A 266,495-nucleotide genomic window follows, 5' to 3' on the forward strand; every position below is an offset into this window, starting at 1 on the left:
GACAGTATTTTAATAAAATTCCTAGTCGAAAAATTAGGTCAAAAGCCAGGATTTAGTATTTTTCAAGTCTTTTTCACTTTTATTGGAGCTGTTTCATTTTAGTGTTTAAAATTTATGTTCTCAAATGGATTGATGCGATAGTCGACGTAGCTGCTCTGGCATAGAAATCTAGTGACGGGTGGGGAACCTACGTGTAATTTTCATCGAGAAATGTAGTTTAAAATACAATTTGCGTGTAAATTTATCTCACTCGGCATTATTTTAAAGAATTCTACATTAAATTTCGTGTCAGAATCTGGTAACTATAAGTATATGTGCAACATAAAAACACATTAATTTGCTCGTTACCGAGGTTAGTTGTAACACATCTCTGGCGAGTGCTAAAAGACTTCCTCAATTTTTTAACAGATGTTTACGAACTGTAAAATGCTACGAAAATGTTCAAAATAAACATCTTTTTTTAAAAAATACCCCGACTTCAAAATATACAAAATAACATAAGTTCCCTCAAAAGCAAACAATAAATGTTTTATAAACCAAATTAATATTTAATTTTTTTATTTCTTGTTATTAGGAAATTATTTTTTATTATGTAATTATTAATTGCTTTATAATTTTGAAGTCGGTGCCAAGTAAAATAACAGATCACGCGCTAGTCTGTACACGCGATAGAAGTGAAACTTCCTTGGCATTTCAAACTTCAACTAATTATGTATACCAATGCTATATTCATATCCCTTTCGACAAATAACTATTCACTATCCTGTTTGCGTTACAAACGTTTTACAAAAATGTTTCTCGAAAATGTTGTGTTAAATATCAGCATTGAAATCTTAATCTCATCTCGCCCAAAGAAGTTTCAATTCAAAAGAACACGATAAATGTTAATGATAGTCACTAAATTTCAACGACTGTTTGAAATCAGTTTTAATGATATTTGAGAAACAACTGTCACTAGGAGTGGGGGCGCAGTGGTGGCTATGGTTTCCAAACAATAGCCTGCAATTAGCTGTGCAGTCATTGCTTTCAGTCTTTATTTATGTTGGTTTGTGTTTGTTTGCGCTAATTAATGTATTATATATAATATTATACAAATAATGTATATAATTTTTATGTTATACCAGGCAACGAATTAAAAATTATAAAACATTTAATAATTACACAATTAAAAATAATTTCCTAATTACAATAAATAAAAAAACAATTAAATATTAATTTGTGTAAAAATTTAATTTTGTTTTCCTTTTAGTGTACATATGTTACTTTTGTGTAATTTGAAGTCAGTATTTTTTAAAGTTGTTTATTTTTTCAATATTTAGTGAAGTGCCGACCTCGTAAAGACGCTTATCGAATGAGGAAATAACGGCTAGTGGAAACTGAAGTTGAAAGACGGAAACGCATAGAAAATAATAGAACCTGAATATTAAAATATATAAGAATAAAAGTACACAGGGGCGGGTAATAGATTGTCGGGTATGAAAGTTTATGCGTTAAATATATTAAGAAATGAAAGTCAAGAAGATCGAGACCATCGCTTTACCGTGAGAGGTCATAACTTAACAAATGCAGATGTTGAACGCCGTGCTCATCGACTTATTTTAATTCGTAGGCGAATGGCCAGCGAAACAGAGGAAGAATCTGCTCATCGGCTTAGTCAAATTCGCGAGCGATTTTATAATTAATCAGAGGAAGAACGTGACCATAGTGTAAATTTGATTCATGAGTGGCTAGCCAATGAATCTGATGAATAGCGATCACAGCGATTAAGCGAATTACGTAATTATTCCTCACAGAGGTTGCTTGATGAAACTTCAGAAAACAAGCAGCACACCATTCAAGAAAGAAATTAGGAGTTTAACTATTTCAAACAGCCATTAACGTTTTTGCAGATTTACCATGTCGCACGCAGAAAATTACTTAATCAGCATCAATGTGTTAATTTGCCTCCAGAATTAATTTCGGTTTATAGGATAGTGACGTGTTCTTGATGCTCAAAAACTATTAAAAACGTAGAGTTCCACCTAAAGCTTATTGAAATAAGATGGGAGTTGCTACTGTACCTTATGAATTAGCCACATGTATTAGTCAAACCAAAATTCTGGAAGTTACATCCTTAACTGGAGTTGCTGCCCAACATAAATTTGGCAAGACTCTGCATTCCGTATATTTACTTCGTGTCGAAAAAGACAACTTGACATTTAAACGTTTGACTAGACAGAAGGCTCAACAAGAAAGACACAAGTGGCACCATATAAATTTCAGTGGTCTCCTACTAGAATTGGATAATTATCCATTTACGTGTACAGGAATTTAAAAACTAGAAATTATTTGGCGGAGTTAACAACTTACTCTTTTGTGACATTATGCAACTGCCTCCTGTCAAAGGTCACTGGTGTTTTTGCAACCATGATGGTTTGCAACAGAAATGAATTTGTGGCATCAGTTTTCATTTTGTGACCTGACAAATATGCGCCAACGAAAATAGTGTTATTTCACGAAACTGTTAATTAATTTTCGAGATGGTGAATTAACTATCAATCAGATGCCATTTCTATGTGAACATCGCAGTATATCTTTAACAGAGGAGTTTTCTGACGGAATTGCAGTTCGAATCTCTCCCACTGCGAAACAAGTGGATTCTTACAATGATACCATGGCAGAAGAAAATGCAAAAGAGTTTACAAAATAAACGTTGTACATGAGTCTCATGAACTAGCCAATTATGGAAAGATGCCACCAATCATTGTAGTTCCAAAATATGTAAATAACTTTGGAGGTTTATTATCAACGCTGAAGTTAGCTGAAGAATTCCGGGTCATGCCAAGGCGATATATATCGTTCTCAGACCGGTTTGTAAATGGAACAATGGGGATTGTCAAGAAATTAAAGTGTCCTGCTCTTCGGAGAGAACAAATCAAAGAAGGCGAATTACCTGAATGTGTATAAATGAAATTTGATGATGTTACGAATGGAAGCAGAATGAAAGATGAAGATGACTCTGGTTGTTGCAACATTTCAGGCGACTAAAGGATACGGAGACGTCATGCACAGAATGTTACCTTTGATTCTAAGCTGGGTAGTCACTGTGCACAAGTTAGGGCACTACACTTAATAAAGCTTTTGTAGACCCATAAAACAAAAGGCCAGGTGTATGTAGCTCTCAGTCGTGTCAAAACCTTGGAAGAAATAGCATCGTCTGATTTAGAATAAAGTTAATTATTGAGTAGGCCACATGATGAAAAAGTACTGTCAGAAATAATAAGACTGCGAAGTCTAACTTCGTCCTATAACTGACATTATATACTAAAAATTATCCTTATTTAATTATAACATATATTAAAAATTGTAAAACTTACACACAATAGATCAGTTCACCGTATTAATACTTATTAGTTCTGTTGTAAGGAATCTATATTATTTACATAATATTCATACTAACTCAGTCTACACATTCGTGCTGTTTGTAGTCCTTCGTAGTCCAGTCCAGTACAGTCCAGCATGTACTAGACCATAGTTAGGTTCCTAACTTGTTTTGAGATTGTCATACACCTAACAATACCCCAATAGCTATACATTTCATATTTGATTTTGAGGAGTTCCTTGGTGTATCTTCGAAGTACAAGGAACAATAACAACGAAAATAAAATGGGACCACCTTGGAGTTATGTTGAACCCAACGCAAAAAGAATCTTTAAAATCGGTTCATAAACAAAGACGTTATTCCGAACATACGTTAAAAACACATATATACAGACGAATTAAGAACTTCTTAAAAATCAGTTAGTAATGATATTTTTCATGATCTTTTACAGCTTAAAAATAACGTCTTTTAAATAACTGGTGAGAAATTTTGAGCCCTTTTACCAGAAATGCAACACAGCTATCGGAAGATATTGACAGGGATAACTTAATCAACAGTAATGACTAGAAAATGAAGTGTAACCAAGTTGGTGTGAGACGCAAGAAGCGCCACGATGCCCCCTGATGCCGGGGGAAACGGAAAGTTGGTGCGGCCTGGGCCGCGGTAGGGGGGACGGTTAGGGGGTCACGAGACCACGGTCGCTGGAGGGTGAAGGGGGGAGGGGGGGAAGGGCGGAAGGAGGGAGGGAGAGGGTCACGGAAGCGGACCCCTCGCAGACGTCAGCGTCGCGCCGCAGACACGCGGCGGCGGCAGGAACATGCAGCGCCGCGGAGAGGCAGGCGCTGACCCGCGGCGCGCGGTTCACGATGGCGCCTGAGCAGCTTCCGGTCACCGGGCTCAGGTGAGTCGCTGCACTCTTGCGTCCTTGCTGCCGCCCGAGTCGCGTCCGAGGGCTTTTTGCTAGCTACGTCGTCGAGGCCCAACTTACCACCTTTAATTTCTACGTCTCCAGCTTCTTCGCTGGGCATTGCTGAGTTGCTATTGGTCGCTGAAGTTCCAAAAAAAAAGCCGCCTAAAGAAATTGTTTAAAAACAGTAAAAAGTTATTTTACAGTTTAATTATGGTGAAACCAGCGTTAAAAACACACGAGTCAAGAATAAATACAAAAACTAATTGAAATACAATTAGCCGAGCTAGACGCAATGTTTTGACGCGAGCACGAACTCTTTTTTTTTTTGGCCATTGCTTGTTCATTCGCCTAATGTAATCGAGACTTGCAGCTTTCACTTTCAAAAAGGAAGACTTTTAATACATGTAAATACTATTATTGTCAGTTGGAGTAGGAGTACGCTAGGCTGTGCAGCTGAGGCAGGGACGTGTATCGCAAAGTGGCCTCAGTACCCGGATAAGCTGTAATGCGTATACTCGAGTGCTTGAGATGAACATGGGCTTGGGACTAAGCCAGTGTCCAGGGCCACTCTGGTACTCGCATCGAATGCGTGCTGCGTACTAGTATTAGAGTTTCAAGCTATTGCATCATATAAAGAGATACGTAAGTCTGCAATACACCTAAATCATAAATCTTTAATGGAACTGACATACGTAAACACTACACAAACAAGCAATAGGAAAACAACAGCGACTGCTCTTTGAATATCACTCTGAATGCTTGTACTTACGATCAAAATACAATCCAGTGACTTCAATTCAAGGACACATGCAAATGCTCTTAATTTTTATTCTGTAAAATTTATTAAATGATAATTGAAAGGCTTTTCACACTTTTGTTAGTCATGACTCTATTTGAAATATCTAATCATTTAATTAATAGAAATTTAGTTCCATTTTCATGAGTTTTGTTTCTTTTCTTTTACATAATACTGCTTCAAAACTGCTTCTTGATACTGAAAATGTATTCTATGCCTTAATACTTGCATATTTTTTGGTTTGCCATTTATTTTATTTTACCAAATGAGGCTTAACTTATTTCTAAAATGTAATTAGCTCGTTTACAAGCCGCACACAGTTGCCGTTAGAGGACTTAAACAAATTTTTAATGGGTTTTAAATAATATACAACAAAAGTTAGAGCACGATTGAAACGAAAATATTTGATGATTCGGTACAATTGTTGAAAACCTTAAAAGACAAAACGGCCGCGGTTTTAATGTTTTAGTGATCTAATTTTACTTTGAAGGAATTGAATTCGATAAAAATTTTAACGTGATCTCAAGCAAACTGTGATCGTGTGAAATGACCGTATCTCGCGCCTGGTCCAAAACCGACTGCAGAGTGAATATGGAGTAGCGGGCGCACGTTAGCAGCGCAGGATCAAAATTTACATCTTGTTCAGAAATATCTGTCAAACCACTTGACATGAGTTATGCCATTTGTGCAGTGCTTATTTTAGGAAATCTTATACCACTTCGCAGTCCGTCAATCATTGTATACTGAGTATAAATGCATTTAAAAAAAATAAAAAAATATTGTTTAAAATTGTAATAAAACATGGTTCGAAAAGTTTTTTTAATTTAATTATTAACGTTTATAATTAACTCTAAATTTATAACAGGTGGTATATATTGCTAAAGCTGACTTCAAATCGTTTGTAAATGTTAAAAAAAAATTAAAATAGAAATAAAGAAAGAAGTATCATTTACAATCTCTAATATTTTGGGACTTGTTTTGTCACAAAATGAAATGTTTTCATATCCTGCGTAGGCCTCTGTGCGCTAATGGATTTTGGAGTTAAGTGTAATTATTTAATAGTTTTCAATGCCTGTATTTATTTTTTGCAGGAAGACAATATTTTTTTTGACGAAAATACTTGCTACTGATTCTTTTTTCTTCCTTCTTCAGCCATCATTGACGATCTGAATGCTGAATGAGGAATGATTAGAATCCATAAATAGTGCCAGAAAGATTTATAACGCATCTCTTGGAACAACGAAAGTCACGCCATGACTTAAGTTTATCTTGGCGAACTTCACGCGTGTAAAATTGTACCGCAGCTCTAAAACACTACTGCCTGTTTAACAACGTCTGGGGCTACGTTTTTACGACTCAAACACAAAAACTCAACGCAGACACGCAACAGCAACTCAAGCCACGTTTATGAAAGTTGTCAACTCGCAGGATGTTGCCAACCATAAAATTTAAAACTTATAAATTGAGCATGGTGACGCTGTGGTAAAACATTAGACTTACATTTCGGAGGACCTGAGCTCTAATGTAGAAACAGCTACTGTAATGTTTTTTTATATGGTTTACCGAAAATATTTTGCAGCAAATGCTTGTTTGGTTCGTTACTGTAGGCACAGCATATCTGCTGGGCTGTGTTCCACGATGAATCCAAACACTCGTGAATGAGGAGCTTGTGTTCAATAACTAGTGTCTCTTCCGGTTTTTATTCCCCCCGCCCCACGTGACAGCATTTCATTCAGTGAAAGATCAGATAAAAGTAGAGAAGGGTCTTCAGCCCCTCAATTCCCACTACCCCTTAGATCCGCTTCTGGTCGTTGTGTGTGTTCGTCTCCAATGACGTCACTGTCGATGAGACGTAAAACCAACTATTAGACATAATATTATAGTGAATTTGCTACTGAAAATTAATTATATTGCCTTTGTATTATACATAAAATATAATAATGAAAATTCTCTGTCGAGTTCGTTAATGACAATATCCAACCAAAGGGGTAGATTGGGAAGGTTTTTTTAAAAACAGAAAAATCTTATAACTCCTATAATATGTCAAATATCACGTCCGTTTGAACGTTTTATAACTCGTAGGAGTACGCCAAAAATTTTGTCTAAATACATTTATTATGCGACCCAACATAACTGCAAGGGGTGGAAAAAACAAGGGTTGGAGGGGAAAAAAATTCATATCTCCCTTCGTATGCACACCATCGAATTCGTTAAAAATTTTTGGAAATCTTATAACTTATATCTAAAACTTTTGCCTGAAACATTTTTTGATAAGAATAAACCATTGCTGCAAGCGATTGAAAAACACAGGGTTAAAATTAAAAATCATTAATTATTTCCGTTCCACTGACACTATGAAATCATTTATAATTTATTGTAGAACTATAAATTATTATCTACAATTTTCGTCTGAAATAATTTTTTATATTATCAACCATTTCTGCAAGGAGTGGAAAAAAACAAGGTTGGAGGATAAATAAATTAATATATCCCTTCGTAGGCACACCATCGAATCCGTTCAAATTGTTTATAAATCTTATAATTTTTATCTAAAATGTGTCTGAAACTAAAATTGATAATATGAGCCATTACTGCAGGGATAAAAAAACAATGGTATTAAAAATGTACATAAAATCCGTACCATGTAGGTACACGATTAAATTTGTTCTAATATATTGCAAAACCATAAATTATCTACAACTTTCATCTGAAATAATTTTAATACGACCTACCATTACTACATGGGGTGAAATAAACAGGGGTCGAATAACAAAAAAATTCATAACTCCTTTAGTAGACACACTATCAAATCAGTTCTAATTGTTTGTAAACCCTACAAATATTATCTAAAACTTTAGTCTGAAGCTATTTCTCATACAACTTACCAATGTAAAGGGCGGATAAATAGGGTTTAAAAGGCAAAAGAAAATCATCATTTTTTTTGATAATACCCACTGTTATTGCAAGGGGTTTAAAAAACCTGGGGTTGGAATAAGAAAATAAATAAAACTTCCCTACCATCCACACTATTGAATCCATTCTTATTTTTGTTTAACTTTCTAAATATTGTCTAAAACTTTTGTTAAAATAAATTTTTATGTAACCAACCATTACTGCAAGGGGTGGAAATAACAAGGGTCGAAAGATAAGATAGTTATTACATTTTTAATAGATATAATAACAAATACGTTTTAAAATACAGTACACTCCCTATTATCCACGGGCGGATGATCCGTGGTGCGGATTATCCGCGCACGCTACGAAAAAATACAGTACATATGTAAATCTGTATTTTATTACAAGTGAGCAAATTTGAACTCTACTGATGAGTGTATTGTGTGCAGTATACAGTAAAACGCCACAGGCGAGCCTAGTGCGAAGGCGCAGATGACTCACGAAGCGGCTTTGCAACACATCGTCGGACTGCTTCACTATTTAGAGGAACAAGGCGATGATGCGCAGTTGGCTGAAAAATTTATGTTGCGAAAATTCAATCAAGAACTAAGAAAATATGTTTCCAAAGTAAGAAACAAAAGCAAGTGATTTTTTCAAAAAGTTGTAAATTTAAAGAGTTGTGCTTTTTTAATGTCTAATGAAGTCTCTGAGTACGTACAGTATGTACTGTATCCTTGTTACGAAGTAAGTACCGAGCACTTTTATGTTTACATCACTGAAATGTATTGTATGTCAATTATTCAGTAAAATACTAAGATTTTAGCGTCATTTAATATTCTTTACTGTTAATTGTAACTTTTACTGTACATAAATTCTTATATTTTTAAGTTGAAATTAATGTTTCCTTTTTTGTTTCCCATTTTCGGCTCTTTTGCGGATTATCCGCGATTTTCACTACCCGCGGTGGTCCTGCCACTTAATTTCGCGGATAATCTGGAGTGTACTGTAATGTAAAAATTCTTAAACATTATCTTAAACCTTTGACTGAAACAATTATTTTTGATGAAACGATTTATTACCCTAAAAACGAGGGTTGAAATTTAAAAAAATTCAAAACTTCTGTAGTATAAAATTTGTTCGAATTTATTTTGAACCAATTTTATATTATCCTAAAACTTCGTGTAAAGAAAATTTTATACCACCATGTTTTTACTGCAAGGGATGAAAAAGAGTTTTAGAAGGTAAACAAAATTGAATATCTACCTCAGTTGGCATAATATGACGTTTGTTCTAAGCTATTCAATAATGGATACATTGAGTTAAAAACATTCATAATATTTTCTCTGCATGAAAAATGAGAAAATGTTTAGGCAATCATTTTGTAATATTGGAAAACATAAAAATGTTATGTACACTAAATTCTTTAAATGTTCCAGAAGTTTATAGACGTTTCCAAAATATTTTCAAAAGAAATGTGTTCGAAATCCACCTACAGCTGTGCCGAAAGGAATGTTTTTCTTCGGAATGTTACATCTTCTGATGAACACGAATTGCAAAGCGAAACGCAATGAGTTGATTTTTGCCCTACACTTGCGCTGCGAACTGTACTTTGGATCATGCAGCCTTACATTTTACTTATTTTTCAGTTTGCGTTATTATTTGTCGATTGCGTAGTATATAAACATGGCCCAACTAAAACCTAACCAACCCTTACCTCTTAATTGTTTAAAAGAGTTTAAAGTTTTTGGCGTAAAGGCTGTGCCTGACAGCTACAGCCATTACTAATACTCCAAACATTCGTAAAACTATATTCATTCTTCTTCTTCTTTTAATTTTATATTTTCGTCATGTAAATTATTAATCAATTCTTTTGGTGTGAATTTTCACATATTTTAAAGAATACTAAACTGTACGTTTTATGGTTTATATAACAATAACTAACAAAAAGTGTTCATATTTGGATATACAGGTTGTTCCATAACTCAACGTCAAGCCTAAAAAAGTTCATAGGCCAGTTAATTACGGTTCTGATTTTAAAAAAATCAATTCAAAAAGTATCGTCATTTTGAGTTATCTGCATTGAGTTATCTGCATTTTTTCAAAAGTATTTAAATCCCCACTCTGCACCGAATTATTAGGTTTTGTGACAAAAAATGTTTGCTACGCAATCATAAATAATCCCACTGTTGATATATAACAATTAAAAATAAAATTAAACATGCCATAGGTCTACTACTCATGAAAAAAAAAATTTTACACGACTTATGCGGCAACAATTTTAAATCAAGTAACTTTGACTATTCACATTGTAAAAAATACATTGTTAATTTCAAATAACATGTTAAGTTCAAGTTCAAGTTGTATGACTATTTAAATTCACCCAAATAATTTTTTTTGCCTATAAACCGTAATTTTTTTCCTCTGAAAGTATTGAATTTTTTATTTTATTTTGAAATCTTATCAACGGTAGGCGGATTTTGTCGCTCACAGTATCTAATAATTTTGGATAAAAACCTTTGAAAATACACATACCTTTAACACAAAAAATAAATACACATTTTGCAATTTTTTTAAAATTCAGAACTATAATTAATTGGCCTACCAACTGTTCTCTGTTTGAGTCATGGGACACTATGTATACGTGAAAATAAACATACGATAGGTGTTAAACTATTTGTCCTATTTTTATCACTACAATGTAGTGCAATGACATAAAATTTATGTCATTGCAAAAGTGCATAATATTCGTCGGAGCCAATTTACGACGACGATTTATCTGCAAAAATACAAAAAAAAATGCATATTGACTAAATATAATTAAATGTGTGCTGTTAATGTGTCAGTAATTGAACAACACATCGTTATGCTAGTGCTATTCCCATTAGTTTTTTATTGTTAGTGTGCATTATAGCCGAGACGTCAAGACGATAGACTGGAAATTCATTGCATGCCTGTTCACTTAAACTTTATGAGTGTTTATTTTATGATTATAAAGTGATAACAATAGCAGGCTTATAATACAAAATTAATAAAAAAAACTTTTTAGGAAAAATATGTATTATACGTGTGTAAAGTTACTAAAAAATGTAGTAAAATTTACGTGCATTATTGGTACATTTTCTTGTGTATTGCATTTGTTAATTTACAAATCATAGATATAGTTTATCCTGAGTACATTTAAAATGATACCCAAAAACTGAAAAAAAATCACTTTGTTCACTAAGACACATAAGTCCCATTCACTTCAAATACAAAATATGCACACCATGCATGTTAAGGGCCATGTGTTAGCGTTGTGCATATGTGTACACAGAGAAAAAGGTTTGTTTGAATCAAACAAATATTTGATTATATATGGCGAAACAAATATTTACTTGGTGGAAAAAAATATTGTGTTACCACAACCAAACTCGGTTTTGTTGGGTCGACAGAATCTTTCCTACTACAAAATATTTGTTTGAATTAACACAATATATTTATTTCGCCGTATAAAAACAAATATTTTGTTGAGACAGTCAAACCTTCCTCTCAGTGTATACATGTAGGCCTATATGTAATACCTAACATCATGCCTGGTAAAACAGCCAAGAGACGCATTTGGCTGCGAATAATATTGTCGCGGGTTGAAATTTTGCAGGGTTGTTGAAATCAAATTTGGGGACTTTACTGACGGGACTCTGGGCTGGCTGCTCTGTACACTCGTCAGCGCAAGTGGCGTGACCATGTAATTGGGGCACGGGGCCGGCGCGGCGCGCTGCGGGCTTGCAGAATTTTGTTTGTTTGTTTGGCCGCACGCTGGCGCAGCTACGGGCCGCAGTTACTGGGGCGCGCTGTCGTAACAAGCCACGCGGTGTGGCCTGCACATCGGGGTAGAGGGGGGGTAGTCTTCCCAGATGTTCTAGTTAGTTGTTTAGTAAATTTGACTTCAATAACGAGCTTTTGTTATGCTAGGCGCGGCAGGGCGCGCGAATTTAAGCGCAAGTGATTGGTGACTCGGGGCTCACTCAGGCGGAGGCTATGCGTCTCACCTGTGGTCACGAGTTGTTAGTTCGTTCGTGATGTAGGAATTCAGGCTCACTCAGGCGGAGGCTATGCGTCTCACCTGTGGTCACGAGTTGTTAGTTCGTTCGTGATGTAGGAATTCAAGCTTTCGGGCGGAAGCTATGGTCGACGCCAGAGGCCACGAGTCGTTTAATTTAAGTTAGGTCATAATGTAGTCGTCAAGCTTTCGGGCGGAGGCTATGGCCCTCGTCAGGGGTCACGCGTCATAGTTTTTAAAATGTAATGTTCGTTCGGGATTTCAAGGGCAGGAGAGGCCCCTACGTTATTTTTTTAAAGTAATCTATCAAGAAAGGCTTTTCGGAAAATGTGAGTATGGACTTATCTTTGTTTTAATTTTAAGTATTAATTATGATTTGAGGTATTCGGAAGGACTAGGGAAGTGTTTAGTGAAGTTCTCTCATTCTCTCTCTTGTAAGGTCGTTCAATCGTTAAGGAAGTAAAGAGATTATTGTTTTAAATTGTAATCCTGCTATTTAAATGTTCTTTAAAATGATGTTGAGTATTTGACTTTAAGAATAAAATAATTTTAATTAAGTATTATGTTATTTTGCAAAATCTCCTTAGTTCAGCTCTCACCAGACATCCTGTACGGGATGACGAACCTATGATCCTAGGTACAGTAAAGTATTTTATGAAGTTAAGACTAGTTGATGCCAAGCGAGTTGTTTCTATGTAAAGAGCTACGATTCTCGCCCCCCCCCCCTCTGAAGGTGGATCGTGACAGAAATGGCGGTGGCACCGGCTAGGTGCACGTGACAGAAATGGTAGAGTTCGCCGGATAGGTTCTATTTCTGGAGAGAGAGAGAGGTAGATTTTTATGTTTATTATTAAGTTAGTTTCAGCTTCTGATAGCAGGTTATTAAGAGTTTACTTGAGGAGAGGATTACGGAATTTTAGTCTATAGTGGAGGAAGTCTTTGAGATTTTTTTTTTTGACGTAACAGATGTTTATTTGAGGATACTTGTAAGGATAAAGTTTATAGTGATAAGTTGTTTTAAGTCGTTGAATTTATTGTAGATTTATATCGGGGATTATTACGTGAGGAGAATACGTTATAAGTTAAATACTTAATAAAGATAATGCAAGTGGTTTAGTTTTATTAAAGTTAATTTAAGATTGTAGGTTAAGAGAATTATAATTTAAAATAAAGTTTTTTGTCGTAAATAGGAATTATTTTCAAGAGAAGTTGGTTTTGTTTTCGTGCGCGTAGGAGACGAGACGTACGAATTAAATCAGTCGAGGGAAGGATAAACGTTAGAAAGGAATTAAAGAGAAAACGAGAGTTTATGTAAAAGAGAGTTATAGAATTTATAGTGATGTTTTGTTTTAATTAGAAAAATGTTGAGAGTTGTTTCAGAACGACACGTCAGTGGACGTGGCAGAGTGAACACGTGACGGGGAGGTGCTGAGACCTAGCGGAGAACGGAGGAACCGCAAGCGAGGGTTGGCGCACCTGATGGAATTCGGTGACGTCACGGGCTCATAAGGAGACGTGGACGGCCGTGACCTTGTTTTGATCAGCTGTACGGTAACTTAGCGATAAGAAAATAGACTATTGGTTAAATAAATTTAAATTTAAGTGTGTTTTAGAAGAAGAGGAACTTTCAGTATGTAAGTAATTTATTTTAAGAAGTGTATGATGTATAGGCTAGAAGTGTTTCGTTGTAAGTTGTTTATGTTTTTGTTAGTTAAATTCTACCTCGGTTTTAAAAATATTTTTTTGGGATTTGTAAACATTATTAAGGAGGTACACTATAAAATCGATAAGCATTGAGAAAAGTGGGAAGGATAGTTTTTGTGTGTAGAGGGAATTTACTCCAAAAGAACAGAGAGACAAAATTAATGTTTTCTTTAAGGCGAGGGACCCTAAGGTGAGGTGTTGTGTCCCTGGGAAGAAAGGGAATTGTAGCGCAGACCATAGGAGATGGGCTGACTACGGAATTAAGGGTCAGGAGAATCCTGAGAGTTGTGAGTAGTTTGGGGCAGGAGTTCCCCATGGTAGTACCGAAGTGGCTATCCTGTATGGGATAGGGTACCATTTCAATGAAGTTTGTTGGTGGGGTTAGAATCCCTTGTTGTGTAGTGGGCCTATAGCAGATAGGCACTACAGTGAAATTTTTGGTTATTTTGTGAGGTAAATTCCCTGGAGGTTAAGTAAGATTGGATTCAGTTAGGAAGGAGGGAAATGAGAAACATTGCTGTAGAGAGTTAGTGTACTTGCCTAATGTGAAATTGAATTTTAATAAATTAATTAATGAGAAAGTTTTTCTGGTCAAATAATAATGGAAGGGAATTAATTAATTTTTTTGAGTAAGGTGTTTTAAGTAATGAAATAAAATAATGTGAAGAAGTTTGAATAATTGGGGAGGAATTTCTTTAAGAGTTTAGATAATTGTTTTTGAATTTATTGAGATATTCAGCCAGTGGAGTTTGAGTATGAGAGATACAGTGAGATCTCAAGGAAATTGGTTGTTTATTAATTAGGACGAATGAGATTTTATGATTTAGAGTCAGTAAGCATAGTTAAATTTACGACATAATATTTGTTGACAGTTTACAGTTATTAAGGAGAAAACAGAGTAATCTATTTATTTTTATTTTAAGGGTTTGAAGATAAGATTATGAATTTTTTTTTTGAAAGTTTCTTGGGCATGTTTGAATAATTTTTATTTGGATTTTAAGAAATTACAGAGAAAATTTAATTGATTTACATTAGTTTGGAAGTATGGAGGTTTAGTGTTCGATTAGCCCTAACTTGATGGTCGGATCCCAAAAGAATGCCGTAAAACCGATAGCCAATTGAGAGGAATGCGGTAGGCGCTTGTGTAGAGAGGGGTTGTGGGAAAGCTCCTTGGGACTGATGGCAGATCAGGGGCCCTAAATAGTGTGTGATGCTGTAAAACCAGTGCAGAGAAAGCCTGGTATGCTTAAATTTTTGGGCACAGGTTAGGTAAACCTGGGGTTCCATGGGATTTAGTCATGTTAGCTGCTGTGAGACATTAAGATTTCCAGGCTCCATAGTAAATTCAATGTAAATTTTTGTTTTCTTAAAATAATAAATTTGTTTTTAATTTTTTTGAGATATTTGATTTGGAACAGTGAATACAGACCCCGAGGAATAAGAGTTGTCATGCTGTGAGAGGAGAAGGTGGTAGGCCTAAAAGGGTACAGGCACCACAGAGGTTATTTGTATTGCATAATTTAAATATAAGGAAACTTGAGAATTTGAAATTTTGTTGTTGGTTTGTACACCCATAAGAAGAGTATAGGCAGAATTTTTATTGTTATGAGATGTCTAATTTAATTGAAAAGAAGAAAGTTTAAAGATGCAAGGTAACATTATTATTGTAATAATTGAAAGAGATTAAGAGGTAGAGAGAAATAGGCAGTTTTTGTTTGTAAGTACTAAAGTTTACATATAGAAATTTAGTAACTAAGAATGAATAATAAGTTAAGTCTAGTGTAAAAGTTTTTTTTAAGTTTGTTAAGTTAAGAGTCACAAGTAAATTTTTTTTTAGAGAGAATGTCTTTGATAGGAAGTATTAGAAACTTATGGGAATTTTAGGGTAACATAAATAATGTAGGTAATGAATAATAAATAGATGGTAGGTCTTAAGTTAGGATTAACATTTGAAGCAGAATTTAATTAAGAAGAAGGAAAATAAATAGGCCTAATGAAAAGAACAAAAAAGGATTTTATGGTAAAGCATTTTTTTTAAGTAATAAACAATGAATAATAATGTTGTTTCAGGGTAATGTGTACTAATAATACAATTTTTTTTTAGGACCAAAGAACAGGAATTATGTAATTTAAATTAACATGTATTTTTGAAACTGTTACAGATTCCTTAAGATGAGCTGAGCAGCAGTCCAGTTTACAAGATGACAAGAGTTCGAGAGACAAGATACAAGATCACTGAAACAAGAGCCAAGACTGAAGATTCAAGAGAAGAGAAAGCTGGCAGCCATGGACTTACAAGTGGAGATTAATAAGGTCATGTAAAGTTTTATTTTTTTTTATGGAAGACAGTAACTGGAGTTTTTTTTTGTTATAAACATTATTTACAGAACTTTTTAGGTTATAGTAATGTAATGGAACTAGTGAGTTGTGGTAGCTGTCAAAAAGAACTAATACCTTAAGTTTAATTTTTAAAGTTAATTTTCTTAATTTACAGAGGGATTAGTAGTTTTTTTTAAACCTTATTTAGGTTGGAATTTAAATACAATAGCTTATTATAAATGTGTACGAACAGTTCAAGTTCACAGTACTGATAGGTAGGTCAGATGATCTTATTGATTTTGATGATTTGTTGTTTTGAGTTGATTTTTAAGTGTTGTGAATTAGACAATGAAATAGTTCTGAAAACTTAAATTATTTCAAGCTAAGAAATAGTAAATTTAATTGTAACTCGAAGGACACCAGAATTTACTTTTTTTTGAATTAGTAATGTTTGAAAATTTTATACTTTACAAGAAAGGTTATAAACAAACAGATCGGATGGAACAAGGATGCAGTAAATCACAATTTCATTTAGAATTATTGATTAGCTTTTGAGGTTATGAAGTAAAAGTAATTATAGTTTAAAAGTTTGAATAAAAAAAAATGTTTTTTTTTATTTGTTTGAAATAGAAAGTTTAAAAGTTAATTAGTCATGATCTAGGTGGGTGATGGGGTGGGAATTGGCCACTCTTTTTCCCTATAACCTCCCTAACATGGCCTTCTATTACAACTAACAGAAATAAAGAAGAAGAAAAATTAAGAATTATTAGTTAGAATGTTTCTTTCATGAAGATACCTGATGAACTTTTACTGTTTGGAAGAATAGAAGCAAGGTTAGTCAGATATTTTTACTCAGAAGAAGAAGAAGATAAAGCAGTTTTATGACTCGACAAGCCAGAGATTGGTGTTTCCCCTCTGCGCTTCTATTGACTACGTTGTTTACTCTCATGGGATAGCTGGTTCGGCACCATGGAGAGAGATTGGTGGGCATTGTGGTTGCCCCCAGAAGAAAAGAAGAGTAGAAGAGGTTATGGGTGGGTCATGTGAACTGACCTTCAACCCAGTTACTTCGTGGGGACTATTTGCTGTATAGAGAAGATCAAGACTCAAGAGTTAGGGAAAATCATTGGAGGTCATGTTTCCCTTCCTTAAGTTTTTCCTATCAAATTATTTGCCTGATTAGATTATGCTAAGGGTGGGATACTTTATGTTAGCAGTTGAATTAATTAATTTTATTTTTTTGTGTGTTTGCATCCTTGCCCATCGATTGCAGTTTAGTAGTTAGTTTTGTATTTGTCAGGCGTGATGGGAATGCCTGTTGATGATGTTTCAGAATTGTAATCTGTTCGTGATGAGGATGGCACAACTCCGAAGCAGATGTGGGGAGAAGTTGTGAGCTGCCCTGGAAGCCAGTCCAGTAGCTGTTGGAGTTGAGTGGTGTTTGCTGATGGCCAGCCCAGGGAGCTACTCTTCTCGACAACACTGACTTCGAGGAGTTGCACCAACCTTCACGAGATAAGAGTTTAATTAATTGAAACACTGTAAGGACACTTAATTTTTTTTGAAGAACGAAAGAAGTATGGTAATAAACGGAAACTGAAAAAAAAATAATAATAATTATCAAGAATTTGCACATTGTTTAACGAATACTGAGAAACTAAGAACAGTAATTTAATTTGTAAAGAGAGCTTCACTAACAGAACAATTTTTTTTGAATTGAGAACTCGAGCCTCTGAAGGTTCCTGTGAGAACAAACCAGATAAAAGTTTTACATTTAATTTTATGAATACTTGTTGTTTTAAAATAAATCTTATGCAGAATCTAGATGTATGTTCAGACAGCAAGGAACTAAGAAAATTATTATTTTTGTGAAATGAGGAATTTATAGTTATGGTTTAATGGAAAAAGACAATTTGTAATTTTGAGGTAGCTCGATGGGGCTCGAGCTCTGTGAGGGGAGGGTTATGTCGCGGGTTGAAATTTTGCAGGGTTGTTGAAATCAAATTTGGGGACTTTACTGACGGGACTCTGGGCTGGCTGCTCTGTACACTCGTCAGCGCAAGTGGCGTGACCATGTAATTGGGGCACGGGGCCGGCGCGGCGCGCTGCGGGCTTGCAGAATTTTGTTTGTTTGTTTGGCCGCACGCTGGCGCAGCTACGGGCCGCAGTTACTGGGGCGCGCTGTCGTAACAAGCCACGCGGTGTGGCCTGCACATCGGGGTAGAGGGGGGGTAGTCTTCCCAGATGTTCTAGTTAGTTGTTTAGTAAATTTGACTTCAATAACGAGCTTTTGTTATGCTAGGCGCGGCAGGGCGCGCGAATTTAAGCGCAAGTGATTGGTGACTCGGGGCTCACTCAGGCGGAGGCTATGCGTCTCACCTGTGGTCACGAGTTGTTAGTTCGTTCGTGATGTAGGAATTCAGGCTCACTCAGGCGGAGGCTATGCGTCTCACCTGTGGTCACGAGTTGTTAGTTCGTTCGTGATGTAGGAATTCAAGCTTTCGGGCGGAAGCTATGGTCGACGCCAGAGGCCACGAGTCGTTTAATTTAAGTTAGGTCATAATGTAGTCGTCAAGCTTTCGGGCGGAGGCTATGGCCCTCGTCAGGGGTCACGCGTCATAGTTTTTAAAATGTAATGTTCGTTCGGGATTTCAAGGGCAGGAGAGGCCCCTACGTTATTTTTTTAAAGTAATCTATCAAGAAAGGCTTTTCGGAAAATGTGAGTATGGACTTATCTTTGTTTTAATTTTAAGTATTAATTATGATTTGAGGTATTCGGAAGGACTAGGGAAGTGTTTAGTGAAGTTCTCTCATTCTCTCTCTTGTAAGGTCGTTCAATCGTTAAGGAAGTAAAGAGATTATTGTTTTAAATTGTAATCCTGCTATTTAAATGTTCTTTAAAATGATGTTGAGTATTTGACTTTAAGAATAAAATAATTTTAATTAAGTATTATGTTATTTTGCAAAATCTCCTTAGTTCAGCTCTCACCAGACATCCTGTACGGGATGACGAACCTATGATCCTAGGTACAGTAAAGTATTTTATGAAGTTAAGACTAGTTGATGCCAAGCGAGTTGTTTCTATGTAAAGAGCTACGATTCTCGCCCCCCCCCCCCTCTGAAGGTGGATCGTGACAGAAATGGCGGTGGCACCGGCTAGGTGCACGTGACAATATACTTTTATAATCAACAACATACGACTCAACAGACGTGAACTAGAGTAATGCTGTTGGTAGTAGATCATACATTCATACATTTCGAAAGTCATTGCCATAAAGTATCTCGACGAACCGTCCACACGCACTTCACAGTGGATTACAGGTTAAGGCAACCGCGTTACTTCAAGTTATTTTGCGTGTTTGTGGCACATTAGCGTCGGATCGCTTAGGGCGATACTGGCTTGCTCGTCAAACGCCCCGTCGCCTTTACGCACAGGCCTCTGGTTTGGCGTGCGAGCGCTTTGTCGTGCTGCATGCAACTGTAGGATTTAAACAACAACCCTTCAATTTTCTGAAGAAAATGCTTTAAACAAAGTTTTGTGAAGTCACCTACAGCATAGTGTTCGTGTTTTATGGACCAATATCCACGTTTTCTGGTACACATATTAGTATAGGAAAAGTCTCTTCTCAAGATCTCCAAAACCGATGGTTGAAATAACAATTATGGTTTGAATGTTTTATTCCGAAGTGGTCTGACTTTATTTTCCTACGAGATTATCTATTGCTACACTATGTTTAGTAGTATTCTTTCAGAATGTACTGGAACGTTGAAACGCAGTTCGTACCCACGTTGATGAGCCCCTTAAAGCGGTGCTGAAGCCAAGAAATATTTAAAACATAATTTACAGCGCAAAATATATGTATATAGAAACCTTAAACCGTTTCCAGAATTTATAAATACTCATATCTAAAAGAATAACATTTTAATTTTTTGAATCAAAAAATATTTTCATAAGAAACACTTTTAAATGTAAAATTATCTATACTAATATTATAAAGCTGAAGAGTTTGTTGCTTGTTTGTTTGAACGCGCTAATCTCAGGAACCACTGGTCCAATTTGAAAAATTCTTTCAGTGTTGGATAGTACATTTTTCAAGGAAGGCTATAGGCTATATTATATTATAAATAACATTAGGGATCCTTACTAAAAGTTCAATTTAGAATCAAATGCGTTGGAGGGGGTTAGATACAACATGCAGTACACGTACAAAGTGTGTGTTGACAATGCCGCAGGCGCTAGAAGTTTATTTCATATTGCCTATTAACATTGTTGCCACGCACTAGATGCCTTATCATTCTTAATTTTCCCATACAAGTAAAAAAAACACCCGTGTGATATTAACAACGAAGCAATCAGTACCCTCATAAGAGTTCAATTAGTATTTAAATACTTTTTATCACTTTAAATCGCAAACCTAAACTATTATTTTTTTTCCTCTCTCTGTGTTTAATTTTTTTTCTTTTACTAGAATTATTTTTATTATTTTTAATTAATTTTCATTTTTCGGACCATCAATAATTTTCCTCTCCCGTTACAATTCTGACAAGGACTTGTACTATATATAATTTCAAAATTCCATCGCTTAGGGAGTTTAAAAGGGGTGAATTCTGTTTTATAATAACACATCATAGAAGGTAAAGGCTCGTACACACTGCGCTGACGTTTCGTGTTAACACGTGTTTACACGTGTCATCACATCACGTCAGATTGCGACATAACACGACATAACACGGCAAAGTGTGCACATTGATCTGATACTGTCAGATGACGTGTTGATACGGAACAGGGTGCACGGTTTTGTGAAAGGTAGTTTAAATGGCTGAAATCACTGTACTTATGGATGAACTTGATGAAGAAGATTGTGCAGTAGCAGTATGCATCATGTTAAATCAAAAAAAGAAAATAGAGTGGGTGCATCCTATAAACGCAGACAGGCCAATTGTTGGCGAATTTCATCATTTGATGCCTCAACTACTGGACGATGAGGAGAGGTTCTTAATGTACTACCGCATGACGAAAAATGAGTTTTATAAGCTACTAAATTTGGTAGCTCCAAAACTGAGGCAGTGTGACACTCAGCTGATAAGGAGTGTATCAGTTGAAGAACGACTCGCTGTGTGTTTAAGGTAAGAAAAACAATGTAATGTTGAAATATTTAATGTGTATGCATACACATAATGAATCACTTTATACACTTACAAGTTATGAATGAAAGTATCAATACCCGTCTGGGACGTACCATATTCGGTACTGTAGTTCGCTGGTCTGAGACATGCATTGGTGTCAACTTCATTTTCGGAAGGGGGCACATCACATGAACCAATGTGTGCAGACGAATGAGATGTAGGAGAGTAATGAGTACTAGTACTATAGCTTCTTTGCGAACGCTGAATTTCACGTAACTCAGCCTGAAAAATAACATTACCAATTTGCATTTTCACTCTAGCTTGTTTCTCGCGAGAAAGCCGCTTGACAGTTCCAGCCAAACTTAAAAAATACATGTCTGTCTCGTCATGGGGATTATTTGTTTGTTGAGTAAGTGCCGCGGCACTGGACAAATACTGAGACCTAACGCGACTGTTTTCTTTCATAACTTTGACAATGTCCTTAAGGGGTGAGTCATTCGGAGGTTTCTTCTTTCTTTGATGCACATTCGTGTGTGGAGGATTGTTGACGGACGTTTGTGGCGTTGAAGGTGGCTGAACAGGGTTTGTAACGGTCTGAAGAGTGCTTTGAGAAATGTATTCTGTGGTGGGTATATCCTGCGAATTGTCCATGATTTCATCACGCGAAATGTGCGGCTCATCAACAGACACACCTTCACGAATACTATCTTCTTCTGTTCTTTGTGTCAAATTAATAGCATCATCTTCATTTCCAATTGAAGCGGAACTGCCAAGTGTACTGCAACAATCGTTACAAAACCATAGCATAAGCAAATTATTATATGAATTATAAGTAACAATGAATACTAACGCTTGTTTTTTACCTGATCTAAATGATTAACTGGACATTCGTAATTCCAAATTGAAATCAGTGGAATGTATACTGTAGGCCTGGTTCCTGTAGTCCTTATTGTTGAAAACGTACAACAACTCGTACGTACGCAGAAGTTCTATTAGCTGCTCTTCCATACTCGCGTCTGACGCATAACACGTCTGACAAAAATTTGTTGTGACGCGTGTAATGACGTGTTATGACGCGCTCCGCGTCAGCTTACGCAATAACACATCATAACACGTCACATCACAACAATGTGCGCACTCCCATATACAAGTCATGACGACTTTTTTCTGCAACACGTGCTAACATGTGTTTACACGTGTTAATGCGTGTTAACACGAAACGTCAGCGCAGTGTGTACGAGCCTTAAGTCATAGGGTTTGTGTCATTCCTCTATGTCCGCCACACGGTCATATACGTCCTATCCTTCTCCTTGGCTAAACCCATCCGAGTGAATCTCGCGGCTGCTAGCGAAATAAAGGTGCTAATAACAGTTTAGTTTAAAATTTCATCATAGATGGCGTTTCCTTGCATTTGTAACGCGTTTTGTGCGTCCGTTACGTCTTGCCCAGGGGTTACCTGCCTTCCCATAAAACGAAGCTGAAAATTGGTGTCCCGGTTTTGCTGATGCGTAGTTTTGATGCACCGAGATTGTGCAATCAATGGAACTTTAAAATCAAAATTTCCAGTTTTTAAAGTGTATGTCATATAAATTTGAAACTCGGTAGTGACGTTCCTTATATTATGATGTGTTTAGCCCGGGCAACGCCGAGTACTTCAGCTAGTCCTAAATAAATTACCGGGTATGACTAAGGCAAACTATTTTTTGATGTTAACCCATTTTATATAATATGAAGGTCGACAAGAAAATATCATTCTTAGAAGACATCTGTATTAAAATAAAAATTTGTATGTAAAATTACAAATGTATAGTACTTTATCTCGTTCAGTAAAATTACTTTTTCGGAACCTTGGACTTAACGTTGTTCTGTTTTGGTTGTGAAAACCTCGTAGAAGGACTTACATAAGAAACTGGCTCTTACTGAGCTTACTGATATGTGATTTCGCTACGAAACACATTATTACACGAAGATATCATATAAATAGCATTTAAGGTCTATAATATATTTTTACTTACATGTCATATACAAAATACAAGTTGGGAATGCGTTCAATTATTATGAATCTAACGGCGAAATGAGCGTTTCATGTTAAGTTTTGGTCACACATCCGTTTTATTTAACACATGGACGTAGTTTTTAAAATCCCAAGCAGGAACGTCCACTTTGTTGAAACGCAAAGGCGAGAGTGAAGCACATAAGTTGTGCGACGTCAATTATCATCTCGATATGCTCACACACACATTTAGCGTTCTCGGTGGATCGTGACCGGCTAATGCGCTACGCTTATGTGGCGAGGGACGTGGGTTCGAATCCAACGACCCGGCATGGCTCAAAACTGTGTCTGGCGGGTGGATCTCCCGTCGCCCAGGCTCGGTATCACACGCGATTTTGGTTTCTTTTCACGATTTCACATATTTTCTTTTATTTAAGGGCTATTTCTAAAACATTTACTCGACATCTCCCTTGTATTTGTTGTTCTGCTACAAATATTTCCAACAAATATTCACTTAGTGTATAATATCGCACAAGTGATGTTTATTCGGAAGACTTGCGCGCCCTTTTACAACCATAATATTACATTACGTGAATTACTGTTGGAATTATTCGTGGCAAGAACAACAAATGCAAGGAAGGTGAGTAGTTAAAATTTTAGAGATAGCCATTTAAAACACGTAATCAACATGGCGTGTGAGACCTAGTCTTCAGACTCCGTGTATAATCGTGTGAAGTGTAAACGTTTCCCAAGTAAAAAGAGAAAAAAATTCAATTCGGCCTACCTTGAGCCAAGCGGGGCCCTATAGCGCGACCTACGGCAGGGAACTGGCGGTGAGGATGGGCATGACTGTTCCCAGATGACGCAGCAGCTGGACCAACAGGGGACGGCCGTCACCGCTGAGCTCCACGCCCTCCAAGGCCGCCACGCGGCGAGAATGGGAGATGACGCGCGGATGGGTAGTCAGACAGATTCCCAGCTCCTACTTTAGAAGTAAGTAACTCTATTGAAAAAAAAAATATCTTATGAAAATTATTTGAAGTAATATTTGAAATTTCTCGAGCCCTAGTTTCAAAATAAATTCATACAATTCGTGGCAAATGTTTAAATACATTGCATACAAGCCGTAGAATTACTATAAAATTTGAAAATCACAACAACAAAAGTTGTCATTTTTCTTTTCTCTCTGTGGGTCCATAAATCCGGTAACTTATTTTTAGAGTCTCAAAAACATATGTAAAAACGTAAATAAATGTTGATTTAATTATATAATATTGTATTTAAAAAAAGTGAATTTATCGTTGTATTCGCTTTATGCCAGCCAAATAATTCCTTAACTTTAAAGGTTAAGCATGTGTTACACGGAACTTGCGTTCTTTTTTTGAAGTGGAGTCGAACCAGAAACCTCGTTGTCTGAATGTTGAAGCTGACACAATTTTGACCACGAAAGTTACCAGCGTCACAGGAGAAGATAATAAATAAACCGGTTTTTCTTGCAAAACTTTTCTGAGAAAATTACTTGCCGTAAAGCCGTGCGTACTTTTTACGTTTCCCAGGCTCGTTGGTTTACTTAGCTCGTTCTAGCTCAGAGTACTGGGGCATTGAGGCCAGAGTCCTTGTAGCAGCAGTCTTCGAGCGTGACTAACAACTTGAAGATGTCTGCTAAAAGGAATGCCAAGACGTCGAGAACGTTATCATTTCCACTGACATGCCTTCAACCAGATGTCAAGAATCAGTTACTACTGCTTGTACTAATAAACAGTATAGCTACCTCTTACGTAGGCTTTACGAATTTCCAGGTTTGGCATCCCGACAGTTGCTTGAATGTGTGTGCTGTTTTAAAGTTTATAAAACATTGTCATTGTTTAAACAATATCCACTATTATGTTGGTCTTCGTAATAGTATATCATTAATATGATTGATGTTTAAACATCTATGTTCTCGGTTTACGGCATTTGGTGGGAGTAAATTTGTGAATTAAACGGAAGTCGATTGGAACGGAAATGTGTGAACACGGTGCTGCTATCTGTGGAAGTCTCATATATCTAGAAAAGATGGCGGACCCACAGTTTAAATCCGAATAAATTGGTTTCGTGAACATCGCAGAATTTACACCGAACATAGGTAAATAAATAAAAAGGTTTTAATATTACAACTATTATTTAATACGTTATGTTATATTTATATTCATAAAAAGAAAACTTAAAAAATACACATTACAATTTTAACAATACTTGGTTAACATTGAAATGTATCAAAAGCGCAGCCTTCGTAATACTGTAAAAACAGAGAAATTGTTAGCCTACATATATATTTGACCCCATGATGAATAAAAGAATTTCGTGATGAAATTTATACTGTTATAATTTAGGCTAGATTTCAGACCCCAAGTTATTGTGTTAACTGTATTGGAATTAGAATTTACTGTATTCCGCTCCACATTGATGGGCCATCTGTAATTTAATTTATTAATTTTTTTGGGATGTTAATGAATGGGTGGTATCTAGTATCAGGTCAACGTGAAGGAATATCATACGGGATTATAAATTTACCACATTTAAATTCATCATAGTTTATTAAGTAATATTATAGAAAATAAGAAAAAATGATAACTTTGATAACTCAAAATTTTATACAAAATTTCCTAGCACGCGAGGACCCATTGATACCGATATCTAATTCCAGTAATGTTCAGGGTTAAATTGAATTGCATGAGCCTCTAGCTAATAAATAAGTTATTAGTAAGAAAATAATCCGGCTTAGTTCAGGGGAGGGCAGTTGAAACTGCGTTACTCTTGGACTTCTGATCTCGTCCTCAGATTTCCAGGATATACGAGTAGTCTTGCTGTGAAAGAAAGTCTAAACTACGATCCAGTAGAAATACTGATGACGACAGCTACAGTTGACGCCATTCCAGGTGTGCTGAAAAATCTTTAGATTGGACAGGTCTCACCAGCGCAGACAGGAACTGCAGCATGAAGATGATCGGAAGTCTTGCAACACACACACACACAATGGCGAATATTCGCCTGACGCGGTAGTAAAATTAATTGCGAAATGCGACTCCCTATAGTCTGTATGACGAAGAATCAGACTTCTTTCACTTAAGACTTGCAAAAATAACTAATTACGCATTAGCCACGTATCTTCTTGTCCTCTGCGCGCAATTCCCGAACCTAGGAACTCTCACACGCACAGAGAACGTCCATTCGCTCCGCAGTCCAAAACTTAAGTCCCTCGTTCATTCCGGAAATGGCCGATCAGCGAGCATCTAAGCTAGGAAGAATAATTAAACAACCTCTTTTCTTACCTGGCGAGAATTCAATACTCGAAGACCATAGCTAACAGTGCCTACATGCGAAGTCAGTAATAAACGGAACAATACATCTCGAATAAATGTTCAACAAAGAAGAATAACATCCCAAATATTAATGTCAACTGAACTATGGAATATCTCTGGGTCGTCGCACCACGTACAACTTAGCATTTACATACATTACATAAAAATGTATAGTTACTCTTACTTAGATCACATAATACTTACACATAAAGCTAAGATACAACAATAATTATTATAAACATGTAAACATGTCCAAATGTTTACACTGTTAAATCTTAAATGTCAAATAAACTTAATAAGGTAAATGTTTGTTTGTAGGAAGTACCTACAGACTTTTTTTATTTTATTTAGACAAAAACAAATATACATACATATACCTAATCTTATAATGTATGTTTGAAAACATTTCAGGTTAATTTTGTTTTAATGTATCTATTGCACTGCAACTTTTAGTTCGAAAAATCCATAAAAGATATCACTGCGTTCGCAATGCTTTAAAGAACCAACCAAAGGTTAAATATCTTTGAGGCTATGTTTGTTCCAACACAATTTTTGGCTTATAAATTAGAGGTATTTTTAAAGTTTTAATTATATCTTGTTATGACTATTCAAGTTCACAAAATATATTCCAGGATAGTTTCACTATCACAAAGTTTACTTTGAAACACCAATAAACTTAGTACAGCCCCCGATGTTGGCGAAAGTTAATATATACGAGTGAAAGTTGCCACATGTGGGTCTGCCATCTTGATGCCTTCGGCTCGTGGCTATATCAGTTTCTGAATACATGCGCATTGGATTTTTAACCAGTTAAATTTCCGTTTTTAATGCGCACTTATTTCATTTCATTTCTGGTGCATACTAAAATTTCATTCTCAACGTACCTAAAGAAATATAACTTCAGATGATGATTCCGGCCTAGAGGAAAATGTCACAGGTTCAGCGTTGAGGCATTTACAAGCGACGCTTTCGGTACTCCTGCTATTCGGCTAGCCCTTAAAAATCAATAGTACCATCTTGTTAAACAGAATTGTAGTTATATTTTTTAAGATGTAAACAATTTTTACCGTTTTTCCCTTAAATTAATTCTTTCGTTTATTTATCACGCTTGGCATTATTTTAAAAAAATTCTACGTTAGATTTGGTTTACAAGTTTTGTATTATAAGTTTATTTGCAACATGAGAACACACGAATTTGCTCGTTACCGAGTTTAGATGTGAGGGTAATGGTATGTAATAACGCCAATCTGTTCAAAATTCTATATTACTTTGAAATTTAAGTTTATTTTAAAGTAATTTTATGCGTGTGTGAACACCAACAATAATACCTTATGTTTAGATTTTGAAATATTTGAGCGAATAATGTTATTTGTATTAACAAATAGTATTAAAAGCATAGTGGCGTTATTGCATACCTATTAGCTTCAATAAAGTGATATTACAAAATACTTCTTAATATAATATTTAAACAAATTATACTCTTACAGATTATTTGTTAATTACTAAAATCGACCTAGATCTGTTTCGATAGAGATGATGGGGCAGTCTATTCACTGTCATATTCAGTGCAGATATCACAAATACCAGTTTTGGATACGAATCCTGCACGACAATTTTCGTGGAACCAACGACTGCATTTTCTGCATTGAACCCAGCTTACTTTTTTCATCATCAAATCACCACAATAATTGCTGGGATCTGTACTAGAAACTATGTTGCTGGTTTCCTGTGGACTTGGAGAGATTAAAGTTGATAAAATCGGTTTATACATAGCAGGAAATGAATATTTTTGTGTTACTATTGCGTGTACCGTCTTAGGAATTCTTGTACTGGGTTGCGTTCTTTTCATTTCTGGTGTCTATTAATTTTCTGAATGAGGACGTTTTGCGGTTTTAGGCACTGAGGGTGATCGGGAAGTTCCATCAGCAGCACTTACAGTGGGGTTGAGGTCACTCGAATGTTGTAATTTCCTGAAAGTGTGCTAGGAGCGAATGCAGTGGGTGGAATACTGTTATGATTAAATGGATGTATTCCTGTGGCGCGGAATGAGTAAACAGTATTATTAAACCAATTGGAGGTTTCCAATAGGTTGACCAGAATTCGCTCTTCGAATTGTGTCTACCACTTCTGCCCAGTAAACTTTTAAAGCTTTACAAAATCCTTTATCCAAGGGTTGAATCTCACGACTGCAATAAGCAAGCAAAATCAAAAGTTGAATTCCAAGTGATTCGGCTGTATCCAAAACACTGAGGTCTTGGTGGCTTGGATGCCCATCCAGGATCAGAAGAACATTTTCCTGTAGACGATGGTTGTTAAAGAGTTGAAGTCAATTTGGTTTGCATGTAGCCTGTTCAGTCATTGCAAAAACTTGTCTCGTGGAAGGCTATCCCCACACTCCAATTTTTATTTTTGCCTTTAAAAATTATGAAAGTTGTATTCCAGTTAGTACTTGTAGCATTTACACAGCCTACAACAGACACTGTATCTCTTTTCTAGGCATTTTTTGCTGCATATACATTTTTGCTTCTCTTCTCGGTAAGGACTTTCTAAGGAGAGTCGTAGCACAACTGCAGGCTAATCTCATCATCATTATAAATAAGTTGTAGGGCTTTTTACAAGTTCATTTCCAAAATGGTATCTTGTAAAAGTGTGAAATATCGTCCTACTGTTTCTTTGTTGAAACACATCAACCTACCGTAGATGAGAGGTTCAGGAGTTCTCATAGACAACTCAGGGTGACGAAGCAAGAACGCTTTAAAAAACTATCTTCTCCTAGATTTCTCACCACGAAACTGATTTTTTAGTGTTATTTTAGCACAGTAATTATAAACTTCCTCACAAACTCGCTTTATTGTTAAACTAAAACCAACTGCTTGCATCTTTTTTATTCAACAAACGAGATTATCTTCTTGTCTAGTGTCAAAGTTCTGTCCCGTCCGAGTTTCTTAAAACAGCTGTTACGTAACAAATGTTCACGTAATGTTCTTCTAAGAACATTAGTTTCCTTAACAGATGTTGCTTCATTAAATCCCTGCCTAACGAGCTGTACCGCCCTGAGTAGCTGATTCTGAGTCCAGTTGCCGCGAATCCCTTGTGATTTGTATAGCCCCATTTTCCGCTAAATTTAAAATAATATAATAATATATAAAATAATTTTATGTGGTAGCGGGTTTTGATTTAGGTTAAGTCTCTGGGTTAAAGTCTAGTACAAGGAAATGGTGTCAATTTATCTTGGCTTGAGTTCGTCTTTACATAATTCTTTTAGAGTCAGTAGTAGTAGTAGTAGTAGTAGTAATAGTGGTGGTGATAGTGATGGTGGTGGTATTGGTGGTGATGGTAGTGTTAGTGGTTGTGGTAATTGTAGTGGTGGTAGTAGTAGTAGTAGGTAGTAGTAGAAGTAGTATTCCTCCTGTAAATATTACAAAACAATATTGTATTTTAAGTTATGTTGCATTTTAAACAAAAAAAGTAAAAAAAAAATAGTTTTGTAATCACGGTACTCTTTGGATTCCAGAGAGAAAACAAGGGTTTAATAGAATCATTAGCTAACTTTCAATTAAAAATTTTCATTTCAATTAAAAGTACTTAATTTATTTATCACCTAGTTAGAACAAAACCATGATATTCGTGAATAAGATAATAAAAAAAGGGTTCAAAAAGTTCATTTGTGTAATATTTCAACGAAAACTATTTTTGAAATTTAATTTTCCTATACGTTAATTAATGTGGTAATTAAGTCATTATGAATAGCTTGACGTTGTATCGTATCATTCATACAAAACTGATGGCATCGACTGATTTTCGTCTTGCGTGAACGGTTCCAACAGTGCCTACGATTTTTAATAATACACTGTCGAAATAAGCTGATCGAAACGACACATTGATGTCTTGACATTTGGTCTAAAAAAAAAAAAAAACCTGTACAGCTGTTAAAATTATGTGTATTAAGTAGTAATTTGGCGCAATGTATGTATGTACAAGAGACTAAATTCAATCATGCAAAATCCTATGCGATTTTATAACCTCAAAATAACGTGCCAACTTCGTGCGCCATGAAATATGTTTTTTTTTTTGTCAGTTCTAGTGGAAAATAAGCTGGTAAATGCACCACCCGCATTCTTGTTACCTAGCATATTGCATGCACACTTTACCCCGATATCATTTCATGGTGACTGTATCGTCCTTGGCGCTTGCTTGCTTGCACGGTTCACGATCAAGTTTAAAGCCCTGACCGAATCCAAATAAACAGTCATGTACTTGTGACCCCGCGAACTTTACTTGCACTTGTGGTGCACCGGAGCAGATGTGTTTATGTTTGGCCTCTACAAATAGTAAAAGTCCAAAAAACCTGTTAACATTTTTTAAATTTTAATATTTTATTCTAGCAAACAATATGAGATTAAAATAGTAAATTTTTACACATAACTAAAAACACTTGAATGTATGGAAAACTACTTAATTTTCTACTTCCGTTTCTTAAATTACGATCATTAAAATTTATTATGTACCTGGTTTTTTTTAGTTCTTCCTTTATAAACATGCTAAAATAATATTTATTTTGACATGTTAATATTGTTGAATAATTAAGTGGAAATGATTTTACGAAACTTTTTATTGCTAAAGTGTTCTGTTAAATATAACCTACAAAATATTTCCCAAAATTATGACGTTTATTTAATTGCAACTATGCAAAAAGTACACAGATTAGTTTACCTGCATTCTTCACTTGGAGTTCGGACACTTCTTACGAGGTCGCTTCTGTGCATGTATGGATGAAATTAAGGAGAATAATTGAGACAAGGTCTAAATGGAAGGGATGGTGCAAGCCCTTATTTAGTCACACAAAACAATTCTATAAACAACAGGATCAATAAACCCTAGTTAAAAATTGCAGACGGACATAAGTATACGTCATTCCTTTTAAATTTTTATTTGGTCTTAAATGCAAAGATGATTTAACATGCATGATTTTAATCTGTATAGACGCGACGCTTTGCTGTTACGATGACGTCTTGTAGACGTGTGTAGCGAGCGGCACGTAAAATATTATCAGCCACGGCCACGAGAAAGCGATTAACATCAATGCTATACCTCACTTATCGGTGTTGATCGCAATAAAGCGAATGATAGTGTCATTGTAAATATTATGCTGCATAACCCGACCCCGAGGCAATTGCAACTATGGATGCCCCACACAATATCCTGTTAGGCACAAATGTATTTAGCTTAAGTCTGAGTTTAAAATGGTTAATAAGTATTCTGTTCGAAATTTACTGCAGTCCTTAGTGGATAAATGCTATTTTTTTATTTATCTATACATTTATTAAGCGCCGGCCAACAAACTTAGTCCAAAATAGGCTGGCGCTATACAAATATAAAACAAATACAAACAACATGAATGTGAAAAAAGGGAAAACAAAAAACAAAAAAGAAAAGTTTAAATGTGTAATGTGGACGTGGATTTCCAAGAAATCATACAGAACGCTTTGAAAATACTACTATTAAAAAAATAACACAAATGAATTCACATTCAAGATACATATAATTAATGATTTATAGTAGTTCAAAATGAATTACAATTTTTTACATGCTACTGTATTATTATACTAATATTATACTAATTTTGTGAGGATTCATAAAAGGTTCAAAGATTTACTACAATTATTAGTATTAGCCATACAACGCATAAGCAATTTATATGACCGTGGTGAGGTAAATATTTCATTGCTTCTGTGACTGTTGACATGGTTTGACAAATTTAAATTCATCGCTAAATTCTATAAAACAAGATATATATGTAATAAGTACGCGCAATATATATTAAAAATAAAAAAGTTAACGAATTACCGCTTTTGACATACCAACCCGGAAGCGTTTTAATATTATCGAATTCTTATGTTACCATGGCATCTTCTTGTGTCAATCGAATTGTCAACAAATATCTCTTACAATGTTCGTATAATATCTTTACTATCATGCAATTTGTACGAGCGAATCCAGGGGTGGGTAGCTAGTGAAATCCAAAGTATTTTTTTTTTTTTTTTTTTTTAATTTTCGTTTGATGTCTGTTTGTCTGGAATTACTTGAAAACTTATATTATCTCGCTAACGTAAACACTAGACTATATATCATTACGAAATCACACACCTAAAGAGAGGGGGGGGGGGAAGGCACAATATGGTTTTACCATAATAGACATTAGCTTCGAAGCTAGTCAAGAAAATGTTCCGGTATTTTGTACGAATATTAAACGTACAAACATTAAAAACTCAATTTTTTTTCTGAAATTCTACTCTTAAGTAGTGTAAGTTAAATTTTATAACAATGAAATTCATTATGAATTTAATGGAACTATAGGAAAAAACTAAGCATGATAAACATGTATTCAAAGTTACGTCGCCTATCTCAGGCACGTGTGTGAATCTTACCTAAGAAACAGCTAGTTTGGTCGCAGTTAAGCCAAAACTAAATTTAATTAATCCATGTAAAAAATTTGTTATTTAAGATATTAATGTTTTATTAATAATTATTACTCATATATGCTACATATATTACCACAAATGTGATATTATTTAAAAAATGTTACACTTACTTTTATAGTAATTATGGTTTATAAATTTGTAAGAAAGTCAGTTTAGTCCAAATAGTAGTCTCGGAATTTTATCAAGATTTATATCTAATTTTTTAAAGTATTCTAAAAAATTTTGTTTGAAAGACCGGAATTTTAAATTGTTAGCACTCCATGGGGATGTTTTTTTTTTTACTCGCAACTATAACACAGCTGCGTTTGATAAGGATAAAATATGCTAGTTTGAAGAAACGGTACAGTAGTTACGCAGGAACTACTTTCATGGAGCGAGGTAGTGCCGTGAGTCGGCCTGCGTAGCGAAGTAGGCCATACACCGGGTTTCGGTGCGGGGGCTCTGGGTTCGAATCCCGGGGTAAGACATGGTTATAACTTATGTTGTCCTAATCGTCTCCTTGGTGCTTACCCATACTCCAACACTTACCACAACTACTACAAGCGCACAACGATTCTTACATAAAAAAATACAGCATTAAAAAGGAGGGATGGTTGCTGGTGACTGTCGAATTTGCCAGAGTGCCTCTCATCATTGAAAAAAAAAGAAGGCACTGGACTTGCATTTGATATTATGCGGGGTTTGAATCCTTGTGTGATCACTCTGATTTCGGTGACCCATGCTGTTCCGAAATCACTCCAAGAAAACGCTTAGAATGGTACCTTACTAGGCCATGGCTGATTCCTTGCTAGTTTCCTTGAACCGTGTTGTTGAGTTAACCGACCCTAATGATCTCGATCTACGAGACATTAGGGGAAAGAAAATAACTACTTCAATGCTAACTAAGCCAACATCACGAAGTCAATTTAAGAGGAAAGAAAACTGGTAGGGTGTGTATTGTCAGTGACTACGCAGTTAGGAAAAAATCATGCAGAATATGCGCGAAGGCAATATGCTATTTTAGGTTATCATAGTTACCTGTTACAACCTGCAATGTTAACTATGTTGGAAGCTGCGTCACATTTGGATACTTTTTTAGACTCCCAGTGCCTTAGTGTCAATGGTAATGTATTTTTTTTAAATTCAAGTGTATAAATTTTAACTTTTTTTTTTTTCAAAGTTCTCTTCTCCTCTCATCGAAAAAAAAATACTGTCTCCTTCACTGCATTTGATACTGCACCTCAATTTGCTTAAGACGTTATTGGAATATCACTTCGCTAGGTCCACCTTCACCAAATTAGAGAATAGAATAATCTACAGTATATTAAAATCCAAGCATGGAAGAAAAAAAAGGGGGGGGGGTGTTCTGACATTAGCTAGTTATATTCAAATTTGCAACAAAAAAAATCCCTAAATACTGATGAAGATATGTCATTGTTATTCATTTTCACTTCGTAATTAATAGTTAAGTGACAGAATAACATTATTTTTAATGTGTATAAATTAATCTTAGTGCATTTTGCCGATTAACCAGTTAGTAGCTGCAAGGCTGTACGTATTTCCATTGAGCTACATTTCTCTAATCGTACGCCATCCCCTACTCAGATTTCGGCGTTTGTTTGATGCAGGAGAACAAGCCACAATGCGATTAGCCTACTGATGCGACGACCTTTACCCTCCCTCACGTGCAGGGCAAGGGATGATGAGAAATGGGGGGGGGGGAGTTTGGTTCGGGAAAATAGGAGGGGGAGCCAGCCGTCATTAATAGGGAAGTCGTCGGCGTGGTTGCCACACACACAACACAGGTCAGCTGTGAACGCGGAGGAAATCGTCCCCTAAACAATGGGGCATAGAGGGCATGTGCGTGAGCGTGAGAGCGGAGTTGGGCGGAGGATTTCCTGATTCTATCTGCCCCCCCCCCCCCCCACCAACCACTCGCCCTTCCTGCTGCTGTAATCTCGCTCGGCGCGCGGCGTCGCCGTATCCGGGGCACGCAGTCGCTCGGGTTCGCGCGGAGTTAGCACCTGGGCGGCGTGGTGGGGGGAGCTGACGCCAGCGACTCGGTGGAGCGGGGCAGTCGCGCGGCCGGGGGACCCGGACCAGACGCTTCGACCCCGGCGACATGCGGCTCGCTCTGGTCGGCACAGGTACGTGGATCGTTCTCTCCCGGCATGGGTCAGGCACGGGTCGCGACAGGGAAGAGCTGTCAAGGGATGTTATTACCATTGTCACCTATCCCCCCCCCCCCCCAACTGTCTGGTTAGCTGAGCGAGGTACGGGGCTGAGGCGGTGACTATGCTGGAATGGTGGCCCTAGCCGCTGGTCATTGTCGAAGCTCTAATGCCTTCCCGATCTAAAAGAGGGAGTGATCCGTAGCAGATCTGTTTAAGTTTATTGCTCTGGAATGTATAAACGAACTGGAAATTTCTCCCACCGAACCCTGATAGGGTGCATATGTGGGAGGGGACCGTGAATATGCCGGTCTTAGGTCGTAACAATCTGTCCCCTATCCCCCTCGCAGTTGTCACTTGGATTGTGTAGTAGTTTGGTCTTTTGATTTCGTCTGATGTGTTGATTTTAGTTCTCAGTTTATTTATTTTATGTAGCTTCCAGAAACTAAGATAGTCTTTTTAGCACCGCCTTTCTTTAAGTCGATAAATTGTGTGCTAAACGTCTAAAAATATCTGATAGCCAGTTATTTCATCACCAAAGACTGACATAAACATTATATTCTTTCTGGAGCAATAATCAGTAGTATAGGAATGACAGAGCTGGCGCAGGCGCCAGGCGCTGGATTGAAGATTGTCGGTCCGCCATATTGGATTGTGACGTCACGGCGGCCATCTTGGAGGAGTGTAACTGGACATAGCGTAACGGGACAAGTTTGACCTTGAATTTGATCCTCAAAATTTTCCAAAATTGGGCAAAAATTGCCCAAAATTCCTCATAAATCGCCAAAATTTACATTTTTTTGAAAAAAATTTCCGCCAAAAAATCTCAAAAAATTCCTCAATTCAAAAATCAGGATTTCGAAAATCCTCAAAAGTCGTTTTGCCCTAGAAAAAACCCAAATTCCTAAAAGCGGCTTAAAACTCCTAAGAGCTAGCCGCTCTAAGCCGCCGAGGTCATGACCTTGAAAACTAGGATGCCATGGCAGCCATATTGGACGATGACGTCACCGTTGCAATTTCCGTTACGGCCGCCATCTTTAACTTTTTTATTTATTATCCGATTTCAATGAAAAAATTTTTAAAATTTATTAAAAAATCCATTTAATAAAATTTTAATAAAAAATATTTAAAAAATATACTTTTACGACACGGAGTTCGGAGTCCTCGGTTCGAACCCGGTGAGGCCAAAAAAAAATTAAAAATGACGACCGATCCTCCTCCCGTGGTGACTTTTGGCAGACTGACTCCCACCACTTTTCTTAAAGCATATATATATCGTCACCTAGTATGACGTCATGTCCGCCATCTTGTCTTCGATGCTGGAAGCCATCATCATCATTGTATCGTCGACGAGAGTGCGCTGACACCATGTTAGTTTAGTTCGTATCCGCTAGAGTGCAGTAATCATTTATTATTACTGTGACACCCGCCATCTTGAAATATGGCCGCCATCTTGAAAATCCGTAATTATTTAGCTAGAAATTCGGGAAAAATTCCAAAATTCATTAAATAAATCACTCATTAACTTACATATTGATTCGATCCGCTCCAGTCCTTGGTTCGATCCCTGAATGATGCAAAACATTTAATTTTATATAAAAAATAATAATTTCAATAAACCATGTTCAAAATTCTTAAAGAGACTTTAAATCCTCTACTACCATCATCCTATCAGACACCAAGACCACCATATTGGAAATTCGTAATTGTAATGCTAGAGATTCGGGAAAAAGTTCAAAATTCATTAAATAAATTTGTAATCTATATACTGATTGATTAGATCGACTAAGGTCCTTGGTTCGACCCCTGGCCGATACAAAACAACTTTAATTTTAAAAAAGTACCAGAAAAGTGTAAGGTTCGAGAAATAAAACACCTCAAAGTCTTTTACAAACATAATATTTATTACACAATTTCTATCCTACTACAGAATCACTTGCGAAAGCCAACAACAATCTTATAAACATTTAGCCCTACATAGACGTGCAACGACTACTTCTTAGCTCCAAATGGCTCCCAAAGCTCCAACAGCCTTCAAATGCTTAACACAGCTCCAAATGGCTCCAAATGCTCCAAACGGCTCCAAATGCTCCAAATGTCTCCAGCAGCTCCAAATGCTTGACAGCTCCAAATGCTTCAAAAGGCTCCAAATGCTCCAACAGCTCCAAAAAAAGGCTCCAAATGCACCAATAGCCTCCAAATGCTTAACACAGCTCCAAATGGCTCCAAATGCTCCAAACGGCCTCCAAATGCTTGACAGCCTCCAAATGCTTAACACAGCTCTAAATGGCTCCAAATGCTCCAAACGGCCTCCAAATTCTTGACAGCTCCAAATGTCTCCAGCAGCTCCAAATGCTCCAACAGCTCCAAAAAAAGGCTCCAAATGCTCCAACAGCCTCCAAATGCTTAACACAGCTCCAAATGGCTCCAAATGCTTGACAGCTCCAAATGCATAACACAGCTCCAAATGGCTCCAAATGCTCCAAACGGCCTCCAAATGCTTGACAGCTCCAAATGTCTCCAGCAGCTCCAAATGCTCCAACAGCTCCAAAAAAAGGCTCCAAAAGCTCCAACAGCCTCCAAATGCTTGACAGCTCCAAATGTTTCCAGCAGCTCCAAATGCTCCAAATGCCTGACAGCTCCAAATGCTTCAAAAGGCTCCAAATGCTCCAAATGCTCCAAACAGCCTCTAAATGCTCCACCAGCTCCAACAGCCTCCAAATGCTTGACAGCTCCAAATGTTTCCAGCAGCTCCAAATGCTCCAAATGGCTCCAACAGCCTCCAAATGCTTAACACAGCTCTAAATGGCTCCAACAGCTCCAAAAGACTCCAAATGCTTCAAAAGGCTCCAATTGCTCCAAGAGCTCCATCTTCAATTGGTTCCAACTGATTCCTATTACTTTTATCGAACTTGGCATGATTACTAACATGTCTTTATCAGTATACATTTTGACTGGCAGTGGTAACGTTTTTTTACACCTTTAAGTTATAAGTTTTATTTAGAAATCAGATTTCGATAAATGATAGCTTCCATCTGGAAAGAAAATATATTAATTTATCTTCAAGTTTATACACATACATTTAATTTAATCCATTATTGTATGTAGCCAGCTTCCCTCAGTTCTTTGAGTATGAAGGATATTTCTTTAATGTTCGAATAGTTTCCTGCACAAAGCGATCCATGTAGTAGTCGTAGCCTGTTAACCAATATGTTAGGATCTTCCCATGAGGTATAATCAATCTCTTCTGCTGCCTTCATCATCCTTGCATGCTTATAATAAATATTATCTCTGGTGTTTATCGTTTTAACACCAACCACAAGGTCACTTTCGTCATCTTGCCAGTGATTATCACAAGCTTGATCAGGATAATTTATTTTATTACGTCGTTTCCATCGTTTTGGTCTCAAACCACCATCACAGTCTTCGCTCTTGCATGCTTTTGGTGCTTCAGTACAGTACTCAATCATGTCAGCCTCAGATGTGTCACCACAATCTTCAATCATGCCAGCTTCTGATGTGTCACCACAGTCTTCAATCATGTCAGCACCACAAACTTGATCAGGATAATTTATTTTATTACGTCGTTTCCATCGTTTTGGTCTCAGACTGCCATCACAGTCTTCGATCTTGCCTGCTTTAGGTGTTTCAGTACAGTACTCAATCATGTCAGCCTCAGATGTGTCACCACAATCTTCAATCATGCCAGCCTCAGATGATTCATCAAAGTCTTCGACCTTGTAAGCTTCAGGTGGTTCTCCATCTTTCACATTTTCATGGAGACGACTAGATATTGGAGTAAATATATTTTCATTTCTAATGTGGTTACAACTTCCTTCGTTTGTTTTAAATTTTAAATTATTATCTTGATCTAGATCAGTAATTTTAGCATTAGCTTTTTCGCCTTCGTTCCTCTTCCGCGATGTTGTAGCCCAGTCTTCGTTATCTTTATTCATCTTAATTGTACAGGTCTTGTAATGGCTATCCAAGTAATATCTTCTACCAAAGGATTTCTGACACTGACTGCAATGAAATGGTTTTTGACAAGGACCCAAATTACACTCGCTTCTCTCATGTCGTTTAGCATTCTTTCTCAAGGTAAACACCTTGCTACAGTATCTACAGTGATGACGTTTTGATACAGCAACAAATCCCGTTTCAGGATTCATATTAGTTATTGAGACTAATGCCAGATGCAAACTAAGAGTTTTAAATTAGATATATTACTTAAATAGAATTTTTTAATTATTTCATCAGCGAGAATTAATTTATCTCATTCAAAGGTACTTGTTGCAAGTAGTTCTGCTTTTCAACAACAGATGTCGCCACATGTTACTTGCAGGTAAATAATATTTAGTTCTTTTATGCGGGATGCGGGATTCTCACTAACGATCGCAAAAGAAGGATGGCTTCGCTAGACTCCAAGGAGAAGGAAGTTCGTCCATCCTGTTAGTGCTTCTTAGATTTCTCAGAGATTATTTGACTGAGTAATGATATTTTTTTTTTTTAAATTTCCACCTGATAAAAATATTACAAGTGCTGATTTATTGGCAGAATTTCAATAATTAAATGCGACCTTGAATAAAAAATGACATGACTCATTAAGTAAAAAATTCTTCATGCAGAGATCGATTCCTCATCAGTAACCAGAAGCACTCGGAGAGAACCATCAGATGTCTAGTCAGGAATAATCAGAAGCACCCAGAGAAAACCATCAAAATATTGTCAAGAATAATCAGGAGCACACGGAGAAAACTACCATAATATTGTCAAGAATAAACGGGAGCACACGGAGAAATCCACCATAATATTGACAAGAATAATCAGGAGCACACGGAGAAAACCACCGCAAGTTTTCTTTGATATCATAAAATTTCAGGAAAAAAATAATACTAAAAATAAAAATAAATTAATAAAAAATTTAAAAAAAAATAAAATAAAAAAAATACATAAAATTCTGGCTTGTACTAGAACTCTATCTTTGTTCAACAATGAGAAGTTCACAAGCTAGCAGAATATATTTATGTATTTTTTTTATTTTATTTTTTTTAAATTTTTTATTAATTTATTTTTATTTTTAGTATTATTTTTTTCCTGAAATTTTATGATATCAAAGAAAACTTGCAGTGGTTTTCTCCGTGTGCTCCTGATTATTCTTGTCAATATTATGGTGGATTTCTCCGTGTGCTCCCGTTTATTCTTGACAATATTATGGTAGTTTTCTCCGTGTGCTCCTGATTATTCTTGACAATATTTTGATGGTTTTCTCTGGGTGCTTCTGATTATTCCTGACTAGACATCTGATGGTTTTCTCCGAGTGCTTCTGGTTACTGATGAGGAATCGATCTCTGCATGAAGAATTTTTTACTTAATGAGTCATGTCATTTTTTATTCAAAGTCGCATTTAATTATTGAAATTCTGCCAATAAATCAGCACTTGTAATATTTTTATCAGGTGGAAATTTAAAAAAAAAAATATCATTACTCAGTCAAATAATCTCTGAGAAATCTAAGAAGCACTAACAGGATGGACGAACTTCCTTCTCCTTGGAGTCTAGCGAAGCCATCCTTCTTTTGCGATCGTTAGTGAGAATCCCGCATCCCGCATAAAAGAACTAAATATTATTTACCTGCAAGTAACATGTGGCGACATCTGTTGTTGAAAAGCAGAACTACTTGCAACAAGTACCTTTGAATGAGATAAATTAATTCTCGCTGATGAAATAATTAAAAAATTCTATTTAAGTAATATATCTAATTTAAAACTCTTAGTTTGCATCTGGCATTAGTCTCAATAACTAATATGAATCCTGAAACGGGATTTGTTGCTGTATCAAAACGTCATCACTGTAGATACTGTAGCAAGGTGTTTACCTTGAGAAAGAATGCTAAACGACATGAGAGAAGCGAGTGTAATTTGGGTCCTTGTCAAAAACCATTTCATTGCAGTCAGTGTCAGAAATCCTTTGGTAGAAGATATTACTTGGATAGCCATTACAAGACCTGTACAATTAAGATGAATAAAGATAACGAAGACTGGGCTACAACATCGCGGAAGAGGAACGAAGGCGAAAAAGCTAATGCTAAAATTACTGATCTAGATCAAGATAATAATTTAAAATTTAAAACAAACGAAGGAAGTTGTAACCACATTAGAAATGAAAATATATTTACTCCAATATCTAGTCGTCTCCATGAAAATGTGAAAGATGGAGAACCACCTGAAGCTTACAAGGTCGAAGACTTTGATGAATCATCTGAGGCTGGCATGATTGAAGATTGTGGTGACACATCTGAGGCTGACATGATTGAGTACTGTACTGAAACACCTAAAGCAGGCAAGATCGAAGACTGTGATGGCAGTCTGAGACCAAAACGATGGAAACGACGTAATAAAATAAATTATCCTGATCAAGTTTGTGGTGCTGACATGATTGAAGACTGTGGTGACACATCAGAAGCTGGCATGATTGAAGATTGTGGTGACACATCTGAGGCTGACATGATTGAGTACTGTACTGAAGCACCAAAAGCATGCAAGAGCGAAGACTGTGATGGTGGTTTGAGACCAAAACGATGGAAACGACGTAATAAAATAAATTATCCTGATCAAGCTTGTGATAATCACTGGCAAGATGACGAAAGTGACCTTGTGGTTGGTGTTAAAACGATAAACACCAGAGATAATATTTATTATAAACATGCAAGGATGATGAAGGCAGCAGAAGAGATTGATTATAGCTCATGGGAAGATCCTAACATATTGGTTAACAGGCTACGACTACTACATGGATCGCTTTGTGCAGGAAACTATTCGAACATTAAAGAAATATCCTTCATACTCAAAGAACTGAGGGAAGCTGGCTACATACAATAATGGATTAAATTAAATGTATGTGTATAAACTTGAAGATAAATTAATATATTTTCTTTCCAGATGGAAGCTATCATTTATCGAAATCTGATTTCTAAATAAAACTTATAACTTAAAGGTGTAAAAAAACGTTACCACTGCCAGTCAAAATGTATACTGATAAAGACATGTTAGTAATCATGCCAAGTTCGATAAAAGTAATAGGAATCAGTTGGAACCAATTGAAGATGGAGCTCTTGGAGCAATTGGAGCCTTTTGAAGCATTTGGAGTCTTTTGGAGCTGTTGGAGCCATTTAGAGCTGTGTTAAGCATTTGGAGGCTGTTGGAGCCATTTGGAGCATTTGGAGCTGCTGGAAACATTTGGAGCTGTCAAGCATTTGGAGGCTGTTTGAGCTGGTGGAGCATTTGGAGGCCGTTTGGAGCATTTGGAGCATTTGGAGCCTTTTGAAGCATTTGGAGCTGTCAGGCATTTGGAGCATTTGGAGCTGCTGGAAACATTTGGAGCTGTCAAGCATTTGGAGGCTGTTGGAGCTTTTGGAGCCTTTTTTTGGAGCTGTTGGAGCATTTGGAGCTGCTGGAGACATTTGGAGCTGTCAAGCATTTGGAGGCCGTTTGGAGCATTTGGAGCCATTTGGAGCTGTGTTATGCATTTGGAGCTGTCAAGCATTTGGAGCCATTTGGAGCTGTGTTAAGCATTTGGAGGCTGTTGGAGCATTTGGAGCCTTTTTTTGGAGCTGTTGGAGCATTTGGAGCTGCTGGAGACATTTGGAGCTGTCAAGAATTTGGAGGCCGTTTGGAGCATTTGGAGCCATTTAGAGCTGTGTTAAGCATTTGGAGGCTGTCAAGCATTTGGAGGCCGTTTGGAGCATTTGGAGCCATTTGGAGCTGTGTTAAGCATTTGGAGGCTATTGGTGCATTTGGAGCCTTTTTTTGGAGCTGTTGGAGCATTTGGAGCCTTTTGAAGCATTTGGAGCTGTCAAGCATTTGGAGCTGCTGGAGACATTTGGAGCATTTGGAGCCGTTTGGAGCATTTGGAGCCATTTGGAGCTGTGTTAAGCATTTGAAGGCTGTTGGAGCTTTGGGAGCCATTTGGAGCTAAGAAGTAGTCGTTGCACGTCTATGTAGGGCTAAATGTTTATAAGATTGTTGTTGGCTTTCGCAAGTGATTCTGTAGTAGGATAGAAATTGTGTAATAAATATTATGTTTGTAAAAGACTTTGAGGTGTTTTATTTCTCGAACCTTACACTTTTCTGGTACTTTTTTAAAATTAAAGTTGTTTTGTATCGGCCAGGGGTCGAACCAAGGACCTTAGTCGATCTAATCAATCAGTATATAGATTACAAATTTATTTAATGAATTTTGAACTTTTTCCCGAATCTCTAGCATTACAATTACGAATTTCCAATATGGTGGTCTTGGTGTCTGATAGGATGATGGTAGTAGAGGATTTAAAGTCTCTTTAAGAATTTTGAACATGGTTTATTGAAATTATTATTTTTTATATAAAATTAAATGTTTTGCATCATTCAGGGATCGAACCAAGGACTGGAGCGGATCGAATCAATATGTAAGTTAATGAGTGATTTATTTAATGAATTTTGGAATTTTTCCCGAATTTCTAGCTAAATAATTACGGATTTTCAAGATGGCGGCCATATTTCAAGATGGCGGGTGTCACAGTAATAATAAATGATTACTGCACTCTAGCGGATACGAACTAAACTAACATGGTGTCAGCGCACTCTCGTCGACGATACAATGATGATGATGGCTTCCAGCATCGAAGACAAGATGGCGGACATGACGTCATACTAGGTGACGATATATATATGCTTTAAGAAAAGTGGTGGGAGTCAGTCTGCCAAAAGTCACCACGGGAGGAGGATCGGTCGTCATTTTTAATTTTTTTTTGGCCTCACCGGGTTCGAACCGAGGACTCCGAACTCCGTGTCGTAAAAGTATATTTTTTAAATATTTTTTATTAAAATTTTATTAAATGGATTTTTTAATAAATTTTAAAAATTTTTTCATTGAAATCGGATAATAAATAAAAAAGTTAAAGATGGCGGCCGTAACGGAAATTGCAACGGTGACGTCATCGTCCAATATGGCTGCCATGGCATCCTAGTTTTCAAGGTCATGACCTCGGCGGCTTAGAGCGGCTAGCTCTTAGGAGTTTTAAGCCGCTTTTAGGAATTTGGGTTTTTTCTAGGGCAAAACGACTTTTGAGGATTTTCGAAATCCTGATTTTTGAATTGAGGAATTTTTTGAGATTTTTTGGCGGAAATTTTTTTCAAAAAAATGTAAATTTTGGCGATTTATGAGGAATTTTGGGCAATTTTTGCCCAATTTTGGAAAATTTTGAGGATCAAATTCAAGGTCAAACTTGTCCCGTTACGCTATGTCCAGTTACACTCCTCCAAGATGGCCGCCGTGACGTCACAATCCAATATGGCGGACCGACAATCTTCAATCCAGCGCCTGGCGCCTGCGCCAGCTCCGTCATTCCTATACTACTATAATCGATAATAATCAGTCCGTAGGCTGGTGGGGAACATCAAAATTTGTATCTTGATGAAAATTCTCTCTGAATCCTTAGGGCGTGAAGTTGACTGTGCCACCAAAACATTTGTCTCGAATATTAAAAATAAATTAAAACGAATGCAATCACATTCTGAAACTGCTCGGCGTCCTGATTTCTGCTATTGGAGCATCAGTAAAACTCCAAGTCTACACGTATTTTATTTGGTGGATGAAGACATTGTATGTTTATAATATCTTAACCATTTTTTATTTTTTTTAAATTTTTAATAGAATTCCACCTGTATATATCTATATATATCTAGCTGTGCAAGGTATTTTTATATCATGGAAATTATTTAGTTTAAAAGTTTACATATTTAATGCAGTTTTATATATATATATATATATATATAAAACTCCTCCCCACCAATTTTATGGGATACTGCATTAAATATGTCAACTTTTAAACTAAATAATTTCCATGATATAAAAAAAATACCTTGCACAGCTTTTTTTTGCATTGATGGCTATTACGTATATGAAACATTTTTAATGTTATGAAACGTAAAAATAAGAAGAGCTGAAACTTGTAGTACAGTGCAACTGGCTATATCAACGTATATTTGAATTGATTCAAGTTGAATGAAACTCACTCTACTTAGTACCTAGGTACTCTTACCCTGTGCTCATGAAGTTCAGTCATGCCGTGGACTGGTCTCAAGCCCGCGACTTGAGCCGCATCCACGCGTGCGCAACGTGGCTTGGACGTGGGGGTCTGCAACCCCGTCGCGGACACGTCCGTGTGACACGGATGACACAGCGTCCCGCCACTCGTCGGCATCCCTCCGTTACTTCAGGGAAAGCATTGTGTGTGTGTGTGTGTTTATATATATATATAATATATATAATATATATAATATATATATATAATATATTCAATGGAGAAAGTGATGAAGTGCGTCCGAGCCGAAACCTCGCTCATCGGGTCTCTGTGTGAGCTGAGAGGTCCAGTTCGACAGGAAACTGCGTCACCTGTTTGTCACGCGTATAATGAGTGCGATGCGCACGCCCAAAACCTGTTACGCAACGGGATTACGTTACGATGGGTATATAAGCACCTTTAGCGATACTGGCTTTCGGGAATCCTGGTTCAAGGACGGAGGCGGTATGTCTAGAACACCACTCCCCTTCCGCGCCAATTCAATGATTGTCTTCTGATAGTTAGACTCTTGAACAATAAAGGTTTTTTTGGGGAAAAAGGTTTTGGAACTCAAGAGGGAAACTTAATATTCACTAACCCCGAATCATCCGCGCAAATAATCTATTTTCATGCATCTTCCATTTAAAGTAAAAAGTACATTAATTAAAATTTCAACATAATTGTTCTTTTCTTTCGGTAGGATAGATTTTCACACGTCTAGGTGATCGTAACTTAAATGAACGTTAGGTTAGTTCACTGACATTTAAAATACCATAAAATCGTGAAAATGTACGAAATACCACAAAATGGTGTTTTTTTTTTATTCCGGCCCCGGATATTCTCGAGACTGAAAGGGTTATTGGTAAAAAAAAAAAAAAAAAGGCATCCCAATAAAATATAGTCTTTCCTTTTCACGAGCTTCCGGAATGGGTGTTCAATTTGTATCGCTTGAAGATATTCTCGAGGCAAGGCCGGTGTCACACTATACGATTGAACCGATGCGTTTGCCAGTGTCTACTCGGCGATTTCTTCTGGATCAATTATTTACACGATTGATTTCGATGAATTTAAGTGCAAAGAATGGCAGTGGAAAGAATATCCAGCAAAAAAAATGCCGTGGAGGTTTTAGCCGCAGCTTCAGAAACGCTTTAGTGTGTCACCGGCTTAACTGTGAAGCCTTGTTGTAGGCAAGAACTGTTGGTACCGTATACACTACGTCTACGGCACCGGCTGACGGCGGAAGACGCGACGGGGGTTCGGGAACACGCGAGCGCGCGGTGTCCAGTCGGCAGGAAACGGCCGACTCGGGTGATCGCGACGACAGCACTTCCTGCCCCGCCCCGCCGTCTCGCTAGAGGTCCAGGAACACCGCGTAGTCTTGCTGGCGTCGGTCACATCCGCATGACGTAGGAGCTACACCACAACTACACGCGTGGCTAAATGGTACTCGCTCACTTCTCCGTACACGTTTAATACATCCAATATATATTATTCATTACTGTAAGTACTATATATTTTAAACCTTTTTTTATGATTTAAGCGGTCATATCGCGTATTGGACTCAAGTAATAATTTTATTAAACAAAGGTCCGCAATTTTGATACTTAGGTACCATGGTGGAGGTACGGTAAAATAAAAATTTTCGCCAACATTTTAACTATTTGCAATACACATTAACTGTGTCTTTTTTTATATTGCCTAAAGAGATTTTTCTAAAAGTAACTTTCCTTCTTTTTTAATTATTTCAAATTTGGCTTTAAAATTTTATCTTATTGTCATATTCTTTCAAATAAAACAAACATCAACTATTTGATGGAATACAAATACAATCTAGCCAGCCCATAACTTTAGTAAATCAAAATATAATTTTTTTTGGAAGTCCGTCATACTAAACGTGTGAGTTAGTCAGTTTACTTTAGTTTTTGGTCTAAAATGTTAAACAAATACGAAAAGTAAACCGCGTTTTAGGCTTTTTATATTCAGTTAATAATATCACTACACTAAATTTATATACACTGAATTTAGCTTGTTTAAATTCGAAGATCCAGTGACTGCGACTTTTCACGGAAGTACCCGAACGGCCCGAACATTTTTGTCACCCCACCTCGAAGCGATGACCTTGTCTCTGCTTGCGTTTCTACCGGACGAGGCTGCAACATGGCGGCCCATGCGCAGAAAAGCCAACGACGGGTTTTTTAAAACTGCTACGCCCAATAACAAGGCACCTACCGCCCTTGTGTGCACGAGCTGAGTGGTGAAGCTCACATATTGTGAAGCTACTGTCAGATCTGCCTTGAATACAGCTTTCAACGTATCTCTCGAATTTCGAAAACGGCATTCGTGGCTTTAAATTAAATGATTAACTAATTATGTTCAACGTCTCGTTGACATCGAGGTTATTATGGACGGATACGGTCTGGAATACCGAGTATTTAGCAGTGAAAGAACGCAGTGAGAAGAAGAAAAGAAAAGTACTCCGATAAAACACATCGGCATTAAATTACGAGTTACGAATTCCCATTGCAAGCGCCTTTCCAAGAGCATAAGAAAAAAAGATTTGAGACTGCTATAAAAAAATTAACGTACAGTTTTACATGATAATGATAATGCTTGGTGGCTTTGTACAACGGGATCTATACAATTGTAAAATGCTCCAAACCATTTAGATCAACTGTGTTTACGAATGTTGAAAGCACCGGGGGTTAGAAACCAACACTTGACCCTTACCACAAAATTCGTGTCACTTAGTTCTCGATGGTCGTGGTCGCAAGGAAACTACAGGACTTCACCCTAGGTCCCAAGGCAGGGGTGGTCAAGCTTTTAGTAATTAAATTAATAGTGATTAACATAATAATAATGCGGGCAAATTTGTATTCTGTAAATTCTTTTTAGTATCAACAAAAACCAACCGTTACTCTTATTCCCCAGAATTTATACTTTTATTTTAGTTTGTGATAAGACATAGCTACTGGGGTGGGTAAAAACTAAGTTTTTTTGAACCGCTATAATGCAAAAAAGCTGCCTTACTAGTACAAATTAAAATGTAGTAAAAAAAATTGGTTGTCTGTAAAGTTGGTTTACGGACGATAGTTTAACGTGACAACGTCATAACGCAACATTGATGAAATGACTGCATACTTTTATGAATAAAATTGAATCATTTTATTTTAATAATAAAAGAATAAATACTTGAAATTATACTAATAACCAGATTTTTAAAATGCAAGAATAATTAACCTTTATTGACGAAATTGTTGTTGTAATAAGCAATGAAAACCACATTAACTTTTCACTTCACTTTATAAACAGTCGACGAAACAGTTCACGTGTAGATGACTTGTAATTAATTTTAAAAACTGGCGTTTAGCTATAAAGTTTATATATAATTATGAACAAGTTTCATATAAATAAACTGTAATCAAATATCTATCATCAATTATATGAATCACCATAATTTTTTAGTCAATTGTAACATAACCTATTATTACTGCACTCACCGACATATGCTAATTTTTTTCAATAATAAAAGAATAAATACTTGAAATTATACTAGTAATCAGATATTTAAAATGCAAGAATAATTAACCTTTATTGCCAAAATTGTTGTTGTAATAAGCAATCAAAACCACATTAACTTTTCGTTTAAATATAATTATGAACAAGTTTTCATATAAATAAACTGTAATCAAATATCTAACATAACATATTAGTACTGCACTCGCCGACAGATGCTACTTTTTTAATAATAAAAGAATAAAACTTGAAATTATACTAGTAATCAGATTTTTAAAATGCAAGAATAATTAACCTTTATTGCCGAAATTGTTGTTGTAATAAGCAATGAAAACCACAGATTAAAATTCGTCGAGAATATTTTATGTTTTTATGTCTTCCAGTGCTCAAAATGATATCAAATTGTGGCCCCCGGCACGAAATTTTATTTATAATTCATTAATAATAACGCCCATCGCGATAAACAGTGCCTGGTTCCCGCGGCAGCTGATAGAGAGCACGATTCGTTCGGTTCGCATCCGTCACCGTAGATAGAAGCACCGTAGGGGAATAATATTATTTCGTTTTTATAATACGATTTTATAAAAAATACGCATCCCAAATACACCAAACTTATTTATAATGTGTTACAATATTTTTTAAAACATTGTGCAAAAGATCCCGGGTGTAATTTGAATTATTATGTGTAACTGTAAAACACTATTGTTCGTTAAAAACGTAGGCCTATTTGAAAATTCAACATTACTTTTAAATAACCGTACCGATTGTGCTGAAAATCGGTGGACGATCGTTAAATTATATTATATTAATAATTCAAACGAAGAAAACATGATTGAAAAGTCAAATCGATTGTTGTTCCAATCGAGTGGAAGAGAGATACGGCGCATGAGTACAATGAGTAACGGGACACATTCGTAGTGGGACAATGTGCGTTACGGGACACTTTTTCGTGCGTGCAGCCGGCGTTCATCGATTTATTAGACGTTGTCACGTCAATAAAAAATAGGTTAGACATCTTTCGACTGATATAATTTGACGAATTGAACATTTTTCAAATTATGTCACAACTCTACGATCCACACGCCATAATGTGTTATGCTTGTTAGATGGATTTTATAAACTTGTAGTACAATGCGCGATCGGAAAATGTCAATATTTTTTACATGCTTTATATTAGCTTCACCTGTATGTTTGTTTGTCTGTCCGTCTGTAACTCTTTCGACTAAGAGTGAGTGGCTCAGCACTGTAAAATGTCCCACCAATTTCATTACGTTCGTTAGCCGAGCGGTCTAAGGCGCGCGCCTTCTGTGACGTCAGCTTTCGGATTCAGCGATTGTGGGTTCTACTCCCGGCCACGCCGAAAAAAAAAAAAAAAAATTCCAGTAAATTCTAAGATTATATCCATACATCTAACTGTAAATGATTCGGAGAGACTTTATCATTTCTTTGTGACGTTGCAACTCCAAATAGTTATCTCAGATGGTAATAGGTAGTGTCGGTAACTCATTTCCCTATGATAATTATACATAAATATAGTTTGAAAAACTAAAAAAACATGCTTTTAAAGAATATCAAACTAAAAAGTTAAAAATAAATATAGTTTAAAAAACTAAAGAAACATGCTTTTAAAGATTATCAAACTAAAAAGTTAAAAATAATTTTAATATTTAATTTAGGACAATAGTATATATGCAATACTAGTATAAATGATAAAAAAGCATGGGGAGCTTAATATACAAAAAATATGGCACAAAGTGCCTCAAGCTTTTTTCTCATTTATACTAGTATTGCTTATATACTATTGTCATAAATTAAATTTTAAAATTATTTTTAACTTTTTAGTTTGATAATCTTTAAAAGCATGTTTCTTTAGTTTTTTTAACTATATTTTTTTTATTACTCTGCGTCTTTATCACTATAGAAAGCAAATTGTCCGTACTTATAGCGGTTGAAAACAATACTAATATTTTCGATATTTGCGCATGTAGACATGGCCAAACGTTTTAAGAGGAGGGACATATAAAATAAAAAAAATTAACTAGGCGGGCCGGAAAATAATTGAACAAACCCCTTAATAGGTGTGAAAAATTATTTCCAAGTCCACTCATCTTTAAAAACACGACATTCTGATTCAACTTTACGTTTTTAACTTGTAACGATAAAAATGGTCAAAAAGTACTATTAACAAAGCAAGACTATAGAAAAACAAGCCAGACACACAGCCGCAGAGGTGACTTGACACTGATTACGTGACTGTCTTAACTACACTGACCTTGAGAAAATACATAATGGTGGCGCCCGATTCGTTCCGAACTCAGCCGAGCAACACCGAGCGCTCTACAGGCCAGGCACTGTGAAGACACCAATGTGAACACTGCCACACTCACTCATTGCACTCTCCATTTCCGTGCCACCGATCTACAGACATCCACTACGACACTACACCTACGCGAGGTTGCGTGCGAACTCAGTTAATATTAGATGCAATAATACCCTACTGAGAAGAAAACCGTTATTCTATTCTAGCTACGCGAAAATACATTTTGTCCTATGTGTAATTGTAGGGGTTTTCAAAACCATGTCGCGGGCCGGATTGGCTAGCCCGAAGGACTGCACTTCGCCCATGAATGATCTAATGCGATAAATTATAGTGTGCTATCTTGTTTGATCTGAATGTATTCAGCAGTCGGGCAGTGCTTCCCTGCGAGTGCGGAGGGCAACTGCGCGAAACACGGCTCGCGGGCCGAAGAGCGAGTCACTCAACCACCGATGAGTGACACTTGTTATTCCGTTGAAACACATTACTCCGAACGAACCCGGTGTTCGCATTGCAGGTGACAAGGTTCTGGTCCAGGTACTCTGTGGTTCCCCGCAGTCATTCCAGGCAAATGCTGGGATTGTTCCTTGCTATAGACCACGTACGATTCTTCTCCCAATACTTCTAGTAAGTCTTCTAATGACTGTATGTTCAGCACAAAGCTTTCAGTCATTACAAAATATCGCGGGGTTCATATGTCCAGTTCATAGAAATCTGATGGTTTCATTTTTAATATCTGTACATCGGAGGCATAAGACACTATGTCACATAAAACTTTTTTTTATGGGAGCAGCAAAAATAATTTTAAATAGTGCCTCACTTATTTACTCAACTATATTCTATCCAAAATATGTCAAATTTTGACATAAAGTACGTCAAACGGTGGTCAAGTTCATGGTTGAAAGTGCATTTAGTCCAAAAGTGGACAGGGTGTCTTAGGCCTCCGAGGTACATATATATTGTCAAGAAAACTGTTTCTGCTTCTGGTAGAAGTCGTACGTCCTTAAGGGTGTTTTTGGACATTAACTAATTTGACGACAAGTAGAGTTTCGCCTTATTGTTGTCAGCAAAATACTTGTTTGTTACCAACTTGTGAAAGTAACTCAATGATGTGTTTTATCGGTGACTGAGACTGAAGGTTTATGACCTAAGCGTTGTGAGTCCAAATCGTAACGTAGGAAAATAAATCTGCTGCGTCGAAGCCCACCTCGTGAAGACCTCGATAATAAGCAAACCACCGAGGGGAGCCGTTACTCAAACGGTGTCACGTTAGTTCTAATAGACGGTCAAACAGATGAGCAGCTAAGTGCGATATTCCTCCTTCCGCTGTGTGCAACTTGGGTAGAGGAAATATGCTGGTCAAATACACAAGGCCATTGTCAAATATTTTTGGCGCAGGCTTTAATTTTTAAGCAAAAAAAAACACACATACTTTATGTGTAGCTGTTCCATTCACGTTCTGTGAATTGTCATTAAAATTATAGGGAATCAATGAAAATTTGTTCATCAGTTGTTAGCAATTTGTTGAAGGAGAAATCTACTGAAAATTTATGCCTCCCAAAGTTTAAATTTTTTATCAGCTGTAAATTTCCGTTAGTAACGCATTGAGAGAGATTATAGTGTGTCGGTTTTCTGTCACAATGCAAATAACAAAACTAATGGTTTAAGGTGAGGCTATACTCTTTGTACAGTACTTTCTTTTTTAACATTTAAATTCTTTATTTTTCATCAACTAATGTTATTTGATAAATCCAATTCATGTCATGAAGCACTCAGTAGCATTTCCTTTAAGGAACCGTCTACCCGTGCCCACACACACACACACACACACAGTGAGAAGAGCTTCAGAAGAAACCACGCGATTTAGAAACTACTCAACATATCAGACTAAGTCTGTTTAAGAAAAGTATTGACAAATACGCTAAGGGTGGATTAGTATATCTGTTTCCGTATTTCGTTTTAAAATAATTTTTTAGAAGAGTGAAAATGGTTTAGAATATTATTTAGACATGTAACACCTGGTACAGATTCTTGAAACCATTCAAGCGACTTGCATTACACCTTTTATCATCAGTTCTCCGCCATATAATGTTATGGTTACCACTGAAATATCTCAGTTGCCCTATGCATGACGAGAAGACTGCGCACCAGGCTACAGCCTTGAGCTTAGAGGTGACAACGCTCTGGAAGCACCAGCGAGCGTCGACCTTATCATTCCCCTGACCAGGAGAGGCCCCTAAACCTAAAATTTTCTGTAATAAATTTAATACTGCTTAACGATAGGTACTGCACAAAAACATTTTAATTGTATCTTTGGTAGCTAATATCACATAAAAGTATGTCGACCATAGTATAATTTTATTTTGTGAAAGTTAGGCCAATCAAAACGTCTACTAGTCTAACAGTGTTCAACTTGAATATAAAATAATTAAGTACCTGGATCGTTGCATACCCTGTTAGGAGAGGTTCAATTGTAGTCATTAATGTAATCGGGACGATGTTTTACAGTCATTGTTTTCACTGTTTATCTTGATTGAAATGGTGTAATGGCACACTTGCGTACCATAACGACTCAGAACATGGCGCTGAATCATAAACTCTGTGGGAGCACCGTGGTAATGGCTCGTCTAGCGAGGTCCCCGTGCCACACGCAAGTGCACACGGGCCGCCCCCTCCACATCCACCGCCGGGCAGGGACGTCAGCGGCGGGGCTGCGGGGAGATAAGGAGGCGCGGCCTTACTGCTACCGTGCAGCGCGCCGCAGTGATCCTGTCGCTGCCTTCTCGGGGGGTTCTCGCCGCGGAGCGACCCGCCTGTGCTCTGCGCGCCTTTGTACGTACCCTTCCTGCAACTTCTCTACTCTAGGACATCTGGGTTGTAGCCGCGTCCTTGGCGAATAATTCACCAGGTGAATTACAACCCACAAGCCAAGCTACTTCAGACAATGGCCGCGAAAGCCTGCCAACATTATTAATTATAGTACATCACCTACAAATATATCAGAATTCTGACTTTTCCACAGTTCCGATAGTCTCATTGTGTCGAAACACCAGCACTGATGAAATTTTCATTTGTTTATTTACAAACTGTATTTTTGTAAATATCCTCGCATCGCGAGCATTTAGACCAGGAGGAGGGGTTGGAACCGAAACACGCCATCTTCGTTTCAACATAATGCCTGTCTTTTAACTTTCAAAATTTGACTCCGTTCGAACATAGTAAATAATTTAATAGAATTCTTAAAGTTTGTGGCTTTAAAGAAGTCGTTGTGAAGCCAATGGCGTTTAAAACTGAATTCGTTTATTTTTTTTAATACCAATCTCTCCCTCAAAATATGGTAGTTTCCTTAATTATTTTGATAATATATAATTTATTATTTTTCGGGTGTTTTAATCATAATAAATAATATAAATATATAGTTTATGGATTTAGTTTTTCAATAAGTTTTATTTAACAAATTTTAGAACCTTAAAAGGCTTAGCATGAATTTTCAACATGAAATCTTGTGTTAGACAGTTTTAAATCAACAATTTGAACGTAGTCTTCGTAAAACCTTTTTAACTTTAGTCCATAATTTATAAATATATATAATTCAGTTTTTCCACTATTCTGATAATCTCAATGTGCCAGAATGTCAGCAAAGTTTTTTTATTTAAAAAAAAACGTTAAATAATAATTCTGTTTTATTTTTTCTGAAGCATTGTGCTAATAAACTATATACATTGACTGTACACAAAACAAACTCTATACCAACTATAGGGCAGTTTGAACTCAATATCCGATACCCTTTAGGGACATTACATTATAAAACGAACTTTTGTCTTGAAGTTTTGTTATAAACATAAACGATGTCAATAGTTGTAATTTTTAAAGCACTGAAGTGTGATCCACTTTTGACGTTACTATTTACGTGTGTGTATCTGCTGCGTCTGGCGATACGATGACAGCGCAGCAGCACACAATTATGATTATTAACAATTTTGAAACTGTCATAAGTTTAAAATCTTCTTCTGGAATAAGCTACCGTGACTGAACGACGCAAATCTATTGGGAACCATGGAAAACCAAAATCGGAATGGCTGAACCGAGATTACAGTCAGTGTCCACTACACCACATCGATCTGTTTTGACGCTGTTATTGAGACTACCTGTTACTGGCCTGATGGAACAGACACAAACGACCAGACTGGGTTTCACAACACACGAAGACTCATTTGTATGGAAATCGTTTCCTCGACGACTTATCAGGACGAGACGTCGAAACAGTTGTCTTCACTGATTTTCTACAAAGACCTCTTGGATAGCTGAGAACATAACAGAACACGCTTGTCTCATATATTGTGTCTGGTTTATGATGGTGATTTTCTTAGAAGGAAATCGGTTAAAATGTCTGTCGCTGTCCTATTTATGTCAGGAACCAGAATGTAAACAGGATGACCACAGGAAGGTTAAAGCAGTTAGATTTTTAAGACGCATTTTGTACGATCAAGTATTATGACGTTTACCCAATACTTTAATGGTGCTCATAATTCGAGCCTCAATGGAAATTTGGCGTGAACCATCGCCAATATGGTTTTATCGCTACATGAGCGTATAGCCGTAACGCGCACGTCCACTGAGGAGCTGTTAAATCAGAGAGTACAAAACCGATGCCAGGTTTCGAGGGATTGACGGGGTCCTAATAACTTTGCGTTCGTAAAAATCAAATAATATTAAATCTTTTCTTGCAATCCTTTTAATTGCTGACTTTTGGAGCGAAAATTTCTTTATATTTAGTGTGGATTCTTTCTGTTTTACCGGTTGAAATTCTATGACTGTTTGTGTCATTCAATCTAGTATGTTTATCAAAACTCCGTTTAAAATACAACATTAGACTATATGCCTTAAAATATATAGGATAAAACCACAACTAATGATTTGTTTCTTATGACTGTTAAATCCCTGAAAGTTATCATAATCACCATAATCTAAATAAAAATAGCTAATGCTGATACCTAAATTAATTTACTCTCGGTTGTTTTCACTTAGTGGTATTCCAATGGTCTGGGAGTTACCAGGATCATTTGTTAAAACAATTTAAAGTTTCCAAGCTTTCTAATAAGCTTGGGTTCTATGACGTTATGTTTTGGACTAGATGTTCACATTCAAAGTTCTCCACTACCACGCCGCAATAGCCGAGTAACAAGGGAATAATTTATTGTTTGTACGAGACATGTTAGTTTTCATCTGGAAAGAGGTAACATTTGCGCCAAAATAATTTTAACGTGTTTGTCTGCAAATCAGAAAGTTCATACTGAATATTTCAGTAGAATTGAAAATACGTTTTGTATCCTTAGGGTGCTGTTGACATCCTAATTCAAGGGTCTTAAGGAATGGGCCTTAGAAGCTCTTCACTCCTAAATATGACCTTAAATGAATCACTAACATGAAGCAATGACGGAATGTATGGGCGGAGAAACTGGAAGAACCTCAAGAAAACCCAACGTTCACTGACGTTTCCCAAATGCTAAAATTCCGATTTTAAACCATCGATAATTGAAACCATATCAGAATTAGGGAGAAATTTACGATCCGAGTTCTAAGCCACTGCAGCCCTTATTTCAGTGACAGAATTTGACTGGCATAACTAACATTAATTACATAAATTTAGCCTTATGTATTTGTCCCTAGCAAATAATTTGTCCCAAGAATTAGTAAGATTTCAAAGGTTTAAATTTAAATTGATAATAAATAAACTTAACAAGCGTTAGATTTGTAGTATGTATCAACATTTCTATGACTAATCATAATAATTACATGAGGTTAATAAACAGCAACGAAACTGCACACCCAAATAATTACCGCCACAACTGAAAAATATTTAGATTTATTTTTAACGTCACTCTTAACTTATGAAAAACGTTTTCAGCTTAATTTCAAGTAAATATAATTGTTATTTGACATGTGTCACTTTAAAATGTTTCTTTAAGGTGTCGCATAATCACATTACAACACAGTACCTACATGGTATTATGGTTTTATCGCACAATGTCTGTGTACATCTACAGATGTGGCACTTAAAATGTGTATCGTACTTAAGGAAAATCCAAATTTTTATTTGTGGCCGTGTGACTTCATGAAGATTTTTTGCGTGGCACACTTCATGCTATAACAGTATTTTTTTTTTCATTTAGATTTTTATAAATTAACTGCACCACCATTGAAAACGTAGCTTTCAACAGCAATCAATAAAAGCAATTGAAGTATTTATACCCGAGACAATAATACACTTATCCTCAAAAGTATAATGTTCTTTTTTTTCATTATTAAACATACAATTGAAAATTATAATCCTCTAAGGCCATTATCTCAACACTAGGTTTTTTAGTTATGGCAGTATTGCTTTAGGTGTGAGATTGATTTCTCGTTAAACCTGTTGGTAGGTGTGTACAAATGTGCACGGTGTTCTCAGGCACTGATGGATACTGATGGATACACCCAAACTGCACGCGCAAACTACACAGTAAACAATGTGTGCCCCAAACATTGAACGACTTTTCTTTTTTGCCCAAATAATTGTCAAAACTGTGTCATATCAGATGCAGCTGGCATATTGCAGAGGTTACAAAATCGCTCATCGCTTAGCATATGTCAGTGCCCATGCAGTAAGTGTTTGATAGCCATACCCCAAAATAAAATCTTTGCTAAAAATTTTAACATTTTAGAGGGGGGGAATGCGTGACTGTCGGAGTGGTTCTAGTTAAAAAAAAAAAAAAAAAAAAACACGCAATCATTTACATGAGTTGAGTTTGACAGTTCTGTCAGCAGATCGAAAGTCTTATGAAGTCCTCGTGTGCAGGACAGAAAGTGGTGTGTCCAGGGCCATCGAGGGAAAAAAACCAAGGGAACAAGGGGCGAAAAATTTTGAAGGCCTCCCCCTCCTCCCATTGTCTTTTATCTGATGTACAACTCTTCCAGCCCCGTATCTGTAAACGTGATGTGTGCATATCGCGTTACTAGAGACCTGTAAAATTCGCGGATTCATTCGGCGATAGGCTAGAATTCAAACACACACACCTCTTAGATAATTTTGCTATTGGCTTACTGTTCATCTGGACGAATCTCAACCAGTTATAAACCCTCAACCAAAGAAGGACCGAATCGCAGACAAACCAGCTGAGTACGACTTACAAGTCGGCAGCCAATGAACTTGCGTTATTTGCCCGAGTGTACAGGGGTTATGTGTGCGGTCTATCCTGAAGACCACCGAAACCGCGAATTTTGTTAGGTCTCCACGCATTACTTGTGAGGTGTCTCTGGACGGCCCTGCAGGGACTATGGTCAAAGAGGACTGGTCGTGCCACGGGTGATGACGGCTCGCTTGTCCGCAGGCAGGAGGTCGCCGGCCGGCTGCGCCAAGATGGCGCGCTCCGCCCCCGTGCTGGCGCTCGCCCTGCTGGCCGTCACCTCCGTGCTCGTCATCAGCTTCACGCTGCCCGGCTACAGGACCACCCTCGTCGCCTTCAGCAAGTACGAGCCGTCACAACCTGCGCATTGCTATCCTGTCCTGGCAGGCGAACGTGACCCGCGTTTGTATTATGAAAAAAAAAAAAAATTGGTTGTCTGTCAAGTCGGTTTGCGGACGATAGTTTAACGTGACAAACGTCATGACAAAACATTGATGACATGATTGCATACTTTATATGAATAAAATTGGATCATTTTTTATTGAATTATCACTATTTTGTATGGATACAAAGAAGGAGTGAAATGAAATCTACAATTTAATTGATAGATTTACTTTTAATTGCACTCATTAATTCAAATATGTTTATTACTTTAACGAGGAGATTATTTTTAACTATAACTTTTTATACATGTTTGCTATTTAACTTCTTCCAATCTGTGTTATTCTGTTAAGGATAGGACGATGATAGGAAAAGTAGGAAACGAATGGGAGTGTTTCAAGTTTAATGTGCCTCGAAGTAGTCAAATCGATGGTTGTTCCAATCGAGTGGAAGAGAGATAGATGCGGCGCAAGCGTACAATGAGCGTAACGGGACAAAGCGTAACGGGACAATGTGCGTTACGGGACACTTCTTCATGCGTGCAGCCGGCATTCATCGATTTATTAGACGTTGTCACGGCAAAAAAGCATATTATGCACTTCGCTATCTTGATCGTCTAACCAATCTCCTGTCATTGCGTCATTATTTGTGCCTCATATTGACTACTCTGACATAGTATACAATGGCACGGCAGACTTAACCTGGGAAAACGACTGCGAAAAATTTAAAAAAAAAATTGCCTTCGCTTTATTTATAATCTTCAATTGCGTGATCAATGGCACTCTCGTTATAAAATAAACTAGGTTGGCTTGGACTTCAGAAAAATTATCTCTAAACTTTCTACTTATGCCGTATAAAATTTTTTAAGCAGATAGTCCTCAATTTTTTTTATCCCGGTGATTTGCGTTTTTTTAAGCTCTCAACACTTTCTTGGGACCCGTTCAATATCAAATCATGAACTTTTAATTACCCATGCATAAAACCAAAACGATGTCAAAATCCTTCCCAGTTACTGCATCTCGCCTCTGGAAAAGTCTGGAACAGGATGCTAGACACCAACTATCTACCAAGAATTAAATAAATAAATAAATATATATATATATATATATATATATATATACCTATATATATATTGGCTCTCTAAATTCTCAGACACAACCAAGGGAAATGAATATGTGCGAGAATGACAGTATCATAATAAAAAATTTAATTAAATTCTTATATTTAAAACAATATTTTATATGTTTTAGGTTAGTATTTAGGTAATTATATTTTTATATTTAGTACAATATTGTATATTTTTTACGTTAGTACTACACTTGGATGTTAAATTGATAGATGATTCATCAGTAATTGTCGTAATTTATAATTTGTTAGAATGTAATTTCATATTTTATTCCTAGATATGACTTATTATACGTTGTCTGTGTCTCATTTTTCAGTGTAAGAGAAGGCTTACATGCCTTACTGCCCCCCAAAAAAGTCAAATAACTAAATAATATATTCTTGGATTCCGTTGAAGACATGGGCAGTAAAATTAAGGTCTAGTTTCAACGCACGATTAAGCGCGTTTCAAATATTAGGGTACGCTGGAAATTTCCAATCCCTCTTATCTGTGAAGTTACACTTATAACGCGCGTGGCTACCCCGCACCCGTGTTTTTTTACTGTATTAATATTGGGGAAATTTCTTATGTAGGATAATTTTTTATTAAGAGTGTCTTAACTGAGTTTTAAAGCTACCGCACCTTCTTCCACGGCGTTCCTGCAACCTTATGTACCAACCTGCTGCTCCGTAAAGTTGGAATCACTTATGAAATTGGACGCTTAAGAAGAGTCACATCAATCCACTAAAAATGGTTCATCAATACTATTGAACTTTTTAATCAGCAAAATTTCAATTTTTTCATTAGGGGAACTCGGGCAAATATGAGCATATTAAGGAACACTCCGAAAAAAAAACTTTATTTTTCAAAGTCGTTAAAGAATAAAATTAATACAACAAATAATACTTAAAATGTTTTCTGCTTATATTAATGGGGTGGCACATTTGAAATGAGAAACAAAACTTTAATTAAGTTATACGTATTAATACAATGGCTCGCATGTAAAGCTCATATTATTTTCCCTTCTTAACTCTGGTTGGCTTAGTGGCAGGTTTAATAAAATACCCAGGGATCGGATGGGAGTGGTTTCAACAGTTCGACAACCATTAGTTAGGTATTCTTTGAAAGCTGCGGACAGTAGACGAAATCACGAAAAGCGATGTACACCTCATGCCTGAAAGATACAGACCTAGTTACCATCTTCAGAATGGAGCCCAGCGGGGTACCGGGACAAAGCTGTGGGTTCATTTTAAGGGGCTCGCCTACCTGGGCACACATACGGTGTGCAGAGCTTCAGGAAAAACAACGCGATTTCAAAACTACTCAAGATATCCGAGTGGGACCTATTTACGAATAGCATTCAAGAGTTCGCTGAGGACCGAAAAGTACTTTTAATTTCGGATTAAGTTTTTAAATTGTATTTTTAGAAGCGTTAAAATGCCTAAAACGCGTGTTTTCAGAGTAATTTTTAGGCATAAAAAAATCAGTACAGATTCTTGAAAGCACTTAAGGGGCTTGCATAACACCTTTATCTTCATTTCTCCGCCATATAATGTTACGGTCACCGCTCAAATTTCACAGTTATCCTGTGACGACGAGACGAATGCGCGCCAGTTCAGAGACTTGCGCCTAGAGGCGATACCGCGCTGGATGCACCAGCGAGCGTCGCACTTACCACCCCGCCTCACTAACACACATACACCCCTGACGAGGCGGGCCCCTTAATGTTTGACCTCTACAAAACAAGGTTGCTCAGTAACCATGACTGCAATCAGTTCATCCTCGGGCCATTCCCTGGTACTGCTCGACTGAGTAGTGAGCACCGAGTCGTGCCAAAGTCGTCGTGAGCGTTCGTGCGTAACCGCGCGACGCCGCAACCCTCCTGTGTTTACCCGCGGGGCGTAAGAAGTCGGCGAGCATGTGGTTCGCTCCGGACCCGAGTCTGCGACGCCACCTGTGACGGCTGGCGCTGCGTCGCCCCTCGCGGCGAGGTCAAGTCCACGCGCTGGGAGAGTGTTGACTCAGGTGAACACGGCGCTCTCTTTGCCGGGGGTGTTGGCACAACTGCGGTGACGCGAACCCCATTCTGTCCCGCCTCGCGAATGCAATCATGTGACTAATCCAATGCACTGTGCCGCGAACGTGTGTTGTCGTGCGTTTGGAGGACAGTTTGTTTAAACACGGCTGACTGCCCTGCAGATGGAATATACTCGTTTCAAGCAAACCAGTTGGAACAGCTTATTTTGGTCATTGCTGCCATCCTAGCTTCGTCCCCTCGTCTTTCCGCTAACGATGTCAGAAAAGAACTATTTCAGAGACACCGCATATCGCGTCGTAAAAGTAATGGAAAGTAAACACGATGTTTTGTCTATGATAAGTTAGATGCTGATTCCGAATAGCCCCTTTAAGTACCTTTTAGCCTAACGGATCCTTAGAAAGATGATCTTAAAGTATGTCAGTCATTTAATAAATATGTATTTAAGTTCCTACAAAGTAAAAAACGCTACAGTTTAAAATTAACATAAACGATTGAGTGAGGACTATAAAACTCCAAAATTGTGAGTATTTTCCCGGATGAAGATGTACCAAATAATATCTTTAAAAGAACACAAGAAAAAATGTGAGGGATAGATATTTTTTTATATATTTTTTTTGCTTAAGAGTTATTCTTAAAATTTAAAATATCGTGAATTTCTTACAAATTATTTGACAAAAATAAATACATACACGATCGTTAGCCAAATAGCAAGCTTTATCGTAGAATTATAAACTAAAATATTTTTAAACCATTATGTTGATAAATTGTAAATACTATTGATTTAATGCGAAATTTAAGTTTATAAAAAATAATGTCGCAGAAATAAAACTTTTCTTTGTGTAATGTTGTTAAACACAGCTTTCAATGCCTTATGTTGTTGCGAAACATGTGTTTAAGGACCTTTTTACCGAACACTGTTTTTGAACGCTATGAAATGGTCGAATGAATAAATGCTAAGAACAAGTGATATATTTATTTAGGAACTTTGTGATATAATTCAAATAATCACATAGTACATTTACATTGACCATTTCTAAATCAACCAAACAAACCACACTCTGTTTGCAAGTAAATACGTTACAGCCATTTGAGAACGGGGATTGATTTATTAGACACTCTGTAAGTTATAACAGAAAGAAAATCCCCCGTCTTCATTATAAGATATTAATTTTTTATCCAGGTGAATACATTCTGCACTAAATATTACATTATCGTTCGTGAAATTTTTACATTTAGATCGGAACTCAAATATTCTGTTGTTAGATTATATTTTAAAAAGCAATGCTGTAATCCTAAACTAAATTTTTACTGAATCGTTATATTTTCTATTTTTGTATTACTTTATTAGTTGTTTTTTTAACTTACAAGTTTTTTATTAGAAAATGTTGTACTCTTTCCACACATACTGTAACAGTAGGCTAAAAATCTTGGACTTTGTTTTCTATTAGTTTGTATGCAAAAGGCAAACCTTTCATGAGTACTAGTTTAGATAAGTTAGTTGCATAAAATGTTTTGGCAAAATTTTGCTATTAGAATACAAGTGTTGATGTCTTAAATGTTGCAGTTTAAGGAAAAATCTTAAACTATTTACTGTTTTATAAGTTAGATACTTTATTATGTTTTTAACAAAACGGTTCTAGCAAATTCATTCGTAGTCAAACGAACTATTTCCTGAGTGCAGCTAAGTATTCTACCACAAAACTGGTATCTTGTTTACATACAACACCCAAAATACTTCTTCAAGCCAGGTGAAGGAACGCGCTATCTTAATCCAGGCTCAAGTTGTCTTTGCTTTAGGGTCTCCACCTTTCTGGTCACGGCATGGAGGTGGAATAACAAACGTGAGAATGTCCAGATACCAGATGCGAAATTTCTTTAAATTCGCCTGTAAGAGCTCACTGCAGATTTTTCGTGATTAATATTTTTAAAATAAACTATATGTAAGATAATCAAAAATCTATTCTGTTTAAAAAATATGTAGCCGGCTGTGTTGAGATGCGTCCGCGAGTTTTTGACGGTGATGATTTATGCGAATGGGAAGAAAAAAGAAAATGAATTGTATATGAATCAGGTATACTTTTTTGTCGGTAACTCTTGCCCTTGAACTAGTCATTTAAATAATTGAAGACTGAAAATTTAAAACAAAATCTAAGTGCCAAAATTAACATTCTGAGAAAAACCAATTAAACACTTGCAGAATACTAATTTATTTCAAAAAAAGATTTTAAACGTTACAATTGGTAGTTAATGTACCTGGAAAACAAAGTATTGTTTAAAATTATAAAAAAATAAGAAATATAACAATGAAAAATATATTACAACATCAGAAAAATTGAAAAGGGGTAATTCTACATGTCGTTTTCTTGAATAAGGCTGTTTGTGCCATTGTTAAAATAATGTCTGAACCTAATTACGTGTTTCATACTCTGATGATGTTGGAATAAAAGGTGCGCTGTTCATCTGAATCCAAGTATGGAAGTATTTGCTCGAGATCTGTCTTCTTTTCTTCAGGAATATGACTAGTTGGTTCCAACTGCGGTGACATAATATTTTGTCGACAGTTAATCCCTTCTTCATGACGTTAAATGTTTGCCACGATTCCAAACTGTTCAATGTGATTTTTGATTTATTAGTCCATGGTTGAAAGTGACAGAAACAAAATTAAAAATTTAACTAATCTATATGCTATTAACGTATCGATACAATGAACATTTAAACATAATATGTTAATTTCAGTGATTACATAGATTCTAACATCAGTAGCGTAGTATCTATTAAACTCTGGTAACTATAAACCGATACAGTTATTGAAACTATCTTACCGATTTCGATGGAAGTTGCTTGGTTGTTATTTTATTCATTTTTGCCGTTACATATTCTTGCCCATTTGTTCTCATTTTCTTTCTCATTTCCATCACACTCACTCCCCCACGTTTCCGCTTAAAAGACATAATAATAAAACAGTTTAAACCCGTCCTGATGTCCATAAGTGTAAATAAACAAAACTGAAGGCACAACCTCTGAAGGAATGGCACTTACGCCCTTTTTGTTTTTAGGAAATAATGCCAGGAGATACAGCAAACACAACCTGGTGGTTGCTACAACTTTCAGCCTTATTTCATGTTATTGGCCTTGGTACGTACATCATTTTGTGCTGAAAATATAATATTTTACAAAACAGGCACTTACATCCTTTTTTTATTTCCAGTTTTCAAATTAAATATTTAAGTTACTACAAAATGCAAAATTTTACAGTTTAAAATTGAAAGAAGAGTATAAAACTCTAATACTGTAACATTTTCCTGGATGTAGTTGTCTGCAGACACTGTTCAGAAGCCATCTATATATCCTTTTTTTAGATTTTAATTTTTTTTTTAAATAATCATGTCTTGTTTCTTAATTACATGCCAACATAATGTATTTATTGGTTATCTTACAGGAAATGCCACATAAAATAGTTGTAAGAAGTGTAATATTTATTAATATGTCTCTGGATCTCGGGTTAGTTTTATAAATGACATTAGGCTTTCGAAACGAGTAACGTTGACCACGACTGGCTCAGATAACCAAAATATTATGTCCTCTTTTATTAGTAGTAATATATTATGCCATGCTTGTAAAACGTTTTGCTATTATAAGTGGTTAAAATAAAGTCACCTTGTATATTGGACTTCCTTCTTAATTAACCGTACGATATTTGTAATAATGCCAGAAATATTTTTACACTTGCGATAACAGAAAATCAAAATAAAAAAGTGGATGTACAATGTTTATGCTTTAATCCATCGACAAAGCGCTGCTTGGAGTTCGACTCTTTCTGTTTCTAAACGGAACACTACTGCCCTGCATGCGGTTTTTATTTAAAAGAGTTTTTATATGTTTATTTTTAATAACATATATATCACTTTTAGGCAGTGGTGAGATTATTTTTTAAACCTTAAATTTTACAAAAACCTCACGTTTACACGGCGTGTCTGAATAGCTTAGACATGTTAGAAGACATGTTAAAACATTTACTACACCGGGAAATGCCAGCTAATTATTATAAGAATTTTTAAAAATTATGTGTATTTGTTATATTTAGGATGTTAGTGATTATTAATCTTAAAAACGTAAAAAGATCTCCAATTGTTTTATAAGTTATACCTATGTCTTGCATGATGTATAACCGATTGATCTGACCGTCACGGCAAAATAGATTATATAATGCTAAGAAAATTTATGAGTGTCAATACACTACTATCACTACTATAAATTTACACATCACGGACGAATACCTCATAAAGGAAATCATTTGCCTTATGAACAACAACCCAACGCCAGAAGATGATGAATTCTAACACTATATAGCGCCTACATTATAGGCCAACCTTTCGCCAATGTAGTGGACAGAGCAGTCGGTACCTAGGCGAACGGACAAATATTGGACCTTATTAATGCGGGCATATATATTTTGCCATAAATTTTCAAATGCTCATCTTTCAGTTTCAGGCCTGCTGTCGACACTCCATTCATAGTAATTCTGTGTGGAAACAAACGCGTTCTGAATGGTCCGGTCAATTACAGCAAAAAAAAAAAAAACCTTTGGCGCGAGTATAACTTTTTGCAGTCTAATTAGTGTTTAGATATTTTCGAAAAAAAATAGATTACCCTACTTACAACTAGCTTGCTTTTTTTGCATGTGAACAATTTATAAACAATTTTTGTTAATCATTAAACTAAGCTTTCTCGGGGAAATATGACGCAAGCATTGGTTGATGTTAAGTTTTAAGAAAATTATTGTGTGATAGATTCATCACTGCAATCTCATTTGTAGCCACAACATGAGCCATCAGAATAACGAACCCTGATTCCTCTCGGTTGTTTACTCTTTAAAAGGCAAATCATACGGAGATTATACACTCCCACCGGTTTAAAACCCAACAACGCACCACGCTCCATCGTGTCTCTGCGTGATAATTCGGTGGGCTTAAGACAAGCTCTTGCCAATGTTTTGTCAGGCTTATCAGCAAGGACACTCACTACAGAGAATGTTATTAGAAAAGTGGCTTTAAGCGAAGTGATAAAGACTGAGATGCATTGCAATGTAATGGCATGTCTGAAGCTTATTGCGATTGGTTGCAACAAATATTTCCCCCCGCCCATACTTGTAAAATTATCGAGTTTCAGTATTCATATTATCTTTGAAAGATTTGTGCAATGGGAGTGCATGACTTGATGTAAGTTTTTGGACATACGCCATTGCTAAGAACTTTTTCTGTTGAAGAAAACTAGAAAATAAAAATAAATAAATAAATAAAAATACCCAAAAAAGACAAAAAACACAAATTAAGCCAAAAATTGCTGTTGTCAACAAGGATATAAACACCACAAAATATTCCGTAACGGGAATATGATCAACAAACAAAGAAAAACAAAGAAAAACAAAGAAAAATGTATTCACTTTTCCACTGTTTCAAAAATGTATAAACGTGTAATTTTTGCCTCAATGAATAGAAATTTTTAATAGTAAACTATAAAAAATTGCTTTCACTTAAAAACTGTTAAAGCTAGATTACATATTTTGGTTTATAAATTCTCTCCCTGAATGTTCACACTGTGTTATTTGTCTTGGTCAGTTATATTTTTGTTCAAATAATCACAATATATAAGATAAATAGAAGCTTAAAAATGCACTGTTTGGGTGTAGTCAGTTTTAGTTGATGTAAGTAATAAAATATTCAGCTCTTTTCTTATAAATACACCATTTTATTGAATAGTATACTCGATTAATTCAAAAATACATTTGAGAGCACAGTACACATACTTTTTTACTGCTATTCGTGCTAGTATATATATATATATATATATATATATATATATATATATAAATGATTTAGGGTATATGTAAGCTTGGTAAATTCAAGACACCGTTTGACTGATCATCATGAAAGTTGCCACAATAAGTGATTTTTCATAGAGAATGTTTTTATGCTATCCATTTTTTTGTAACTCTCCGCTAGATAGTGCTGCAGCGCATCATTCGACCAATCGCCATGGGTAAATTATTCATTTTTATAACACCATAGGTCATAGGTCAAACAGTGAGTGTCATTTCTCTATGTACGCCACATGGTCATATAGTAAAGTTTGGCAACTTCCTGTTCATATCCTTGGTGAGACCCATCCGTTAGTGGAGCTCGCGGCAGCTAGCGAACTAACGGCGCTAATAACAGTTTAGTTTTAAATTTCGTCAATAGATGGGGTTGCCTTGATTTTTAAACACACTATATTTTGGTGCGTTTGTCACGTCCTGAAAGTTCGTTTGTTTGTTTGTCCCGTATGCGTTTCTGTACCATTCATCCGATTGCGATGAAACTTTGGTGAGTTGTTATGCACCATGCCCACGAAGGTTTCTGAGTTAGTATCGTACAACCATTTTACAATATATGAGTGCACACACATTACAGAATGGAAGTGAATAAAAAAGAAACAGTGACAATTAACTGAATTCAATGGAATACAAACGTAAACATTTCAGATAGTGTGTATTATAAACAATAGGTGCGCGCGAGTCGTTTCAGCAAATGTGTCTATTCAAATATTATAATAGGGACAGTATGGGAAACTGGTAAGAAACACGAGAGACAAGCAATGCCAGCGAACCTTACGGTGTGGAGTGTACCTACGCTTTAAGTGCGTTAAAATAGGTTGACATTAATAAATAGGTTGAGTGTAAAATAGCTTGAAAAGCAATGCAGTAAATTGCCTCGCGCTTCGCCAATGCTAATTAACCAGAGTTTCCCATATTGCGATATTTGGTTTATTTCATATTGTTTAGCGGCAGTTAGTGTGTTTTCGTTGTATGAGATCACACACATTGTGAGATCACAGAATTGAATTGAATTAAATATAAAATAGAGATAGAGCGATAGAGAAATAGAGCGTGGTATATATAATTAGATAGAGAGTTGAAGAGATGTATAGAAATATAGAGGTATAGGTATATATAGAGGATAGGGATAGATATAGGGGGAGATTGAGAGATATTTCTATAGAGAGATAGAGAATAAGAGATAGAGAGAGAAATATAGTGCTGCTTTGTATATGTATACCTACTTCAAACAAATTACAAAAATAATTTAAAGAGGCATTGCAACTCATGACTGGCATTTGCTAGATAATGGAATCTTTTTATTATCAGTAAATTACATTTTTTCCACTATTTTTCCAAAATGCTTCATAGCTTATAGATTACACACAAACCATTCATTTTTAGATATATAGAGGTAATAACTATAGGCTGGCAGAACCCGGCAGAAGTTGTTCTATCAGTGATAGAAGTTATTTTGCACACTTGACGTTGAAATTAAGAAGATAATTAATTACTGTCTACATCTGATTTCAAAAAAAGTTCCCTTCACCCTGTGTTCAGCCCGGGCAACGCCGGGTGCTGCAGCTAGTTTATTACATACCCGTAGTCGATATCCTGCGCCTGCAGGATTGGCAGTGAAAGGAGGTCTGGCTGTGAAGGCAGCTGGTTCACTCTGTGAAGTGAATGACGCAGCAGGCATTAGTACGTGGATACTGCGTGAAGCCGCTTTTATTCCAGCTGGTGGTCTCCGCCATGTTTGTGGGACACCCAAAAATTCTTTGAAGTGCAGTGATTGCATCGTGGAAACAGTTTTATAAAAGGACTGTATTCTATGGAAGTGACTGTGTTTAAACTTCTGAAATTATCATTTTTTATACATATCAACCATCATCAGGCGAGATGAAATACAAGTTCAGCAATTTCTTTGGTGTTAACATACGGCAATGGTGAAGTAGAAAGTGACTCCAACTACGTCACTGCATGTCAACCTGACAATGGAAGTAAGAAAAGAGAGTTGGTGTGCACAAACTTTGCCATGTAATAATTGAAGTCCCCACCCACCTCCAACTGCAAAGAAAAACAAATTTTTGTTATAATGAAGTTTAACACTAATTTCTTGTAGATGTGTTGGTGTTATGTCTGTTTAGCAATATTCACAACATTGTGGCATCTTTACGATTCTTCCTAGCGATTTCTTTTAAAGCTATATTGAACGAATTTGTAGCATATTAGCCTTTATACAGCTACGATTTGTTTTGCTGTCCAACTGCTAACCAGCTGACTTCAACTTCAGAACAGACACCCACTCCGTAGACTAATACCTCAATTATCCTGACATTTCCCGACTCCATGGCTGCATCCCTCCTGTCTAACGCAACAACACCGACACAGCTCACCACCCAGGGTCACGCGTGATAATTGACTTGTCTATTAGCGAAAATGTTTGATACACTTGACGCTACTTGCCGTGGGAACCACGGGTTGTTCGATACGCCCTAGCTCCGCAGAGTGACGTGACTCGTGACGACTGAAGGAAGCGAGACAGGGAAACAAACCAGCAGTCGACGGCCACGCCCGGACCGCCTTTGTGGCGGCGTGATTGGCCCGGCCACTGCAACACCCTGACACCAGCCTCTGCCTCATTCTAGCCACAACTGGGTGTAGCATCGCAGAACTTTACACCATCCACCTGTACACTTGCGCTGTCCACTCCATTCATCTTCATTGGCGTTTTTGTGCTACCTAGCTAGTTTTACACATAATTCGAATTATATTTTATATAATTATTATCATCTACGCATCTCCCTAAGATACTTTTTTTTAACAATTTTATACAAAGAAACAAAATGTATGTTAATTGAATTATGTTCTACTATCCACACTGAAATGATTTTCACGTCAGTTTATCTTGAGAATAACCATACTAATAGATTACCAAAGAACTTTATAATATTTTCCACAAAATATTTTTATATTCGCAACTGTTATATAAAATCATAACTACTAAATACATACGAAAATGACTGATTAGAACTGCTAAATATATATATATATTTATTTATTTAAATGTTTAGGTAGTTTGGCATGCTGCAAGATCTTAGATATTTTTTGATGCAATAAAAAGTATAGGTTTTTTTCCTTAAAGTCTCGTAGTGGCACGTATGCAGTCATACTGTAGATCACATTGAAGATACGTGTGCTAAGTGTAAGAGAACTTAAGATCAAAGAATTTGTTTAGCAGTAAGTCTGTGAAGGCCGGCAGTATGTGTGCAACTGTAGACTCAGCACCCAAATCGCTGGCTCCCCCCCTAACCCTGCTTCCGCCGCAGAGATCCGCCGCCTTGAAATGCATTCTCTCTCGCCACGCACGAGCGTCGAGCTGACAAGTAGTTTTGGTGCCGCGGGTTCTTTAGAGTTCACAGAGTGTGGTTAGCAAGCCCCGGGGATGTTTGTTTTTGGGCCGATTTTAGGCCAGTTATTAGTAGTACGCTGAGATAATGTTTAGTCGCTGAGAGACCGGCAGACCACGAGTCTCACCTAGTCATGCGCCGGGCGGCGGGTACTCGCGACTGAGGTCCTATGTTCGAGTCTCTGCTGGAGTGGGAGCACCCAGCGACTCGTCCATGCACAATGCAGAACAGTGTTGAGCGAATAAACGGCATTACGCAAATGGCAAGTGCGAGAGTCATGAACTCACAGCCCAACCCAATTCTGAACCCCTCCCCTACCAAATCCCAACTCCTTCCTTATCCCTTTCCTTCCAATAGAAACAATGGTGGTTTTAGATGATGAAGAATTGGCCCCTTATAAATGGTTTCATTACACAGGAAACATTCGGCAATAGGTTGGGCTGAGTTTGCGCACCCACTTACTCAAACAACGCTGTCGAATTATCAGGTTTATGTCGCTGCTTTACAAGCGCTTTTGGCGCCTTGCGCAGTGTTAGAGAATTCAAAACCAGACGGTTAATTGCGTTAGACTGGTATTTTAACATCACCAGGAGGCGTAGTACCAAACAATTATTCTCCTCTTAGTTAGATATCTCAAGGGATTATTTATAATTCCAGGGAACACGGTGGTGTAGCAATATGATCACTGCCCTCCCGTCAAAGCGACCCTGGTTACAACCCCGCGGTGTCAATGAGTTTTTCGCACTGCAGAAAGAGAGGCATTCGCACTGGTGGGTCTAACCGGGTTACCCCTGTATCTTATGGTTATGCCACTCGCCTTACATTCTCCACCAAACATTCTTCACTAGTGCCGGTCCAGAGTCTAACAATATTTTCCTTTCAATTAAATATTAATTAATTTTCTTGTGAAGAGATACATGAGCACCATTTAAAAATTGAGAAAATAAAATACCGATTTTTCGATAAAATTGTGGATTTTGTTGACTGTGTCAACTTATCAACAAAAAAAATTCCATTGCAACAGTTTTCTTGGACATAATTTTTCTACATTTTCTTCCAACTTTCTAAAAGGCGCACAGGTACATTTTCACTAATGACCCATTAATTTCTTTTTCCACTTCTGCTTCGCCGAAACACGTGTTGGTACCCGGATGACTATGAACAGGCACAGCTGGTGAGGCAGAGGAGAGAGACTGGCTCGCGGCTCGTCTGCTGTTTGCGCGAAGCCACTCGCTGCTGATAACAGCCAAGCCTGGCAAACAGGCTTTGTTTTTATTATGTTGACCGTCTTTATGGTGCAAGTACGTATCGCCGCCGCGGGAACACAGAACATCGTCGACGAAACGCAGCTGTACCTCGGCGGGGAGTTACACATCACACGACTAGGAAAATAAACACAACGCAGACTTGCGCATGAACATTACTTACCTGCCTTGAGCTCACCACAAAGTCAATGTTAACAGTTTCTTGCGGAACACCCGAGCTTATTGGCACTACTGCGAAGCACTCAAACTGACACTGCATACAAACACCACAGCACTATGTGGCGCGCGGAGGGTTTCATAATAATGTATATGGTCACTTGCTTACTAAAGAGAACATTTTTTAGCGTAAAAAAATAGTTTTGTTCAAATCCTCATACATACTTCCGCGTGTAGTGGCAACATAGTATAACTAACATAGTACTTCATAGAGTTCTCACGTGTTTATTGTAAGATACGGCTGACAAAGTTTATTGCAGGATAATATTATTTTAACTAATATAGGGTAAACCTACCCAACTTCGTGATACTAACGTATCGAACTTCAATATTAGCAATATGTTAAACATAGTAATTCTTCTATTATATGTGATACATTGGTTACTTATTGCCTTATTATTTTCTACATGAAAGATTAATATTTCTTAAGTAAATAAAAACTTATATGAAATAAACAAATGGCATACACACATACCTAATTTCGTGATACCCTACTTAATTCCGTGACAACATATACTTTATTTCGTGACACATGTATTATGTTCATTTGTAAAACATTGCCACGACTTTAGTCACTGTTGCTGTCTGCCTAATCACTTCTCGCACACAGATTACACATGAAAACTGTTGGTGGCTTTGCTGAATCAATGGATGGGCAGTTTTCGTAGAACCATTTGAAGGAGAAACAGCACTGAATCCAAAGACTTTTAATCTTGCCAAGCGCAGTCCTCGTTACACGTCGCACATACGTCTTCACTCTTTTTTGCTAGCTTAGGGCTTACTCTTAAGCTCCTTCGGCTGTTTCTTTGTCACTTTCTTCCATATCTGGCTCCCACTTGGCTCAGGTGCAGGCTGAATGCTACACATGGTGGCTGAAGTTTCGTCTTCCTGAAGTTCAGGTGTAGGGTTGAAGTAAACTTTGGCACGTTGGTTCTTTCTTTTTTTTGTTCAGGATTTGTGGTGACGTAAGGCGTAAATCTGGCAGTCTTAAAATATCGTCAAGTGACTTTTGTACAAGTTTACTGTCTGATGATTTTGGACTAAGCATATCCTCTTAATTAGACCTAGGTCCACTGGCATTTGATAATGTGCTTCCTTGAGATTTGTCGAACCCTGTGGGCGCTGTTTTCAGTGCTTCACCCTGCACTGTTTGTCGATTTAAAGGGAAGATGCCAGTCTTAGTAAATCCAGAAATTATGTTGTCCAAAAAAAATTGCTTTCAAGAATGCGGTTTGAACATAGCATGAAAGTCAAAACGTCCTGGTCTGCGAAATGGATTACCTTCTTGAAACTGCTTGAGAGCTGCATTCCAAGAAACTTTCAGAGGTTGATAAACAGAAATGTCAAGGGGCTGGAGGATATGACTGGTGTGGGATGGGAAAGCTACAATAATATTTCATTTTGTGATGCTATTTCCATAACTTTGGGCGTGAAGGGGCTTGCATGTGAGTCCATTATTAAAATCACTGGTTTGTTTGATGTGCATCCTTTAGGAAACATTTTGAACCACCGCATAAACAACTCGGAATTGATCCAACCACTTGGAGACAACCCTACAGAGAAATTAGGAAGGGCACCTCCCTTCAGTCCATCTGTCATCGTGACCATTTTGAAAATAATTAGGCCCAAATTATCCTACAAACATGATGTCGAATGGCATCATTGTAACTGAAACAGAAGGAAAATTGTAAGGAAATAGTTCCTTTTTGTAAGCTTATTACGAAGTAAATAAGAGTAGAGAATATTGTCTAATACCATAAATTAACACATTAATGCTCTCGCTTTACGTTGAAACTATAAAACATGCGATATTAGTAATAAAGTACATTTGTCTACCTTTTTGTAGCGCGTGCTGCACAACTTGAGTGAGATGATACGTGTATTGAACGAATACTAGCAGGAAAAGTGTGCTGGTAAACACAAAGGACGCGCCAAGCCATGCGCCGAAACTAGACATGCCTGCTCTTTGTTGGTAACTTAGTGAACTCAGTGTAGGAAGCCTACCCAACTCTGTGATGCCCGCAACGTTGTTTGTCACGATATAAGGTATATCACGGTATATGGTTGGTTTACCGTAATTTGAAAGTAATCTTGACATTAAATATTAAAATAAATAATTTATAAAATAATTTTATTTTAATCTTCAACGCTTATTTCTTACTTTAGGTCACTATTATTATAGTTCCGTTTAAAAGTGTCTTCATTATTTCAATGATAATTTTGTTCGTAAAATAATGCTAAATTTCAAAACAAATTCTCAGTGCATCAAATTAACATACATATATTTTACGATAATAGATGCGTATTTATGACATTTTATCATGGTCCAGTTTTTTTTAAAATAGGTTTTAGACATCGCTCTTATTATTGTGTGTTATTATTATTTATTTTGAAAAAGTGTTCTAAATTTGTGATTATCAATTTATAAACTATTGTTTTTTTTCTAATCAAAACTTACAAACAAAGTTTCCGTTCGTTCTGACATGAAAGTTCAAATAGTTGGCCCTAATGCAAATCTCATCTCTGATTTGATATTGTTAAGGCGAGGAAGGAACCGTAGTGGGTGTTGTTCGCAGTTCGGCGGCGGAAGGCGAGAGGGAGTGCCAGAAGCAGAGGACCAGCATCTTCTTCCTGAAGACGCACAAGTGCGCGAGCAGCACGGTGCAGAACATCCTGATGCGGTACGGCGAGAAGAACGGCCTGGACTTCGTGCTGCCGCAGGAGGGCAACTACGTGGGCAACCCGCGACCCTTCGTGCCCGAGCTGGTGGGCGAGTCCCTGCGCACGCCGGGCGGCCGGTACCACGTCTTCACGCACCACACGCGCTACAACGCCTCGGGCGTGCGGGCCGTGATGCGCGAGGACGCCGCCTACGTCACCATCATGCGCGACCCGGCGCGGCTGTTCGAGTCGCTGTACTCGTACTACGGCATGGCGGGCTTCATGCGCATGCCGCTGCAGCAGTTCATCCGCCTGCCGCTGGCGGAGTTGGAGCGCCTGCCGCGGCTCGCCAAGAAGATCGGCGTCAACCAGATGGCGTGGGACCTCGGCACCGAGGTCTACGGCTTCCACAACGAGGAGCTCCTGCAGTCCCTCATCCGCCACGTGAGTGTGTTCCTCAGACTGCCGATCACGTATACGACCTCACCTTGAACATGGCAGGACTTGTAAACAAAAAATGGGAAAAGTGTTTGCTCATGCTTTGGAAAGGACTCTCTGAAATTTCAGCCAATTTGGACGTGCATTTGTTTTTCAATAATCGTTTGCGTGAGTCGATGCGCATGTTTTCGTGAAAACGGAAATTGAGTATCGAGCTGTCATTGAATAGTATTTGTTTTTGTAAGACAATGCGCCTACGCAAGTTAAAGAGAGTTGGACGCCGTGTACTGGGACTTTGCACCATCTGTTACCACAGTGATATTTTGGCAGCTGAATTCAAACATGGCCGTACTAGCTTGGGTTATGATGAACGTTTGCGACACCAAAAAAATCCAAAAGAGGCAATATTATTTATTTAGCCGGAAAAGTGGTGGTGACTGTTTTCTAAGATAGTTATAGAATTTTCTTAATCAATTATCTTGAAAAAGGAAAAACTAACAGGTGCATACTGCGCATCTTACTTGACAATCTGAAGACAAAAATGGCAGAAAAAGGTCACATTTTCAGTAACAAAAAGTTTTGTTTCATCAAGACAAGGCATCAGCTCACACCTCAGCGGTTACCATTACGAAGACACTCTAATTGCGGTTTGAACTGCTTGACCACCCTCCTTACTCGCCAGATCTAAACTCAATTCACATTTTTTTTTGTTCCCTAGGCTAAAAGTTGCACTCAGAGGACACAGATTTTTGTCAAATGGGGAGGTCATCATCTTCGTAAACAACTATTTCGCAGAGGATCATGCATACGATTGTTAAAAAACAACTGCGCATCAAAAATGCTGAAATTTCGTAGAGCATATTCCAAAGCACGAGCAAACACATTCCCCAATTTTTGTTGACAAGTGATGCCATCTTCATGTTGGGGTCGGACATTTTTCAGACAAACCTCGTACTTACCACATGGTTCCATTTTTGGCTAAAGATATGTCATCAGCTCTCCCAATGACATATGCGGAATTTTACAAATGGTATTCAACACACACACTTTCTTAGATTTGTACATACTTACTAAGTTGTTTATGCAGTACATGTTTCAGTGACTTTTCACTAAATATCAAAAATTTACTACACCGAAACTGAGACATACAAACAAACATTAGCCAACTTAAAAAATATTTTAAATAGAAATAGCTGTGACTTTGACAGTTCTGAAGGCAAATAAACCGTTCGATGTTGAGGTAAAAAAAATTGGAATTCTTTGACTCCGCAACACCTGATAGCCATGGAAAGGAGCCACTTACATCACGCTAAGGCGACCTGCAAATCCACAGCGGTATAATCTTCCCCCACAAAATTTCACACGTAACGCAGTTGCCATCTCTTTGACACTACATAATGCCATACCAGTTCTTAGCCCCTTCCTTAAAAAACTTTCAGTTCATTATCAGGGTTATTAAGTGAATTATTTTCTATGCTTATTAAGTAAGTCTATACATATCCAATACCGTTTAGAGTGCTATATTGGTCTATACGAATGTCAGAGGCTTCTCATCCTATGAACTGGCTTGCAAACTTAATTCTCCTTGACTATTGCTGGCTCTGAATTGTCCAGGGTAAGAGAAAAGCAGGACAATTATTAAAATAATATTAAATCATAACTGTCAATAACTGTACAATTTACTGATAAATGTTCAGTTACTTGTATGTTATAATGTTTTATCACAAAACCAAGTGGCATAAATTGGACTGGTGGTTAATAATAAATTTGCCAGATGATTTATTTTTTAAAATCGCTCGAGATTGCAGCTCATTGGCCACCTCCGGTCTAAGAGATGGTGAAAGGATCGTGCTTGCAGGTGGAGTCGCACTTCGACCTGGTGATGATCGCCGAGTACATGGAGGCGTCGCTGGTCCTGCTGAAGGAGCTGATGTGCTGGACGCTGGACGACGTGACCTTCTTCACGCTGAACGCGCGCTCGGCGGCGCAGCGCGCCAACCTCACGGCGTGGGAGCGGCGGCGCGTGGCCGAGATCAACTCCGCCGACGCCGCGCTGTACGGCCACTTCCTGCAGCTGTTCCGGCGGCGGGCGCGCGAGTTCGGCGCGCGGCGCATGCGCGAGGAGGTTGACGCCCTGCTGCGGCGCAACGCGGAGCTGTACGAGCGGTGCGTGCAGGCGGTGCTGCCGCCGGCCAACCCCGGCGGGGCCTACAACGACGTGCGCTACCAGCTGCGCGACGACATGGGGGACCTGGGCCCCGCGTGCCGCCTCGTCACCGCCGGCGAGCTGCAGTTCACGGCCCAGCTGCGCGAGCGACAGGCGCGCCGACTGCGCGTGATGGCCCAGCTGGACGAGCTGCTGGAGGGGCAGGAGGAGGACCGCCAGTCCTCGGGGACTGAGCCCGCCAGCTAGTCTCGACCAGGGACCTGAGTCCCGCCTCGTCACCGCCGGCGAGCTGCAGTTCACGGCCCAGCTGCGCGAGCGACAGGCGCGGCGGCTGCGCGTGATGGCCCAGCTGGACGAGCTGCTGGAGGGGCAGGAGGAGGACCGCCAGTCCTCGGGGACTGAGCCCGCCAGCTAGTCTCGACCAGGGACCTGAGTCCCGCCTCGTCACCGCCGGCGAGCTGCAGTTCACGGCCCAGCTGCGCGAGCGACAGGCGCGGCGGCTGCGCGTGATGGCCCAGCTGGACGAGCTGCTGGAGGGGCAGGAGGAGGACCGCCCGTCCTCGAGGACTGAGCCCGCCAGCTAGTCTCGACCAGGGACCTGGGTCCCGCCTCGTCACCGCCGGCGAGCTGCAGTTCACGGCCCAGCTGCGCGAGCGACAGGCGCGGCGGCTGCGCGTGATGGCCCAGCTGGACGAGCTGCTGGAGGGGCAGGAGGAGGACCACCCGTCCTCGAGGACTGAGCCCGCCAGTTAGTCTCGACCAGGGACCTGGGTCCCGCCTCGTCACCGCCGGCGAGCTGCAGTTCACGGCCCAGCTGCGCGAGCGACAGGCGCGGCGGCTGCGCGTGATGGCCCAGCTGGACGAGCTGCTGGAGGGGCAGGAGGAGGACCGCCAGTCCTCGGGGACTGAGCCCGCCAGTTAGTCTCGACCAGGGACCTGGGGTAGTCCCGCCTCGTCACCGCCGGCGAGCTGCAGTTCACGGCCCAGCTGCGCGAGCGACAGGCGCGGCGGCTGCGCGTGATGGCCCAGCTGGACGAGCTGCTGGAGGGGCAGGAGGAGGACCGCCAGTCCTCGGGGACTGAGCCCGCCAGCTAGTCTCGACCAGGGACCTGAGTCCCGCCTCGTCACCGCCGGCGAGCTGCAGTTCACGGCCCAGCTGCGCGAGCGACAGGCGCGGCGGCTGCGCGTGATGGCCCAGCTGGACGAGCTGCTGGAGGGGCAGGAGGAGGACCGCCCGTCCTCGAGGACTGAGCCCGCCAGCTAGTCTCGACCAGGGACCTGGGTCCCGCCTCGTCACCGCCGGCGAGCTGCAGTTCACGGCCCAGCTGCGCGAGCGACAGGCGCGGCGGCTGCGCGTGATGGCCCAGCTGGACGAGCTGCTGGAGGGGCAGGAGGAGGACCGCCCGTCCTCGAGGACTGAGCCCGCCAGTTAGTCTCGACCAGGGACCTGGGTCCCGCCTCGTCACCGCCGGCGAGCTGCAGTTCACGGCCCAGCTGCGCGAGCGACAGGCGCGGCGGCTGCGCGTGATGGCCCAGCTGGACGAGCTGCTGGAGGGGCAGGAGGAGGACCGCCCGTCCTCGAGGACTGAGCCCGCCAGCTAGTCTCGACCAGGGACCTGGGTCCCGCCTCGTCACCGCCGGCGAGCTGCAGTTCACGGCCCAGCTGCGCGAGCGACAGGCGCGGCGGCTGCGCGTGATGGCCCAGCTGGACGAGCTGCTGGAGGGGCAGGAGGAGGACCGCCAGTCCTCGAGGACTGAGCCCGCCAGCTAGTCTCGACCAGGGACCTGAGTCCCGCCTGGTCTGCGGCTGACTTCTGTCTTTGATGTCGATGGTTAAGCTGAGGCATGCTACGTCCTGAACACTAATACCCTGAGAGAGTGTGTACAAGTGCCTACGTGTGACTAGCCGCCTTCGTACCGAGATGTGTTCGGAAACACTGATTCGTTGTATAGACTGCTCGTGTAAAGGAGCACTTTAAAATCCCTGTTTGGTGTTTTCTTTACATCACCTAATGTTAAAAACTCTGAACTTGTCTTTATGCCCGCTCACCTGAGTTGTGTGTGTGTACCAGATTGTGTTTCAGTTTTATTTTGTGAGGCTGTGGACAAAAATGGTTTTTCAGAATTTTTATTTTGTTTTGGGAGAGATTCTAAGTGTAGCTGGAGTGCACTTTAAAACTGATTGCTGATAACTTCAAAGAGCCTCTGTGAGACACTCATACCCATTTATTTTTATTTTTTTTCTCTCTTGTTGACTGCATCTAACTCTGTCAATTATTACTGTCATTTTAGCTTTTGATAGAAAATATTCTATTTACTTTTCGATCCTTTTAGGTTTTCTTATCATCTAGGTACTAGTTTATGTGTCGAAAAAAACCTTTAGGGAAAATTAAATGCTGATTAAGCGAGAACGTAACTGCCTACTTAGGTAGAACAATGTAATGTTTGATATCACTTGTTAGATACTATCAATGTCAATGGTAAAACAGCGCAAACGGAACTCCTAGGTTGACCTTAGTTCAGACTCATTTACACCTAAGATGGAATGTGGAATCTTCAGAACCCGCTAAGTTCTGCGAAATTACGCCGTAGGTTTTAAAGTCTTCGGACGACACATAGCAATAACTTAGATATTTGTAACTCAATCACGGTTTTAATGAAACACCGATTTCTATAAATGTTAAGGTAGCCCGTTAACTGTTTTAACATATTCATCATTAAGAAATTCCACCCTCTGGTGGTGAAAATGGGGTGGATACGGTTTTATAATGAAAAATTATAGATATAATGAGTATGGATTCTAGGTATAAATATGTCCGCCAAGAAAAACATGTGACATCTTAGAGTTATGCTGTTGTGCTCCAAATGCAAGCAACGTGGTAACATTAAGGTCAAAACATCAGTAGTTGGGGTGAGTTTCACATTTATTTAGGTAGTGTGACAAAGTTTGTATGTCTGCATGTTTGTTACTATATCACGTCTTTATTATGGGACCGATGCTGATGATTTTTGGAACAGAGGTAGTCCATTTAGTTAATTAAATTGTAGGGTACTTAAGATCCCTTGTAAAAATGTTCCTTCGCAAATAGCCGTTACTCCATTTAGAAAGAAAACGCAAGGTGACACAGGCCGCGATAGCATTAATTCTAATGCTTAAAGTTTAAATAAGCATTTCAGTTTCATAATTTTTTAGTTTAAATTTTATATTAAATGGGACAAATCCAAAATAAAATTTCCTACCTCTATATGTTGATGATCTATGGATATATGTTAATTTTTAGCGATAAAGATAAATACTGAGCCGAGTTCATCAGAACTCATTGCGCCGAAACTGATTTCAAACTTTTCATATAACATGTACCACAGGTAGTAAATTAATACATCATAAATGAGGCGTGTGAGTAAAACAGAAGAAAACGTGTTATATAAAGAACGGAGTTGGTTTACAAGTTTTTTTTAATGTTCCTGAATAGTTAGTATGCACAGCAAACGTTTCTCTTCGTCCCATTTTTTTTTTTCGTTAAACGGTGTTTTAATGAATTCCTTTAAACATTGTGCTGAAACTCAGGGTCTAAATTTCATTTGAAGAGTGTTTGGCCACGAAATTGTGCTAACACTATGGCCCTTCCTAAGCTTCATGCCCTTAATTATGCCCATGAAAGTGATTTGCTCAACAATGAATAAACTTATAAGATCTGATTGTTTCCGTTTTAGTGTGTTGGAATGAGTGCATTTCTCAAGAATCAATGTGTCTTCTTTCTTAGTGTACGTGTTTTAAACTGTGAGTAAGAACTCACAGTTAATCATGAAGTACAAAATAGTTTCTAATTTTGTGTTGCAGCTATGAACGGGTTTTTGAAATTAATCTTTAGCGGAGGCTATTGTAGAATTTATAGTATATATGTAGCCTATGACTGCCTTTAATAATTATTATATAGTTATAAAAGTAATATTATCGCAAGAGGAATTTACTGAAACGGTTTTGATAAGGCACATTCATTGCAGGGTAATTTTTAAGTAAATTTTTACGCAAATCGTTAGTAGTGAAAATTTACACTTTTTTTGGGGGGGGGGGGGGGGGGATGTGTTAAAATAACGTTGATTTTCAACACTGATTAGATTTTTCTGTAAGTGTAGTGGATGTATTTTTGTAATTGTAATAAAGTTTTTTTTTATTGAGTAAATTTAGCTTTTTTGTTTCTTAAGGTAGTGACAGATATATCATAACTGATTATTTCTTACCTATAAACGTCGATGACTTTTAATACATGACACATTTCTTTATTATGTTTATTGCAGCTGGAAACTGTCCGGTTGTAAAACACATTAAAATCTTTCAATCCAATCTCAATCCTAAGTGTATAATGGTTATAGTTTACAAGGCTTCAAAACCCTAAATTATTATTCAAACACCTAGAAAATGCATACCTGTCAACGAAGGCGATCTACTCATACACTTACGTTGTGCCCCAGTATATCTGGATAAAACATTTAATTTACAGTTCTGATTCACTCAAACCGGATATATCAGTTGCAGCAGTAAGCACGCAAATTTTTTATTTTCATAATTACAGACGTTAATATGTTGATTTTGCTGTCCAAAATTTAAAACTAATTTAATAGATTACATATAGCTTAACTATAATTTAGAGAGTATTTTCGTAATGAAAGGCCAAAGTTAAGTAAGCTATGTTCCTTAACATTTGTTTGGAAAAAAAATTTTCAACTAAATAGTTATGGACTGTTGTTGAGGCTCGCTGAGACAACTTGTTGATTATTTCAATATCTCGTGATTAATATTATTCAAGAGCTAATTTTGAAAAGTTATCACGGTAGATCTTTTTCATTTTGTATTTCGTCACAAATGCTTTCACCAGATATATAATTAGTGTTTACTTACATGCGGTATAAAGTCACGCAAGTGTTGATAATTGTGGTCAGTCTCGTGACATTTTACAGTTCGCAATAAAAGTTGAACAAATACCTGGTGACGTAATTTGCGAACAAAACAACCAATTAAAGACGGCCATCTAATAAATACAGGAACCGGCCTTAAATCATGGTCATGACAAGAAAGAGGAATGGCCAACATGGTGTGTGGACAATATTTTTGAAGGTTACTCAGTACCTGATTCCCTGATTCCTAACCCTGTACCGGGACTCACCTGGGTCTTACCATCACAGCTGCATTTAAAAACTCATCTTGCACTGAAGTATTCTGACTTGTGGGATTTAGCCAAGAAACTTCGGATACAGTGGCCGTGAAAGCCTGCGATCTTTATCATCTTACATTTCTTCGTTTTTCAGACGTACGAAGTTCACGCCATACGTTATTGATAATATGCAAGAAATCTTCTCAAACAAATGAGAATTTTTGATGTTCCCAATAAAAAAAATGGTATATGCTGTCCATATACACGTGTACAAATGGTGTATTGCATCACTAACTTGAATTTAGCAATCGAGTGGCTACTGATTCTTTGTGAATAATGAAATACAACTAATTATTTTGCCAACTAAAGATAGCTGATCAATTCATTGATCAATAAATAATTTGCAATTAACCATATTAAATTTAACTAACAAATACAACTAAGATTGTAAAATTAAAATTAATTAAATAAACAAATTAAAAACCAAAATTGTAATTTTTTTGTACCTTTTAGCTAAGAATAAAATGATAATGAGTGTATAGATAATGAAAATAAATCAGAGTTGTAATGTCTGAGGAGAAATCTGATAACTACTGTCATCCAAAACCGACACGCTTAACCATAATTTACTTAAAAGTAACTTCAAAAATTCGAATATTCAGGTTATACCGAAATAATTTATAGTAACATTTATAATATTTATGCTAATTTGATGATTTCCAAATTTTAATACCAAAATTAAGTTTTACATATCATTGAAAGGTAGCGTAATCAAATAGCCATACTAAAGTACACATTTAATTGTTATTAATTTTATTTCATATATTTACATCTCGTAATCATATTTTCAACAGTTTAAATTATACATCAATTGACGCCCATTTTGGCTTATGATTCTTCTAAGGAATCTAACCATTCATAAAAGATTTTGTGACAGTGCCAGTCACTTTACCCTCGAGGGGTAGTGAAATAGTGTTTATACAATATTCAAAGTGAAAACGTTGAGTACCTTATCGGCTTCAAATTCAAATGGAACTGTTCAGGTGGTTTTCTGTGGCCAGGCTGCGGCGATCAAAAAAGTTGTAAAATTAAGGACTGGTTCCACAATGGTTGGTTTTGCTTCGATTTGAACCCCACTGACAATTAGGTCTTGGTTTGCCACGTTCTCTGTTTCTCGGCGCATAATTAGCTGTGACCAATAATGAACTAGCCCGTGCCCACAGCTGTGCCCCAACGCTAACTTCACTAAGGCACAAGTACAGAAACTGCGATGGCGAGTAGGATACCTTTCTCCGTGAAGCAGGAATGCACTCTGCAGCTTCGGTTAGTTCGTGGTGAAACAGACACTAATGAAACCCTTTCCTAGCTCAGTACCACATCTCGCGTGCTGCCTCCAAGTGATTCAAGAAGTAAATTTCTCGACTATTTTGCTTATTTTTACTTCAATCAATGATAACGCGTACTGATGATCCGGAATAAAAGATGCTACTGTTTTCCAAGCAGTTCCTCAAAGCTAGTACTCTTGGCGACATGCATTGCGTGCGTTCGATTCCGCGCGGCAGCCAGTCATTTTTTATTTATACAACCTGCTCTCCGCTCGTTGCTCAGACTAACAATTCTGGAAGGGTCAGGGGGTTACTGCATGAAATGATTTTTTTTAAAAAGTTCATTTACAAAGATGGTGTACAAAAAAAAAAAGGCAAAATGTTTTATACGTTTTACAAAACAATTATTTGGAAACAAGCTGCCAATATCGTTTTTGTAACACATCAGAGGAAAATGTTGTTTATTTTACAGCGTCATATTTTTGTAACATTCAGAATTAAGGTAATGTATCAAAGTTCATTAAATATTGTGTAAATACAGTAAACATAGGCTTTTTTTGTTTTGTTTTACAAAGCATCAGTTATATTCTTACTTGTCCGACAGCAGTGCGGTGTAAAATTTACACTGCTATTCTAGGAATGTTTGACAAAATCATAATTGGCAACTATTTTCCAAAGAAATAGATTGTAGCAGCATGGTTTACAAAATAATACTTCTGTAACCAGTAGCCAAAATTATTTTTCTAACACCACGATAATAAAAATTATACATTTTCCAATATTACTGTGAACACACAAACACTTATGCTGTGTATCAATGTTTTTAATTAAGTTTGATTCTTCACTATATTTTACTTGTTTGTTTCAATGAGGTACACATTACTTTTAGTACTCCACAGTACCGTGTTGTACTGCGGGAAGCCTGCGATTCATTGAGCCCCAATCAGTCGCGCACACATCCGAAGTTTGCCGTTTCTCGTGCAACTTTGCAGTCACAATAAAAAAACATAGTTTTGCGAGATTCAATAAATTTTTACCATTCTATAGTATTTTTAATGTTGCTGATCTAACCTCAACAATTCATTGTAGTTAAGCTTAGGCTACATTCGCATAGCATGCAAACAGCATGATAGGTAAATAGCACACCATATAAATCGAAGTTACATTCACACACCACACATCAAACAGATTTTTACATCGTTTACTTATGTCGAAAATTTTATTTTCAAATGATTTGTCAACTATAGTTTACAGAAGCACTTGTTTACATCAATGCAACTATTTAATTTCTCGTTTTGTTCCTAACGTTTAGGAATAATGAAGAACAAAGAAGTTCTCGTAAATAAATACATATTAGACTTAATTTCACTCTTTATATTTGAAATGCACATATCAAAATAACCGTCAGTTAGTCGATGCTGCTGACGTAGTGTACACCAATCGGCGCACAGCCCCGAGAAAAGTCAAAAGTTTGACAACTTTGCGAGCACCATGCGCGTACTGTTGTGCTGTGCGTATGTTTATTTACAATGTGACAGCTGCTATCTGTTTGTGTGCATTCGACTTTCGTCCGTCTGTGCTGTGCGCGCGCTATTGCGACTGTAGCCCAGCCTTTACGATTACCTAGACGTGTGGAACCCTACTCTCCCGTGATGGTAAAAATCCAGAACGAATTTTTTTAAATTATTTTAATACTCTTGACTATTATTTGACGTATTATTGAACGATTTTTACATATAATTCAGGTAACAGCACTAAACTAAACAAGAAACCCTAAGTTAAAATCAGTTACCGTTCATTTTAGTTTTGCGAAAATCTAGCCTCCCGAAAAAAAAAATTATATCAAATAAATTTGGGAGAATTTTGTTTATGTAACATTCCTAAGTAACATATGTTTTAAAAAATAATGCGAGCGAGTCTTTCAGTACTCGCCAGTGATGTGTAACATCTGAACTCGGTAACGAGCATATTCACGTGTTCTCGTGTTGCAATTACACTTATAATACCGAACTCTTAACACCTAATTTAACGTAGAATTCTTTAAAATAGTGCTGAGCGTGAAAAAATATACACAAATTGTTTTTTTTTTTTTCAACTGCATTTTTTGACAAAAAAAATCACACGTAGTTTCCGCACGCGCCGATAGAATTCGCTGCCGGAGCAGCTATACTTCAACTACTGAATCATTTGATTAGCAGGCCAAAATTTTAAAATACGTATCAAACGGCTCCAATAAAAACTAAAAATAAAAAAAGTTGGAAAAACACAAAACCTCGGCTTTAGACTTGATGTAAGTTTTTGGACATACACCATTGCTAAGAACTTTTTCTGCTGAATAAAAACTAAAAAATAAAAAAATTAAAAAAATAAAAATACCCCAAAAAGACAAAAAAACACAAAATTAAGCAAAACAAATGGCTGTTGTCAACAAGGATATAAACACCAAAAAATATTCCGTAACAGGAATAAGGTCAACAAACAAAGAAAAACAAAGAAAATGTACTAATAGAACGAAAAAACCCCACAAATGATGACGACACAGACATATTGAACCCAAAAAAATTCAGCACAACGGTTGAAACTTACATCAAGTTATGCACTCCCATTGCACAAATCTTTCAAAGATAATATCTCGGCTTAAGACCTGATTTTCTACCAGGAATGTTATTAAAAATGCTGCCTAACTTGTTAAAACTCATTAAACAGTTAATACTATAAAGATGTTTCCCTGTGCCTGCGTGATGTTGCACATTCGCGAGATGACTCCCGCCAACGAGGGCTGAGGTGTTAGATCGGCGGGACTCGGGGCCGACACGGGGCTAGGGGTCCTCGGGCACGTCGAGGGGCCGCACCTCGTCCTCGCCGCGCGGGCTGTAGCCGCGGGCCCGCACCATCATGCGCGCGGCGCGCAGGGACTCGTCGCCCAGCCAGCGCTCCCAGATGATGCCGCGGAACTGGTCCCTGCGCACCTCCTCCTCCGGCGAGTAGTACACGCCGTTCAGGTTCGCCTCGAAGCACCTGCCGCACACCGCACACACTCTCCTCACACTCTCACACTCCTCGCCATCTGCCGAGCATCTACATCAGCACTGACCCTCCTCGCCATCTGCCGAGCATCTACATCAGCACTGACCCTCCTCGCCATCTGCCGAGCATCTACATCAGCACTGACCCTCCTCGCCATCTGCCGAGCATCTACATCAGCACTGACCCTCCTCGCCATCTGCCGAGCATCTACATCAGCACTGACCCTCCTCGCCATCTGCCGAGCATCTACATCAGCACTGACCCTCCTCGCCATCTGCCGAGCATCTACATCAGCACTGACCCTCCTCGCCATCTGCCGAGCATCTACATCAGCACTGACCCTCCTCGCCATCTGCCGAGCATCTACATCAGCACTGACCCTCCTCGCCATCTGCCGAGCATCTACATCAGCACTGACCCTCCTCGCCATCTGCCGAGCATCTACATCAGCACTGACCCTCCTCGCCATCTGCCGAGCATCTACATCAGCACTGACCCTCCTCGCCATCTGCCGAGCATCTACATCAGCACTGACCCTCCTCGCCATCTGCCGAGCATCTACATCAGCACTGACCCTCCTCGCCATCTGCCGAGCATCTACATCAGCACTGACCCTCCTCGCCATCTGCCGAGCATCTACATCAGCACTGACCCTCCTCGCCATCTGCCGAGCATCTACATCAGCACTGACCCTCCTCGCCATCTGCCGAGCATCTACATCAGTACTGACCCTCCTCGCCCATGAAACTGGATACGCCTTTGCTTGTTACATGGGAAACAATAATTATGGTGTCCACAGGAATCCTGACTTTTACATGACTTTTCTGACACATACCATGGCCGAGATTACAGAATTCTCCAACGAATTTAAAATAAAAATACCTATTTCGCAATTATTCTGAAGGCGGAAACAAAATGTGTGCGTGTAGTCCACGCTCGAGAGAAGTGAAACTTCTTGCTTATTAAGGTATGGATAAAGATAAATTATTAGCATTTTTTAAAAAAAAAATTGTATAAAGGATAATAATTGACAATGGTAAGGATGCGGATATGATCTCAAATAAAAAATATCCCTTTTTCCGCGCCTTGTACTGGCACCTTTCGGCGCCTCTTTTGGCGGTTTATTCCCACGTTGCCTTCCATAATACCTCTCATCTGCTTCTGCCTTTTTACTATTTTTAGGTATGACGTTAAATTACGATCTCCAGTTAAATAGAATGAAAGAACAAAAAAAAACACTCCAAATCGAACATAAATTACACTTATAAAGTCTATCTCACAAGTCAACAATTAATTTGACATTTGAAATCACAGTGTTCACATACCAAAAATAAATACACTTATAAAGCTAACCTCTTAAGTCTATAGGTATTTTTTTACATTTTCAATCACAATATTCACATAAAAATGAATAATACTTATATAGTTAATTGCACAAAACATTAACTCTTTTTTTTCACACGAATAATAAATTGTAGATACTTTAAATAAAATAAAAGTAATGTGGTAGCGCCAATAGTTAGCCGTTACTGAAACAGAGATGTAGCAAGCAGAGTTACTAGAATTCCGTAACATCATTGCTGTGTAATTTTTATTTCTCCCCTGCCGTCTCCTCTTCCAGCCGTTTCAACTAGCATATAGCATACTACGCTATGTACCTATCCCCCCTTGTCATATTCCCAATCAACCGCTAGTGCATGCGTTGGAGTGGCGTTGCCGCTGACGCACTCTCATTCCTCTACCGGTTCTCCCACCACGTGCATAACTATTCCCCTCATGCGATCGGAAATTGTAGCCCCCTAAGCAAAGAAGTTTCACTCAAAAAATAAAGAAAATCTAGTCTCCACTATTCCTATAGATGCACTAGTTCAAACAGAACCTTGTACACACCATTTTACAGTGTGCATGACTATGCACTATAACACCATTTGGAAAAAAATTGTTTTCAAAGTCTAGGTGATGGCATACCGAAGCATGACATTACTATAATTAAGGAATTTCTATACTTATCCAGGTTTAAAGTAAATTCCCTGACATATTCGTGACTTTCCAGGATGTGGACACCAAGAAAATATACGAAAGAAAGTCGTTAAATAGTCACAAAATATTATATGTGATTATCACTTCATAAAATAACTTCTCTCAACACAATCTCAATTTTCATTTTTAAAAATTCAATCTCAACTCAATCGCAATTCAATCTTAATTGTTTTATCAATGTCCCAATCAGCTGGATAAAATTCGTTGAGTTACCCTTTCAGTTACTTCAAGACACCCTGCTATTCTATTGCACATTCATGAACCACCATCTGCATTTTGAAATTGAACGATGCCTAGGATGTGAATCCTACCTAGTCTTTTTAACAGCTTGTACAAAAACAGCCATTATTATATTTGATCGTTCCTTAATTATAATGCTACCTAGTAAACATGAAATGAATACTATGAATCAGGATTAAGCTGCCATGTACTAAAATTATTTGAAAGTATCTTCTTGCTACTACTTTAAGATAGATAATTTTAATTTCTTTCTCACTTAATGACATTTCCTCTTAGTAACATTCCAATTTATTCAGAAATTTCTGTCCAAATGTGCAAACAGCTGTATGCCATGTACCATGACGGTGAACCAATGCCATTACGTCGTTAAGTCTTTTGTGAAGAGTATAAAACATGTTTCATTAAATGTTCAAAGTTTCAAAGTAGGTTTCACAGAAGGTGCGCCGCGCATAGCAGAAAGGTACGCTGTACGACGGCTTCATGCTTCACCCAAATCAGCACAAAAAAAAGGATGATTGATCACAGTGTTCATAACCCTTAGTGACCATAGCCTTTGATTCGTGATAAAAAAAAAAGGCTAAGGTCAAATATTGGTTTCATAGGCGAAGCCAAAGTTCACATGCTAAAATGACTAAAACTTGAGGCCACAAATTATTTCGCTCGTGACACGAAATGCTGCTGTGAGGCCAGTTACATCAGGTGTTCATCGGCTGTGCAGGAAACTGTCACAACATCAGCAGTTACACTGCGCTAATCCACAACTCAGCCAACTGCGCTCAAGTTGCTAGAACCTGTTAGCTCCCTTGAATACCAGGGCAAGTTACACTAGACGGACTGAGGCGGACGAACTTATGTGCGATTACACGCAAGGGAAAATAAAGTAAGCAAACTCAAACGATAATCTTTAGTGCGGGGCAGGGAGCAAAATGTTTGGAAAGTTAATGAAGTTTATTGAACTAAATTTTTTCAAAGTTCAGTTGCCTCAGAAACTCAATTTCGGAATAAAATCGTCACGTTAAAGTTTTGAAAACAAATGAGGCTTCACTATCACAGCTAAACTTGCAGACGAAAATAAACAGAGTGGATCTTATTTGTATGATCGAGGTTCTCGCAAGTGGAATGACGATGGTGTTCCTTCGCTGCCAGAAGAAGAACTTGCGTCAAGGTTCGTAGAACGATCCTAGGCCTTGGAGCGCAGAGTCTCGAGGGCCCCACTCGATAAATTTCCCCGCACGAAATTCCCTTTCGTTCTCATCCGTGTCATTACTAACGTCTATCTATCGAAACTAATATTACAATCAAACTGTAAATACAATTACCAGAGAAATAAGTCCACATAAAACAATTATGTAAAAAAACTAAAACGATTTAGCAAACCTTTAAACAACATATAAATTAAACGTAAATAGAAAAATAACCATTATTTAAGTGCTTCAAACATTTACGAAAATTTTAACAAAAGTTCGATGAATAATGTTTTTGGACACAGGGTCGCAAAACAAATAAGGGTGGGACCCAACGCCTCATTCTGAATCATCTGGTAAAGAGACTAAGAAATGTCACGGATTAATATTAGGACAAATCAACTAAAAGTATGGGCATAAATTCATATAGATGTGGGCTGTTTCAGAATACCTCCTTGAAGGACCCTTTAGCCTAAAGAATTTTTGAAAAGTGAATCTGATAGGTCGTCAGTAATTTTTTTTAAATTCCCGAATATTTCCAAGGATCCTTACATAATCACCGACACAGTATTTTGTGACAAGACGAATCGCTCGCGTGTGGAGCTACCTTTTAGGGAAAATGTAACGAAAATTAGGTGCTTAGTAAGACAACTGCTGTCTGCACCTTTTAATGTTTACCTATTAAAGTCAAATAATTCCGAAAAACAAAAAAATTACTGCCGAAAAAAGAAGCTATTGGTTTTTTGATACATCAGGTTGAGTTAGCAACCATTCACGCCTAGTTTCTCACTGAATTCAGGCTTGAAATTAAAAGATCATTTGGTTAAGGTTGTATCGTTAAAGGGCACATCCTTGCTACACGGAGACAACAGTAGTCTACGTGTTTATACTGCCAGGCCTCTCCCCACCACCCAACACTCTTTTTCTTGTTTGAAAACCGACGGAGTTAAAGTTAAAAGAGCATGCCAATGTTTCGCTCAGAGTAACAACACGGAGCTGTGACTTCCAGAGTTACAAGACGAGCATACCGCTCTGCGACTCGTCGTGACTGTGCACAAACGTGGTCTTCGTGACTCGAAGTCTCTTGGACGCGGCCTCGGGCTCCCACACGTCAAGTAATAACTGTTGTTCCTCCGCACGGCAGTGAGTAATTGACGAACTCCATCTGCATGAATTGCATTATTTCTGCAGAAATAATTAACCCTCTCCATTTTCAGAATCGATTGCCGATGGCATTTGTTACACACGTGCCATGGAACTTACTTCACCTTCATTACGCCCGTTGACAAAAAAAATAAAAAAAAGGGATTGCGATTCCTGGAGTACCATCGTAGTGCGGTTTATTCAGACTGTAGATCATTGAATAAGATGTCGAATGCATATTCTAGCTGCTCAGAAATAAACGTGTGATATCAACTTGCGATCTGTCACAAGGATCTGTAATGGCATGCAGACTTTTAAATGATGTGTTAAAGGGCTTGTACTCAGTACTGTTTACGAATATCAAACATTTACTTTTAGAAGTAAGAGATACAGCTTATAACTCACAAAAACTCAACTATATTTTTTCACGAGATGCTGTCCTCGGCCACCGACTTCACTGTTTCTCCTTGGACGTGCTGTTCCATGACTACAAGTTGTCAAGAAACTTGATAATTTCTTATATTCATCAAGGCCAAGGTACCACTATTACGATAAATTTGCCAGAAAATCACGAACAGCTTTTGCGTCGATCCATCATGTTCTTATTCCAGCATGACCGCTTCCTCAAGCAGGATAGGTGTGTGTGTGTGTGTGTGTGTATATATGTGTGTGTGTGTGTGTGTTCTACATATTATAGTCTACGGTGCAGCTGTTTGGTCATACACACCAAGCTACTGCAAGAGGACCATACTATATGCCTATAACAAAGGAATACAAAAAATATTGAGTTGGCTTATACACACTGCAGAAACACTCTTGTACACCTCGACTGGGGTGGAACCACCGAGTGCCATTATCAAGACCATTGCAGAAACATTCTTTCTAAAAGCCAGCCATTATCACAATCCAATTGTCTCATCACTCGGAAATTATGATTTACACACCCCACATATTCACCGGCGAATTAATTATTGGCCCTGAAAGACACACCATAACCTTAAGACTAATAATTTTATGTCCACTATTTGTCCTCACAAGGGAATACACACCAATCATAAATTATTCTGTTCAATGTTACCTCAATTAATGTACTTTATACACACTCCCTGACCTACAAATGTCCGCTGTACATTGAGGTTTTACAGAAAACGTTTTCCAACAATTTCAATTTCGACATCCTTTATATACTTCATATCCACTTTTAGTTCCATTATGTTCACCACGATAGCGCTTTAAGAGTTGGAGTACGTAAGTAAACATGTAAGTTAATTGACATTCGTATAGCAGACTACAAAATCTAAGAAAAAAAAGACATTCATCGACGATCAACGACACCACAATCAACTGAGATCAGCCCGACGCCATCACAGAAGAGGGTGACAAGGCGCTGGTCGGCATGACTGTTCACGAGAGGTGACATGTCGGACAGCAGCAGTAAGCAATGTCGAGAGACTCGCCCGTGGGTCACGGATTGGAATAGCTCGCTGAGCGAGTTCACGTCCGAAACCGCGCAACGCCCAAAGTCTCCAACGAAGCGATCGTCTACTCCACAACGAGATTAACTGGTTCGAGTCGGCGAGCTACGGTCAGTTATTTGCTGGGCGAGTTGAAGGCTGCAAGGTGAGTGAACAGAAATGCCACCAAGAAGGTGAGTGTCCGGGTTTGAGTCCTCCTCCCACGAGTGACTACTCGCTGGGCGAGTACAGGTACCCCGGCCTGCTGCGCTGACACGACTCCAAAGAGAATCATCACGACAAGGGAGGTTGCTGGTTGAAATCCAGTAACAACGGCCACCTACTAGCGGGGCGAGTACCATCCGTCGCAACCGGGAAGCAGATGAGGCCATTGAGGAATCGTGCCGACGACCGACCAGGTGGCACTGCTCCTGAGCTCCGCTCCGAAGAGGTGGACGAGCACAGATGAGTCACCAAAGCGCGATGTTCGTCCCTGGAGAGACCGCGCGAGACAAGGCGGGCAGCTTCGTCAGTAACAGCGCATCGTCACTAGGCGGTTGTGGAAGAACTCGCTCCGTGGTCTTTGATTTTAACATTAACATGCACATTAACTGGAGACTGTTGCTGAACTTAGCCACGGTATACTTTACGTAATCATTCTACCTTTTATAGTTTTGAGGAATGATTTAATAATATATTTATGTACAATTGCTGCTCAGTCTCTATGGCAAGTGTCGTCTCTTAACGTAATTAATATTGTCAATGTGTATTGTAACAGAGTGCAAATCCGAGTTAGTGTAGGAGTTTCGCTCCTTAGAATTGACCACAAAATCCGGCTTTAAGAGCTCATTTATTTCCATTGTTTTGAGAATGTTGTGTGATATGAATTGTAATAAATAATGAATAAGACCTTTGTGCTTCTGATAGCGGATCACCTATGTTCCCTAAACTTTTTTGGCTGTGAAGATTTAGAATAACAACCTACAGACCACAAAAAGTCTTACAGTTGTCTGATTCCACTACACATTCGCTTTGAGCTTCACACATTTTCTTTTTCGTTGCGCTCTAAGGACGTTATGGACTTGACTCACTCTACCTGCTGTACAGAAGATTCACTTGAAAAGCATGGCGAGTATCATGAGCCTTGTAATGATATGTGGAAGGTTAGGGGACGAATAGAGCTATAATGATATATTTTAAATAGTCCTGCTTTTTAGGTCCGCGGGGTACGTAACACCGCCTCCCCCTCCCCTTCCGTGTTTTCCAAAAAAACTGGAAATTCTTAGATAAAAAATGGCCACTCATGAAAGATAGATCCTTACCATTTCGTATGATTATTTTGCTTATTATGTGGCCATAACTCGACCCGCACTTAATTTGTTTTAAGCTGATTGACAAGGTGCATTATTATTTTCAAATACAGTAGCTCTCGGCGGGTGGCTCTGGGCGGTGGCAGAGGTGGGCGTCGAGCGATGGCTGGAGAGGTAGCCCCGGGCAGCGCGCGCCCTCCCCGGCCCCCGTATAAGGCGGGGACGGCATCTGCGCGGACGAGCTGGTCCGGAGACCCATCTTTGGGCACGCCGCGGCCTCGACCCAACATTCACTGTCCCGCGATCAGTCCCCAAGCCTATCCCAAGCTAACCGCTCGCTCGAGTCACTTCACCCTCTGAATTATACAAAAACAAGTAGTGTTCCTGGTAGCAGTTAGAATTAACGCACTACGATTGTTATTTGAAGGGGCCGGAGGGGGGGAGGTAACACCATTTTGAGAGAATTAATTATTTTTTCACGGTTTTAGGGTATTTCATATGTTGCTGACTTGACCGAACCAACCTCTATTTATAGTCGCCATCACCTGGACGCGCGAAAACCTACCCGCCCGGGAAAAAATTTAAAAACGGATCTTTCGAGAATATTAATAGATACTTCAACACAGATTTAACGTATGTACTATCTATGTAACAGGACTAGCATAGCCTACCTTTCACCTACACAACAGGAGTAGTAGTGGTAGTAATAATAATAATGAAACCCAACGGTGCGTGGTCACCACGAGCGTTTAAAGTGAAACTTCACAGATACACGCGTAAGAATGTATACCAATATGTGTGCAAGTATACTGTAACGCAAACATGCCATCGATTGCCCCACTCCTGAGCCCTCTCCCCTCTCTGCGCCCATGAATTCCCTGCTCCCGATCGTTGCTCCATGAGCGTTACGCTTTAGTTACGCTCTTATTATGTCATCGCCTCGACATATTCTACTAGCTGTAAACAAGTTTCGGCTTAAATAATTATAATGACAATAGCAAAATTAATGTGAGCGAGTCTTTCAGTGCTCGCCAGAGATATGTAACATCTAACTTCGATAACGAGCAAATTCGTGTGTGTTTATGGTTCAAATAAACTTATAATACAACACTTGGATAAGAAATTTAACGTAGAATTATTTATAATAATGCCAAGCGTCATAAATATACGCAAATTGTGTTTTCAACTATATTTCTTAACGCGTATCACACGTAGTTTCCGCACCCGTCGCTATAATTCGCTGTCGGTGCAGCTACGCCGACTATTGTAAAATTTAATTAGCAGACCGAAATTTTAAACTTTTTAATGAAACTATTTCGAGAAAAGCGTAAAAGACTTGAAAAAAAATTACTAAACTCAGGCTTTAAAACTGATTTTCGGCAAGGAATTTTATTTTTAAAAAAAATGCACATATATTTTTTTAATTCATAATACAGTTAATACTATTTAGTTTCCCTTTTTCTCTATGAACTTTGGTTTCGCGCCATCTGCCACAGTTGGAAGCAACGCGGTTACACATTTCCGTTCAATGCGACTTCTGTTACATACACGAAGTGACTCCTACCAAATGCATTATAGCGAGAGCTAACATGCAACACATCAATAATAATAATAATAATAATAATAATAATAATAATAATAATAATAATAATAATAATAATTCAAATATGGCCGAACAAGGAGTAGCCGGGCGGCGGACTCGGGGTGAATGAATCTCCAGTTGCTCGCAGCCGACACCTCCGTGGGAAGCTCCAGGCCACGGACTTGACCCGCGCCTCCCAGACGACTCCCCGCGGCGAACGGCGATGTCTGCTTCTCTGGTTCGCTTCAGCACTCGCGGTCCTGCCGGGCGGGACCCTGCAGCCGCTGCGCCGGACAGTCCCATCGTGTCTGTGGCGGTCTTTTGGCAGGGGCCGATATCTTCCTCATCCCCAAAAGTCTCATAACATATTTTCATTTTTCATTTACTAATAACTGAAATACTTTTTTATTCATCGGATAAATATATTGAGTGTTACATTGGTAAAAAAAATTAATTAATTAAACTGTTTTAAGTATTTCAAATTTGTAAATTTTAAGGCTATTTTACATCTCTGGAATGTGTTAATTTTTTAACTTTATTACTTAAAATTTTAGATAAATCATAAGTATTTTAGATAATGACTCGTCAAAACGTTAGAAATGTGTTAAAATAGCATTTTCAGGGGCTATTTAAGAGGTGCGTAATAGCCGATGCGGGCCTAATGTTCTTCTTATGGGCCTATGGCTTGGTGGTTTACTCAGTTGTGGTTAACCAATCGTCAAGAATCAGCCATGTTCGGGCGTGTCCGCCGCTCGTTGACTATGATCAGGATCTCGGCGGCTTTTTCGAGGACTCCACATCCGCCATCTTGTAATCTGCCATTTTTGCAAATCTGTAATTATTTAGCTAGAAATTCTGAAAAAAAAATCCAAAAATCATCAAAATATTCGTTTATTAAAATAATTATTAAATGATTTATGTCCTTGGTTAGATCCTTACTCGATGCAAAAAAGTTAATTTCAAGTACAAACATATTTATTCAATAAAAAAAAATTGGTTGTCTTTAAAGTCGGTTTACGGACGATAGTTTAACGTGACGTCATAACAAAACATTGATAATGATTGCATACTTTTATGAATAAAATTTAATCATTTTTTATTGAATTATCACTATTTTGTATGGATACAAAGAAGGAGTGAAATGAAATCTACAATTTAATTGATGAATTTTATTTTGATTGCACTTAATTCAAATATGTTTATTACGTTAACGAAGAGATTATTTTAACAATAACTTTTATACATGTTTGCTATTTAACTTCTTCCAATATGTGTTATTCTGTTAAGGATAGGACGATGATAGGAAAAGTAGGAAACGAATGGGAGTGATTCAAGGATGATGTGAAGGAAAATGGCTTACCCAACACCAATTGCAGTCAAAAATAATATATTTGCGCCACGGACTCTACAGCAATGCCACAGAATAAACAATTGTTTATTCTGTGGCAATGCAAGGAGGAACGGGTTAGCAAAGAGCAATGAAAATGTTACATTGAAATGCATGAAAAAAGATTTACGCCACGGACTCCGTAGCAATGCTAGGAGGTTCAGGTTAGCAAAGAGCAATATAAAATGAGCGTAACGGGACACAGCGAAACGGTACAATGTGCGTAACGGGACACTTTTTCGTGCGTGCAGCCGGCGTTCATTGATTTATTAGACGTTGTCAGTAGTATATAATAGGGACTCCGGGCGCACGGGTCCTGGGTGTGGAGCCTGTGGAGCTGCACGCTCGAAAAAATGTCACGTTCCGTTATTTAATGAGTCATGTTAATTTATTTAAGGTTATATTTAATTAGTGAATGTCTGCTACTTAATCAACACTTGTAATATTTTTATCAGGTGGAAATTAAAAAAATATCATTTCTCAGTCAAATAATAATAATCTCTGAGAAATCTAAGAAGCACTAACAGGAAGGACGGACTTCCTTTTCCTTGGAGTCTAGCGAAGCCATCCTTCTTTTGCGATCGTTAGTGAGCATCCCGCATCCCGCATAAAAGAACTAAATATTATTTACCTGCAAGCAACATGTGGCGACATCTGTTGTTGAAAAGCAGAACTACATGCATAAAGTACTTTTGCATGAGATATATTAATTCTCGCTGATGAAATATGAAAAAAAATTCTATTTAAGTAATGGATCTAATTTAAAACACTCAATTGGTATCTGGCATTAGTAGTCTCAGTAACTAATATGAATTCCGATTTGGGATCTGGCGCTGTATCGAAAGAACATAGGTGTAAGTTTTGCAGCAAAGAGTTTATCTTGAGAAAGAATAAAAGACAACACGAGAAGAATGACTGTGTTAAAAATCCACTGCGCAATATGATAAGTTGTGTTCGATGTAGCAAGTCGTTTACGCGGAGAGAGAGCCTAAAAATACATGGCAGAACTTGTAACGCCAAGCCTGCGTACAAGCTAGAGGACAACGATGAATCTACTAGACTAAGGAAGAGTGATCTGCATTACGACAATAATTTTCTTGGCTCTTCCGATCTCGACAAAGAACTTAAATTGAAGGAGGTTGATGATTTACGGAAGAATGAAGACAATGGAAGAATCCTTAACGTGAAAAGTGAGAATATATTCCAGCCGAATTCAAGTAGATCTTTCCTACTTTGTAGAAATGATGGACTCCTAAAAAGGAAGCATGAAGACGATGAAGACACTTCGACATCATCAACATCGAATTATTACGGTAAATTGGGTGAAGACGATTCCTTCTACGGTGATTGTTACAGTGACTCTGAGGCTGTTGACAAAGACATAGACTATGATGAAGCACCTAAAGCTGACAAGATCGAAAAATGTGGCGGTGTCCTGAGACCGAAACGATGGAAACGACGTGATATATTAAATAAATCTGATCAAGCTTGTGATGATCACCGTCTCAAAAATGAAAGTTACCCTGAGGTTGGTGGTAAAACGGTAGACACCAGAGATAATAATATTTATTATAAACGTGCAAGGAAGATGGTGGTAGAAGAGGATGATTACACATCATGGAAAGATCCAAACATATTTGTTGACCGGCTAAGACTTCTACATGGTTCGCTTTGTGCAGGAAACTATTCGTGCATCAAAGAAATATCCTTCATACTCAAGGAACTGAGGAAAGCTGGCTACATACAATAATGGCTTGTTTTACTTGCATTTGTATAATGTAAAGAAATAAAATAAATAATTTAAATTATAAGAATTTAATTGTTTTTATTTCTTGTATTCTGATTTCTAACTAAGACTTAGATCTCGTAACTTGTGCTTCCTTTTTGCCTTTTTTTTTTTGTTGATGGAGCTTCCAAATGTGCTTCCTTATTCGATGGTGCTTCCAAAATGTGCTGGCTTTATGATGGTGCATCCAAAATGTGCTGCCTTATCGTTGGCGGTGCTTCCAAATGTGCTGCCTTTTCGTTGCTTCCAAATGTGCTGCCTTTTCGTTGTCGGTGCTTCCAAATGTGCTGCCTTTTCGTTGTCGGTGCTTCCAAATGTGCTGCCTTTTCGTTGTCGGTGCTTCCAAATGTGCTGCCTTTTCGTTGTCGGTGCTTCCAAATGTGCTGTCTTTTCGTTGTCGGTGCTTCCAAATGTGCTGTCTTTTCGTTGTCGGTGCTTCCAAATGTGCTGCCTTTTCGTTGATGGTCCTTCTATTTTTAATGTTGTTTTGACTCTAGTATTATTGTAGATGGTTCTTGATTTGACTAGCGTATTATTCCATACGGTGCATGTATATAAGCGAGTCCTAGACAGCAGGACGCTCAGTTTGTTACTGACGTCGGCGGTGTAAGGATCACCTAGTTTGTTTAATCTGGCGCATAAATCGCGTAATTACCTGTTCTTGAGAACTCGTTAGCATCTTTACCGACTTTAACGTCGAACTCGGAGGTTTGTACCATCGTCTACGGGAACCTTTACGACAGCTACGACGGAGAAGGTGCAGATCCCGTTGGCAACGACGACGACGTCACATTGAAGGAGATTTCAACAGGTGTGATACCACCATCATCCGAAGTTTCATCATCAGCAATGGATACTTCCACTAATGAAGAGCGTACATTGCGTCAGTGCAAATACTGTGACGCATCATTTACTATCACCTCAAATGCTCGCAGACATGAAAGAAGCAGTTGTTCTAATAATGTTAAAAGAATACAATTTCAGTGCAATAAGTGCAATAAACTAATTTCACGTCTTTATAGCTTACATCTTCATTATAAAAAATGCTCCGAGAAAGTTAAGTGCGAGTATAATGAACATGGTTATTGTTTTGACTCATGTGTTGTACCAGCTGATGAGACTATATAAGTGAGACCCTGGTGATATGAACTTCAGTCCGTCTCTGACTGCGGTGATGAACGGATCGTATAATTAGACTTGTATAACATAATAGACCGGTATCTAGCTATTCTTGAGAACTCGATGGCATCATTACCACTATCTACAGCAACCTGGATCGAACGTCTACCATCATCAGTGCAGAGCACGATGACAACGATGTCTACAGCTACACCTGCTCTCTCAGCACAGCAGGAGATTTCGACTTGTGCAATATCTTCTGCAGAGCAGACCTCAACGGCTTCAGAAGTTAACATGTCAGCAGTGTTACAATGGTTGTCAACAATTCCAGTGCCATTGATGAAGGAAGGAGCATCCAGCGGTGTTCCATCACCCGACTGCACGTACTGTGAGAAGATCAAAAACTTGGAATTACGGGATCATGTAATACACTATTGTAGTAATAACTCTGAACGCATTAAATATCAGTGCAACAGGTGTTTAAGCAAGTTTGTACAATATGGAAGTTAAAACAGCACCTCAGGAATTGTGATAGACTGGCTGTACATTCATCGGAATCAAGCTGTATATTTTGTAACAAAACATTGGCAAATATTCAAAGTGCACAACGACACGAAATATATCACTGTCCTTTTAATGAAGTCAATAATTCGTCTTTGTGTGAAAATTGTGGTGAACCAATATGTCGACCTGATAAACTGAATAGACATTTACGAACATGTAAAAGACTTACTTCATCCATTAAGAAGACTGTTTGAATCAAGGAATCCACAAAACTTTAGTACTTTGACTGTGTATGTTTTTTGTACTTGTAGTAGTGTAGTACTTATGTAATAAAAGTTTTTTTAAAAGAACTTGCGGTGTTTTTATTTTCTCAAACCTGCCACTTTAGTGGTACTTTTTTAAAATATTAAAGTTGTTTTGTATCGGCCAGGGATCGAACCAAGGACCTAAGTCGATCTAATCAATCAGTATATAGATTACAAATTTATTTAATGAATTTTGAACTTTTTCCCGAATCTCTAGCATTAAAATTACGCATTTCCAATATGGTGGTCTTGATGTCTGATAAGATGATGGTCGTAGAGGATTTAGAGTATATTTACGAATGTTGAACATGGTTTATTGAAATTATTATTTTTTACATAAAATTAAACATTATTGCATCGATCGGGTATCGAACCGGGGACGGGAATCGATCTAATCAATATGTAAATTAATGAGTGATTTATTTAATGAATTTTGGAACTTTTCCCGAATTTCTAGCTAAATAATTACGGATTTTCAAGATGGCGGCCAAATTTCAAGATGGCGGGTGTCACAGCAATAATAATAAATGATTACTGCACTCTAGCAGATAAGAATTAAACTAACATGTCATCAGCGCACTCTCGCCGACGATACAATGATGATGGCTTCCAGCGTCGAAGAAAAGGTGGCGGACATGACGTCATTCTAGGTGACGATATATATGCTTTGAAAAAAAGTGGTGAGAGTCAGTATGTCAGCAGCCACAGCGGGGGAAGGATCGGTCGTCATTTTTATTTTTTTGCCCTCATCGGGTTCGAACCGTGGACTCGGAGCTCCGTGTCGTAAATGTTTGTTTTTATAAAAACTTTATTAAATTTTATTAAGTGAATTTTTTTATAAATTTAAAATTTTTTTTCGTTAAAATCGGATAATTAATAAAAAAGTTAAAGATGGCGACCGTAATGGAAACTGCAACAGTGGCGTCATCTTTCAAAATGGCGGTCATAATCCTAGATGACGTCAGAGGCTTATAAGCGGCTATCTCTTAGGAGTTTTAAGCCGCTTTTAGGAATTTGGGTTCTTTCTAAGGCAAAATGGCTTTTGAGGATTTTCGAAATCCTAATTTTGAATTGTGGAATTTTTTGAGAATTTTTGGAGGAATTTTTTTCCTAAGAAATGTAAATTTTGGCGATTTTTGAGGAATTTTGAGCAATTTTTGCCCAATTTTGGCAAATTTTGACAATTTTTGAGGGTCAAAGGTCAATGTCCTACTTGTCCCGTTACGCTCATCAAATATGGCTACCGGAACGTGACATTTTTTCGAGCGTGCAGCTCCACAGGCTCCACACCCAGGACCCGTGAGCCCGGAGCCCCTATTATATACTACTGTTGTCAATTCAATATGACGATTTTTTGACGTGATAACGTCTAATAAATCGATGAACGCTGGCTGCACGCACGAAAAATGGTCCCACTATGGATGTCCCACTACGGATGTCCCACTATGGATTTGTCCTGTTTACGCATGCGTGGTATCTCTCTGGTATGTTGCGGATGGTACAGAGAACTCGGCCGGCACGTGGCGGCGTACTGCTCAGGTTTCACCCCGCCATGCTGCAGGTATAGGTGGGTCGCGCCGGTTGGATCACGCCTGCGCATGTCGCCACACACAGCTTGGGGCAGACGACAACATAGCGGGGTTCGAGGTTATTGTTGTGCACCGCGCCACGGGAGTATATTCGCAAGGAAATGGCGTTCTTACAAGTACGTATTATTTTAATTACTAGTGTAAATCAGTATATTTAAACAGTGTTGTATGAGTATTGTTTTAGCTGTGTAACTAAATATTTATTGCTGGTATGATACTTTTCATGCTTTAGTTTGACATTGGTAATTATTTGTCATGAGTTATTATTTGATCAACTAAATCACACACCGTATTATAGTTATGAGCCCACGAGCGTGTAAATATTTCAAGTCCAACAGAGAATATGCTAGTTAAAAGAAATTCAAACAAATATCGTGCGTGGAATATTATTAATTTATAACATCTGAAACAAATGTTTTCAATATGGCCTCGTGGCCGTGCGATTAGCATCGCTGAATACCAATTCAAATGTTGACGGATCGAATCCCGGCCGCTACAATACTTTTATTTTTGTACTTGTAAAAATTAATTCGGCGCGCGCGACACTACAAAAGTAATAAATATATTTCAATTAATGAATGAAAAAAAAGTTAATTTATCAATTAAATTGTAGATTTCATTTCACTCCTTCTTTGTATCCATACAAAATAGTTATAATTCAATAAAAATGATTCATTTTAATTCATAAAAGTAGGCAGAGGTAGATTTTATCACACAAAAGACAGAAAAATTTAAAAAAAATTTATTCCTCAAAGAATGAAATATTTTTATTGCCTAAATGGTTTGGTTGCAAAAACCTATTACGGCTCAGTCTCAGGCCGAATATGATATTTCATTTTCTTCTGGATCAAAAATTTCATCAATGTTTTGTTATGACGTTGTCACGTTAAACTATCGTCCGTAAACCGACTTTACAGAAAACAAATTTTTTGACGTGACAACGTCTAATAAATCGATGAACGCCGGCTGCTCACACGAAAAAGTGTCCCGTAACGCACATTGTCCCACTACGGATGGGTCCTGTTATGCTCATTGTACGCATGCGTGGCATCTCTCTTCCACTCGATTGGAACAACCATCGATTTTACTTTTCAATCATGTTTTCGTCGTTTGAATTATTAATATTATGTAATTTAACGATCGTCCACCGATTTTCAGCACAATAGGTACGGTTATTTAAAAGTAATGTTGAATAATCGAATACGTTTTTTAACCAACAATGGTGTTTTACAATTACACATAATAATTAAAATTACACCCGGGATCTTTTGCATAATGTTTTAGAAAATATTGTAACATATTATAAATAAGTTTGGTGTATTTGGGATACGTATTTGTTATAAAATCGTATTATAAAAAAAATTGGTTGTATGTAAAGTCGGTTTACTGACCGATTACGTGCCTAGCTACTGAATAGACATTCATTCGTAGCTACCAACTGGGCGTGGCTGGTTAATCGACAGTCATGTGCGTATTTTTTGGTAATTTTAATTAAGTAATCTTTTTTCCTTCATCGAGTAAGGATCGTAACAAGGACAAATATCGATCGACTCGATCATTATTCTAACAATCAATTTTTTTATGATTTTTGGAATTTTCCACCGAATGTCTAGGTTAATAAATTACGAATTTTCCAAGATGGTGGCCAATATGGCATCGGTAGCTTACGGACGTTTAGTGGATGAGGAATCTAAGTAGTTTTAAAAAAAAATTGGTTGTCTGTAAAGTCGGTTTACGGACGATAGTTTAACGTGACGTCATAAATGAAACATTGGTGAAATGATTGCATACTATTATGAATAAAATTGAATCATTTTATTTTAATAATAAAAGAATAAATACTTGAAATTATACTAGTAATCAGATTTTTAAAATGCAAGAATAATTATCCTTTATTGCCGAAATTGTTGTAATAAGCAATGAAAACACATTAACTTTTTACTTCACTTTATAAACAGTCGACGAAACAGTTAACGTGTAGATGACTTATAATGAAATTTAAAAACTGGCGTTTAGCTATAAAGTTTAAATATAATTATGAACAAGTTTTCATATAAATAAACTGTAATCAAATAACTATCATCAATTATATGAATCACCATAATTTTTTAGTCAATTGTAACATAACCTATTATTACTGCACTCGCCGAGAGATTCTACTAGTTGCCACGGAAGTTGATAGATAGCGCGATTTATTCGGTTCGCGTCCGTTACCGTAGATAGCAGCACAGTAGGTGAATAATATTTTTTAGTTTTTATAATACGATTTTATAACAAATACGCATCCCAAATACACCAAACTTATTTATAATGTGTTACAATATTTTTTAAAACATTGTGCAAAAGATCCCGGGTGTAATTTGAATTATTATGTGTAACTGTAAAACACCATTGTTCGTTAAAAAACGTATATGAATATTCAACATTACTTTTTAATAAACGTACCGATTGTGCTGAAAATCGGTGCACGATCGTTAAATTACATAATATTAATAATTCAAACGACGAAAATATGATTGAAAAGTCAAATGGATGGTTGTTCCAATTGAGAAGAAGAGAGATGCCACGCATGCTTACAATGAGCATAACAGGACACATCCTTAGTGGGACATCCGTAGAGGGACAATGTGCGTTACGGGACACTTTTTTGTGCGTGCAGCCGGCGTTAATCGATTTATTAGACGTTGTCATGTCAAAACGAAATAATATTATTCCCTTATGGTCCTGCTATCTATGGTGACGGACGTGAACCGAACGAAACCTGCTCTCTATTAGCTGGCGCGGGAACCAGGTTCTCGTGAACACATATATTCCTTTGTTTATCTCGAGGGGCATTATTTATAATGAATTATAAATAAAATTTCGTGCCCGGGGCCGCAATTCCATATCATTTTGAGCACTGGAAGACATAAAAACATAAAATATTCTTGACGAATTTTAATCTGTGGTTTTCATTGCTTATTACAACAACAATTTCAGCAATAGAGGTTAATTATTCCTGCATTTTAAAAATCAGATTACTAGTTTAATTTCAAATATTTATTCTTTTATTATTAAAAAAAGTAGCATCTGTGGGCGAGTGCAGTAATAATAGGTTATGTTAGATATTTGATTACAGTTTATTTATATGAAAACTTGTTCATAATTATTATATTTAAACTTTATAGCTAAACGTCCGTTTTTAAAATTAATTACAAGTCATCTACACGTGAACTGTTTCTTCGACTGTTTATAAAGTGAAGTGAAAAGTTTATGTGTTTTCATTGCTTATTACAACAACAATTTCGGTAATAAAGGTTAATTATTCTTGCATTTGAAAAATCTATTTACTAGTATAATTTCAAGTATTTATTCTTTTATTATTAAAAATATGCAATCATATCATCAATGTTTTGTTATTACGTTGTCATGTTAAAATATCGTCCGTAAACCGACTTTACAGACAACTAATTTTTTTTTTTAAAGTTATTTGATAGCTTAAATATATCTCCTTAAATCCATCTTAAATTAAGAACACTATTGAAATCAAGCATTAGCGACGAAATACTGAATCTCATAACATCCTCATCTCTCTCATAACGAGTGGGAAAGGCGTAATTTTTTTTTCTCGTGAGGGTTCCCAAAACGTTGTTTAATAAAAATAGATACGTACGAAAGGTAAACCACACAGAAGAAAAATACTTGGGCGCGAAGTAGAGATGGATCGTGAAATCACTACTGGTGATTTAGTCGCAGATATAAACAAATCGCTGTCACAACCTGTGATTCATCTCACGAAGTATATGTGATCAGAGTAGCAATATCGTCGGTCGCAGTCTGTCTTGTATGCGACATAACTAGCGCTCCAGCCGACGATGTGGCAAACGCAGGAGTTCGGAAACTGTGATTGCTCCCATAGCACCAATGGCAGAGCAGCTTTCAGGTGAACTGTGACTGCTCTCAAACCACCGCTAATAATGCAGGCAGATTTAGACCGCTTAAAACTGTGAATGTTCCCAACCAACCAATAGCGACGCCTAGGCCTTAATAGTGATAATATTTATTTACATATATTAGAGGTGGGTCGAAAAGTATCAACCAGATACTTTGTCACTGATACGCGCCTGTATCAGGAACAGCAAACGAGTACACTTGAAAAGTATCAAGTACTTTAGTATCAGTTCAGAATTCGCCTGGAAATACACCACGGCCAATGTGCGCAGAACCCGATCGCAGATGACGGTCACTTGGGCGGAGCTTGTGAAAGGGGAGGGAGCAGGAACGACGAATAAGGGATAAAGAAGGGAAATAATGTAGGGGAGGAAGCGCAGGGGAAGGCGTTGAAGGAGAGGCGCAAAGCGAAATTGTTATGAGTCGTTTGGTTATTGTCCCACATCAAAGTACGCTCAGTGCGCAGTGCGTGCACAGTCTCGTTCAATAATAAAACTAATGAAATTTTAATATTAAAAAGTACATTAATACAAGATATAATATTTATATTTGTGCACCTAACAGCTATGAAAATGCAAATAAGTTCTCAGTTAACACTAATAACAGATGTAATCAACATATGGACTTTTTTTTTTCGAAAACAATTAGTAACTAGTGTTTTCATACATTAAAATATTACGATTTTATCAAAAATTAAAAATATAAAAAAACAGATACGTACATTAGTGAGCATACTATATCAATGTTTACGTTTCAAATGTTTCTTCAGATTAGTCGATGATGATTTAGAACTCAGTTTTTGTTTACACAAATTACAATTAGCAAACTCATTATTTTCCGTAAAAAATTCCACACAAATAAAGTCTTTTTCCTGCACTTATCCATTCCTTATTTCACTATAAAGATACTAACTACAAAGCATGACAGCCTGCAACAATGTACGTGGTAATAGACGGCCAGGACGAACTGCAGTGAATGTTGAACAGATGATACTGGCTGTATCAGGCGGGCATGAGAGTAACAGAGGTAGAGAATTACCGGGCGTGATAAATAATGTATCAGAGACACCGATATAGGGTTGCCAACCGTCCCGTATTGTACGGGATTTCCCGTATTCAGTGACTAAAAGAATTATCCCGTACGTAGGCAGGACGGGACGTGATATTTCCTGTATCTTGTTTAAAGTTCAATTTACACACCTGCATAAAACTGAAAAAGTATTTTCCCGCCTGCGTCGCACCACCTGTTATAAATGTATTGCGACATTGCGAGGCTCAATTTACTCCGCAGTTCACTGGCCACCAAATAGTTCATGTTGAAGCTGACAGGTGTCATCACTCGTCCGCGCTTAGTCTGTTATGTTTATGTTGATATTGTGTTGAGTTGAAAACGGATAAAGTTATCTTTATCATATCTTTATGTATTAAATTCATCACTCAAAAAAAAGATTAGGCCAATACAAAAATTTTAATATTTCAACCAAGTGAATAAATTATTTTCAGATACAAAAACTGCTAAAATAGCACCAATTTGCATCTAGAAATTCAAATTTTTCCGGTGGAGGGCCCCCGGACCCCCCGCTCTTTAGGTGGGGTTCAGTGTCCCTTATGGTCAGGGTGAAATAGTTGGTAACCCTACACCGATACCTTTTTACGCTGGTGATGACGGCACGGAGGATGTGTACCCTGTAACGAGAATGCTGATACCTTGTCGCTTCCTGGGACCGCTACTGCTCTGATACAAAAGTATCAGAGACTTGTAACTAGGTACATTACTGTAGAGGTGGGTCGAAAAGTATCAACTTGATACTTTGGCACTGATACGCGCCTGTATCAAGAACGGCAAACGAGTACACTTGAAAACAGGTACTTTAGTATCAGTTCAGAATTCGCCTGGAACAACACCACGGCCAATGTGCGCAGAACCCGATCGCAGATGACGGTCACTTGGGCGGAGCTTGTGAAAGGGGAGGGAGCAGGAACGACGAATAAGGGATAAAGAAGGGAAATAATGTAGGGGAGGAACGCAGGGGAAGGCGTTGAAGGAGAGGCTCAAAGCGAAATTGTTACGAGTCGTTTGGTTATTGTCCCACATCAAAGCACGCTCAGAGCGCAGTGCGTGCACAGACTCGTTCAATAATAAAACTAGTGAAATTTTAATATTAAAAAGTACATTAATACAAGATATAATATTTATATTTGTGCACCTAACAGCTATGAAAATGCAAATAAATTCTCAGTTGACACTAATAACAGATGTAATCAACATTAGGACTTTTTTTCCCGAAAACAATTAGTAACTAGTGTTTTCATACATTAAAAGATTACGATTTTATAAAAATTAAAAATTAAAAAAAAAGAGATACATACATTAGTGAGCATACTAGGGGAAGGTGGGCGAATTCTGCGCACTTAACTTGGGACGTATCTAAGATACGTAAATAATGTATTCAGGTGAAATGTTTTTTTAATGGTGTTTGTTTGTATCATAATCTTCATTCATTGTAATGATTCGAAGCGCTAACATAATAACCAAAAGTCATATAAATTTTAAAATTAAATGCTGCACTGCGCAGTATTACCACACCCAGTCGGGTAATTCTGCGCTGTATACTGGGTAATTGTGCGCATCACTAATTATAGACCTAACCAATAAAATCTGAAAAAATTCCCCAATTAGTGCATAATTAATTATTTAAACTAAAACACCAAACAGATCAAAGTTAACTAACATATTGATAGTAATGTTTTAAAATTGGATGATTCAAATAAACGAAAATAAATTCAATTACCACCAAATATTAAACAATCAAATAGACACAAGAAACACACGAGTTGATGATAACAATAAAGTCTCCGAAATTAAATATTTATGTTAGTATTTTTAATAAAAGACATAAAAACATCACTAATAAGTTTGAGTTAGCTTATCATTGATGTAAAAAAAAAACTAAGGTGACACACATTTTGTTATTCTTTGACACATAAATAGCATTTGTAGTCTGTTGGTGAATCCCAGCCACTACATTCTTCATGTGTCCACCCACCACACTTCACATACCTGTACCACAATTCATTATCGTGGCCAAATTCGTCACAAATTGAACACACATCTAGATTCAAAGGCTCAATGTCATCATCATTGCTTTCATTACACAAATCCTTCTCGTTGATTAATTCTGTCTCAGACTCACTCTCTGATAACGTTAGCCGTCTCTTGCATCTTTTGCGTGTTAGCTTCGTGTTTTTCTTGTCTTCTTTGTTAGGCCTAGATCTACTACTTGTTTGGATTTTAGCTTCCTTCTTCCTTTTATTATTTTCTCTTTTTTTCTCAATCTCTTCAAGTTTTTCTTTCATAGGTGTTCCAGTTAAGACTTCTGACTTTTGTTTTCTTGATTTAGGCTCTTTTGGTTTATTTGTGCTAAGGGATGCAGCATTATTTGTGGGATCAGGCAAAGGTGAAATTTCTGCCACCTTCACTTGTTGGACATTTCCTTCCGTAGACCTGCGTTCTTTTCCTGTCTGGCTAGGTGTACAGATAAAAGTTACATGAACACCATCACTTTTCTCGGAAGATGACATGTCTGAAATTTCTGCCACTTTTGTAGGTATCTGACTAGGTCCAGCATCCCTTGTTCTTTCGCTTCTGTTTGTGTTATTCTGCTCTTCGTTCTCTTCAGCCTAGCCGACTTCGATTTCAGTTTCTTTACCACAGGCTTCAAACTCCATGTTCAAATGCGTATCAGGGTTAATGGGTGAAATCCAAGCTGCTGAAAATCCAGAAATCCCCTTTTCCATAGTTGCAACTTTTAAATATGCTCGGTTAAACAATTCGGTGAGTTCATACTGGGTTATTTTCTGCCTGCTTCATTTTGAGAAGTAAGCCTACTTTTTGATTTCAAAAAATGAGAACATTCTCTGTAGAAGGCTACTTTTAGCGGACTGAAGAACGTTAAATCAAGAGGTTGAAGTCTGTGAGTTGTATGGGGTGGCAGAGATATAAGGACGATGCCGTTTTCCCTACAGAAGTTTTAGATTATAACTGAAATGTGGCTAGAGTGATTGTCCAGGATCAACAGAATGGGATCAGCATGTTGTATGAAAGACATGCCATTAAATCACTAAAAATTAAATTTACATTAATTGAAAGCAATATTTAAATGAATTGGGAACCTAAAACACGCACTATTTACCTGAAACAAATAAAACTAAGCCTTATCAATTGAAAATACATCTTTGCGTAGAATTACCCCAAGCACAAACATATTTAAGGCTCGCAATAATATAAATTTAAAGTGATCAATTAAAGTTATTATAGTGCTCAACAGAAAGAATATATGGTCAACTATTGTTGTAAATATAATTTACTACTAGAAACACACAACTATTGTACCATACCTTTGTTTATTCTTCGCCGAAAATAACAACAATTTCGATCTGAACCTACACACTGTTGTCGTAACCCAACTAACTCACACAATGGCGTCTCCTTCCTCGCACTAAGTCCTCAGTGTCACCGCCGTGTGGCAGCATTATACAGACCGACGCAGTGTACGTCAATTCCGAGAAACCTCACTGCGCAGTAATACCCGCTGCGCAGAATTCGCCCACTTTCCCCTATATCAATGTTTACGTTTCAAATGTTTCTTCAGATTAGTCGATGATGATTTATAACTCAGTTTTTGTTTACACAAATTACAATTAGCAAATTCATTATTTTCCGTAAAAAAATTCCACACAAATGAAGTCTTTTTCGTGCACTTATCCATTCCTTATTTCACTATCAAGATACTAACTACAAAGCATGACAGCCCGCAACAATGTACATGGTGGTAATTAATACACGGCCAGGACGAACTGCAGTGAATGTTGAACTGATTGATACTGGCTGTATCAGGCGGGCATGAGAGTAACAGAGGTAGAGAATTACCGGGCGTGATAAATAATGTATCAGATTCTCCTTCCGGTCGCACGGTCTGCGTACGCGGAGCTTTGTTGCTTCCTGGGACCGTCTGATACAGAAGTATCAGAGACTTGTAACTAGGTACATTACTGTATCAGTAACAGGTTGGTACTGATACAGAAAATTGCTGTAACAACCCACCTCTACATTACTGTATCAGTATCAGGTTGGAACAGATACCGACAATTGCTGTAACAACCCACCTCTAACATATATAACATTTATAATTAATCATGACTTTATAGTCATACAAAATCTCAGTCATTGATGTAGAGTAATGTATTCAATTCTGCCTAAATCACTTATTTATGTGCATAAGCGACAAATAATGATTTGCGAATTTGCTCAAAGTGCTTGGCAATGTTTTGTCCAAAAATCGGCCAATCTTTAGTCCAGACAAGCAGTTCGAAATGTTTCTAACCCTTAGTATTAAAGATTGTCTACCGCAATGAGTATTTGTCCCAGGATGTGTCACAAAACTGCGTTTAGCAGTCAATTGTAGAATAAAAACGTTAGGCACTATCTGTTGGCAACACACGCACTTTCGTGTTTCCACTTTAGTAGAGAGGGTAAAAAAAAATGTTCCACCCGCGAGAATATTTTACCGCCATATCCGGGCCACGCACGGGGCCAGTAGTGCAACCGTGCCAAGCTGGAATAAAAATAACATGTCGAACGACAAAATGTGAAATCATAATTCCACATTGTTGTACGTATAATGTATCTTGCCATTATTTACCCACAAAATATATGACAACGCATAATGTTTACAGGAGTTTTGAAGGGAGACTTTTTGTTTACAGCCACTAGGGTAAGTCGATGCAATGACGTCATCAAAGGGTATCGAAAAGCGGGCAATGAAAATATGTAGGTAACAGAAAGTGAAGGCAGTGAAAATTGTAGGTAACACAAAGTGTAACTAAGCATCAGGGATGGGGAACTTGAAATTATGTTTGTATTATAGCACTCCACTTGCACACTTGAACGCTATTCAATCGGATTTAGTGTATGCAGTTAAACAAATTTTCCAAATTTTAGCCAGTTTCATATTTCGTATTTTAGCTGGATTTGACTACTTTTTGCCATGCCATCGAGATGGAACTATCCAGTTGATCCAGTTTCAGAGAATTTTGCCCAACTTAATGTTTAAGCTCGTTTTTTTTTTACTACTTATAGTTATTCCATTGAGTTTGTGTGTAACCAGTTAGACCAGCTTACATCACTTTTTGACAAATCTTTTTGCTTCATTTAGATTTAACTTTTTGACGTGACAACGTCTAATAAATCGATGAACGCCGGCTGCACGCACGAAAAAGTGTCTCGTAACGCAATTTGTCCCACTACGGATGTGTCCCGTTACGCTCATTGTACGCATGCGCCGTATCTCTCTCCACTCGATTGGAACAACAATCGATTTGACTTTTCAATCAGGTTTTCGTCGTTTGAATTATTAATATTATATAATTTAACGATCGTCCACCGATTTTCAGCACAATCGGTACGGTTATTTAAAAGTAATGTTGAATTTTCAAATACTTTTGTAACGAACAATGGTGTTTTACAATTACACATAATAATTCAAATTACACCCGGGATTTTTTGCACAATGTTTTAAAAAATATTGTAACACATTATAAATAGGTTTGGTGTATTTGGGATGCGTATTTGTTATAAAATCGTATTATAAAAACGAAATAATATTATTTCCCTATGGTGCTGCTATCTACGGTGACGGACGCAAACCGGACGAATCGTGCTCTCTATCAGCCGCCGTGGGAACCAGGCACTCGTTAATACATATTTTCCTTTGTTTATCGCGATGGGCATTATTATTAATTAATTATAAATAAAATTTCGTGCCCGGGGCCGCAATTACATATCATTTTGAGCACTGGAAGACATAAAAGCGTAAAATATTCTCGACGAATTTTAATCTGTGGTTTTGATTGCTTATTACGACAACAATTTCGGCAATAAAGGTTAATTATTCTTGCATTTTAAAAATCTGATTACTAGTATAATTTCAAGTATTTATTATTTTATTATTTAAAAAGTAGCATCTGTCGGCGAGTGCAGTAATAATAGGTTATGTTAGATATTTGTAAAACAGTTTATTTACATGAAAACTTGTTCATAATTATATTTAAACAAAAAGTTAATGTGGTTTTCATTGCTTATTACAACAACAATTTCGGCAATAAAGGTTAATAATTATTCTTGCATTTTAAAAACCTGATTACTGGTATAATTTCAAGTATTTATTCTTTTATTATTAAAATAAAAATGATTCAATTTTATTCATAATAGTATGCAATCATTTCACCAATGTTTCATTTATGACGTCACGTTAAACTATCGTGCGTAAACCGACTTTACAGACAACCAATTTTTTTAAAAAACTACTTAGATTCCTCATCCACTAGACGTCCGTAAGCTACCGATGCCATCTTGGCCACCATCTTGGAAAATTCGTAATTTATTAACCTAGACATTCGGTGGAAAATACCAAAAATCATAAAAAAATTGATTGTTAGAATAATGATCGAGTCGATCGATATTCGTCCTTGTTACGATCCTTACTCGATGAATTACCAAAAAATACGCTCATGACTGTCGATTAACCAGCCACGCCCAGTTGGTAGCTACGAATGAATGTCTATTCAGTAGCTAGGCACGTAATCGGTCAGTGAAATTCAGTTGATGCCGACATTTGCCGTTATCAACTGGACGTGTGTTCCTGGTCAATGAATACACGTACCTAGCCACCGACTAGACGTACATTGCCACCAACTTGATGTGTCTGGCCAACAACTGGTCGTACCTGGTCGCTGACTGTACATGCCCAGGGCCAGAACTAAGGGGGGGCATGGGGGGCATGTGGCCCGGGCGGCAAATATCAGGGGGCGGCAAAATATGAAATGTGGTTCACTAAAACAAGTTGAAACTAGTCATTAAAAAATGTTTTGAAAGTGTACATATCGCAACCAATAAGTTAGCAAAGAAATTAAGAAATTCTATTTAATTTGATTATACATAATTTGTAGATATATTCGTACTTCAAATGCGTTACTTCACTCTAAGAAACAATTATTACCATAATTCGTGGTCTGGAGTGAGTAAACCCACTGCGATGAGAGCTGGCATCTCAAGGACCCGTTGCGCGGGTGATCACTTGGCTGAGCAAGATGTAGCCCTTTCTCTGATAAATACCCTCATTTTTCCAGTTCCTACTCAGTCGCTCCTGTGTTTTCGTACCATGTGCGTCTCTGCCTGAGGACGGGAGCAGATAGCAGTTCCCGAAACGTCGCTTGTTTCTATTTTGGAAAACTATTGTGTTTGTTTCGGCTTTTCGTTTTGTCGTTTTATAGCCTCGTTTCAAATGTTTTGCTGAATTTTTTTGGGTTCAATATTTCTGTGCTGTCATCATTTGTAGTTTTTTTTATCGTTTTATTCTGTTTTGGAAAACTATTGTGTTTGTTTCGTCTTTTCGTTTTGTCGTGTTTTTGTCTCGTTTTAACCATTGTGCTGAATTTTTTTGGGTTCAATATTTTTGTGTCATCATCATTTGTGGGTTTTTTTTCGTTCTCTTAGTACATTTTTCTTTGTTTGTTGACCATATTCCTGTTACGGAATATTTTGTGGTGTTTATATCCTGTTGACAACAGCAATTTTTTGCTTAATTCGTGATTTTTGTCTTTTGGTTATTTTTACTTACTTATTTATTTTATTTTTTAAATTTTCTTTTACAGAAAAAGTGCTTAGCAATGGCGTATGTCCAAAAAACTTACATCAAGTAATGTTGGAAGTCATTGACAGATTAATTATGGAACTGAGTAACAGGTTTAAGTCTTTGAAGAACATTAACAATAAGTTTGGATTTTTAAATTCATAAAATTGAAGTAGAAGATTTAAAAGTCAAAGCAGCAGAATTAGGAAACACAGTGCCGATCTTAACAAAGAAGAATTCGTATTTGAAATTGAAAGTTTTAAGCACCATGCATTAACAGTAGACCCTTCCAGTTACAATTGCGTCAGGTGAAAGAAGTTTTAGTAAACTTAAACTTATTAAAAGCTATTTGAGAAGCACGATGGGCCAGCAGAGATTAACAAATCTAAGTGTTATATCTATTGAACACAAACGAGCCGCTTTGATCAATTTGGATGATATTATTAACACTTTTGCATCTAATCATGTTCGAAAAATTAAATTTTGAATTGAATTTCTTTGTAAGGTTATCAATACAAAATTATACTTAAATCAGAATCACATTTTCCTTATGTAATTTTATTACTTAATAAACTTATTGGTAAGACATTAATTTTCACTGTTGTGCAAACAAAAAACAATAGTTTGATAACAGTCTATTTCATTATAATAAAAAATGTAATTGTATTAGTTTTCCAATTAGTTTACTTGATAAATAAAAGTTCTCAATTATGTATAAGTGAATGGTATCATTTCAACCACCACTTCTAACGAAAAAGGGTATTTTATAATGTTGGTAAGGAGGGGGCGGCAAATTAAGCTTTGCCCCCCCTAACGAATCTCCTAGTTCCGGCCCTGAACATGCCCAGCTGATAACTGGACATGTCGGCCATAAACTGAATGTACCTGGCTACTGAATAGACATTCCTAACTATCAACTGGACGTGGTTGGTTAATCGACTGTCATGTGGAATTGTAACACTGTAATGTAACAATGTAACAAATTATGTCCTGAAAACACATGTCAAAGCATGCAAAGGACTTGCTTCGCCTTCTAAGATGCCTTTAGAAGTCTAGAAACATTAGTATTTGCTTTTTTTGTACTTGTAGAAATTATGTAATAAATTTTTATTTGTTATAGGCCTATTGTTGTTAAATTTGTCGAATCTGCTATATTTTAAATTTTAATTAAATTATCTTTTTTGCATTAAGTAAGGATCGATACAAGGACGAATATCAATCAAATCAATCATTATTTTAACAAACTATTTTTTTGACGATTTTTGGAATTTTTCCTGAATTTCTATGTTAATAATTGCGAATTTCCAAGATGACTTTGGTAGCTTATTGACGGCTGGTGAATGATGAATTTAAGACATATGATTTTTCGCCTTATTTTATTGAATAAATATATTTTTACATGTAATTAACTTTTTTGCATTAGTCAAGGATTGAACCAAGGACATAATTAAATCAATCGAATCAATCACTTGTTTTAATAAACGTAGTTTTTGATGATTTTTGAAATTTTTCTCGAATTTCTAGGTTGATAATTACGAATTTTTCAACAATGCATCGGAAGCTTACTGGCATCTAGTGGATGAGGAATTTATTTAAGAGGTTTTAAGATTTTTTCATCATATTTGATTGAATAAATACTTTTTACCAGAAATTAACATTTTTCATCAGTCGAGAATCGAACCAAGGACAGAAATCAATCTAATAAATAATTATTTTAATAAGTGTTTTTTAATGTTTTTTTGTAATGTTTACGAATTTCTAGCTAAATAATTACAGATATGCAAAAACGGCAAATTCCAAGATGGCGGATGTGGAGACGTCCAAATTGGCCGCCAAGATCCTTATCATAGTCAATGAGCGGCAGACACGCCCGAACATGGCCGATTCCTGACGATTGGTTAGATACAATTGACTAAGCCACAAAGCCATAGGCCCGTAAGAATAACATTAGGCCCCTATCGGCTATTATACACTACTTATTTATCAATCGTAATTTAAGAGTCCCCATTTATCTACTATACCCATCCCTCCCCCTCCCCTAAAAAATTGTAGGATGGCTCCACTTTGTATTGTGTACTTATATAATAGTTGTTATTTGCTTTATTCACTACCCAAACTTGCTCATAAAACACCAATAACAAAAAAGGAAAACAATTTCATGACGTATATTATTCCGAATTTAAATATCCATAAAGAAATTATATTGTTGAAGCTTAGTTTATTTTGAAGGGGGGAAAAAACACTATTCTTGTCCCCTTGTCTCGTGGCAAAAAGAAATCTTACAGACCTCGCGCACAAAATTGCAACCCGCACCCGATCACCAGTTTTGTTAGTTTGCGTATTTTTGAAAGAACTTCAAGATTTCATTTAGATAAGTTTTTATCCGCATTTTACGTCATAAAAATCACACAAAATATATATATATATTTTTTACAAACGTTTAAGAGATATAAATTTGCAATTGCTCCCGTGCTGAGTCACTAACGGATTTGTGAATACATTTTGAGACAGTACGGTTTCTAATGAGTTGACTCTTGTTTCGTTAGCCAGATCATTATGCAAAAAGGAAAAAAGGATTGGTAATCCTATCTCTTCAGCAGCATCTCAGATGTTCTTTGCTCTATAGTCAGCAACTAACTTCAATCAAATACTTGTTTTCCGACCAGAAAAGCACGGACCATGGAGCTATTAAATTTTATAACAGGGTCTTTGGTTGTTAACATATTTTTTATACTGAACTATGGGCTATAAATTGCGATCTTTTTGTCTCATAATTCCTGATTTTATCATGCACACTTAAATTTTCCCAGATAGTTCAGGTTTGTAAGCTGTAAATCCACCGTCTCTAATGAGATCCAACCTTCACAGTGAGAAGGTTTGATTCATTTTCTTCTTGATCAGCGCTGACCTCTCATAAATCAAACTTTACATATAGCACCGCGTCGTTCAACTCCCTTCCTCCCCCCCCCCCCCCTACTTCCACAACGATCTGAGCCCGATAGCTAATGGATTGGTCATAAATTTTCCATTTCGCATTCCAGTCGCAGATACAACACTGGGCATTTTTTAAATGCCACTTCAAGGGATGGCTTATGTTTGTGTCTAGAATCACAAGTTTATTCAGTGACTGTTGAGGTACTTTTCTTCAAAGTATAAAACATCATTACTAGTGAATATGCTACGCTTAACGTACATTATTTCGGACATCGAGCGCTTAGAATGTGGTTAATTGCGTAACTTACCCTCGACTTATAATTTCTTCCCTCCCTATTGGGCAAGAGTATATTATGACTTCTCCGCTATGGTTCTAATTCCACTATCCCGAGATCACTCCTGGCAAATTCTCGGATGGTTGTTTTCTACAGGTCATGGCCCGTCCTTCCCACGCAGTCTCCTTTCACCAGTCAAGTGCGTAGCGCAGCCTTAGGATGCGTTAACCCCGGTGCGAGGGGTTCTGGGTCCGAATCCCGAGCAGTGCACGGGCGTGTGGCTTCGCAAGACGGCAAGGTTACATCAAGTTTAGTTTGTAAGTTCCCCCTCCCCTTCATTTCCGATTAGCCTACTGGAACAAAAGCGAGGGCATTAATAAACCCCGTAGATATCCTTGAAATACAATGTTGAGTGAATCAATTCTTTAAGTCGGTGTCCGAATTCACCTGAGTGACATCGAAAAGGCTGTCCAAACTGGCGGTACAGAAGTATGGTAAACATATGTGCACTTCTAGCATACTTCAGGTAAAGAAACGTTGCCATTTTGAAAAGTGTTTTGTAGGTTGTATTCGATTTAACACTTTGGTAACTAAAAGACTCGTATCATAATTATCACTTTGTAAGTTAACAGGAATAAAATATTATATCAACTAATTAATAATTTAAGAGGTACATAGAAAATTTCATAAACTATACATGCAAATACACCGATCGTAACCTACGTAAGAAAAGTAGAAACTTAAACAAAGTACCAAACGTTCATTGTGTTTGTAACTGATTGTAAACTTATTTTTTGTGAGTAACCTGTTTAGCTGGCTAATATCATTCAAAGAGGCCGAAAATTACATCCGTTACCTGCTTTAGTACCGCTCAAGGATAAGTAAAGTGTGCGGAGTCGCTAGCTATGTAGGTACTTGAACCAGGACACAGCCTCAGAACCTTGTTTTCGACGAGATACTAGGGCTCAATTTCACATGCCGAGTAGGTTATTTCATTTTCTTATCATTACTATTAATCAAGGGATATTCCTGTTCAATTATTCCGATACCACCCGTGTGTTGGTTTTGGGGGCACAAATTTTCTCGCCAGAGATTTACCAAACTTATTTACCAGCTGCAAAAGATCACGCGAGTGATCATGACTATAAAAACACGTGATCTAGTGATCTAGAGAAGAGCGGAGAAAGGGCCGGACGCACCCGGAGAACCACCAGCCGCCGCCGAAGGCCGGGGCGCAAGGGCAGCAAGGCGGTGCCTCGTCGTTCTTCCTGTCCACCGTGCTGAAGGGCTTGCTGTTATGCTCGGCCAGGGAGTCCGTGGCGTTGCCCGCGTAGCCCCCGACAGTCAGCCGGTAGCCGCGCTCCTCGTTGTCCACCCTGCGACATTGGGGTCGTCGCAGATTGTAACATGACAATTGTTAACTGAAGTATGTAATGCCCTAATAAAACCAGGAGTGGCAAAAAAAACCGTGCTTTTAAAAAAAAAAGGGGGGGGGGGACTTTTTGAAAAGAAAAAAAACGGACCTTTCGGATTGTTCGGGTTTTTCCCCCACAAAAATCCGTGTTTTTTTATATTCCTTTTTTTTAAATCGATATTTTTGTATGTTTTTAAACAATCAACTTGTTTGTATTTAGCCTATTAAGTTGGTTATACTCTTAGATTTTTTTCTAAATTAAATATTTTTTATCTATTACTTGTATGAATTTCTAAGGGATTACTTACAATAAGCTGAAATCAGCCTGTGTTTTGTACGTTTATGTACATCTGTAATGTACGTAGGTACGTACTTTGTACGTATGTGTTATTAATGTTAAATCGTAAGAAAAAATGCTAATTTTTGTAATTGATATTTTAACTATATTAACATTAACAAATTTAAAAGTTTTTTTTAAACTGGGTTTTATTGAAAAACCCAACCCAAAACCCGCGGGTCGGATACATGGCTGCTAACCATGGGTAAAACCCACCGGCCCGTGACAACGTCCACCATTTTCCCAGTTGCACAGATTCCAGTCTTCACCTCGTCGGGAATCGAACCCGAACTGCCTTGGTAGAAGGCGAGTTATATGTGAATTCCACCACCGCGGCCCCCGCCGGAGCCTCGAGTCGTGCTTAGGTCACAACCGCCATCTTGGTTTTATAAGTGTTTACGGCTGAAAGAAAGCATAGGTACACAAGACGTTTAATACTGTGACTATGTTATGACATCGTCAGTTGCTCGCTTGGTAAAATCAGTCAATTTCTCCTTGTGCTCGTAGTCTAGGCTGGGGCCTGTCACTTGATGTCAGACTATAAAAAGGCATAACAGTAGCGAAAGCTATCATTCAGGTTATTCCGTGTCATGAAAAAATTGCGAATATTTAATGGATCATCGAAATAAAACAGAAACATATCTTACATGGTGGAGATTAATGCCTAAATCCCACCAACAAGAACCAATGTCTGTATTTTCATGATGATCTTTTAGATTAAGCACAATTCGTACGGATTATTTTCACTATACAATGATAAAGGCCTGCTATTTTGTTGAACACTTCGTTGTTAGATATAGACTGCATTATTTACTATTAACGTAAAGATCATCCACTGGAATAATTAAATTTTCAATGTTTTGTTCAACTGTGTGTAGGTACTGTATGACAAAGAGCACAAGAACAAATATTGTCAACTTGGCCAGTATTGCAGTACGCGTGGTGCTGCGTGGTACTCATGGTTGCACAGCCTTTCATCCAACTAATTCTCGTGTAGTTTAGAAATCGACAGTTGCAAGCCGCTCTACTGTGTCGCTCTGACTCAAATATCTTACGTGCAATGTAATGCATACGTACGCTCAGCTTGTGTGGTACCGTTTGCTAAGTATTCAGCACACCACTTAACATCCGAAACCAACGAATGGCTAAATCTTTCTCCTCCAAACTCCTTGACAACCGCAGTCTCTGTTCACACCCTCCTCAAAGTCAAATACTGTGTAAACTGTAGACCAGGCCTGACGGTGTGAAAACATTTGACTAAATGTCTGGCGAAAGGCCCGCGGTGCACCATATGCAGAGGATTCGAAGTGCCAAACAGAAGTCGGAGGTGGGGGGGGGGGGGTTATTCTGACCCCATCACTACTCGTGGAAAACAAATGCTACAAAGACACAAAACAACAACGAACTTGAGGTGTGGTGAAGGAGAAACGACGGACAAAAAACTTGCAGAAGTATCAGGGGAAGGAGAAAACTTTGGAAGGATCCGATATTGTGCCTGCTAAGAGAAATTATAGATTTCCAACAAAAATAATTATTTAATAACACAAAAATTTATCTATAAATAATTACATGTACGTTGATTTAAAATAACTAATTACTTTGATGACTGCCAGAGCTTCGATACAATTCCCAGCGGAAGGCGACCCATGAAGTAGACCAGGGAAACAGCTATATCTCGAGAACGGATTAAGATATCTGAGAAATCCAAACTTATATATTTCGTAAGAACGTGTTTTAAAATTTGTATCTTTTGGCTCGCAGGTATTTGTCAGTGTCTCTAACTGTTTTCGAGATTCATAAAAATTGCAGTTACGCCCGTTTGGCAACAACTGTCAGTTAAAGGTAGGCCATAAAAAGGGAGTAACTAAAGGGCAAGTCAGCCGAAGCTCAAACTGTGCCAAAACGGAAGCTTGTGACGTTTTCTGAAGTCAAAAACATACCTATTCGATAATGCCATATACTTCGACGTGTGTTGGTGGACGGAGGAGGGAGGGGTAGGATAAGTTGACTAATGATGGTATATGTGTTTTAAATATATGTATATAACATATTAGCCATTCAGGTTTACCGCCCCTGAAAATTTGGTCTATCGTCTCGAAAACTTCCGTTCTTGATTAATGAATAAATAGGAAGAACGACACATATTTATTCAACGATTTATCTAATTCAGAATATAAAATGAAAAAGAAGTCCTTCGGTGATTTGTTTAAGAAACTTGTATAACAAAAGTATGTTGCTTTTTTTAGTGCGTTTGAAACGCGTGTTGTTCGATCAAGCTTCAGGTTGGTAAACACATAGATTGATCTTCGGAGCCCCTTATTGAGGGCTTTTATTAATTGGCTTTCTTGCTTTTAAACTTCAGGTAGAAAACTCAGAGCTTGAACTTTTTGTACTTGTGAAACCTGCAACTCAATTAACGATTTATCAGTCGGAAGGTACTCGCTGAAAACTTATTTGGTATAAATGTTACTGATAGGGCATTAATCATGATCGCAATGCGTGGCGCAGTGGAGTTAAAAATAAATCAGTGAAAATAACGGTTAAATTCCGGCCGATAAAATAATCAGTAGCATTGGCGAAATTTCGGGGCAGCAACGTTTCCAAAGATTTACAAATTAATTTCACTGATCTCCAAATTTTCATAGTGTTTAGTTCACAGTACTAACCTATGATTTGGATACGACACGGTCAAAAATAACAATTTTTAAGAAATAAAGATATTTTATCTTTTAAACTGGCATTTAAAAAATTATATTGTCAAAAAAACGTAAATTAACTAACATCATTAAGTTTTACTTTTATTTCCAAATTTTTAGCCAGTGACTCAGGCTCTAACAATTTGAACCACGTCATCTCGAACTTAAAACACGTGTGCGCAACTCAACCCGTCCAGTTCCTTAACAGATGTTCGGCGTGCTTACTGGTCAGTGCAACTCTGCAAAAAAAGAAAAAAAAAGTTGCATATGTAACAACGTAGAAAGTAGTACAGCAGCAACCGCAGCAATCGGCCGCGCTATCTCTAAGCGACGGCGAAATCACTGGCCCTGTCTTATTCATCTGTTAAGGTTATTAATGCCACGCCATATAAGAAGATGATTGGCTGTATGCCGACGGGACGAAGTGGCCTTGAAGACGTAATAAAACGGGAGTCGGCAAGCGTTACGACTGTGCGGTGCGTGACAAGACGTATGGTTTTTTCGCTCTCGCTTTCCTGCTGCGGACGGCGCGAATTCTGACGAACACTGTGTACGCTAAGCCACCTTGGAGTTGACGTAAACTGCGCGCCACATATCTGTGAGCCTGAGCGGCTCAAGAATAAGATTCGTCACCGCTGTCAAAGTTTTAATTTTTTTTTTTTCCCTTGAGACGGCGCGGCGTGACAGTATTTAAACGGCTTGTGTCTGTCTCTCTGTGCCCTCACAACCACTCGTGGACCCGAATTCGACAGCGAAATATTCTTTCATAGGCTCACACACTGTTTTTTTTGTAAATGTAACAGAAATATTAATGTAAAATTACATAGATTTGTAAAGTTGTACATTTGCATTGTAAACAATTATATCACTACTAAATTTTGTACTCAGTACAACTAGGTTCAGATTCTTATCCAGGCATTTATGCTTTGTATTGTCCCAGTACTTCCAATAGTTAAAAGTTATTTGTAAATCGTTCGCTGAATAGCTTTTCAGTCATAACTGCGCAAATTAATAATCATAATACAAAAAATTAAGTCTAATTATTGAAAATTCGGTTATCTTCTCCATAGTTTAAAAAAAAATTATGCTTGAACTAAACATCGATTCAAATATAAAATTTTGCGCCAATTTTCTTAAGAAATATTCAGTATTATCTCGAAAAACATATTTCATATACGCAAAAGTAACCCTAGCCATGTGTTGTGCAAAGTTACAATGTCTTTCTTGCTTGCTTTATAACAAACCTTCCCAAAGGAATCTGTTGTAAAAGTGCAGAAAATAATTTTCTGTGCAGATACGTTGCGCGCAGTATGCGCTTTCTACAATTTTCACAGCTAAACATGAAATAGAACGAGGAAATGAAACATTGGCAAAAGGTTTTAAGAACCTTCACATAGTTACGCACAAGCCTGAAATTTTGAGCAGTTTTTGAATAAATGAAGTTATGTTGTAGTTTTGCGCACTGTTTGGTGGCCTCCAGGCAAGAGGCCTTCCATCGGGCAGCGTAGTTCACGGTGCGAGGTAGCGCAGTGGTAAAATACCGCTCTCGCATTCGGGAGTAGCCGGGCTCGAATCCCACTCCGTCCATCCTGATTTCGATCTTCCATTGTTTCCAGATGAAGTTAAATGTCCGATAGCCTATAGTTCACAGGGATGAAAGCCGCCACCACCAAAATTATAACAGTTCCGAATTTTACTGAAGTATACAATGTTAGTTTCGGCAAGTGTAAAAAATAAAAGTTTTTATTTTTTCCCGGGAGGATAAGTTAAGTTATTGTAACTAAAATGAAAGGTTAGGGAGATCAGGTCAGAGTTATTTAAAATGCTCTGAGACTGCAAAATATATAAATCATTGCAATATAGTGTTTTTACACGAGCGAACTTCGGAACTGTTCGGATGTGTGAACTGTAGGACTCCCCGAATGTCCCGATATATCGTCGGCAGCGAGGTCACCAGCGGTGGAGGAGCAAAACGTGGCAAAACTAGGAACAACCCGGGCATTAATTAGCCTGGAGTAGTTTCAGAAGACCACGGAAGACCAAATCAGGATGGCAAGACCGCGAATTCGAATCCAGGTTCAAGGAATGCGAGTGCAGTGTCTTACCACTACACCACTCGCGCCGTTCTGATTTGTGTTTCTACGCGTCAACGTCGATCTAAAATCACCCAATTCAAGTTAAAAAATATTTATTGGCTATAAAACGAGTGAAACTGGTTGTGGCAATGTACCTAATTTAATTATTAAATGTTTTGCTAAGGTATTGAAACTTTTACTAGTACATATTTTTAACACCAGCCTTTCTACTGGAATCCATCCTGATCTTTGAAAAACCGCCATTGTCATTCAAATTCATAAAACAGGAGATAGGTATATCACTTACAATTAAAGACCAATATTACTCTTATAATCCATTTCGTAAAGTTTTTGAGAAAATTATATGTATGCCTGTCTCATTTCATGGGAAAAAAAAATCTTATAACACATCTGCAACATGGCTTTTAAACGATCAGAAACATGAAATTTAATGAAAATCATTCATCATAATGTTACAGACAGAAAACAATATGATTTATATATTTCAATTTCACAAGAGCCTTTGATACATATCAACACTTATTGATTCTAGAAAGTGTGTCTAGGAAAGTATATTTAGTGAATGACACAGAAATTAAATGTATTACCGAATTTTGTGACCCCGGAGTACTGCTAAGACTTAAAACATTATTTTCGTCAACATGCTGACAAATAATTTGTAAATACCTCGTTCACTGGGCCTAATCAAGTAAATATCTAAATTTGCAACAACGTATGACTCGCAATTACATATGTTTTTATTATGCCCATATAAGATCCAAATTAGAATATGGCTCTCTAGTTTAGAACTCAATCACGGAAACCACTATAAGCGTTTAGAAAAATTACAAATTTAAGTATTCAAACATTTTTTAAAGATTTCACACAAATAATACCTACACAATTTAACTATCATGATATGTAACATTTACATAACACTTCCTAAAAGCAAGACGTTCGGCCTAAGAAGCGTACTTTCCTCTTAAGTGTTTTTTTTAGTTCAATACACGATTGTTTTGAAGTATGAGAGCATAAGTACCACAAAGTTCCATTATATTGCCATAAAAATGAGATATTCACATCTCTAAGGTCATTTTACATTTTAACGCGGTGTATTTTTCATATTAATATTGTTTTAAATCTTTCGACCACTCATAAAACCTCATAAACTTTGTCTTAAGGGATTTTTTTAAGTAGTGTACACACCATTATAACATTGGCGTATTATATTACTTTATCTTTACATTTGTTAGCATTATTTTTACTTATATTATTACCATGATTACAGTTAGTTTCATTCTATTATTGTTCTTTTTTATATATATTTTTCTCGTATCGTGTCTTCGTATGTATTACCTCTATTTGTTTGTGTTTCTGTTTTTGTTTTTTTGTTATTGTACCTTTAATGTGCCTGCCTGTTTTGTACATTGCCTGTTGGCTAGCACTATATATATAGTATATATAATGTATTAATATTACCAGCCATATTAATGGGTAGTGGTGGGAACCGAAAAATGCCATATTAATTTCAACAGATTTAGGCCATAACAATTTTGACTCACATCATTTTCCATCGTCAAGGAAAATATTACACAAGAGATTTTCAAAGATCGTGACAGAGAGTCTACTGACAATATTATTAAAGTTATAGTCATTCATAAATATGAATTTATTACTAAACGCCGCAGAGAAAACTATTTATAGCAGTCAAGTCACTAATGGATTTAGCTGAATTCTACAAAGTGTGGACCGCGAATTTTGTGGCTGTAGCAAAATTATTTCATTGATATAATAGGGAGGAACGCCCTTATTTTCCACAAATTTTGTGACTTGTGACTACTACCAAATAATTTTTCTACAGTCACAAAATTCGAGGTAGTTGTAGAACTTCATTCAATTAAACATAATCCAACGTCAGCGTTTCATCTTAAATTATTTCTATATTATTTACAGTAAAAAAAAACTTTCAGCTCGAACTTCAAAAGGCGTATAACAGCGTTGGGAAGAAATTAAGACCGTAACTCGTTATAGAGGTTTTCAAATTATTTTTGTCTCGACGAACGTGCAGACGAAGTTCGTCGGTCGAATTCAGACTCGCACTGCATTGTATGCTTAAAAAAAAAAAAAAAAAAGCCAAATATTGGAAAATAAACTGCAGGAAAGATGTCATGGCCTAGAAACCGTTTGACTGCAATATAGCGTCTTTGGTTCCTATGTCTCTCTCTCTCTTTGCGAGGTTGGTGGCGCAGAGGAGGTGATGGGGGGGGGGGGGGAGGCTCGCTCACCTGAAGTAGGAGTACTCCGCCCAGGCGCTCCTCCCGTCGAAGGCCTCCAGCTCGACCCGCAGCACGGAGCTCTGGGCCGCCGTCAACCTTGGGGCAAGTGACGTCACTGGATATTACAGCCGCCTCGACCGCCCCGACCCCTCGCGGGCGGAACAGGAGCCACCAGCCCACGCCTGGGCTCACAATTAGTGCATATCAGGCACCACCTGTGTGATTTCTTATGCTGAAGTTCCGCGGTAGATTTCACATATATGTCGGCAATGATCGTTTTAAGCGTGACGAAACACTATTTTTTTCAACTCATAATTTACACTATGTTACGCCAACATTTTAGTGATGATTATTTTTTTTTTCCGGAACATAAACACATTTATCGCGTGTCACTTTATATAATTACGAGGAGACTCCATTTCTTTAAGCAGGAATTACCTGAGCAACTCAATCTCTTGACAATTCATTGCCGACAAAAGGATATATAAACATAAGCAGTTCCTAGCTCCCACCAAGATACTATGTACACAGCTCTCATTGGCTGTAGCGCTATTCGTCCACTTCGAAAGAAATTACGCGTCCGAACCTCTTCACCATGCACTTGACCGTACCGTGTGCAGTTGTGAATCAGTTAGAATCGAAATAATGGTGACAAATCATGTGCACGCGACCCGTGTTCTATGTTACTGTATTTTGACGTGAATATCTTTAAAATTGCTTCCATAGTAGGAGGCATTTCAAAAAACGAATGATAATATAATCGGGGGATAAAGTTTGGTGTTGCAGCTACATATCTATCATCGCCATCCAAAATTTAATTATACCACTGGATAGCTAAAGGATCAAAGAATCCGTTACGCTAAGTGAGGACTGTGACGCATTGCGCGCGGTGGAGGGGCAAGCATACCGGCATTTTGAGGTCATTTTACTGCGATTCGAGATTTCCATTTAGTATAACTTTTGACTCGGAGAAGCTACGACGTTCTTTTGAGTTTCAATCGTCAGCTCTCATCAAAATCTATCAATTGCATATTTAAAACATTATTGTAAAATAGTTACAGTGAATATATATGGTGTTAAAATAAAAATAATATAATTAAAAATATATAATGTCGGCCTATACGCGACTTCTAAGTGTTCAAACATGATTACAACATACATAAAATAGCGTATCTTATATTTTTTATAGAAAATATTACCTATTACGTACACGTATTCACGTACAACACTCGGCCATGTCCATGACACAGCCAGGCCCCATTTTTTCTATTCGTGAATCTACTTTAACTGTCGCAACAAAAAAAAACACGATAAATAAATAATATACGAAAAATACAGTATAATTTTATTTTGATTTAATTTCTAACTTTAGACAAATCTACTTATTACTTCTTCCTGCGAATTTTCACTCAAACTAGGTTTCAAAATTCACACTATTCCTTGTTTTATTCGGAAAAAAAAACAGAATTTTTTTCCTGGAAAATTACATTGACCAGAATTTAATTTCTCCAGCTGGTTTTTTTTCTACGTAATTTAAAATATACGGATCTTTGAAGAGCATAAAAAACTGATAACCAAACTTATTTTATTTTACGAATCCACATGAATTCACGTTGCTGTTTTTTTTTCATTCAACGGATGATGGACGCTATTCACCCACGTACGTTTCATACATTCCTACACGCATGCCAGTTTAAAGAAAATATGTACGTTTTCACAAGATGTAACAATTTTTATAAACTTTTTTAAGTACCCTGATTCATTTAGTGACATTTCCCTCGAAAATTATTATCTTGCGATTACTTTCTCCCCTTTTTTTTCTTCAATGAGTGGCCTCTCTGCGTATGTGTGTCCTCTAAAACATATGTAAAAATTAGCTTTACCATGGGCCTAGTGTTTCTTGTGCCGAGTTGCCAGCTTTCCAACCAGTAAAAAATACCGAACTGCTCACAACACAAATATGTCATTAACCCCCCAATTTTACACTTGTGCACCTCAGACAAACAAAAAATCCACTTTAATTTTAATTTTGTAATTGAAGAAGACGCAGCAAGCAACCGTGTAAAAAATTGTACTTTTACAAGCATTAAAAATAGTTATCTTATAATTCGTATTTCCGTCTAGAAAGAGGCGAATTTTCGATTTAAAAACCGAGCATAAAATAACTTAAGTTGTATGAGTGATTTCAATTAATCAACCTTTATTACTGAAAATGTTCCCAGTTTAATGTAGTGAAATGTAGTGCAGCCATTCGCACTTATGCACAGTAAAATTTCAAGGTAGAAACCCAACGACTTCCGCCATCAGTATTCTCAATCACGCCGAAGCGAAACTGCGAGATTTAATCATAACTAGGTTGGCCCTGTTATCATTGTAACAAACGCATTTGAACTCGGGTCCCTTGCAGGCCGAAGCGAAGCAATCTGATTGGATCGCAGTCGCTGGATCGTTATTTCCGATTCGCCGCGCATTATTGGCTCCCTGCTCTCCTTTGCGCCGGCACGGCATCGCGATCAGGCGATAGACACGGGTCTGGTTTCTCCGGCACCAGACGGCAGCCCCCGTCTGGTGTGTCGCTCGTGTTTGCCGATAGACTCTGGAGCCCTGGCCCCGCGTGTCTGCATAGTAGCAAGGCGTTACACGTTGAAGCAGAGGCAGCATTTGTAGTGTTTCGTGGTGCGTACAGCTACCGGACTTCAAGCGGTAGCGTACATTTTAGTTGGTGGGAAGTATGAAGAACTGCAACTTATTTTATGCAATTATCGCCAGAATTCAGCTGGTCCTAGAATAAAACTACCGTATTCTATATAAAAATTATGGTTTCAATGTAAACTTTTTTTTTGACGATTGCTCCTGTCTGACATATGAGCTATTCCCCGATGTAAACAGACATGGACATATATTATAAAGTTTGTTTAAATTGCGCTTCAACTCACAATATCTACACTGTTGAATCTACGGCGAATCAGTGAAATATGACTGAAAAACTGTTCAAAATGTTCAATCATGAAGCTTTTGGGAGTAGTTTGAACAGTTTTCCAGTGGGATTCCATTGCTTTGCAGTAGTTTAAAACAGTTTTCATATTTATAATGCAGTGCGCGCACTTGGAAGGTGGTTCATTCTTCCAAATACAGCGACGGGAGTTGTTTTTTTCTGTTCGTCGTCGTTCGCGGAAGTAATTATTGCTGGAAATGGTTCCAGAATTTTTGTGAGTCTGTCTAGCACTGCGGTCTACCTCACGAGGTTTTACAAAGCCGTCAGTTCAGGCTGAGAGTCCTTCCACGAACAGCAGAAAAAACTGGGATCCCTGCTGAGAAACACAGCAAAAAAAAAAAAAAACCATTTCCGCTCTTTTCCACTCATTGTTAGTATCGAAATTTTTAAATGATTCATTACATGGTTCAAAAAGAAGGTCAACGAAATTAAAACTTCAATTTGAGTTTAAATAGCGGTCCTCTTGTAAATATATGTTAAACAACGTTTATAATTGTAAGATGTTTAGCGGTTTATGTTTTTAAAAATTATATCAAGAACATATTAGTGCTTGGAAAAAATTTTCTTTCGCTAATTATTTTTATTTTCATGTCAGTATTTCGACATGGGCCTACTGCTGACTGGCTCGCCTTTAGCATAACGGAACGACGCGGTGCAGTGTAAGTAACTCGACTCACAGTCTGCAGAAGCCGGTTTCCCTGAGTCATCCCAGGCAAATTATGGGTTGTTCCTTACTGCAGGCCATTACATATTCCTTCCCCAATATTCCTGATTAGTTTCATTGTGTTTTAGTGTTATTATCTCCGATGATCCAGTTGTTGCGGATATTTAACTAATAATTTTTAAAAAATGATTATGGTAGCTGACCGTAGCGCAGCTGGATGTTCACCAGCTTGCTGAGGGATGGTTTCTGGGTTCGAGTCCTGGCTAACGCATTAGATTTGAATTTTTGTAGGCCTAATTTGTTCAAATGTCCTAAAGTCAATTACACTGTCAAATAAAACAAATGTACGCTGATATCAAGTCAACAGAAGTGTTTTTAAGAAATAAAATTTATAAAAAATAATATTGGGAGTATTACCTGTCCCAAAACCGTGGCTATTTGGGTTTTATTACCAACATAAGTTCAAAAAATGAATTAAATGATACAATTATAAGTAAACTAGATATATTAAGTTATGGATAGCATATCTAACCTAATAAATAATATTCAATAAATATGTAACTTTAATTAACATAATATATTATATCAACTTAATTCGAGAAAAACAATAAAATCAATAAATACATTAATATATCATGTTACAAAAGGTAAACATTTAATTATATTTTAAAAATTATTAAAAGAAACCTTTCAGTAAAAACCAAACAAAAAAAATTTTGCAGGTGGAAAACGTGTCGAACTTTGTAGGGAGGCGGTAGGTTTTCTCGAGGAACTTCTATGTCACACACCTATTCATTGCGTCGATGCTCCATTCTCATTTTATCAACCTTCATCGTCTCGAACAACCATGATGTCGACAAGACGTTTAGCCTTAGTTCATTCATTCTTATACTTGAAAGAAAGCTGACAGCCTTGGCAAATTACCAATTTGCTCCTATTTTCTATCAGCTTTATAACAACAAATGCGTTTTTTTTAATTATATATTATCGAAGTTCTTTGGTGGGGTTCTACCAATGTGCGCCACATAAGGAAAACGTGGAGTGTTTCAAGACCGTAGCCAGGATTTTGTGAAGGAGGGGTCCAGTGTCACCTTTATATCATATTTATTAGTAAGTTTACTTTTTAATTGAGTTTTAAAAGAAAATTGTCACACTAAAAATCTCAACGAACAGTAGACTTTTAAAACCTTAACCTTTACACATAGAAATTTGAGTAATGATTTTGCTTGAGAAAATAAACTGAACATTTATTATATTTTGATTTTATTTAATTGTTTTAATACTTTCTCTTAAGTAAACTGTTAAATATTTTTTGTTAAATTAAGTCATAAATACAAACACACACATATATGTATGTGTATATATATATATGTGTGTGTGTGAATCACACATGTCAAGTTTGTTTGAAAGACATGCTTACAAACACGTGTGCAAACTGGCATTAAATATAGACTTCTTGCAAACAATTCCTGTCGCTTCTGTGTATGAGGCAAGTTGGGCTAGATGAGGGAGGACGTGCATTTATCGTAGCCAACTATAATGAATACAATAATCCTTTCAAATAAAGCTCTCTGTAACCTTATGTGGCTCAGTTGCTGTATATTTCTTATTCTGTAATCACTAGTTTTTTTTTTTTTTCAAATTATTATTATTGAAATCCTTGAAGGGAGAAGTCCTGACACCTCGGACCTCCCCCTGGCCACGGCTCTGTGTGATTGGAACGGAACACCGTCTGTAAGGTGACCCTGAACTCCACTCTACACAATACAAGGAGTTTGTCAGGAGACGGCATGACGTGACGCAGTTTAAGTCACGTTCTGTGCCGCCTTCGCCACATTGCAACATCCGATACATCGCGTCAATGGTACTTGACCCGACCTAATGACAGGTAATAGTTATGAATAAGTTTGGATTCCCGTCGTGAAACAAAGCCACTTCCACGGAATACAGTTCTTTACATATAAAAAAAGTTAGTAATGTATTAAACATCTAACCCCAGTAACGAGCTAATTCATGAGTTCTCAAGTTGAACATACACTTATAATACGAAACTCGGACACAAAACTCTATAAAATAATGTCGAGTTGGATAAATACGCGCAAATTTTGTTTCCAACTACACTTCACGACGCGATATCACGCGCAATTTACGCACCCGCCGCTAGAATTCGTTGCCGGAGCAGCTACGACGATTATCGAATCGTTAGATTTGCAGAGATAAATGTTAAACTATAGGTATAATGAAATGGCACCTATAACCACGAAAAAAAAAATATTTGAAAAAAAAATACTAAATCCCGGTTTCGGACCTGATTTTCAACAAGGAATTTTATTAAAATGCTGCCCATCTTGATGAAATTCATTAAACCTTGTTTTGTGAACTTTGGCTCGCACCATCGGCCACAGATGGCAGCATCCACGACCATCAGCAGGCCCGCCAGCGCGACGAGGGGCGGCATGCACGCACGCACCTGTGTATGAAGTCGTTGCCGAACCAGAACTCGCGGTCCAGGTCGCCGAAGCCCGCGCGGTAGTCGTCCCACGGCAGCGTGAAGTTCTGCCGCGGCCCGGCGAACTGGCCTCTCCTCAGGATCACCTGTCGGGAATCAGCGCCGGCGCTACCCCTCAATCCACCCTCTATTGCACGTGCATGCAGGGCCGGTGCAAGGTAAATTGTCGCCCTAGGCGAGAAACCTTAATATCCCCCCCCCCCCGCCCGGGCCGGACACCACAAAAAAATTTTTCCTTGCCTCAAAATACATCACGTAAGCCTAAGATTTTGTCAACAATCAAATGTAAGCAGGCTGGTGTTTTTTTTTTTTTTTTCACTTTTTTACTTATTACAAATCATAAACAGGTCACCGTGGACTTTAAATAATTACTTATATCAATATAAAAATTCCAAACTGTTACAAAAATCCACTTTCATCTAGTTTCAATAATCGTTAAACATATTATATCAGCTGTTATGTGTCGTGCTGCGCCGCCCCCAGCTACTTGGCGCCCTAGGCGGTTGCCTAGTTCGCCTATATGGACGCGCCGGCCCTGCGTGCATGTATCATATTTCTTACAGGGCCATTCCTGCACATTCAGGTGGATGGTCAAAAAATGAACAATTAATATTTGTTTCTTCCTGTGGTTAAAAAACGATGCGAAAAAAAATTAAAACCTGTAGCGTGAATAATTGAACATGTATAGCTTTTTTTTTTATATGACCTTAAGATCTACAATTGGTACGTTATAGGTCGCAATGCTCTCTAATTAAAAAATAATAATATTTCAATGTAAAACAATTTTTTTTCTGGCCATTTTTATTCTAATTACTGGACGAAGCGTTTCCGCACTATAAACGTATGGGGAAAAAAAATCTTAGTTTTTTTCAACCCATCCTTTTAAACATGTTCCACCATACAAGTCTGTATAACATGTTTAGTGGCAAATTTTGTAGACAGTTATATGTTACACGCTACCTTCTAATCGCGAAAAAAAAATATCAGGCAAGTATTTACAGCTAACGCGTTTTGTTTGACTTAAATTCAAATCACTGTCACTAACGAGAAAACGTTTTTACAGATGGGTTCCTAATACATATCATTTAATTTCTATTGTCACATTTTCCACGTATATATTCATAAAAGTATGAAATTTGCAACAACAAAAAAAGCGGGCGAGACCAAACCTAACAACTACGTTATCAGTTACACACAGGTCTTATCCTTTATGCACTCATATAGGTATCATAATGCTAAAGTAAAACCAATGATAATACAGTATAAGTGGATCACGCCTAGGCCTTGATGATTTTACGATTACAAGTAGTCCCCTAAAAAGCTGATTGAAATCTCTAAAAAGAATAAATCTTGTATTTGTTGTACGATAGCTAAAACAAAACCAACACTTTTACTATGTTTTAAATGCTTACAAGCTAGCTTATACAAAAGTGTATGGGATTTTAGTAATCTTTGTACTAATCCCCTGAAGACATTGGTTTCTAAAACTTTTTTTGCGGTCAGCAGTTAACAAAGGTGAAACATATGGGGAGACATTTAATAAGGCTACTTTGTTAATTACGATATTTAGGTGGTATCACCCCTGGTTATTTAATTAAGCTAGATTTTCGTTTACTTCTTTTAATATTTGTTTGTTGATTTTAATTTTTTAAATGAGATACATAAATAATTTATGTAATAGGCAGTACATAAAAATAATCAGATTCGGGGTAATTAATTAACACTGATTTATCGTCTTGCAATTGTTTATTTAGTTTAAATCTATGTAACACATACTGCAGAAAACACGTCCAAAAAGGTCCACACGTAATTACAATAAATTTAAGAAACTTGCCAAAAACTCTTAAGTGGCTTCTTTGCAAACGAACACATTAATAAAAAACAATCTATCATTTGTTTTGGTAGTATTCCACCTAAGAATTGTTTGAGAAATAATAAAAGACCCTAGCGCAACAACGATGAGTAGGTATTAATTTTTACCGTGATTCAAAATTCTTACTTTTCTTTAATGAGTCTTTTAGAGGGTAGGTCACTTTCAGTGCTATCTTTTCGAGTTTTTTGAGATTAAAAACTGAAAAAAATTAGATAAAATACTATATGTTGTTAATGATAGCGGTGAAATGCAGGATAAAATAATAAAAATACCGTTGTTAATCACAATATTACCAGACAAAATCAGACTATCTTTTATGTAATTTCATCCATTAAGGTGACACACATTAACAGGGCCAGATATTTGTATTATATATCAATAATCAAAGCACCGTTGTAGATGGGGAGGCTATTCAGAGAGAGTTCGGGTCCAGTTCTATTTAAAAATGACGCTATAAATCGGGTTCTGAGGCATCACCACGGAAATTAATCGTGCAATTGACGAAACTTGTAACACAAAAACAAGCTCTTAAACAACTTTTGGTAAGATAAGAACGCTAGTGTGGACAAAATGTATGAATTAAAATGATTTCGCGGTGGTAAGACATTCATTTTTGCAGTATGAATGAAAACGACCAACACACAACCCTTTTTCCTAAGCCTTAAAAATAATTTTCCTGACTTGGGTAGTTTTTTCCAAATCCAACCAGGAATACCTGAATTACAATTTTTAATTAATGGTAACATAAATTGCATCAAATATTACTATAAAGTACACAATAAAAATTAACTGGTTTTAATGGCCCCCGATATCACACCTTTAATGAGAAGTTAAGTGTCACTAATGTTGTGGCCCCTCGTCAGGACGTGATATGAGCGTGTGATAGAATATAGTGTTAAGAGGGAACCATACCCCACCATGTCGGATTCATAAATTTCTAGCTATAATTTATACAGTAAATTATATATCCCAATGTTTGTCAAGACAATGCATAAAACACAAATTTATTATCTGGTATACGTTGTTATTGTATGTTACTAATGACCAGGTTCAAGTTTGTTTGCAGCTGACGTAATATTTATATTAGGCCTCTAATGTTGACTTCAGTAGGCGTCTCAAGCTAGTTCCTATAGCACGAAAAGTAAAAAAAAAAAAAGAACGTGTGTAACTCAGTACATGTTACAGAAATGAAACTTCTTTGGCAATAAATATTACTCATTGTTGAAACACTCACGCCATAAAGAAAAAACTGTGCGTGTTACTGTTTCTTAAAAAAATTCTGCCATTTGGAACACGCCAAATCTCTGAATAAAATATGAAATTCATAACAGGTAGCGCTATTTATGCGGGAATGCAGGGACTGTCTCAACAGCGCTATCTACGCTGCTGGTTGAACAAGGACGAACGCGAACGCGCTGGTAGCAAATATAAAATTCAAGTCATTCAGAGAGCTGGCTGTATAGGATACCTATATCTATTTTCTGAACAAGCACATGCGCACACACTGTTCTATTCTTTCGTTCATCTATATCGCTCTGTTCTATTTGGGGGAGGGAAGGGAAGGGACGAAACATCGCACAAAGAGAACGAAAACGAGCCCAGCCACATGTATAGCATGGTGCGCTCTTTATAACTCTTTGGCAAAGTACATATTCTATGTCCTTTTCGCGTCAGAAACGTTTCAAAACAATGTTTCACGAAAACGTGGCATTAAAATTCGGCCTTGAAATTTTACTCTCATCGCGCCCAAAGAAGTTTCACTTAAATTTTTTTTTTTTAATCTTAACTGCAATGTGCGACCACCGTATGGCGGGGTGCGGATGTCTGGTTACCGTCCAGCCGCCGCCGGCGGCGCTCGTCTCGCAGTATCTGGTGTTGAAGTCGCGCGCCCTCTCGTTGAGCTCGCGCGCGCCGCCGAGAGCGAACACCCCCGCCGCGGGGGCGGGCGCCGCCGCCGACAGCTCCTCGCAGCTCGCGGCGCGCGCCGCCTCCCCGCCCGCCACCTCCGCCACGTCTGCAGCTCACGCGCCGCCGTCTGTGAGGCTCAGGACATCCCACTTTCAACGGCATACTATCATTGTTTAGTTTAGACTAGTTACAACAAATCCTACAAACAATCGAAGGCAACTAGACTAGTTTTATTTATAAGTGTTCAATATGTGTTCTTTTGGTTATGCTACACGTCCAACATTCCCACACTTTGGTTAACACCTCCGGTGTAATTCTGTGTCTCAACTTTGACGAATCACTAGGTGGCGGCGGAACGTAGACACGATCTTTTATAAAGCCCTCAAAGGAAAAAAAAATCGCATTGGCGTTATGTCAGGTGAACGTGGAGGCCAGCAAAAAAAGTGCTCTTTCGTCTCGTCCCGGTCAGGGAATTTGACGTTCAACCTCTCTCGTATAAAGAGATGTAGGAAACTAATAAGAAATACGCAGACCTGGCGGTATGTAGTGTGCCTACTTTTTTTAAGTGCGAGACTCCAGTTACAGTAGTGGCATCTAGCGGCGTGGAGTATAAAATAAATAGCTTTAAAGCAATGCCGTAAAGTGTCTCGCGTTTTTCGCCAATGCAAATTGGCCAGTTTCCCATATTGTCCTATTGCGATATTTGGTGGATCTTCACATCTACCAGACCACAGCACGTACAAGGAGAGACTATATACGACAGACGACACGTGACGGCTAGACAGTGGCGGACCCAGCCTTAATTTTGAAGGGAGCGGATGATCGGAGAGTTCTAGGTGATATGGAACATCTCCCAGTTAAATGGTAAGTCCGAAATAAAAAAAAATTAGCCATTTAAAAGGCTATTTTTACGCATATCTGACGCCTTCAAAAGTTTTTTTAAATACACAGTGCAGTAGCACTAAAAAATAGTATAATTATAAATTTTTATTACAAAAATTTAAATTCAAAGGTTAAGTGCAGTATGGAGTAAATTTTATTGCCATCGCTCCAGTTTTTTTTTTATTCCCGCAGGATCGCCACTGCATCTAGATGTGTTCTCCTTCAGGACCTCCAACGCCCCACTCACTATCTTCGCCAACTTCTCTTCCGACACCATCAACCAGCCCTCGCAGCGGAAGCTATCGGCTTCCTACCCAATAGCACGACAGACGGGTGTCATCTACTCGACCACCGCTACATCTACCGGGCAAGATAAAATGTCTCAAACAGTTCTCTTCCCCACAATCGAGTATGTACGGCATCGTTGACCCGGCTAACAGGTAGGTGTGGAATAGGCCAAATGCTCGCTCCAGGGTCTAGAGGCCACTCTGCAAGTGTTGCAGGTTGCAGTGTGTTCCAACTGGTCTGAACCCTTTTAAACCCTCACTTAGTGGTTTCTTTCAATCACAAGTAATGAAGTAAAACACTTTTCGCTCGTTGGTGGGGTTACCAGACGTCCTATTTTACCTCGACATGTCCTCATTTACTTGTACATGTCCTCTCTTGGTAGCCTCATCAAAAGCCAAGTGAATTTTTATTATAAAAAAACACTATCAACTAACCTCTTTTTTCAAAGCCGTAAAAACATACTAAGCAATGTCCGTTTATTTTTTCGCTAGTACAAAAACAAAATTATGCAGAGCATAAAATTATTAAAATAACATTCGTTTTTTTTTGTCAATTACTTATTCGTGTGCTACTCGCCTCGTAACCCTCCCTACTCCTCGGGGAGTGGTTTTGACAAGGCGGGTAGTTTTGACTTTTAATCTTCGGATGAAGTTGTAGATTAATACGTGCGAAATCTAAATCTTCTAGGTGTTCTTTTGATTTGGTCACAAATCAACGAACATGTGGCACAACTAAAAACTTACATTAGCTCCACCTTAGCTTCTACCTGATCAGCGGCAGTCGCCCGTCGGAATAAGTTCTGCACTTAATTGAACAGGTAATTTTAGTTTTTTATTGGCCAAAACTGTGGATCTCTCAACATCCATTTTCCACTGGAGTAATTGGTTTTTTTGATACGACTTGCAGTTCATCCACAAAAAGCCTCAAGAAAAAAAGGCCTTCACTTTTCTTTAAAGCTGCATCCACTATTTTGAATATTTTAGGAGTTTAAAGAAAAAAACTAACTATTCTAACTTTTTCTGTCGCTTGCAGGTTAAAAGCTAAAAGTCTGAAAAATTTCAAGTTCATTTCTCATCAGGTATTAAGTTAGAGTTTCTATGTATGGGTGAGTCAGTGATTCGCACATGGAATAACTGCATTTACAAGTTAGTTAGAAAAGGTGTAAGACTGTCTATGTTCAAATTAATAATGTGCGGTTGCTGACAGAAATGACTATCAGATTACTTGGAATGCACTAATGCAAATTGCCTGAAGAGTAGGCAATGCGCACTACACGCGATATGCTATGGTGGTCGTGTTCCAAGGGATTAGGAATGTCACGCGATAGCAAAATTATTATAAAACATTATTTACTCACGTTAAATGAATTGCTGGGGAAACTGGACTAATAAATGAAGCATTTTTTTCAATAATTTAGTTTTATGATGATCATATTTCGCATGATTTTAAATAAATTTATAATGAAAACATAATTAATTGCTGTAACGCTTTTATCAGTTAAATAAGTGTTTCTTTAATGATGTTTAGAGCCTTAAAAACGAATTTATATTTAAATCCTACCATGAAATGAAACCATGAATATTTGTGTAGAATTTCGTTTTGAAATAGCCGTTTTTATTTAGCCTTTGTCTTAAAACTCTTCATTTTTAGGATACCTACCATTGTATATCAATAAAAATATGGTTTTATCATAACCCAGAAAAAAATAAGTTTTCGATGATTTAAGTAAAAAAATTTCGTTCTACAAATATGTAAAAAATATGAAGAGATTTACAAAAATAATATTGTATACCTACCATACAAAATCAGGCAAGGACTGAAATATAAATTTGCATTTTATGTTTTAAAAAACAATTAAAAAGTTTGTTTAGTTATTATAAACTTTTATTCATAGTTAACATTAGATTTATTATGAATTTATTAAAAATTATTACCAACACTCTAAATTATGCGAGCACAATAATTTATGATACCACCACAAAGTGTTTATTGAGTTTATCATGGTGTCTGATGACCAAGATACAAAAAGTTCTCTATATGACATTGGCAGAATTCAAGTTAATTGATGATTAACGGTAGGAAACGGCTGGTCCGAAATTTCCCGAGAAGCTGATACATCTCAATTTAAGTTGTACGCCTCCCTTCCCCGGGCTAACTGATACATCCTGACTAATTAGTGTCTAACATTTTCGTGGGCTCGGATGCTACCAACGACCATATAACTGAAATTAACCACTAGAAAGTTATATTTAGTTATGTTTAATTAGTCAATAAGCCCCAACACAGTTATATATATATATATATATATATATATATATATATTTATTTATTTATTTATATATATAGTTACGAACGGGAAAAACAGGCCCGAAAAGGACAGTCCCATTAATTAATTGCCGTTTTATTAATTAGCTAATATTTACACTATTGAAAAATCTAAATGTCCAACCACGTATTGATCACTCTTACATTAAGTTCACAGTTCACTCTCCCCGCTGGAGTTCGGCTCGACAGTGGCTCACTACTGCTCGTCTCTTACCTCGCACCTTTGGCTCAGCACACTGTCTCGCACTACTCACTCGTCCGCCACACTACAACACTATACAATAAACTAAATGTTTATCGGATATTGAAAACATTGGCAGTAGTTTATATTTCTATTGTGGCCCGTTTCGCCGTGCGTTATCCTTATTAATGGAATTTCATGACTGTTCCATAAGTAATCGGTCACCGGTTGTAGTTTAAAACAAATGTAATATTAATTTGCACAAAAACGTCACGGGAAGATTAATAAGAATGAATGATACTTCGCATGGACGTAACCCAAAGTTCATTAAACGTAATCACTGTGAGAATGAAATGGGATGACAAAATGGAGTTTTTGGGGTAATGTTTCTTCGCCAAATTGCAGCCTCACATTTATATAAAATTCACATCAAATCTAATTAAGCAAAAAGTTTTTTTAAAAAAGTAAATCATCTGATTTCAATTACAATATTTTTTTCACACTCCTAAAATGCTTCAAAAAACTTTAATTCAATCAATAAATAGACCAGCAAGCTACATTTTTTATCCAACAATAGAAATATATTAAAATAGCAAATTGCCAGCGGGTCGACAACAAGAAGGAAGGGAATCAGAAATGGCCTATAGTACGGCCCTACACCATCGTTTGCATTCAGTGACTCAGGGGAAGCACTCGAAACACTGGAAACCCAGGAGACTGAAACAAGGAACTGACTGGAATTCAACCTCGCAGTCTTCCTAAAAGTGAGGCCAACGAGTTACCATTTAGCTGTCTCTCGCGGAGGGGAAAAGTGTCTTTGGATGCTGAATTATATCTAGGAAGTGGAGGGGGGAGGCGCAGTTAAACTAAAGTACATTTCCTCTGAATAAATGTTCCTTTGTATAGGATGGTGTCCGTAATTTATAAATCTAGTGGTTTGAAGAGAATAAGTACATTGAAAACCGGTCCAGTAGTTAGTACTGTGCCAGTCCAAATATTCGAGATTTCCTCAGCATTAAGCTTGGCCACGGTTGTGGTCCGGGTTCGCACAGGAGCACCCTTTAGGTCTTTTAGGTGGCCCCGCCCATTCTCCTGCGTAGAGTGGATGCGCAGTACCGAATTTTCGTGGCCTACATCCACCGTACCTAAAACCAAACGACCCAGCCGTTGGCCCAGGAATTTCCGCGGGCTATACCCTTGAGAATCCTACAGACTTGCGCCCAAGGCGGTTAGGGGCCGTTCTCATTTTGATTACAAGTTACTGACATGGCAAAGATTACACACACACCAACTCGACTCCCGTACTTCTTACCCCCCAATGGTTTTCCCACGGTTTTCCGAAATCACCCAAGGCGAACGATTTCATGTCGTTGAAATAGGCCGTGGACGGATACTCCCACAGTACGTAAACTTCTGATTGTTTCCAATGTCCTCGCCGTTGACGAAAGCGGGACTGTCCGATGGGCCGGGTTAGAAAGGGCGCAGAAAGGGAGGACAGGAGGACGAGGAGAGGGGAGGAAGGGAGGGGAGGCGCGCGCACTCACCGCCGTCCTCGGCGTCCTCGCGGCCGGGCAGGAACTCGTAGTCGCCGCTGCCCTCGTCCAGGCGCGGCCGGGGCGTCGCGACGCGCGGACACTGCGCGGACCTCAGCAGCTCCTTCTGCTGCTCCAGCAGGCCGGACATCTCCTGCGACACATCGGGCGCCCGGTCACAGCTCAGGAGTGGGGCTCTCGATGACACAACAACAACAAATAACATCTTTCGTTATGACTGTGAACCTCCATTACGTACATTATTTGGGGTGTATAACTGTGGTGTGAACCTTCACTTCCAATGAGCTTAGCAACCACGTGTGTCTCCTTTTTTTTTTTTTTGTTTGTGGAAAAACGTGACGGACTTTGCCGTGCACCGGTGAGTTTATTTTAAGGGCACCGCCCCTTATTCCTTTCATTCCGTTAGCACTCAACTCTCACATCATCCACCCTTATCTTCTGTGTTCGACGACTCGTTAAGACGCACATGCATTCACTAAGCCGCTTACTGCGCTATACCACCTTGCTGTCTGCTATGCAGTGGCCAGCCAGGAGGCTGGTCTCCTCGCTCCCCAGCCATCGCCGTGCGGGCGAGGAGGTAGACTAGGCTTCCAGGGAAGCCATTTGTATACTTTCTTTTTGTATAGCATGATCCCGGTTGAGTGCATCTTTTTTAAACAGACTTGCCCGACCACGTCGAAATTCCGCAGTTAAAATTTGTTCGTAATTTAATGCGTTGTAATGTTAGATATCTATATTTAATATTGAATATTATGTTGCTTTTAACTGCAGCCCCATAAATTGTGAAAGTTAATGAATAATTAAATTTTTTTATCAACGCTGTTACAAGCAATGTTAATAAGCTCAGTTATTTAATAGATTTCGTATAGTTCGAAATTGAATACCATGTAGATATAATTTAAACTTATATTCTGTGTATCTTGGTTGGAAATTCTTTGTGTTTCCTTAGTCCTGATACCGGGAAGGAAATTTTTCACAGTGAAAAAAAAAACCGCCGTAAATGTAATTCAGGGCCTCTGACTCACCAGCCGAAAGCTCTGACCTTCAGGCCGGACTCTAGCTCAGCCAACATGAACGTGAATAATGTTCGCATTATCATTACTGAATAACAGTACCTTATAAAGTAAAATGTTTTGACACTTTCACGTATCTTGTTAAATTGCTGCATACATGTATTGCACACGAAATGTTTCTTGAAAGTTACAAAAAAAATACGCTATTGCCTTTCAGCAAAGAGAGAAAACAAGGTTTACGCCTGGCTGCCGTCATATACCTGCGTATGTGTATTAAGTACAGGAGAAAGCATACTTTTAAAAAATTGTCCTGTCGACAGGAAAAAACAATAACGATACTTTGTTTCGTTTTAGTTAAACCATCAACTTTTGAAAACGTCCCAGAAAACCGCCTGCCACTCACACAGCATGTTGATTTTTTTTTTTTTTTTCACTTCCTCGTCTTTGCTGTTATTTAAGGGTGGTTCTGAAATTTCAATACGATACCTCCATCGCATTCAACAGAGATTCACTAAGTGTAATATAATGGGTGTAAAAAAAAGGTGACGGGAGTGTTCGTAATTAACAACTACGTGTTTTGGCTCCCGTGGAGATGATGAGGTATCGACCTTCCTTGTCGTGGCCACGCACCTGCAGGCGCCGGTCGTCGCGGCGCACCAGGTCCTGCAGCGCCGCCTCGGTCCTCTTGAGCAGCAGCTCGGTGTCGCCCAGGCGGCGGCCCGACGCCAGGCAGCTGCCCGACACCCGCTCCAGCGCGCCCGCCTGCTCGTCCAGCGCCGCCGCCGTCCAGTTGCCGAGCGCGTCCAGCGCCTGCCGCGCCGCCTCCAGCGCGCGCGTCGACTTCTTGCACGGGTTGGTCAGCCGCTTCCACAGCCTGCCGCGCACAGCCCAGGCTCTCAGACACGGCAGCTCCTCCGGGACCGCCGAATGAACACGAGGCCTTACCGGGGCCAGACTTGTCCCCCTTTCTTATTTCCTTGAACAGGTTTCCCTTGATCAGGTTCGGTGGGTAGTTTTGCTAACTGCACTGAGAAAAGGGTTTGTTTGAATCAAACAAATATTTGTTTGTATAGGCCTATGGCGAAACTAATATTTACTTGGTGGAACACAATATTTTGTTATCTTAACCAAACTCGGTAAGTAACAAAAATAATTTGTTACACCTAACCAAATACACATTTGAGTTGACAAAATAATTTTTTTTTGGGTCAATAGAATCTTTCCTACTACAAAATATTTGTTTGAATTAACAAAATGTATTTATTCCGCTATATATAAACAAATATTTTGTTGAGGCAAACAAACCTTTCTCTCAGTGTGAAAGAGTAGCTACAATCACTTGGGCTCAAGTCAGCGCTCAACCCTCAGCTCCCCAGAGAACCAGCAGTATTGGCCGGGGCCTATCCAACCCCCTACATGCTAGCTCTGCAAGGCTAGTGCCCTTGTGTCGCCACTCGCTGCGCCCGTCCTCAGAGGGCTGGGCCATCCTATCGGACTTAACCCCGAGCGTGAGAGCTAACCACTGCCACCAGTATTACCCGCAAGGCACACTGGATCGTCCCATGATACTCCTAGGTTTCGAAAGCTCTCATTCCTCCCGACGTGTAACGGCGCACCAGTGCCCCGTAGCTCCCACGCTGCAGCGCTGTGCTGCAGGTTGAGAGTTCGATGACTAGATCACTTTGGCTAGGTGTGGCGGCCCGCCTCAAATTCTTCGTCAGCTAAAAGCGTACACAGAAAAAAAAAATTTTTTCTGTACTTTTACTAACGATTCCTTTGGAAACCAGTTGCCAAGAAATATTACGTAATATTACCAGGAAATTCTTGTTAACTTGTACAACACATGACTATGGTTATTTTTGCACATATTAAATACGTTTATTGAGATAATACTGAGTATTTCTTACACAAATTGGCACATAATTTTATGTTTTAAACGATTTTTCATTCAAGCGAAATTTTTAAACCATGGAACAGATAATTATAATGGAATATACAGCTACTGTACTTTATTTTGTTTATCATGCTTATTAATGTGCGCAGTTAATACTGAAAGCTATTCAGGAAACGGTTTACGAATAACTTTAACTATTGGAGGTACTGAGACAACACAAAGCATAAATCCCGGGTAAGAATTCGAACCCAGTTTTAATGCGAACACTTGATTCAAATTTAATATTCACTCGGGAAATTCACTGTCCGCGAACATATTTCAGAAATTGAGTATACAAAACCTTCAAAAAGTACTTGAATAATAACTTTAACTGCCTTTCTAAAACCAAATATTATGATGTCCATTCAGTAACGTCGAGGTCACGACGCAATTGAAATAGATAATAAATAATCAGAAAGACTGTCGCACCCGCGAATTTAGCCACACTGTGCGTGTCGGATTTGTCAAACGTGAACTGCTAGGAAATTATTTTATTCTATAGTTGCAACGGTCGTGCTACGGTGTCTCAATCAGTTCGATGCCAGTCTACAGCAAGGAACCATCCCAGCGGTGACGTGTGCTCCCGGGAAACCACTGGAAAACTAAATCAGGATGACAAGTCTGGGATTCGAGGTCCGGAATGTTCTGCATGTAAATGGAAGTAATTGGGAAGAACGGGCTCTCGCGTTTAAACCTGTGGAAACTGCTCCAAATAAACAAAAACATCTCGCCAGAGATGTGTATCATCTAAGCCCATGTGTTCTCATGTTGCAAATACACTTGTAATACGACAATCGGACACGAAATTAAACGTTGAATTTTTTAAAATAATGTCGAGCGTGATAAATATATACGCAAATTGTGTTTTCAACAACATTTCTTTTCGCGAATCACACGTAGTTTTCGCACCCGCCGCTAGAATTCGTTGTGGGAGCAGCTACGTCGACTATCGAATCATTCGATTAGCAGAGCAAAAGCTTAAACTATATAATGAAACGATTCCGATAAACGCGAAGGACTTGAAAAAAAAATACAAAACCACAGCTTTGGACCTGCTTCTCGGCAAGGAAATTTATTAAACTACTGCCCATCTTGTTAAAACTTATTAAATAGTTTCCCTTTGGCTTTGTGAACTTCGGTTTGCGCCATCCGCTACAGATGGCAGCACCGTCCCGTGTGACTTCCGTTCCATTAACGAAATTACTCCTACCAAATGTCGTTTACTGAGAACAAAGATGTTACAAGTCAAAAATTAGGACTGTAAATCAGTTGGAACTACTCCAATGGAATCAAGTCAAATTCAACTTATTTTTCCAGTGTCAAGCGTGCACTGTTTCACCGGCTCTTTGCACTGGTTCGCAGTGAACGTGACTGCACTCTAAAAAAAATTTTGTACTTTTACAAGGGAAATTCTTGGAAACCCTGTTGCCAAGGATATTTCTTGCAAAACTACAAGGCAGAGCCTTGCAAAATAGCACAATATGGTACAAAGCTCTGCCTTGTAGTTTTACAAGTAATATCCGTGATAACGGGGTTCCCAAGGATTTTCCTTGTAAAATTTACAAAAATTTATTTCAGTGTGAAGCCACGCAGGGCCCCCACATGGCCGGTGCTACCGTTGCTATGGCAACGGGGCCCATGTGTCTAGGGGGCCTGCGAAGGAAAGAAAAAATACTTAAAACAAAAAGAGTAGACAATTTTAAATAAATCATAGAAAACAATTAAACAGTTAGGCCTAAATTTAGTTACCGATGAAATATTACACCAGAGTAATATTATTCGGAATATGCTGTGCGTACATAACGTGTCTGAACATACAACTGTAACAAAACCACCACCAATAATTGACGTGTCACCATGTTGACAGTGCAGAACAACTTACACTCATTTATTTGCCATCATTCAAAATAAATTTTTCGTTGACAATCGAAACACTGACTTAAAACTAGTTTTAATGTGTTTTAAAAATAATATTGTGAAAGGGTTAAAAAAAATGTATAACTAAAACTATGTACATAAAGGGAAAAAAAAAAACATTTTTTTTTATCTCTGTTAGAAAAATAAAAGGGGGGTGGGGGGCATCATGACTTCTAGCAACGGGGACCACAGAATGATGTGGGGGGCCTGAAGCCACGCCACCAGGGTCTCCACAGTTAGTACTTTCGTACTAGATCTAGTACTTTTATAACTTTATTAGTGGTTTAGAACAGATCTAGTACATTTTTCTTTAATGTACTAATATGATTGTAACTCCAAAATGTTTTATTATTAAGAGTAATTATTTTTAAAAAACTATGGAATGTATGTGTGTGTGGTGTGGTATTTAAGTTCGAGCATTGCAATGTCATAATAACTTCCTACATTGTTAAAAACCATAACAAATTATAATTTAGTACTTTTTTTTCTAATCTAGTACTTTTTTCTTGCCTAAGTTGGTACGAAATATGTTTTCCTTGTGGAGACCCTGCACAGGTGGGGGAACGTGAACCGAAGGCCGACACTCACTTGTCGAGCAGCGCCGAGCCGGGCGGCAGGCTCAGCTCCTCGGCCAGCTCCGCGCTGCTGGTGCGCTGCAGCTCCGGGTCGCCCTCCTCCTTCACCGTCTGGTCGAAGATCACGTCCACCTTGGCCGACACGTCCTTCAGCAGGTCCTCCACGAGCACGGGCGTGTTGCAGCGGATCACGAGCCGGCCCTGCTGGTCGTGGTCTCCCTCGGCGCCCGCGGCCCTGCCGGTCATCGCCGGTCACACGCTCTTACACCGGCCGCTGGCCACGTCAACTCTGTGGCGTCTGGAGTTTTTGGCCTGTTTTCTGAGGCCAAACATCCAGACAGTGGCGTAGCCAGGATTTGCGTATGGGGGGGTGTTAAGAAGCATGCCCCCCCCCCCCCCCCACCTCGTATTAAAACGGGTCCGGGGGTCCCCCCCCCCCCCAGGAAAATTTGTTTTTTTAACGTGTAAAATAGTGCTATTTTAGCAGTTTTCGGTACTTAAATTTAAATATTGTAATGGTAAATTTTTTTTATTAATTTTAATACTTATGTAATTTGTTTGAGTGATGAATAAGAAATTAATTAAAGATTTGGTGCTAACGGAGGGGGGGGGGGGGTTGAACCCCTAAACCCCTCCTTCCTGGCTACGCCCCTGCATCCAGATGCTATCAAACATCCGGTGACATCTGGATGAAAAGAAGAAAAGGTTAGTCCTCCTGGAATACCCTAACGGGTTCAGTCCTAGGAGGTGGAGGTGGTGAGGCTAGGCCGGGCTTCGGCTCCAAAACAACTTGTCAACGTCAACTTAGCCCCATTTACAAATATTAGTGTTACACTGTCATTATTAGGAAAAAAATTAGTATTTACAGAATAAAATCCACGGTAGTACATGATTTCCACAATAGATGCAGAAATATACGCACATCGTGTGTATGAAATAAAGTTGTCAAATGACGACGTAGTAGAACGTTCAGAGCTTCTGACCGGCCGAAAACATACCACTGGCTTAGCAATAGCACAAGTATTAAGCACGAGTTGAGCCTAGAGCTACCCTACTCAATACCGATTCTGGGCTTGTGTGAATGCTTATCGCAATGTTCAATTGTAGCTAGTCAAATTGAATTACACGGTGTTCAACTGTTAAGTATAATTTATTATGTGTTATGCTTGTGAAAATCTTATGTTGATTATGGCCGAACCTTCACATCTTTACATTACACAAGAAACTCCCAATAACTAATTTCCCCTAAAAATATATAAAAAGTAGTATTCTTAAATTTGTTTGTATATTACTATTCATGTGCCCAATGGGAAAGTATTTGATTCTCATTTTTGATGAATTACCAAAAACGATGACTCAATTGACTTTTATTTATAAGTAGAAGCCTAAACACCAATTTCCATATTTAAAACTTAGAAAATTATAAAAATTCTTTACAAATATTAATCCCTTATTTAACACCCTTAGGGGATGAATTTCCAAATATTTTTTTAGTGCTCAATTAAGTTATATAAGGAACTTCTGTGCAACTTTTCATACTGCTAAACCTACCGGTTCAAGCTGTCAGTTGTTTGTCAGTCAGTGTTAAGAATTTTATTAAATAGATTATTAAATGTAGTAATAATTTTAACAATATTTGGGTTTGGCTTCTGGGCTGAGACCACATCCGTGGAGAAGATGTGCCTGACAGTACAACATGCCTTGTTGCAGCTATCTTTAAGGGCGACTAGCCACCGAACGCCTGGTGTTCTAGCACTGACGACCCGTGATTGGTTCCTGTTGGTGGCCATGATTGGAGAGGAGTCGGGCCAATCAGGATGAGAAAGCTTAGTAGGTGCAGCAGCCTTTACTGTTTGATAATTTTTGGATGGTGACCGTTCATGATTATGGCGAAGCAATTAATCTCATATATTTCTTAATCTGTTCTCATCTCTGTTTATTATAGTAATATATTTTATTTTTTGCCTACATGATTAATCTGTGGCCGTAGACGAGTTATAGGAATCAAAAAGCATTTCAATGACATTAATAGAGGAGATGGGTAAAATACAAGTGTTAGCTACAAGGCAAGGATGTTCCAATTACTAAGCAGAATCATCTAGACCCTCATCTAATCATGGCCAAATACAGAAACAAATTACAGTTAGGCTGAATAGTCCTTTATAAATCATGTGCTGTAACAGCAGGCCTTCCGTTGTTTATCGCCCTTGAAGATTATGTAACCAGACATGCCGAAACGTCAAGTACACAATCATTTATACAAAGTAGCTTAAGTCTACAAGCCAAGAAGTAGTTGGTGTCAAAAGCCTACTTCTATAAATAACTTTCCGCTAAAATGAAAAAATAAAAAATAAAATGTGAGCAAGTCTAACAGTACCAGCCAGATATGTGTAACATTTAACCTCGGTAATGAGCACGTGTGTTCTCATGTTGCAAATACACTTATAAAACGAAACTTGGACACGGCATTTAACGTAGAATTATTTTTAAAAAATATGCCAGGCGTGATCAATATATGCAAATTGTATTTTTAACTATATTTCTAGACGCGAAACAAACGTAGTTCCTCTCCCGCCGCTAAAATCCGCTGCCGGAGCAGCTACGTCGGCTATTGAATCATTTGATTGGCAGATCGAAATTTTAAACTGTTTAAGGAAACGGCTATGATAAAAGCGAAAGAGACTTGAAAAAAATACTAAACCTCGGCTTTGGGCCTGATTTTCGACAAGTAATTTAATTAAAACACTGTCCATCTTAATATAATTCCTTAAACAGTTAATACTATAAGGTTTCCCTTCTTTTTTTTAAACTTTGGTTCGCGCCATCAGCCACAGATGGCAAAACCGTGGTTGTTACAATTTCCGTTCCTTGACTTTGGTCGCATACACGAAATTCTTCCATCCAAATGCCGTATACCGATAGCTAATATGTTACACATCAAAAATTGAAAAGCCTCTTTCAAATCTAAATGCATAATTGCGATCCAAATACAAAAAAAACTCTTAATATGGAAATTGCTACAAGCAACTGAAAATAAGCATAACATAACCGAAAATCTGTTTAATATTGCTCCAAATTGATTGACAATAGACCAGTTTCAAGGGGGATGACACCGAGTGATCTTGAATATTGAAAATTTTAACAGCAGCTCGCATTATAAATATGTTATTTTATTTTATTTAGGCTCGAACAAAAAAAAAAGACTAATCTAACTTCCAACCGAGTTTTGAAGCCAACATTCGTGGCCTAGTGCAAATATCGCGGCATATGCTGCACATCTTGTTAAAATTCACTAAACAGTTGATACTATAAATGTTCCCTTTGTGTTTGTGAACTTTGGTTGGGGGCGCGCGGCACGTGGCGGTACCTGGGCGCCGCCAGCAGGCGGTCCACCTTCCTCTCGAGCAGCCGCAGCGTGCTGAGCGCGCCGCGACCCGCGAACTCGCCCAGCAGGGGCGCCGCGCCGCGGTCCTCCAGGCCTCGCCCCACGGCCGCCAGGCGGTCCGCCGCCTCGCCCAGGCGCTCCGCCGCGCGCTCCACCTTGTACTCGAGGCCGGCCAGCGAGCCCACCTTGCCCTCCAGCGCCGCCATCTTCTCCTGCCCCCTGCAACCACCGACCAACACCCGCGGCCGCTCGCGCTTCTCTGGCGACACCGAGCACCGAGCAATCACCGAGCACTGCGGACACAAACACGTGAGTCTAAAAACCACAACTTACGTATAACTGACACAGGGGTGCTGTCATAACTTAGAAACACGCGACTTAGAAACACATAACTTAGAAACACACAACTTAGAAACCCATAACTTAGAATTTTCTAAGTTATGACGGTTCTAAGTTATGACGTTCTACGTTATGACGTTTCTAAGTTGTGTGGTTCTGCGTTGCGTGTTTCTAAGTTACGCCAGTTCTAAGTTGTATGTTTCTAAGTTGTGATAGTTCTAAGTTGTGACTTTCTACGTTATGACGTTTCTAAGTTGTGTGGTTCTGCATTATGTGTTTCTAAGTTGTGTGTTTCTAAGTTATGATCTTTCTAAGTTGTGTGTTTCTAAGTTACGTGGATTTTTCCAAGTTTTCTAAGTTATGACAGTTCTAAGTTGTGACTTTCTAAGTTATGTGTGGTTCCCACTGGCACACGTATCACTAGCATCAAGTTACTTGCCTAAAAAAAATAGATGGCAGCACCAGCGCTGCCTGCAACGCCGTTCTAGACCTGATGTAGAACTACAACCAGTCTCTGAAGTTTAATTTCTCACGCGCGTGGCGGACACGCGACCGTAAGTAGTTTAATTCCAAACCTTTTAGCTCGACAACAGTACCTAGCTTTGAACACTTGTTAAAGCCGACATTCCACTGCGGTCGCCGACGCGAATGATGCACGTATATTCGCTAAGCGCACAGGCTCTAAAAACGCAGGAGCGCTAAGGGCGACACTGACTCACGCATCACACGTCTCTTCGCCTCAACGCGCAAAGGGTGATTTTACACGGCGCTGCTTTTGTTCGTTTGGGACATGTTTCTTGATTGCAATGTTCTTTTGTTCGCTGGCGTCTAAAACGGCGAAGTTGTTGCGTCCGGCAGTCGTTGCATTGAAGTTAAACATGTTCAACTTGAGCGGCCGCGTCAAGCGATTATTTGGCTGATATCATCTGCAGCTACAAGAGAAGTGCGGTGGCTGATACGGTAGCGATAAAGCAGAAGGTGACTGTTCAGCAGTTGGGTATTGAGTGCATTTGCGAGACGTCCAGTCGGAAACAGTTTGTTTTCGTGTTCCTCGTTTGCGAATTCGGAATACGTCTTAAACTTAACACTTCCATACGCACTATCATTTGTGTCAAAAATTAAGTTATGAAAATTAATATTCAAAAAACCAAGAAACTTCAAAATGGAGGGGATCAATCCATCTTAACAAATAACATTAATAATAATAATGTATCGTCTGCGTCAAATAATACTACAAAGGCTTCCTAAGCGCTTTCTGCCCGTCCATATGGTGTCGAAATATTAAAATGTTCTATTATGTTGTTAGTTTGAATAATTTTAAACTAAGCTATGATTGAATAACATTTTTTGCAATGTACGGCTAGGAATGAACGTCAAAAATTGATTTCAAGTGTTCGGATTAGCTGGAATGCAGTATTTTGTAAACAAGTCCAGAGGTCTATGCTGCCGTGTACTAGTAGTGAGTTTTCTAGGTGTTAAACTTTATTTAGAGTGAATGAAAATGGATATTCTTTTTTTATATATAATCACGGGAAAAGACAACATCCAGTAAGATTGTAAAAGCAGATTGTTCCATTTTCTTTCCAAGCCTCTGTAAAATAATTAATAGTGCTAAGTATATTCTAATTATGATTTTATCTTGCCTGTAGTTGAAAAACTGAGTGGTTGCAGAGAGGAAAAAAATATCAGCCTATCTATACGCGTGCATTTGCGCTCGAAAGTGAAGCTACTGATGAAGATCGTAAATTATTTTCTACCAGAGAAAAAGGTTCCAAGTTTGAAGCCCATTGCAAGCTACGGATTGTGTGCAGTTTTTAGATTCATAGCACAAAGCAAAGACGATTATAAGAAAAAATTAAAACGGAAAAAAAATCACTAAAATAAGCAATACTACTACTGTTCGTTCATCTGCGAAAAAAAAACTTAATTTTCTCCTTCGTACATTAGGTACGTATCTATTATGTCACATATTTCAATGTGCGTTTATTTTATTTTATGTTCTCATAACGGAAAGGTTACTGAGCGGTAAGGCGTTACACCACAAGGAGAAAAGAAACATTTAATAAATATCGTCAATCAGTAATTGGAAGGTAACTCACAAAATAAAAATTCTTGAACCACCATCTTGCATTTGAATCTACGAATTGTAACCCTCAAGGTTAGCTGGATCTTTATTAAACAGCCTATGTCATAAACACGTTAAATTAAGTTGGGTATTAAGTGTTTAGATATCTAAGATAACAAGAAGTGAAATTTCTTACTTTATAAATATTCTTTTTATTTAGTTCCATATAATTTATCCGTATAAAAGCACTCTCAAACGCTTATCGTATTCCAAACAAGAAATTACTTCCCCCCCCCCCCCCTTCAAAATCCTTATATTGTGGGTTTATGCATTTATTTTTTAAGATTTTTCAAAATCAGAAGTTTGTGAATTAAAATTCACAAGTTGGGCTCCCAAAACTCTAGCGTGTTCGAAGCTAAGGAAATTAGTTCAATGTACGAATGCTTTCAAAATTAGGATTGGTGGCCACTGTAATAATAAGTTATTTATTGTAAACAAATTTAAATGAAGATAGCATTACAAGTGACTACATTTCTAACAACTTCTCTTTTTTACGTGATCGGTGCATTGATAAGTCACTTGGCCCACGGTAATGTTGATTTTAATATGGAATGGAATCATACTTAGTGAGATGAGAGTATAACGTTATGAAGGGCTACCAGCAAAAAAGAAAAAGGTTCATTTGAACGTGAACCAACAATAGTTGAATGTCTTCACGTCTTGTTAAAGATAGTATATATCTGTTACGTTGGCGAAAACTGAAAATCGTAGTATAACTATGGGCATTTTGCGTCTATTTTCCAATGCAAATGTAAAAATAACTTGTGTCATGGATGCAGTTGTAGCGTTTTTGAAAACCGAATAGTCGTAAATGTAACCTTTTTTAGGTCCTTAGACGCAGTTATACATTTTCAAATGATTGACAAATAACAACAGGCGCAAAACAAGGCTAACTCCGTCTTGCACCTGTTATCATGTGTCTGTCGATACACGTGGTGGAAGGAAACGCAATGTGCAGAAAGACGAAAACGTAACCAAGCCTTGAAGACCGGCCAATAAACGGGGCCCACCTATACAGTGGTGTATTTGTGTTAGTGAGGCGGAATGATAAGTGTGACGCTCGCTGGTGCTTCTAGCGCGATATCTCCTCCAAGCGCAAGGCTGTGGTCTGGCGCCCAGTTTTCTCATCGGCATAGTACAACTAGGAGAAAACAATATATGGCAGAGAAATGAGGGTAAAATTGTAATGCAAGTCCCTTGCTTTCAAGGATCTGTACATAATTTTTCATGCCTAAAGGTTATTATAAAAACACGCTTTTTAGCCTTTTTTGACTCTCCTAAAAATTAATTTTTAAAATTAAATACGGAAACAGAACCAATAATACACCATCAGTGGATTCTTAATGCTTTTTCCTAAACATATGCCACTCGTATATGTCGAGCAGTTTTTAAATCATGTGTTTTTTTTATTTTTTTATTTCTGACGCTCTGCACACCGTGTAGGCGGGCCCCTTGACCTTACCGCGGTGGGGTCGGTGGTCGATGCCTGGCCGAACTCCCACTGCCGAGGCCCTGCAGGGAGTTCCTCAGCTGCTTGCAGTTCCTCCCGCGGACTGCGCAGTGATCGCTTCACTCCGACGTCCCCCCCCCCCCCCTCCCTTGCAACGTGGCTCGTGCATTTTCCAGACCGACCGCGAGCGACAGTACACACACACGCCTTCGTTTGCAGAGGACCTGCGGTATAAACGCGAAAATCAAACGAGCAGTGGCAGAAGCGCATCTTCCCGAGAATCAAGACTAAGTTTTGAAGCCTACGATGCTGCAAATGGCTTACAGCAATGGCTGATACGTGTTCAAGGAAAATCTTCAATAATATATTACTTTTTTTTTCGTCGCTGGTTAAACGCCTCCACATTAATAGAATAGCCCGGTCCGGCGTGGTTGTCAGTGTATTCTTAAACACAAAACAACATAACGTTATACAAACAAACAGCACACACTGGGCCTTGGCGAAATAACCAACGAAAAAGGGAAGGATAAATACTCAAAAAGAGGAAAGTATCAGTTAAGTTGACAGACAAAGCAGTGAAAAACGTATGTATTCAGAGCATCATTGGTACATATCGATAGATACTACTTTGTTTTGTCGAACAGTTTTTAATAAGGATCTTCAATATTCCATCAGAGCCTACCAAAACTAGGCTAAATTGCTTTTTGCGTCTCGCTCCACGTTCTACTCTCTAACATGGCTTAGCTTGTTAGGGAGACTGGCTTATGTCCCGCTTCTATTTTTGCCGTTTTATTGTGTTCATAAAAAAAGTAATTATTTCGTAACACATGAAACAAATTCCTGGCTAAGTTCCAAATTTAAACTGCCGCATTTGAATGGTAAATTATTACTGTGACTCGTAACACTCACGAAGGTCTGAGCCCAGTAGAGTAAAATACCATATTTCCTTTCTGTTCCACGATAGGATAACGTTTACACCTGTATCAAAGTTCACAAAAATGTACAATTAATAATTTTTACAATACAAAGCTTTCGTCTTACCAATAGTTGTGTTTCTCGTGCTGTTTTGACAAGCATTATTAAATTATTCTCAAAAATACATAGACAAATTTATTTTGTAGATCTGAATCTTCTCCCGAAAAAAACCATTCAACTGAAGTATTACGACAAAACCTATTCCCATGAGTTGAACTAATTTTCATTTTACAATAGTTACATGTTACACTTCAGTAAATAACAACGGTTTTAGTGTCACTTATTTGATGTTTGACGATGAGAGATGTATTGCAGTGTGAAACTTCCTTCGTCCAGACATCAATTTAGAGATGCGACTCCAATACCTGCAGTTGGAGACACATGGAATGTTAGTTTCACTCACAAGTTGGGTTTAATTTATTTTCCGTTTTGTTGCGTCCCTTTCTAACCAAGAGGGATACGTCTGACCAGTTTCCGGAGTCGATTCACGGATTGTTCGGGCATTTTCAGGAAAATGGCTCGAGACTATGGCTTCGTTTGTCATTTTGCCTCCGCGCTGTGAAAGGAAATATCGAACCGCAGAATAAAAACTCCTTTTTTTCACGAATCGCGGGCGTGCCGCAGACGCTCAGGACACGGGCATCACGAACGCGCTCAGCCCTGGGCTGAACACCGTCATCCACATCAGATTGTTTCACGCGAATCACGAGCGCTCATTGTTGCAGTAATGTACGCTCGAGGCATCCTCTAGCGCGATCAGATGTTCAGAGATCCGCCCGACTGGAGGTTTGCTCGTGTGAGTGGCGCAGAATTAATGGAGCGCTAAGAGCGCTGGCGCAACTAAGGCAGTACAGCCTCTACGAGCGAGGCTCTAAGCTCTCGTAGACTCTCCTCCGCGGGTCAGTCAGCGGTGACGAAAGTCCAATTCAGGACTCCTGAACTCATTTTCAAGTTTATATATCGTGGGGTTTTTGGAAAATGTTGTTCGCTAACACAAATAGAGACGGGCTCTTTGCTGTTAACAATGACAAACAATTGATTTTGAAAAAAAAAATGTTTTCTGAAATATTCATAAGAAATATGCTTTGCACTTCCTGTCTTCTTCAGGACAAATAAGCCGTTTCTTCCGCTTTGGTTATCACAAAAAAAACAGGAAGAAAACGTCATCATTCTTAACAACTCCAAGATATCAGTCCGGATATTCTAAGGGCTTCAGGAATAATTAATGAACCGTGCAAGACATTTAGGGTGTAAGCCGACTGTGGTTCCCGTGTGTCCACGCTGGGCTGCAGAAGCACAGCTGCGAGCCTTCGCACTGGGTGCTGGCTGCACCCGGGGGTTCCCCCGCGCCAGCACGCCGCGACGCGCTGGGACAGTGTCTGTGATGCCTCCCAGCTGGCCCCGTGTCCGTAAACACGGCTCGCCAACTCGCGGCCGTCGCCAGTCGCCACCCGCGAGAGCTCAAGGCCGTCCCCTGGCTCGCCGCGGCCATCTGCTGCTTCGCCCATCTGCTGCTGTTTACTGCGGGGCGTTCGCGGCCAAACTTTCTACTTCTGCGAGATGCCGCTAGCACGGAACTATTAAATGCGACAAGAAAACTCCAAAGTTCTGATTCAATCAGAAGTTACGAGGCGAAACGTGTTTTTGGCCCAACAGCGTTTTTTTTTTTTTTAACAAAACTAAGTGGTTCGTGACTTTTCGCAGGACATCAAGCTATGCGCTCCGTTCCTGTGAACAATAAATACCAAGTTGATTTCCAATATGTGTATTAGGAGAGACTCTTGGTCAAAAAAAAAAAACTTTTTTTTTTTTTACTTTGTTGATACCGGCCAAACTGTGCTTGCTAGAGAGTTCTGCTAACAACCAAACTCTTTGGCGCGTCGTTTTCCGTCGGCTTCTGGGGCCAAAAATCGAATATTGCATTTAGTCTGAAAATCATGACCAAGAGTTACCCGCGTCCGCAGCCCGTGGTTCACAGTCAAGCCTCGGGCAAGCCGAATCCAGATTATTTTCCAAGTGGCTTATCTGTTCCCAGGTCCTCCGGTGCAAGGATTGTACATTACCTGAAGCTATTCTGACTCCGTATTGAGCCGTCCCTCCTTTATATCATGTGTTTACGTTGTAAGCTGTCTAATGAATACCTCATTACCTCGATCATGCACGTTCCTGAACCCATTTACCTTATATTTTTCTGTGATGGAGAGATGACCAAGACGTTATTGGAGTGTAATAGGCTAGATCATTCTGAGGTGATTCTCTGATAGGGGTACACTTATAACAATCATGAAATTAATTTAAAACAAGCCGGCCTTCAGAACATGTTTAGTCAGTCATTAACAAAGGTTGCTTGGTTTGTGGGGTCTAGCCGGTCAAGTAACTTCAGACAATGGCCGCGAAAGCTTGCAATCCTTATTTAAGTAATAAATAGTAGTTTTATACACATAAATATTTCTGGATTCGGAGGGGGATTTATTATTACTTTTAAAAAATTCTCATTTTTTAGAATAGGCCATTTATATTGTATTTTTAAATTGTTGTGCCAGCATTAAAAATTTCCCCGCATTTACGCATGCAGGCTAATATGGATGCTGTTCAGAGGCTAAAACCCGTGTTGCATTTAAAACCATCACATGCCTAGGACGAGAACCCAGAAACCACCGCGCCGGCGATCTAAGCGAGTTGATGGCCTGATGATTCTCCAGGGTAGGTATTCCGTTTCAGCTTGCTTTCCACTGGACGAAGAAAGCCTCGCTTATTTGAGGTGAATTATTCGTTGATACGTCCGTGAGTAACACAAACACTTGTAACGGTGCGCGGATCCGACGTGCCAGTTAGCTTCTGCGACGATGCCGCGTGGCCCAGTGGACCGGAGTTAGGACCAGGCGAGCGGGTGTTCGCGAGCCGGGAGCCGGAGCGCGAGCCGGCGGGGGTTATTTCCAGAGGCACTCGAGCTGACCGGGGCAGCGTCCAAGTGAGCGACTCTCTCCCCCGGGGGTCGCTCTTCCGTCCCAGCCACTCTCGTCCGCATCTGCAGCACGTGCGCCGTCTTATGGCCAGTTGCACCGTTCTGCTCTTCGTGATCGTCGACTCGTTCCTCTAAACGTTGCGCCAACACATGATCCTCGCTTGCATGGAAACAATATCATACGTTTTCAATCTGAGGCAACAGGCGGCTCCAGTGTCGAAAAATTGTTAGATGCATTATTCCAACAAGAACCTACGATAAATTCGAACAGTTTCTGGACACGCCGGCTCGCGTAGTGTCGATCCGAGATCATTGTCATGAATCGCCAGGACTGTCGGTCATCTCTATGTTCTTAATTACCTTCGTTCAGCGCTCAAAACACAACGGTGCAACAGAACATTTGGTCTAACCATCATCATAAGAGGAGATCACGCTTGAACTCTTAATGGTGTAACTGGACATTAAAAAATACGCCTAGGGACGACAGTGACTTCAACGCTGCACTAAATTGTATTCGCGATGCTGTAAAAATAAAACCTACGCAAAAAGTGTTTTTTTTCTTTCAGAATTGCATACATATTGCCAAGCAGATTACCAGTAAAGCTTAAAGTGAATTAGACAATAAAATTCCGTACACAAACCTCAACCAGTTATTAAACCCTCTCAACCAAAGAAGTATCGAATCACAGACGAACCAGCTGAGACGACTTACAAGTCGGCAGCCAATGAACCTGCGTTGTTTGCCCGAGTGTACAGGAGAATGTGCAGTCTATCCTGAAGGCCATCGAAACCGCGAATTTTTTCATTCGCGGTTTCGATGGCCTTCAGGATAGACTGCACATTCTCCTGTACACTCGGGCAAACAACACAAACCAACTTTACTTTCGAGATTCAGCCGCATTATTTTAACTAATGTCATTTAATCATGATTCATGTTACTCTGACTATATGAAGAATAACTTTCTTTTTATCTCAAGCAAATTATTTTTCTCTGGGTCCAAATTTACTGTATCAAAAATCGTGGGGTTACTGGAAACAGTTGGTAACCAACAGAAAACAGGTGGAAATGTTTGGGTGCCAAAAATGAGACACGATTGTTGTAAAAAAAAATTGTAATGTTTGAAACACGTATGAGAAATTTACTTTGCACTTTCTGACTTCTTCCGAACACAGAAACACAGTTACTTTCACCTTGGTTATTACAAACACCACATTTTAGAAACTGTATTTCTTAACATTTTCCAATAACCTCAAGAAATAATATATTGGTATGTGTGATGTCATCGGAGCGCTGAGCGTATTATTGGGGCATGTATTTTCGCGAAAAGATTTCGAGACAGTTGTGTGCTAAAACACTCTAGCATCGTCTGTGTTTCATATTGGTTGAGTTTCCTTCAGTTACTTTCTACTGTCGGGACACGAACCCAGCCATCCAGTGCGGAAGCAAATACGTCCTGACCTACCCGGCCAAACATGTCAAGGCTTCCCTTGCAAACAGCCGCCAATTACAAGAAAACAATCACTAGAGCGGGCATACCTTATTGCAGTCTAATGAGCGTTCAATTTCTTATTTTGTTTCCGTGTGTGTGTTTACCTTGTTTACAACGAAACACACAGCTCGAAAGTCGGAACGTGGCGTAGTTTCTACGAATATCCAGTTATCTGAATGTACGAAGAACTGTTTGTTTATTTGAGGTAAAATATTCATTGTAAAGTCCGTGAATTGACTGTAATTTGTACGCATTTAAAATGTTCACCTCTAATTTACGAAGAAACTGGTTACAAATTATCGAGCGATCTTCGTAAATTTCCAGCCGTCTTCGTAAATTTACGGACAACTGAGGTAACTTACTTTGGACATGAATCCAAAATAATATTCTTGGTGTATTAACAAAACATCAAAGTACTAGTTAAGGCTACAGTAAAAACACTCTTATTTTGTCCACGTGTGTGTTTACCTTTGTTAAGAACGAAACATACAACTTGGAAGTAAAAATGCGATGTGGTTTCTACGAAGATAAAGTTATTTGAAATTTTTAAAGAACTGTTCATTTATGTGAGTTGAATTTTTAGTTGGAAAGTACGTAAATTTACTGTAATCTCTGACAGTGTACACTGTGAAAAATTCTCACCTTAAATGTACGAAGAACCCTGGTTAAAAATATCCATGGATCTTCGTCAATTCACGGGTACAAAGTTCACTTACTTTGAATGTGCACCCACAAAATAAATCTTGGTATATAAGAAAACACATTCAAAAACTGTTGAAGACTCATTCCTAGAGACCGGGAAAATTCGCGAATTCATTTCGCGACAGGCTAAAATACAAATAGTTATACCTCAGTGATGCCTCTGCTATTGGCTCACAACTCACCTGGATGACACTGGGCCAATGAGAAACACCCAACCAAAGCTTTATCGAATCACAGGCTGCTACGTTGGGACGCCTCACAAGACAGCAGCCAATGAGTGAGTGGCATTTGACCGAGTGTACGTAGAACTATGGAGTTCAACCTAGAAGTCATTGAACCCGCGAATTTTTCCGGTACCTACTCATTCCGTATGCGTTTACGCTGTTTATACAGAAAAAAAAAAAGAATTCGGAATTGAAATACGGTGTAGTTTCTACGAAGATTCAGTTTTCTGAAACTACGGAAAACCGTTGGTTAATCTGAAGTCCGCCCGGGCAGGGCGTCTCACCTGCTGAGGATGTCGATCTTGCTGTCGAGGGAGCTGATCTGGTCGTTCCAGGCGGCCACGTGCAGCTGGAAGGTGTCCCACACGTGCGCGCGCTCCTGCAGGTTGCGCACGTTGCTGTCGAGGCTCGCGAGCACCGTGGCCGTGGACACCATGCGGTACTCCAGCTTGTTCAGGTACAGCGTGTTGAACTTCTGCAGCTCCTCTGCGCGCACGCGCCGCTCCGTCTCGCATTACTCCCTCAACTACTTAACACTGGTCACTAACTATCCACGGATCTTTGCAAATTCATCTTATATCTTCCAAAATTTACGGATACAAAGTTCACTTACCGTTAATATGGATCTACTTCAATAATATTTGCATTGAAAAGAGAAACCATCAAAAAACTGGTTGGAACTCGCGAAAAAAAAAACACTCGTTTATTCCACGTGTGCATTTACCCTGTCCATATCGAAAAACCTAATTCAGAAGTCGAAATAGGCAGGTGTAGTTTCTACGAAGATCAAGTTATCTGAAATTACGAAGCACTATTCGTTTATTGGAGGTGAATCCTTCTTTGAAGAGTCCGTAAATTTACTGTAATTTTTAACAGTGTACATTTATTTAAGTGTACCTAATATAAAATGATCGTAATTGGCATCACTGTATAAATTATTTTTACAGACATTATATTAAACATAACGAATATATGTTGAAAATATTAGCCTTAGAACAACGGATGCAAGGAAGGTGTCATATTAAAATGACAAAAACAGCTCTTAAGTAATAGTAATGACAGGAAAATGAAAAATTCAACATGGCGTGAGAGACCGAGCCTTGAGGTACCTAATATTTTCCTCAATTATTCAGCTTCTATCATTTCGTTTTTTTTTTTTCACTGAAGATTTTAAATAAATTCTTCAGATAACTGCGCTAGCTTAAAAAAAATGATTTGCCAAGCCGTAACTGTTCATTTAATGGTTTTTAAGAACTTTTAGGTTTAATTCATATTTAATCGCTAACATGAAATGATTGCTTGAAAATAGCATGGTATACAGTTTTTAATCGATCATTTTCTGGCTTCGCCACTGGTCGAATAGTCGGATCACCCACCTCCCACAAGGCAATCCTGGTTTGATTTCAGACGAAGTCAAACACGGATTTTCCACAGATGGGAAACGTAATAAAAGTTGCCGTGAGCTCGAGAGGTTTTCTCGGGGTAACACCCGCCCTCAAAAAGTAATTCCATTGCTGTTTTACTTCACCCCTCATCCATCTCTATGACCTCAACGTCGAAGAGACGTTAAATCATAATCCATTCATTAATGCATACAGACGAACACACACAGCGTCCACAATGCATGGGAATGAACGAAATATTCGTAAACAAATTGTTCTAAAACTAAAATAGGGCGTGTAACAGCATAAGGATTTTCATCCTATCAAGAGTCCTTTAAGCTTTTCCAGTAATTAACCAATGGTGAAACAGTCTGCGCACGCAAACTGAGTGGAATAACCATTTGAGTTTCAACATTGCGCAACAGGTTTTCTTGGGAAATGTCAAAAAAATATTTCACGGAAAACTATTGTGGCTACAAAATCTCTCAGCAGTTTGTACATCTAGTTTCAGTGCAACAGGTGTTCAATATTTCGTAACTAGTTATATTAAAATACGTGCTGGGTTGAATTATTCATGTGCGCCTTTGTCATTGTTTACATCCGCTGGTTTCGCCAGTCATCCAAGCAAGTCGCGTGAGCCAAAGTGAGAGCCGTGCAAGATTACAAGAGTCGGTCCAAATAAATCCTCATTGTTCAAGACCCCAGTGATCAGATGCTCGAGAGAGCGTGGAGATGAGTCAAGGGTGGCTGAAAGGCAGTTAAATATTTACAAATTCGTGGTATCAAATAATAACCTGTAGTAAGACTTTCAAAGAAATACCGATTCAATACATGACTTTAAGAATTTAAAAAATTAAAATGTTACCTCCGAAAAAATAAAAATAAATAAGTAAATTCGTGCTTAGAAGCGGCTATCACCCCGTGCGGTGTCGCACTTGGGTATGATGAGGGTAGCGGACCACCCGGACACGCACCCGATATGGTGGACATCATGATCTTGACGTTGGTCAGCTCCTCCCAGATCTTCTCGGACGAGCTGGGCGGCACCTGCAGGCTGCTGCCGACACTCGCGAGCAGCAGCGCGCCCGCCACCAGTCCCTGCAACGACGAGGTCCTCCGTCAGCGCCGCGCCCCGAGCACGAGATAACTTCCGCGCACACAGAAACTAGCAGCGCACTGTTCAATGTTTCCAACTAATGGCCAGTTGCACCATTAGAGTTCAAGCATGACCTCCTTTCATGATCACAGTTCGACCACATTTTCTGTTGCACCGCCGCGGTTTGAGCGCTGAGTGGAGATCACTGGTAACTGGTAACCGCCAGTCCAAGTGGTCCATGTAAGTGATCTCAAATCGACCCAGCGCGAGCTGACATGTTCGGAATTCATTCCGACTTATTGCAGGTTATAATTGTAATCATAAGTGATATATAATGGATTGCACCGTTTTGTAATAACATTTAAATACCCGTATGTGTTTTTAGTCGTTATTAAAAATCGACAGAGATGAGGCAGCGACCTCGTGAACTGCTGTCTTGTGGCTACCCCATTAATCTTTACTCACCGTATCGCAATCGATTGTAGCGACTTCATATCGTTCCAACCCACAAACAGACATACATCTAACTTTTATTTGCCACTGTTGCTGCCTGTTGAAAATATATAACTTGAGTTCATGCAAGCGAAGCTAGTATAGTCCCAGTATGTTTTGGCAAAGTTTAGAAGAATAATGAAATGATCATTCTTGGGTTAAGATCATTGGATTGTGAATCTAGAACGGTGCAACTGGGCATAATAACACTGATTATAAACTATACAGGGATCTTCCTAAGCTATAATAGTCCTTACTCTGAACAGGAACTCACAAGAATCAGCTTGCAGTGTAAAAAAAAAACCTCTAAAACTTAAGTCTACACCAAAAAACTCTTGGTTTTTTCAAACGCCTGTTTAACAGCTTGAAACAGAACACATAACTCGGAAGTGGGCATTCGGTGTCCAGTTTCTACAGCAAAGAAACCCTTCGTTTGCTTCAGGAGCATATGGAACTGCCATAAACTATGGTCTAGAATGATCTGTTCGCTTTTTTTTTTGATACTGATGCTGAAGTTTGGTTACAATTAACTAAATAGTGTTCAGAGCTATGTACTATCAAATTTTGATAAACGGTGACGCATTAAAGTAAAATGTGAAAAGGAAGTGCAAGCAAAATGAGCGAAGAGCAGGTAGAAACAAACCGTACACCCAATCGGAATTTTGGAATAGTGTCGTTGGTACTGATTCAAGAAAGCTGAGCATTAAAAATATATTTTCCATTTCATTAGCCAAAGAGAGACGTTTTCACGAAAACCCCGCATAATTAGCCCCGACTAGTACATGCCCAATTTCTTTACCTTAATTTTAGTAAGTCGGTGAAACAGTTCCCACTTCATGGACAACACACGCGTTTTTGTCGTCGCAGCTTACGTTGGCAGGCATAGTAATGAGAAATTTTTCCCCACCAGCTGGCCGCTCTCAATAGCTGTCTTAGTTTTATCAATGTCTTAAGGTCGAGGTCCATACTCACAGACCTCGCGCAATTCTAGAGAACAAAACCATAACCCATCTCTCGAAGTTCAAGCAATTAATTTACCCAGGGGTCATTTGTAGTAGGTCATCGTAATATTTAGGCCTCTTATTATAGAATGTATCGGGATAGTCATACTTTTAAATAGTAACTGTATTTAGTAATAGTTGTTGCCTCATTTAAGTTCGTTCTTACTTTAGCAGATATTTATAGGACTTAAATTAAATATTATTAGAACAAAATATTATTTTCCTTAACTAGTGTACAGACAAATAATTGGTTCATAAGTAAAGTTTTGTTTGCAATAGGTAGGTAAATGAGAAAAAAATTGTGTCCATACTATATTGCAGTTTCTCTGTTGTGTGTCGCAGAAAATAAATTCATATGCATTTGAAGCACGGAGCGTATTTCAAAGAAGACAAGCACACACTAATGATGGAAATGTACCACCCATGCAAGCTTCACAGGAAACCCAACACAGTGGCCCAAACTTTGAATGGCTTACTTGCCAATACCACCGTTCATAACACGCGTGTCATGGCAAATTCACTTTTATGGGCATAAATTTCAAAAATTTGCATGTCCGGCTTTTAACGTATGACTTCTATAATCAAGCCGGTTTTGAATTCAAATAAAAGTGCCAACTGTAAACAAACATATAAGGTATTGTTCCATCATCAGTTTTTTTTACAGTTAGATTGGCAAATCTTCAGCCAGCACTGGTTTCATGCGCAGGATCCAAGAATCCATATCCATCATTAGTCTTCGGAGACGACTTTGCGGCAAAGACGTTTGCCGAAAGGCCAACGACGACTTTGAAAAGCAATTTAAAGTGAAACGTGTTAGGAGAAAAAAAACTGGTTCTGTCGTTGACTTTCTTGAGCCGTCTCGTATTTCACGCGGTGGAACAGGGTTCGGGATTGTGGGGACAAGGTAGCGCAAGAGGAGAGCTCGCGCTTACCGCGCTGAAGGAAAACCTCTGGTCTGTGCGTAACTGTTCCGCAAACGTTCTAAATCCACTCGACGAGTCATTTACCGAAGTATCCTTGAGCAAAGGAACCTTTACACTCAAGGCGGCTTTTTGTGAGAAAATAACCGTGAACGGATACCTGAATCTTTTCGACGCTAAAGCAACCTGGTATATAAAAAAAGAAACACTTTTTTCGACAGTAAATTGTTTGAGTTAAAAAAAATTTATACTCAATTTCTAAGCAATTTTCAATATTATTACATTTAAGTTAATAATCTGACAGCGAAGCAAGCGGCTATTGTTTCGTTTTTTTAAGAAATGATAGTGTTACAAATCTCTGAAAGATTACCAGGATGTATGAAAGGGCCCGAGCGACTCATCCTTTCACGAAAAGCTGCATGGAATATTCTGTAAGGATCAAAGTTATGAAAGTTTAAGTCATGTTGAGTTCTAAGTTATGACCTGGTTTGTACACTCTTGTGCAACCAAAAATTAAGGAGTATTCAAAGCCCGCTTTACTTAACTGCCTTCACTAATTAAAATAGATATAACACAATTTTATGCATCACAAAATACCTCAAGAAATTAACAATGTTGAATAAGTAATGCACAAAAATAATTCCGTTGGTTAGTCCAGTTTATTACAGGTGAGTCCTTATTGTCCAGAATTATCTATAAAACACATATATGTACCAAGCATAGTGTTTCTAAAATGTGTATCGCTAACATTTTATTTAATCACTAATTACATTTACTTTTAAGTTCAAAGTTAAGGAGTAAAAAAAGACATTTTTAGTTTAAAGGTGAAATACAAAATACGAAAAACAAATTCAAAACTTTTTTGTACATAAAATCTAATCGTGTGGACCGAAATTCGTCAATTGTACTGCAAATTCTCAAAGCGTTGTTTGCTGCCCAAGTCGAAACAAAAGAACACTATAATAATACCTACATTTATCCGATACTTGCACGCTAGCAGTCTTTATTAAGGATTCTTAGCTGAACTAAAGAAATATTAAGGGCCCTTATTCAATTAAGGATTTTTTTAAGAATATTGAGGAGGCGCACGCAGCCTGTGTGATTGTCCTGCTAAGCGATGTGTGTATCCCCGAGAAGTGACGCGGAAAGCGGACTGTGTCGGCGGGGAGAGCTCTCGCCCCAGCGGAAACGATCGAGTGTGGTGACGTCACGTCCCCAGTTCACGCCCTGCTGGCCCGCGATTGTTCCGGACCAAGAGCATGGCCGGTCGGCGACCGTGCGGGCCGGAGTCGGAGGTCGCTGCTCTCCGTGCCCGGCTGTCTCGCATCGGAGCGATTACCCTGATGTGGCAGCACAAGCTCTTCAGTTAATTGATTTTTTTTACTAAATGATTCATAGCGATAGTATTAAATCCACACTTAAATTTCCACTTGATTAAAGTCGGATTTTTTATTTTTTTATTTTTTTTTTAATAAATATAAACTTACTTTAACTACTCTTAATGACTGAATCAAAAATAAAGAGAAAAAGAAACTGAAAATGGAAAAATACACTACATAACTTTCAATTCATGCTGAGTTTCTTATCACCAGTACAGTAGAGTTGAAGGTATTATTATTATATATATATATATATATATATAAACCCAAGCTTATGATTTCTACATCCCTTATGTGTAAAATTTCGGAAAATGGTACCAAAGGAATTTGCTGCCAACGCTTATCTCTAGGGAAACCCAATGAGACCCAAGGATTGCCCGTCCCTCCCTGTGTGGACAGACAATTAATTTTTGTTATTTTTTAATAATAGTGTAAATATAAAGTAATAACTAAAACTGCAATTATTTAATTGCGCTAACCTTCCGGACCTGTTTCCCCACTCATAACCGTATGTTCGCTATTTAAGCTCAATATTTTAACTTGAGTTTGGTTAGCTAAGATATGATTTGTACTTTGGTAAAATCATTTTTCCCATTTTACACTATCACCCCCTCAGGGGGGAAGACCTTACCCGCGCAGTCAGCGCTGTCATCTCTATCCCACGGCGGTGCCTGGTGATCCAAGCCAACCCGTCGGCCCATCTCTCCATCCTCATTCATAGCATATATCACTGGAGACCTACAGGCCCGTTCATCTAACTCCCTAGGTTCCTAATTCCGTTAGGGCATTCCCGAAAAGGAGATGGATGGATCTTTTCCATGTCGAAATTCGGAGAACCAAATATTGGGCATGGGTTCCGAGAACGGAATTTCAAATCACGGCATTCATAACAGTGTGACACAAGACTATATTTTTGAAATATTTCGTGTAGAACAGCTGAGACAACCTCTACATGACTTGGAGCCATGTAGGCGGAGCCGACAATTCAGCCGTCGACTGCGGACGGCAGCGTCGTAAAGAGCGTCGTGAAAGCACTCGAAATGCGTGCACGCGATACGAACAAAAGGCTTTAAAACTTCTTCCTGGACGATCATTCCCGTCGGCCTGACGCGACAGTCCGTTTACGGACTTGCGAGCTGTGAGCCGGGCCTGTTCGCTCGCCGACGAAGGCTTCGCTTCTGCGACGCGGCGAACAGCCCGAAGAACGACGAGGGTGAGCGGCGTGTCCGAGGTGGAACAAACAGTCGTGGAGCAGTTTTGTGCGGCAATGCATGGGGCAGGTACGAAACTGGAGCCATCTTAAGTTCGAGTCCTAGAATTAATATTGAAAGAAACTTCCATTACTTCCTGGTCTTCGCTGTATTCCAAGAAACGGTTAGGGTCAATACCCGAAAAGAAGATAGAGAAAACACTTCACCTGGTCTCTTCAAATACTTAATAAGCTTCTCTGACTGGTTAAGAAAAGGTGATTACTGAATTTCAAACATGCACGTTTAATCCTTTCACTAACATTTTTTTTGTACTTTTACAAGAAAAGTATTTAAATGGTACAAAGCTCTGCCTAGAAATTTAACAAGTGATATAGTTGGCAACTGCGTTTCCAAAGATTTTTCTTGTAAAATGAACAAAAATAGTTTACAGTGTACCCTCAGAAGCCACACATAGCAGGATTTGTATTCAATTAACCTCTTTATTTTCTGGCCGTTGTAGGTAATTGACTGAACAACATTTTAGACTGCCTTTTCAAAGCAGTGACTGAAGTGTCACTGGAGACACTACGGAATGTGTATGCGAGAAGGGGAATGACAATGCACGCCTGTAAAACGAAGCACTAAACATCTCACACTCACAACACGGACGATGCGGGCACACAATGGCGGTCTCGCGGGTGCGTATCGAACTCAACGATACCGTTTTCTTGGTCACGCAGACCCAGTTACGGACCCTCCACCTGTGCGTTTCTCTCAGAAGGGAGACAGAAGACTAAGGGGGAGGGATAGGTATCGAAAGACGTCATATTAATATCAACAGTTTTATGCCATAACAATTTTTGTTTTCGTTTAACATTGAATTTTTCTTCGTTAAGGCAGGGACCACACTATTTGAGATTTTCAAAGCCTATAACATAGTGTCTATTGAAATATTCTTAGAGTTGTCATTCCAAAAAAAAAAAACAATTAATTAAATAATAAACACCAATGATTTCACAGGGGATAAATTTTTGCAGAAATAGTCATTATTAATACTAGGCTTTTCTTTAGATTACATACTACGCTTAAACGAAGCCAAAATTTGAAAATTAAACAATATAAAATAGTTATGGCCTAAAAACTGTTGAATCCAAGATGCTTTTTTTCAGTTGCTATCACTCCGCTTTAAGAACTACGCTCGGTCTCCAGCGACGAGGGCTACATCTGCTTTCGGAAGAGGATTGCCTTGCGTACAAGCCATAAAAATTGAATGAAGTTGTTGTCGAGTTATTATTGACTGGATGGTCTTAGATGAAACTTGAGATAGTTAAAAAGTATATCATGCATGATAAATTAATGAGGTACCGAACATGAACTAATCAAGAGCGTCACGGTTCACAACAGGCCTTCGAAGCTGAGAGGCTATTCTAGTTTCGGAATAGCAGTCTGCATAAATAATTAAAATCAGTTACTTTAAAAATAAAAAAATAAGGAAAGTTTCAGTCAAAAAGTTTATATTAAATCAAGTTTAATATTATTTACTAAACATATTACTGACTTGAGGTGCAAACCCGTATTGATAATTTTAATAAAACTATTGAAAAATTATGAAAAATAACTATTTTAATCTCAAAAATAAAATAAAAACATTCATTCTCTAAACCTTTAATTTCTAAAAAAAATCAATTACGCTTAAGATATTACTTTTTTGTAAGTAAGCATGTATATATTTGTATAGTATTAAAAATTTCACATATAACTATACAAAAATGTCCAGATTTAAGTAGGAGAGGGTCTTTGGAAATAAAAATATACGTACAAACAGTAATCGTACTGTTCATGTTAACTAATTTCTCCAACATGCTGCAAGTACACACTGCACTTTAAAAATCAATGTTGGTAACACTATGCTCTCCGGTGCAAACTTACTCCGTAGTTGGCACGGTCAACCCGAGATAAGAGGCGAGGTCTGCATACAGCCGTTATCAGACGACGACGTGGACTCCTTGCAATAGCTCCACAGAGCTCACAACAGCGCGGTTATGTCGCATCGCGACTGAGTTAAACAAATTTGCACTTCTTCGCGGCGCGGAGAGGCAGCCGTCTTCTGCAGACAACAGCTCGTTGTCCTGTGCTGCTCCGCTGCCAGGACGTCCCACGCTAGGGCGGACGTTCTCGTGTCGATGGCGGCCAGGAGGCTTCTGAGGACCTCGGCGGCCGTGTGCCTCGCCGGCTCGCCACCGCGCTGGTCCAGGGTCGAGCCACGACAGATCCCAGTACGAATTTCCTCATGTCCTTGATGCCAGGATGAGTGCAAATACAGGAAGTGCGTAAATAACTGTGACGAACTTCCGGGCGTGATAACTCGAAAGACAAGGATCAAAGAAGGTTTTATAATCGCATTTCCAGAAACGCACAGTGAACTCTCAATGCCAGCATTCTGTATGTTTTACCAAATACAATAAAAGAGATTACTGGACAGTTCTTCGTTTTTCGCGAGACAAGTTGACAGTGCTGCTCTCATGTAGAGTGAGTAGTATAGGAATGGGGCTTCTGGGACTGGCTTCTGGCTGCGGTGCTTGGTGCCGAGCCACATCTCTGACGTCACGTCTATCTGTGACGTCACGGCGGCCATCTTGGACGAGCGTAACGTGACAATATGCGTAACGTGACACTTTTTCGTGCATGCAGCCGGCGTAACGGGACACAGCGTAACGGGACATAACGTAACGGGACAAGTATATCACGGCGGCCATCTTGGATCCGCCATCTTGGATGACGTCATTTTGTTTTCTAGAAAATTCCGGCATTGTGTTGTCCGCCATATTGGATGATGACGTCACCGTTGCAATTTCCGTTACGGCCGCCATCTTTAACTTTTTTATTTATTATCCGATTTTAACGGAAATTTTTTTTTAAAAATTATAAAAAAATTTAAATAATATAAATTTAATAAAATATTTATAAAAAACAAACATTATCGATACGGAGCACGGAGTCCTCGGTTCGAACCCGACGAGGTCAAAAAATTAATAATGGCGACCGATCCTTCCCCCTGTGGTGGCTGCTGACAGACTGCCCCCCACCACTTTTTTCAAAGCATATATATCGACAGTGAGCATGACGTCATGTCCGCCATCTTGAAATTTGGACGCCATCTTGAAAATCTTTATTTATTATCCGATTTTAATGAAACAAATTCCAAAATTCATCAAAAAATTAATGTATTTGAATTCTGTTTGATTATATCGATGTACGTCCTTGGTTCGATTCCCGGCGAGAGTAAACGATCAATCCTTCCTCCATGAAAGCTACCTAGACTGATCTACCACCAACAATACCAAGGTTTATATCATCAACTGGTATGACATCATGTCCGCCATCTTGTCTTCATCCGCTGGAGTCCACCATCTTGTTTTCGTCTGCTAGAGTGTGCCGATACCATGTAGTATAATTATCTGGTCACCATACTTTTGTCCTCAACTGTTGTCATTGACCTTGGCCTTTGACCTTGACCTTGGCCTTTGACCTTGACCTTGAAATTTGACCTTGACCTTGAAATTTGACCTTGACCTTGAAATTTGACCTTGACCTTGAAATTTGACCTTGACATTGAAATTTGACCTTGACCTTGAAATTTGACCTTGACATTGAAATTTGACTTTGTCCTCGAAATTTGACTTTGTCCTTGTTGACCATTATGGATCCGACATTTTATGTTCAGTAGATGCTACCAGGAGCTACCACCTGCTGGAGTAAGCCATCTTGTGTGTGTGTACTCGTATTATAGAGTTCATTTCCATCTGGATAATTTTATTCTAACCCGCTACAGTACAGTAATCAATTACTACTGTGACACACGCCATCTTGAAATTTGGACGCCATCTTGAAAATCCGTAATTTTAATGCTAGAGATTCGGGAAAAAGTTCAAAATTCATGAAATAAATTTGTAATCTATATACTGATTGATTGGATCGACTAAGGTCCTTGGTTCGACCCCTGACCGATACCAATCAACTTTAATTTTAAAAAATACCACAAAAGCGACAGGTTTGAGAAAATAAAAAACACCACAAGTTCTTTTAAAAACTTTTATTACATACATTCTAATCTACTACAAGTACATAATAAACACAGACAAAGTACTAAAGTCTTGTGGATTCCTCGATTCAAACAGTCTTCTTATTGTACGGACAAAGCCTTTTACATGACTTTAAATGTCTATACGATCCGTTCATCACCGCAGCCAGAGACGGACTGAAGTTCATATCACCAGGGTCCCACTTATATATTCTCATTTGCTGGTACAACACACGAGTCAAAACAATAACCATGTTCATTATACTTCTCGGAGCATTTTTTATAATGAAGATGTAAGCTATCAAGACGTGAAATTAGTTTTTTGCACTTATTGCACTGAAATTGTATTCTTTTAACATTATTAGAACAACTGCTTCTTTCATGTCTGCGAGCATTTGAGGTAATAGTAAATGATGCGTCACAGTATTTGCACCGACGCAATGTATGCTTTTCATTAGTGGAAGAATCCATTGCTGACGATGAAACTTCGGATGATGGTGGTATCACATCTGTTGAAATCTCCTCCAATGTTGACGTCGTCGTTGCCAACGGGATCTGCACCTTCTCCATCGTAGCTGTCGTCAAGGTTCCCGTAGACGATGGTACAACCTCCGAGTTCGACGTTAAAGACGGTAAAGATGCCATCGAGGTCTCAAGAACAGCTAATTGACACGTCTTATGCACCAGAATAAACAAACTAGGTGATCCTTACACCGCCGACGTCAGTAACTAACTGAGCGTCCTGCTGTCTAGGACTCGCTTATATACATGCACCGGATGGAATAATAATACTCTAGTCAAATCAAGAACCATTTACAATAATACTAGAGTCAAATCTACAAATTAAAAAAGAGGATCATTTGATCGAAAAAAAATTCGATCTCTCCAATATACGCCAGGCTCCAAGAGCTACAATTCACGTCATCAGATCCATCTAAATTTTGCTCCTATGCTTCAATTGACCATTAGCTGCAAGTGCTCCAACAGATCCATCAGCTCCAACACGTAATGTACGCAATGTACGCACAATACATGCAATTTACATGCAATAAATGTAATGATCACTCAGTACACACAGGAAACGGAACGTACACACAGTACACACAGGAAACGGAACGTACACACAATACACACAGGAAACGAAACGTACACACAGTACACACAGGAAACGAAACGTACACACAGTACACACAGGAAACGGAACGTACACACAGTACACACAGGAAACGAAACGTACACACAGTACACACAGGAAACGAAACGTACACACAGTACACACAGGAAGCGGAACGTACACACAGTACACACAGGAAACGGAACGTACACACAGTACACACAGGAAACGGAACGTACACACAATACACACAGGAAACGGAACGTACACACAGTACACACAGGAAACGGAACGTACACACAGTACACACAGGAAACGAAACGTACACACAATACACACAGGAAACGAAACGTACACACAGTACACACAGGAAACGAAACGTATACACACAGTACACACAGGAAACGGAACGTACACACAGTACACACAGGAAAAGGAACGTACACACAGTACACACAGGAAACGGAACGTACACACAGTACACACAGGAAACGGATCGTATACACAGTACACACAGGAAACAGAACGTACACACAGGAAACGAAACGTACACACAGTACACACAGAAAACGGAACGTACACACAGTACACACAGAAAACGGAACGTACACACAGGAAACGAAACGTACACACAGTACACACAGGAAAGGAAACGTATACACACATTACACACATTAAACGGAATGATCACACATACATTAGCGGAAACACACAGGCTTAGTTGGAAATCAGAATACAAGAAACAAAAACATTAAATTTTTACTTTCAATATTTAATTACTTCTCAACATTACACAAATACAAGTAAAAGAAACCATTATTGTATGTAGCCAGCTTTCCTCAGTTCTTTGAGTATGAAGGATATTTCTTTGATGCACGAATAGTTTCCTGCACAAAGCGAGTCATGTAGAAGTCTTAGCCGGTCAACCAATATGTTTGGATCTTTCCATGATGTGTAATCAATCTCTTCTACCACCATCTTACTTGCTTGTTTATTATAAATACTGTTAATATCACAATCGTCCCTGCGATCATAATAAGCATTATCAGATTTATTTTTTATAACACGACGTTTCCATCGTTTCGGTCTCAGGACATCGCCACATTCTTCGATCTTGTCAGCTCTAGGTGCTTCATCACAGTCTATGCCTTTGTCAACAGCCTCAGAGTCACTGTAACAATCACTGTAGAAGACATCCTCTTCACCCATATTACCGTATGAATTCGCTATCGATGATGTCGAAGTGTCTTCATCGTCTTCATGCTTCCTTTTTAGGAGTCCATCATTTTTACAAAGAATGGAGGATCTACTGAATATAGGCTTGAATGTATTCTCACTTTTCACGGTGTTGATACTTCCATTAGTTTCAGTCTTCCCGAAGCCATTAGCATCCTTCAATTTATGTTCTTCCTCACAATCGGGTGAGCTAATACCATCACGCTCAGGACAAGGAAAATTATTGACGTAATGCAGATCACTCTTCTTTAGTCTAGTGGATTCATCGGTGTCCTCTATGCCGTAAGTAGTCTTGACTTTACATGTTCTACCATGTCTTTTTAAGCTGTCAATTCTTGTTAACAACCTGCTACAACGATTACAGCTTAACATGTTGCGTAGTGGGTTTCTAGCACAATCATTCTTCTCATGACGTCTAGCATTCCTTCTCATGGCAAAATCCTTGCCACAGTATCTACAGCGGCTTCCTTCCGATTCAGCTGCAGATAACAAACCTCGATCCATGGTAGCTTCTGTGACTAATGTTAGATACAAACTGTCAGTTTTCTCCAATTGGAACCATTTCTTAAATAGAGTTTTTGAAATGTTTCATCAGCGAGAGTTAAGTTATCTAATGCAAAGAAAATTGATGCAAGTAGTTCTGGCTGTCGTCAACAGATGTCGCTACGTGTTGCTTGTAGGTAAATAATATCTATTTCATTAATGTGGGATGCGTAACGCTCACTATCGATCGCAAAGGGAGGTTGGCTTCGATAGTATCCAAGGAGAAAAAAAGTTCGTCCGTGCTTCTCAGATTTCTCACGGTCCACCATCTTGGATTGTGACGTCACGGCGGCCATCTTGGATGGGTGTGACCTTGACCTTTGACCGAAACCTCAGGAAAGATCGCAAGCACACGGATTTACCATCAAAATATTGATAAGAATAATCAGGAGCACACGGAGAAAAACCATCATAATATTGGCAAGAATAATCAGGAGCACACGGAGAAAACCGACACAAGTTTTCTTTGATATCATAAAAATATAAAAAAAATTAATAAAAAATTAAAAATAAAAACGAAAGATAGAGTTCTAGTACAAGCCAGAATGTTTGATTTTTTTTTTCGTTTTTATTTTTAATTTTTTATTAATTTTTTTTATATTTTTATGATATCAAAGAAAACTTGTGTCGGTTTTCTCCGTGTGCTCCTGATTATTCTTGCCAATATTATGATGGTTTTTCTCCGTGTGCTCCTGATTATTCTTATCAATATTTTGATGGTAAATCCGTGTGCTTGTGATCATTCCTGAGGTTTCGGTCAAAGGTCAAGGTCACACCCATCCAAGATGGCCGCCGTGACGTCACAATCCAAGATGGTGGACCGTGAGAAATCTGAGAAGCACGGACGAACTTTTTTTCTCCTTGGATACTATCGAAGCCAACCTCCCTTTGCGATCGATAGTGAGCGTTACGCATCCCACATTAATGAAATAGATATTATTTACCTACAAGCAACACGTAGCGACATCTGTTGACGACAGCCAGAACTACTTGCATCAATTTTCTTTGCATTAGATAACTTAACTCTCGCTGATGAAACATTTCAAAAACTCTATTTAAGAAATGGTTCCAATTGGAGAAAACTGACAGTTTGTATCTAACATTAGTCACAGAAGCTACCATGGATCGAGGTTTGTTATCTGCAGCTGAATCGGAAGGAAGCCGCTGTAGATACTGTGGCAAGGATTTTGCCATGAGAAGGAATGCTAGACGTCATGAGAAGAATGATTGTGCTAGAAACCCACTACGCAACATGTTAAGCTGTAATCGTTGTAGCAGGTTGTTAACAAGAATTGACAGCTTAAAAAGACATGGTAGAACATGTAAAGTCAAGACTACTTACGGCATAGAGGACACCGATGAATCCACTAGACTAAAGAAGAGTGATCTGCATTACGTCAATAATTTTCCTTGTCCTGAGCGTGATGGTATTAGCTCACCCGATTGTGAGGAAGAACATAAATTGAAGGATGCTAATGGCTTCGGGAAGACTGAAACTAATGGAAGTATCAACACCGTGAAAAGTGAGAATACATTCAAGCCTATATTCAGTAGATCCTCCATTCTTTGTAAAAATGATGGACTCCTAAAAAGGAAGCATGAAGACGATGAAGACACTTCGACATCATCGATAGCGAATTCATACGGTAATATGGGTGAAGAGGATGTCTTCTACAGTGATTGTTACAGTGACTCTGAGGCTGTTGACAAAGGCATAGACTGTGATGAAGCACCTAGAGCTGACAAGATCGAAGAATGTGGCGATGTCCTGAGACCGAAACGATGGAAACGTCGTGTTATAAAAAATAAATCTGATAATGCTTATTATGATCGCAGGGACGATTGTGATATTAACAGTATTTATAATAAACAAGCAAGTAAGATGGTGGTAGAAGAGATTGATTACACATCATGGAAAGATCCAAACATATTGGTTGACCGGCTAAGACTTCTACATGACTCGCTTTGTGCAGGAAACTATTCGTGCATCAAAGAAATATCCTTCATACTCAAAGAACTGAGGAAAGCTGGCTACATACAATAATGGTTTCTTTTACTTGTATTTGTGTAATGTTGAGAAGTAATTAAATATTGAAAGTAAAAATTTAATGTTTTTGTTTCTTGTATTCTGATTTCCAACTAAGCCTGTGTGTTTCCGCTAATGTATGTGTGATCATTCCGTTTAATGTGTGTAATGTGTGTATACGTTTCCTTTCCTGTGTGTACTGTGTGTACGTTTCGTTTCCTGTGTGTACGTTCCGTTTTCTGTGTGTACTGTGTGTACGTTCCGTTTTCTGTGTGTACTGTGTGTACGTTTCGTTTCCTGTGTGTACGTTCTGTTTCCTGTGTGTACTGTGTATACGATCCGTTTCCTGTGTGTACTGTGTGTACGTTCCGTTTCCTGTGTGTACTGTGTGTACGTTCCTTTTCCTGTGTGTACTGTGTGTACGTTCCGTTTCCTGTGTGTACTGTGTGTATACGTTTCGTTTCCTGTGTGTACTGTGTGTACGTTTCGTTTCCTGTGTGTATTGTGTGTACGTTCCGTTTCCTGTGTGTACTGTGTGTACGTTCCGTTTCCTGTGTGTACTGTGTGTACGTTCCGTTTCCTGTGTGTACTGTGTGTACGTTCCGTTTCCTGTGTGTACTGTGTGTACGTTCCGCTTCCTGTGTGTACGTTTCGTTTCCTGTGTGTACTGTGTGTACGTTTCGTTTCCTGTGTGTACTGTGTGTACGTTCCGTTTCCTGTGTGTACTGTGTGTACGTTTCGTTTCCTGTGTGTACTGTGTGTACGTTTCGTTTCCTGTGTGTATTGTGTGTACGTTCCGTTTCCTGTGTGTACTGTGTGTACGTTCCGTTTCCTGTGTGTACTGAGTGATCATTACATTTATTGCATGTAAATTGCATGTATTGTGCGTACATTGCGTACATTACGTGTTGGAGCTGATGGATCTGTTGGAGCACTTGCAGCTAATGGTCAATTGAAGCATAGGAGCAAAATTTAGATGGATCTGATGACGTGAATTGTAGCTCTTGGAGCCTGGCGTATATTGGAGAGATCGAATTTTTTTTCGATCAAATGATCCTCTTTTTTAATTTGTAGATTTGACTCTAGTATTATTGTAAATGGTTCTTGATTTGACTAGCGTATTATTATTCCATCCGGTGCATGTATATAAGCGAGTCCTAGACAGCAGGACGCTCAGTTAGTTACTGACGTCGGCGGTGTAAGGATCACCTAGTTTGTTTATTCTGGTGCATAAGACGTGTCAATTAGCTGTTCTTGAGACCTCGATGGCATCTTTACCGTCTTTAACGTCGAACTCGGAGGTTGTACCATCGTCTACGGGAACCTTGACGACAGCTACGATGGAGAAGGTGCAGATCCCGTTGGCAACGACGACGTCAACATTGGAGGAGATTTCAACAGATGTGATACCACCATCATCCGAAGTTTCATTGTCAGCAATGGATTCTTCCACTAATGAAAAGCATACATTGCGTCGGTGCAAATACTGTGACGCATCATTTACTATTACCTCAAATGCTCGCAGACATGAAAGAAGCAGTTGTTCTAATAATGTTAAAAGAATACAATTTCAGTGCAATAAGTGCAAAAAACTAATTTCACGTCTTGATAGCTTACATCTTCATTATAAAAAATGCTCCGAGAAGTATAATGAACATGGTTATTGTTTTGACTCGTGTGTTGTACCAGCAAATGAGAATATATAAGTGGGACCCTGGTGATATGAACTTCAGTCCGTCTCTGGCTGCGGTGATGAACGGATCGTATAGACATTTAAAGTCATGTAAAAGGCTTTGTCCGTACAATAAGAAGACTGTTTGAATCGAGGAATCCACAAGACTTTAGTACTTTGTCTGTGTTTATTATGTACTTGTAGTAGATTAGAATGTATGTAATAAAAGTTTTTAAAAGAACTTGTGGTGTTTTTTATTTTCTCAAACCTGTCGCTTTTGTGGTATTTTTTAAAATTAAAGTTGATTGGTATCGGTCAGGGGTCGAACCAAGGACCTTAGTCGATCCAATCAATCAGTATATAGATTACAAATTTATTTCATGAATTTTGAACTTTTTCCCGAATCTCTAGCATTAAAATTACGGATTTTCAAGATGGCGTCCAAATTTCAAGATGGCGTGTGTCACAGTAGTAATTGATTACTGTACTGTAGCGGGTTAGAATAAAATTATCCAGATGGAAATGAACTCTATAATACGAGTACACACACACAAGATGGCTTACTCCAGCAGGTGGTAGCTCCTGGTAGCATCTACTGAACATAAAATGTCGGATCCATAATGGTCAACAAGGACAAAGTCAAATTTCGAGGACAAAGTCAAATTTCAATGTCAAGGTCAAATTTCAAGGTCAAGGTCAAATTTCAATGTCAAGGTCAAATTTCAAGGTCAAGGTCAAATTTCAAGGTCAAGGTCAAATTTCAAGGTCAAGGTCAAATTTCAAGGTCAAGGTCAAATTTCAAGGTCAAGGTCAAATTTCAAGGTCAAGGTCAAAGGCCAAGGTCAAGGTCAAAGGCCAAGGTCAATGACAACAGTTGAGGACAAAAGTATGGTGACCAGATAATTATACTACATGGTATCGGCACACTCTAGCAGACGAAAACAAGATGGTGGACTCCAGCGGATGAAGACAAGATGGCGGACATGATGTCATACCAGTTGATGATATAAACCTTGGTATTGTTGGTGGTAGATCAGTCTAGGTAGCTTTCATGGAGGAAGGATTGATCGTTTACTCTCGCCGGGAATCGAACCAAGGACGTACATCGATATAATCAAACAGAATTCAAATACATTAATTTTTTGATGAATTTTGGAATTTGTTTCATTAAAATCGGATAATAAATAAAGATTTTCAAGATGGCGTCCAAATTTCAAGATGGCGGACATGACGTCATGCTCACTGTCGATATATATGCTTTGAAAAAAGTGGTGGGGGGGCAGTCTGTCAGCAGCCACCACAGGGGGAAGGATCGGTCGCCATTATTAATTTTTTGACCTCGTCGGGTTCGAACCGAGGACTCCGTGCTCCGTATCGATAATGTTTGTTTTTTATAAATATTTTATTAAATTTATATTATTTAAATTTTTTTATAATTTTAAAAAAAAAATTTCCGTTAAAATCGGATAATAAATAAAAAAGTTAAAGATGGCGGCCGTAACGGAAATTGCAACGGTGACATCATCATCCAATATGGCGGACAACACAATGCCGGAATTTTCTAGAAAACAAAATGACGTCATCCAAGATGGCGGATCCAAGATGGCCGCCGTGATATACTTGTCCCGTTACGTTATGTCCCGTTACGCTGTGTCCCGTTACGCCGGCTGCATGCACGAAAAAGTGTCACGTTACGCATATTGTCAAGTTACGCTCGTCCAAGATGGCCGCCGTGACGTCACAGATAGACGTGACGTCAGAGATGTGGCTCGGCACCAAGCACCGCAGCCAGAAGCCAGTCCCAGAAGCCCCATTCCTATACTACTAGCGTGGTATGAAAATGCCTTATTTGACGTGAGAAGCACATGTTCAGCGATTGAGGTTATTTGTTGAAAATATTTAATAGTATATTAGAAACTTCTTTATAAAATGTGACAAGTGGAATTTCTGCAAATTATAGTTGCTTTAGTTATGTAGTTTTAATAAAGATGATTTAAAAATAATTTTAAACTTACAAAAAAAATTCAGTGCATTTTTACGAATTGAATATTTTTTTTACTATTAATATAGTATGAAGTTATTGCTCGGTAGTAATTGGAATATTTCTAGTGTAATAAATAGAATACCAATGTCGGGGTAAAGATTTGGGTAAATAATTAAAAAAAATAGTAGGCCTAAATCAACTGTTATGGCCTATGTGAATGACTAAATCGATAACGCTAAAAACATTGTTCTACCTGTTAACAGTAATCCAGAATTAATTAAGACAACTATAAAAAATGTTGTAATTATACTGCAATGTAAACTATGAGCACATTTCCATGTAAACATTCAGTACAAACGTTTTAGACACATTTCTGTACGCTATAAACGCAATAATATAACAAAGTTTCTGTGAATTAAAAAATACGAAATGTATTAAAACCATTGTATGCCTAATATATTTCTACCCATTTTACTAGTGTGCCTCCCTTAGGTCTGTATCGATGTACACAATCGTAATCATTTCTTTCCAGCCCAAAGAAGGAATTGAAAGAAGACACACCACAGCATTGCTACTCCAAGATGTGGCACAGGTTTAAAGCTTGTTCATGCTTAGATGAATATTTTAAAAAGCCCTTCTTAAGATCAACTTTCATCATCTTTGAGCCACACGCCTAACTATCATTGTCATGAGTCCAGTGACCTGCATAGCCATGCATTAAGGCAAAACAGTTACATGCATTTTTAGATAATTAAAAGTTATTATAATTTTATTTTGCATGTTATACAGAAAAATGTTTTCGAAACTTTTCAAATTTTTTTATTTCTTTTCTGAAATAATAATTCTGCAGGATTAGAGATGCGTATGAAATGTTTTTACTTGTAATATTATACAACTTAAACACTAAAGATTCTACACTTAAAAAGAAAGAAATCACCAATAAATAAGTAGACACAAAAAAGTAATAAGCATTTTTTTTACAAAATGGTAAAGAAACATTGTCAAAGATGGCTTTGTCAAGCCTGGAATAACTTATTTGTTGTAAGCACTAAAAGTAGTGAATTTTTTGGATATTTTTTATTATTGCTTATTTTAACTTTTAAAAAGTCTGTAGCACAATAATAATACGTAATTTCAATCAAATAAGACAAAATAAACTACCTATATAAAAATATATAGCACTTTTACTATTATTAAGAAAATATTTTGTTATTGAAATCATACGAATGATTGATAAAAAAAATTGATATAATTTAGAAATGTGCCAGTAAAAGTGTTAAAAAAAACTGTTAAAAATTCAGTCTGTTAATATTTTAACACTATAGTAACACGGTCATTGGAATTTCGCGGTTGTTCAAACCACGCTACTATATGTGACTACTGTAACTTGTACCGCGCGCTTTGATGCTATTGATATAAAGCGGCTCTCATTCTCCTTGTAGTGTATTTGGTTTTGCCGACCACCAGCCCTACATATACCAGACGATGCTCGAGGTTATGGCCATGCGCAGAAATGCAACTGTTGCATCGTCGAAGCAATTTGTGATCAAATTCAAACACACGGGATTCATTTCTACAATGTTGAAAATTTTAACCTCAAATTTAAGAACAAAGCTGGTTAAAAATCATCCAGGAATCTTTCATAAATTAAACAATATGTTAGCACGTTAGTTACGGGTAGAAAGTTCGATAACTTCTAATACGAACCCACAGAAACGACCTTGGTATATAAGAAAAAAACATTCAAATATTTTTACGACTCATGCAAAAACACACTTATTCCTTCCTGGTGTGCGTTTACCCCGATTAAACAGAAAAACAGGATTCGGAAGTTGAAATACGACGTAATGTATACAAAAATAAAGTTATCTGAAATCACGAAGAACTCGTTTATTTTAGGTGGAAAGTACGTAAATTTACTGTAATTGTTAACAGTATAACAGCATCATCGCAGACGTCACTTCAACACTTCAGCGTCCGGCACAGGGGCAGCATGAACTCACTCTTCGCACGTCCCCAGTGATAGCAGTCCAGCGACCGAGCACGCCAACTGACCAGTCCATACCCACTACTGATCCAACATCGAGGGAACGTGCAGTCCAGAGGCATAGCGGCGTTCAGGAAGACAGCAACGTCTAGCCGACACCTGCGATGCTGTTAGAAATCGACATTTTTAAGAGTGTTCACCACTCCATGCTTCAACGGGGCACCTCTCTTCGCCGCACACTGTGATAGGGATAGTGGTAAACAACCGGCGTGTGCATTTTCGGTTTTGCATACATTCTTAGGATTTTTTTTCTTCCCCTTTCTTCTTTAACTTGCTACCAATTACTTCCTAAAATTGGCCTATTTAGTTCTAGAAAATTCTGTACTGCCTATTGTTTGCAAAAAATGTGATTTTCAGCAAAGTGTGTGTTTAATAACAAAAACACTTATTAGCCGTGGACAATTAATCGCAATTGTAACTTACAAAACATTATAGTCAATAAGTAGTTAAAGTACAACGCTCTGTCGCAAGGTAACCATGTTTCTGGTAGTGATCATGTAGCGCCTATTTGCTTTTTGATTACACATTCTATACTGTAAAATAAGTAGGTATATTTTCTGTTACGTGATGTGTAATGAAACCTTTATGATATAAAAGAAGACACATGCATACGTGCGGTCAGATGGTAATTTTCCCAAATATTGTTTTTATTCCTTCCCTGTTTCTCCTATGAAACATATTTCATCATTAATGCCAATATTCAACCATCCCTATAGGCTACCTGTTATTTTTAATTTTTATTTACTTCAGCTTAATCTCTTGTCGACACTGAGGTCATTATAGACCGTTACACAGAAAGATACTACAGGGTAACTGTGAAAATGATTCGGGCCTGTCCTATTATAAGGAACCGCCTCAAACATTTGCCTGGAGTGATTTGAGAAACCATGGAAAACAGACATCAAAGTGTCCGGACCGAGATTCCAACCCGACTCCTGTGGAATGAGAGCCTGTTTAAACATTGAGCCACCTCACTCCTTATTATGTCCTAATCGCAACCTCATCGATTCTTCAGTGTTTCAGGCTGACCTAGAACGCTGGCCATACTGCCGTTGGACCAGAGAAATTTATTTACAGTTGTTACCGTGATTTCAATTATTCAATCATTTCAATTATTCCTGGATGGGTTTTCATTGGTGTCCAGAGAGTCCATTGTATTTCGAGGGATTTTATTTGCCCTCTGACTCACGAGAGAGTGAAAGGTTGGCTTAAAACCACTTACTTTCACCCTGGTTGCCTTAGGGAAACCTCAAGACTGGACAACAAAGATAAATACATAATCACGCGAAGAGCACGCTAATATTAGCTGATGTAAAATGTTTCATTCTAGACAACACACATGATTCCATCGAAAAATTAAGTCGGAAAAAATTACAACGTATGCGAACACAGTGTGTTGACAAAGACAAAACAGTTGCAACAAGAACAGTAAATACAGAAAAACAACAACCTTGGACAAAACAGAGACGCACAGACCGACCCACAGATGAAACTAGCCAAATAATATGAACAATTCAACGACGACAGTACGGATAAATATAAGTACACTTTCTATGACAAAACATGTGCGACTTTTCGGGAACATATCTACTACCGTCATCAGGCAAATAAAAACAGGCTGGCCTCGTTCAGCAGTCGTTGAAAGGGCGCTGCCCCATGAACACAACGCCACGCTGATGCTTCTAGCACGGTATCGAATCTAAGCCCAATGATGTACACTGGCACGCAGTCTTCTTCTCGTCGTGCATATGACAACTACGAGATCTAAGTGGTAACCAATACATTGTGTTGAGCAAATCTCTTGAGTGCTTTCAAGAATCTGAACCGGATATTTCATGCATAAAAATTGATCAGAAAACACACGTTTTAGCCATTTTCACTCTTCTGAGTATACGGTTTTAAAACGAAATACGGAAACAGAACTACTCATACGCCCTCCGCATATTCTTAAAGACACTACTATGACATTTTGAGCAGTTTTCAAATAGCATATTTTTTTTTATGAACTTCTCCACACTGTATGTATGCCCAGATCTTAATTCTTTTCACGCAAAATTGTTTTTTGAGGTCAGTTATTTAGGTGTAAGTCATATACGCAGAGAGCCTTGTGAACTATTTTGTGTGAGAGAAGAGCTGTTTTGATTTTTTTTTCTCTCTCACGACGCACTGTGAAGAAGGAAGAGAAGACAACGAGGTCGAGTGTGGAAGGAAATGTGGTTTGCGAAAAAAAGGGGGGGGGGGGTAGGGGGTCAATAAGGAACGTGTGATGGTCCGCCGCGGGAACGAGTTGGGTGAACGCCGACACCCCACCGTCCGCTTCGAGGCGAAGCAGCCGCGAGAACTAGGCGAGGAGGGGAGGGGTGGGGTGTAACTGCAAGGCCTCGGGCAAGAACTGCCGGTCGGCGCGCGAGACGCCAGACGGGAAAACCACTGCCATATTTGGCACGACGTTACATCTTCCCCTTCATCCCCCCTGTGCCGTGGTTCGCCGCCGACCCCAGCGGCCGGGCCGCACCTGCGGCGAGGCGCGGTCCAGTTTCCCGGCGACCACGGCGGCCCGCGAGGACCTCGGTGCCGCCACCGCGAGGGCGCCTGCATCCGCCGCGCATCCGCCGCGCATCCGCCGCGCATCCGCCGCGCATCCGCCTGCATCCACCTGCATCCACCGACCCACAGTCAGGCGCCCGAATAACCCGCGTTCCTGCACTTTCGCACTATTTTTCCTGTTGTAAAAGTAAACTGTAGGTGACGTAACTAACAAAAATTCCTTCTTTATCTCTTATTTTCGGGAGGTAAGTCTAGGCACGTCTAGGAAATCGTACAGGAATGGAAAGTTGAATTGGTTAAGTCAGCGACTCTTAAGATCGTGAAAATGTTTAAGTTATCTACATCGGGGCTGATCGGGTGTCGATGAATCTTAGACACGTTCGGCGCATGCGCTGTCAGTTTCTTCGGTTCTCGCGAGGCTTAGAAATACACATTGACACTTAGATTATCATAAAAACTAACAATCCTTAGCTTTTGGTTGAAGAGCGAATCATTTTGGTGGCGTAATCCTTGGATTTCACTGTATGTAGTGTAAACATAGCCATAATGAAAGGTCGATTGTGAGTGGTGTAACTTCGAACTGTCTGCACTGTTATTCTAGAGGTAGGGCACTCATGTATTTTGTGGGAAAAAGATAATAATAAATCTCACCAAATATGAACTAAACCCCGAACGTAGCCTAAATATAAAAATAAATTTTTTAATTTATCCAATCAACTAAATCCAAAGCATTTTCCATAATTGTTTACGCATCATTATGCTGGTGTAACGGCTGCAATAGTGAAACTAAATGATTGTTTAAAATGACGATAAGAAATACTGTACTTACTAAAATAATCTAAACATTCCGTTTTAATTTAATCCAAGCAACACATGGATATGGTTAGACCATCTCAACCCAGAAAGAATAAAACATATAGTTTTACTATAAAATTGTGGTTCTTCAAAATTACTTTATTAGATCTAAAATAAACTAATGAATAAAATTTGACACGCGTATTTAAAAATGTTATAAATAAAATTAAAATATTTGAAAATATTTTAATAAAGTTTAGATGTAAGAACAAAAAATGTTTTTAAAAATATACAAATCGGTATGAAAATAAAAAGATAATTTTTCGATTACTACTTCCCTCCAACAATATGCATATACTTAAGAATAGTGTTAACGTACGTATTGTTGACAATAATATAAAAAAACAACACTGGTTTTCCTTAGTAAAGCACCCCCATTTCATCCATCATTCCCTTCGGCTAGTTGTTTAGAAGAAAACAGTAAACAAATTATAAAAACGGTGTTAACAGCGTGTTGATGGCAGCGCTTGCCAGTCTTCACACATAACGTTCAATACACAATAGCCTATTTCTTGTACAAGAATGTGCACGCAAACCTCATTATACACCTCGACTGGTGTCGAACGTGTTTCATGAGAACGGCAGCCGAATATGGACTATTTTAATTATATTTATTTTTCTAATCCTGTGTAAACCAAAATTAATTAATTAATATTACCACTATAAAATGTAACATTTGTTTTTACATGCATTTTAATCTTATCACATTTTAATTCTTAAATATAATTATGTGTCAATACAAATGGCACATACAGCAGAATAAAATAAGCACATAAGTTTGTAACGTGTGTATTTTCCATTCTCTTCTTTGATACTAAGTAGAATTTTAATCATTGAATAACTTCTTAAGCTACTTTTATGTTCAATTTCTTGGATAAGCAAGAGGCCAACATGTACTAGGCTTAATAAATTTAAAAAAAATAAAATTAATTTATAATATTTTAAGATCGTTTGCATTTAAAATTATTTCCTCTCTTATCTACACATTCACAGGAGAGTAAGCTCCACGGCCCTCAGAAATAAATACCACCTAAACGACGCATTTTATTTGAATGAATATTTGTTTGTAGTTAATAAATGGCCCAGGCTTATAAAAAGTAATTTTATTCTGTAAACCTAAAAGTTCCGCGAAAAAAAAAAATTAGTAAATACCAGGGCGCTATGTGTAGGATTCGTTGAGGGAAAAAAGGAGGGGGGGGGGGGGGTAATTCTGTGGCCCAAGGCCCAAAAAGTTCTAGTGTTATAGTCCATTTCATTCTCCTTATCCATGCTGCACAAAAATGTTAAAGCTGCAACTTTGGCAGCTAATTATGTAAACAGTATGCGACATACATATTTTTCTTTTTGTGAAAGTTCAGCCACTCAAAAAGTCAACACGTTTAAGCCCTGATGCATTATTTTATTTACACTGCTCTTTTTAAACTAATTACATCAGCTACTAAGTTGACCAACCTGATAATGTATAGTGTAACATCTGTCATGTCAACGACAACTGCTCAGTGAGATGTAATATTATTTGTGTTATGTTTTGAGTGATTAATAAATAAGTAAAGTTAATGTGAAGCTTATGCATGGCTATTTATACATCTTAAAGTGAACCTACAACCTGAACATGACGCAGTCCGTAGGATACAAATGTATCATTCTGTGCAAGTAGCACAGATCGTGCGCATCGTTCTAAGTCTAAAATATGTGAGGAAGTTTAAGTTTTTACAGTTGGGCGCTCCTGTGAAAACTCTTCAAACGATGTCATCTTTTCTTGGTTTTATTTTTAAGGGTTAAACCTAACAGTGGCGTTTAATTATAATGAGGGGAAACACTTCGGCAACACTTAACCTACCACTAAACTTAATTTGGAAGGTTTAGTTTTACGAGAATCGGATTAAATTTAAAATTCCTATTTTTGTCTACATCAGAGCTAGTGTAAAGATCCTGACATTCCAGATAATGTAACCGCGGAACCAAAAAAAAAATTTCAACAATGAAAGCGAAAACCCTTTTAAATGTTGCTGCTGAACACGCAATTTACCTTGCGGCCATATACGGACTTGCTGATGAAGAAATGGACGGTTACGAAAAATTAATACAAAACCTTTGATAATTATGCAGCTCCGAAACGAAACCTACGAAAGGTATGTCTGTAATCAGTACCAGAGGAAACTGAAGCCAGGATATTAATAAGGAGTTGCGGTCATGCAGACCAGGAAGAAAGCAATCTCAGAGATCGCATAGTTATTGGCACCCGAGCCTGCGAACTTCGAGAAGCTATGTTAAGAGTGGAAGATATGAAGTTAAATTAGGCAATCAGACACTGTCGAGCTGCAGAAAGAAGCAGACGACTTCAAGAAAAAGAAGACAAACCTGTGACTGTCGATGCTAACAATTGGAAATCTCATGCTAAAACCTACATTAAAAAGGCTGACAAAGCTCATTTGACATTTTAAACTTTCAAGAACATCAGAGGTGAAGGAAAGGTGAACAGGATTAGTGGAACGATTGTGTCTTATGGTAGGGCCACGTTATATAATGTATATACTGTAAGCTTCGACTGTAATATAGGTGCAAGGAAAAATAATCTTGACATAATAGTTGGTCAACTTAAGACAAATGCTTGTCCAATTATAGGTATTGAAGCATGTGTAACAATAGAACTAATTCAGCGCTTGGACAGTGTAACACAACAATTATAAATACTGGCAATAAATAAATAAAATACTGGCTTTTGTTAGAAATAACAAAGATGTTTTTTATGGGTTGGTAACTACCTACATTTGGGACAGAGCCTTACTTGAGAAGGTCAGGAGGCCTGCCATGCGCAAGCCTATAACAACAAATGAAAGGCTGAAGTCTGTCCTGAACCGGATGGAGGCTCAAAATGTAGTGCAAAAACGTATACCAGGTAACCTCTTAGTGTTTTATAAGCAGTCTTGTAGTTATGGAAAAGTCAAATGGTCGGTTGCGATTATGTTTATCTCCAACTGATCATAACAAAGTTGATAAAGTGTAAACCATTCCCAATTCCCACTTCAAGTGAAATCAGTGATAAATTGTGTGGCATGAAGTATAACACAGTATTTTACATTAAATATGGCTTCTATAATTTTGAATTAAATAAACAATCGAGCCACAAATGTTTTTCAACACTATTATGGTGTTTACAGATTCTTGCGTCTTTCACTTTGTGTTTCCAATGCTCCTAAGAATGTTCAGGACAGAAATTTCCCTAATGTTGTAGTTTACTTTAATGACAAAGTAGCTTTTGGGGATACTGAAAAGCAACATGATGGTGTGGTAGAAAAAGTGATTGAACAGGCATGTTTGAATAATATCAAACTCAATTAACAAGAGCTCCAGTTAAGCAGAGTAGTGTAACTATGTAAGCCAAATATTCTTAGGTGCAGGGAAACAACCTGATCCAGACAGGGCTCGAGCACTGTTGGTTGTAGAACAGCCCAATAATAGAGAGGAGCTCTTGAGAGATTGGTATGTTTAGCTATGTAAGAGAGTATGTGACTGACTTTGCCTCTGTGGCAGCACCTCTCAGTGAGTTAAAAAAGCTGAAGACTAAATGGGATTGGTTATATACACATACCAGGCCTTCCAAACCCTTAAAGTAACATTTCTACAGCTACGAATCTCACACATTTTGTCTAGTCACTACCCATCACCATTTAGGCTGATGCTTGTAAGACAGGGTTAGGTTACTGCTTAATGCAGATTGATAGACTAATCGCATTTGCATCATGTAGCTTGACCGGTAGTGAAGCCAATTATTCTCAAACCGAGAAGGAAATTCTAGCAGTTAGTCACTGAAAAGTTTTCATAATTATTTTATGGTTACCCAGTAAAGTTATATACAAACCAAAAATCTGTAGTCCCAATGATGCAAAAGTAATTGCACAAGTTAGGTCTGCTGGGCTTAAAAGACTGTGACAAACTTTTACAACAATTATGTTCCGCTGGGGTAAAGGCCCGGTAAAGAGATATACGTCGTATACTTGCTGTCTAGGGCTGACTTAAAAGACCCAGTTTCTGAAGATACCAGTAGGCTATAAATAGTGCATGCAATGTAGTGCTTGCTCTTTAGTGGCCATGCTAACGAGAAGTTGGCAGTTGTACAGTAATCCAGGACCTAGTATGGTACTACCACCAAATTTGGTCTAGACATGTATCTCAGGTATATGATAAGTCTCAAATTTATTGTAAATATAAGAATAAACTATTTGTAGAAAATGGCAGTGTGTTGTTAAATGATGTAGTGTGTGTTAGGGTAGATATGCCTGTAACTAAAAGGTAAAATGCTTAAATTGTTACATGAAAGGCATTGTGGCAGAGATAAATGCAGGCAAAAAGCCAATCAAGCCCTGTACTGGGCAGCGATGAATGATCACATTGATTTGTTTGTTAAAATGTGCGAAGTGTGTGAGAGTAGTCAGACAGTCAAACAAAATGAGTAGCTGTGTAGGAAAACCCCCTCCTCGGTTACGATGGGAGCAAATTTTAGTTGCTATGTTACAGCATTAGGATAAGGATTACCTGGTCGTAGTAGACAAGTTCTCCCACTGGTTATAAATAACCCCTATTAAAGACAAAACTGCGAGCTCTGTTATAGATGCATTTAAGAATGTATTTTTTACACTTCGAAAACCTAAAAACCGTGTATTCGGTTAATGTACCCTTTAATTCCTTTCAGTCCAAAAAATATTTGAAAGATATTCACTGGGAACTAATAATGTCTAGTCATAGTTACCCGCAAAGTAATGAACGATCAGAGAAAGCTGTCAGTATTGCAAAGTCATTTAGAATATAGAGACTGGAGAGAATCACGCGTGGAGTACATAACCTTCTACTCCTGAGTTTCTCACTGCCAGTTACCAATTCGAATCTGGAGCCCATAATTCAAAGAATGGCCGGAGTCAAGTTATGGGAAAAATAGGAGGTAATTATAATGTACAATAAAACGGCCAGCGTTTTTGTCCTGGGGAAAACGTAGTGATAAGCACAGACACAGGTATAGGTACCATGGGTTTAAGACAGAATTGAGGTGAAACACGCTTCTCTGCGGTCATATCTTGTATTAACCAGCCAAGCAAATACAGTCAGAAGAACAACGAAACACATTCCTAGGTCTTATACTTAATTATCATAAAACGTATAAAATGAAAATGATTATCACTTAGGCGTAGCTCACATCAACAATGAGGAATACTGTCTCATCAGAGGTAGGAGATCCTTTTCATGGTTTTCCCCAGGAACAGGAGGTAGGCACATCAGCTGACAAGAACAGTATGAAACCAGGGTAATCGTGCCGGTGAGACCAGACCCACGCATGCTGGCAAACCATTTCGATTGCTAGACAACCGAAGGTCTTCTTGAGGCGCTGTAAAAATAGAGGGAAAGGTGTTGCAATTGGTATGGTTAAAACTAAGCTATTAAGTTGGTCAATCTGAGAATGTAGTGTAACATGTCATGGCAGCGCAAGCTGCTCACTGAGAAATAAATATAGTAGTATAGTTTGGCCGGTCCTGAAACAGGATGCAGGTAGTGGATTGTGATTGTCGGTCCGCCATCTTGGATTGTGACGTCACGGCGGCCATCTTGGATGGTTGTGACCTTGACCTTTGACCTTGACCTTGAATTTGATCCTCAGAAATCGCCAAAATCCGCCAAAATTGGGCAAAATTTGCCCAAAATTCCTCAAAAATCGCCAAAATTTCCATTTCTATGGAAAAAAGTTCCGCCAAAAAATCTCAAAAAATTCCACAAATTAAAAATTTCTCATTTCGAGGGAAAAATTTCCCGTTTCGAGGGAAAAATTCCCGTTTTTAGTCCTTAAAAATCCCAGCGGCTGAAAATTCCTAAAACTGGCTTAAGCATCCTTAACTCAAGCCTCAGTTAAGCCATTTCTAGGAATAAGGATACCATGACCGCCATCTTGAATTATGACGTCATCGTTGCAATTTCCGTTACGGCCGCCATCTTTAAATTTATTATCCGATTTTAATGAAAAAATTAAAAAATTATAAAAAAATTAAATAATAAAATTTTTAATAAAATATTTAAAAAACAAACATTTACGACACGGAGCTCGGAGTCCTCGGTTCAATCCCGACGAGTGCAAAAAAAATAAAAATGGTGACCGATCCTTCCCCCGAGGTGGCTGCAGGCATACTGACTCCCACCACTTTTTATCATCATCTAGTATGACGTCATGGCCGCCATCTTGTCTTCGATGCTGGAAGCCATCATCATTGTATCGTCGGCTAGAGTGCGCCGATGACATGTTAGTTTAATTCGTATCCGCAAGAGTGCAGTAATCATTTATTACTGTGACATCCGCCATCTTGTCATTTGGCCGCCATCTTGAAAATCCGTAATTATTTAGCTAGAAATTCGGGAAAAGTTCCAAAATTCATTAAATAAATCACTCATTAATTTACATATTAATTCGATCGATTCCCGTCCTCGGTTCGATACCCGATCGTTGCAATAATGTTTAATCTTATGTAAAAAAAATAATTTAAATAAACCATGTTCAACAATCTTAAAGAGACTTTAAATCCTCTACTACCACCATCCTATCAGACATCAAGACCACCATATTGGAAATGTGTAATTTTAATGCTAGAGATCCGGGAAAAAGTTCAGAAATCATTAAATAAATTTCCGATCAATATACTGATTAATTAGATCGACTAAGATCCTTGGTACGATCTAGGATGATGCAAAAAAAATTAAATATATCATCAATTTAACATAATAGTAACAGGTTCGAGGAATTAAACACCGCAAGTTCTTTTACAAACATAATATTTATTACATAATTTCTATTCTACTACAGGATCACTTACGAAAGCCAACAATCTTATAATCATTTAGTTCCGCAGCGGTGTGAAATGACTAATTCTTAGCTCCAATCGGTTTATACTAGACAGAGTCCAGCCAGAACCTTTACAGACATAGTCCACCTCTTCTTGACAGAGTTTCTGGATACCGTTTTTAACAGTTTGCTTCACATCGTTAGAACTGTAAATTACTGCAGCAGATGTCTTGAATGCACACTTCTTCACTTCGTCATCGAACGGATATGGCTTTCCATATATACAGTCCAACCACAAGTTATATTTCAAAGGTCCGTTTGTTGCTACATCATCAGTAAGCTGATTGATTATCTTCTGTCTGATATCGTCAAGAAAATTACAAATGTCCTTCGACTCACCGAACGTATTTAGATAATAGTAGTCTTTCAACGTTCCACGAAATGCAGACTGCGCCAAGTAGAAGCCATTATCGTTCACTTGTAATGCTACGAACACAGTCTTAGGTTTAGTTCCATGTTCAGACGTCATAACAATCGGTTGCTGGGCATCTGTTTTTTTGGTTGTACGCTTTCGTGTCTCCAATCTAAAGCGAGGAGTCGAAATGTCGGCAGGTAGTTCAGCAGTAGGAGCACAGACTCCACCTTTACATTTTTTCGCATGATGTCGCAAACTGTCAATTCGAGTAAACCATTTAAGGCACTCATCACATCGAAACTTCATGCGAGAAGGATTCTTCGCGCATTTGCTCCGCTCATGTCTTCGTGCATCATGGTAAAATGCGAACGACGTATCACAGTAGCTGCAAGGATACCGTTGTGATGAAGACGATCCTTTCAGACCCGATCCAGATACAGGCGTTGCAACAGTAGTACCATTTCCAGGCATTCTCTTATGCACATCGATGCATCGTTGTTGCGCCGAAACCTTTACTTTCTGCCGCACAGCAGGACCTTTGCATGCCTTCATGTGCGTTTTCATATTATCTTTTCTGGCAAACTGCTTATGACATTTCTCACAAACAAACATTTTACGATATAGGTTCTTGGGACATTCGCTCCTCTCGTGTCGCCGAGCATTGCTGTTGTTTGAGAAAATCTTGTCACAGTAACAACACCGATGTTCGCTAGTTGTCAAATCAGCATCCATTGAAGTCTCCATCGAGGTCGTATCGTCGATCGTCGTGGTTTCCTGCACATCCAGCTCAGTAGTCATTAAGCTATCTTCTGCTGGTGGTATCACATCTGTTGAAATCTCCTCCAATGTTGACATCGTCGTCGTTGCCAACGGGATCTGCTCCACCATTGTCGTCGCTGTCGTCAAGGTTCCCGTAGACGATGATACAACGTCCATCGAGTACGACGTTAAAGTCGGTAAATATGCCATCGAGTTCTCAAGAACAGGTAATTACGCGACTTATTCACCAGATGAAATAATCTAGGTGATCCTTACACCGTCGACGACAGTAACAAACTGAGCGACCTGCTGTCTAGGACTCGCTTATATACATGCACCGGATGGAATAATACGCAAGTCAAATCAAGAACCACTTACTATAATACCAGAGTCAAAACAACATTAAAAATAGAAGGACCATCAACGAAAAGGCAGCACATTTGGAAGCACCGACAACGAAAAGGCAGCACCGACAACGAAAAGGCAGCACATTTGGAAGCACCGACAACGAAAAGGCAGCACCGACAACGAAAAGGCAGCACCGACAACGAAAAGGCAGCACCGACAACGAAAAGGCAGCACCGACAACGAAAAGGCAGCACATTTGGAAGCACCGACAACGAAAAGGCAGCACCGACAACGAAAAGGCAGCACATTTGGAAGCACCGACAACGAAAAGGCAGCACCGACAACGAAAAGGCAGCACCGACAACGAAAAGGCAGCACATTTGGAAGCACCGACAAAGAAAAGGCAGCACCGCCAACGAAAAGGAAGCACATTTGGAAGCACCGACAAAGAAAAGGCAGCACCGCCAACGAAAAGGAAGCACATTTGGAAGCACCGACAACGAAAAGGCAGCACCGCCAAAGAAAAGACAGCACATTTGAAAGCACCGACAACGAAAAGGAAGCACCATCAACGAAAAGGCCGCACCGCCAACGAAAAGGAAGCACATTTGGAAGCACCGGCAAAGAAAAGGCAGCACCGCCCACGAAAAGGAAGCACATTTGGAAGCACCGACAAAGAAAAGGCAGCACCGACAACGAAAAGGCAGCACATTTGGAAGCACCTACAACGAAAATGCAGCACCGACAACGAAAAGGCAGCACATTTGGAAGCACCGACAACGAAAAGGCAGCACCGACAACGAAAAGGCAGCACATTTGGAAGCACCGACAAAGAAAAGGCAGCACCGCCAACGAAAAGGAAGCACATTTGGAAGCACCGACAAAGAAAAGGCAGCACCGCCAACGAAAAGGAAGCACATTTGGAAGCACCGACAACGAAAAGGCAGCACCGCCAAAGAAAAGACAGCACATTTGGAAGCACCGACAACGAAAAGGAAGCACCATCAACGAAAAGGCCGCACCGCCAACGAAAAGGAAGCACATTTGGAAGCACCGGCAAAGAAAAGGCTGCACCGCCCACGAAAAGGAAGCACATTTGGAAGCACCGACAAAGAAAAGGCAGCACCGCCAACGAAAAGGAAGCACATTTGGAAGCACCGACAACGAAAAGGCAGCACCATCGACGAAAAGGAAGCACATTAATTTGTCATTGACTGCAATATTCATTGGTTCCAATATTCATTGGCTCCAATATTCATTGGCTCCAATATTCAATGGCTCCAATATTCATTGGCTCCAATATTCATTGGCTCCATCAGTCATTGACACCTACAGTCTTTTGGTTCCAAAAGTCTTTTGGCCCCAAATATATTAGGCTAGAATTCTTCGAGTCTAAGAGACTATGAGACCACATGGCTACAGAACTACGTGACTACGAATCTTCAAGTTTACGAGACTGCGAGGCTACAGAGCTACGAAGCCTCTAGTACACAGGTTTACGTGACTGCGAGGATACAGGACTACCAGTCTGCATGAGTACTTGACTACGAAGCTACTCGTCTACAAGGCTACAATTACAGCATCTGTTTTCGTCAGAATTTTCTCTTTTGCTCCAACTGCACCACCAGCATTATGTTATAAGATTACAAGGCCGCCTGCTTACGTAGCTTCAAGTCTACGAGGATACTTGGATATGTAGCTTCAATTCTACGAGGTCCTAAGACTTCATGACTACGCGACTTCGAGCCATGAGGTTACGAGATTACGTGACTACGAATCTTCATGTTTACGAGACTGCGAGGCTACAGAGCTACGAAGCCTCTAGAAAACGAGTTTACGTGACTGCGTGGATACAGGAATACATGTCTGCATGAGTTCTTGACTACGAAACTACTCGTCTGCAAGGCTCCAATTGACACATCTGTCTTCGATGGAATTTTCTCTTTTGCTACATCTACACCATCAGCATTATGTTATAAGATTACAAAGCTACTTGCTTACGTAGCTTCAAGTCTACGAGGCTCCAATACATCATGACTACGAGACTACGAGCCATGAGGTTACGAGACTATGCGATTGCAAGTCTTCAAGGTTACGTCATCGCGAGGCTATAGGACTACGAAGCTTCCAGAACGCATGGTTACGAGAATGCATGACTAATTGGCCGCATGGCTACGAAACTTTATGTCTCTGACTGACTACAATAGCACTATTCAGTGGTGAGAGTTAATTTATTTCATGCAAAGGTACTTGCTGCAAGCAGTTCCGCTTTTCAACATCAGATGACGTCACGTTTTGCTTGCAGGTAAAATAATATTTATTTATTTTATGCGGGATGCGGGTTGTTCACTATCGGTCGCATAAGAAGAATGGCATCGATAGTCTTCAAGGAGAAGGAAGTTCGTCCTTCCTGCTAGTGCTTCTCAGATTTCTCACAGTCCGCCATCTTGGATTGCGACGTCACGGCTGCTATCTTGGATGGGTGTGACTTTGACCTTTGACCGAAACCGCAGGAATGATCGCAAGCACACGGATTAACCATCATAATATTGATAAGAATAATCAGGAGCACACGGAGAAAACCATCATAATATTGGCAAGAATAATCAGGAGCACACGGAGAAAAACGACACATGTTTTCTTTGATATCATAAAATTACAGGAAAAAAAATATTTAAAAATAAAAATAAATTAATAAAAAAATTTAAAATAAAAACAAAAAATACATAAAATTCTGGCTTGTACTAGAACTCTATCTTTGCTCAACAATGATAAGTTTACAAGCTAGCAGAATCAGTTTATGTATTTTTTGTTTTTATTTTAAATTTTTTTATTAATTTTTTTTATTTCTAAATATTTTTTTTCTGTAATTTTATGATATCAAAGAAAACATGTGTCGTTTTTCTCCGTGTGCTCCTGATTATTCTTGCCAATATTATGATGGTTTTCTCCGTGTGCTCCTGATAATTCTTATATATATTTTGATGGTTAATCCGTGTGCTTGCGATCATTCCTGCGGTTTCGGTCAAAGGTCAAAGTCACACCCATCTAAGATGGCAGCCGTGACGTCGCAATCCAAGATGGCGGACCGTGAGAAATCTGAGAAGCACTAGCAGGAAGGACGAACTTCCTTCTCCTTGAAGACTATCGATGCCATTCTTCTTATGCGATCGATAGTGAACAACCCGCATCCCGCATAAAATAAATAAATATTATTTTACCTGCAAGCAAAACGTGACGTCATCTGATGTTGAAAAGTGGAACTGCTTGCAGCAAGTACCTTTGCATGAAATAAATTAACTCTCACCACTGAATAGTGCTATTGTAGTCAGTTAGAGACATAAAGTTTCGTAGCCATGCGGCCAATTAGTCATGCATTCTCGTAACCATGCGTTCTGGAAGCTTCGTAGTCCTATAGCCTCGCGATGACGTAACCTTGAAGACTTGCAATCGCATAGTCTCGTAACCTCATGGCTCGTAGTCTCGTAGTCATGATGTATTGGAGCCTCGTAGACTTGAAGCTACGTAAGCAAGTAGCTTTGTAATCTTATAACATAATGCTGATGGTGTAGATGTAGCAAAAGAGAAAATTCCATCGAAGACAGATGTGTCAATTGGAGCCTTGCAGACGAGTAGCTTCGTAGTCAAGAACTCATGCAGACTTGTATTCCTGTATCCACGCAGTCACGTAAACTCGTTTTCTAGAGGCTTCGTAGCTCTGTAGCCTCGCAGTCTCGTAAACATGAAGATTCGTAGTTACGTAATCTCGTAACCTCATGGCTCGAAGTCGCGTAGTCATGAAGTCTTAGGACCTCGTAGAATTGAAGCTACGTATCCAAGTATCCTCGTAGACTTGAAGCTACGTAAGCAGGCGGCCTTGTAATCTTATAACATAATGCTGGTGGTGCAGTTGGAGCAAAAGAGAAAATTCTGACGAAAACAGATGCTGTAATTGTAGCCTTGTAGACGAGTAGCTTCGTAGTCAAGTACTCATGCAGACTGGTAGTCCTGTATCCTCGCAGTCACGTAAACCTGTGTACTAGAGGCTTCGTAGCTCTGTAGCCTCGCAGTCTCGTAAACTTGAAGATTCGTAGTCACCTAGTTCTGTAGCCATGTGGTCTCATAGTCTCTTAGACTCGAAGAATTCTAGCCTAATATATTTGGGGCCAAAAGACTTTTGGAACCAAAAGACTGTAGGTGTCAATGACTGATGGAGCCAATGAATATTGGAGCCAATGAATATTGGAGCCATTGAATATTGGAGCCAATGAATAATGGAGCCAATGAATATTGGAACCAATGAATATTGCAGTCAATGACAAATTAATGTGCTTCCTTTTCGTCGATGGTGCTGCCTTTTCGTTGTCGGTGCTTCCAAATGTGCTTCCTTTTCGTTGGCGGTGCTGCCTTTTCTTTGTCGGTGCTTCCAAATGTGCTTCCTTTTCGTGGGCGGTGCTGCCTTTTCTTTGCCGGTGCTTCCAAATGTGCTTCCTTTTCGTTGGCGGTGCGGCCTTTTCGTTGATGGTGCTTCCTTTTCGTTGTCGGTGCTTCCAAATGTGCTGTCTTTTCTTTGGCGGTGCTGCCTTTTCGTTGTCGGTGCTTCCAAATGTGCTTCCTTTTCGTTGGCGGTGCTGCCTTTTCTTTGTCGGTGCTTCCAAATGTGCTTCCTTTTCGTTGGCGGTGCTGCCTTTTCTTTGTCGGTGCTTCCAAATGTGCTGCCTTTTCGTTGTCGGTGCTGCCTTTTCGTTGTCGGTGCTTCCAAATGTGCTGCCTTTTCGTTGTCGGTGCTGCCTTTTTGTTGTAGGTGCTTCCAAATGTGCTGCCTTTTCGTTGTCGGTGCTGCCTTTTCTTTGTCGGTGCTTCCAAATGTGCTTCCTTTTCGTGGGCGGTGCTGCCTTTTCTTTGCCGGTGCTTCCAAATGTGCTTCCTTTTCGTTGGCGGTGCGGCCTTTTCGTTGATGGTGCTTCCTTTTCGTTGTCGGTGCTTTCAAATGTGCTGTCTTTTCTTTGGCGGTGCTGCCTTTTCGTTGTCGGTGCTTCCAAATGTGCTTCCTTTTCGTTGGCGGTGCTGCCTTTTCTTTGTCGGTGCTTCCAAATGTGCTTCCTTTTCGTTGGCGGTGCTGCCTTTTCTTTGTCGGTGCTTCCAAATGTGCTGCCTTTTCGTTGTCGGTGCTGCCTTTTCGTTGTCGGTGCTTCCAAATGTGCTGCCTTTTCGTTGTCGGTGCTGCCTTTTCGTTGTCGGTGCTTCCAAATGTGCTGCCTTTTCGTTGTCGCTGCTGCCTTTTCGTTGTCGGTGCTTCCAAATGTGCTCCCTTTTCGTTGTCGGTGCTGCCTTTTCGTTGTCGGTGCTTCCAAATGTGCTGCCTTTTCGTTGTCGGTGCTGCCTTTTCGTTGTCGGTGCTGCCTTTTCGTTGTCGGTGCTGCCTTTTCGTTGTCGGTGCTTCCAAATGTGCTGCCTTTTCGTTGTCGGTGCTGCCTTTACGTTGTCGGTGCTTCCAAATGTGCTGCCTTTACGTTGATGGTCCTTCTATTTTTAATGTTGTTTTGACTCTGGTATTATGGTAAGTGGTTCTTGATTTGACTTGCGTATTATTCCATCCGGTGCATGTATATAAGCGAGTCCTAGACAGCAGGTCGCTCAGTTTGTTACTGTCGTCGACGGTGTAAGGATCACCTAGATTATTTCATCTGGTGAATAAGTCGCGTAATTACCTGTTCTTGAGAACTCGATGGCATATTTACCGACTTTAACGTCGTACTCGATGGACGTTGTATCATCGTCTACGGGAACCTTGACGACAGCGACGACAATGGTGGAGCAGATCCCGTTGGCAACGACGACGATGTCAACATTGGAGGAGATTTCAACAGATGTGATACCACCAGCAGAAGATAGCTTAATGACTACTGAGCTGGATGTGGAGGAAACCACGACGATCGACGATACGACCTCGATGGAGACTTCAATGGATGCTGATTTGACAACTAGCGAACATCGGTGTTGTTACTGTGACAAGATTTTCTCAAACAACAGCAATGCTCGGCGACACGAGAGGAGCGAATGTGCCAAGAACCTATATCGTAAAATGTTTGTTTGTGAGAAATGTCATAAGCAGTTTGCCAGAAAAGATAATATGAAAACGCACATGAAGGCATGCAAAGGTCCTGCTGTGCGGCAGAAAGTAAAGGTTTCGGCGCAACAACGATGCATCGATGTGCATAAGAGAATGCCTGGAAATGGTACTACTGTTGCAACGCCTGTATCTGGATCGGGTCTGAAAGGATCGTCTTCATCACCACGGTATCCTTGCAGCTACTGTGATACGTCGTTCGCATTTTACCATGATGCACGAAGACATGAGCGGAGCAAATGCGCGAAGAATCCTTCTCGCATGAAGTTTCGATGTGATGAGTGCCTTAAATGGTTTACTCGAATTGACAGTTTGCGACATCATGCGAAAAAATGTAAAGGTGGAGTCTGTGCTCCTACTGCTGAACTACCTGCCGAAATTTCGACTCCTCGCTTTAGATTGGAGACACGAAAGCGTACAACCAAAAAAACAGATGCCCAGCAACCGATTGTTATGACGTCTTAACATGGAACTAAACCTAAGACTGTGTTCGTAGCATTACAAGTGAACGATAATGGCTTCTACTTGGCGCAGTCTGCATTTCGTGGAACGTTGAAAGACTACTATTATCTAAATACGTTCGGTGAGTCGAAGGACATTTGTAATTTTCTTGACGATATCAGACAGAAGATAATCAATCAGCTTACTGATGATGTAGCAACAAACGGACCTTTGAAATATAACTTGTGGTTGGACTGTATATATGGAAAGCCATATCCGTTCGATGACGAAGTGAAGAAGTGTGCATTCAAGACATCTGCTGCAGTAATTTACAGTTCTAACGATGTGAAGCAAACTGTTAAAAACGGTATCCAGAAACTCTGTCAAGAAGAGGTGGACTATGTCTGTAAAGGTTCTGGCTGGACTCTGTCTAGTATAAACCGATTGGAGCTAAGAATTAGTCATTTCACACCGCTGCGGAACTAAATGATTATAAGATTGTTGGCTTTCGTAAGTGATCCTGTAGTAGAATAGAAATTATGTAATAAATATTATGTTTGTAAAAGAACTTGCGGTGTTTAATTCCTCGAACCTGTTACTATTATGTTAAATTGATGATATATTTAATTTTTTTTGCATCATCCTAGATCGTACCAAGGATCTTAGTTGATCTAATTAATCAGTATATTGATCGGAAATTTATTTAATGATTTCTGAACTTTTTCCCGGATCTCTAGCATTAAAATTACACATTTCCAATATGGTGGTCTTGATGTCTGATAGGATGGTGGTAGTAGAGGATTTAAAGTCTCTTTAAGATTGTTGAACATGGTTTATTTAAATTATTTTTTTTACATAAGATTAAACATTATTGCAACGATCGGGTATCGAACCGAGGACGGGAATCGATCGAATCAATATGTAAATTAATGAGTGATTTATTTAATGAATTTTGGAACTTTTCCCGAATTTCTAGCTAAATAATTACGGATTTTCAAGATGGCGGCCAAATGACAAGATGGCGGATGTCACAGTAATAAATGATTACTGCACTCTTGCGGATACGAATTAAACTAACATGTCATCGGCGCACTCTAGCCGACGATACAATGATGATGGCTTCCAGCATCGAAGACAAGATGGCGGCCATGACGTCATACTAGATGATGATAAAAAGTGGTGGGAGTCAGTATGCCTGCAGCCACCTCGGGGGAAGGATCGGTCACCATTTTTATTTTTTTTGCACTCGTCGGGATTGAACCGAGGACTCCGAGCTCCGTGTCGTAAATGTTTGTTTTTTAAATATTTTATTAAAAATTTTATTATTTAATTTTTTTATAATTTTTTAATTTTTTCATTAAAATCGGATAATAAATTTAAAGATGGCGGCCGTAACGGAAATTGCAACGATGACGTCATAATTCAAGATGGCGGTCATGGTATCCTTATTCCTAGAAATGGCTTAACTGAGGCTTGAGTTAAGGATGCTTAAGCCAGTTTTAGGAATTTTCAGCCGCTGGGATTTTTAAGGACTAAAAACGGGAATTTTTCCCTCGAAACGGGAAATTTTTCCCTCGAAATGAGAAATTTTTAATTTGTGGAATTTTTTGAGATTTTTTGGCGGAACTTTTTTCCACAGAAATGGAAATTTTGGCGATTTTTGAGGAATTTTGGGCAAATTTTGCCCAATTTTGGCGGATTTTGGCGATTTCTGAGGATCAAATTCAAGGTCAAGGTCAAAGGTCAAGGTCACAACCATCCAAGATGGCCGCCGTGACGTCACAATCCAAGATGGCGGACCGACAATCACAATCCACTACCTGCATCCTGTTTCAGGACCGGCCAAACTATACTACTAAATATATTTGTTTTAATCATGTTTTGAGTGATTAAATATAAGTTTCGCTAATGTGAAGCTTATATATCTTAGAGTGAACCTGCAACCGTTCAGCACAATCCAGCGAGCTGGACAAAGATACGCACTAATAAGGTAATTTGCCACCTGTGTTCGTGCTCCTGCAGGAAATGCGCGCGGGCTGAAGGGAACCCGGAGGAAGCGACGCGGAAGTGTCGCGGGGGTCGAGGACGGTCCGCACGCGTCGCGACGAGGTGTCCTTGGAGCCGTCAGCCCACGCACGGAAGGCCCACGCACGCAGCGCTCGCACGTGGCGGAGAAGCCGGTGAGCGTCTCTAACGGCTTTTGGAAACGGCAGGCGATAACGGACAGTAATGTCGGCTGCCGAACCTCTCCGCCTCGGGCGGCGGCGTCGTCGCCTGACGACAGGCGTCGTGGTGCTGACTAACCATGGAGCGGCAGCAGACCACTGCCACGAGGTTATTGAATTATATAAGTGAAATGAGAAAACTTCTTGTTTTTTTGCCATCGATCTTATAGATTTAGTTCTCCTTGGCAGAGTCAACCCCGTATTTTTCTTCAGTGTGAAACGTGGCGAACTTTGCCGTTATTCGGCGGGTTTGTCTCGAGGTTATCCCATTTCCACAGTCCATTCATTCCTTCAATGCTCCACTCTCATCATTCATCATCTCTAATGATACGTAATGAATTTGGGTTAGTAACTAATAATGTTATTTAGTTCTGACTAACGTTAACTATATGTACGATATAAACCACACATTTATTCCGTTTTTCATAATGACAGCTATGCTTTCACTCGATCTGAGGTACATATGTTCCTACTATCAACGCTCTGAGACTGTCAAAACTCATTGAATATCCAGGAGACGATCACCATTAAGTTAGTTTTTCCTTTAATACAAACATACCTTCGTGCTTTTCGATGACGAAGAGTCCATTAACAAGTTTTCTACAGCATACCTAATCGCATAATTAAATAACTCAAATTTTATCTCCTGAAAACGACAGTATTAAACTTAAAACAAAATGCAGCAAAGTAAATTATGAAGTGACAAGGATCGTGGAATTGGCTAAAAAAAAAAAATGGTAAATTTATAAAAAGACAAAACTAAAATTATAAGACGCCAATCAAACTGCAACTTTATTGTAATCTTAAAGATGTAAATATAAATTACTTTACCACAAGACATATCCACATGACTGTGATCAGAACCATAATTAAATTAGTTACCATGACTAGAAGCCACTACGAAAAATAATAAAACTAATATAAATCGTTAAAATTATGTATACATTTTTATGCGTGATGGGCACCCGGTAGTAAAAATGCAATCTGAAAAATATTAAAATATAACAGTGTTTGTAAACAACTTCACGTGGGTGTATGTGTTCGTAAACAAAAGAGCATATATTGCTTTGCAATTTGCATTTGGTAAATTTCTACTACTGGTACAACTTTTGAGAATCATCAAATTAGAGACCAAGTTACAAGACACAAACTATATAAGAGGGACTACTGCAGTAGAATGAAGGCAGCAAGGTAACCAAATGTTTACCTCATAAATGTCTCAGTTAGTTCTTACCAAAAGAGGAAGTCAACCTCTATTTACGGCCTTTCTCGAGCATGTACTGAACCGAATAGGTGAACAAGAAAGTGAAAACTAATTTCAAATATAGTTAATATGCAAGGAAGATAATGGACACTACACAAGGCATAAGGTTGAGAGCTTTATTATTATTATTATTATCGGTTGGTGGTAAAATTATGTGCAACAATTTATTTAATTTACTAAAATAGACTAGAATAAATACGCGCAAGGAAAAAAATTTCAAATATTTTTTATGGCGTTCATTTAAATAACTTTCTGATTGTTTATACACACGAACTATTAACAGTTTGATAACAAAAAATAGATCTTTATAGCACAATAGCACCTTTGTACTAGTCACTAGCGTTCTAGGCGGCAATTCGCACGGCATAAATTCGTCACAAGAAGAAGTTTACAAGAAGGTTTGTACATTCTTGTACAAGAAAGAGGTTCGTGTGTACAAGTCACCAACCAAAGTCCTACACATAAAAAAAAAACCTTTGAAAATCAAAAATCTCTATTAAAAATTGTTTTGTGGAGAGTTGTTTTTTTTTAATACATGCAGTTTTAAAATTCAAATTTTAGCTTGAAAAAATTCTGAAAATTCATTTTTTAATTAAATTTTTATCAGTATTCACCTCACGAAACAAATGCGTTTCCATTCTCGCTCATCGTTATTAATTCCCGCTGACTTGCAATCTCCATACGACGGAAAGACTTGCTCGCTCACTTGTTCTCTTCTCTCTCTCTCTCTCGTTCTCTCTCTCTTTCTCTCTCTCTTTCTCTCTCTCTCTCTCTCTTCCTCCCCCCCCCCTCACCCTTCTCTCGCTCTCGCTCGTTTTAACGCCGCAAGAAGCTTACGACGCTTGCCATTTCCCGTTGCACACTGCCAGTTTTCTCTTAAGTCAAAGGGTTTTTTTGTTGTGCTCGGCCACCCAGCTTCAGCGAGTCGTGTGACGACGCATCACGGCTTCCGCGGATTCCTTCAGCCGCCTGGAGCCGAGCCGCCCAGAAATAGCGCCCTCACCCGGGTAGCCGAGGACATTTACGAGCACGGCCGACTATCACCAGGTCCCCGGCCGACGATACAGCCTGTGCCAGAGATCGCAGACCGAGATACGAAGTTTCTGGCGAGGAGTTTCGTGAAATGTCTCCGGCGCTTCAGTGCAGCTACGTCTCAGAATACGGCTACCGGTTCTGGACATGTGACACCCTAGGATAAGTTACACTGAATCTGGCTAACAAGATTCTTCAGTCTCGATCTGCACTCATGAGATGAATCGAAATTACAGAGCTAAGTGACACAATTGTTGTACGACGGCTTTCGGTGCGAGGGTCTAGGTCCAAGTCTCGGGTAAGAAATGATTGTGAATTTGTATAGTCTAAATTGGTCACATAGAAGTCAATGAAACTGTCAAAATAACAATAAAAATGGCTGACTTGTCTGTGATGACAATTACCAACGCGCCAAACATGATAAAAAAAGAAGAAAAAAGGTGATTAAACCCGCATTCCGAGGACTCTGGTTCAAATCCTGCACCAGCATTTTTATTCCGTATTTTCAATATTCCGAAATCACTAGGCAAATGCTGTGATTGCTCCTTAGCCGTCATAGATATCACTAAATTGTTATTTGTTGAGTTTTTTTTTCTATATTGACTTTGTTTTCAAGTAGAACATGAAGCCAAATGCAAAAAAAAAAAACAATAAACAGATGTTTTCATCCATTAATAAAAAAAACACAGAATTATCTAGGTCATCGACAAGCTAATTTGTAATTCATATGATGTACATGTCATTAGTTTCTCGGAGCATTAGAATTCACCTCAATAGAAATAATAACCCTCAAATCAGTGATGCAGAAATACTTAATCACTGGAGTCTCAATTATTACAAAGGAGTTGCTGATTTTCACTAACTTTGAGCCATTGTCATTTTTCAAGTCCAATGAAATGCAGTAAGATGTCCTACGGCTTCGTAGAATACTATTCCCACTTCATTACAGAGGAATACTTCCGGAAATTGGCTGAATGACCCATATCTAGTATTAGTGTGGTAGTACATTTTATTGTTAAAGGTTAGTTTTGAACATTTTTTTCTTAGTAAATTAAATAAGATGATGGGGGAAATTTCCCTTTCTTCCTCTCGCGTGGTTTTTGTTGACGCTTTACTGAGCGGTTTCAGCAGGTTGACACGGCGTGGTTGTTTGAGAAAGACTTGGAGTTGGCCGATAACAGACAAGCGCGCGAGAACATGGGCGGCTCCAGGAAGATTTTTCGGGAGGGGCTATCGTACAAAGAAAAGTTGCAGTTGCAAATGTCATTAAATGCCCGTCAGTTAGAGATTGGCCTTGGAATTTTTACAACATTTGTGGTCTCAAATAATGTGAATTTAATTGTTTCATACAAATTTAATGAAAGAAAACTTTTAAGGGCCCCATACACGTTCCAAAAACAGAGGAAAAATTTTCCAGGCCACACCTTCGGGATTATCGATAGTGGCCTGCATGTACCCTTCTCCACACACGTACCGGATATCCCGTGAGGATCCCGTGCGCATTCTTGGCTCAGAACATGTTCAGAGGTGACAATGGCATCATCAGATGATGTGTTGACCTATATTGAGTATTTATTTGCGACACATGACACTAAAAAAATATTTTTTAAAAGTAACTAAGTTACTTTAAAAGACTGAAGTAATACAATTTCGTTTCGTAAACTTCATCATTTCCAGCTCACGACTTTGTTGTTTCTTTACATTTTTTTTTTATGTGTAACATCTTAGCTCTCGGTTTACGACATATGGCGGGAGTAATTCCGTGAATACGACGTAAATGTGTGACAGAAAGTTGTGAGAAGCGGTGCGGCCTACAGTTGGCGTTTGTGCTACAGTGTGTCAGCGAGCACAAACATGTCCACGGCGAGGGAGAAAGGGAGAAAGAGAAATAAGAGACAGCCTTTTACCGTATCGTTCCGCTAACAGAAGTCTTGAACAGCACGACGATTGCCATGTAGTTTTTCTAGTACTTTATAAATAAGTCGTGAAATAATAATGTATCATATATAATATAAAGTCACTAATTTTATAAGTGATGTGTTAATACATATTTTGTGATACGATTGGTTAGATGTTACACATCGCTGGCAAGTACTGAAAGACTCTTTTACTTGTATTCTTCCTTTATACATCACTTATGTTGTTTATTTGTTTATTTTTACTAAAGTGTCTTTTGTGGCACTGTCATAATAGTTTTTAATATTTCAAATAAAGCGTAGGTATTCCCCTCACCCTCTTTTTCGAAAATGGTATTCATCACTTTTCATCATCCAAAGACATGGTTCTAATGCGTACGTTTTATAAGCTTAATTTTTATAAGCTTCAGTTTTATTTGCGTCGCAAGACATGGTTCTGCAGCAGTATTTCTGGAACGTGTGTGGGGCATTTAACACATGAATTTAAGCATTAAAGTAAATATAAATATACCCTCCAAAATAAAATAAGAAAGCAAAATCCGGGCTGGGAAGGGGCCATCCCCCGTTTCCCACCGCAAGCCAAGTTTGCGCGAGAAACGAGGATACACGGACTCAATACAAGGCCACGGACAAGATGAGCACCGTCCCCTCTCCTTCTCGACTCTTTCTTCTAACATTCTGATTCATGTTACAACGAAAAATGTTATCTCATTGCTTAGAGGCAATATTTATGAAATATAGTACAACAATAAATTGGCATACATCACAAAACGGAGTTTATTTATAAACTATATGGCTACTTTCTACTAAACATGTTACTTATAATTAATTACTAGTGCAATTTTCCGTGCTAAACATTTCGTCCCCGCACAGCCTACCAATTTCCTCGCACCCCTTCAAGTGATAAGCTGGCTACGACCCTGATTCCATAGTTGCCGACGTTGGCCCTGCTTCCTGCTACAACCCCCTTCTTACACTTCTTACGAAGGCATCACTGCCTGCTACAAGCCGGAGGCCAAGTTGGCTTTGAGTTTTCAAATCACTCGTGAAGCCGGTGTCGCACTATGCGGTTGAACCGGAGCGGTTGCCAATTTATACTCCGTGACTTTTTCTACATCAGTCGTTTGCATCTTCGATTCTGATAAAATTTTACTTAGTGCATTCTTGAGAGACTTGCACTGTATATTATTAGAAAAGCGGAAGTTCTAGCCGCAGCGTCATAAACGCGTAGTGTGACACCGGTCTTATACGTTTCCCGGCGGAGTTAAACCCGGCTTGTTCGCCCGCGGGAAAGGAAACGTGGCGGACGTTGCCGTGAGTCGACCTCACAAGTACATCCAACCGTTCATATCCTTCCTTAATGTATCGAATGGGTGCGTTAAAGAAACAGTAACGTTCAATTTCTGGACATTTTGATGTTTCTGCGCAGAAATGTGTTTAAGACGTTTGTGTCGTATGGATGGTTTCAACTTGTTATTAATGTGATTTAATGCCTTTGTGCGATTATTTATCAGTTTTTATATTAACAAAAGCTAATATTTCCTTTTTCCTTCTGTCTGCATATGTACATATCCGTAAAGTCGTAAACTTTCTTAAGCATACATCTATGGTTTGCTATGGAGTTCATCTACAATTTTTCATTGACATATCACCCTCTTCCCTAAGGCATAATTTAATTTATGTATCACACGCTTTTGGAGGTTATCTTATCCTAAACATGATGGGATCCATCCTTTGACCCTTTCGGAGCCCGAGATGGCTGTGCGTCGAGTTCTGCTGCACCAACACTCCTCACGCTCTCCTGCTTCGTCACGAGGGAGTTGCGTATTCTTTCAGATCGCACGGCGCCGACGTGAATGACTTGGTGGCACGACGATCGGTCACGAAGAGTTCTTAGGTTCTTGGTGATGACGTTCCTACCCAAGAGGTACCTGAAGGGTGAACCGTCTACTGTTCTCAACTTCAGTACGCGATGTGATTTACGTGGCATGGCAACTACTGTAAACGTGTCTATTTTTAGAGTTAAAAACTGAACCCCGTTATGTTCATTCCGCTTTTAAATATATGTGGATGGTTTAATTTTATTGTGCATATTTGTAAAGAATATGACATTATGAACACCTAAGCCGAATAAAGTAAGAATAAAAGGACTGATAAAGTAATTATAAAAAAGAGAAAAAGTAAATTTTTCAGCCCGGATCACGCTTACGTTAGTGTACTTTTCCTGTATTTTATTTGTGAATCCAAATTCATTTGTCATTCAAAATCAAGAGACGTAATACGTATTGGGTGACGTCTCAGTATTCAGTGACTTAGATATCCCTTTAAACGTTTGCCATGTCATGCTACTGAAAATTACACAGTTCATTGCAGATTACATTCGCCTATTTTCGAAAAACACAACAGTATATGTCAACAGAACCATTAATTGCGCTCTACTACGGGCCCAAGGCACCCTGAAACTTTGCCATGAGCATAAATCATATTTTTAATATTTCAAAACGGATTTGCTGAACTTGATTTTTCCATGGAATAACACGATAAAATATTCCATGCATGAAAGTTTATTGACTGATGTATTACAGGCAAACTTATTACCAAAATATCATTGTAATTAAATAATTTTGCTTCGAATTTTCAATAGCGTTTTTTTTTCTGTCTGACGGTAAAATTACTGAAAACTGAAAAGAACTTAATCAACCTTCAGTTTCACCTAAAAATCTAAATGCGTACCTACATGTACGCATGTGCCTGTCATTCCTCAAGTGACTAACCCTAGTTTTCCCTGAAAGCAATTTGCCAAACTGTTTTGCCAACTACGATTTCATTTATAGCTGTTAAATTTACGTAGTTTTGCCTAACGACAAGGCACATCATCATCATTAGGGTAAAGACAACCACACAACCAGTTGCTGTCACAACTGTTAGACCTGCGAATTCTCCGACGACGGTGGATTATATAACATTTCCAAGCGGCACACAATGGTTGGCTTACATTTTATAATTGTAACATTTCCGCACTAAAACATTGTAGACCCTAATATTTCTATAACATACCAAAAAAAAATATGTCTAGACAACTTTGTATAATTTAAATTAGCTAACTTTTATTTATAATAACTTTATCGCGGTTTTTAATTTTATATATTGTAAGTTTATGTATATTAACTTCTTAGTACCGCTACCACATTAAAATAGTCATATTATTGTCCATTTATATGACTGGAATTAACAATAATCCTTTATATGTAAATATTGCTTTATCGATATATTCAGCTATATGCCACAGAAACATTTCACATTAACATATTATGTGTCGTAAATATGTTACTGCGGTATGGTAACTACCTAATTGATTCAACCTCAGCAGTGACCACTAATCGAAGCATAGGTACGATTTGGTTTCTTCTGTTCACTGCATTTATTTTAATTTTTACTGATGTTCCCTAATACCTTCTTGTGGATGGAGTATAAACTTTCTAAGTTTGATTTGTCCGTGTGTGTGCAGTGATGATTTTTATGATAAACACTACTAATATTTCATAACAACCAATGAAACTAAAATTCATGAACACAAATAAACACTAAAAATTAAATAAAAGTTTTCATAAAATGTTGGCGAAAATTAGTATAAAGTGAACATAATAAGTACCGTGTTATTTCCAATGTGAATTCTCGACTAGAAGTAAGTTCACCAAATTGTTGCTTATGTTTCCTTGCATTGTTGGTTACAGCTTATTGAGAGTGGTTACGTCAATGATGCATTCCAAGTAATCCGAACACTTTTTAAATATTTCAAAGTATTTTTCTTTCCGTCAAGAAGGCGGTACGATATGGAACTGCTTGCTCCATTGTGTTTGACATTGGAACAGGTAAAACAGGCTACGTTTAAGTATAATTCCGAAAATTTGTAAACATAAATGACTGTCACAAGTATATTCTAAAATATTTATTTTAGCTGGAATATTATTTTAACATGAATGTAACAATCAGCACTAGTGTAAGGCTGAAGTGAATTTATTTTTTTATTTTTTATTTTCTTTTTCTTTTCACTCCACAAGATAGGCAATATATAATTATATATAATTATATATATATATATATGCGTTTCATCAAAATATTTAAAAACAGACAGTGGCGGATGCAAAAGAGTGATGATAAAATGGAGGGGGGGGGGGGGAATACGGGAGATATATCCCCCTGAAATAATGAAAAAATATGCGATATTATTTTAGGTGTTGCAAGGTAGCTGTTACAACACCTGTAACTACAAACCACACAGATAATTTGTCCAAATCCCTTGTTGGCTTAATTTTTTTTTTTTTCAAAATGGATCATATATGTGTGTGTGTGTGTGTGTGTGTGTGTATATATATGATGATCCATTTTGAAATATATATATAAAATCACTTTCCAAAAAAAATTCCTGTATCCTATCCGCCACTGAACGGAGATCCAACAGAAGTGACACCAATTTGATGATATAAACATTCTTTTTGTCGCTACTTACATTCTACTACGCACAGAATACAACTCCGTATACGCCTTACAATTGCTGCTCTTATGGTAATAATATATATATTCCACAACATTGTCCTTATTCTATATAAAATAGCAAAGCATTAGTCATTATATACAACAGGCATAACGCCAGGTATATTTTCCGTCAGTGATTTATGAAACGGAAGAAAATTTTAGCTCCTTAGTTTTGTATCGAACAATCAACCGCCCTAAGATAAGTGCTTTAATCCACCGTTAATCTCAAGTGTTCTTAAATAATCGTTTTGGGTTTTTCATTGTTAATTTTTTTAGTTGTACAGTCTTAATCTGTTTTGTATCGAAGTCTTATCTGTTTAATCAGAGATTAGTAGTACCAAATTCAAAGCCAAATAAAACTCATAAGTGTGTAGCATAATCTATATCTTATTCCTAAAAAGTAAACTAGAACACGAATATAAACAACTCATTACTTACATACCGCGTAATTCAAATGTACCGGTCGTGCTATTACTTCCGCATCAAAGCATGCCAATTGCAAGCAGGTAGCACAGAAGTATGAAACCGCAAAATCCAAAACTGTTTTCCTCTAAATCGTTTTATGCAAATTCTCAATTATATAAATTATTAACTAATTAAATTTAAGTCATAACATTTTTAACATGATATTCTACATATTATATTGTGACGCAATGTAAAAACATTCACTACCAAAACCACTATATTTATCAGTTCTTACCTAAGATTACCTCACCTGGATTCCATCCATTTTCAAAATTTCTTTTTCGAACCAGCAACAATCTTTCCCTCTTACAATTTGCACTACCGCTCCATCACTTTCGGGGATCAGAAACGTTGTAAAGCCATCTCGTTAGTATTTCGTTCTATGACCAGCTGAGCTCAATGTGTAAAACTTTATTCAACGCTATCTAGCGTGGAAAAAGCAAATTACTTCCAGTCTTTTCGTCCCAAAGAGTATTAAGAAAAATGATATTATACACTTCTGCGCAAAATAAATGACATCCGTGAATCAAACCCGTCATTTAAGTTAGTAAGAGTATTTTTAAAACAGCATTGCAATAAACATGATTTTCTTTAATTATTCAATTTTTAGTTCTTTTTTTCACTATAGGTGTTATTCGTGAAATGTCAACCTACTTACTTCATTGAAACGTAGACATATGAGCATAAATACCTCAAAAATATATCAAATTCGTATATTATGTTTGATGTTTATCACAGTTATTGACCAATAAACCCATCAATATTAAAGCATGTGTTACTGAACAGGAGATCCGGACCATCTATATTATTCTATCAATATAATTTCTTATAACAATATGTTGCTTTGCTTAATTTATTAATATTACTGTAAATCACTTAAGTTAAAAATAACTGTCCATAATAAGCCCAACCCCTCATCAGAGTCGTGGTTAAAAGGCAACATTATGGCATAGGAGATAGCCTGTAGAGGCAACATAAAGCGACGATCTTGTGTGCCTCAGGTATGTTACTGTAGCTGTAAAGCACTTGCAGGAAACTTGAAATGTTATGGCTTACGGAGCTCTGGTGAAGTCAATTGCAACTGTAGTGGAGGCTGTAATCTCTCTCTTCCTAAAGAAACTCATTAAATAATAATAGAAAATGCTGAAAACATACAATGAGGCGAAACACCGAGGAGTCACATTAAATTTATAACTTGCATAACACTGCTCGAGTGTAGGAGTGGATAGTGAAATGCCAAAGAAAAATAACAAATCCGAGAAGTCATGTTCAAAGATGTACCTTTGGTTAACAAGAGCACAAATGAGCTAGTTCTTGAAAATATTGAGCTATACATCTTACATTCTTAAGTAAGACAGAAATAGAATTGTTTAACTGACAATAAAAAAATACAAGTACTTTTTCAACAAGATATGTGAAAGGAAAATGGCCAGCCGATATTACATTATTACCGCCTGGCGGTCCCGTCACTGAGAACTGGGTTGAAATTAGTGACATAGAAGTAATTTACAATAATTTAAATATGAGATTGGTCCAGGAGGGTGCAAGGTTAGCCCGGACGTCAACCCCAAGGGTTGGCTTGGCTCGCTGGCCCCAGTGTGGTTCACTAAGCTCGGTGGCTGCACCTGTGGTGAAAATCCTACTAACTAACGACATCCTTGATCGCATATGTAGTTGATTCCTAAGTAGATATGGTGGAGAAATACTGAATAAAACAAACATGCAGGTTCTAAGCCTGTGTCGGTATGCTACAAATTACACTGGAAACACTGTTTAAAAATGTTGCACTTCATGTTACTTGTTTATGTGTTCCAGTGGCGTCCCATTATAGAAAGATTGCGATCCGAATCAGTCAGTCCTATTCTCTATTTAAAACTCAACGGTGCAGTCGCGTGGCAAAGGAGAAGTTACTACCGGAGGATCATGCTCTGCACCACTAACTTGTCCAGGTATTCATGGAGAATTAAGTACCGAAGATATTGTCGCGGTTGACACTCCCGGTGTCACACCACCACAAGTTAGACACCCGTCTGGGAACAGCCTTCAACACTCCAATCTTGTTTATCTTTTTTAAGTTATTATTTTGCACGCTGCTCCAAAAAACGAGTGCCCCAAAATTCATAAATAAATTATTCAAAAGGTTTTTAGAAAAGGAAGAGATCAGATTAATAGTATTTAAAATGAAAAGAACATAATTACTCGAAGTGTGAAAAACTTTAATGAGACCATTTGCGCATGAGCATGGTAAGGAATTTAACTTACGACCAAATATCAAAAAAATTACAATTATATCTAAAACCATTTGCCCTATAAAGTTATAGAGGCTTTTAATATAGCCACGTTTTAATATATACCAATAAATAATAAATACTGCAATAAACGCATAAATAAATTCAGACATTGATACAAAAACCGTTCTAAAAAAAAAATATATATATATATATAATAAATAACAATACTATTCAAGTAAAAGTTAGTAAAAATTAATGTCTCTCTAAAACATCTTGATTACACCCGGGTGAATTTATTTTACGGCGCTTCATGGCATGCTTGATGGAAGGTTCGGTAAAAATGAGTACGAGGACGCAACATACACTCGACGTGGGAATTAGGGTCTTTTGGCAAAAAAATTTTTTAAATTGTTCACTTTATGGTGGGTAAAGTTTATATCAACGCCCCGGGGTTACAGGGGCAAAAGTTCGGAGCCGGAATCACTTACTTGGATTAAACGTTGTACGTCACATCCCACCCCGGACCTCCTGGCCCGGAGTTTAGCCGGCTGTACTTTAGCACACTTGCTAAATGCTTCATTAACGAAAAAAGTAGCGTAGACTCTTCATCCTCTTGGCAGCACCTGCCACAATCTAAGTATTTGCCGAAGTTCAATATACGTCAGCTGATTTATGTTAAAAAATATTCACGAGTCCCCGCCGGCCCAATACCACGAGCCATCACCCGCGCTCGTCACACCCGAAGCGCATACACGTCCACCACGGCGATCAGCTGACGACTCGCTCATACAGCTCATTCCGTCCCTCTTGACGTATTTTCCCCCACCACCTTATTGCCTTGGAACAGTCCATTTCAATCTTCACGGGGGGGAGCGTCGTACACCGTATTATGATTCAAAGTCCAAAAAGATATAATTAAATATCAAGAAACTAAACCATTTAAAAAAACATAATATAAAAACATATTTAAAAATAAGATTAACCAAATTTATAAAAGACCAATACTTATAAAAAAAAGAAAAAGGGCAAATACTAAAACTAAAATTACGTCACAGCCATAATTCAACATTAATTAAAATAAATATAAAATCAAGTGGCCATGCCACCTATGGCCACAATATCGGTTAATTAATAAGATTTACCAGCAGGTAGAACTCAGTGATGTAAGTGTTGCAGCTTCCACATGTGACAGTCACGTCCACCTTGTACCACGAACTCCTGAAGATTGCCTCAAGAGGGGAATAGCGGGAGAGCACCCTCATATTCCACATCCATAAAGCACTAATAAATGCTTTAATGTCTAAACATTTACAATTTACTTAGTTAAATTCTCCATGTGAAAAATTACTAACAGTAGGTCTAAATATGGGTGCATATTATTTTGCCGTCATCCCGGTAACGGAGGCTGCGTTAGCGGGTGAGCCTAGTAGGGAAGTCGGCTGATGTACTGTTTGGTCCGGATGGGCGCCAGGCTAGCTTGCAGCTAGGCCACGGTGGGTGTGGGTCGTCAGCCCCTGTGCAGCTCCCTAGGCTTGCCGGCAGTGCGGAGATCGCGTTCAGGAAACACTCACATATATCACTACTCACGTCTCACGTCTCGCGGTCTCACGTCTCCCGGGGTCTCACGGGGTCACACGTCAGTCCTGGGTCGCGCACGGGCGAAGACTGGCTAGCGATGGTGACTGCACGGAGTAGGGGTGTGAGGGTGCGTTCCGCGAGCGAGGGCTGGTGCTGGCTGGGTGGGGACCGGGCTTTACTGCCCACGGAGGTACGATGTCAATTTATATAGTAATTTTTTATTTAAAAAACACCAGTCATTTATATATTATTAAATACACTCAGTGAGCACTATAAATTAAATCTGGCCTGGGGTTGCAACAGATATTAAGGTGTTTGTCAAACCAGGTATTCTTAAGGGGTCACACACATACTTACAGACACACTTTATTTTGTGAAAGATGGCTAAACATGACAGGGAGAGTTCCACTACCACTATGTTGGGTTATCCTGAAAACATTTCATGAATTCGGATGGAGTCACAGCGGGTGTGGAGCAGGAAAACACAGTCAACCAAAACATTGGTGCTAAGTTCACATTAGCTACTGACATCGTACCTCCGTGGGCAGTAAAGCCCGGTCCCCACCCCGCCAGCACCAGCCCCCGCTGGCGAAATGCACCCTCACACCCCTCCTCCGCGCAGTCACCATCACTAGTCAGTCTTCGCCCGCGCGCGACCAAGGACGGAAGTGTAACCCTGTGAGACTCCGCGAGACGTGAGACCGCGAGACGTGAGACGCGAATAATGAGATATGTGAATGTTTTCCAGACGCGAACTCCACACCGCCGGCGAGCCTAGTGAGCTACACAGGGGCTGACGACCCACACCCATCGTGGCCTAGCTGCAAGCTAGCCTGGCGCCCATCCGGACCGAACAGTATACCAGCCGACTTCCCTACTAGGCTCACCCGCTAACGCAGTCTCCGTTACCGGGACGACGGCACTACAAACTTGTAAAGATAATAAAATTATTGAGAAATCCCTTATTTCAAGGACTACATCCAGTCTATGTCGTGGTAGCTAAACAAAAAAGTCAGCGGGTATCTCTGACGAATGCCCAAAAAAACAGTGGAAGTTGCACGCAGACTTCTTGGAAGAAGCAGTTGTCACACCTAACTGAAGTAAAAGCTTAGGGATCTTCAAAAAAAAAGAAGACAAAAAAAGGGGGTAGGGCTATTTAGAAGTGGGAGAAGAAGTGTCCAGCGGAGTGGATGAAGATGCTGAGTGGAAGAAGTGTGGAACTATAATTGGCAGCGCCGACCAGGGCCGCCGAATGGTGGGGGGGGGGGGGGGGCAAAAGGGGCAAATGCCCAGGGGCCCAGTAGCCTTAGGGGCCCAGGTGCCCGTCTGGGAAGTGGAAAATAAATTGCTGGAAAAACATTGTCCCCCTGCTATTAAAACATCTTGTACACACACACACACACACACACACACACACACACACACACACACACATATATATATATATATATATATATATATATATATATATATATATATATATATATATATATAATGACGTCCCTCGGCTTCAAGTCCCCGTTTTCCCGTTGATGTAATTGTCCTGTTATGCCCGTACTGCTCTCGTCGGAGAGGTGTGGGTCCAGGCCAACGTGGCCGGGACCGGGGGATGCGGGACCTGGAGGGAGAGTGAGGTGGTGAGGAATGTTAGTAGACTGTCGCAAGTAGAACACGGCATTAACGAATTCACGAGCCTATTTTTATTAACGTATAAATACCTGCCGCAGCCTGGCGGAACCGTCGCAGAACGAGTGCCCTACCGCGGCGACCCGGACTCCCTGATGACCGTACTGTTCGCGAATACGTTTCAACACGAATCGTAAAGTTCTGAATGCAAAGCTGACCCAGTTAGAGAGGACTCGGCGACGAAGCGCTGTGCGTACGCGGCCCATTACATAATGTCCCTTAAGGCGGCGAAAGTTCAGAAACCCGTAACAACACGTTCGCGTTGTAGAAACTCTCAGCTGGACACGTCTCCCGAGAACTCGTAAATTAAGCACGTTGCTGGTTCGCGGTGGCAGCTCAGCTGCTGCGACAATCTGTGAACTGAACGAACGACTAGCCACGAGCGCAAAGTACGCGGCTCGCGGAGCGACGAACACGTCTGTCTCCGCTCGAGACCAGGACACGACTGACTCTCCCCGCTAGCCCGCGGGCCGACGCCCGCGGGTTGCGGGGAGGGGAGGGGAAATCGGCCGGCGTGGGAGAGAGCTCCGTCCCGCGGCGCGCCAGGCTGCAATTACATACTACACGGCAAAACCCTTCAGAAAAGTTACAGAATTATTTATAAAGACTTAAACGAGACATTAATTAAACAGCGAATTTACACAAAAATTAATAAATAAAATAAGTTATTTACATACTTTTAAGACCCTTGATCGTTTACAAATATATACACACAGAGATAAAATGATAAAGTCACATAGAAAAACCCTCACTGGCATGCTAGGGCGCACGCGGGTGCGTCCCTGGCCGTCGCACTTCACAGGTGAAAACACGCTACCTCAGGTCCACGTCGGTGGCCAGGTACGGCCTCTGAACCCGGGAGGCACGACGACTGTCGTCATATGCCCCCCCCCCTCCCCGAGGCCGTCCTGGCCCCCGACGCGGTCTTAGACCGGCAATTGCGCCCGCGTCTGGCCACGTGTCGGATCATCGGAGTTCGTCACGTCATTCCGTCTGGGTCGGGCAAACTGGGGCAGGAGCTGCATCACGCTGCAGCGTAGCCCCCCGTCGGTCGTCGGTCTCACGTCTCGGGGTTTGTGTTGACCCCCCCACTCGTAGTCCCGGAGGTAGTGGGGGGCCGTCGTCTCACGCGTGGACTGGCGCAACGCCGGTCCCCTCCCCGCGTGAGCGGTCATCATCGGCTCCAAGTAAGGCAAGTCCAGGACCACCTGCTGGGCCCTGTCGACGTCGCCCTCCCCACTGAGGAGCCGGACCGTTACCCCGTCTGTCACGTCCTTGCTCACGTCCGTCCCTGTCACCCGCCGTTCCCAGGGGTGGACGTACCTTCGTCCACGTCTCTGGATAGGCTCCGGCAACGTCACCACTGGTTCACTCAGGTCGACCAAGTCGCCCTGTGCAGTGTCGTCATGCGTCACGTCCTCGATGAGTGGTCCGTCAGTGTCGTTGGCGTAGGCGCTGACGTCATCAGGCGGGAGCACCCGGTCCACGAAGCGCTCCAGCTCTGCCATGCTTGCGCCACGCGGACCCCTTCCGCCCTTCTGACGGGCGTCCTTCCCCCGCCCCCTCTCGCCAGTCGCCAACCGCCGTCTTCCCCTTGCTGTCCCCCCGTAGGAGGCTGAGTCGGGGTCGTCGTGCGGGCACGTTCATGTGTCGTGCCCCAGGTGTCATTTTCCCCGTCAACACTCCTGCCAACCCCCCACTGTGACCTGGGGTGGGCGTGTCCCCGTCGACGTCCCTGATCCAGTTCCGGTGGCGTCACCACAGGGTCACCGAGGTCGACCAGGACTCCTACTGCGACATTGTCACTGGCCCTGTCCCGGACCACCGGTCCGCTACCGTCGTGGCTGTCCCCGTACGTCCTGCCCCGGGTGTCGTCATCCCCGTCAACGCCCCTGCTTACCACCCGCTGTGACCTGGGGTGGGCGTGTCCCCGTCGACGTCCCAGGTCCGGCTCCGGCGGTGCCACCACAGGGTCACCGAGGTCGACCAGGACTCCTACTGCGACGTTGTCACTGGCCCTGTCCCGGACCACCGGTCCGCTACCGTCGTGGTCGTACTCGTCGTGCGGGTCGCCTATCAGTTGAATGTCGTCCCTGTGTACCTTAGTCGTCCGTCCGTCGGCGCGACGCACGAGGTACGAGGTGGTCCCCAGTCTGTCTACGATCTCCTGTGGTCCTGCCCACTTAGGGGCCAGACTGGCGCAAAAACCTCTCTCGCCAACCGACAGGTGGTGACACTTAACAAACACCTGCTGGCCAGGCTCTAGTCGTGCTGGGGGCTGGTGCGTCTGCGGCGTGCGTCTAGTCAGGTAGTCAGCTTGGCGACGTCGGGCGTCTTCGCGCAGTCGTGCGAGTCGGGGGGTGCACGCGCTTCCCCGGGCAGGGCGAGGTTTCGGCCCTGCACCAGTTCAGCGGGGGAATGGCCCATGACAGCGTTTGTCCGACGGCGCAGGCAAAACAGCAGCGTCGGCAGGTGCAGGTCCCACTTGGTGTGGTCCTCGTCCAACCGGATGCGCAGCTGAGTTTTAATGTCCTGATTCCGCCTTTCGGTCGGATTCGCGCGCAGATGGCAGGTGGGCGTCGTGTGATGCTCCACCCCCCAACCCGCGCAGGACATTCGCCAGCTTCTCCCCGTGAACTGCACCCCGTTGTCCGTCAGCAGGACCGCGGGGTACCCGTATCGCGGGAAGAACTCGCGATCGAGCAGGGCAATCACGGTGCCGGCTTTCACGTTTGGTACTGCGAACGCCTCTGCCCAGCGGGTGAAGACGTCCGTGACCACAACAATGAATCGCCGACCACGGGACGTGCGAGGATACGGCTCCATAATATCCACCGCCACAGTGTGGAAGGGATCTCGGGGCCGTCGTGGGACCTGCTGCTCCTTGCCGTCGGGTCGCCTGGATTTCCGCTCCTGGCAACGCAGGCAGGCCCGCACGTAGCGTCTCACTTCTGCCGCGTCGCCAGGCCAGTGGAACGTCCGTCTGACCTCACGCAGCGTCTGCTCCGCACCCGGGTGTCCTGCCAGGGGGTGGTCATGCAGGTAGCTCAGGACCCAGCGCCTTGCCTCGGGCGGCACGTGGGTCCGCCACCCGCTCGTTCTGTGAGCCCCCCTGGTCTGGAGCACCCCGTTCAGACTCCGGCAGCCCGGTACCACCCCCTCCCCACACTCTGTCAGTCGGGTCTGGGTGTCGGGGTCCCGGAGCTGCGCCGCGTGGACCCATGCGAGCAGGTCAGTCATAGTGTCAGGTCGCGCGTCGGGTGCAGGAGAAGTGGGGCTTGTCAGCGCGTACAACGCGCACGGTCGCGGCACCGAGTCCTCTACCCCGCGCTCACGCTCAGGGAGGAGCACTTCCTCCCAGCCCTGGTCGTCGTGGAACTCATTCTCAGGATCCGGATTCCGGGACAACTCGTCGGCCAACTGATTTTCACGTCCAGGAATGTGTTCGGCCGTGAACGAGAATTCCTGGATTAGCATGGCCCACCGAGTGAACTTAGACTTCCGGCCCTGAGCGGAGTCTAACCAGCGGAGGCATTGGCTGTCGGTTCTCAGCGTGAATGAGCGGCCCTCGACGTGGTGACGGTACCTCTGCAGGGCCCAGACCACCGCAAGGCACTCTTGCTCATTTACGTGATACCTCCGCTCAGCCTGCCCAAACTTGGCACTGGCGTACTCGATCACGCGCCTCTCGCCCCGGTCATCCATCTGGTACAACACCACCCCCATCCCCTCCTGACTCGCATCTGTCTGGATGAAGATTGGGCGGCTGGGCACCAGGCGTGAGAGCGTGTGACAGTTCCTGAACCGGCGCTTTACCTGTCGCAAGGCCTCGTCCGCGGCGGGGGTCCACCGGAACTTAGTCTTCGGCGACAGTAGGTCCGTCATCGGGGCCGTCACCGTGGCGAAGTCGGGGACGAAGGACCGCAGCCAGTTGAGCAGCCCCAGCAGCTTCTGGAGCTGCTTCCTGGTCCTCGGTGCCCCCTTTCCCTCAATTAGCTCCAACTGCTCAGGTCGGGGGCGGCACCCCTCCGCCGTCACTATGTGTCCTAGGAACTCGATTTCCGTGGCCCCAATGTGGCATTTCTTTGGGGCGCACGTCAGTCCGTGTCTGGCCATACGTTCCAGCACCAATGCCAGATGGTGCGCGTGTTCCTCCCACGTTCTGGACCAGATGATAACGTCGTCCAGATAGGCACTGGCGAATTCGCCAATGTACCCATCCAGAACACGTACCATCAGGGCCTGGAACGTGGCAGGGGCATCCATGAGACCAAACGGCATGGCGCTGAACTGGTAACGTCGACCATCTGGTGCCGTAAATGCCGTCTTAGGGCGGTCCTCCAGGCATACCGGCACCTGCCAGTAGCCTGATTTCAAGTCGAGTGTCGTGAAAATAGTGGCGTCCCCCAGTCCTGCCAGAGCGTCTGTGATATTGATCTGCGGGGGCGGGGCGGGAATGGTCAGTTTGTTTATCGCCTTGAAGTTCACGCAAAAGCGTAGACTTCCGTCTTTCTTGGTGGCCAGCACCACCCGCGAGTTATACGGGGAGGTGCTGGGTTCAACTACCCCGTCACGTAACATCTCGTCAATTTGAGTCTGTATGCCCTGCCGTTCTCGGATGCCAAATCCGTATACCTTCTCAAAGGGAGGGCGGTGCGGTACCATCGGTATCCGGTGCTCAGTCACGTTCGTCCGTCGTAGCCGGTCCGCGGCCGCAAATACCTGTGCCTTGTTATTTTGTAAATGAAGGAATTAGATATACTTCTTGTAGTTATTTATTAACCACCACCATAAACAACAAAATACAACATCGCTGCATCCTACATAGATGTACAACTTAACACACTTGAGACTGCGAAACATGTTACAAAAAAAAATAGAATTAGTTGTACCAACATTAGTACAAAACAATTCTCAACACATTAAATTTCCTATCACAACACTTCCCCTTGTTGAGTTGGTTTGTACAATCATGATAAATACATCAATCCCAATTTTTGGGTCATAACCTTGGTCTTCACACCATTTAGTACCTTAGTAAACAGATCTGCCAAGTTTTGGTTTGTGGGTACGTAATGAAATTTGACAACATTTTCTTTTACACATTCTCGGACATAGTAGAACTTTAGGTCAATATGTTTTGCCTTTTCAGACATTATTTGGTTTGATGCCTGGCTGATAGCACCCTGGTTATCACACTGTACAAGACATGGGGTACTGATATACTTTGATTGACTAAGCTCAAACAACAAATTCCTTATCCATGCTACTTCTTTTGTTACTTCAGCCATGGCAACAAATTCAGCTTCTACAGTGGACTGTGCAACTACACTTTGCTTCCTGGAATGCCATGAAACTGCAGTCCCCGCCAAAATAACAACATAACCAGTACAGGATTTTCTATCAACTTTATCATTTCCAAAATCTGCATCACAATATACTTCTATTGGGTTGCCTGTTTTGTAATAACACAACTTGAGGTTAATGGTTTTCTTTAAATACCTAAGTATGTGCTTTACATCACGCCAATCACTCATTTTAGGTTCATTACATTTGCGAGAAAGCTTGTTTACAGCAAATGTGATATCTGGTCTCGTGCCCCCAGAGAGATGCAATAAAGAGCCAACTGCTTGTCTGTAGATGTTCTCACTGAACCGTACATCTTCCCCTGGGACACTGCCTGACCTACTTATCTCTAGCGGCGTGGATAAGCCCTTTGCATTCCCCATTCCAAACTGTTCTAACACTTGTGTTATGTAATGGCTCTGATCCAGTGCAATGATGTCACCATTAAGCTTGGTAACCCTAATAGAGAGAAACTGTGAGTCACTTAATGACTTTACATCTAATGATTTTGACATTTCACCCTTAAGCCAGTTGATTTTACGCCTTGAGCCCCACACACTAATGTCGTCTACATATAGTGCTATAATGATTTCTCTGCCCTCATCTACGTAAACACATGGATCACTGATACATGGTTCAAGTCCTAATCCGGTTAACAACTTTGTTATATGGTTGAACCATTCCCTCCCTGCTTGTTTTAACCCATATAAGCTTTTGTTGAGTTTACAAACAAAGTTTTCTTTGTCATATTCCTCGAAATAAGGGGGCTGTTCCATGTAAATCTCTTCTTGTAAGCAACTGTTTAAATATGCACACTGTATATCCCAGAATTCATGTTCCCAATTGTTTTCAATCCCTAATGCAATGAGGATTCTGATAGTCCTAAGTTTAACAACTGGGCTGTAAGTCTCATGGAAATCTACACCTAAGGTCTGAGTAAAACCTCTTGCCACAAGCCTGGCCTTAAGTCTCTCAATTTCCCCGTTTGAGTAGCGTTTCACTTTCAAAACCCACTTACAGCTAATAACATTCTTATCATCAGGCCTTCTTACTATAGTCCATACATTTTGCGCTTTTAGACTTTCAATCTCAGACTCCATTGCTTGCAACCAAAAATATTTGTGTTTACCATTTAAAGCATTACGCACATCTACAGGATTGTTTACATCTGACAATTCACACTTATTTGCGTTACAACATATGAATTCACTGGACATTGAGTTCCAGACATGCCTGTCAATATTACCCTCCTTTGAATTACCTCCAGAGCACTTACATAAGTTACAACAAGCACACTTTGTGACCTTACGCACCCTTGAGGATCGCCTTGGCAGATGCACATGTGCACTCTCTACAACATTGGTTTCATTTCCCACAACATCACCTGTATTATTTGCCTGGTTACTAGCGGCAGTGTTTGAGCTGGAACTGTCTACGAGTACAATGTCAGAATTTACACTCTCTTTCTTTGGTACGTCAATACAATCTGTACATTCACCTAAACACTGTAACAGATCAATGTTCCTTAAAACATTTTCACTTTCTCTAGCACTACTGCTGGCGACCTCTGCATCTGATTCTACACTGATCTCATCACCACTTGCATCTACAGCCTCAAAACTATTCAAAAACACAAACATTTCATTTTCAGTTACATTCACAATATTTTCTGGGTTAGAACATTTAAAAGGGAATATTTTCTCTTCAAATATCACATGATAAGCAATCTTAACTTTCCTCTCATCAGGAATCCAAATTCTGTAACCTTTCCTATGGGATTCATAACCCAAAAACATGCCCGAAATGGCCCTCTGATCAAATTTACCAGCATTTTCCACCCTAATCCAAACTCTACATCCAAACACTTTAATCCTCTGCAACAATTCTTTAGTGACTTTTTCACCTGACCATAACTCCCATGGAATTTTGTTAGAGATGGCCTTGCTGGGGCATAAATTTCTTATGAAGCATGCTGTGTTTATGGCCTCTGCCCACAAATACGTGGAAGCACCTGACTGTATCAGCATGCACCTTGCCATTTCAGCTAAAGTCCTATTTTGCCTCTCGGCTACACCATTTTGTTGAGGGCACCTAGCAACAGTCTTTCTGTGAACAATACCACTAGTTTGCAATACATTTTTGAATGCATTATTACAGTACTCCCCCCCGCCGTCTGATTGAATTGCCTTTATCTTAACACCTTGTAGGTTTTCTGCTTCAGTTTTAAACAAAACAAACTCCTTAAGTGCATCACTCTTTCTAACTAGAAACCTAACAGTTACAAATCTGGAATAGTCATCTATAAGAGTTAATATATACTGTGCACCACCTACTGAACATGGTCGGATCTCACCCATTAGGTCACTGTGAATCAGCTCCAATGGTTTTACAGTACACCTGTTACTTTTCTTCGGAAAAGGAATTTTAGTCATCTTACCTTTTATGCACACATCACACCTCACCATATCACCTGCATCTGTTGATTTGAGAATTTGAAGATCTGGAATTTTTGCCAGTGCTGCCTCATGGAGGTGACCAAACCTTTCGTGCCACAATGTGGCTACTCGTAATGCAACTGCGTCCTTCACTCCTTGTTCCTGCTGTTGTTTCTTTGTTGCTACCACATTCCTCGGCTCGTGTTGGCAGACAGTCTTAATTAGGTAGATTCCACCACTTTCTTCAGCATAGAATACACTTGTCATTTCTTCTGTGTTAGTGTCAATGCCGACTGCACCATTACTATCAAATTTTGTATTTACACCCTTACTTGCCAGACATTTTACAGATAGTAAGTTGTACTCTAGGTCAGGTACATACAAGACATCACTTAGTCCTAAGGTCCACCCACCACATTCATCTGTCATAGTAATGTGCACCGATCCAACACCCTTTACAGCGACTTCGCCCTTTCCCAGTCCAACACTCCCATTCAATTCCTTAAATGTGATGAACGCTGAGCGTAGAGGTGTCATGTGATCTGAAGAACCAGAGTCCAATACCCACATTGTTTGATCAGACTTACTGAATAAAGCTCTGCCGGCTACGCAAACCCTAAACTTGTTCTGGTCACTCTTGCCGCCATCCTTCTTTTCTTCGTCTTTCTTTATTGTTGTCAACCTTGATGCTTCATATATTTTCCGTTCTTTGCAGTTGAATGATTTATGCCCAAGTTTACCGCACGAGTAGCACTTCACCAAATTTTCACTTCGACTAGATTTGCATTGTTTAGAGGCATGTCCCCAAGTTCCACAACTATAGCACTTAATGTCTAGCCTAGGGTCATTTAATTTGGGATCACTGTCTTTCATTCGTGGATTACCACATCCATATGAGTAATATTTCTTAGTGTTTTCTTTATCTCTTGACTGTCCCAGGGTGAATTTTCTTGCATTTAGTGCTCTAACCTCACTTTCCGCTGCTTCCTTTTCTAGCTTCAGCCTCTTCTCTTCCAACAATAATTTGCCTTTCACATTTCTCACATTTATTGCCTCTTCATTCTGCTCTAGACTCCTCACTAGAATTTCATATTTTTCTCTTGGCAAACTTCATAACATGAACTCGGCAACTGTTTTTTCTGTGAAGGGCATTCCCCCTTCAGCCAACATGAAGCACCAATTTTCTATTTTATCCATGTATTCCCGCATTGATGTATCATCCCTTTTTTTATAACTACAAAGTTCTTCAAGAACTGTAACTAGATGCATTAATCCCACATTGCAATGAATCTCCTTTATATGTTCCCATGCTTCTTTTGCCGTCATGCAGAACTTGATGTCGTTTAAAGATGCGTCATCCACCACAGTTTTTATAAAGTACAAAGCATCTTGGTTCTTGTTATACTGTTTGGCTGTCCACGTATCCGCATCTTCCGGGAATTCGTCACCGATGGCTTCTAGTAACCTTCTCTGCCCTAAATGAGCTTTCACTCGTTCACTCCAATAAGGGTAATTCGTCTCTGTAAGAATTGGAACAATATTTCGCTCTCTTCCAATTCCAACCGCCATCTTGAGTAACACTGATTTACCAACGCCGCGTCACACCATAAAAATACCGAGCACTAATGCATTCACCTCGCCTGTACATCAATACTTCCCTTCACTTCTGCCATCAGCGCATGCCTGGGCCCATAACCTGTTATTTTGTAAATGAAGGAATTAGATATACTTCTTGTAGTTATTTATTAACCACCACCATAAACAACAAAATACAACATCGCTGCATCCTACATAGATGTACAACTTAACACACTTGAGACTGCGAAACATGTTACAAAAAAAAAAACAGAATTAGTTGTACCTACCAACATTAGTACAAAACAATTCTCAACACATTAAATTTCCTATCACAACATGCCTGAGAGGCGAGGACATGGTTGATGACATCGACGTACTCCTCTGGAACACCGTGCTGAAGGTCCTCTAGGCGGATGACTGACTGAGGGGGACTGGGGGGAACCTGGTGCACGCCGTACACTGTCCAGCGCCCCTGGGTGCCGAAGTGCATCCGGCCAGCTCGTACTTCCACGGTGGCGTCGACCTCGTGCAGCCACGGGACCCCCAAGATCAGCCCCTCGCGGAGCTCGGGGACCACCCAGGCCTCGACGTGGCTAACGTGACCAACGATGCTCAATGTTACCTGAGTGATGCCCCCTGCTGCGACGACGGCGTCCCTGGTGGCCAGCTGCACCAGCTCCCTCCACGGCGTCACCGCCTCCGCTCTCACCAGGTGGGCCGCGATGTAGGTTCGGCTGGCGGCGGTGTCCACCAGGGCCAGCATCTCCCGCCCGTTAGTGTGGACGGGGATTCGCAGCAGCTCCGGCTCCTCGGGGCCGACCTGCCCCAGCTGTGCATTCGTCCGTCCCCCACCGCCCCCGGCCTCCTGGCCGTCCAGGCGTGGGGAACTCGCGGCGAGGTCCGCGGCTCGCTCTGGCGCTGACGTGTTGACGTTCCAGTGGTCCACCGTGTCGGCGACAGGTCGTCGAGGCGGCTGGTCCGGCCCCGGAAAAACCTCCGTCGGGGCCGCTGTGGTTCTGGCGGCACCCAGTTGTCCCTGCACGGGAACTGCCGGCGGGATGCCTGCGCTGATGCTCCGGTTGCCCACCCCGTCGACGGCGTGTCGACGAGGCGGCTGGTCCGGCCCTGGTATAACCGGCCTCAGGGCCGCGGTGGTGGCGCCGGCATTCGGCTGTCCCTGAAGTTGCCCCGGCATGGGGACAGCTGACGAGGAGCAGTCCTGTTGCCCCTTGCTCCCCGGCGGCATACAGGATGTTGGTGTGGTAGGCGCCGGCGGTGGTTGACGAGTCCTGTCGGTTACTGGGTCTGCCGGTGGCTAGCGGGCCGGGGAGCGGCACCCAGTTGTCCCTCCGCCCCCGGTCCTGCGTTTCCCGCCTGCGACGTGTTGCCTTCGCGCGCCTCCTCCCACGCGGCTCTGGTGGGGTACAGACGATGCCAATGGTATGCCTCCGGGCAAAATCGGCATCGCGGCGGACGCTCATCTCTCTCCCGCGTAGCTGTCCGCTCGTGACGTCCTCCTCCTGCTGCAGCTGTCTCCAGACGTTCCCTGGCGCCACCACGGTCTGTTGTCTTGCGCGGTCCCGCGCCGTCGGCGTAGCTCACCACGGCCATGTCACTGTCCGTGACCTCTGTGACGGTTACCCCCCGCGGCCCCGAGCGGACCCGGGGAACTCTCGCGCCTCTGAGCGCCGTCCTCCACTGCGACATGTCACGTTCGATCACGCGGGCGAGGGCCACGAACTCCTCCGTGTCACGACCAGCGGCGGTCCTCATGAAGAGGCGGAACTCTGGTAGCAATTGTTCGACAATGGTTGGCAGCGCCGCACTCACGTCCCCACTCGTCCCCAATCGGCGGAACATGCGTAACTTCTCGTAAATGAACTGCTCCGCACTCTCGTCCTCCTCCTGGTTCCGGCAATAAAAAGTTCGCAAACACATTGCACGCGCCTGATCGTTATCAAACCTAGTCTCGACTTGGCGTACAAAATGTCCCCACTCGGTATCAAAACTCCCGGCCATTGACCACCAGTTTCTTGCCTCGACGCGGAGCTGTCCCGCCACTCGCGACGCCCACTCTGCCCGTCGCACTTCGTATAGTTTCAGGAGGTGTTCACACTCCCGCAAAAACTCCCGCGGGTCCTCGTTGTCTCTCCCCGCGAACACTGGCAACTCGAACTGCGTGCTCATGTACCGCACTACCGGCCCCTCCACGTCCGCGGGCCTGTCCCTCTGTTCCCGCTTACAGTCCTTGACCGTGCTGTCCGTGCTGTTTGTGCCCTCGGCCGCGCCGCCGGACCCGCACACCTCGTTTTTTACGTCCATTTTTGCGGAGTCTCCTTCCTCATGCAAGTCTGTTTCGAAACTGATTAAGTCGTATCTTTCTTGTCCCGCCTGTTTCCACGCCATCCTGTCCTCTCGTGCTACTGATCCGCGGATCGTGAACACAATCTCCCCCAGTAATACAATACGATCCTACCCGGCGCGTTATCTTCAGTCCGGGATACCGCTGCGCCGCCGTCTTGTATTTCTGTCGCCCCCACGACGCGCTATCTCTCGCCGAAAAGTCTCGTGTTCGCGCCGTTCCCGCGCTGCGTTATCTCCCGCCGGCGCGCCGGCGCGACGTCTCGAATTCGCGCCGCTCCCACGCCGCGCGGCCGCACCTGCTTCCGTCCTGTCCTGCACCTGCGCGCTTGCGTGCGCTTGCGTGCGCTTGCGTATGCTTACGGCCACACTAGTTGGGCGCCAAATGACGTCCCTCGGGTTCAAGTCCCCGTTTTCCCGTTGATGTTATTGTCCTGTTATGCCCGTACTGCTCTCGTCGGAGAGGTGTGGGTCCAGGCCAACGTGGCCGGGACCGGGGGATGCGGGACCTGAAGGGAGAGTGAGGTGGTGAGGAATGTTAGTAGGCTGTCGCAAGTAGAACACGGCATTAACGAATTCACGAGCCTATTTTTATTAACGTATAAAGACCTGCCGCAGCCTGGCGGAACCGTCGCAGAACGAGTGCCCTACCGCGGCGACCCGGACTCCCTGATGACCGTACTGTTCGCGAATACGTTTCAACACGAATCATAAAGTTCTCAATGCAAAGCTGACCCCGTTAGAGAGGACTCGGCGACGAAGCGCTGTGCGTACGCTGCCCGTTACGTAATGTCTCTTAAGGCGGCGAAAGTTCAGAAACCCGTAACAACACGTTCGCGTTGTAGAAACTCTCAGCTGGACACGTCTCCCGAGAACTCGTAAATTAAGCACGTTGCTGGTTCGCGGTGGCAGCTCAGCTGCCGCGACAATCTGTGAACTGACCCCCGGACCCCCGCTCTATGACTGAGGTAAGTGTGATACATCTTTTCGCCCCCCCCCACCTAATGAAATAATGTTCCGACGTCCCTGGAACGTTATAAATAATTAATATGTATTACAAATTTTTCAATGTAATGAACGTGGTTTAGTGTGTTTGATGTTTTCGAAGTAATATAATTTATTATTTCTTTACATTATTTTAATAATATTTACATTCAGAATAAATTATTATACTTTTGTATTTTAAACAGTCATATAATAATGCAAATTCTGATTACCAGTTAAGATTTTTTGTTTTTTTAGCAATATATACATCAAAATTAATTATTATTTGTTTTTTGATGGATTAACTGTGTAAAAGTGCATTGAGATAATACATGCAAATGCTCTCTTTTTTTTGCGTAACTAGGAAATCGTTATGTATGTTCAAATGAAGGATGCAATTTTACGATACCATATATATTTATGGAAAAGGCATACGTAGTAGTGGTATGCAAAAAAAAAAAGAAGGGGGCCTACTACCCTAGCTGCCCAGGGGCCCACAAATTCTCTCAGCGGCCCTGGCGCCGACATATGGTTGATGACAGTGGCGGAAGGTAGCATGCGGAGTCGCAGCGCTAAAGCATATGGCTGGAACAAGAGGGTCTAAGAAATTGCCATCCCGGATGGGAAAGACCGGAGTTATTAAGGGGTTAAATTTAAATGTACAGGTGGACAAGAGATTTTGCACGAGAATGGCATGCCAGGTGCAAACATGGGCATGGTTGCTACCCACAGGAGGGGGAGCTGGGGAGGGAGTCGGTCACTGCCCAGCCCCGAGTTCTCAAAACGTCAGCGAAAAACAGTTGGAGAAAGGGATGTGGGGAAAGTGCTGGGGCTGTGCAGACGCAGTCGGATACTCTATAACTGGCATGCTTTGACGGCACGAAAAGGGATATGCACGCCTGACAAAAATTGCCGAGCTCCACCGATACCTTACCGGCGAGGAAAACAGGAATAGCTCTGTTAACAACACGTGGGATGAAAGAAGCAGGTCTGGCCGCTAAATAGCTAAGGCACTGCAGCGGTTGGACCGACTGGCTAAAGTTTAAGATGTAAGTACCCCAAAGGATATGGAAATAAAAAATATACGAACCCATAAAACTGTTTAAAAGTACAAAGAAAATTAAAACATTAGTGGTGCTGAGTGAGCACGCTACTGTGCCTTTGGAGCAAGAACAGTATAACATAGGGCTTGGTGGACATAGGGTTTGTGTATAAATTTCCATTTCTCCTCTGAAATGAATAAATAAGTATTTAATATTAAAATTATAAAACTTACTGCTTTCAACAAAAAAAACTGCTCTTGTGACAAATTTGCTCCAAAATGTTTCAGATGCCTTTTCTTGGCCTACGCTCTTGAATTCAACACAACTTATAACCAGCCTTGCTGCTACTAACAGCCAGCGGCCAAATTGCGTAGAAAAAAATTACCCGGAGAAAAAAAAAATCAGCCATTCTTTGTTCCATTCTATGCCTTGTTCTGTGCATTTGTCACAAAGTATTTTGAAGGCAAACCAAAAATATTGTAGTAAATATGAGTGTTGGTTTACATCCGTAAGTATTCTGTCAGTATTACTGAATATTGTTGTTTGTACATTTCTTTTATACTTAAATTCTTTATTGAAAACAATTTACGAAAATAGGGACAAGCTTACCGGTGCTTTGTAAGACTAGTAACCCCGTCAGGCCGTGTTCGAATAACTGCTTCGTTATTTTATAATTTTTTTATGTAGTATTTATTTTATTGTGGTGCCTTCAACTTTACAAACACGAGTACAATAGTTGGTTACATGGTTTGAAAAAGGACAGCCCAAAATAAAATACTAAGAGAATTTCTGCAATGGCACGGAAATGGAGACATTTCCCGGAACATTTCACCATTGCGTTTGCTGCTTTCACAATGTACGGAATCTCAACAAATGGCGGTAAATATGTAGAGTCGCGGTATATGCGAAAAAAAATGCTAAAAATCCGAAAATACTTTTATTCTCTGCTCTTTCACTTCCTCTTTTCAATAAGCCCGGCGGAGATAAGAAATTACAAATACTTGTGGCCTTGACAATTGTTTCTTGTTTACGAATGAATTTTTTTTTTCTTGCGGCCTTCACCATTGTTTACCCGCCTCTAACTTAGGTGAGTTTTTAACGTTTCAAATTTTAATGTTTTATTTGTTATTTGTATATTGTTGCACAAGTAATAAGTAAAAAAAAAATTAAGTGAGTTCCTACTGTTCATCCTTTGTCCTGGTTTGTTATGTGCGGTCAGTTACATTATAAATACTTTAGAACTAAACAACCATTAAAATTAATTCATATTATTTTTAATGTCCACCATTTAATTAATTAGGCATTCACGAACACACTGCAAAATAAAAAAATTGCGTTGGCAGAATGATAGCACAGGTCTTGTATTGCAAAATAAAAACGGCGATATCTCCTAAAGTATTTGGAATTTCTTATCTCCGCCTGGTTTAATGATAAGAGGAAGTGAAAGAGCATATAATAAAAGTATTCTCGGATTTTTAACATTTTTTTTCCGCAAATACCGCTACTCTACATATTTACCCTAATTAACTGTCCACAATATTTTTACCTATTTTTAAGCTTGGCAATTTCTTTTACAAAAGCCTATGAAATACTATCTTGACACCTGTCCCGGGCATTTTTATCATGTATTATGTGGTACTGAAGTTGCACAAGCTAGCGGCGAACTTCAGTGAACTTTGGAACTGTTAGGTCTCGGAATGGACTGGTGTGAATCTTAGGTTTCCCATAACAAAAGGGGGTAAATCTGTATTGTACGGATTAGCGCCAAAAAAAATAGTACAAATATGAAATAACTTTCATTATATGCTCTTTTACGTCCTCTTTTCAAAACCGCCTGCGGAGATTAAAAATTCCAATTACTTTTGGAGATATCGCCGTTCTTATTTTGCAATACAAGCCCTATGTAATCATTCAACAGACGCCATTTCATATTTTGCCGTGTGTGCGTGAATGCCTAAATAACAGAAATTTTCCATTAGGTAAGGTTAGTTACATGATAAATACTTCAAAATAAACGGAAATTAAAAATAATATTAATTAATTTTACTTGTATAGTTTTAAGTATTTATAATGTAACTGACCTGACCTAACAAAACGGGACAAAGGTAGATTAGGTCAGGTCAGCTACAGTATAAATACTTTGAAACTGAACGAACATTAAAAATAATAAAATTAATTTTAATGGTTGTTTACTTTTAAAGTATTTATAATGTAGCTGACCTGACCTAACAAACCGGGAAAAAGGATGAACAGTAGGAACTCACGTAATTTTCTTTTTACGTGATGTAGTCGTTCAACTACGTCGCGAAAAAAAAAAAAAAAATCATACTCGTAAACAAGCAACACTGGTGGAACGCGGGAAGCCTACGATTCACTCATCCTTCTGGACATACCCGAATACTCACGTTGGCAAGCCTTCTTTCAACAGACGAGAGGCAAACGCCCGATCGTCCATCTTCGGGTTTTTTTGTTTATTGTAAATAAATATGCAACTCATGAAAACTAATGGTCAATTAGGTTATGTTAGCTACATTATAAATACTTGAAAACATTGTGGATGGTTGATTTGGTTAGGATAGCTACATTAAAAATACTGTGAAATCATGTTAACGGTTACCTAGCGCTGGATAGCTACATATTAAAAAGTTATTTGCTAAGCAACCATAAAATGATTTTACAGTTTTTTTAATGTAGCTATACTTACCTAATATAACCAACCATCCACAGTGTTTTAAAGTATTTTTAATTACTTCTTGCTAATTTTAAGAAAAGAAGGCTTGCCAACGTGAGTATTCGGGTATGTCCATAAGGATGTGTGAATCGTAGGCTTCCGGCTGAACTCCGCATCAGTGCACATCACGAAAATTAAAAAATTCCATATCTCCTAAAGTATTTGGAATTTCTGATCTCCGCCGGGTTTAATGAAAAGAGGAAGTTAAAGAGCACAGAATAAAGGTATTTTCGGATTTTTAAAATTTTTTTTAAAAAAAATCGCCAAAAAATTAATATTAAAAAATTCGATATCTCCAAAAGTAATTGGAATTTTTAATCTCCGCAGGCGGTTCTGAAAAGAGGACGTAAGATAGCATATAATGAAAGTTATTTCATATTTTTACGATTTTTTTTGGCGCTAATCCGTACAATACAGATTTACCCAAAAGGGACTCTTTATAATTATTCTGTGTAATGGCATTGCAATGTTTTAAGTAGTTTACAGTTTGTAATTGCATGGTTAAGTAATGTTAGTTACATTTAAAATACTGTAAATTTGTGTGAACAGTCAATTATGTTTTTTAAAAATATTGTAAAAGATAATTTTCTAGTTTGGTTGCTATATTTGTACAAAAAAGGATTTTTTTTCAGGATTTTGTTTTCCCTGAAAACAGTATTTTAACATCCTACTGGGTTTTGAGAAACTATTGAAGATTCTCGGAGATTTCTTACCATTTGATGGTAAATGTATAGTGTAGGGGCACCACTCTGAAGAAAAAAAATGGAAATGCCTGATAATTTATTTATTAAGTTCCTTTTTTTATTTATGATTCTTTCAAGGTGCATTATGATATTTTCAACAACTGTCCATGAAATGAAACATTTACATTAGCTTGTGCAGTAACATTACTGCCGGCATGCTTGAGTCCCGGTAAGCGTTGAATACTACTATTCTATCCACATGTAAAAAATGTTATTTTCGTTGGTTTGTAAAAATTCTAAATATTACCTCTAATGTAAATATGTGTTGTGCTCTAATAGTGTAGCCGAGAGATGTTTTCAATATCCGTGATTGTTATTGCCACCCTGTTGTTTACTTGATACTAGCTGCGAATTGAGCCTGTGGTTCTCCAGGAATATTTAAGCATAGCAGAGACTGTTTTTTTTTAAGACAGGGATGTTTAATGTTAGTACGTTATGGCCAGGGCCAAGTCTGTTTTTTAAGACAGGGATGTTTAATGTTAGTACGTTATGGTTGGGGCCAAGTCGGTTTTCCACCCTAATTATGCCCCGTTTGTAACGTACTGACATTAAATATCCTTGTCTTTTTGAAAACAACCTCGGCTAAGCTATATATTCCTAAGGATCTATGGAGGACCTGGGATCATTTTGTAGCTAGTATCAAGTAAACAGTATAATCAGAAATCTTTTTCATTGAAACCATTCTCAGCTACGCGATTTAAGCACAAAAAAAAATTTCGGCAATATATTTACATTACAGGTAATATTTACAATAATTTTTCACCGTCCCTTAACCCGTGGCGTGACACAGCGGCCAAATCATTGCATGGCGAATGGAAAGTGAAATTACATGTGAAGTTCTTGTAAAATATCTAAATGCCCCACTATATCATTATAAATAAAATAAGGCACTGAATAAATCTATTTTTGTATGTTTTGACTTCTGTTTTAGAGTGGCACCCCTGCACTAGACAATTACCCGCTGGATTTGTAATAACCACATGCGTCTCTTTTCAAGTATCTGTTTAATCTCAGTTAGGCTGTTAGTTCTGAAATACTTCTCTGTGTGTCGCCATACCATGTGAAATATAAGTGTCAAACAAAAACAATTTCCCTACAGCACTTAACAATCACAGAGTTTGAATTCCTCAGATTTTTCGGCTTCAGACTAAAAAATGTTTGGCTTCTTTTTATATAGTGTTTTGTGTTTAAATCCTAGGTTTTTTTGCTAAGGGTAAATATTTACTTGGGCGGTATTTCCGAAAAAAAATGTTAAAAATCCGAAAATACCTTTATTTTATGCTCTTCAACTTCCTCTTTTCATTAAAATCGGCGGAGATTAGAAATTCCAAATACTTTAGGAGATATCGAATTTTTAAATTTCTTCATATGTAGTTGAGTGGTATTTGCGGAAAAAAAATGTTAAAAATCCGAAAATACCTTTATTATATGCTCTTCAAATTCCTCTTTTCATTAAAAGCGGCGGAGATTAGAAATTCCAAATACTTTAGGAGATATCGAATTTTTAAATTTCAGCACAAAACCAGCGCATTCCTGTGGCGTGCGTGCACCATTGTTTCTTGTTTACGTACGAGTATCTATTTTTTTATTGGATAATGATGTCACGTGATTGTTCGTGATAGGCCAGAATTCAAATGAACTAATACGTGATTATTTAGTTCAATTATTGTTTAAAACGGTGTTTAATTACCGCATCCAACTTAGGTGAGTTTTTAACGTTTCTAATTTTAAAGTCTTATTTGTTATTTTGATATTGTTGCGCAAGCAATAAGTAACAAAAAAATTTACGTGAGTTGTTACTGTACATCCTTTGTTACGGGTTTGTTAGGTAAGGTCAGTTACATTATAAATAATTTAAAACTAAAGAATAATTAAAATTAATTCACATTATTTTTAATATCACCTTAGTTTGAAAGTATTTATAAAGTAACTGACCTGACCTAATCGACCATTTTAGTTTACTGTTCACCCTCTGTCCGGGTTTGTTTGGTCAGGTCAGTTACATTATAAATATTTTAAAACTAAACAGCCATTAAAATTAATTCACAAAATAATTTTTAATGTCGGCTTAGTTTGAAAGTATTTATAAAGTAACTGACCTGACCTAATCAACCATTTTATTAATAGCGCATTCACGATTCACGAACACACGGCAAAATAAAAATGGCGCCGCTCGAATGGTTCCACAGGTCTTGTATTGCAAAATTAAAAAATTCGATATCTCCTAAAGTATTTGGAATTTCTTATCTCCGTCGCTTTTAATGAAAAGAGGAAGTTGAAGAGCATATGATAAAGGTATTTTCGGATTTTTAACATTTATTTTCGCAAATACCGCTCAACTACATATGATGAAATTTAAAAATTCGATATCTACTAAAGTATTTGGAATTTCTTACCTCCGCCACTTTTAATGAAAAGAGGAAGTTGAAGAGCATAAAATAAAGGTATTTTCGGATTTTTAACATTTTTTTTTCGGAAATACCGCCCAAGTAAATATTTACCTTGCTAAGTTCTTAATGTGTCTTCTTCATATTCATACTACAGAGTATATTAACTTAACTACCTGTCTTGCACGTTCAGTGCAGAATGGTTGGCCCCTAGTCGGGAGTTGAAACAAATTTGTCTCCAGGCTGAATAACAAACTCATCATATGTCACTCATCATATTAGTGTCAGTGGGTCTTGTAATGAATGATGTTGTATTTGTGATTTGTGTCCAGTATAAGGATGGTGCGTGGTGGAGGCAGAGGTGGCCCCCGGGGCGGTATGCGGGGAGGCATGAATCGACCTGGTCCTCCTTTCAAGAAACCGCAGTACATTTTCCGTCATCCATTTGATTTGGCACTGTGCGAGTCTGCATTTCCAAGGGTTGAGCCTGCCCCAGATGAAACTGCTTTCACCCAGGTAAGCTGGTACTAGTGCCAATGTGTTCCTAATAAAGAGATTCAGTAACAAGAGGAAAAGTTTATGTTGCATGCACAAACACTGAAATGAAAGTTCTTGAAAGTAGTTCAGTTAATATACGTTTCTATGGCAGGTTAATGAACTTCCCACACCAAAGATGTGTTATACTTTCAACTGACGAGATGTTCACCTATGAGTATTTTTCGGCTCTGTGCAGCTTTTAATTTTACCCAAGAACTGGAAACTTATGATTATGCATGTTGTATGTAAAGAAACTACTAATCCATATGTTTCCATAATACCCGGGTTTAAGTCCTGGTCAGCCATGTTCGTTTTGGTTTTTCATGGTTTTCTGAAATCACTTCGGAAAATTGCTGGAATGTTTCGTTACTACAGGCCATGACGTATTCTTACTCCAGTATCCCTCGGTCTATCTCGTGTGTTACCTTCACTAGTGACCTCATTGTTGATGAGACAATAAGCCTAATTGAAAAATATATTATAAATTATCTAATTATGTTGTATTTTTCTTGATGTCACTATTATAGTAAAGAAAACGTATTCATACATTGTTCACCAATTCTTGTAAACTTAAAGTAGGCTAATCTAATAAATTATATTCAGCTTTATTATGCCTGTGTATCACATGTCATTTACTTTGTGGATTGTCGGCATGCCAGTGGTCTCGAATGCTGGATTAAAGAGCATTTACTGAAATAAGCAACCTTAATCCAATCCAGAGTATATTTGTGATGTAGTTAGTTTTTTCAAAAATATGTTGAAACCGGATATTAGGAGTAATTGTAGTAGATGTGAAATGAGTAATTGGTAGCTTTTGCAATATAATAATTGAACAGTGTGGTGTGTACCTATGTCATGAATTGGATGTAAAGTTAATTTTTTTAGTTTTTATTAAAAAGGTTTTTCTTGGTAGGCACTGCTGAAGCGGAATACAGATCTGTCACCATCTCCTGCTGAACAGACAGCTGTTCTCAACTTGGTCACTAAAATTCAGACTGTTATGGATAACCTCATTGTGGCTCCAGGGACTTTCGATGCTTGTGTAAGTACAAAGGTTCCTTTAAATTTACTGCAAGTTCATTCTTGCCAACTCTTCAGCTTTAGGTGGGAGAGTTCCATATTTCTGCTCATGAACAGCTTTTACATTTATGTCTTAGCTGCACGCCTAAGTGGAACACTTTTACACGCATTTCTGAATACGACCAGAATAGTGGTGCGCTGGTGTGATGTGCAAACATTCACAACACATCTGGCAAGCACGCATCTCCATGTTCCGGAGTACCACAGTTATAAGTGTGTGTGCATGTGTGTGTGTGTGTGAATGCTGAAAATGGGACGCGAACCTGTGCTGCATGCAGTTTTGTCTAGTTGGAAAGTTTTATAAACGTGCTGACAGTATCACTTATATTTCTTGTGAAATGTAGTTTTGTAGGTTGTATAACTATTAGGTACTTCAGGATGCGAAGCAGATATTTTTTGGTATAGTTTTGCATGGTTAGTTTATGCACAAAGGCTTTAGGCAATGGGACCTACTAAGATTATAGGGGGCTCATAACCATTCATGCTGGGGGGCTGGCATGGCTGCAATTTACATTGCAAAAAATGCAAATTAAATGCAGTGTGAGAGTAAAGGAATACCTACAAAGAGTGAAGGAATACCTACAATGTTTTAATCAAACACTTTTCTTAAAAAATCTGATTAAACTTGAGTTTTTTATCGGTTATAGTCAATAATAAAATAAATAGGGTAGGCTCAAATGTTTTATATGAAGTCATGTGTTGAATCAGGGAAACGTTTACACAAAATATTACCAGTATATCATATGCTCCCATGTTCTCCAGCCTTTAAATTTTGGTTCATCAGGGGTGTGTGAATAGTAGATTGTGCTAATCGAATATTTTTGAATCAAATAGTAAAATTTTCAAATCAGATGCAAATAATTTTGAAGTTGAATATTAGTCATATCTATTTTGCTTTGGTGCATTCCATGCAGAATGCAAGTAGTAAACAACATTCACATATAAAGTTCCCAGGTAGCAAGACTAAATTTATTTATACAGCAACATTTTCTGTTCTTGAAACTTTATTTTTAAGAAACTAGACACTACAGTGTCAAATTGTTTATTATAAGTATGGTTTAAGTAATTATTGAATGCTTATTAAACTAAACTTTATGTAAATTTTGGATTGAAATAAATGGAAAATATATATATAACCTTGCAGATAATATTTAATAATAAATACATGTAAAATAAATGTGTAAAGTATAATTTTAAATAGTCTACGTGTTGGGGGTTTCCAGAACATAAGTGGCAAGTTTTACATTCTGGTGTTTTATTGTTGCTGATAAAGAAGGATCCGATATTGTTTTTAAATGTATTTGAGTTGTCACGTTTTATAACTTTGAGAACCTGACTCTCCACCACATTGCTGAGTATTCATTTATGGTAATAGACTTGAATTACCTTCATTTTAAAAATATAAATCCCTTGTTTTTACAATTTTTATTGAACACAACAGACATTAGGCCTAATTTAATTAGCACCCAAAGACAGACTTGACTACAAGCTTAGGTAAAAGTTATGTCCGAATTCATGTTCCATGGCAGATTTTCATGAAATTTTTTTTGTAATCAATTAATCTAGAAAACAAACAGTGATTTAGTTAGCATTTTTAAGTGGTAGCAAATCACGTACAAATGTTCATCAAAGATGACCTGAAAGATTGAAGACTTTATTATTGTTTTTTCTGTTATAATACCAAAATACTGAATGGTTCATCAAAAAAATAATAATGTTATGAACACATTAAATTTATTGTAACCTCAGACACACTGTGATTATCTATGATTATGAAAACAAATGCATAAAAAGTTATGAATGGAATAAATGTTAGGAATATTACTTTTAAGGTTGTACAAATGGCACCAAACTTTCATAGTAAATACCGTAGGTGTTGGCATCCTCCTAAGTTTCTGTTTCTTTTGTTTCATTTTCTTCCATCAAGCTACAGGGATTTTTTGAAATAATTAAGATCATAAAGAGTGATTTCTCAGAATACTGATTAAACTTTTAAATAGGCATTGTGGTACATTATCATATTGATTGATTATAAATGATAAATTTAAAGGTTTGTGAAAAACAAATCACTTGGAACTGTTGAGAAACAAAAGAGACATGCATGCAAATATTTACAATATTTATTTCTGATATTTGACCTCCAAATACGAATAGTTTATTAATTGCTATTCGCAAGTATTAGTTTTTAAGAATATTCGCACACTCGTATTCATTACTCCTTAGATTTTACTCGCCACAGGAATAGATAGACTTCTTTATGTTAATAGTGTAAATTGGCTCACATACTCAACTGTCCAAAAACTGAAATTTATAGTCACATGCACGATGACTAAAACTAGGGACTGACATTCTCCACATGTTTGCATGCATGGTTTGCGGTCACATCTACATTTTCATGTGTGCACTTAAGTGGTTCTATGACTGCTCCTAACCACACATGTAACTGCATGCCATGCTTTGGTTTACATGCACACTCTTTTGCGCGTGGCATTTCCTAAATTGCGCAGTTAGGAATGTGTGCGTTACGTCATCTACTGTCCCATATTTCTGCTTTGTTTTCTTTTACTTTTTTTTGTGTTGTCAGGCCGGCCGATGCCAACTTGGACACCTTGCAATTATTTATTGTTAATAGTTTATGCTGGATTAGTGAAACTAAAACCACATGTCTACTGCTGGACTGGTTTGTGGAGATGTGCACTTTAGTACAAAATTAACCTTTTAGGAATAAAAATTAAAAATATAGTTTTTCAACTATGAAATATATTTCTAAATGTTATAGTCTTATAAATACTTGATATTATTATATGTTGTAGTGTTATAAACATTTAATAATTATCTCAGTGCACAATTGGTTTGAACTTTCATTTTTATGTTAATGTGTATGTGTGTTTATTAATCATAATTTTTGTGTAAGTTGTTTATGGGATGTTCAGAAATTGCTGGACACATAATGGGTAATATGGAATGCTATAAATATAAATTTTTTTAATGGACATATGGCTGAAAATGTAACCCTGCAAAGTTGCAGGCACAAACATTAGCATCATTAACATCAGGGCATCACTTCAATGGCTGAGGATGTGCAAATGCAGCACTGAGACGTTCAAATGCCCCACAGGAAGCAGGTGATGAGTCAGGCGCAGACATTAAGACTTAGCCATACACAGTAGCACCCAGCATCATACACAGTAGCACCCAGCAGTTGCTGATTGAACTGTATGAAGGTCTCCCTATTCAGTACACACATTATGAAAGCACCCTGGGTAAATGTGCACGTCTTCTGCTGCAATTACGTACTCTTGTATCCCTGTACACCATGTGCCAAATGGCTATCTGTGTGGATGTAAAGTCAGCCATGCCATTGTTGTTTCCATACTTACTAAACTGCGCTGCACTGTGCTAATCCCTTTAAGCTACATGTGTAAACTTAACTAACCATTCACTGAACACCAAACAGCAGGTTGCGCCAGCTCGTCACCTGCTTCCAGCAGTCTCACGTCCTCTCAGCCAGTGGAGTGATTCCTGAATGTGCCCAAAATTAAAATTTACACGCTGCTGTTTGTGCCTGTAACTTTGCAGTATTTTCCTAACATTCCCTAACATTTTTAGTAAATATCTGGTGACAACTTTTCGACCCAATGACAATTATTGAAGATTTATTAAAAAAATAAACATGAGTAACCCTTAATTAATATTTATGACAAGAAAAATAAAAATACCAATATTGGAGAGTGAGAACCAGACTTAAAATCAGTTCCTTGATGGGTTGTTCTATGAAAATAATTGCTTAGCTAAATGAGTGTATTATTTTATGTCCATGTTCATTTTTATGCTGCTACTAAAACTTGTCTATCAAAACTGTAAGTTATTATTGTTTTTGTTTTGCAGCAACTGGAGGAAGTTCGTCAGGTAGGTTCTTTTAAAAAAGGCACTATGCTGACAGGACATTGTGTGGCCGACATTGTGGTTATTCTGAAAACCCTGCCTACCCGAGAAGCCGTAGAAGCCCTCGGTACCAAAGTACTAGAAGAACTGAAGGTTCAAGAGCCTCACGAAAGTATGTATTTATCTTTGAAACTAAGAAACTTATGTTTGATGATGAAGTAAATTCTGTTTTTGTTGTGTAGAGTAGCCTACAGAGCTATATTTATATAACTCAATAACTACAGCTAAGGTATATTTTTACTGACTTGGTTATCTATCATGGCAGTGTGTGGTTTAATTGCTTAGCACATTTATTATCTGCTTGATATATTTTTTTATCTTATATATATATATATATACACACACACAAACCCCCCCAATTGAGATACTGTTTGTCTACCGGTAGAATGACTTAGAAATTCATAAAACAATTTAAAGCAGCTGTCCTCAGCATCTGAATTGTGCCATACGTTTTCACTGATCATGCATGCCATGGTTACTGAAGTTGGTATATAAAAGCTGCTTTGGTTACTTATTGCCATGTGTGCAAGAATTGGTCTGGAGTTAAGTTGTCTAGATTACCAACAAAAGATGCAACAGGTGCTCGTTTTGGATGATTTTTAACAAACTTATATTAGCTTACTTGTAACTAACGTACAAATGATCTAAACAAATTTCAGAAGACGATTTTAATTTTAACCTTCTTCTAATTGTCATATGGATTTGAGACTTTGCAAGTATATGTAACCGGATGACAATACAATAATTTGGTACCATCAAACTGATCTGATGATGAAGCCAGGAGGTGGAGAGTGGAACTCTTTAACATTTTATGTAACTAAAAGCGTTTGTTTTAAACTATAATAATTATTTTACATACAGAGTAATATTTAAGGGTTCCAACAAAAATTTATATATTTAATCTCACTGTGAACTATTTCAAATTTAATTTTTACCACATTTAAAAAAAAATTAATGGTGTTTTTTAGTATCTGTATATTGTTGCCTTTTTAAAATTATAGATACTGTAAATATTTTGTGATTCGTGGAATTCCAGGGTTTGTAAACTAAGGTGTTAAATAATTGTGTTTAATTGGTTTGCAATGTCTTTGATTGGAATGTCTGTTTTTCAATAGTTTTTCTGTATTCTGCTATACTTTTTTATGCTGAAAAAAAAATTCTTTATAAATGTTTAATTTTTAAAATAAATAGTTTAACTACCTAGATACTTTTAACTTTACTGGATTTAAGTAGCCTATCTGAAACCAAAGAAAAGGTAATGGTTAATAATACTGTTTTAATTTAATATGTTAGGCTCCTGCAGATACTTTTTTTTTCTAATTCTAATTCAGTTGAATATAAAAATTCACGAATGTCATATTTTTTTTTATTAAATTTGAACATACAGTGAAAAACTTTTTCTCCCCAATTTTCACAGGAGTCCAAGTAAAATTATGCAAAATGCAGTTAAATAAAGAGAACTATTATATGGAATCATAATAGAGTGGTGTGATATGCAAGAAAATAAAAAAACCTAGCAGTAAATTTTCTTGAACCAGTAATGTTTTAATTTTAAATACAGTTTTGTTGATCCAATTGATTATTATATACATAAAAATATAGTATTTTTAATAATTTTTAATCATAATCACAGAATTTGTTTGTTAGGTATAAAATGCATATAATAACTATAGGAAATCCCTCTTAAAAGATGCTCCCTTCGTAAAATTCCATGCATAGTACGTTAAAAAAAAATTAGCCCTGGACCTATAAAAATAATTTTACCCATTTAATAAAATTTCCTTGTTAATAAGTCTAAATTTCTAAGAATGTGCCACAAGAAACTTCTTAGCAAGGATTTGCCGTATGTTGCATAAAATAAATACATGTTTATGAATAAATCTTTAAGGCTTCATAAAACATGTTACAGTATTTTTAATTAAATAATTTTTTTTCTGTGTATATTAGTTAGAAATAATTTGAAAAATTATTCTGTTTTTAAATGTTGATTCAAATATCAAATCATTAATATTGAAATTTTTTTGAATACTCACAGACCTCAATACTTAACACTACTATAGTGTAATTCCAAATATGAGATTGCCTGGTGTGTGTTGTGTCCAGTCCTGTCTATGCTGACGAATGAGCGTGGTTTCGAGATCAGCAGCTCCGAGGCTACTGTGCGAGTGCTGGTAACCACCATCCCTCAGAACATGCGCAAGCTGGACCCAGAGCTCCATCTGGAGCAAAAGATTCTTCAGAGCCACATTGCAGCGATCAGACACAGGTGCGATTTGTGAAGTCGTCATTGGGAATTATTTGTTTTTCTTGAAAGTTTAAAAGAGCTTAGTTGAAAAACTGCTCTTTAGTGCTGTTCACAGCTTAGTTGAAAAACTACACTCTATGCCTACAAACAGCATCATTTATACCATTTTTAAGTGCTGTTTACTGGCGAACCTTAGCAGCGGATGTGAGGAATGCGACACATATTATGGGTTGCCAGCGATTAGCCTAGGGGAAGTCGCTACTCAAATTCTTTTCATTTCTTCTCTCACACTGCACATGGTTGTGGTTTCTATGCATGGGAAGTGTGGGAATGTGGAGGGAAAGGTAAGTGTAGTTCATGTGCGGTAAAATAAATATTTTCTACGGCCGTGATAAAATTTTCCATCCAAGAAATTACATATCAGTTTTTTTTTATTACATTGCTTTAACCGTGTTTTTCTGATATCCATAACATCCTTCGTCAGTTATTACCTTGAGTAATTGGGAGTCTGCTGTAGTTTATTCTAATATTGCATCCCACGCCCACAGCTGCACCGTGTAACGAGAGGGGACTCGCGACTGAGGCACGCAGGAGCCCTCCTGGCCTCTGCAGGGTCGCAGCAGTTCTGCAGAAATACTGCTGTGTGATTAATAAACAAAGTGTACCTAGTCCATTTTTTTTTTAATGTGTGATACCATAACAATTTAAACAGTATTTATTAATGGTAAATGGCTATTGCGTGGACCTTAAAAATATAATTTTGCTGAGAATGGACTATCCAAAACTGTGCGGTGTTATGGCTTTCAATGTGGACAATTTGTTGGGGGGGGGGGGGGGGACAGTGGACAGTGTCTCACTTGCCTAGGAAGGTTGTAGGAGTGTTGGAATGTTTAGAAAAGGGGGGAGACAAGATGGTTTGTGTCTTTGGGAGGGATGAGCTTTAGCCTTTAAGAATCTAAACCAGGGGAGGGAGAGGTAAGCCATTTGTCATTATAACACCAGTCTAGCCTTTATGATTTTTTCAATTTTTCTCTGATTTGGGTGTCAAAATTTTGATTTTCCATCTGTTCCTGAGAATGTATTCGTAAAATTGCCACTTTGTTAAATCCGTGATTGTACATATTGTGTTAGAAAACAAAGTATGTTAAAACTGTAGACTATAAAGAACAAATTACATTTGAATCGTAAGAAAAATATATATTATATCAGCAACGATTGGTCTATCTTTTCCAAGGTTTAAGGTTATTTTTAAAATATAAGCAAGTAAATTTGTAGGTTAATGCAAAGAGCTTGATATGATGTAAAACTATCTTGTAACCAAACACATCAATAAAAGCCAGAACTGCACAGCCCTAGTTTTAACAGCAATTTCTTGAAATACATTACACATGTGGGTAATACGATAACTTGTTTGTGTTTGTGCTTAGTCGATGGTTTGAGGAGAACGCCCATCACTCGTCAATCAAGGTACTCATACGTCTACTGAGGGATTTACGAAATAGATTTGAAGGATTTGAACCTCTCTCACCATGGATGCTTGACCTGCTGGTAAGTTCAGTTAATAATTTTGTTATATTTAGATTTGATTCCATAGAAGAAATTATCCTTTTCCCAATACTTGCATAATTTTAGGTTTTATCAATATCAAAAAACTGATCTAATGTATTCAGCTAAGACTGCCATTGATGCATTGATTTTATGAATAAAAAAAATTAGTAATAATAAATCTTATAAAACACTCAAAATTATATGGAAAAATTATGTCTAGTATAGCCCATAATGACTAGTGACCAACTTGTATGGTAAATAAAATAAACTGATTTCATCATAAAATTACTTGCTTATGTTTAAAAAAAATATTGCAGTTGATAACTAATGGTTTTAAGTTAATAGTTTAAAAAAAATTAGGTGTAGTCAGACAAGAATTTAATTTTTAAGTGTAACTAGGACTAGTATATCATTTGATAAAATGAATTAAACTCATAATTTTAGTCTTTTTTTTTACCAAATTAATTTATGTCTAAGAATATTAAGTGTTTTTAAATAAAAGCCAAAATCATTTGGCATTTTTAAGCAGAAAAAATTATTAATTTGAAATTTCTTTGAATGTTTTTCCTATATTTGGTTACCTACATGACATGCATGACATGTTGATTCAGAGACACTGAAGCTAGTTGTTGTTTTCACGTACTTATATTAGATACACATTGTGTGTAAAGAGCTATAAAATACTAAAGTTTTTTTTTTTTTTTTTTCAAACTGCTAAAACAATTTATTTAGTAGTGCTATACACCCATAATCAGAATTTTAGTAAACAACCAAACGGGAATAAGTTTACACGTTAATAGAAAATGTTAGTTATTCCTATTTAATAATAGACATTCAACAGAGCTTCTATGTTAATAACATAATATTTCTGAGCTACAAAATAATTATGCCCAAGGCCTTACATGCAAACCAACTCTCAAAATTTTAATCTAAATGTTTATTTGAATGTATTTAGAAGAACCATAATTTAAAAACTTGTAAATAGTTGTTGTGGGAGTAGTCTTGATTCAAATGATAGTCTTCGAGCACACTTCAGTAGTCGGGAAACAAATAATTGTGATTAATATACTCTCTTATGGAAATTTACATATTTGATTAGTGCTCAATTTTCCTGGAACAAATTGGGGGGGGGGGGGGGATATACTTCAAGGGGTGGATGTATTTCTTCCCAAGTCTCATCAATCTTACTTTTAGACATTATCAAATATTAATTTTTCAGGCACACAGCGCAATAATGAACAACCCAAGCCGCCAGGTGCTGCCCATAAACCAGGCATACAAGAGAGTTCTGCAGCTGTTGGCTGCCGGCCTCTTCCTGCCAGGATCTGCAGGTCAGGCATGCCAACTACAAACAACACTGCTGAGTCAGTGTCTGTGAATGTGATGTTCTTGTAATTTGCCATGGTGCCACTATGGAACACGTTAACATGACTAAATTTAAATGGATTGGAGTAGGTGTTAAAAACAAAGATTTTTAGTCTGGTCAGGTTGGCTGAATGACTATACTAAACTGCAAAAAATAATATTTTGTAAAGGGTTAATATAGTTTTTATTTAATTTATTTACTAGTTTAATAGCCATGTTTATGTAACTTTGAGAATGTTTGTTGAAGCCAACTGATTAGTGAGTATAAGTACAGATATTTGTCTTGGTCAATAATGTGCATTTGTTGCAACGCAGGCATCACAGACCCCTGCGAGAACGGCAGCATCAGAGTCCACACGGCCATGTCACTGGAGCAGATGGACTCGGTGTGCCTCACTGCACAGACTCTGCTCCGTGTGCTGGCCCATGGAGGGCACAGGCACATCCTGGGGCTTGAAGGACACTCTCGTGAGTACTCCAGTACTCAAACACAAAAGCAGGAGATTCAAATTCCTAATCATGATGGTGGGAGACTGGGTGGAAAATTGGGCTTCTCCCACCTAAAGCGGGAAAGTTGGCACTTAAGCGGCATGTTTTTGATCCTGCCAACTTTGTAGATTAGGTATTTTTAATTCCAAACCAGCAAATCTTTAGGTTGATTTGACCACTAGAGCAAAGAAGCATGTGTGGTTTGCCCACAAGCTGGATCCCCGAAAAGGCAGTAGATTAGGGATGGGTCGGTACCGGTTCTCGATTCCTATGGTTCTCAGCATTTTAACCAGCACCAAGAACCGCAGCTAAAATGTCGGTGCCGGTACCGGTACCGGCAGTATAGCAAAACCCTTTTTGAAAATAGTCCTTCACTACAACTTAACTGCAGCATGAAATGGCTCAACTCACGTCCAATTCACATATGAATTATTTTTTTGGACTTCTGTGGAATAATATTTATCTCTTAACTATAAAATAAATTACACGTGAAAATATATGATATTCTCGTCACATCTGTAAACAAAGTACATTTTTCATTCAAAACAACAGTTGAAGGTGCCATAGATACTTCGTCGATCAACTCTTAATGTGTCTCTGTAGAGAGATATGAACAGAAAGATGCCATATTTGTTTCACTGGTTTTAAAAATAGGCAGCTAATTGAGTCATTGACACGTAAGTATGCGTGACTGGTGTATAAAGAACAATTAAAAGTGCAAAATATTTGTTTAATAGATAGGGCCTGGAAAAATTAACATCTATTTATTACAAAATTAGCATTTATGATGTTGAAAATTAGCATCTATTTTCCAGAAATTATCATCTATTTTTGAGAAATTTTCTTAAGATATTAAAGTTACATAACAATACAAGAAGTTGTAATAGTGTTTCTACCCATTATGACGAATTTCAACACAAACCAAAATCATTAAACGGTATTTGTAAACAAACGTTTGAGCACTAGTAATTTTAGATGAAAACAAACGGACGATTCAAGTTGGCCAACTTCAGTACGCTAAACGTGCACCACAAAATGTATGATTTGTCTCTATGTAAAATATTGATCAGAAAAAAAATTTTCAAGACTAAAGTGATTATCAACAAATGTAAAAAACCGCGTACTAAAATATTTGTAGTAGTAGTGTTCAGCATTTAAAATATTTTCATTTTTATCTTTGCAAGTTCACTACGATCCCATCAACGACCTAGATATTTTCTAGGTTTTGGTTTCCGTGATGCACTTCCCGGGAAATTTTGTTTTGTTAGGTTGGATACTCTTCATCAACAGGCAACACACGATGCAGTGGAGAACGTAGGCGAACGTGACGTGATCTAACAAAACAAAATAACTGTGTCGATAAGTAGTGTGAACATTCTTTTCTAAACATTCAACGGTAACTTGAATAAATCGTAAACACTAAATTTACAAAATTACTTATTCGTGATATTTGGTTAAGGAATGTTTTTTTAAATTAAGGTTAGGATTCATATTTTTTCCTTCAACAAGCCTTGTCAGAAGCTATTTTTTACGTTAATTGTGTTATGGTGGTTATTTTCAAAAACAATACTTTGAGGAATGTGTGTTCAAGCCGTTTTGTTGCATTCTATAGTGGTTTTTCGCCCGATAATGGCAATGTTACCGCGATTTCGCAAATATAGCATTTATAACAACAATTACATAGTAAAAAATCGCATCTAACCTCAAAATTTACAAAAAAATCGCATCTATCGCAAATTGCGAATTTTTCCGGCCCCTATTAATAGAATTGATGATTGATTTCAAATATTTCCGTAATAATCTTCGGCATTCTAAAATTTTATGCTATTTGTGCAGTGCTGTGGAGTTTAAGTTCATTGCAACTGCAGCCATCTAGCGGAATGGCTAGTAACTTTCTCTTTTAGGCAAACGGGATTACTTTGAAAGTGGCACGTCTGTTTTTAGTGGTATGTAATAGCGTTGACAAGATCTCGCGGACACGTGATAAAAGATAATGTTTTTAAAGTTGTTTTTTTTTTTTTTTTTGCAAAGTGGTGTATGGATGGTAGATGTATTTTAATATTGACTGGACAAACGAAATGCTTGTTGACACTTGTAAGGTATAATTATTCCAGCAAAATAGTATAAATTGTGTAAGAAATGTCATCGGAAGTGTGGCAGTAATTGACTTGACTGTGCAAACAAACTGAATTCGATGTAGACAGTTTATTATTTTAATACTTGGAAAGTTCACCATCAATTTAATTTATTTCCATTATTGTAATATTTTCTTTTTATTCCTATGTTTTAAAGGAGGGTGTATGTAGCTTTCTTGAGGTAAATTCTAGATTAATATAGTAAATTTTAGTTTTATTTAGTGTTCTCTATATTATTTAGAATTATTTTTCACTAATACATAGGGGCCTGTTCTTTTCGCGATTGCGATTAAACGACGATAAACACGAAATCACCGTAAAATACAGTTTTTACGCGAAATCGCCATAACAGCATTTTTACACTAAATTTAGTATTAAAACGCGAAATCGCAGTGTTTTTACGCGAAATTTAAATATTGGGTAAAATACTTGTCTCGTCACTGGTAAACAAACACCGCAACATGGGCGCCACTGAACATTAGTCATAAATGCACTAAAGCAAACAAAAGCTTACACACACTCACGTTATAATGTTAAACCCAAAAATATACTGTAAAAATACGCAAAACTACGGCGTTTATTTTCCTTTCCGGCATAATGTTTGGATAGATAAGACAAACAGGCGAAGTTTTAAAGCCTACGCTCACCGCTCGGGGCACTGACGTCAGCTTGGAACAGCAACACCGGATAAATACAAGAGCAAGCAGATGATTGGGCGAACTGTGGCGAACGGTGTTTGGAACAGCCTTACGTGAGTGGCCATACCACGTCAGCCGGGGGCGCGCTGGCATATAGTTGGAACAGCGTCGTAGTATCAAGCAGATTATCGGGCGAACCAGGCTACTTTGTCACCCAGCCATACGGGGCAGCACAAGCATTTTAAACTGCGCCAAAAAGCGGACAAATGTAAACAAACATTAATTTTCAAAGGGTGTGACGATGATGATTAGTTGGTCAACAGTGTTTTATAGATTTTGTTGGGTCGTTACCACAACGCCGAATGTCAAAATTGACCACAACGCCGACAGCTAGTAAACTGCTGTGTACCACAACGCCGAAATAACAACTGAATGAATTTGTGTGTGTTTCTTAAATGTACCTTAACGCCGAAATACGACAATCAAACCTAACCTTACCTAACCTAACCTAACCTAGCGTAATATAACCTAACTTAACCTAGTCTAACCTAATCTAGTCTAACCTAACATAACCTAACATAACCTAACCTAACCTTTGTGGCAGCCCTGCAATGTCATTTTTCGGCATTGTGGTAATTCGGCGTTTTGGTACACAGCAGTTTTCTAGCTGTCTGCGTTGTTTCAGTTTGGCATTTCGGCGTTGTGGTGCGTCCCCGGTTTTTGTTAAAGGGATTAATAGTTTTCCAGATTAGTTTATGGGAACGAACTAATAATCAGTGTCTAAATCAAAAGTTTGTCATATGAATATATGTAACCTATTTGTTTAGGGTATTCAGTAATGATTAGGTTCAAGTAAAATTATTTAACTTAAATAATTTCAGATATATTTACAGTAACACACACACACTTTTTTTTTCTTCAAGTTTTTAGCACCGCTTTTGTGTTTTTAAGTGTATTTTAACACCGCTTTTGCTAATTTTTAATAACGAAATCTGAAAATTTTATTTACCTCTTTCAGGGGGCCCTACTAATACATATTACATTTGCAATAGGTTGGTGTGTTTGCTGTAGCTTGAAAACTGTACTAAACCTTTTAATTTGTTTTGATAGCATCTTTAAAGACTGAAACATTATGCCAATGCATTTCTTTGTAAGCATACAATAAAATATTGAGGAAAAAACAATGCAAATAAATTATTATTTTTCAGTGTTATAAACAATAAATTGTTGAAGATGGAAGTCTATATACAGGCTATTTGGTGCTTTTTTGTAGCCGAAACAATAAGAAACACCTCATAAATAATGTGTGAATAATGTTTATTTTATTTTTGAAGTCAGAACCGAGAACCGAGAACCGATTTTTAAGAACCGGTACCGAACCGAGAAACGGGAAGAAATAGGAATTGACCCATCACTACAATAGATAGACGTACAAATAATAATATAGATTTCCAAAAAATGAAAGTAAATTGTAATGGAAACTTATTAAAAAATACACTCTGTGGTGTCAGTAATATAATGGAGGTACTATATAATATGTGCCTTTGCATCATCTGTCCAAACACGAAAAAAAAATTGTTCAAATTGCTTAAAAACTCCGGGCGCTGTAACTAAATTGCGTAGGTGCGTGCCATTGCGCGCGCCTGGATAGATAGACTGTCCGCGACACATGACGACATGAATGGTTTCTTTGTCCGCATCACCCTCCCCCTTCACTATCCCTGGCTTGACTCACCACGTTATCTTCCAATCACGCCCGCATAGTAACAGTGCTAGCCAATAATCACACGTTTCCAAATATTCCTTTTCCCACCATCCAGGTTTTTTCAACTTGTGACCACGTCACACCAATACGCCATTATCATTATTCTCAGTAAGAGCTTTGTGCGCGGTGTTTAGTTTTTGGAATACATTCTTTATAAGTGCTGTTCGGACTATAATTTTTTGCTTTTCTTCTTGGATTTTGACTACAGATTGCGATTGGAATTGACTACACTGCCTGTTGACGACCTGCTTAGCTTTTTTATTGGTACATGACTTTATTTACTTTTTTTTGTATATTGGCTTTATTACTTTTTTTTTGTCGACTCGTTTATGTTTTTTCAGCTTTTATTGTGAAATTATAACAGTATGAGTGGGAAAAAGTGTACTTCATACACCCTTCAGAAGTTAGAAATAATAAAAAATGTTAACGATGGAAAGTTGACAAAGTCTGAGATAGCACGGCAGCACAAGCACGGCGTCGACCCTGTCTACGATATGGAAACGTAGGGACGCGATTATGAGTGCAATAGAGAGGGAGGGTCACAACGTGAAGGCTAAACACCTTAAAGGTCAACACATGTTAATCTGGAAACTGCAGTCTTTGATTGGTTCGCACAGCAAAGAGCCCTAGGTGTACCAATCAGCGGGCCAATGATACAGCAGAAGGCTGATGTTATCTCTATAAAGAAAGGACTCCACTACAGCTATGAACACGTGTGTGCTGGATCAGCATCTGTTATCACATCCCTTCTCTACGCTCCCGCACAGCACAGCACTGCCTCTTATCATATCTCGCATCCTTTATCTTTGTTTGCTGCTTAAGTATTTACTGGAGGGAAAGGAGTGAAGAAAAGTATTGATTCACATTACGTCATAGTAAACAGCCTGCGTAATGCGTATCAACAATCATATAACTGCAGCGTATGCTAGAGCCAGCCACGGCAAGCGAGACCAGAGTGACGTCCGCGTTGAGACTGATCTGGCGGGCGGCACACAGCCTGTACAGCCTGGGCGGGCCTACCCGCGGCACTGACGAACCTTCCACAGCACGTATTCAGCTCTCCTAACTCCCTCGTTGTTAGAAAAATGCTGACTCCTTTTCTGGGTTTTAGACAATTTACTTGTGAGTGCTTAGGCCTATTTTCCTTCAAATATCCTGCACTTTATTCCTCACCATCTTCTATTTGGTAGAGCGCGCCGGCTGTATTCTGTGCCAGCGGCCATTCCTTAAAATAACGTCTGTCGGCTGGCTAAAATATCATCTTTTTTTTGTTTAAAATATTGCATTTTTGAAAAAGAATTTACGGTTTATAAATTATTCACAATAAGCACTGCAAATGAAAGCGAGATCATATGGTATCACAACCATGTAAGTAGATGGCAGAAGGTAGCACAGGGTCATATGAAATTTTATCTACTTTATTTTCGTAACTAAATAAGTTAAGCGGATTATCCGTGATTTTGGATTATCCGAGGTATGATTCACGTCCATTAGTACGGATAATCAGGAGTTAACTAATTGAAATAAAAGCGTTATTTTTCAACACAGACAATGAAACTCACAAAAAACATGGTTTTCCAATAATTTGGTGGAGGGGGGTCGTTGAAAAATCGGTAAATTGGATTTAACGAAACATCGATATAGAGTAAACATTTTCGGTAACCATAGCACATCGTTAAATTGGGGCTTTACTGTAGTTGTAAACTGAATAACAATTTACTAGCTTTAAAATTAGCTGAGTATATGCATCCTTCTCACACAGTTTACATTTGTCGCATTAAAAATACTGAAAGCATAATTCCGAAGATGATGAACACAGATTATTTTGATGGCCTAACTTTTACAAAGATATTTATTTTCCTATGTGCAAAAAAAAAATACAATTCACAGCGTTACAGTCCGTCCAAAAAAAATACAGTTTTGTATTCATTCTTTTTTTTTCCTGCTGGTATAATAGTTACATGAAGGGTTGGTTGGGTTATATCAGCTACATTAAAATATGGGAACAACATTGTGCTGCCCCGAAAGCACTTTTACGAAGATGCACGAACATAGATTATTCAGGCGTAAAACTATAACTCTGTGAAAATGAAATGGTACAAATATTTAACTGGGTAAGAAAATATTTCTCATCGCAATGGTAGCATTATAGTATCTTCGGGTTAATTAACAGTACTCAAAAAGTAACATTTTCAGGATTTTGTTTTATTTGACTAAAATTACTTACTGATTGTTATATTTTACAACTGTAAAGAGCATATATAATATTAGCATCAATGTTAAAGATTTATTAAAGTAAACAGTTCTGATGTTTTTAATGTGAGGAGTATTTATAGTAAATGCATATATAATTTTACATTATTTTGAATTACTTTATTCCTGCTGATACTAAAAATAAGCTACAGTGAAACCCCTTATTTACGTTACCGTTATTTACGTTTTCCCGTTATTTGCACTATATTCTTCAGGTCCCGTTTGGTTCCCATTTAATCCAATACAATACTTTCACGCGAATTACGTCTCAAAAATCTAATCCATCCCGCTATTTACGTCACGTAACAACGATAGTAGGCCTAAAAACATTGTGAAAAACGTAACTTTTATAGTCGGCAGTGAACATTTTAAATCGCAAAATAAACATATTTTATAACATGAAAAGTTGCTTTTATTTCTAAACATATTATAATAATTTATGCCTAGGCGTGTAAAAGTCCGAGTAATTATAGCAGGAGACAATCTAAAATGTACTCGGGGAAAACGTAAACTCACGAATGTATAAACGTTCTGTTACTATATTTATGTCACAACTTAGCCGAAATACTGGTACGAGACATAAACTTCACTAGATAAAATGAGCGGAGTCTTGGTAACTGTTTTAAACGTATTTTATAATTTCGGAAGTATTGTACAGTTGACACATATTTTTAAACTAACCATTTATATCTGAGTATCGTAAATAATTAATTATTGGTATCAAGACATCAAGATGAACGTAAACTTGAACACGTCACGGCAGCGAGAAAACTGGTGCGTATACCAATAACCTGGTATTAGAACTGGACATAACTGGTACACGGGAGGTGGAGCTTATATTTTTTTTCGCTAAGCTCGCATCTATTGGCTGGCTGCTGATGGAACGTCACGAGTCTGGGCGGAGCGTTGAGTAAGTTATACTGCGCATGCGCAGCTCAGACAACAGAGAGAGCCAGCCGGCGGCTATGCCGCGCCATAACAGCTGATTGAGTACGATGACCTTTCTCCGCAAACGGCGCGCTATTAACGGTAAATTTCCAATTTGCGGCCCCTTTTTTTTAAATTTTTTTACTGTGGTGCAATGCTTATGTGTAATGTAGCCCGCATTTGTTATGAACGCTGCAGGATGCGACTGTGTTTTAATTAACTTTAACGTATTTCTTACTTTTCCCATTATTTACACTTTCCCGCTTTTTACACTTTTTTTACTTTGTCCCCATGAAAAGTGCAAATAAGGGGTTTTGCTGTATGTATTTTTAAATTAAAATTACAAGTAGTTGTGTAATAAGTTATACATAGTAAACCTCTGTTAAGAAGTTTTTCTAGAAATATTTAATTAAATTTGTATGTAGTCTGTTGCAGTGGTAATATTGTTTTAAGGGTTTATTTTGTCTGATTTGCAATCACTTTATCATTTTTGTATTTAACTCCAGGCATTGGCGACTATAGTTAAATAATTGGCCGTATTTATCTTGAATGTTTGAGTGGTAACAGAATGGTGTTCCACTGTCAGAATCTGAATGAGTTGATGTATATTTCCAGAGATAGCAACCGAAATGTCAGTGTGGGACGGAGTTGTGGTGTCACCATTGGACAAGGCATACGAGCCACCAGATAAGAAAGAGGGTGATGAAGATGACATGGAGGGAGAGGCAGATGAAGCCATGGAGACAACCGAAACTTAGTGTGGTGGTTATTCCATGTGGTTTCACATGTGAGATCATGCTTTTACAAGAACTTAAATGTTTCTAATATTATTTGTCTGCTAATAAATGTTGTAAAAAATATCTTTCAGTATTGGATATTATAATGGCTAAAAATTCAATTTTTAATTAAATGTGAACCAAAATTATTGTAATTTTTCTGACAATGTAATCTGTGCAAAAATAATGCTACAACAGAAAATTTTCAGATCAATATTTGCAAGTAAAGTAGAGGAAGTGGTTTATACCACACTTTGATACTCAATATTGTCTGAATTTAATAATAAAGTTAGTAAAATACTTCAATTTGTTTTATTTTCACCCCAATTTTGCTAGGTAAAAACAAATTACCACCTTGTTATAAAGGAATCTAGGATGAACACCAAAGGCCCACACATTTTCAGTTGATAATGTTAAAATGACAGAATTGACATCACAATACAAGCCATGCATTGTTTACTTTATAGGGGGTGTGGGGAGTTTTTGTATATACAAGTATGACTAAATGCATGTAAAGGTCTCCTTTTTTTGACATGAGACCATTAGGGTCAACGAGGTAAATGCAGCAGTAAACGGAATTCATTGGTGGTGGTGGGGAGTATGATTACCCTGCGAAAATACATTGGCTTATAGCACCAAATGCCATGTTTCCTACTACTGAAAATTCCAGATTTGACTCTGATGTTAATACAGGGTGACCACTCACTCGGAAAACCGGGATTTATCAGGGAAATCGCGTTGATCGGGAATTATCAGGGAAATGTCAGGGAATTTTTTGTCATGTATATTTCCGTGCGTGTTTTGGCAGTGGCCCTTTGAACGTCCGTAATTTCTTTTCTTAAGTTGCGCCGAACCGTGCCGAGTAGCATCAAGCCAACGCCGCGCCAAAATGTGCCGATTAGCGCTACGCTGCCCGGACCGTGCCGAGCAGTGCTAGCTGTAGCTGCCGTTGCTCGTCACCATATTGAGGATGTTTTCCAGTTTTGACCGTTATATCGCAGCCAGTTTTCATGTTTTTCATTAACGAACGTAAGAATGGCGTTTGCCAGATGATGTTTTGTGTTTGTCACTGCCAATTTCAAGTGAAAAATGCCGTAGTGCCTTGTTTTGATTCAAGAATCGAGTGTCTGCTTGGTGCCACGCTGCCTCGGTGCCTATAGGCATTTTGTGACAAAGCTAGGACTATTTGCATAACTGTAGTGAGTGTCTTTCCGTGGTGTTTAATTTTGCGGGTCCAATAATCACAGTTAATTTGTATTAAAATGAGCTCATATTCAAAGTGTTCAGTTTCGCGAGAATGGCTTCAAGAAGATCGTGGAAACCCGTTTTCGGCACAGTGCAGTGTCTGTAAAAGTGTCTTTTCTTTGAGCAATATGGGAAAAACAGCAGTTAGAAGCCACATTAAGAGGAAAAAACATCAAGCGGCAGTAGCAGTACTTTCAAATGGTACTTCGCTGAAGGTTTTTTCCAATCAGAACAAATCATTACAAACAAGTGAAGTTTCTGACATAAGCACGCCTTCGACATCTACAGTTGAAGAGACTGTAAGTAATCCTGCACAAGTTCACATTATGCATGAAACAACCAAAGAGTTACGTGGCTTGAATCGATTTCTTTTAAATGACGACACCACTCGGGCCGAAATTATTTACAGTTATGTCGCACAACTCTGCGCAGTGCCGAAAAAAATGTGTCATTATTTAAGATAATGTTTCCAGAATCACACATAGCAAGTAAAATACAGTTACATAGGACGAAAATTTTGTACCTATTAATATTTGGTTTAGCACCATACTTTCATCATAATCTAGTTAACATATGTTCTAGTACCTCACATATACCGTAATCGCTCGCGTAATGTCCGCAGTAATTTGACCACATTTTTGGCCAAAAAAATGGGGTGCGGACATTATGCGAGGAAAAATACAAAAATACAAAATTTTGTGTTCTATTCAAGTCGTGCGTCTTTGTTCTAATGAGGAAGGGCGGGGGAGGCAGCGACGTGGCAAGAGGAAGAGAGAGGCAACGACTCCGCAGGGGGGAGAGGCAGTGCTTTGACAGGGGGGAGAGAGGCAGAGGCAGCGCTTTGTCAGGAGGGGAGAGAGGCAGGGGCGTGGCTTAACCTCCCTCCTGCCAGCTAGCCAGCCAACCAGACAAAGGAGTGTTAGAATCCTTGACCCACTTCCCCTCTTCTTCTCCGACAACACTCCACATCAACACAGCGGCAGCGGCAGCGTGCGAGTCCAGCTTTCTTTATCTTTATGTCGTTTGAGATAGGACTAACTGCTTACGTCTGGCATGCCTCACGACTGTCCTACGGACACTTACAAAATCACCTCCCGCCGCTCACAATACATGGCTTGTTGTTTGATGCATGCCAAGCTACCCTGCCCTCAGATAAACCCAGAAAAACACGTTTTTAAATTTTTCTCAAAAATGTTTACAAAACAAGGAGGGGGGCTTATACGCGGGCGGGGCCTTTGACCGTGCTTTGTTCAGTTCAACGAATTTCCCCACCCTTTCAGAACAGGAGAGAAAGGACAGCTCAAGGTCACGGCTTTGTTTACAGAGCCGTCAACTTTCCATTCGTACTGCGTCCTTTAGGGGTGGCCAAAGTTGTGTTGCCCGCTGTAGACGACTGGTGCGGACATTATGCGAATTTTTAATTTTTTCTTTTAAGGATATATAAATAAAGGGTGCGGACATTATGCGAGGGCGGACATTACGCGAGTGAATATGGTAGTAGTTGGATTTGACGAGTCTCTAAATAAAGTCGCTCAGAAGGGTCAAATGACGTGGTTATTAGGATTTGGGACGAGCAAAATAGCTGTGTGATCACAAGATACTTTTCTTCTGCATTTCTAGGGCATCAGGAGATCTTTTGAAGGCTCTTACCACAGGATTAGTTGGAATCGACATGAATAAGATAATTCAGTTTTCAATGGACGGGCCTAATGTGAATGTTAAGCTCTTAAGGGATTTAAAAGAGACACTAGTGAGGGGTCCTGGAGAAGCTTCGATTTTGGACATAGGAAGTTGTGGGCTGCATACTCTACATGGTGTCTTAAAAACTGCAATAAAACCACAGGATGGAAAATTGTGGAATTTTTGAGGGCGTTATATTTTTTGTTTAAATATGTTCCAGCACGAAGAAGTGATTATATTTCACTGACAGGTTGCACTTTGTTTTCATTGAAGTTCTGCCCTGTGCACTGGGTAGAAAATACAAAAGTGGCAGAAAAGGCAGTAGCAATATTTCCTAGTATTGGAAAATATGTTGATGAGATTTCCAAAATGAAATCTCCTCAGTGCAGTAGCTTTACAGTTGTGTCTGAAGCATTGAAGGACAAATTATTGCTAGCAAAATTGACTTTTTTCCATTCACTTGCTGCAACCATAGAGTCATTTTTGATTGACTTTCCATCAGATGCACCCATGGCTCCTTTACTATATGAATCACTAAATTCATTGGTTCTCTGAATCATGTTGAAATTTGTGAAGAAAGATGTGCTCGAGTCTTCTACCAAAGCCATATCTATTGATCTGTTCGATATGAATGTGTTCTTGAGTGCTAAACATACTGACATAGGTTATGGTACAAGGAATGCCCTACAAAAGACTAAGAATATTTCGCAACTAGAAATGTTACACTTCAAAAATGAATGTAAGAACAGTTATCAAAAGTTGTGTGAAAAAATGTTTGAGTGCTCACCACTGAAATACCCCATTGGCCATTACTGAAGTTATTTCATGTTTGGATCCTGCTGGTACAGCACGGCCAGCTGTGCAAAGAAGGCGTCTTAAACAGACACTAAACATACTTGTTGACAAAAACCTGATATCTGGTCTCAAGGCAGACAAAATTGATTGTCAGTTCAGGTCACTGTGTGAAAAAGATGATGTTCAGGCTGCATCAAAAATTTTTTCTATGAAAGATGATAGACTTGACAGCTTCTGGATGAAACAGTTACTCTTAGTGCAGGATTCCACAGAACTTTTGTCTTTTGTAAAACTTATATTAATTTTATCTCATGGAAACGCTAACGTAGAACGAGGTTTCTCCATCAAACGTGAGTGTTTAATAGAGAATCTTAAAGAGGAGTCCCTAGTAGCTCAACGGCAAGTGTATGATGGAATTGTTGCATCTGGTAGCTTAGAAAGTTTCGTGTCCAATATTTCCAAGGACATAATACACGCTGCTCGTAATTCACATGCATGGTATAAGGAAGCTATGGGATGGCTCAATGAAAGGAGGATTATGAATCGAAGAACGAAAGCAAAATGGCAAAGAAGAGGGCAGCAATATTTGCAAAAGAGCTTGATGCCAAGAAACAAAGAATAATTGATGAAGCAAGAAAAGAAGTAGAACTGATAGATGAGGAACTGAAAACACCAGCTGAAAGAGCTTCATTATCATAAATGAAAACTGTAGTGTGCATTTGAAATTGCTGCAATTTGTAACAAGATATACTAGTGTGTATTTAATTAGTTTTTATTTGTTATTTGCGAAGAAACATAAAATAAAACACAGACTGCAGGTCATTGAAAGGGACGCTATAATGTAAAGTGACATATTTAAAATGTATTATGTTATTTAACGAGCTTCCGTATGTATATAATTAAGAAAATACAGCAGGGTGCTAAAATGTGAGTAATCTCTTTCTATAATATTATATTATTTTATCAAAAGTACCGTATTTACTCGCATATAGGTCGTGGCAATTTTACCAGATATTATGGGGGGGGGGGGGGGGAAATGACGTGCGACCTATATGTGAAAAAAATTTTTTTTAAATTTTTGAGGAATTTTTTTTGCAATATTTTGCTTTAAAATGCGAAAAAGAAGTTTATATAGGTATAGGCAAATTTATTTACAATGTACACATACAGCGAAACCCCTTATTTACGTTACCATTATTTACGTTTTCCCGTTATTTGCACTATATTCTTCAGGTCCCGTTTAGTTCCCATTTAGTCCAACACAATATTTTCACGCAAATTACGTCTCAAAAATCGAATCCATCCCGCTATTTACGTCACGTAACAACCCTAAACAACCAGAAAATACCGTGGCTACTTTAAGAGGAGATAAGATTAGCTAGTAGGCCTAAAAACATCGTGAAAAACGTAGCGTTTATAGTCGGCAATGAACATTTTAAATCGCAAAATATACATATTTTATAACATGAAAAGTTGCTTTTATTTCTTAACATGTAATAAATTAAGCCTAGGCGTGTAAAAGTCCGAGTAATTATAGCAGGAGACAATCTAAAATGCACGAGGGAAAAACGTAAACTCACGAATGTATAAACGTGGCAGATTGTTAAGTTCTGATACTGTATTTATGTCACAACTTAGCCGAAATACTGGTACAAAACAAACTTCACAAGATAAAATGAGCGGAGTCTTGGTAACTGTTTTATATGTATTTTATAATTTCGGATATTTTTTAAACTAACAATTTATTCCTGGGGATTGTAATTATTTAATTATTGGTATCAAGACATCAAGATGAACGTAATCTTGAACATGTATGTCACGGCAGCAAGAAAACTGGTGCGTATATCAACAAACTGATATTAGAACTGGACAAAACTGGTACACGGGAGGTGGAGCTTACATTTTTTTCCGCTAAGCTCACGTCTATTGGCTGGCTGCTGATGGGCGGAGCATAGAGTGAGTTATACTGCGCATGCGCAGCTCAGTGAACAAAGAGAGCCAGCCAGCGCGCCGTAACAGCAGCTGACCGAGTACAATGACCTTTCTCCGCGCACGGCGCGCTATTTACGGTAAATTTACATCAATTTGCGGCACTTTTTTTTAAATTTTTTTTTACTGTGGTGCAATGTGTATGTGTAATGAATTACCGGTGCAACCTATATGGGGGGAATCTTAAATACCAAATTCAAGACCTCAAATTATGGGTGCGACCTATATGCGAGTAAATACGGTATGTTTTTTTTGTAATGGTGAATATCAAGGAAATTTTGAATTTTTAATCAGGGAAATCGGGGAAAAATCAGGGAATATTTTTGGTGACTGTGAGTGGCAATCATGTAATAATAACCTAGGTAGGAAGCAAGTACACTGTAAACTTACGTGGTGGTTCAAAAAAAGCGTAAAAAATTGGTCATGTTTGGTGAAGAAGAAAGAAGTGCACCAAGTAATATTTATTTTAAATCATTTGTTCAACCAAAACCCAAACTGCAACTTTCAGAATCCATATATTTGCAGGTCAACTTACGTTCTATGAAAACATGTGTAGTCCAAGTGTATGGCTACCCACTAAGTGTGAGCACACAGTGCATTTTGTCATCCATTGTAATTATGATTAAAAAGATTTTTAAGACACATATGCGTCACATAGGCAGACAGGCCTCGTTGCATTGACGGTGCAAACTAGTGGGACAGCGCCTCACATTTGCAGGCCTGCTGCCATTGTGCAAGAAGGGAAGGAACTAGGATTTGTCAACACAGCCGCTGACCAGTTTTAAGTACAGCAGCCTTCCAAAAAAAGGGGGGCTTTTCAGGGGTGGTTGAGACAACTGAGCCAGCTGCGCTGCGGGACCTCTCGCCACCATACACTCCCTCTTCGAGAGGACTGCCGCAGCCGTGAACAAGTACAGTGAAGGTGAGAGACTTATTAACAGGTGTGATAGTGAGGCAGTTAAGTTCTTCCCTTAATGTATATTAAGGGAAGATGACTACGGTAGTAAGTGCAACTTCTGTAGACTACTGTTAAGCCGGTCAGTAAAGTTAATGTTAGAACCTTTCCTGGTCTTTGATCCCTCACTAGATTCCTGTATGAAGGGAATGATAATGGTCGGGTGCTGAAGGCCAGCCATGACAATTTGGTAAGGTAGTGTGCCACTATTGGGTAAATTTTTTTTAGGATATTTAACGATTTTATATTTAAGGAAAATTTTAATTTGAGATTTTGTTTTCTCTAGCCTTTCAGCTCGACATCTATAGCATCCTGTCGCCAGGTGGCAATCATTCTAGTTTTATTTTTCTCCGTGCATTTCCTGTTTGCCCTGTAAAAGTGCATCACACCACTCGAACTGCCCCCCACCTCCAGGCCTACCTTCCAGTGCTATGCTTTGTGCATGCACAAACCTTACCCCCCCCCCCCCTTCCCCCTTCTAAATCCTTTTCACAACTCTGCAGCGTCCTGATCTCGCCACTTTTAGACTTCAACGAACTACTTGTTAAATTTTTCCTCCTCTCACTTTCCCCCACCCCAACCCTGTTATTAAAACTCCATTATTTTGAACTGCCTGACCTGTGGTTCTACCTTTCCTACCCAGCACACTGATACACTAATCTTCCCGCATCCCTGGGCTCTCGCCACAACACCATAATAAGCTTTCGAACTGTTGTCATGCACAGACTTAACCTACGTGCTACACTGAGTTTTTCTTTTCAAGTGTTAATGCCGGAGTATTGATGCAGCATGTAATCATTCAAGCAGGGGATAGCTTCCGAAATCATCATCTCTTTGAAATATAGATTTTTTTTTTTCTTTTCATGTGTTGTGCCACGTGCCTAAACATGGATACTCCTGTGCTGCTCCTCGTCAGGATGGCAAAAATTCTACCCACATCATTGGTAAGAGGAATCTTAATGTTTCTCAACTTTTACACCCCCTTCCCTTTAACGTAATGACCTTGCATCAGATTTTGTGTTTGAAATTGATGTTAATATGCTGCATTAATTGTTATGCAATGGGTTAAACAGTTTCTTTCTTTCAATGGTTTCAACTTCTGTCCTGAGCATGTCTCCTAAAACCGCAGCTTTCGGGACATACGCTGAGCACCTGTACTAAAGGAAAGCACCAACATTTATATTTAATTATCAGCGAAACACTGAAAATTCACCTTGTAATTTGATGATTTATGACTAATCAGCACGCATCTTTACAGAATAGTAGTAATCACACTGTTCCTATCCATTTCTTTCTCTGTTTTCTTTTCAGCTTTCTT

At 39.0% G+C, this 266,495-nt stretch overlaps 3 protein-coding genes across 7 annotated transcripts; 2 read left to right on the top strand and 1 right to left on the bottom strand.

Moving 5' to 3' along the window:
* The first annotated feature begins 4,157 nt into the window (after positions 1-4,157).
* LOC134530687 (galactose-3-O-sulfotransferase 4-like) lies at positions 4,158-81,930 on the top strand. 4 transcript variants are annotated; one of them, XM_063365751.1, is made up of 5 exons: positions 4,158-4,262; positions 24,004-24,137; positions 58,416-58,554; positions 75,057-75,585; positions 77,438-81,930. In XM_063365751.1, exons 2-5 carry the CDS (start codon positions 24,089-24,091, stop codon positions 77,990-77,992), a joined length of 1,272 nt encoding a protein of 423 aa, XP_063221821.1. In that variant the 5' UTR covers positions 4,158-4,262; positions 24,004-24,088; the 3' UTR covers positions 77,993-81,930. The 4 variants fall into 4 exon arrangements, with proteins under 4 accessions (XP_063221821.1, XP_063221822.1, XP_063221823.1 ...); XM_063365752.1 differs by lacking the exons at positions 4,158-4,262; positions 24,004-24,137 and adding an exon at positions 34,978-35,093; XM_063365753.1 differs by lacking the exons at positions 4,158-4,262; positions 24,004-24,137 and adding an exon at positions 53,734-53,877 and having other exon boundaries at positions 58,420-58,554.
* Positions 81,931-83,695: 1,765 nt separating this feature from the next.
* On the bottom strand, positions 83,696-214,079 carry LOC134530685 (angiopoietin-4-like). Its single transcript, XM_063365750.1, has 12 exons — positions 213,958-214,079; positions 164,148-164,271; positions 162,076-162,277; positions 151,504-151,740; positions 148,150-148,371; positions 144,342-144,585; positions 142,690-142,831; positions 137,394-137,575; positions 133,650-133,774; positions 127,530-127,616; positions 119,922-120,098; positions 83,696-87,242 (listed from the first exon to the last, which is right to left on the bottom strand). Exons 1-12 carry the CDS (start codon positions 213,970-213,972, stop codon positions 87,044-87,046), a joined length of 1,956 nt encoding a protein of 651 aa, XP_063221820.1. The 5' UTR covers positions 213,973-214,079; the 3' UTR covers positions 83,696-87,043.
* A 19,258-nt stretch (positions 214,080-233,337) lies between these two features.
* On the top strand, positions 233,338-258,815 carry LOC134530677 (interleukin enhancer-binding factor 2 homolog). 2 transcript variants are annotated; one of them, XM_063365730.1, is made up of 9 exons: positions 233,338-233,457; positions 239,143-239,326; positions 240,261-240,389; positions 244,316-244,484; positions 246,476-246,638; positions 248,045-248,165; positions 249,385-249,496; positions 249,846-249,998; positions 258,353-258,815. In XM_063365730.1, the coding sequence occupies exons 1-9, from the start codon at positions 233,438-233,440 to the stop codon at positions 258,493-258,495; spliced, it is 1,194 nt and encodes a 397-aa protein (XP_063221800.1). In that variant the 5' UTR covers positions 233,338-233,437; the 3' UTR covers positions 258,496-258,815. The 2 variants fall into 2 exon arrangements, with proteins under 2 accessions (XP_063221800.1, XP_063221799.1); XM_063365729.1 differs by lacking the exon at positions 258,353-258,815 and having other exon boundaries at positions 233,339-233,457; positions 249,846-251,098.
* Positions 258,816-266,495: the final 7,680 nt, after the last annotated feature.

This window comes from Bacillus rossius, chromosome 3 (assembly GCF_032445375.1).
Source record: "Bacillus rossius redtenbacheri isolate Brsri chromosome 3, Brsri_v3, whole genome shotgun sequence".
Classification (NCBI taxonomy): domain Eukaryota; kingdom Metazoa; phylum Arthropoda; class Insecta; order Phasmatodea; family Bacillidae; genus Bacillus; species Bacillus rossius.

Excerpts from the sequence above, each read along its gene's own strand:
- LOC134530687 (XM_063365751.1), top strand. The coding sequence starts at position 24,089 with ATGACGCGCGGATGGGTAGTCAGACAGATTCCCAGCTCCTACTTTAGA. Across the intron at positions 58,555-75,056 it reads ACCCTCGTCGCCTTCAGCAA|TTCGGCGGCGGAAGGCGAGA; the intron begins GTACGAGCCGTC and ends TGTTGTTCGCAG. Across the intron at positions 75,586-77,437 it reads TGCAGTCCCTCATCCGCCAC|GTGGAGTCGCACTTCGACCT; the intron begins GTGAGTGTGTTC and ends TCGTGCTTGCAG.
- LOC134530685 (XM_063365750.1), bottom strand. Across the intron at positions 151,741-162,075 it reads AAGATCGACATCCTCAGCAG|GGGGCAGGAGAAGATGGCGG; the intron begins GTGAGACGCCCT and ends CGGTGGTTGCAG. Across the intron at positions 87,243-119,921 it reads GGCGGCTGGTGGTTCTCCGG|GTGCTTCGAGGCGAACCTGA; the intron begins GTGCGTCCGGCC and ends GGTGTGCGGCAG.
- LOC134530677 (XM_063365729.1), top strand. The coding sequence starts at position 233,438 with ATGAGTGTTGGTTTACATCC. Across the intron at positions 240,390-244,315 it reads CAGGGACTTTCGATGCTTGT|CAACTGGAGGAAGTTCGTCA; the intron begins GTAAGTACAAAG and ends TTTGTTTTGCAG. Across the intron at positions 248,166-249,384 it reads CATGGATGCTTGACCTGCTG|GCACACAGCGCAATAATGAA; the intron begins GTAAGTTCAGTT and ends TTAATTTTTCAG.